This window comes from Notamacropus eugenii, chromosome Y (genome assembly GCF_028372415.1).
Source record: "Notamacropus eugenii isolate mMacEug1 chromosome Y, mMacEug1.pri_v2, whole genome shotgun sequence".
Lineage (NCBI taxonomy): Eukaryota > Metazoa > Chordata > Mammalia > Diprotodontia > Macropodidae > Notamacropus > Notamacropus eugenii.
In genome coordinates this window covers 12,816,779-13,105,136 of record NC_092880.1, presented here as the reverse complement: position 1 = coordinate 13,105,136, position 288,358 = coordinate 12,816,779, and the positions used below count along the sequence as shown (strand labels likewise).

General features: G+C 37.4%; 1 protein-coding gene, 3 long non-coding RNA genes and 1 pseudogene across 12 annotated transcripts; 3 read left to right on the top strand and 2 right to left on the bottom strand.

The window, feature by feature from the left end:
• The first annotated feature begins 48,780 nt into the window (after positions 1 to 48,780).
• On the top strand, positions 48,781 to 51,086 carry LOC140516789 (ADP/ATP translocase 3-like). Its single transcript, XM_072627704.1, has one exon. The coding sequence runs from the start codon at positions 49,706 to 49,708 to the stop codon at positions 50,600 to 50,602; it is 897 nt and encodes a 298-aa protein (XP_072483805.1). The 5' UTR covers positions 48,781 to 49,705; the 3' UTR covers positions 50,603 to 51,086.
• Positions 51,087 to 82,866: 31,780 nt separating this feature from the next.
• On the bottom strand, positions 82,867 to 237,953 carry LOC140516648 (uncharacterized). Of its 9 annotated transcripts, XR_011971406.1 has the most exons (9): positions 237,335 to 237,953; positions 209,687 to 209,733; positions 207,457 to 208,239; positions 177,007 to 177,213; positions 176,515 to 176,603; positions 175,468 to 175,551; positions 98,748 to 98,849; positions 86,145 to 86,299; positions 82,867 to 83,239 (listed from the first exon to the last, which is right to left on the bottom strand). It is a non-coding gene; the product is annotated as an uncharacterized lncRNA (long non-coding RNA). The 9 variants fall into 9 exon arrangements; XR_011971405.1 differs by lacking the exons at positions 82,867 to 83,239; positions 86,145 to 86,299 and adding an exon at positions 91,824 to 97,277; XR_011971404.1 differs by lacking the exons at positions 82,867 to 83,239; positions 86,145 to 86,299; positions 98,748 to 98,849 and adding exons at positions 122,019 to 123,942; positions 130,847 to 130,970.
• Positions 139,616 to 145,865, top strand: LOC140516649 (uncharacterized). The gene is made up of 3 exons (XR_011971411.1): positions 139,616 to 139,688; positions 140,381 to 140,493; positions 145,686 to 145,865. It is a non-coding gene; the product is annotated as an uncharacterized lncRNA (long non-coding RNA).
• A 959-nt stretch (positions 237,954 to 238,912) lies between the features above and the next one.
• Positions 238,913 to 247,370, top strand: LOC140516647 (uncharacterized). The gene is made up of 3 exons (XR_011971401.1): positions 238,913 to 239,321; positions 240,554 to 240,728; positions 247,144 to 247,370. It is a non-coding gene; the product is annotated as an uncharacterized lncRNA (long non-coding RNA).
• Positions 247,371 to 263,885: 16,515 nt separating this feature from the next.
• On the bottom strand, positions 263,886 to 264,824 carry LOC140516869 (olfactory receptor 4P4-like; annotated as a pseudogene).
• Between the last annotated feature and the right edge of the window lie 23,534 nt (positions 264,825 to 288,358).

Below are 288,358 nucleotides of genomic sequence, written 5' to 3'. Positions count from 1 at the left end.
TGAAAATTAGAACTGGGAAAGCTAATGATTCTATGAGACATCAAGAATCAGTCAAATAAAATTTTAAAACGAAAAAATAGAAGAAAACATATAATATCTCACTGAAAAAAACTACTGACCTGGAAAATAGATACAGGAAAGAGAATTTCAAAAGTACATATCTGGCTGAAAGTCATGATGAAAAAAAAAAGAACATGAATAGCATCTTTCAAGAAATTAAGGAAAACTGCCCTGAGGTCATAGAAGCAGAGGGTAAATTAGTCATCTAGAGAATTCACAAATTACCTCTTGAAAGAGATCCCAAATTGAAAATGCCAAGGAATACTGTAGCCAGATCCTCGAATTATCAGGTCAAGAAGAAAATAGCCTAAGCAGCCAAAAAGAAACAATTTAGATGTCATGGAATCACAGTCAAGATTACACAGGATCTTGCAGCTTCTAAATTAAAAGTTGAGAGGGCTTGGAATATGATATTACATAAGGCAAAGAAGTTTGAATTACAACAAAGGATCTACTACCTAGAAAAACTGAGCATAATCTCTCAGGGTAGGAGGTAGACATTCAGCAAAATAGGGGACTTACACACTTTAGAGCTTAATGGAAAACTTGATCTTCAAATACAGGATTCAAGAGAGGCATAAAAAGGTAAACAGGAAAGAAAAAACAACATGTTATTCAACAGGGGCAAACTGTTTACATGCCTACATAAGAAAATGATACTTGTAACTCTTGAAAACTGTATCTTTTTATGATATTTAGAAAGGATATACATAGAGGGCATAGGTATAATTAACTGGAAACTAAATAATCTAATCCTAAAGAATGAGTGGATTAAAAAACAAATCATAGAAAAAAATCAGTAAATTTTTCCAAGAGAATGACAATAATGAGACAACATATAAAAACTTACAGGATGCAACAAAAGGTTGGGTTCTTAGGGGAAAGTTTATATATCTAAATGCTTATGTGAATAAAATAGAGAAAGAGGAGATCAATTAATTTGGCATAAATCTTGAAAAGCTAGAAAAAAGAACAAATTAAAAATCTCCAATTAAGTACTAAATTAGAAATTCTGAAAACAAAAGGATAAATTAAGAAAACTGAAATTAAGAAAACTACCGAATTAATAAATAAAAGTAAGAACTGATTTTATGAAGAAATAATTAAATAGATAAACATCTGGTTAATTTGATTTTAAAAAGAAAGAAGAAAACCAAATTACCAGTACCACAAATGAAAAGGGTGAATTGGTTATCAAAAGGTGGTCAATCAAAAGGAAATTTAAATGAAAAGGAAATTAAAATGATAATTAGGAGTTATTCTCCTCAACAAAATGCCAATAAATTTGACAATCTTAATGAAATGGATGAATATTTACAAAAATATAAATTGCCCAGATTAACAGAAGAGGAAATAAAATACTTAAATAACTCCATTTCAGAAAAAGAACTTAAAGAAGCCATCAATGACCTCCTGAAGGAAAAAATCTTCAGGGCCATATGGATTTACAAGTGAATCTCATCAAACATTTAAAGAACAATTAATTCCAATACTATATAAAATGTTTACAAAAATAGGTGAAGAAGTCCTATCAATTTCTTTTTTATGACATAAATATTGTGCTAATACCTAAATCAGAAATGGCTAAAACAGAGAAAGAAAATGAAAGACCAATTTACCTAATGAGTATAGATGCAAAAAATTTAAATAAAATATTAGCAAAGGGATTACAGCTACTTATCTTGAGGATCATACAGTATGACCAAGTAGGATTTATACCATGAATGCCAGGCAGGTTCAATATTAGGAACACTATCAGCATAATTGACTATATCAACAACAAAACCAATAGAAATCATATGATCATCTCAATAGATACAGAAAAAGCTTTTGACAAAATAAATGCTCCTTCCTATTAAAAACACTAGAAAGCATAGGAATAAATAGAGTCTTCCTTAAAATGATAAGTAGGATCTTCCTAAAACCATCAGGAAGCATTACATGTAATAGCTATGTAAATGCTAGAAACATTTGCAGTAAGAGTGGGGATAAAAAAAGGTTTTCCATTATGACCACTGTTATTCAATATGGTACTAGAAATGTTAGCTTTAGCAATAAGAGAAGAAAAAGAAATTGAAGGAATTAGAACAGGTAAAAAAAAGAGACAAAGCGATCAATCTTTGCAGATGATATGATAATATACTTGGAGAATCCTAGAGAATAAAGCTAAAAAACTGCTTGAAATAATAAATAACTTTAGCAAGTTTGCAGGATATAAAATAAATGCCCACAAATCATTGACATGTCTACATATTACTAACACTCTGACAGCACAAGTTAGAAAGAGAAATTTCTTTTAAAGTTACTGTAGTCACTATGAAATGTTTGGGAATCCACCTGCCAAGACAAGCCCAGGAATTTTATGAACACAATTATAAAACACTTTTCACACAAATAAAGTGAGATAAATAATTGGAAAAATATTGGTTGCTTGTGGGTATACTGAGCTATATAATAAACATGATAATTCTACCTAAATTAACTTAATTATTCAGTGCCATACCAATTAAACTACCAAAAATTATTTTATAGAGCTAGAAGAAAACGATCACAAAATTCATCTGGAAGAGTAAAAGGTCCAGAATATCAAGGGAATTAACAAAAAGAAATGCAAGCGAAGGTGATCTAGTCATACTAGATGTTAAATTGTAAGCAACAATCATCAAAACTACTTGATACTGGCTAAGAAAAACAGTGGTGGATTGGTGGAATAAGTCAAGTATACAAGACACAACAGTCAAAGACTATAATAATCGACTATATGATAAACCCAAAGACTTCAGCTTCTGGGATAACAACTCACTATTTGAGAAAAACTACCAGGCAAACTGGAAAATAGTATGCCAGAAATTATGCATAAACCAACACCTACACCATATACCAAGAGAAAGTCAAAATGGGTTCATGATTTAGATATAAAGGCTGATACTATAAGCAAACTAGGAGAGCAAGATATAGTTTACCTGTCAATTTTGTAGAGAACAGAAGAATTTATGGCCAAACAAAAGATAGAGAATATTATGAAATGCAAAATGGATAATTTTGATCACATTAATTCAAAAGTTTTTGCCAAAGCCAATGCAAGAAGATTAGAAGGGAAAGAGAAACCTGGGAAATAATTTTTACAACTAGTATCTCTGATAAAGACCTTATTTCTAAAATACATAGAGAACTGAGTCAAATTTTTAAGAATACAGTCCCCATTTGAGAAATGGTCAAAGGATATGAACAGGCAGCTTTCAGAGGAAGAAATTAAAGCTATCTATGGTCATGTGAAAAAAAATGCTCTAAATAACTATTGATTGTGTGTGTGTTCATCCTTTGTTGCTGAAGAAGACCATGCCATCAGAGAAATGATGACATGACTTGCACTTGACTTTGTTTTGAGTGAGGGAGGACTCTGCAGGTCACCAGCCTCACTTCTCCTCCAGAACCATCTGAATCCAGTGACCAGATTTTCATCAGGATGACTGGAGATGACCCAGGATGAGGCAATTAGGGTTAAGTGACTTGCCCAAGGTCATACAACTAGTGAGTGTCAAGTGTCTGAGGTGAGATTTGAACTCAAGTCCTCTGACTCATGCACTGGTGCTCTATCCATTGAACCACCTCTATCCATTGCCCATAACTTTTGATTAGAGAAATGCAAATAAAAACAACTCTGAGATACCACATCACATTTATCAGATTGGATAACATGACAAAACAGGAAAATGATATATGTTGGAGAAGATGTGGAAAATTTTGAACACTAATGGATTACTGGTGCAATTGTGAACTGATCTAACCATTCTGGAGATCAGTTTGGAAAATATGCCCACAGGACTATAAAAATGTGCATACCATGACCCAACAATACCACTTCCAGGTCTGTATGCCAAAGAGATCATAAAAATGGGAAAAGGACCCACATGTACAAAAATATATATAGGAGCTCTTTTTGCTGTGGTAAAGAATTGAAAATTGAGGGGAATCTCCATCAGTTGGGGGATGGCTGAACAAGTTGTGTATCTGAATGTAAGAGAATCCTATTATACCATAGCAAATGATGAGCACATGGACTTCAGGAAAACCTGGAAAGACTTATATGAACTGATGGTGAGTGAAGCGAGCAGAATCAGGAAAATATTGTACACAGTAATAGCCACACTGTATGATGACTAACTCTCATAAACTTGGCTCTTCTCAGCAATGAACGCATCTAACACAACTCCAGAAGTCTCATGATGGAAAATGCTGTCCACATCCAAGGAAAGAACTATGGAGTCTGAATGCAGGTCAAAGTATAATATTTTCTCTCTCTTTTTTGTTATTATTGTTTTGTTTTGCTTCTTCTTTCTCATGATAACTCCCATTGGTTCCAATTCCTCTTTACAACATGACTAAGGTAAAAATATGTTTAATATGAATGTATACGCAAAGCCCTCCCAAAAAACAAAGGGTGATGGAAAGTCAGACATGACTGAAAAAGAATTCAATAATAAAAATAACTGGAGAAATATTAATTGCTTACAGGGAGGCTAAGCCAATATAATATAAATGACAATTCTACTCAAGTCAACACACTTATTCTGTGTCATATCAATCAAACTACCATAGAATTTTTTTTTTATAGAGCTAACAAAAACAACTAAATTCATCTGGAGAAAAATGTCATGAATATCAAGGGATTCGGTGGAAAACATGTGAAGGAAGGTCCCCTAGATGTTCCAGTTTTCAAACTGTATTGCAAAGGAGCAATCATTCAAATAATCTAGTAATGGCTAAGAAATAGTGTGGTGGATCAGTGGCATAGATTAGTACACAATATACAGTAGTCAATTACTAAAGTAATCTATTCTTTGATAAATCCAAAGATCTAGGATTTTCGGGTAAAAACTCACTAAATGACAAAAACTGCTGGGAAAACTGAAAAGTAATTTGGCAGAAACTATCCATAGACCAGCATCTCACACCATATGTCAATACAAGGTCAAAATGGAGAAATGATTTAGACATAATGATGCCATAAGTAAATTGGGGAACATGGAAAAATGTACCTGTCAGAGATATAAATAAGGGAAGAATTTATGACCAAACAAAAGATTGAGAGGACTATAGGAAGTAAAATAGATTATTTTTATTACATGAAACTTAATGGGTTTTACACAAGCAAAACTAATGCAGCCAAAATTAGAAGGAAAATGGGAAACTGGAGGGAAAACTTTACTGTAAGTTTCTCTAATCCTTGCCTAATTTCTCAAATATATAGAGAACTGAGCCAAATTTATTTTTTACAGATTAGAGTTCTTCCCCATTTGATAAATGGCAAAAGAATATGAACAGGCAATTTTCATAAGAAGAAAGCATTTTTTATACACATCCCTAATGCATTCTCTTTCCCACTTGTCATAAAGGTAGTTCTATGCCTTCTCTTCTTTCTTCAGACCCTTAAAGGAGGATACTGCCTCATACCTATGGGAGAAGTTCACCCTGAACACCTTTTACTTCCCTTCTCATTTAACATCACTGACATACATCATCCCTCCCCCTCAGACACACACAATCTTGTCCTTCCTGTATATGTTCCATTCTCTCCTATCACTTCTATGAAACTGTCGCAGGTCTTTATCACCTCACACTAGTGCTATTGCAGGGAGACCACTTAGAATTGTTCTCCCTGCTTCAAGTCCCTCCCCATTCAAACTGACTCCTTAAAGATAGATCTGACCATGTTAGTTCTCCTGTTCAATATGCTTCAATGATTTTTTACTACCTCCATAATTAAATTTTTTAATACCTCCATAATCAAATAAAATTTTGTTTTGCTTTGAAAGCCCTTGATAATCTTTTCCCTGCATACCTTTCCAGAGTTCTTACACTTTATTCCCCTCTGCCATATATTCTGTGACCCAATGACACTGGCCTCTTGATGTATCGCACACGTAATACTCATTTCTTCTCTTTGATGCATATGTTTTCACTGACTGATCTCTTGGCCTGGAATTTTCTTTTTTTTTTTTTTAGCTTCTTTAGAAAGAAAGCTTCTTTAGATTTCTTTAATTCATAGGTAAAATTCTACCTTCTTCAAAAAACTTTTGACATACCATTTTAATACTGCTATTTGTTTCATTCTGTGATTGTCTCTAATTACATTTGTGTGTATGTATGTATATATGCACATGTAAAATACACACATGTATTATATGTGTGTATACATCTTGTACACATGTAGATATTTACATTTATCCTCCTCATTACACTGTGAATTTCTCAAGGTCAGGGATGTTGCTTTTGTTTCACCAGCATTTAGCAGAGTGCCTGACACATAACAAGTACCTAATACATGCTTATGGACTGACTGACAAGATAGAGGACAACTGGACTATAGTGAAAGTAGAAAACAAATTTAGAGAGGTATTATCAACAATCTTGGAAACCAAGCAGAGAATTTTAGGTCTGAGTCAAGAGGAAATTAGGATTAATTAAAAGATTCTGAGCAAAAGAATGATGAGAGCTATATGAAGATAGTCTGTATACATAAATAATATATATTATTGTATTATATATGTTATACAAATTGTATTATATATATTATACAGATATATTATAGTATAATATATATAATACATATTATACAAATATACCAGTAACCTGATTCTTTTTTATACTTAAATTTAAATCTTAGAAGTATTTATCACAGAATCTCAGAGAAAGAAGGCTCTTACTATGTCAAGTTGAACTTGTACTTGAACTGAAATACCCTTTACAATACTCTTAATGAATGAGTCATACACTCTCTACGTGAGGGCCTACAGGTAACATGCTACCCTTTATGACATCTCAAGCTACCACTGACAGCTGTAATTTTCTAGAAACTGTTAGGATGCTGAAAACGTTTCCTTGCATTAAGTCCAAATCTGCCTCTCTATAACTTCTACTCATTGATTCTAATTCTAAAAGTTCTATAACATAATACCACTTCAAACAGCTGTAGACAGTTCTGTCCCTCTCTGTGTTCTTGTCTCCTGAGATTCTTGTTGGTGGAAAGACTCAATGCCTAGTCATTTTCATTTCTTCCGCTTAAGGTCCCCTCATAGTAATCCAGAAGAAACCTTTAGCTTAGGCCTTATTTAAGTGAAGTACCTTAAGAAAGATCTAACTGAGGGCTGTTCTGCAGATGTAACAAGATAGCAAGTCCATTTTGCCATGATTAGATTGAAAATAGTTGATTTAGCTGGTGTATCTGGACTTTTTCTGTGTGGTTCATTTGTTCCCACACAATATCTTCTGCCTGGGGGACACTGAAAAGTGAATGAGGGTACCTTGAAAATAGTGTTCTTAAAGTAGATTGCAGTTCCTTGGGCTGGAGTAAATTAATCCAAATGGTCATATTTGGGGGAGAGTGTCATTTCAATGAGATCATAGAACTGACATTGAAGGAATTCATCCAGTTGAAATAAAAAACAGAAGCTACAGAATTAGCACCAATAGAGAGAAATGTAACCAAGCCATGAGCTTTCCTGGCATGAGCAGATGGCTATGGAAAAGTCATCTCCTGCTTGTCTGGTCTGGTAAAACCTGACTGAATTATTAGAGAAAGGTAAAAAAAAAAAAAAAAAGGACATTTGCAGGGCTCTGAGAGGGGGAACTTTTCTTGTTGGCCTGAAGTGCACAGATGTCAAGTACAGCTAGTTCCAAAACAGTAGAAGTGTTATGAAACCACTCTGATGATTATGGCTCGCCACTGCAGTTCCTTCTGGGGAAGAAACCGAAGCTTGCCCCTGCTGAGTGCAGAGAGAGGTTTCTATTTGCCAGAGGAACATTCCACTCGGTTCAATGCCAGGTAGCTTCTCACCGCCCTGCTCAAGGGGCAGCCCAAGCATGGGAAATGAGGGATAGTGAGGAAAAGGGACTCAGGAAGGATGCTCAGAATTGGTTTAACTGGGGTTTTTTTCTTCCTTATTACCTTTTGGAGAAATGAACCTCATTGCACTCAAAGAAAAAAAATCCTGAGATGAGTTATTTATAAAGGACCAGGCTGTCCACATTGGTCAATGCCAACGCCAGATGGTGCTGACCACGTGTAAAATAAATAGATATAAGGGAGAAAGAGCCACAAACCTGGAATAAGGCATTTATTTTAAATAGCCTTTTTTTCCACTTCTCAAAAAACCATATTCCTTAAAGGAGAGAGAAAAAAAGTTGGTTTATGAAGAAAATCAAGAAAATTGTATGAGTTTAAAATACAAAACTCGATAGATCTAAATGAAAGCTAAAAAGCGACTTGAATGATCCATGCAAGAACAAAGCATTCAGATATCTGGTATCAACTGAGTGCTTTTAGAAGAGTAAGAGCACCATGGGGGGGGGGGGGGGCGTTGCTGGGGTGATACATTTCCCCAGCTTCACGACCCCTATGAGAACATTGATCATCCCTTTCTCATAAGACACATGTAACTTTAGTAACTTTGTGTGCAGCACAACTCTACAACCTGCCTTTGTTCCTCAAGATCATGACTATGTATTCATCTTTCTATATCCAGCAGACCAGAATCATAAATAAGGAGGAGCTAGTGAGACTTTGTCTGAGGGCACTGAAATTTGGAGGACGCTAATAACAATCTCAGTCCCTCAGGAGCTAGAAACAATTGAGCTTAGCAAGAATTGGAAATGTGGCAAAAATAATTAATTAAAACAAAGTTTAAAGGTAGTTTTTATCCTCCTTTTTGATTTCTATTACAATCTTCTCTTTTGCAATACAAAAGAATATTGACTCAGTGCTTACTCAATAAATGTATTATTCCCTCTCTGAGCAAAACATCCTATAGAAACTAAATCAAAATATATTGGAAATAATGTAACTCTGAATTCAGCCAAGCTGACCCAATAGTTTTTTCTCCAAACACTGGATACCATCTCCCATCTCTTTGCCTTCTTTTAAGCTGTCTCATCCCAGAAATACACTTCCCCACAGCCCAGTTCTACCCCCTATAAGAAGCCTTTCTGGATTGATTCTTCATTTAATAGTTCTCTCAGCTTCCTCAAATTACCTTGTGTTTACTTGTCTGGGTAAATTATTGAGTTTCAAGTTAGAAAGGACCCTAATGACCACTTAATCCAACCAACTTAATCCAACACAAAAGAAATCCCAATTGTAAGATACCCAAAAAGTGTCTATCCAGCCTCTGCTCTTAAGACCTCAAATGAAGGAAAAAACACTACTACTCAAGGCAGTTTATTCTACTTTTAGTGAACTTTAATTGTTAGTAAGAATTGTCCCCCCTTAACTCAAAACTAAAGTTGCCTCTTTTCAACTTCAATTCATTTAATTCCACCTTTTAAGGAAAAAATAGAAAAGTAAATCCTCTTCCACATGACAGCTCCTCAAATACATGAAAACCACTTTGTTTGCCTCTCTTCATCACTCACCCACATCCTATACAGCTTGTCTTCTCAGAGCTAAACTTTTCAAGTTCTTTAGTTAATCCTCATACAACACGTACTTTTCTTTGATGCCAATCAGTGCATTCAATATTTCTCCTTGTTTAGTGTTATCTGAATATTTGATAAGCATGCCATCTGTGCCTTTGAGTCATTAATAAAATTCTTAACAATTCAGGACCAAGTACTGATCCCTGGGTATACTTCTCTGGAGACCTGAAAAGTTGACATTAATCCATCACTACTCCTTGAGTTCAATTATTCAACCAATTTCATGTTGTCTTCTCTCAGTAGGATACAAGTTCCTCAATGGGGTAGTCTGATTTGTTTTTGTTTCCCCTACCCATAATAGAGATGACTTATGAGATGAAACTTCATTCCTCTTACGCCTCCTGTTTTACTTTAAATCCTTTTGCTTATGCTTCATTTGATTATTGCATAGTCCATGTCTCTCCATATTCACAAAAATAGAACAAGATATTTTATCAAATGACTTGTTAAGTATCTGATTAAACTACATCCATAGAATTGCCCTAATCTGTCAATACAACAAATTCTGGGAGCTTTAATCAGTGACAATTTCATTCAACTCTAAAAAATCGTTTATGACCTTGGCTACGTAACATGTATCATTTTATGCTTGGTAAAATAGAGAGACGTAGACTAAAGAATAATATAATTATATGGATCCAAAACTGGTTGAATGGCCAGTATCAAAGAATAGCATTAGTGGTTCAATGTCAGCTTGAAAAGAGGTCTTCAGTAATGTGCTCTAAAGGCCTTTGCTTTTGTGATATTTAACACTTATATCAATGACTTGGATAGAGATGATATCTTTAAAACCTTTGTAAATGAGAGCAAGATGGAAGTGACAACTAAACCTTTGAACAGCACTCAAGATCTAAAAAGACCTTGCCAGAGCATTGGATTGAAAATAATAACAAAAATCACTAAAATTGATATATATGTATTTATATATATAAAATCATTGATTCAGATATTCCTTTCAAAAGTGCAAATCACGACCCATTCACACTTGACTATTCTTGGTGACTGTTCTTAGTCACCTCCCAAATATTCAGAGATTCCATTAAATGTGCTGGAGGTCTTGTTTTCCCCTAACATTTTCAAGGTATCTATAAAGTATTCTGGTTCTTCATCTGGCAGGCCTTATATTTGTCTCATGACCAGTCCATGTTCTCTTTTTGCCATATGATTTCTTAATACAGTATTTTACTAATGTTTTCAGAGTTCTTTATTGGCTATATTTTAGATCCTGCTCAAATTTACCATGTGTTCTACATAGTCATTTTTGATGCTCATTCTTAATTTGTTGGAGGCATTATAGTCTATGTCACTCTGTCATAAAGAAATTCCAATGGAATGTTAATATGTGAAGCTTGGGATCAGTGAAAGAGCTTTGGAATCTTCTAAAGACAATTCAGCCTACTCTCTTCCTGCTGTTAGAATCTGGTTGCAACTCATGTTCCACCATTATTATCCATGAATATTACAGTCCCAAATGCAAATGAAGAAACCATCTGATGTCCATCCAAAAGCATGGAGAAAACATAAAACAGACGTATTCTTCATCCACTTAGAATTTCCTATATGGATGAATAGGTCCTATTTCAGATTCCATGCTTCTTCCAGGAGATTATGTAATATTATGGCAATCAACAAAGTCTTCCTAAAAGAGGATTATCTGGAGGACCTCAAGGTCATTCTTTGACCTAGATACTGCTCTGCATTTCCTCTATCACAGGGAAAAATGTTTTTGACAAGCCATTGATTTTTCTATTTTGTGCCTCCTCTGATGCTTTTTTTCAAATCAAAGAATTGTCAAACAGGATTATTTCTTTCCTCTTATCTTCCAAGGAATGTTGAATTTGTAGTAAGAATGGGGAAAACCTTTTTGTAAATGAACATGTGAATAATTTGTTATGTAAGTTACATTCTCTTACAAGAGGCTTTGAAAATGTGAAGTCAGAGGTTACCTGGGATAATAATAAATGGTTAAAAATTAACACAAACCACAAACTCTGCTGCATGACTATGAAGATTTCAGGCTTTTATTATTTCTCTTTCTTCACCTCCTTCTTCTCTTTCTCCTGCTGCCTTCTGTCTTTTTTCCCTTCTACCTTTTCAACCATCTCCCTCCTTCTCTTCTTTTGACTTCTCCTTATTTCTTCCTCTTCCTTTTTATTCCTCCTTCCTCTCCTGAATTCTCTTTTTTCTTTTTCTTCGTTTTACTTCTTAACACCACCTCACACTTTCTTCTTCCTTTTCTCGTTCCCTTGTCTGTCTTCTTTTCCTTCCTTCTTCTTGCCATAGGACGCTTAGGTTCCACTCAGGGTTACCATGGCATAGCAGAAGGAACACTGGATTTGGAGTCCTAGAATCACAGAGTCATAATTTTGATATCTAGAGAAACTCAAATGCAACCCTTTTATTTACAGATGAAAAAACTACAATAATTAACTGTAGAAGGAAAGATGGAGCTACCCAGGATTATTCCTAAGGATGTGTCAAATATTGTGACAAAAACAGCTGGAAAACTATTAAAGACCTGAAAAATATGTCTTCAAATAACTGGAAGGTTAGCTCAATATATACCCAATATACACTGCAGAAAAAATAAACATCGTTAAAGGCACTGAAAAAGAAATGTGTGGAATGGAATACAGAAAACAAGAGTAAATCAGAAATTCCTGGTATGCTAACTTAAAATGCAAAGTGAAAACCAAAACATTGAAGTCATAAAAAGGCAAAACAGTATAAAGAAGAAGATAGTTTAACACCCACTTTAAAACACTACACTTTGGGGGTCTGAGAAGCCAAGAAATTAGAAGCCAGAGAGAAACCCAAAGAAAAAAGGAGGTAGAATATTTCTGGTCATCTACACTGTCAAAAGAAGTATAACATAATAAAAGCCCAATTTGAATGAAACATGAAACAGAAAACTATTTCTTGACTGTGGTTAATATGATGAATGGCAGAATAGCTATGACAAAAGAGGTGACAGAAACCAGTTTTTCTTCAAAACTAGAAAGGAGTTGGGCCAGATAAAATCCAGAATTCTGGCTCAAATACCTCAAAATGGCACATAAACTGAGAGCAAACATCACAAGCTCTGATGTAAGTCTAATTTTATCTTTCTTAAGCAGTGACATCATGGATTTACAACTAAAAGTCCTAAATATCACTGACTGACCTCTCTGAATAAGGGAATTTATATGTTTAAGAACTTTATGAACAGTGTCCATAGCCTACATTACTTAAAATATGTAAATGCTTATGTGAAAAAAAAACCATCTTGGCTGAGAAGCAAAAAAGAAAAATCCTCCCAAAGTGCCAGAGGGTATAAAGAGCAAGTATTGTAACATTTATGTTGTCTATTGATTATCATAGTGTTTAACACAGTTCTACACATATGGCTTAGTCATGGACTACAAATATATAAACTAGATCCAAGTATAATGAGTATTTGATGCTCACATGAAAAGATGTTACATATTTAAAGCATGGCTCCAACACAATAATGTCAAAAATAATCGATATAAAATACGGCATCTCCTAGGGAGATAGTTTAAACCCACTATTATTCTGGGTAATTTTAGCTCCATTATCATCATTTCTGAGTAGGAGTGAGTATGGGAGTTGTTTTAAAACAACATATGTACATAGATATCAAGTTATATGGTTCCACTGTAAAGCATACTAAACAACTATTTCATGTCATGGAAACATTCTTCAATGATATTAAAATGAAACTTGTACTTTATAAGTACAAAATTCCTAATGTGTATCATAGATGAATCAAAACTGAAGGCTTTTAGTTTGTAGACAGAAGTCAATGGAATCCATATATGAAAAAAATACTTAAAAATAAATGTCAGAAAAAACACATCAAATATAAAGCAATAAAAGGGAAAGCAGAGAGTATATGTGTGTTAAGAAACTGACTGGAATCCTGAAGTCAAAGCTTAATAGGAAGCACTGATTTGGAGCAATTAACTAAGTTTAGCTTTTAAGAGGAAGTACAGATTTAGAGCAATTAACTAGTCTTAATGTATTCTTTAGTTGAAGTAAAATACACCACAAAATTGATCTAGACAGTGACCAATTATATTAAGTTAAAATGAGATGCCATTTATAAAGCACTTTGCAACCCTTAAAGCACTGCATGAATGCTAGCTATGAGGAGGAGGAAGATGCAATGGAGTAGTGGAAATTTGTGTATCATAGCATTGCAGATGGCACAAAATTTAAATCTACCAAGTCCTTAGAAAAAAAATCAGATGACTAATATTATATACCGGAAGCTTTCTGTCCTTAAACATTAACATAAAAATCCCTAAAATACAAATCCCTAAGTATTCTGGAGAATTCATCCAACAAACTTTACTGGAATATGGGGTGCTTCAGTATCTTTACAGACAAAACTATTTGTTACAACTGCTCAGATATAACATCATTTCAAACAAATTTAAGAATAATGTTTTTAATGGATCCTGCATACAAAATGCTCATAAGTTCCAAACTACGTGGAATGAAATGTTTTTAAATTTCAGAGACTGAAAGGAAGAAATTAAAACAATTTGAAAAGAAATTGAGTTGCATGGGATTCCCTTGGTCCTATCTACTACTAAAATTAAGATCTTGGCAACTAGTCTCACCCCTTCCTGGCAAACAGAGGGAAATGAAATGCAAGCAGTGTCAGATTTTCTATTCTTGTGCTCAAAGACCACTGCATATGGCAAATGCAGCAATGGAATGATAAGATTCTTGATCCTTGGAAGGAAAGCTATGGCAAATCTGGACAGTTTACTAAAAAAGAGATGTTATCTTGCTGACAAAGGTCTGTATAGTCAAAACCATGGTTTTTCCACTAGCAATATGTGGCTGTGAGAGTTGGACTATACAAAAAGCTCAGTGCCACAGAATCTATGCTTTCAAATTGTGGTCCTGGAGAAGACTGTTGAGAATCCTTTGGATAGCAAGGAGATCAAATCAGTTAATACTTAAAGAAATTAATTTAGACTACTTGTTGGAAGGACAAATATTGAAGGTGAAGTTTAAATGCTCTGGCCACTTAATGAAAAGATAAGAATCATTTGAAAAGCCCTTGATGTTGGGAAAGATTGAAAGCAAAAGGAAAAGGGGATGGCAGAAGATGAGATGGACAGGTAATGTCATGGAAGTAAGAAATATGGGTTTGGACAGACTTTAGGAGATAATGGAGAATAGAAGGGCTTAATTTGTTAAGATTCAAAGGTCAAAAAGAGTCAGACATGGCTGAACAACTATTAGTACTAGTAGTGGTGGTAGTAGTAGTAGTAGTAGTAGTAGTAGTAGTAGTAGTAGTAGTAGCAGTAGTAGTAGTAGTAGTAGTAACACCACCACCACCACCACCACCACTACTACTACTACTACTACTATTACTACTACTACTACTACTACTACTACTACTACTACTACTACTACTACTACTACTACTATTATTATTACAAGTGCTCTCCCAAAGATACTTCTAGTAAATTTATAAAAGATGGGTTTGTATTCCAATACTCTTTTTCAATTACGAAAAGCAGCCATTTTATTCACCAACATATTTCAGAGAATATTAAATATAAAAGGATAATATCAGGATACCAACTCATCCTGAGACTATTTCTATCTCAACCTCATTGAAAATGATAAGAATGAGAACATAATGACACCAATGCTAAATAACATTTGGCTGTTTTTTAAGGTTTACATAGGAAATGTCCTTTAACAGATTATAAGCTTTTTGCGGGCAAGCACTATTTTGATTTTGTTTTTTGCATCCCTAGTATTTCGCAGAATGTTTTTCACATGATGATTATTCGGTGTTTATTGAACCAAGATCATTTACACTTACCTAACCTGTTAGCTAATAACAGCCCAATGTAGGATTCTTGATAAATTGTGTCTTTATTTTAATAAACAACACTAGAAGATCAAAATACCTTTGAAAACTGAAGGAAAGAATATTAAGTGGTAGAATGTATGTGGTGCCATGAAAAAGCAGAGATTTATTAAGCTAAGGACCTGGTTTAAATGTCATTATGCCTCATGAGGGGCATCAAGCCCACTCCTAAATCTTTGTAGCCCCCAAAATAGTTTCACACAGCCATCACCAGTGAAATCAACCAGTTAACAAACATTTACTCAGTTTATCAGAGTTGGGGCAAAATATGTATATAACTTAGGAAAAGATTGTTTTCACCACCGTCATCCTTGCATTTAAGATTTGTTGTTGTTCAGTGATTTTTCAGTCATGTAAGACTTTCTGTGAGCCCATCTGAGGTTTTCTTGCTATGTGTACGGGAGTGGTTTGACATTTTCTTCCCTAGCTCATATTACCAGATGAGGAATTGAGACAAATATGACTGTGTCATGCTCAGGATCACACAGTGTCTTAGGTCAAATTTGAACCCAGGTCTTCTTGACTCTGAGCTGGGTACTCTTTCCACTGTCACATAGTTGCCCACATTTAACAATGACAAACCTTTCATGTGAGCATCCACTAAAGCTTCAGACCTTCAATTATCAAATGGGACTTGATTTAATATATACTATATTGACAGGAACATTTTTAAATATTTATAAATATAACATTTATAAACATAAAAATTTAAATTCCTTGTTATACCCACGTGCCCACTCCCATACATTACTCCCAAGCTGGTTACCTACCTTGTATATTTCTAGATCTGTTTCTGGCACCTACTTTCTATTATACTTTTGCATCAGGGAGAGAGGTGGCAACATCTCTTCTACATGATAACACCCTGAATAATGAGGCTTGATGGTCCATAGCTGATCATTTCAATGGAAAAGAATGATCTGAGTAGGCACAGAATGGTTTAATCACTGAGCTTATAGATCCAAACCTACAGCCTGATGTTTTGTGTAACTGTTTAAAGCTCTAGAAATCAGAAAGAAAGGAATATTTATGTTTAAAATGATGGGACTGCCACAGATTTACAGGGCAGAAATCAGAATGAACATTTTGACCCTACTTTATCTACCCCACATCTGACCTAAGAGAAATGAAAGTTCCCTTGGTTGTGTTCAGCCTTCCATAGGCCTGAGGCCCAGCACATGCAGTTCCAGCCTAAAAAAAGGACTTTAGTCATCTGTCTTGTCTGGCTCATTCTAACTCATCTCTGTCTCACAACACCACAAAACCTCACAACCTCAGGAGCCCCTGGGCAGTTGAGCTAAATGAAACTTCTGGGTTTCAGTTTGATGTTGAGCCCTGCCACATGCATTCAGGAGAAAATGAACCTCCACGGCTATAAACTGCAAACAGATCAAAACCACCAAGACTGTTTGATGAGACCCATGTGAAGGAAAACCGCTGAGTTGTGCCTGTCTCTTGTTAAGCACACAGGACTTGTTCTGCTGAATGTTGGTTGTTATATATTCCCACCCCACCTTGCTCATCCCTTTCAGGTATTACTTTTTCAGCAATACTAATTATTCATGGTTGTCAACAGAGATCCAGATTCCTGAAAAATAAGCCTGCAGGTGCTCAGTGATAGCCATGTCCACTATACAATCATAATCAGCAGTTTCTTATAAGCTTATAGACTCAGAAACCCTGAGGTCATGAGAGTAAAGTGAGGACAATAGAATCATGTTCTCATCAGCTGCTGCCCTTTTTGGTGGCAAATGATGCTGGTAAGAATTCATATTCATATGCCCTCAATATTTGCCATCTGACTAGCTATCTTTCTCAATTTGTTGGAAAAGATTGCTGCATATATGATATTCATTCTGAGTTTTGTATTTCAGTGAATCCTGTCCCAATGCATGTTGTTCCTCAACTGGTCCTTTGTGTGACTTAGGGTCTCCTATCATTCCTTGTGGAATTGTTGCAAGGGATACATGGGCACACATTCCTTGTGATCCCAGAAATTCAGTAGCCAATTCAGTGAAATTCAGGAACATATCTGTCCCCTCTCTTCTTTCTCCAGTTGATATCTATTTATAGTGGGCAAGAAGTAAACAGGAAAGGATTCTGAGATAATCAGATTTTTAGGTATAACAGCCACTTTTGAAAATTAGTCCCAAACTAGTCTCAGATTCCTATGTAAGAGTATAGCTCTGAGGTTTGCCTTTGATTTACTATTAACGGAAACTATCCAGGAAGAAAATAAAGCAATCCTTATACAAAACGCCTATAGCACCTAATCATTTATTTTTAGAGCGACAATATTCTTAAACATCAATTTATTAGTATAAATAGCTGGGATATTCCCACTTTCTAAAATAATCTTGTTTGTTATCAGAAAGGTGACAGATTGAATGTGTTCTATATTAAAAGCTTTGCAACAAGAATATCATCCTACCATGATCTTCTTTTTAACATTAAACTTGATTGTTCATTTTTGCTTTTATGTTTTCATGCAATTTTGTGTCAATTAATGGAATAGGTGTTGACATTTTGCAAAAGGAACACCATAATTTTGCCTCTCTGTTCAGATATTCCTCAAGTTTCCTGCTTCTGAGAATTAAAGAAAAAAAAGTCTTGATTCTTGCTTCAGAATATAATTTTCAGAATCAAAATATAAAAGATAAAATGATACTTTAGAGATTGTTGTTTGTGATCAATGCCTGAAGTAGAATCCCTTCTACAATGGTCTTCATAAGAGATCATTCAACCATCTTTAAGGAGATCTAGAGAGATGGATTCTATTACTGCCCCAGTCCACTTCAAGGCATTAAATTCTACTTTGATATTTTTTCTAAAACTTAGTATTTTTTTCTTTTCAGCAAGTCTACATTACTTCTTTGCAACATTCAATCATGACTTTCAGTTCTGAAATCTGAGGCCGAGAAAAATAGGTCAAAGTCTTTCATATACTTGAAGACAACTATCATGTTACCCATAAGTCTTCTCTTCTCCTGGACAAAAATTCCCAGCTTATTCAACAGACCCCTTGCTCAACACGATCTCAAAACACATCAATATCCTAGTTGCCATCCTCTGAACGATCTCTAGATAATATTGCTGTCCATCCCAAAAGATGACGTCTAGGACTGAACAAAACACTCCAGATGTGGTTTGGCTAAAGATTAAAGTGATACTATAATGAAACCAAGATTGTATTAGATTTAATGGGTGTCCTATCATGCTTCTGACTCATTCTGAGACTGGAGATCACTAAGACATTCAGATTTTTTTTCAGATGATCTACTCTGCCATGCAAACTCTCCAACTCAAACCTCTATGCAGGTAGAGATCTACTTTATTTGGAACATAAGGATTTTAATGACTACAAAAAATTTACTACATAATAGAATTTGGTAGGGGAGGACAGATACTCTGATTGCAATAGTGTTTTGAAGTCAAGTATAAACTACTTCTACCAAAGCAAATCAACAATTGAAAAGTTACAATCTTACATGAGAGAATAAATGATTCACTTATGATCACACTATATGTCAGTGACAGGTTCTCAACCTAGACCTTATTGTCTTAAGTCTCCATGGTGCCCAACTGCAGCACTGCTTCTCAATACCAGATAGTAGTTGATAAACTGAGGAAAAAAGTATAGTTCTGAAGAAGCCATTTAATTCTAGTATTACAGATAGATTTTTTTTCTTAAACTATCTGAAACAAAGCAATGGGGATCATAGCATTCTAGAAGGCATTGGGAAAATTAAATCTTAGTTACGTTCCTACACACACACACACACAAATACATACACAAATGTGTTCTATATTAAAAGTTGGCTACAAGAATATCATCCTACTGTGATGGTTTTTTAACACTAAAACTGATTGTTCATTTTTGCTTTTGTATTTTCATGCAGTTTTGTGTCAATTCGTGGAATAGGTGTTGACATTTTGCCGGAGGAACATCATAATTTCTCATCTCTGTTCAGGTATTCCTCAAGTTTCCTGCGCTGACCATAGTACTGAATGCAGGAGGGGCATTACTTAGCCAGGAGGCAGGGAGGCTAACAGTCACTGACAGGTAGAGATTGTTCATCTTGAGAAATGATGGTATATCAGTTTATCAGATTCCTTTTTGTTTGGTGAAAAGTCTTCCATTCAGAATATTTCAAAGGAGATAGAGAGGTCCCAATACAAGAGGGAAAGAACTATCAGAAATTTTGTTTTGATTAGTGAATTTTCTCCATTCTTTAGGGGAGAAAAGATTTATTTATGACACTTTGCTTCATAGAAGAAAAGAAAGGCTATATATACCAACCTATGCCACAGAAGAAAGTTCATGAAGAAAGCTAGAATGACATATTAGAAAAAGCTCTGAGAGTCAAAAGATAGTGATTCAAGTCCCAGGCCTTCTACTTATTAGGTAATGACCTTGGAGAAATCACTTGCTTCTTCACAGGCCTCTGTTTCCTCATCTGCAAAATGATGGAACTCTTCTAAGGTGATATCTAAGATCAGTTCTGGTTCTAATGTAAGCAGCTAGGTTGCTCAATGGATAGAACACTGGACCTTGAGAAAGGGAGATCTGAGTTAAAATTCCAACTCGGCCACTTATTGCCTTTGTGACCTTGGAAAAAATCACTTAACCTATGTTTGTTTCTATCACTGCAAATAGAAAAATTGAGATAAAATAGTTCCAACCTTGCAGAGTTGTTGTGAAGATAACATGACATAATATTTGTAAAGTGTTTAGTACAATGCCTGACATACAAGAGATATTATATAGACGCTAGGTATTATTATTATAACTGCTATTCTATGATTCGAATAAATATGATTCATTCTTACTTGGTTTTTAGCATAAAGGACAATATCTCTTAGCACACAGAACCTGGCACATACTAGGTACTTAATAAATGTTTATCGATTGGCTGATAGATTAAGCATAGAGTACAATGACCAGAGGATTGCATTTTTTAATCTTTCAACACATGTACCAGTAATATACCAAAGTAATTAAGTATGCCAGTAGAGTTTACACTAACATCCTATTCTTACTGCATTTTACAAGGTAATAAAGTGTAGGGCTTGGCTATAAGAGGCCAAAAACTGAATAGCATTTCTCATTCACTGGCATCAATTCACCAACTAAGAGATTTTCTACATAAACTTTCAGTGGCCACTGTTAAAAAAAAAAATCTTAAAGGGACATGTCATAATAAAGTAATGAAAAAGGCATGTTGTTGAACTAAAGATACAATTTCTCTGGATGTGGGGGATCAGATAGCCTTATTTGTGGGCCAGAAAAGGTCTGCAACACCTAGCTCTTGTTAGTATTTTAACTTCCTAAGTACCCTGTGGGATTCCCCTATTAAGAAATCAGGATGATAGGATTTAAAGTTAAAAGAGATCATCTAGTCCAACTCTCTCATTTAATAGATGAGGAATGTGAAATTCAATGATAGGAAGCAACATACTGAAGGTCACATCACTAGGAAATGCCTGAGCCAGGATTTGTATCCAGATCTCCTGACTGCAAGTGTGGAGCTCTTTCAATGACAACATGGTTAAGGAGGTCTTTTTGCTGTCTTTTGCATATACCAAATTTTTTTGGTAATATTACATATTCCTCTATTCCTCCTGTGACTAACTGGGTATTTTCCAGTTCCTTGTAACTATGTTAAAACTGTTTCCCCTTCCCCCACCTATGTATGAAGGTATAAATGCAGCAGATCTTTCAGGACCCTGAAAGGCAGCTTCTATTCAAAGATAGAAGTTCAAATGGGAAAGGGTTGGTCAGAACTTTGTCATTCAAACTTTTCTGAGATATTATCACAATAATACTCCTCAAAATCAGAATTTTATTCAACAAAAAGGATGAAATATATCTGAATTCAACAATATTTTTAAACATAAAATGAACTACCCAAGGAAAAAGTAGAAAAAAATGAGTCAAGTAAGAAGAGCTGCTCTGAGAACTAAAGAGTTATTTCCATTCAAAAGTGATTGTGAAGGAACTATGATATTTCACTTGATACATTTTTAGGAGCTACTATATCTGAGTAACATTATTAAAAGTATAGGTATACACACACACACACACAAACACAAACATTGAAATCACTAACATATGATGAATAAATAATTTACACATAGAGGTCATCCACTTTAATCCTGAATTATATTTACAATCACTCTGGTTCCTCCAAGCTTTGGACCCCAGTCCATACTCTTTGGTGGTAGTTCCTAGACTTCTCTTGTGAGCAGCTTTTCCAATATTCTCTCTTTATTTCAAGAGTTGACCTCCTACGAAAAGATACAACTTTGAATTTTACCTCTTCCCAGCACATGCTTTGCACACTACTCTATCTGCAAGCTTCCAACCTGTCCCTATTAAACATAAACTACTTTCTTCACAAAAATACTAAGAAGAAGGTACTGCAAGTATGATTATCCCAGTTTTCTAGATGAAGAACCTGAAGTTCAGAGAAGTTGCCATTTTCCCATAATCACACAACTAGTAAGTGGTTCCCCAGAATTAAGGGAAAATCTTCTTCATTACAAATGTGTTTTCCACTGAACCATATGGTTCTCTGGTATCTTATTTCCTATATTAGTACATTTTAGAATTTTAGAACACATCAGTCCTACTTTGTTGATTTGTGAAATTTATCTTTAAATTTCTTTCATTGTGATATATTTTGCTCTGGCATTTTCTCAAGTTTAACATGTGTAGTTATCAATATTTTAATAATCTGAGTACTATTCTTTCTTTTTTTTGCTAATGCCATGTAAAGCTTTACATGCTAAAGAATTTTTCCATGAAGTTTAATGAGAAAAAAAATCACTTCCTTAGTGCTTAGATTTCATAGAAGACCTAGCAAACAATATGGATTCAACTCTTGGCAAAGAAATATACTCATATTTCAGTACTCAAGAATCTGTGGTTTCACTGGCATGGTACTCCTTCCATTTATGTAGAATGCAAGCCCATCACAACTTTGTGGTCTCTATAAAGATTATCATGGAACAATTCATTTACCCAGATTCGTGCTTTCCACCAATGAGTTTTTCTGGATTTAGACAATCTGGTCCTTGAATAATAGATATATATAGCCTTTGCAGGGGACCAATTAACGGATATACCAACACGATATTAGTGTAGCTGTGACTTTCATCATTGGAAGTTATAATAAAATGATTTTATGAAATATAAAATGTTAGATTAATATAAGGTGTTTTTCACTATTATGATTTTTATTTATAATGGTGTCATCATCATCACCATTTACCCTTATGGTTTTGTTTTGAAGTACTCCTTTCCCCAGGCAGACCAGCAGTCATGTGATAGTTCCAAGGCAATCCAACAACCTGCCAGAGGAATACATCTACTGAACAAATAGAGCTGGTGTCTGGCTTTGCAATCTTTTTCAATGACACGTTCTTTACTGTAATAATAGAAAATTTTCCATAGTGGTCAATACAGAGAAAGAACCTGATTAAAATGCTGTTTCAAAAGGTGTTGACCATTTGTGTGGACTTTGTGCAAATATTTACCCAACTTTCATTTATAAAAACACACAAATATTTACTATTCCAATTGCAGCAGTACTTAGCAAACATGCTTCCTTTCCAACCAGGAGGTGAAGCTTAAGGAAGCACACACAGCAACACTAATCAGACTCAGGTTCTTACAAGGGAAAACTGTTCTGTCCCTTTTTGAAAAGGCTACTTTCTTTTTTGTTAATTTCCTAAAACCATGTCAGATGAAATGTTAGGAATGGGGGTTCTGATGGTTGTAGGAATAGAGAGCAAACAAGAGCAGATATATAGGTTTGAGTCTCCCAACAAGACAGTTGGTAATAGATCTAGTCCCCTGTCCAAAAGGACATTTAACTTGCTTTTTCTTCACTATAACCATGGCCAAGGGGAAATCCACTGTCAACTACTTGATATTAAATAGTTTAACAAATTATTATTAATTAAATTATTAACTTAGGTTAATTATTGTTAAGTTAATAAAATATTAACTTAATAAATTAACTTAATACATTCATTAAATTAAACTCTTAACTTGATAATTTAATTTAATTTAATAATTTAACTTTGAATAACTTCCCCTGTTAATCCACCATTAGCCTGATGTTACATTTTAGGATTGCTGGAACAAAAGCGACATAAAGAAGCGCAGCCAGAATTGTGAAATGCTTCAAGAAAAGACACTAAGGTTAAGGGGGACTGGGGAAGTCTTCTGCTTACAGAAGAAGAGAATTTAGCTTAGAATTGAAGGAAGACAAGGAAGTTAGCAGAAGGAGATAAGGAAGAAAGTGATTCAGACAGACATAGGGAGGAGCCAATGAAAATGTTCACTTGAGAGACTGATTAAAATATTTCATATACTAGCAGACTTCAGACTCAGCTGATGTGTTGGTTGGTTTTTCTATACTTTTTTCTTGCTTTTGTTATAGTGGATGGCTAGCTGGGTGGGGTGGGATATATTCCGCATATGAAAATGGATATATTTCCATAAACTTTTTAAAATTATGTCTTTTTTCTCTACAGATTCTAAAGTTTTGCTGTTTATCAAATACATATTCTCTGTGATTCTGAATATAAGTATATTACATCAAGTTAAATTAAATCAATAAACATTTATAAGCATTGTCCCAAGTTCTGGAAATATGAATACATGCAGAAAGAAAAGTAACCCTTGCCCTCATGGAGCTTATATCTTAATAGGAGAAGAAAATCTGCAAAAGGAAGCTGAACAGCAGAGGGTAGAGGGAGAAGGTACCTGCCTGGAGCATGGTAGAGAAGGTTTGGAAAGTCAGAAAAGCCTGAAGATGAATAAAGGCATGACTGCCCTGCATGACTTCCTTAAAATGTAAATTGCAGCAGTTATCAGCCAGCCAGAGGAAGGAGCCACAAGGGTAGATTGTACTTCCAATTTGAGAAATTCAAGGAGGAGTGAACTTCCAAAGTGAGGACACTTCTATAGCATGGGAGAAAAAATCTAGAGATTCAGAAGTCTAACTGGAAAAACGGATGAGATACTGAAAATTGACAAACTTTTGTAGGCTAACAGTGTTTGTTTTTGTTGTTAAATTATCAATAAATTTACCAGTGATATAGTACCTTCCCAAATCATAGAATCACATCTTCAAGATTTCTCAGATATCTAATTCAACCCATATTGAAACAGGGATCCCCTCCATGCAACATCTCTAAAAACTAGTCAGTCGCTATTTCCTTGAAGATCAATAAAGAGAAAAAGAAATTGACAAATGAGTTTAAAATATGAAATCCCCAAACTGCAATGCTTTTTATCTATTCAGAGTTCATTTTCTTTGGGCAAGAAGGAGATATTTAGACCAGAGGTGATAGAATCACTGCCTCTGCAGTCATGTAAAATTTAGGTTATACCCCTTTCTCAGACCAGACTCAGAATGCTGGGGCCAAAACATGCCCTATATCTTAGAATTTTCATAATGAAGAGAGTGTTAGTGTCCAAGATCAGGTTCAGTCATGGAAACAGAAGAAAAAGCAAATGGGCAAAGGCAACTAGCAACCAGCTGGCCCAAGGAAAATATATGTATATGTGTGTGTATATATATATATATATATATATACATATATATATATATATCTTCAAATTTAGATTAAGAGGTGTCAGTGAGGAAAGCTTTGGGCTAAGGAACTAGATTCGTTGAGCCCCATGAGGGTAAATTACTCTACATGAACAAAGGAAAGTGTTAGGAGAGTGTTTCAAAAGAAAAACTGAAGCAGCTCAGGAAATTAGCCTCAAAGAGTAAGAACAGAATTCATAGGAGGAGAAGCACAGGCTGAGGAAAGGCAAGAAGAAGGTGGTGGCTAAACAGCTGGGGTGGGATTTAGAAAAAAAATTTTATCGATGTCATTGCATCTGTCTCAACCTCACTTCCTATAAACTGAGATGGAAATTCCCCAAACCAATCTCAGATCCATTCCAGATCAGATTGGCACTGCTACATTGTTGTCCATTTTTAAAGGGAGAGGTTGGTCTTGAAACCAGAAGACCCTGGCCTCTTAACACCAGAAGATAAAAAGAACTTGGAGTTTTCACTTAACACATGGGAATACTGGCAAAGACCAAGAGATAGAAATTGTCAATGATGTACAGGCTGTGAAGACAGGCACACTATTACACTACTGGAACTGTAAATTGGTCCAGCTGTTCTGGCTATCAATCTGGAATTATGAAAGAAAAATGACTAAATTTTCTATACGCTTTAACTCAGATACTCCACTACTGGGCATATATCCCAAATAAGTTTTTTAAAAAAGCAGAAATGAAGTTCTGATATATACCTAAATATTCATAACAGCACTATTGTGGTACCCAAGCACTGGAACAAAGTGGATGCCCATCATTTGTGAATGGCTGAAAAAAATCAAGCCATATTAATGTAATGAAATGTGATCATGAAGTAATAAATTATAAAAATGAGGAATTCAGAAAATTATGGAAAAATTTGTGTTAATATTTAGACAGAGAAATAAGTAAAACCAAAAAGAATAATATGAAAACTATCTAAAGTAATATAAATTAAAAGATCACTGAAAGGAAACCAAGATCTAAGTAACAGTGACCGTCCCAAACAGAGAAGCAGGGATTGCTAGGGCAAAAAGTTGTCTACATTGTCAGACTCAGTTACTGAATCAAGTATTCTTGATTGCTTTCTCTGTCATAAGATTCAGTCAAGAGAAAGGTTTGGCCCCAAAGAGAAATAACAAAAACGTACTGTGCTTACTCCCTTCCCTTTGCCCTCTCCCCATGGCATAAAGATAAAAGGCATCAATAAAAATTTTTTCAACAAAAATGAAGTTAGTACATTATCTCTAAGGTCCCTTTCAGCTTTGCAATTGTATCATAAGTCCTGAGAGCAGCTAGCACCAATAGTAAATGAGATAACGTAGCAAATAGCTTTGCAAACCTAAGTTGCCATACTGTGTTTTGTTTTGTTTTTGTTATTGCTTACAGACAGGGTCAACTCCCCAGATGCAATAGGTCACTTTCAACTAAGGGTTCCATTGCAATGATTCCAGTGATGTCTGCAACTTTTGCCATAATAATCCGAAAGGGTTTTTCTTTGATCTGTTTCTGCCATTTAAATGTCACAATAGTGACCTAATGAAATTCTTTTCTCCCCATCCTGGAAACATCATTATATGTTGGCTCAAGCTCATTGGGACTAATACAAAAAAAAAAAAAAAAAAAGGTAATTGTGAGTAAAGTAACTTTCAGGGTGGACAGCATAAATGAATGGTTACGTGACTTTGAGAAGAAGCAAGAGAAGGCTGCAGTTTGGATCAAATGCTATTATTAATACACTTTGGGATACTAATCTGAAGAATTCTTCCAGTTTGGTTTGGGCAGGTAATCTAACTTATGTGACTATCCCTAAGTCACATCACATTTCATATCACTGGTACAATGCAGTGGACCTTTAGTTGCTTAATGAATAAAATCTTCTTAGGGACTGCTAGTGATAAGGGACTATGTCCTCCACATAGTGCAGATGTTTTGTTTCCCCTTTCAGGGAAAAATGATCTTTTTAGCTATTTGGACGACACCATTTAGTAAACTAATCCTAAGGACCAGGAGAATTTTTTAATGACATTTTTAATTCATTTCATAACAGAGTTAGAAATGATCTTACAAAGAGTCTTCTTTAATTTCCTTATTTTATAGATGAGGAAACTGAGGTTCAAAGAAATTAAGTGATTTCCCTAAGGTCAAATAGCTATTCAATGGCAGAACTGGAATTATATGCCACATTTTCTGACTCTACTATACCAGACTTCTTTCACTTCAATGATTTGTTTTCTTCTTGCCTTCCTTCCTTCATTTCTTCCTTCTGGTCAGAAACTCTTTTGGTTGCTGCTGATATTAATACTGTCTCCCAAATAGAAGTTTTTCAGTGAAGGAACCAAAGCAGGATTATTCAAAGACTTACCTTGCCTGACTAATCCCAAAGAGTGATTCTATCTTTCTGTTTATCTCACACTCATATGCATGTATTCTATGCTCCAATTTTATTCCTTATCCATCCTAGGTTATACCTTCTCCAGGCATTTGCTCAAACTCTTTCCTGTGCTATTTCAGGAAAAGAATGATATTCATCTACCGATTAGAGTGATGCTTGACAAAATGCCTGGGTAAAACCATCCTCTTGTCTTCCTTCCAACTATCCATTTCTCTGGTGGCATTAGAGCAGCACACTGGAAAGGTTGCTAGTCGTTCTTATGCTCTGCTTTTGTGAATGATTCATTACAGCAATGGTTTACCACTCTTGGTATTTAAATTATAAATCCCAGGAAATTTAATAAATTCACTTTGGAAATCTTGTGCATACTGGATCCAGGACCCTATTAGAACTCTAACTTCATTTGACCTTTGCTAGACCAAACATTGTTTCCTCTATTTTGTCAAACAAGTCTGACTGTTCTCATGCAAAGACAAATCTCTGTCCCATACCCCTGCTCCTAATAGAACATGAAGTACACCTGGTCCTGTGTGCCTGGATGTAGCTGTTCAGATCCAAATCTTTAGGCAGATAGACATGATAGAGTCAAAACATAACCAAGTCAATAATTAGGTTAATTCTTTTGGGGCTTCCTCCCTTATGTCAAGTCTTCACAGCTGGCAGTGTTGGGAACATAAATGTATTTAAAATGTATTTTATAGGGCAGTATTTATTTAATTTTTCCCTAGTTTCAGTTTCCATGATTCTATTGGATGTGCTGGCCTTGCAATAGCTTTTACTATATACTGAAATCTAGCAGTAGACCCTGTACTGCAACCTTCAGGACAGTCATGCCTCATGTTTTGTCAGTAAGGAAAAAATAACAGATCTAGTGGCTTGGCCTTAGATAATACTCTTCTGTGGAAGTCTCTTAAATCATGACCAAAGGTAAACTGAGGTTCTGAGTTTTCCACTATTCCCTCCACAAATAGGGAATTCTCATGATGATAATTTTCCTCCTACTTGTAAGGGTCCCTCAAACTAGGCTCTGCAGTCGTCAGGAAGGATGAAAAGATCCCTCAGGTGGAATTCTCTCCTTCAGGGATTTAAGGTCAAATCACAGGGGTTGCCCATCATTGGCAGAATATACAAGGCTCAAGGAATTCCTGGTTCATCTCTATAGTGGATTTTGCATTCGGAGGTTCATTCTTTCAGTATCTCTTTACAAGGATGTAGTTAGGCTCTAATGAGATAATGTGTATAAACTCTTTGCGAATCACAAATTTTCAAGAGATATGTAAATATCAGCCATTATTATTGTAGTCTGCTGTTATTGAGACTTAGCGAGGCATTACTTACACAAAAGGAATAGAAAATGGAGAGAATGTCTCAGAGTCAGGAAAATCTGAACTCCACTTCTGCCTCTGATGCACTCTACCAGTGTGATTCTGGGCAAGTCACTCTACTTTTCAATGTCCCAGACAACTGCTTAAAACTTCAAATTGCTGAAAAACTGCCTTAACTTCAGTAGCAGAGTAAATTTTCTTACCAAGAGTTCTCTACAGCTATGAAATCACAGGTCTAGACAAAATACAAACATGGTATTTTTTGATATGTACTCATCAGTATTTCTCAAATGAAATGCCAGATTCCTTTATGGCTTTGCCAATAAAAAACAGCCCAATCAGGATAGAAAAAACAACCCCCAGTAATCAAACTTTGTGGAATCATAGAAATCTGGAATGGAACAAGATCATCATCTGTTCCAATCTTCTCCCACCCATTTGACAGATGAGGAAACTGAAACCAGAGAGGTTAAACGGCTTGCTTCAAATCACAGAACTAATTAATGGTGAAGCTAGGATCAGAATGGGGCCTTCTATATTGCCAAGGCAATATTCACAGCACTGGTGATGAATATGAATATGCTTGCATGTTTTTAATCACAAAGTATAACAGACTCTCCATAGAGAAGGCAGAAGAAAAACATTTATTCAGACACCAGAAAACCAAATCCCAAAACCAGAAAGACAAATCCATCATAGTAACCAAGAAGTCATTATACATTATTGTGGCAGGGGACAAAGCCATTCCCAAGCCTTTCCCCACTCCCCCTGCCTTGCTGGGGTCTTCCCACAAACAAACAGACACTCAAGAGCCTAGCTCTGCTGGGGAAAGTCTTCACACTCTTGGAGTAGACATCCACCTAACTCATAGATGGGTTTGAGGACAGTCAGTTACCCTCAATCTGGTTTGAATTATCTGTTCAATCCTACATTTCCTTTGTGCTGTCTCAATTCCACTTTGTTCATAGAGCACAGCACCTTTTCTGATGTGGGCATGCCATGCTGAGCAGTCCTGTGCCAGTGTTTCCCATGTCGCACAATCAAATCCAAAGTTCTTTAGAGAGACCTTGAGAGTGTCCTTGTATTGCTTCTTCTGACCACCATGTGATCGCCTCCCCAATGAGAGTTCTCCATAAAATAGTTTTTTGGCAAGTACATATTTTGCATTTGAACCACATGGACAGCCCATCAGAGTTGTGCTCTCTGAAGCATAGTTTGAATGCTTGGCAGTTTAGTTCGAGCAAGGACCTCAGTGTCTGGTATCTTATCCTGCCAGGTGATCTTCAGAATCTTCCTAAAACAGTTCAAATGGAAGTGATTCAGTTTTCTGGCATGGTGCTGGTAGACTGCCCATGTTTCACAGGCATACAATGAGGTCAAAACAACAGCTCTGTAGACCTTTAATTTGGTAGTCAGTCCAATACCTCTTCTCTCCCAAACTTTTCTTCAGAGTCTCCCCAAACACTGAGCTAGCTTTGTCAATGCATGTGTCAACCTCATTGTTAATGTGTACATCCCTGAACAGTACACTACCAAGGTAAGTGAACTTATCCACAGCATTCAAAACTTCTCCATTTTTTGTAATTGATGGTACAACATGTGGATGGTGTAGTGGTGGCTGATAGAGCACCTGTGTTTTCTTGGTGATTATTAGACCAAAATTAGTATAGGCAGCAGAGAATTGATCCATACTTTGTTGCATCTCAGCTTCAGAAACTGCATTGAGTGCACAATCTGCAAACAGAAAATCATGCACCCACACTCCTACTTTGGTCTTGGCTTGTAGTCTTTTCAAATTGAAGAACTTACCATCAGTACGGTACAGACCTTGATGCTGCGTTCATCCTCATTGAAAGCATTTGACCACACAGCTGAAAACATCATGCTAAAAAGCATGGGAGCAAGCACACAGCCCTGTTTCACTTCATTGGTAAATAGAGGTAGTATCAGGATTTAGGATGATAGGATTATAGTTTTAGAGATGGAATGAATCTTAGGGATTATCTAGTCTTGTTCTACTCCTTGCTTTTGTTATTGTTTAATATTTTCATTCTTGTCCAGCTCTTCATAACCCTTTGCTGGGGTTTTTCTTGACAAAGATACTGGAACAGTTTTCCATTTCCTTTTCTAGTTCATTTTACAGATGAGAAAACTGAGACAAAGAGGGTTAAGTGACTTGCCCAGGGTCACAGAGCTAGTATCTGAGGCCAGATTGGAACTCAGGAAGATAAGTCTTCCTCACTTCAGGCCCAGCCATCTACCTAAGGTGCCATTTGCCTCCTGTACCTTTACAGATGAGGAAAACGGCGTCCAAAACAATTATATGATTTGATATGATTTCATACAGCTAAGAAATTGCAGATTATGCATTATAAGGTCAAATTCTTTAACTCTGTCTGTTGCTCTTCTGAATTTAAAGCCAACATGCTTTCTATTATATTCTTATATTAAGTTCTATAGAGATTTCTTAAAGGTCTTTCCATGAGACCTAGGATTATCTTTGAGCACATATGGCCAAGTGTTACAGATGGGACAACTTGGGATAACATGGAGAATCCTCTAAAAGTAGAAAATCAAACCTTGATCTTTGGTTGTTACATTGAGGAAACTTTGCTCCAGCAGAGGTAAGGAACACAAGTAATCCTGCTATGGTGGCCTTGAGTTTGTCATTAAGAAGCTTGATGTAGGACAGTCATATATGTTAAAAGAATTCATGTGGCTTATGATTTATTCTCTTCCTCCCCATTTCCTTTTAGTGATTACTGTACCACAGCTCACTGGAGACATTTCCACCGGAGCATTCATGCAGAATCTGAAATGTATTCATCTGATGTTTGTTTGTCAATATGGAATGAATAAAAAATAACCTTCCCCCCCCCCAATTTAAAAATTAGAGTCAAACACTCCAGTGAGTGTTAATTAGTGATGGTAATAAGTAATCTCCCTACTTTATTTCATTTCATAGTATTGGAATATTGGCTCCTTTCCCTCATTGTTTTTGGAATGTGGAAACTGTTAGAAGTTATTGCTAGTGTAACAAAAACACGCCCTTGTGTCTTAAGGATTTCAGGAAACTATTAATAAGCCAGGTTGAATAGAGGAATCAGTTACTACATGGAGCTTATATCCACCTTGGTAGATCCCACTTCTCACTACAAGTTTCTTTGGAATTCTTTTGCATTTTAAAAGTCTAATGGGCTCTTTGTGATCTCTTGTGTGTCTGTTCAGGAATCAAGGAGCATTATATAAGGGAACACTGCAGAAAACTGCGTATGATACCATTTTAGTGTCGTCTTTCTGAGAGAAACTCAACTTAACCATGACAGAAAAGCCTTAACTTTTCTGTACAACTTATATAGAAAGCAGAGGTAAGCCCAGATTGTTAGGTCAAAACATCTCAGCCTTGGTAGCTTCATCTATAACATAGGTATTCTAGAAGCTGTAGCATACAGAGCAGCCACACCATGATAAAACCAAAAAAAAAAAAAAAAAAAACCAGACAATTCAACAGCACTCCAATTCAACAGAACATCTGGGGTGCTTCCTCCAAATTTGTGAATCTCAAATTGTCTGTTGAATTGTCTGTGCCCAATCTGCGGTAGAGAATTCCAAGCTCATATTGGTCTGATCAGCCTCAGTCATACACACTGAAACTTCACTTTATCATGGTGATGTCATTTTGGTCCTCTTTGAGAATGAAGAACAACAATCGACCAACCTGTGACAGGCAAGCCAATTTAACTCTGAATCTCTATTTTTGTATCTGTTAGAAAGAGAATTGGGAGGAATAGTTTTGGTAGCTTCTATCTCTCAGGGTTGTTATGAGTGTCACATGAGACGATGGATGCAAAACTCCTTGTAACTACAAAATCTTAGCATCAGATTGTAAAATAAGAAGGGACCTTAGAGGCTATCCAATCTAACCCTCTCCCTTTACAGATGAGAAAACAGAATCTCGGTGGGGGGTCATGTGAATATCTTAAAGTCATGACATATTGAGTACCAAAGGCAGAATTTGAACCCAGGCACTCTGATTCCAGAGTTATTCCTCTTTCCACTTTTTCATGATATATGTTTTATCATCTCCAAATGGCTTTGAGTCTCACTCAGTTTCTCCATCTGCAAAATGGGAGGAAATTCTTTTTTTCCTCATCTGTCCCACAGGGTGGTTAAGATAGCAACATGTAAAGCTGCATAGAAATACTGCATACATATCAGTTTTCAATGTTAACATATAATGATATATAATAATAATAATATAATGACCTAAATAGGATGTGGTGGGTTCTTCCTCTTCTACCTCCTCATCCTTCTTCCTTTTCCTATTCTTCCCACAAGATTGGGACTCTTGTTTGGCAGATTCCTAACTTCTTGGCCCGTGATTGTGATTTTTTTTCCTCTTGTAACCAGAAATCATAAAAAGCATTTACGAAAGCTACTAGCAAGAGACGATGTGCTATGGGAGAAAGGAGTGGAGGCCTGAGAGGTAGAAGACTTAGAGTCTAAGTCTGCTTCAGCCATTTAATAGTCATATTATCTTTAGCAAGTCATTTCATTTGTTTAATCCATATTTTTCTCCCCTGTGAAATGGTAATAATAACATCTGCAGTCTAATGGAGATGTTGGGAGCATCAATAAAAAAAAAATACTTGAATCCTGTCCAAGATGGTAGGAATTCAGAGTCGAGAAAACCTTGAGTTCCAGTTTTGCCTCTGATATACACTAGCTGTGTGACCCTGGGAAAAGTACTTTACTTTTCAATACCCCTGGCACTCCTTAAAACCTTAAGTTGCTAAAAAATTGCCTTACCTTCTTTAGGAGAGCAAATTTTCTTACTGAGAGTTCCCTGAGCCTAAGATTTGTGCTTAGTTAGCAAAACTTTTGAAATCCCAGGGTCACCTTTAATAGCTAGCATTAATAACAATAACAGTGATTGCACTTACCTAGTGTTTCAAGGCTTGCAGAGCACCTCATAGATGCTTCAATTTATTCTTATCACAACACTGGAAGGTATTACTATCCATTTTACATAAGAGGAAACTGAAGCTGAGAAAGGTTAAACAACTTGTCCAGGATTATAAAGTTAATAAATGTTTCAGGTTGGATTTCAATGCAGGTCTTCCTGGTTCCAAGGTCACCATTCTATCCGCAGTAATAAATAGCAGCCTCTATAGCAGCATGGGTCCAGTGGTACCTAAAATGAATTTAGCATCTACTCCAAATGGGAAGATTATAAGATATAGATCTTATTCTGGAACATCTTAGGAGTAGAAGTAGACACACAGAGAGTACTTTCTAGGGAAAATAGAAATTATGGCACCAGAGAACCTCTGAATTAGAAAGGATCTCAGCAGTCATTTACTATAGTCCAAGTCTGGGGTGTATGGGGTGTTCAAGGAGGACTAGCTCCTCTGGTATGAGGGATTGCCAAGCCCTTTCCATGGCTGCTCATCCACCTTGGGTGTCCACCTTCACCCAACTCTCACTTGTGGCTCCAACAAGCTGTAGCATGCACAGTGGCCACATCCCAGTAAAACTATCTCAGCAGATGGGCTAAACCAAGTTAAAGGTAAGTGAGTAGCCTCGAACCTATTGGTGAGTTAAGGAGATGTTTCCCCTAAGTATACGAAGACTCTCCTGGTAGAATGGGCAGATGAGAATAATTTGTTCCAAGGCCATGAAGGCAGCTGAAGCAGGTGCTGTACAGTGCTTCAAGCTTGGCATCAAAGATGCCAAGGTCTTTCACTGCATCCTAGGCTACAGTCAGTCATCTTGACTTTTTTCTTGCCACTGAACTTTGATGACTCTGGAAGAGTGAGGCTAATGATTTTGTGTGACTCTGCCTTTTTATGCACAAGTTAACTCTGTGATGTCATTGTTCCTCTTCAAAAAATGGACAAACAATAACATAAAAAATAATTATCTGTACATCATGTCTGACAAATGATCATCTCACCTTTGCTTGAATTCCTGTTGCATGATTAGATAGGTTTGTCGACAGTTTTTCTTGGTATAAAATTTCAATCTCTTGAATTCTACCCAAGGGTATGCAAGTAATTATCAACTTCAGGGAAAAAAAATATGCATTACACAGTTTTTAAATTGAATCTAAATATTAACCTTCACTGACACTGTCCTAAACCTAGACAATCAGCAAAACAATAAATTAAGCCCTGATTTATAGCGTTTGGTGATTTCCAAGGTGTAAATGTTCACACTGAAAATTTAACAATCAGGTTAAATCCAATCAGGTCAGTCCAAGCTGACTTCAGCACTTCCCTCCTTCTACCCCAAGTCATAGTCCTGCTTTTTTCAAGGAAGACAAGTATAATCTCCTTTTCATGAGGCAGCCCTTCAAATGCCTTAAGAAAGACTTCATATCTCCCTAACTGTTCTGTTCTGCCAGCTAAGCATCTCCAGTTCTTTCTACAGTTCTCATAGGGTATGATCTTGGGTCCTTCCAACAGCCTGATCACCCCTCCTATAGCTTACTAATGTCTTTCCTAAAATGCACCCAGTACCAAAAGCAGCATTCCTTGTACATGTGGTCAAACTGAAGTATAGAACGAAGGCACCAGGCCATTATTAATGCAACCCAAGTTTGTTTGTGCTCTGAATCAAAAAGAAAAAAACAGTAAAGTTTTACTGTACTAGTCAGTTTCAGAGAAGAATAGCTAGCTATTCAATAAAAAGACACAACATTCAACATCTTTAAAAGGGAAAGATTGTTTTTTTTAAAGAGACAACAGATCGTTGCCTCCAAAAAGCTACACTAAAAAATCAAACACTGCTAATCAGCAAAATTATATTCATTGAATTGAAATGCAGTCGTTTTGTAAATTTTTTAAAATGCTTCAAAGCAATAAAACTAGAAAAGTAAAATTCAGTGGTCTTAGGTCACTCTCTGATATAAAAACTTATCTCCTTTATTTCAATACTCTCTTAGTGATGTTTTATGGCTACAAATAAGGGAACCCTGTGATCTGCAAAGAATCAGAATTGTAGGTGACCAAAAGTGTGTGGTGAGGTATCAATAGGCTGACATGTTGACAACACTTTGTAATAAATGGCATAAAAGATCAAAGAAAAAAGAGTTGTGCCAGTCATTTAATGAGAGTGCGACAGAGGCACAAGAGAGTCTGTGTGCTATGTGTATACTCGCTGAGTCTTTACTTAAAGGAAGTCCTCCAGAGATTTGGGTTATAGATAGCTGCTGGAAGAGGACGGACAAGAATCATGCAGGATGAGAAGTTATGAATATTATCGATAGCACTGAAGAGAGGACCCACATTGATCAGATTACAGATCCTTTGAAGTTTTAAATACAACTGTTTATATGCATATATTAAGATACTTAACTAGACAACTAGAAAAGAGACTGAAATCTCAATTTGAGCTCAGTGCTCCTCACACAGCAAGCTCTTAAAAATATTTGCTGAATTCAATTGCATGAAATTGACAGTAGGTTGCTCACAACACTATTGGTGAAACATTCCCATATGTGAGATCAAAACATTCTGAGTTTCTGAAATTGAGGGCAACACATAGCCTTCTGTGACTCATAGAGACTAATTAGGGATTACTCTTCTAAGGAAAGTGACCATCACACATACGGACTAGGAAAATTATTTTCACCAACCACAGCTTTCTTTTCATCTTCTACAGCTGAAAAATGAAATGTGTTCATTTGGATTTGACCTAATTCCATTTTCTTAACACTTTTCATGTAAACATTGTTTCATCTTCATCATCATTAATTGCACTAGCTCAAAAGAAATGTGAGATGTAAAAATTTAGACATCTCCAATCCAAATGTTCATACAGACTATTTGTGCCTGACTTGCGATTGAGTCTTCTGAGCTCATATTGCTCTGATCAGTCACAGTCACACACATTGCACGTTGACCCTGACATTGTGATGTCATTTTGGTCTTCTTCAAGTATGAAGGAAAGCAACTACGATTAATGACTAGTGCTACTCATAATGCTTTCATGTTTTAAGAGTCTAGACTTTTATCAATGTGAGTACTCTGATCATTGATGCAGATTGTAGCTTCATTCTATCTTAAAAGATGTGTAATAAAGTTTTTATTTTTTTCTCTGTCCCTCCTCAAAAGTCTTTTCTGTTTTAGATCACCATCTCCCTTAATATGCCTTTTCTTTTATCACACACCCCCATCCCTCCCCTCCTATTTCCCTGTTGCATAAGACGGATTTCTATATCCAACAGTGTGTGTGTGTGTGTGTGTGTGTGTGTGTGTTTAAGAGAGATTCCCATTTTCCCCTTTTCTCCTCCATTATAAAAATACGTCCTTGTGTGCCTCTTTATATGAGATAATTTCCCCCATTCTTTCTCTCCCATTCCCCTTCTCCCAGCACATCTCTCTTTCTTAGTCTTCCATTTTTCTTTTGAGATTATCTTCTGTCTTAGTAGATGCCTTCTAAGTACCCTAAAAATAATATAGTTCTTAGGAGAAGAGGAAAGGGTTACGTGTATCATTTTTCCATTTTCCAAACGTAAATGTAATTTACATTTAATGTAATTTCCAATGTAAACAGCTTCTAAGTTCCTCATGATTTTTCACTCATGTTCATACTTTTATGCCTCCCTGGAGTATTGTAGTTGAATGTCAAATTTTCTATTCAACTTTGGTCTTTTCATCAGGAATGTCTGGAAGTCCTCTATTTCATTAAATATTCATTTTTTTTCCTCTGAAGGATAATCCTCAGTTTTTCTGGGTATGTTATTTTTTCTTCTTGTTATCCTAGTTCCTTTGCCTTTTGGAATGTCACATTCTAAGCTCTCCATTCCTTTATCATAGCAGCTTCTACATCTTGTGTGATCTTGACTGTGGCTTTATAATATTTGAATATTTTCTTAGGGTTACTTTCAGTATTTTCTCCTTGACCAGAGGGCTCTGGAATTTGACAATAATATTCCTGAGAGTTTTAGATTTAACATAATTTTCAGGAGGTTATCAGTAGATTGTTTACATTTCCATTTTGTCCTCTAGGTTCTAAGATATCTGGGCAGTTTTCCTTTATAAATTCTTGAAATATAATATCTATGCTCATTTTATGATTTGGCTTTCTGTATTATTTTGCAATAATTCTTAAATTGTTATTAAATTAAATTATCTCTCTTCAATCTGTTTTCCATATCAATTTTTTTTCTGGTGAGATATTTCACATTTTCTTCTTTTTTTCTGCATGTGTTTATTTCTGTGTTATTGCTTCTTGATGTCCCACGGAGTCATTAGCTTCCACTTGACAAATTCTAACTTCTAAGGATTTTTTTTCTTCAGTGATGTTTTTGTGCCTCTTTCATTCACCATTTGGTCAGGTCTATTTTTAAGGAATTATTTTCTTCACCATTTTTGTGCCTAAGCTATTAATTCTTTTGTAATTTTTTGGCATTTCTCTCATTTCTTTTCCCAAGTTTTCCTAACTCTTTGATTTTGAAAATAATGTTTTGCTCTTTTTAAAAGTCTTTCTTTAGCTTTTCTAGGGATTCTTATTGGGTTTGTGCCCAATCTGTATGTTTTTTTTTCTTTGACCCTTCACTTGTAGATGTTTCCATGTCATTGTCTTCTTCTGAGCTTGTGTCTTGAGTTTCCCTGTCACCAAAATAGCCTTTTATGGTCAAGTTCTATTTTTTTTATTGTTTGCTCATTTTCCCAGTCTATTTCAGGGCAATGCAACTCACTCCTTTACCCTGTGCCCACATTGGGGTGCCCTGTAATCCCTTTCTGACCAAGTGTCCTAAATTCTTATTGTTTCTGGGCAGTGAGACTTCTTGAACAACTATTGCTGCTACCATGGCAGCAGCCACTTCCAAGGCTCATAGCTAGTGTAGCCCATGCTTGTGCTGTAGCCCTGGCCAGCCCTCAATCCAGTGTCAAAGACCTTCCTTCTGATCCCCCAAGTCTTCCTATACTGGAAAAAATGTCTCACTTCAACCTATTTTAGGTTATACCATTCCAGACTTTGATATGACATGTTGTTTATTTGTAGGAGAATATGGGAGAGTTCAGTTTGAATCCTACTTTTATTCCACCATCTTGACTGTACCCTTAGAACATAGCTTCCATAGAAATATAAGACCCAACATTCTTTACTATCTTTAAAATGAAATGATGAGCTCAATGAACCTAGAATAACATGGAAAAATGCACAAAATAGTGAAGCGTGAAATGAGCAGAACTAAGTGAACATTGTATACAATAATAGCAATGATATTTTAAGAGAGATTTTGAACAAATAAGTTATTTTGACTATTATAAAATCTGAAAATAGCTATAAAGGAAATATGAAGATATTGTCTTCATCCAGAGAAAGAACAGATAAATAGACATATTTATAGAACTATTACATGTGTATGTACATAGATGTATATATGTATGCATATCATATATATATTTAGATATAGAGATACCTATACCTATATGTGTGTGTGCTTGAGTGTGTGTTTAATAGTGATCATTACTAGGGCAGAGGAGGGGAAGGGAAGAAAAAAAGAAATTTACATGATAACAGTTGTATAATTAAAAGAAATAGCAAGTTGTACATAATAGATTTTCAGTTTTATGTGCAATCAGCTTTCTTGTTATACTGTGTCATGGAAATTCTTGTTTTATTTCATAAATTAAAAATAAAATTTTAAAAATGCCATTAACTACAAATTAATAAATGTAATAATAAATAACATAAAATGTAAAAATTAAATTAAATTAAAAAATAAATAAAATGTAAGATTCCAAAAAGGACCAATTTCAAGTGCTTCCCTACAATACTCTTCCTGGAAGTTTACTCAGAAGATGCAAGAATGGTCTTGAAAGTTTCTGTGGACAACTTACCAATGAACCTTTCTTTATTGAGTTAAACTGGGATCCTTTTTTTTTTTTTTTTAACATTTTTTTATTAATTTATTTATTTTAGTCTTCAACATTTATTTCCACAGGATTTTGAGCTCCAAATTTTTCCATCTCGTCCTTCACCCCCACCTCAAGATGTCATGCATTCTGATTACCCCTTCCCCAAGTCTGCCTCCCCCTCTGTCACCCCACCCTCCTATGTCCCTTCTCCTCACTTTATTATAGGGCAAGATAGATTTCCATATCCCTTTAGGCTGGAATTCTTTGAAAATAGATATAGTCTAACTCTGGGCATGAACCCTGAAACTTTTTAAACTTAGTAAGATCTTATAAAAATGATCTGTTGTCATAGCCTTTAGGAAACCCAGAGTCATCTTACTGTCACAATCAAACAATAAATTGACAAGTAGTAATTGGGAGCCCACTCCATGCCACAGCGAGACTTACTGGAGGACTGATACTAACAGGTTACAATTACATAGAACTTTACAATTTACAAGTTATTCTCACAATAATGCTTTGGGATAGATAGGAAGTAGAAATGAATGGTTTTCTTTTTATTGATTTGGAACTAAGGTTATTAATGATTAAGTAACTTATCCATGGTAACATTGTGACAAAACTGGTCTTCTGACTCTTGAGGAGATAGTGTGGGACAGTGGAAGAAGGACTGGTTGGTGATCAAAACCCAACTGTGATATCTCTGTGACTTTAGACAAGCCATAACCTCCCTGAGTCTCAATCTGTTCCTAAATAAAATGATGAGTTCAGACTAGCTGGCTTCTGAGTTCCCTTCCAGCTTTAAATATATATATTCCTCTGAGCTTTCAGTCTATGAGTGCCTCTTGCTTCTCAAAACATTAGACTTCAAAAATACTTTGAGATATCAATGATTTCAGACTGAATTAAATTAAAATTTAAACAACTCATCATTATTGCATCTCTACAACAACAGCAAGGTAAGTCCATGCTGTCTTACCTTGAGATCTGAGTAAAGTCTGTGCTGGATGACCAGAATCAAAGAAGACAGGGCCTGTAATCAATAGAGTACAACAGGCCTTGTTATTTCATCAATAACAGGAGAAAAGATTGACAATAACAATAACAACACACTTAAAAGTTACAAAATTACATGCATTATCTCATATAACTAATAGGAATCCTGTAATATCAATGGTATGAATATTATCATCCCCATTTTAAAAGTGGACAAGTTGAGTGTCAGAGATTAAGCAACTTGCCCCAAATCACCCTGGTTAGAAAGTGGTAGGGATAGGTCACAAACCCAGGTCTTCTGCCTCTAATTCCCCCTGCTCTCTTTCTCATACCCTACTTCTATAGTGGAAGAGCCTGAAAGCAGCAAAGGAAAAGACTGTCACAGCATTAATGAGTATTGCTAGGAACAGTGGTGTATGAAGGGGATCCTGGGGAGCCAGGGGACGATGTTTGTCCTAGCTTAATCATAGGAGTGGTGTTCTTTCTATGATAGTGAGATTACATCCCACTGAGGACAACAGGATATAAAAGAGGCCTATCTACCCTGAGGCACTGATCTTGTCAGTACCTAACACAGATCCAAGGAAAACATTCAGCCAGCCCTGTGATCAGTCACCAGAGGTACACACAGGAAGAAACCACTTCAGATATTTTATGTTTTAAAGTGTTCCTCTTGCCTCAAATTCTACCTTCGTGTATCTAAATATCAATAAAACCTAATTCCCATAACAGTTTTATCCAATGAATCTTTAATAATATCCCACAAGTAGATGATGCTGAAGAGAAACCAATCTGGGTGACACCAGGGAGGCCCCACAGCTGGGGATGGCTCCCTGTACTGCAGATGGCAACAACCCCTTAGGGAAGTCAGAGAGGGGGCCCAAGACAAGTTTAGCAACTATTTCCTGCAGTTGTTCCAAATGAATGGGTAACAGGTATTTTTGATAGTTCTTTTGGAGTAGGGCACAGCTGCATTGGAATTAGTTCCAGAAGGCATCCAGTTTGGCCTATGACTAATTCTGCCTGTACCAAATTGTCTTTGAATGTCTTTCCTCATCATCTTTTCTCTGTTTATGTAATGTGATGGTCTGAAACAGTAAGTCATGATAAGTAAGGTCTCTCCTTCTGGTCTAATAATTCCTTTTGTTAATGTAGATCTTTAGCATCTGGAATTCTAACTGTTTCACCACCCTGCAGGAGGAACAGAGAGGCACCTTTTGCATCCCTGCTTCTGTTTAAAGAAACAGTTAAGATGGTAATGTCCGGATAGGAAGCAATCTATCTGCAAACAGGATACAAAGTTCTGATCACACACTGATACTCAGACAATTAGGTAGGCAACACTGGAATTTGGGAAGTATTGCAATAACTTGGGCAGGAAAACAAAATGAGAATTTCATTGAGTCATCTCCACTGATTTAAGGTTTAAATATGAATGGTCTTCCATTGTTGAGAATCAGTATGACAGATGATGCTTCAGATAAGAGTCCCAAATTCCAGAGGTATATATTCATCCACCAAACCTCCCTTCCTGAAAGTCTTTTAACTCTCAAATAATAAAGCCAGGAACTTTGTGGGAGTATTCCTTAGACAATTATTGATAATTCCTGCTGACCCTCATTCAGGCACTCTGGCACTACATTCTTCCCCACTCTACCTCACTCCACCCTGAGATAAATCCATAACCTGAGAACAATAAAGGCAAAAGTTAAATTAAGTTTACAAATCAGCCAGTGGTCGTGTTTTGGTGGAAAACTCCAGGGGCAGAGGCATGTCAGTTTTATTCTTCAACAGAAATAACTTATTCTTCCTGGGCTCTATACTCATTACTAAAATTTTTCCTCACTTCTTTCTTCAAACCTCAAAGATCTATTCAGTTGAGATACTTAAGAACAAGACCACCTTGCATAAAACTTGGGAGCAGGCCAAGGTTGCTTTCAGCACTTGCCCCACTTCTCTTTACTAGAAAAATCAGTGTTCTCATTCTTCCTCCACTTCAAGCTTCCTTTCAGCCAAAACTATTGGGCTGCCAAATATGAGGAAGAACTGAGTGATACTCATCCCCACTAAATTGTAAATGATAAATAATGGAAATTTTACTCCTCCCAAGAAGATTTGTTTTTCAATAGGGCTTCAAGTTTTAATTGAATCTCTAACAGTGCTCCAGCCTTGCCAATCTCTATGCATTTGAAATCCTGCTTATTATTAAGTTAAGCTCATCCTCCTTGAAGGACAACTAGGTGGTACAGTGGATAGAGTTCCAGGAATGGAATCAGGAAGATCCCAGTTCCAATCCAGCCTCAGACATTTACCAGCTTTGTGACCCTGGGCAAGTCACTTTACACTGTTCGCCTCTATTTCCTCATCTATAATATGAGCTGGGGAAGGAAATGGTGAACTACTACAATATCTTTGCCAAGAAAACCTGAAACAGGCTCACAAAGTGTCAGACATGACTGAAATGACTCAACAACAACAAATCATCTTCCTCCATACCCTCTGGAAAATTTTCTGTCCCTCTAAACAAAGCACCTTGTACTTACCTTAATCACTCCCCAAATCTTCTGTCTGTCTTACATCTCCCACCAATTCAAGAAGTACAAGGACTTGGTCTTTTATTTTCTTCCATTTTTGAAGGGCCTAACACAGAACTTCATGCATGGAATCTCCTCAATATTTTTTTTGTTAAATAATTTATGGTAATATTCCATTTATCAGTTTGTTTGCTTTAAGTCAAAGCCTTCAGAGTGCCCCTTAAATTGCCTCAGTTGCTGACTTTTTGTTTTGTCTATTTACAAGGCTAACTCTATGATACATAGGCAAAGGAAAATCTGAGTTTGGTATCAGAAAACTTGGGTGATAGCTTCAGTTTGGTCATTAACTTATTGAATATGGATTGAAGAAAGGAATTCTAGATGACAAGAATGATACAAGCGAAATTTTAGAGTCAAAAAAATCTAAGGCAGATTTAAACAATGATGAGTAATCTAGTTTGGTTAACTCTGGAAAGAGAGAGAAAGATCAGATTCTAAGAGCTTATGTAAGGCTAGGGAATTTGGAACTTTATTCTTGTAATCAATTTACTATCAAATATTTTTAGTAGAAAATAAATAGTATAATCAGAGCTATCCTTTGCCAAGATGTATCTTGTGAGTTCTTTTGAGGAAAATATCAGCTAGAACATCAGGTAAGAGGCAGCTACAACCGTCTAGTTAAGAGCAAAGAAGGCCAAGAGTAGAATGGTGCCAGGGAGAGCAAATGCATACAGGTTCATTATTCTACTTGTTAATCAAACAGTCTTTTAAAATTCTAAAAATGGTCTAATATGATTTTGATAGTCATTGTGATAGGTCATCAGTAAAAGTATCTTCACTGGAATCTTAAAATGTCAGATAAAAATTTTAACTACCATTTTTATAAAAACAATTTAATTTTTCATATTAATACTTTCTTATGAAGTAATCCAGGGGCATCATTCATGCAATGACTAAATACAGCATTAGAAAGTATATAAAGAATTCATGCTCCATTCTATCACTGAATAGTGCAATCATTTTAATACTTTGGTTAACATGAGGAATTACATCCTAACTCTTGGTCGTTCTTATATCAAGAAAACAATAGCTTCAGTTACAGCTTGTTTATCATGTTGGCAACAGTTCCTTCCAAACAAGCTAGTTCCCAAAGGTATGTCTAGATACATTTCACCTTACTCCTAATAGGAAAAAGGGGATACTATCAAGCTGTCATTGTTACGTTCATTTCTTGTACATGTGTCATTGTGATGTTGCAGGTCATGGTAAACTCTTCCCCTCTGTATGAAATGGTTATCTCTCCTCATGCTTTCCCCATGGAGGTGGTCTTTGATGAGCAAACATTTATTGATCTGGTGCAACGTACTGTGTAAGAAATCATGGGTCAAAGACATAAAATGATGATTCATTTAATTTTACATGGTACAGTTTCTGCTCTCTTCAAGCTTACAATTTACTGCATAGAAAAATATATATATGTATATATGCATGTGTATATATATATAATATCCATACATATGTATGAATATATATGTGTGTTTAGGATTAACTCTAAGATGAATCTGTATATAATCAGTGTTATATCAGTGGTATAGCTTATAATCACTATGGAAATTCACAGGAGAGAGATTATGATGGTTGATAAGGAAAACTGGAAAAGGTGACATATGAGTTGGTTCTTGATGATGGATAAGATTATAATGGCTAGATAGTGAAATTCAGAACTTCAGGAATTTAGATATTCCAAGTTGAAGCAATAGCATAAACAAAAGTAAAGAATAACCACAACTGGTGGTGTCTGTCTAGACTTAGTCACTAGAGTGAAATGTGGATTTGATCAACCAACAGGTTGTGTGATTATTGGAAATAAAACCATTCTTTAGGAACTAGAGTCCAGGTGTTGCAGCTGAGTGGCTAATATAGGACTTGGATAGGCAGTTGTTCAGGTGAGTTGGGGGTCAATGAGAAGAGGGCTTTATCATTTTCATGTGTAGCTATATCACATGTGGGAAGTTAGGTGGTCCAGTGGATAGAATGCCAGACCTGGAGTTAGGAAGACTCTTCTTTCTGAATTCAAATCTGGCCTCAGACATTTACTAGCTATGTGATCCTGGGCAAGTCATTTAACCCAATTTACCCCAGTTTCTGCACCCTAAAATGAACTGAAGAAGGAAATGGCAAACTCTGACAGTCACAAAGAGTTGGACAAGACTGAAAAATGACTAAACAACTACATATCACTCGCAGGTATCCAAAGACCTTTGTCAAAGCCAACATGATTGTGAACACTTCGGAATTCCCAGGAACATAACTGTCCGACTCTGAGGGCTTAAGTCACAAGGTCAATTATAAAGTATTAAGTTAGGATCCTAATATGGAGAGGGAAAAATTCAAGGAATTTTCAGGGATTAGAAATAAACTATTTTTCTTCTAGAATAGAGAAATTGTGTACAGAAGCAGGGATAGAAAAAAACCAAATAGATTAATGGGGTACAGATTTTAAAAGTCATTGCATACCAGACTACAGAATTTGGACTTCAGTAAATAGTAAGCCAATGAAGGTCCTTGAGCAGAATCATAATGGTGGTTTATATGATATTATGGGAATATTAATCCTTGATCAATCAGTGAAAGCCCTTTTCCCCACAGCAGTTTGTTGAGTGGCTTTCCTTGTATATTCTCTATTTACTTCTCTGAGAAGTCAGATGAGAACTCTCACAACTTGTTTCCCCCATAAAAGCAGACATAAAACAAGACTCATGGAGGATTCCTTTAACTCACAGCTTTATTTATACCATATGTATGTGGCAAGATTTAAGTTAATTCAGCAGACATTTACAGTCATCTCTTCTGTACAAAGCACTATGCTAGGCACTAGAGATAGAAAGATATCTAAAACAGTCCTTGTCCTAAAGGATCTTCCATTTGATGACAGAAAATGTCAACAATATATGAAATATATTATATATAATATGTAAAAGATGACAGGGATCACTAATATACATTAATGAACTCATCAATTTATTGAACTGAATTACAAACATACTTTAGTGACAGCCTCAGGCATTCTTGGTTCTTAGTTCTGACAAATTCCTACTTAGCATTCAAATGTAAACTGTATAGATCTAAAAATATATCTAACTGATATTCCTCATACACAATATTTCATCTCCTGCTCCTGTGCTTTGGCAAAAGCCATCTGCCTTGCCTAGAATGTTCTCCCTCTTCACCTCCAGTTCTACAAGAATATTTCCATGCCTCTCTAGCTCCTACTCTGCACTCTCCCCAATTCCCCACTGAAAATTTTCTATTAATTTGACATGCACTGAAAATTTTCTATTAATTTGACAAGCACTTTGTATTTTCTTATCTGTGTAGGAATTGTTTCCTCTTTTGGTAAGATGCAAACTTCTTGAAGGCAGAGATTTTGCCTTTCTTCATTTTGCCAGTATTTGGCACGTAGTAGGTAATTGAAAAATGTTTATCGAATTGAATTGTTTTTCTTCCTACACAACATCAAAAATACTTAGTCATCATCTAGAGGATATGCGCATTGAACTGTTTTGCGCTTTTTCCCCCCTAATAGTTGTTGGTAATTCTTCTGCTAGTATAGCCATTAAACAGTTAATACCTTATTTATATCCCGAATGAATAATTAGACTCCCTTGATGGTCTGTACTCTGAACCAACATAGAACAATTTCAGGAAGGGGGTACTTGTGGCCATGTGACTAGATTCAAGAGAAAGTCATGTTGATGGTAGATTAGGCTCCCTCTGGTGCACTAGTCCTATGCCTTAATGAACAATCTACATGCTTTCAAAAGTAAACACCAACATTAAGAACACCAAAAGTTTTAGGAGAAAGAACAAATTCAATTCTAATCTCCAGAAGGAGATAAATAAAAGACATTTTGCCTCACCTTTCCAGTGGTAACATCTTAAGATGGTAAAGGGATGGGAAATTTGTCACAACACAGATATGTGTTTGTGTATTTGTGTGTGTATACGTGTGTGTGGGCATGTTAGAAAGGGAACACGCAATACCAGGTCAGATGCTGTCATGGGGAAACTTGACTCGATGTACAAGGCATGACTGTGAATGCTACTGTGATTCTTTGATCAACACAAAGAAGAAGAGTTCAGGTTTGATGTATTCCTCTCTTTATTCTTCCCTTCTTATTATTTTTTTCCTTTGAATGAAGGGAAATGGAACAACATTTATAGATAGCCTACTATATGCCAACACTATCTTACATGCTCTACAAATATTATTTCACTTGATCCTTACAAGGAAGCAAGCAAGCAAAGTTGAGTTAAATACTCAAGGCTGCATGGCTAGTAAGTATCTGAGACCATATCTGAACACAAGCCTTCCTACCACGAGACTCAGCAATATCCACTGTATCACCTAAATGTCCTTTGGGAGAAATGATTTTGTCAACTTGGGACATGGAGTACCCAGTCCACCTGTCACGGACATGACTTAGAGTCTCAGGAATGTTTGTATTAGAAGACTAGTAGCATTGCAATCCGCCAAGACTATGAAGAATTTCATAATGTGAACGCTTTCTTGGTGCTTGACATGCTCAATAGATTTCGAGTATGTCTGGACTAGAGATAAGACTTTGTGTGTTCAGAGGTTATTTTAGTAAATTTATCTTTTCTTTTTTTGTTGCTCAGCTAAAACATTTCCTTAGTAGGTCAATGTAAATTTTGGTCATCTACTTGTTTGTGATAAGTATTCTTTCTGTTTTCAAGGGGATTTATAAACTCTTCATAAAATCCTGGTTTTACAAGATTAGTGGGAATTTAGGAACCAATTACATTTGCCTGCTGTGGGTGCTCTTGGAAGAACCTCAGTAGTCTTCATAAGAATATTGTTAAAAGTTATATGAAATTACTTCAAGTAATCTGACCAGAACCTCACTCTCCATAGAAGAACGAATGCATTTGGAAGAATTGTCCGAAGTTAGTGCTACAGTTTGTGGGTCTAGAATATTTCTTAATCAAGAGATATACTTCTTTCATTCAGTAAAAGGCCTATTTATTTTGAAAACCCCTCAGAACAATGTTTCATTCTTATGAAAAACATGGAGAATCGAGGGAATGAATAAAGCTTTTGCCCGTCAGTAACTCACTCATCACTCCTGTCCTGGCTCCCTGCTCTGTCAGTCAGCTCCTTCAGAGACTCCCACCGTGACCATTATATTATTTGATAATCCTCAAGTGACCAATACTTGGCATTTTGTGCCCCAGCTATTGAAAACTTACTTCATCCTTTCCCTATGAAGTATTTCCCCCTAATCACTAAAGCTTAAATAGCCAAGTGTAGTTGAGTGGGGGGGGCAGTAGGGACAAAGGAGGCCTTCTTTTGAATGCGGTTTCATTTCTCATTTTCTAAGAGTTACTTTCCCTTTGTGTGACACAATTCCTGTGTCTGATAGAAGGTTGCTATTCCTCTAACCTAAATCCGAACCATCTTGCAGCTGAAGGCACTGATTTTAGTGCTAGTTTTGTCATGTCCTGGGTATGTGAACTTAGGAAATTGCATAACTACTCTGAAACTATCTTCATTTTAAAAACTCGGAATAATAGTATGCATTTTTAGATCGGTATTACTATTAGTGTATTTTGTACAATTATTATATCATTACAAGAATAATTTTGCAAATTGTAAAGTATAATATTAATAATAGGCTATTCTTGAGGATAGTGGCCATTTTGGCTTTGGCTTTGCATTACCAGACCCTAGTAGGTACTTAATGAATATCTGTTGATTATTATAACAATTTTCTTTTCCAGATCAGTTATTTTCCTGGTATAGGGAACTGCCTCAACTAATGCAAATTAACATATACTCTTCAGTTTATAGTCAGAGATTTGCCTGGATCTCTGATAATTTGAGGCAGGAATTGAACCCAGGTCTTCTTGACTCTGAAGTAAGCTCACTGACTATGCCATACTTTTTGTTGCTGTTAAGCATTCAAGAAATTATAAGTGCTTTTGCATTCCCTGGGAAGGGATAATGGAGACAGAGGGGAAGATTGCGTTGTTGTCTTTTATGTTTTAAGAAAAAGTCACTGCTCCACTTTTGTCAATTCTGTAACCTAATTGCTGTCCACAAAAATTGCAGACAGATTTCCAAGACTGGAACCTAGGAACCTTTAGAAGCACAAAACAGAAGTCGTAGGCTCATTTCAGCTTTGTTTCACACTTTAGTCTTGGATTCCATGGTCAAGTTCATTCCCTTAGGAAGGGGGAGAAGAAAAAAGGAACTAAAGTCAAGACTGAGTCTCTCTTGGAACAGATAAATCACAGGATGCCCCTGAATAACTCATAAAAGCTCATTCCCAAATCATTTGCAGGAATTACAAGAGACCACAAACTAAATAATTTATAAATATAATTTTACGCCTTTTCGGTCCGAGCTGTAGCAAGGGGCTGTGTGCAGGCGGCAGCGACTTCCCCAGCCTTCGGCCCTCTCTCACCCGGCTTTCTTTCTCCAACTCCGACACCTTCCCCCTCGGTAACCATGACGGAGCAGGCCATCTCCTTTGCCAAGGACTTCCTGGCCGGTGGCATCGCCGCTGCTATCTCCAAGACGGCGGTGGCCCCCATCGAGAGAGTCAAGCTGCTACTGCAGGTGCAGCATGCAAGTAAACAAATTGCTGCAGATAAGCAGTACAAAGGCATTGTGGATTGTATAGTCCGAATTCCTAAGGAACAAGGGGTGCTTTCCTTCGGGCGGGGTAACTTAGCAAATGTCCTCAGATACTTCCCCACCCAGGCCCTTAACTTTGCCTTTAAGGATAAGTATAAGCAGGTGTTTTTGGGAGGAGTGGACAAGCACACACAGTTTTGGAGGTATTTTGCTGGCAATCTTGCCTCTGGTGGTGCAGCTGGAGCCACTTCTCTCTGCTTTGTCTACCCCTTGGATTTTGCGAGAACCCGCTTGGCAGCTGATGTTGGGAAGTCTGGCACTGAGAGGGAATTCAAAGGCCTGGGAGACTGCCTTGTGAAAATCACCAAGTCTGATGGAATCCGTGGCTTGTATCAAGGTTTCAATGTCTCAGTGCAGGGTATCATTATCTATAGAGCAGCTTACTTTGGCATCTATGATACAGCAAAAGGTATGCTCCCAGATCCCAAGAACACTCATATTGTGATAAGCTGGATGATTGCACAAACAGTGACTGCTGTAGCAGGTGTGGTCTCTTATCCCTTTGATACAGTAAGGCGGCGAATGATGATGCAGTCTGGGCGCAAAGGAGCTGATATCATGTACACTGGGACAATTGACTGCTGGAAGAAGATTGCTAAAGATGAGGGTGGCAAAGCTTTCTTCAAGGGTGCCTGGTCCAATGTTCTTAGAGGCATGGGTGGAGCTTTCGTGCTTGTCCTGTATGATGAATTGAAGAAAGTAATCTAAGTACATCCTAACTAAGGAACCAGTGAATATAGATCATGTAGAATACTTAACCATACTTAGCATTTTGGACCATTGACCTTCAAGAAATTCCTGTTGTCTTTTTATCCAGGCCAGACCATGTTTTGTAGGGGAACCAGAAAAAGCTCTTAGAAAAAGGGACTCATTTATTGTGATCCATTATTCACACAGTGGAACTGATGATGATTCAGTATATTGATTATATGGTTTTTGGGAAAATAACAGTTTCTGTGGGTCCAAGGAGACAGATCAACTTAGACCATCTAGTTTAAATGCTCTTTTGTAGGACCATAAATTTGTGTTTAAGTATTTATTTAAAAAAATCATGTCTCCCATTTGTACTTAAGCACTATATATACTATTTTGCACAGCTGACTATTTGGCAGTTATGATGATCTGTGTTGGGCATTCTGCTGTTAAACAATAAATACACAGAAGACTCTAAAAAAAAAAATAAATAAATAAATATAATTTTACAATCTAAACCAGGCAAAGGGGCCCACCAGGATTTACCCTTCTTTCTTTCCCTCTATTCACCATATGGTTGGGTTCAAAGTCAGAGTCTCTGACCACACTGAGTCTTTGCAAAAAGCTTAGAAACAGCAAGCATACAGTGTTGTTATTATTATCATCATCATATTTTTATTATTGTTTTAGTCAAGTAGGAAAGCCAATGTACCAAAACTCAGGAAGAACTGATTCTAAACCCATGATCACTTAGAAGTTGTATGATCTAGGGCAATTCATAATTTTTCTGGGCTTGCATTTACGTATTTAGAAAATGGAAATGATAGTGGCTGATTGATTTTTAAATAGGTGCTCAGAAGTAGAAGATGTTCAATACATGCTTGGCTTTGGCCCTCAGAACTGTTTTAAGAAATACTGGAAACTACTTACACATAATGTTAGGGTTTCTATCTTTCCTTATTAGGCTAGATGCCTCAACTCCTAATTATCCATAAACTTCCAGAAATCAGCAAGGAAACAATGTGCTTTAGAGATAATCACTGAGTAGGAAAGACAAAAGATCCCCCCCCAAAAAAAAATCTCACAAGAATTGGAAAATTATTAGAAATTCAGCTGTAAAGATGGGTAGAAATTTACAGGAAACAAAATCTAATAAAATAGTCATAAAAAGAAGAACATTTCTTATGCTTCTAAGACAATTGAGGGGAAAGACAAAGACGAACTAGGAAAACCAAAAACCAAATTTGGATGCATAAGAAGAAATTACTGAGATTTGGATGAGTCCTATGAGTGGAATGTGACCCTGGGAGAATTTACTTTATTTGAAAGAAATGAGATACATAAGGTGGGAGGAGGACAGTATTACAGAGTATCCTTGAATATTACCTTTAATATATGAATGGGAGGAAATCCAAAAACCAGAGGAGCTAAGCACAAGAGATAGAATTTAAGTAAGAACCAATGAAGGCAGAAACAGAATCAACATTGTCATCAGATATACTGTAGACCACCTGGAGAGAAAGGGGAAAAAGAAGAGGAGTTTGGAAAACAGATCACAAGCCTGGCACAATGCTTTGGATGTAGTGGGGATAAAGACTTCAATTATCCAGACAGCTGCTGGAGTGCTCTGTCTTCCCAATGCCGAATAGTTCATAATTCCTTGATTTCTCTTAGTGGTAATTTCATCCTTCAAAATGTAGAGAAACTGAAAAGGAAAACTACCATTCTAGATATGATTCTCACCAGAATGGGAAAAAATGTGGAAATGACAGGAAATTTGATTTCCCATTATGTTTTAGAGTTTGTAAAAGAGGAGAGAAAAGACATGAATAGATTTTAAAGGAGCAGATTTCAAGGATGCAGACAGCAGAAATAGGCACACACACTTATAAAAACAAAGAGGCATGTGAGAAGGGAAGCCCACATGTATGGGGTAATCCAAAACTCTGGTGTGCAAGTCTTTTTGTCCTTGGTTTCTTTAGGAAACAACCTGCATTATGAATCACCTATTGATCAAAACGACTTTATTCCTATTCTAGGAATGTTGAAACTCATCAAGGTCTTTTAGCAAATAGTCATCCTTGACAGGGCATTAAGAAATGATTTGGCTCTTCTTGACAAACAATATTAGCATTATACTCTTTCACTAAAACAGTAGCCCTTAGCCTAGAGTTTGCCTTTTTTCTGTCCAGGTTTGGTCCCATAGCCATATGCTAAGGAGCAATAAAGAACACCTCAACTAGATCTTCATATGGTAACATACTGCTTTCTCCAACTACCTCCCAGAAATGATGCCTTTTCTTCATTCACCAAAACTTCAAGCAAAACGTGGGCAAAATCTTGCTTTTCCCATTTCTGTCCCCTTCTCTTAAGCTCTTAAAGGGCAACAGAAAGCACATAGACACCTGTAAGAGGTTTCCCCTCTATCTAGCTATTGATGTGACAAAGGGCAAGGCAGTCTTTCTCCAGCTAATCCGTTCCCAGTAAAGCAATACCATTTTGCATTCAGCAAAGGTCCCAACAAAGGAGTTGAAGAGGATGTCTTTTCCAGTTAACTATCTCCACGTGAAGCGGCTGCTAATCTAACCTTTTGTGTTCTATCTTCTATAAACAGTCTCTCTTCACCTTCTGTCTTCTGTCAGCTTTGGTGTCTTCTATCTCCAGCTTCATCTGTCTTCTGACTAACTTCCCTCTGTCAAAACAGGATCTACTTATGTTTAGTGACTCATCTCTACCTTAGGACTAGAAACTCAAAAACAGCCTATCTAGCATGATCTCCAACAGTCCTCATATACATGCCTCATTGCCCCTAGTTAGTCAATTTAGCATTTCCCAGATATAAGCTACCAAATTTTAAAAACAATAATTTGCGAACTAGCTCCTGAATCACAATGTACTGTGGCCATCTTTGTCTTAAGTAAAGGCTTTTTTTTCTGTTACTATGAACAACTTAAAGTAGCCTATGTTTCTAGCACTTTCATTGTACCAATTTTCCATACACATTATCTTTTTTTCTTTCACCAACCAAAATATCCATATAAGAAAGAAATAACTAAAATAGAGATAAATATGACCACACTGGCTATAATCCAACAGGAAAAGTCAACCTAGGAGTGGTGGGAAGTTCCTCCTACAAATAAATTCTGATGGTATAAGTAAAAGTAGTTCTTAAGAGGAAGAAATAGGAAACATGTTTAGACAAATCATTGTGAATACAGAGAAATCTCACCAAAGAACTGGGTTACAAAAGTATCAAATGTGGAAGCAAGGAAAAGCAATGATCTATTGATAACTAAGCATTTATTAGTATATATTAGATACCATGCCCACAATTAAAAAGAAAGCAAGGAAAGAAAGAAGAAAGACAGTATGGATAGAAGGAAGAGAGTGAGGAAGAGAAAGGAAGGCAGGAAGGAAGGCAGGAAAGCAGGAAAGAAGGAAGGGAAGGAAAGGAAGGAAGGAAGGAAGGAAGGAAGGAAGGAAGGAAGGAAGGAAGGAAGGAAGGAAGGAAGGAAGGAAGGAGGAAGGGAGGGAGGAGGAAGGGAGGGAGGAGAAATATGATAACAATCTTCAAATATTTGAAGACCTATCATCTGTAAAAAAGGATTAGACTTTTTTCTTTTGATCCAAGGAGCAATTTGTGGAAGATACACAGTGGCAAGCTTCTCCTTACAATAAGGAAAAAACACATTCTATAGAGGTTTAAAAAAAGAATGGGCTGTCTTGAGATAGAGCTTGTTCCCCATTAATGGAGATCTTGAAGCTTGGGTTGGATAACTAGTTGTCTGTTTTGTTGTAGATGGTATTTCTTTTCAGGTATGAGTTGAACTAGACAAAGTTATAATCTAAGGTTGCTTCCAGTTCTGAGATTCTAGTATAAGCTTTGTCATTAAGGTTTTAGGGATGAGAAAATTGAAGCTCAGTGTGGCTACAATATGCCCAGTCCTGCACATAAACTTACATAAAGGCAGAGTCAAGACTTGAACCCAAATTTTCTAGCTCCAAATCTGGAATTTTTTTCACAATAAGGATTGTAGGAGTCAAGAAAGACCACTTTCTTGGAAGAAATAAGAGTTAAGTCAGGCCTTGAATGATGAGTAAAATATGGATGGGCACAATAGAGGGGAGAGAATTAAAGATAAAGTAACAATATGAATGGGAGTTTGGAGGCAGAAAGAAGTCTGAATACTTTCCTATTGAGCTAACTAGAGCAAAGGATTTTTGCTAGAGATTAGGAGGAAATAAGGCTAGCTATGCAACATAAGGTTGCATAAATTACAAAGGGATTTGAAAGCAAGTTGATTTGGTAGAAAACAGAATTGCTGAAGGTTGTTGATGAATAAGAGAGGCAGTGTGACAAAGGAGTGGAGAGCCAATCAAAGTCAGGAGAACCTGGGTTCAACTCCTGCTTCCAACACGTGCAACAAATGTGTGTGGCTCTGGGCAAGTGATTTAAGTTCTTGGTTCTCTAGGTAATTCTCTAAGACAAAAATTGCCAAGAAGGTATTGCCTTTCATTGGTAGAGAGAGTTTCCTCAATCATGAGGACAATAAAAGCAAAGGATCAGCCTTTTGAGGAGTGACATAATGAAAATAATAGTCAAAGAAAATATACCTCCTAGAGCTATGTAATCTTTATTGGAAAACTGAAAGACTGAAGTAACTGAGATTAGCTGATCTTTGGAGTAATCCACACACCACAGGAGGTGACAAAAGTCTTAGCAGAGCATTAGGCTATAAATGGAGAGAAAGGATATGAGAGATATTTTAAAAGAAGAATTGATAGAATGTGACAAACTGGATACAAAGGATGAAGGATAAATCAAAGATAATTTTAAGATTAGGGCTAAAAGAACTGTAGTTCAGTTGATGGAATCAGAGAAGTTATCTGAAAGATATCACAAATGGATTAGTAATTTTGAATTCAATAAGATACACTTGAATTCTCTGCACTCAATCCATGGAGAACCAGCTTTTATTTTTCTCTAACAGGTATTGTGCAATTGTGTCAATACATACACCCAAATCTTCATAGTTGGCTATATCTTCCTACTCTTGGATATATTTTTATCTGTATGAGATAAGATCCTTCCTTGGCAGGCAGTGTTATGTATGAGATAGATTCCTGAATTTAGAGTTACTGAACCTCTTGGGGCCTGAGTTTCCATAACTGTAAAATGAAAATAAATCCACCTATAGCAGCTATCAAGACTCAGCAGGACTAATATATGGGACGTGCTTTGCAAATGTTAAAGCAATTTCATGAATACATTTGTCCATATATGTGTATACGTATGTGTGTATGTGTGTGTAGTGAGAGAGAGACAGAGACAGAGACAGAGAGACAGAGAGAGTTTGTTGGTGGCGCTTGTTATGTTTTCTTGGACTTTATGCCTAGAGAGCAATAATGGCGTTATTTTTGTAATGCCCTATATTACTTGACATGTCTTGGGTAATGTATAATTAGAAGGAGTAAGCATTGAGTTTATCTTACTTTTGTAGCTATGCTCACAACTGCTCTCTCTCTCTCTCTCTCTCTCTCTTCTCCATCTGTCTAGCAGCAATGGGATTTTGTGATGGGGATAATTGAATAATTCACCTCCAGCTGGAGACCATCCCAAACACTTAATCTTGCAGGATGAAATGGGAGTGATGGTAAACTTCTCCCACCCACCCCCCTATTCTCCTTTAGGAATGTAAGATATGATTCCTATGACATGGAAGCTGAAGTCACAGTCCCTCAAAATCAGGGAATATATATATGGTTTATTAAGAAAGATCAAGGTAAGTCTAGTTTAGATGCAGGGGTACATTGAAGGTGGTTTATCATCACTACCATTTCATTCTGGAGGACTGAAAATGAATAAGATGGTTTACAGATAGAACCAAATTATCCAATCATTCCTTCTTTAAGAATTTCCTGTTTTCAGTAAGGAAAGAGCATCAAGTTTTTCCAATTAATATTTAATGAAACAAAAAACATTTATTAAGCTTATGTCAGACACTATGCTAAAATATTGAAAAATAACTATAGTCTCTGCCCTCAAAAGCACTACATTTTAATGAGGGAGACAACACGTATATGAATTGGTACACACAAAATCAATACAGAGTAGATGGAAGGCAACCTCAGTGAAAAAGGCAATAGCTGTTGGGAAGACTGGGAAGCGACCACCACTGGGAAGAAGGGGTGGTTGGGTTATTTCAAAGTAAGCCAGAGATTCTGTGAGTATGAAATTAGAATAGAGAGAGCATTACAGGAATCAGGAAAAGCTAATGGGAAAGGCATAGAAATGGGAAATCACTTGTGAGAAACAGCAAGTAAGCCAAGTAACATTTCAAAAGACTAGAAAGATAAGGAGACATCATGTTGAGAAGACGACAAAGAATGGAGTTTTTATTTCATATGAGAGTAATAGGCCATTGGAAGTTTATTAAGTGAGGGAGGACATTACAGATCAAACCTGCATTTTAGGAGATTTTTCATTGTAAATGTTGTGTGGTGATATTTTAGATCTAGGGGCTAGGCTGGAAAAAGATGAACCAATTCCTAACTGGGAAGAGTCCTAGATGTTATAATACATATCCACTGTGCTAGGAACCCTTCTAAGATATACAGATTGGTCATAACTAGATTTTTCTATGAGACAGATTCAATTGTGAAAGTCTGTGGGTCTGAGACTAGCTCTTTATGACCTGATTTACTCAGAGGAATTTGAGTTCTTCAGATAAGAAACAGGAAACTTTTTAGCTTCTTAGCTTCCTTGGTTTTGTTACTTGGAAAACATCCATTGTCTTCACAGTTAGAAATAACTTTTCCTTTTGTGCATGGCTGGTGGATTCAATCACTGCTTTAGTTGTCAGAAAACCCTATCCTGGAGACTATTCTTTTTCCAGTGTGACCAACTTGGTCACACCCACTTGGGAGTGCCCTCTCATTTCCATTTGGGTTTGGCCTTCTTTGAGCTTGTTGCTATACATTTTTTTTTTAATTTGGCAAATGTGGGACAATGGGTGTGTCTTGACTTTCTGTGGTTGATGTGATAGGTGGTCAGGTTGTCCTCTGGTACGGTATAGTTGCAAGGATGCAGCTGCAGGACTAGACCAACTTTCCAATTTGGAAAGGGACACTGTTTGGGTTGTATATCATCTAAGCTGAATTGTTTATTTTAGATGGAAATACAGGCAACAGTTTAGTTCATGAAATACAAGAGGACCTCTGTATAAGTGAATTAATGACTTAATTGAAAAGCATTCATTAAAAACCTCATTGAAATCCTTTCCTTCTTTTCCATCTTCCCACCCTACTTCAGGCCCTCATTACATCTTTCTGGTATTAATGGAAAATATATTTTCCAATTGGTGTCCCTGCCTCTTATTTCTTCCTTCTAGAAACTATATTATAACCAGCATGCTGTTCCTAATACATAGCCCTTTCAAAATGCACAGCCATTATATGGTTATTCCCTTATTTAAAAACATTCTGGGGACTTCTGGGAGCCAAGATGGTAGAGTAAGCAGTAAACTGCCATAACTCTTCCATATTCACCTCCAAATAGCCATAAAACAGAACCTCAAAACAAATCCTGGAATAGCACAACCAGCAAAAAAGGGTGAAACCATATGTTAGGCCAAGAAAGTCGGAAGATCAGTGGGAAAGGTCTCTCTCACTCCAATAAAAGAGGACCATAGTCCAGGACAGGAAGTGTCCTAGTAAGCCAGCAGCAAGCTCCACCTCAGCAAACCAGTGAGGTATCCTGAGTCCCAGTGCAGAAAAGCAGGCAAATACTAACAGCAGGACCCCTCTGTGTTCTTCAGCATAGCCCCAGGCAAACGGTTAGCCTCATATCCTATGGCTGCCATATTCCTGGGCAAACAAGCAGTCTACAGCCGCCAGACCTCCACAAGCTTCAGTGTAGCTCCAGAGAAATGCAGAAACACTCACTGACCTCAGCACACACCAGACACCAGCACTAGGACACCAGTTCATGACCATATAAGTTTCCAGAACCCTAGACCTCCACCTCTCACCCTACCCTCTCAGCAAACCACCAGACACTAGGGTTCTCCATGGACCTCAGGGTAACATCAGTGTAGTGCCAAGTAGACATCTAAGGTCTGCCATCCCTGGCACAAGAAGCATGAGACAGTGCCCCCTCAACCCTTGGAGCAGAGCTTAAATTTAAAAGAAAGGAAAAAGGCAAGAAAAGATGAGCAAAAATCTGCAAAAAAAAGAATCAGAGCATAGAAAGTTATTATGGTGACAAGAAAGACCAAGACACAAACTCAGAAAAGGACCAAAATATCAAAACACCTATGGGCAAAACCCCAAAGGAAAACAGAAAGTGGTCTCAACCCCAGACAGAACTCATAGAAGAGCCCAAAATGGAGCTTGAAAATCATATAAGAAAAGTGAAAGAACACTTGGGGAAATAAAGAACAGATGCAAGGGAATTATTAAAAAAGAGTCAATGACTTAGAAAAAGAAAACAATTTCTTAAAATGTAGAATTGGCCAAAGAGGAAAGAAGATACAATAACTTGCAGAAGAAAACAACTCCTTGAAAAGTACAATTGGCCAAATGCAAAACGAAGCACAAAAGCTAACTGAGGAAAACAGCTCCTTAAAAGTTGCAAATCAGTGGAGTGGAAGCTAATGACTCTAGGAGACATCAAGAATTAATCAAATTCTAAAGAATGAAAGCATAGAAGAAAATGTAAAATACCTCATTGGAAAAACAACTGACCTGTGGTGGAAGCTAGAACAGAGAACAGAGGTGCTATGGGGATGGAAGGAATAGAACTTGTTAACTAATTAGATAAGAGAGCTGAGGGAAAGGGGAGAAGCCAAGAGAACCTTAACAGTCTAAACATGGAAACCTGGGTGAATGATGGTACAATAGGCCTGAATTGAGAAGTCTTAGGAAGGATTAAGTCAGGACAGATAAACTGCTTTAAATATGTTGGTTCATCAATGGAGTTCCTAGAAAAAGTATAAAATAACAGGAGGGTGATCCTCTGCTTGGGAATTTGATTGCATATGCTATGAATGATATGAGAATATGCTTTTTAATAATCTCATTGCTATCATTGATGATGATGGTTTGGTTGGTTTAGAATCAACTACTGTCAATTGAAGACATCCATTTGTGCTGGGCCTATGAAATGACAGTACTGGGCCTTCTCCCCTTTTAGAGAGATGATGAGTAAACCAGAAAGAAGTAGAACTAAGGGTAGAACTGAGTCCTATGGGAAGAATAGGTTATGAATGCATACAGAAACCCTCTATTAGGAGTCAATAATGAAAAGTGTTGGGGTACAGATAAGTTGTAGTTGCGTATGCTCTCACCCAAGTAGCTTAACAGTTGATGGGAATAAGCATTGGCAGGACATTTCAATCATATAGCCTAAGAACTATTCTTGTAACCTGAATTCCTGGCTCTGTCATGGCTTGGCATAGATATAACTTCTCAGCTTGAAAAATGGCAATGATTGGGAAATGAAATATATGGTCAAAGGATAAAAAGTCCTGAAACCCAACTTACTGGGTAAAAGAAAAATTTTCTGACAATGCTAATTTTATTGAGAAATTTTGGGTCTAATATTCTAGAGAGAGAAGAAAGAATTCCTAACTAGATTGAGCTTCTCATGAAGAAGAGGGCCATGTATATGGCCATGAATCTGGTAGCAAAGATGTATGGAAGCAAAATACCTGGAATTTTCCTTCTCCTACTTGAGTTATAAAGATAGTGCATATTCAGTGGGAATATGCTCACTTTCCTAATAACTTTCAGGGAAAAATTATAGAATACTTTCATAAAGCTGCAGATTATAATAATAAAGGTAATAATAATAATAATAGGTAATAAAAATAATAATAGGTAATAAATAATAATAGGTAAATAATAGGTAATAATATAATATATATTATATATATAATATAATAATAATAATAATAATAGGTAAATAATAATGATAGGTAATAAAAATGATTCACTGGAATGTGAGGAAATTATCTCCCTAACTATATGAAGTAAATTTCTCTTTTCAGTGGGTCTAAGCCACAGAGTAAGGAAGACTATAGAGGTCACCTGGATTTGGGGTGGAGGGAATATGGGTCTCAATGAGGGATAACTGTATCAATTATTTATGGCCTAATGTGAGTCCTTTGTGTTTTCTATATTTTCTGTGCGTTGAAATAAAAATTGTCCTATGCCCAAGTTATATTGTTACCTTGAATGTTTGCAAAGAACTGGAGACCCTTTTACCCACATCTTTGGAGACCTAGCCTAATACACACACACACACACACACACACACACACACACACACATATGTATATATACACACACACACACAAATATATATACACATACATACAAATATGTGTATATATACACAGAGACATCCATACATATATATACATATAGACATATACATACATACATGATACATATACATATACATATGTATGTGTGTATATCTCAAACACAACGTAAATAACTAGTTGAAAGAGTCTTTAAGGTGGCATTTGGTTCTACAGAATCAATGGTTTTTTAACCATTAATAAGGCTTGATTGAGTCAACCTACCAGTCAATCTACCTTACCTAAAATAACTAACAAAATACTCTAATTCTTATATATTTATGGGATGAGAATGACTTTATTGAATCAATAAACCATTCAAAGGCATTAAACTGATGTCAAAATATTAAAAGTAGAGTGATGTACTAAATATTATGATGAGCTGCAAATCAGGAGAATGTGGATTAAAATTCTGTCAGACCCTAGTCACTGTATGACCATGGGCAAATCTCTTAACCTCTCTAAGCCTCAGTTTCCTTCTATGTGAAATGAAGGGTTGGACTTGATGAACTCAGAGGTTCCTTCCAACTCTAAATCTATGATCCTAGCATTTCCTGACTGTTGAATAGACCCTTTTTAAAGATTTATGTGAGGATATTGATGAAAGTTAGGGTAGTTAGCTGGCATAGAGCATGTAGTACTAGGTCTGGAGTCAGGAAGACCTGAGTTCTAATCTAGATTCAGACATTTACTAGCAGTGTGAGCCTGGGCAAGTCACTTAATCCTGTGTGCCTCAGTTTTCTCATCTGTAAAATGAGCTGGAGAAGGACATGGCAAACCATTCTAGTATTGTTGCCAACAACCCCCAAATGGGGTCACAAAAAATCAGATACAACTGAACAACAACAACAACATTGACAAAAGTCCCAGAGGATGAAAAGACCTGGATGGATTTTGAACTGAAACATTACATATAATACTCACATTGGTAGATAAATATAAAAATAAAGCTAAACTCTGAAATCAGAATTTATCAATACACTTCACCATTTAACACAAGTTGCATTTCAACCTGAATGTCTGACTTTGTAGAAAGGCTTTTTGTCTTATAAAGTCTGACGTTTCAAATTTCTGTAGAAGAAATTACTTAAAACTAGGAATATACATATACTGGGCACATGGACTCAGTTAAGTTATGGCTTAAAGTATTTCTACTTAATAAGATACTTTCCTTCCTTCTGTTGGTTTTCATTATGGCCATCTCCAGGCAACCAAGGAAAAGTGTTCCTGGAAGAGTAGACAATGGAAAGCCTAATTCCCATTGAACGTTCTCAATGCCAAGACCTCAAACGAAACATGTATCCTGGTTCTAGGTTCTGCTTCTCATTCCAATATGAACATAGCCTATGTGTTTCCTAAAATACTAGCTTCTTTTTTTCATTGTATGAAACAATGGTTAAAAACAAATAAGTAAAAAAAAAAAAATTATAATACGCCCTAATTCCACAACCATTAAGTCACCAATAATATATGGGCTTCATCAGAACTCTTCACACTCCAATCTACCCACTCAGATGTCAAAATGCTTTTCCAGAAGCACAAGTCTGACCACGTTCCTATTAAATAAACTCCAGGGTTTCCCTATTATCTCCAGGATCAGTGATAGTCTTTAAACAACTTGGTCTCTTCTACCATTCCTGTCTTCTTACACTTGACCCCCTTCATCTAGACTACAATCCAGCTATCCTGGTCTATTTGCTGTTTCTGGTATATGACACTCCATCCCCTGACTCCAAGTCAGTACATTGCCTGGGATGTCCTCTCTTTTCACCTCTATTTCTTAGCTTCCCTGACTCCCTACAAGATTCAGCTCAAATCCTATCTTCTTCAGGAGACCTTTTCCTGCCTTGGAATTATGCCTTGCCAGAGGGGTCATCTTCCATATATTTTGTACAAATCTTATACATAGATAGTTATTTGTATATTATCTCCTCCATCAGCAAGTAGATTCTTTGAAGGAAGGACAATATTTTTGCTTTTCTTTCCTCAGTACTTAACACATTTCCCGGCATCTAATAAGTACTTCAAAAAATGATTGTTGATTGACATCCTAGAGGAATCAGGATAAGTAAATTATAATCATATGAGTTACAATAAATGGCCCAGAAAGTCCCGTTCCCATTACCTAAATTACATCTTTCAAGTACTACCTGGTAGCTTAGGTATGGTGGATTATTAAATGTATTTCACCTCACCTCAAGGATCACGTTCTGTCAGAGAAGCATTTGTTCACTCTCTGCTGGGGACTGCGTAAGACCTGTAAATGCTGTTACAATTCTCAGCAAAGTGACTGCTCTCCAAAATGCAGGGAGGAAGTTTGGCCTTTGTTAGGGGTGGGATGGCAATTATGGTTTTGTCATTCTGCCTCTTCCTTTTTATTAAAGATAAATGAAAGGCAATGATGCCAATTCTTTTGAGGAAATTACCATTTATGTACTAAGGAAACTCTTTCAAGTAATGCATCTTCCCTTTTATTTTCATTTCAAAGGAAGTTGCTTGTTTAAAATATGACCATCTCTCTCATTTTGGTCTCTACCACCCTGACATTTCTCTACATATTTGGGGGTAAAAAAAGGAAGACTGACCCTCCTAGCTGTCTTGGTGGAAAGGAAAGCAAAGTAAATATTAAGCTGAGGTCAATTCAATTCTGTTCTAGTAATAGAATTTGGAGATGAAACCAATCCTAATTAATTTGTCTTAGTTAAAATTCTAGTGTTCTCAATATGTGATAACAAAAAAAACAAAGAAAGAAAGAAAGAAACACATTAAGAGTCTCTCCCTCCCCCACCCTTTTTGGGGGAGTAGGGTATATGGTTCTTCTTTTCCCTCCCAAGCCCTAGGGAATGGCATCCTTTATTTCCACCATTCATTTTTGGTAAGCTTTATGTCCCTCCACCCTTAAATTCCATTATATGTTCACTCAGCTAAAGCCTTACATCACAGCCACCTGTGCTTCAGAAATGTCAGTCCTGTCTAATATTGTATTAGCCCAAAGGGTCAGTAGTGAGTAGTGTTTAGGGTAGGATGAAGCTTAAGGCTTTCTTGAGCCCCAGGCAAGATAATATTCCTCAGGCCCCCACCCCACCCCATCTTCAACATCACGGAACACCACTTAAGCTACTAACATCTGGTGTTGACACTTAAAACTCAGGGCTCCACCCATCTTTTGACAATACTTTCAATTAGGGCTCACTGAGATTACTTCACAAGTTCCCACAAGATTTCTCTTGACCTCTAGTAGGAAGATAACCCTCCCTCTTCAGAATGCTGCAAGGAGACAGTTTCCTGCCTCTTGTAGACTTACCTCCTTTGGTTAAGTGCAGCCTGATCTCCAGCTTTCACATATGAAAAGTCAAATTCACTCCCTGGAGCATATTGGATCTAATATCTCAGGGTTAGTAAGGTATGATTTAATGGCACAGAAAACATGTGCCCTCACAAATTATGAGAAGGATTATAGAGCACTGAAAATATTATAGCTCTTTGAAGGAAACTAGATCATTTACAAGTGGTCTTTGTACATAGGTGAATTCATTCCAGCCAAATGCAGAGAAATATTTAGTATTATTCAAAACATTTAGAGTTGTTGGCTCTGGCCTCTGGTAAGGGACATAAACAAAACCCTTCTCAAGGGTTATATTGAGATAACCTTTTATATCTGTTTAACACAAAACTAAAATATTAAAGGTTTAGTGTTTTAAAACATTTTCTAATAGGTTTTATTCATTGGGATTCTCATAGATAATTTCAGATTTAGATTATCAAATCCTTCTTCCAAAAGTAGTAGCATTTAAACTGATTTTAAATTACCATAGCCTTCTCCATGTTTGGGCAGAACTGACTGGCCCATGTTCAAATGAACTTTCTCCCTTCAAACAGACCAGTTTCCACATATTGATAAAATTCACAAAATGAGTATGGTATAAATTAGACTAGATACAAAAGCCTTGAGGACCTAAAGCAACAGTACAGCAGCTTTAGCAAAACTTTGAAGGGGTGAGTTCTTAAAGGAAAATAATGAGCATAGATTAGTGGAGATGAAAGATCATATTTTCTTAAGTGGAAGAAATGAAATGGCATGAGCAAAAGTAGCATCAGCTTTTGTGGGTTGAATGATGACAACGTTGACTTGGATAAAGTCAAGAGACTGAAATGGATTGTAGAAAGAAAACACATTTAAAATTATTAATTGATTCCTGTGTAACCTGAGCTAATCTGGGCATGTCCAGTTTGGTTATCACATGGATATGCAAAGAAGAAAAGGCCTCCTTTGACCGGCTGCCTGAATCTTTCAAACTATTGAGAATGAGCCAATGACATTTTTTTGGCTGCTGTCTCTTTTTCAGCTGAGCTCTCTTTTTTGACTGATCTTTTTGTCTTCTGTACTCTTTTAAGCCACTCTTACCTGCTGCATCCAGAGGGTGAGGATCCCAGCTCACCCAAGGGAAGGGCTTTCTTTCCCTTATTCCTTCCCTTTTATTCAAGTTCCAAGAAATGAATCTGAGGGTGTTTGTCTCTTTTTTCTGTTGTTTATCCTTCTCAGTTTCAAGTGCTTGAGACATTGCCTAGAGGACAGGATGGTGCAGCCATTCATCCACATCATCAGGGAAACCCCAAGAAGTCAGGGTGTCTGGAACTCGAGCCTGAGGGAGGTTTGGGATTGAAACTCGGACTATGCTTTATAGGAACTAAACTAAGCCATGAACCTACTGATCCTTTCCCCGCCCTCCAGAGACTGAGGTGGTAGAAGAGTGGAGGGAGATTGTGCCTTCCATATGTTGGGACAAGTTTGTATATTTGTGATTATTCCTTCTGAAGTAAATATTTCTGTGCCAACTTAATCTCAGTAGTGCTAATAGAACTGGGACAGGGAACAATGTTCTAAAATTGAGGAAACACCATCAATGAGTACTGAATGGTATAACCCAGGTATAATACACAATCAAAACCCTATTTTAGGTGAAATAGTATTATGAAAAGTATAGTACTTAGATCTATAGCAACACCATTAGGAATAGATGATATATTCTTCTGTGTCAAGAAGTCAGGATATAAAAGCTTTATATTGTTTTGATGGAGGTCTGAAGTACTCCATGATGGAGACTAGAATAAGAAAGTGCAGAGATCATATTGGAATAGTTCAAGATAAACAGAGCTACTTAGCTATGTTGATAGGCCCAAGTATGAAGACCTAATGCCCTTAGTCACCAAAAAGATACCTAAGATTTTTCTGGTAATCAAGAGAGGTAATCTGAGGACTTCCTCTAGGGAGTTAAACACTGGAGAATAAGTGAGTGTAATGTAGGGACAGAGATACATAACTAGTTTCAAGATGAGAATCTGACACAAATGGTGACCACCAAAGGCCCGGTCAGGATGTTTGTAAAAACTGAATGAGGACCAAATATGGGAAAAGGCTTTGTTTCTGAGGAATTCCCGAACCTCTGGTCTAAGATCAAGGTAAAAAAGTGCCAATTTGCAATTGAATTTGGACATTGTGTCTGAAAAATAAGAAGAGAGAGATGAAGGGAGGGAGGAATGAAGAAAGGGAAGGAGATATGGAGGGAGAGAAGGAAGGAAGGAAGGAAGGAAGGAAGGAAGGAAGGAAGGAAGGAAGGAAGGAAGGAAGGAAGGAAGGAAGGAAAATAACAATCTATCTAAGTTCTAGAGTAAAATTGTCAGAGGAATCTGGCAGTGCAAGAATAACAAACAAAACAAACAATTTTGAGCCCTAGTGTAATGTATATGGGGGAAAATATTTGATTAGATCTCTAGCCTAGAAGTTTAAGAGATATCTAATTTCCCTATTTCCAGGGATTGGAAAAATATAGCAACCAATAAGACAGTGAAGGAAGGAAGGAAGGAAGGAAGGAAGGAAGGAAGGAAGGAAGGAAGGAAGGAAGGAAGGAAGGAAGGAAGGAAGGAAGGAAGGAAGGAAGGAAGGAAATTGCAAAAAAAAAGAACTAAAAGAATTATATCATTAATTAATTAAATTTTTAAGATTGAGCTAAATCTAGTGGTCCACTTAATTTTTTAAGCAAATCTCTTTATTTTCCTTTTTGTTCCAGAAATAGCTAAGTAAAGCATTCAAATATGATGTTGTTTCATTATGAACAGGACTACTACTTACATAATGCATACTTCATTTTGTTATATATTTGTAATCGTTCCTTCTGAAATAAATATTTCTGTATAAAAATTAATCTCAATAGTGATCTCTTTTAAAATTTCCAGCCATAACCTTTAGTAATCATCACCCTCATCAGGCAGCAGTCATCAACATCGAGCAAGACTCTCCACCAGCAAGAAAGATTATAATTCATTGAAGGTTACATGATGGTTAGCATTTTTTAGCAATAAAATATTTTTTGGTTAAGGTAGTGTATTGGTGGGTTTTTTTAGACATAATGCCACTGCCCACTTAATAGACTGCAGTATAGTATAAACATAACTTTTACGTGCTCTGGGAAACCAAAAAAAAGTCATGTGATTTGCTTTATTGGAATAGTCACTTTATTGTGGTGGTCAGAAACCAAACCGTCAATATCTCCAAGATATGCCTGTACTAAAATTGATGATGTGCTCTTTAGATACATGTTTAGTATCTAAATTTATTTAATTTTATTTATTTATTTAATTATCTTTATTTAGTTAGTTTTTGGGGGGGGGGGTGAGGCAATTGGGGTTAAATGACTTGCCCCAGGTAACAAAGCTAGTAAGTGTCAAGTGTCTGAGACTGGATATGAACTTGGCTCCTCCAGACTCCAGAGTCAATGCTCTATCCACTGTACTACCTAAGTGCCCAGTACCTAGGATCTTTTACAATTCTCCTACTGTAGCTTTCTTAGCTACCTGAGGAGTGAGCATGTGTAAAATGTCTTTCTATAAGCAATGCGTAACACAATACTCTAAAGAAGACAGATCAGATTACATACATTCTAAGGAAGTCTGTGCTAGAGGCACCATGCTTTTGAATCCATTGGAATATCCATTCCCATTCTATCTAAAAGAGAAGATGCCAAATGATTGGTCAAGGATGGAAAGTCACAGACACTATTCCTTCTAAATAGGGGCGATCAAGAAAATACCAGTAATTACTAACTGAAATTCATTGTCTCCCCTCTACAAAATCTTTATGAGAATAATCTGTACCTCTACTGAGAACATCCTCCATGAAAATATGAGGTAAGCTCTCACAAATAATAATCTACTCCAGACCTCTTTAGAGTGACAGGATTGGCCAAAAACACTAATACTACAAGATCTCACAGTGCTTATTATTTGTTGGTTATTTTAAAAAAAGGATTTGACTTGGTAGTGCAAAATGCTGTCTTAGTTTTCCCCTACAAATATTAAAATCTTATGAAATCCCTTCAAAGATATAACTGAGTTAACTTTGTTCAAAGGCTTTATGATTATTAAAATCCAGCAAGACATAAAACAGAGAAATATATTACAGTAGAAAGAGTACTGCTTCTGATGTGAGAGGAACTCAAATTCACCTCTGAAGTTTGCTCCCTCCATGACCTTGGGCCAATCTTTTAACCTCTCTGGAATTGTTTGAAGAGGATTAAACACAGTAGCCTCCAAGATAGCTTTTAGCTCTATATCTATCATCTTGAGACCTGTTAATCATTGTCATACGTGTTTAGGATAGAGCTGAAATAAAGAAGAATTCCTGATAGATGGTGAGAGATCTTCTAGAAATTTCTTATTATAAATGACATTATGCTGATAGCATCAAATGCTGGAATATTGCCTGGACTCTCAAATGCTTGATAGTGTTCAACTTAACTCAATTCAAAGGAATGAGATGCATCTTACCCCCCCCTCCCCTTCCTAATAGTCAATCATAAGGCTTTTCTCCAACACAACTACACAACCCTCTTTACACATTATCTCATTCCTTTGAATTGAATTTACTCATTATCTCATGACCCTTGGAGTCATGCTACAATCCACTAAGAGGATGAAGACTGGCCAATGGTCAAGATTATTTGATACATTTTGATGGACATCTTGTGAATTTGGTCCAGCAGTCTATATATCTTGGACAGACACTACAATGGACAATGAATAAATTCAGCCAAAAACTGACTTGGAGGAAGAAAACAGGCTACATTAATTTGGCAAAGTGTGCAAGAGTTTAAATGATTTCACATTCCTGAAGGCCATCTTTTTAACATCAATATTCTTTCAAAGATGCTACATGGCTGTGGATCACAGGATACCACAATCTCTAAGGAATGAGAATTAAGAGTCACCCAAAGGATGGTGGGCATACATGAGCTGTTATAAATTGTTGACAAAAAACTGGATGCAAAAAGTGATATAAAAGATATGGAAACAAAGCATAACTAGAAAAAGACATGGGCTGATCATGTAGTGAACATAATGGATAACAAAAGGAGAATGTGTGTGCGACACTAGAAACTTAGAAGGTCCCCGTAATGTGAGATGTAGTCTGCCATGGTAAAGGGAGTAGAATATGCGAAATCATAGGAATAATCCACTTTATTGAAATTCCACACCCATAGAAATGTTGGTGTAAATTATGGGGCAGAGTTGGAGACAGGGCTACTTCTGGAGCAAGATGTAGTAAACTGAGGGATACCTGTATAAATAAGAATTTAAGGAGGTATTGGAGTTAGAAGGGACAGCTTCTGTAAAATAGTGTTGATTTCTAATTGATTCATTTCTATTTTCTTTCAACAAACAACTACTCATAAAGGCTTACTATGTACAAAATATTGTGCAAGGTGCTGAGGGGGATATAAAGGTGAATAATACCCAGTCTCTCCCTGCAAGAAACTGACAGTAAAATAGGTGGAAATGAGATGTATAGGCGGAGAAGTAAAATTAAAATATTGTGAAAGTTCTTGTAAAGAATAAATTGAGAGTTTATAAAAGAGGGGATTCTCTTCAAACTGGGAAAATGAGGCATGGTTTCATGAGTGAGTTATCATTTGAGTTAATAAGGATGAGCAGAATTTAAATTGGCAGAGATGTGAGCAATTTCCAGCATAGAAACAGTATGAAAAATCATGAATATACAAAATATATGACAATCAAGGAACAGTGAAAAAGCTAAAAAGCTGACTTTATAGGAGAGTAAGTCATCTAATAGAGGGTGATACAGAATAAAGCCTGAAAAGTCATCTGAAATCTGACTGTAGACGGTCAAGGATATCTGGCTAAAAAATTTCTAGTAAATTCCTTAAATAATGGGAAACCATTGATCATTTTATAATGAAACTTAAATGTTTTCTACAGTTATGGTTTAGGAAAAGACAATGAATGAAAGAATGACTGAAAAAGCATTTGTTACACTCATATTATGGTCTACTGATTATGCTAAACTGTGGTGATCTCCCAAAGATAAGTCCTCAAGGAACTTACTTGATTCTAATACAATCAAGTGAGGGCCAAGGAAAAGAGTTTTGATCTAGGAAGACATGCAAGTATGGCAAATTTTTCCATAAGGCAATCAAGTGGCATTCCTTTTTCAGAACAAATATAGCATTGATTGGAATACTGTGCCTGATTTGAGGGGCAAAAAGGGAGACAGGTTAATGTATAGTACCAGAATAGATGACAAGGTGACCTATGTGGACTGTCAGATGGGATGTGAAGCATGGTGTGTGTTCTACAGTTGCCTAGGTATGGTGAGTTAGATTCTCATTCATTCACTCACGAATCTGGAAGGATTAATCCCAAGGTCAGAGATTCAAGGGAGCAGTGCTAATAATACAAAGGATGGTTTGGAGCAGAGAAAATAATAGAAGTAAGGAAGTTAGGAAGATTTTTCAGAATTGGTATTGAGAAATTATTAGATTGTGTGCTGGTATGGTAGCTGATTTAATGTGATAGGTAGTAGGGAACCTTTAGCTCTTCTTGAAAAGGGAAATAAATAAAATTGATAAAATTGGTATTTGAGTGAAATTGTAGCTGCAGTAGGGGTGGCTTGCTGGCACAGTAGATAGAATGCTAAACCTGGAGTCAAGAAGACTCTTCTTCCTGAGTTCAAATTCAGCCTCAGATCTTACTAGCTAGGTGACCCTAGGTAGGTTACTTAATCCTGGTTGTCTCAGTTTCCTCATCTGTGAAAAATGGGCCAGAGAAGGAAATGGCAAACCACTCCAGTACATTTACCAAGAAAATCCCAAATGGGGTCGCAGAGTCAGACATGAGTAAAATGCCTGAACATCAACATAGAATGGATCAGACCATTTGAGATGCTATTAGGGAGCTGCACTAATAATGCAGGTGATGGAGATGTTCTCTTTCCTAGAACAGATTTGTGGATGTGTGAGAGAAAAATTCCATCAGAGAACTATCACAAAGTCAGGCTCTTATTGTTCTTGGAAACTGATCTAATCATAGTGGGCCATGGACAGCAAGGAGGCATATGTATTTCCAAGCTTAGAATCACAGGAGGATGGATGATCATGTTGTTGACAGTAATGAGGAAGTCAGGAAACTCAGTTTTCAACATGCTTAAATTCCAGGTGTTAACAAGACCACCCAACAAACATGGCCTGTATGCAATTGAAAATACAAGGCTGAAAGAAGATGTACATATTAAGGTTGTAGATAAAGCTTTGGAGGAATTCTGTCCTTTACCTCCTTTCATTTTCCTAAGTGACTTTTCCTTCTCAAAATCATCCTCAGCATCTATTATACATATAGCTGCAGAGGTTCCGATCAAGCCTAATTTCTCGAGAAAATCATGATAACATACTTAAAATACCTTTTCAAATTGCCTATAACCACTGTGGAAAGTTTTTGAATACGAATATTTTTACAACAATTTCATTTTTCTTTTTTTCCCCAATGGAGGGAAGGGAGAGTGAAACAGTAACTGGTTGCTAATTCACTTTTTTTAAGGAAACAAAGATTTTGTTTGTTCAAATTCCTAAGATCAGAGATTTAGAACTAGAAGGAACCTCAGAAGTCATCCAGTCCAGCTCCATCATTTTACAGATAAAGCTAAGCCTCTGAAAACTGAAATGACTTAGCTAAAGGTAAAACAGGACTTGAGCTCTGCTCTGAACACCACTCTTTTACAGAAAATCCAGTGCTTTATCCATTATTACATACTGTTTGCCTTTTGTTCTATTTAATATTTAAATCAATAATGCTACTTGCTATATTTTTTAACACAAATGCAGCTTTGCTTATGATTTTTAAACATTGATCAAGAAAGCAGAACATATATTCTGTGAAGAACATATTGTATTTGGAACCAATATTTCTCCCATGTTATAGCTCTTTAGCAACTCATTTTATTACTTAGGATTTATAGGTCCATTTCTCCTTGTGACTTATGCAACAACATGTACCAATCTGTCTGCCTCATTCTTCAAAGGGCAAAATCTTTAGGTCAGACATCAATCAGTTGCTGAGCACATCTGGACTAATGAAAGTCTATAGATTACATTTAGCATACTTAAAGAGCAATGTAAGGCATTTCTGTAAGTGATGTCAGCTTATTTCTGAACTTGTAATGCCCAGATTTATAATGTCTGCCTTGTTCTTAAATCAAAACATTGCTGACTATTCTGATAGAAAGTTTTTTTCTTCTCTTTGCAGCTGTTTGTTCCAACAATAACCCCATTAGTTTTCACAAAAGGATCTAGTATTGAATCTCATCATAAATCATTCTCTTTCATTTCTTATTATGGTGCGAGGTAGACTTCATTAGGCAATTTGCAACTGAATGAATATGTTAGGTGGAAATTAATTTAACCATCTATGTTAGGAACTTTCTTGGATTTATCACATAGCATAAAAAACGAAAGCATGACTAAACCTATTCAAAAAATGCCCAAATAAAATGTATGACAAGAATGATAATGAGGAGGAGGAGGAGGAGAATGATGAAAATAGTAGATTGTGTAGTGGACAAAAAGTTAGCTTTGGGGTTAGGAAGACAGTTCATGGTCTGCTTCTGACATACCTTAAATGCATGATCCTAGGCAAGTCATTCACTCTCCTGCAACTTGCTTGTTGCAGAAAAAGTGTTGACTAGCTTTGGCAGAAGGTGTTCCCTTGTCCACAAGCTCCCTAGACTAATCAGATCCCATGTCTGTTTCCAATCCTATGCCTCTCTCCCCAACAAAAATAATAACTTGTATTTCCATAGTATTCATGATTCCTATACCATACTCTCAGGCATATTTCCTCTTTTAATCCACAAGAAAATCTTTTTGGAGATAGGCAGGACAAATATTCTTAGCCTTACTTCCTACATGAGGTAACTGAAGTTTGGAGTGGCTAAATAATCAAGTTCATATGCCTTTTAAGAAGCTGGCCTAGGTAATGGGGGTGGAGTCAAGATGGTGGAGTAATAGCATGAGCCTGCTAGAGCTCTCCCCACAAACCCAGCCAAACACCTGTAAAAAAATGACTCTAAACAAATTTTGGAGGTGTAGAACCCACAGAATGATGGAGTCAAGCAAATCTCCAGCCCAAGACAGCTTGGAAGGTCACCAGGAAGTGTCTATCACACCACACTGGGAGCAGACCACAGCCCAGTGTGGGCCACGCTGGCACAGAGGGGACCTGAGCAAGTCTTGGGGGGACTGAATCTCAGGCACCTGTGGTGGTTTCCAGACTTCATGACCCCAAAATGCCCAAGGACAAATTGGAAGATCAGTGGAAAAACCTTTTGGGACCTGTGTGAGAGAGTAGATGGTCAGGCCCCAGCCCCAAGGTGGCAGAGGGGGTGGAGGAGTATGCAGAGGAGTCTGTGGTAGCAGCAGCAGGGGCAGGCACAGCAGTGACTGTAGCTGAAGCTGTAGGCCCCACAGATTGTTGGGAGATCAAGTGGCTGACAGTACATCCCTCACCCCCACTAGAAGCAGAGAACTATCTTAACAAAGCGCTTAAAAAGTCAAGTAAATAGCTGGGAAAATGAGCAAAAACTGGAAAAATATTCAGACTATATGTCACTTCAGTCAGTTATGGTCACTTTGGTGACATATAGGCAGAGGACACAGGGTGAGTTGAATAAGTAGGGATGATATCTCGAAAAAATAAAATTAAGGGGTGAAAGATGGAGAAATGGAATGGGAGAAATTATCTCTCATAAAAGAGGCAAGAAAAAGCTTTTTCAATGGAGGGGAGGAGGGGAGAGGTGAGAGGGAAAGAGTGAACTTTACTTTCATCACATTTAGCTTAAGGAGGGGATAACATGCACACTCAATTTTATATGAAAATCTATCTTACACTACAGGGAAGTAGGGGAGAAAGGGATAAGTGGGGGTTGGGGGGATGATAGAAGGGAGGGCAAATGGGAGAATGGGGTAGATAGAAGTAAACAATTTTGAGGAGGGATAATTTCAAAAGAGAGAATAGAATAAATGAGGGGGAGAAGGATAGGATGGAGGAAAATATAGTTAGTCTTTCACAATATGACTATTATGGAAGTGTTTTGCATAACTACACACGTATAACCTGCATGGAATTGCTTGCCTTCTCAGTGGGGATGTGTGAGGAGGGAGGAAGGAAAAGTAGTTGGAACTCAGAGTTTTAAAAACAAATGTTAAAAATTGTTTTTATATGCAACTGGGAAATAAGATATACAGGCAAAAGGGCACAGAAACCTATCTTGCTGTACAAGAAAATAGAGGGGATAGGAATAAGAGAAGCTTCGCAGAGGTGTGATAGAAGGGAGGGCAGATTAGGGGAAGAAGTAAATCAGAATACATGCTGTCTTGGGGGGTAGCGGGAGGGGAGAGATGGGGAGAAAATTTGTAACTCAAAATCTTGTGGCAGTGTCTGTTGAAAACGAAAAATAAACAAATAAACAAAAAAGAAAAAGGAGAAGCTGGCCTAGTACAAGAACCTGGTGAGCTATTTTTTTTTCATTAAACCATTCTCAAAAACGATTGTAGATCAGAATGACAAAAACAAATTGGCAAACTGTCAGAGGCTTCTAGAAAGGGCTTCTTACCTGTGAGGAATTCCATTTTTCTTCGATGCTATGATGAGTAAATGACTAGAGACAGGAGGATTATAATTAGAAGGGTGACAAGTAGTCACCAAGTATCTGGGCATGGAGAGTGTCCATGGAATGATTGGAACATACAAAAGACAGAGAAAACATGGCCTCTGTTCTTAAGCAAATACATGAAATTTTCTAAATCAAACTTAAAATAGCAATAATATTTTAGAGGCTATCACACTGCAACTTAAAGTTGTAAAGCAAGTCTTCTGGTTAGCTAAAAGGCCAGGAAGTCACATTATAAGATCCTTTAAAAAAATGGATTAGTAAAGTGTTTTTTGTGACAGTTGTGATGTTATCTCTGAACAGCTGAAAAACACTTTCTATTTCTCTTTTCCCCCAAGTATTCTGAAGAAATCATATTTATCTAGTGAACACATTAATAATGGAAAGCTCTCAAAGGTCACCAGGCAGTTTCCACCCAATTAATTGTCAAAGAGTAATCTCTAAGATCAGCAGCATTAAATAAGAAAGGGAAAGCCTTGCACAGGGCTTTCCTTCTGCACAAGCGGAAAACTCGGACCAAAGGTCATACATGAAACCTCCTTTAATTGTGCCGCTGAAACACAAAGCATCTGCCATAACTATTAGTTGTAAATAGCAAGGTCTCTGCCAGGAATGCTTTTTCTAATGTTTACTTCCAGGTTTAAGTTATGAAAACAAAATGCTCCAAGTTGAAAAGGTAAATGATATCCCATGGCCATCATGAAAGCAAAGATTGATCCAGGAAATGAAGAAAAAACAAAGTGAGAAAATTATAGGGTGCAAAGAATTTTGTCCTTGTATTCATCTCCATGTGGTTATCTTCCTCTAACAATGATACAATGAATTCCTGACAAAAGAGAAAGCCCAACAACCCTTCTAAAGTATAGATTAGAATTTTCCTGTACATATAATTGCAGCTTATGTCTATAGGTTTATGGACTAATGGAGATGACAGCACCAGTGTTGACTCAGAGTCAACCAAATTTAATGAAATGGATGTTAAAACATCTGACCAACTGATCTTTTAGAAATATATAACCTCTGAGGTCATCTAATCTGACCACCCTTGAGAAGGAATCACATCTATGGCATCCCTAATAAGTTGTCATCCACACTCTACTTGAAAATTTCCAAGGATAAGGAGCCCACTACCTCATTGGGAAGAATTTTCCCTCCCCCCTTTTTTCAACTCTCTATTTCTCCACCCATTAGGAATAATGAATGAAGACTTTTATTTATATAATGGGTAAACATTCTGGTCAGAAACAAATTTTTTGTCTGGCCACAAATTTTTAAAAATCTAATTTCTCCTACATGTGACTTGCAGATTATTGACGTCACTTGCCACGCTTGCGAATGGTCTTTTATTTTCTAAACTAAATATCTCCACCAATTGTTTTATCTAATTCTCATAGAACACATTTTCCAATATCCTTACCACCCTGGTTACCCTGTTGAGCACATGCTTCGGTTTGTCAGGATTCTTCCAAAAATGTGGTACCCAGATCTGAAGATACTATTTCAGTGGTCATCTAACCACAAGAGAGGGTATTGGAACTATCACTTATATGTAACATTTATATTGACACCTATATTTCTCTTACTGTGGTGGCTCAGTGGATAGAGAACCAGGCCTAGAATCAGGAACACCTGACTAGCTTTATGACCCTGAGCAGGTCGATCAGCCTGTTGTTTCCTCATCTGTACAACGAGGTGGAGAAGCAAATGGCAAATCACTCTAATATCTTTGCCAAGAAAACCCCAAAAAGGGGTTACAAAGACTCAGACATGAATGAAAAAGACTGAAAAACAACAACAAAAGGTCACATTCTGTGTTTTGGTGATGATGTCACAATGCTGATTCATATTAATTTTTTGGTCCTCTAAAAATCTCAGGCTTAACAAAGGAAGGAAAGGAAAAGAAGGAAGGAGTGGGGGGGGGGGGAGAAGAAAGAATGAGAGGAAGGAAAAGAAAAAGGAAGGAGAGAAAGGAAAAGGAAGAAGGAAAAGAAATGAAGCTGCCTGAAACCTCATCTTAAAGAAGTAAAGCAGTTTAATAAACTCTACAATATCTATAACTCTCTCCATACACAAAAAGGGATGACTCAGAGTCCTGTGAACTGGGAGACAAACTCTTCATTTCTGTAGGGACCACTTCACCAGAAATAACCAAAGTATAAGAAGGTGATCTTCCTAGCTGGCACTAAAATACAATACGGCTCCCAACCATTTAATCAGTATATAAGTAATGAAGGAAAAGCTTCTTAGCACCAATGGGCCTTATATAAAAGATAAAACTAGGAGGATCCTTAGATATCACATACTCTGACTTCCTTTTAATTGCTTTACAGATGAGAAAACTAAGACTTCAATGGTTAAGTTACTCAGTCCAGGTCTTTTCAATATTTTAATGGGTTTCTGATCTCCTAAATAAGCTTACTCCCTTATATAGATTACAACCCCTTCACAGCTCCTCATCAGATATATTTTGTTTCATACCTAGCATAAAGGCTAAAGGTAAACCACTCCTCAGGGGTTCAAGGTAGTCACCCCTCCCTATTCAGTCAGTGCCCAGCCATGAAAATATTCTTTCTGGAGAAGCCTGAATTCTCACTTAGGGAAGTAGACTCCCCAGTTCCTAATTCACTGGCTTATCACCTCTACCTGAGGTATTGTAGAGGAATTCTAGTTTGGCTCCAGTCTAGGATAATCCCTGAAAAGATGCCCAATGAACAAATATAAAAGTTATAAAATAGATCTTATATTCTTATAAAGAAAAAGAAATTTAAACATAAAAGAATCATAGCATGTATTAACAGAATGATTAGAACAGAATGCAGAAACATCATATAGAACAATAATTTGGGAAACTAGTATTCAAGATTCAGAATTAATGTTTTTTGCAAAACTAATTTTAAATTTCATCCCCACGAACATAAACCAAATAAATGTTCATTTCAAACTTCTCTTTCTGACTCTTCTTTTGATTCTAGACTCCTTCTGTTCCTGCTCAGGCTTGCTCCTGGTCCTGTCAAACTGCTCCATGTGGGCATTTTCAGTTCCTGCCTCTCCAGTGGACACCATTATCATTTCCTTATCTGTGGAAAATGTTTTCACTGCAACTGTAGGCCTATCAGACTTCTAAATTCTTACAAGAATCTATACTAATGGAAACAAGACACAAAATGGAGGCAGCACCATCTCAGGTAGCAGCTTGCCTACTCAGGACAGATGCTGGGGCATCCACCATTTAATCCTCTGGACAGTTCACAGAGTCATCCTCATATTCTGAGTCAAAAGGAAGTGAGAAAGCTCAGAGGCAGATTGTCTCTTTAGCATATACAGTCTAACCTCCTAGAAGTCAGGGTCACCCTCACACTGTGATGAATCATCAGAACAGGTCATTTATTATGACCCAAGGTCACATAGATAATACACAGAAGATCCTGCTTTCAAACTCATTTCCTCCAGCTCTCTATCCAGACTCTCAAAGACCACAAAATGTAGACAGAAGCACAGCACCAAAAGACAGTCAAATTCTAATTAATTGTAATGATCAAGCCTACTTCCAATGAAACTGACTTCCCTTTTCTCAGTAGATTTGCAAGAGGTTTTGTATATCCCTGATGAGAGTCCCATCCCTCCCCACAACCAGGTGACCAAACATAGCCAGGGAAAATATTCACAGTTAATAAAAAAAAAAATTATGAAATACCTGTTATTTGCCTACTATACTTTCCTGCCTGTTACTACTTACACTGTTCTAGGCACCTGGGTTACAAAGACAGAAGCAAAACTATCTCTGTTCTCAAGGAACTTACATAGGAGACAACATGTACATAATAAGTACATAAACTCTATACAAGGTAAACACAAGGTACTTTTTTTGATGGGGGCAGGACACTAGTAGTTGGAAGATGATACAGGAATTCAGTTAATCAACAATCAACAAGCATTAATTAATCACTTATTGTTTGCCAAACACAGGGTTGAATACTCTGGATACAAAGAAAGGAAAAGCAAAAAAACATACAAACAAAAAAACAGTTTCTACCCAAAGGGGATCAAAATAAAGGAAATAACATGGAAATAACTTCAGGCAGATGGTTTCACTTGAACAAAATTTTGAAGGAAGTAAGAGATTCTATAAGACAGGGATGAAGCGACAAAGTACTACAGGCATGATAAAAATCTAGTGCAAAGGCAAAGTGGCAGGATATGTAATGGTATAAAGAAGAACAAAAAGGCAAGTTTAGCTAGACTGTAGAGTAAAGAAGGGGAGTAATATATGATGAAATTGGAAAAGTAGTTTCCATGTGACATGGCACCTGTGAATATGATAACAATGCAAATCAATGTGTGTGTGTATATATATATATATATATATATATATATATACATATATATATTTACATATACACACATATATTTACATATACACACACATATATTACATACATAAATATATATTAAACCTATATTACTGTATAAGAGAATTTACACAGGGTTCCTCCCACCTACAATGCCTCTCCCCTTCGTTTCTTCAGACAATCCTTGCTCAGGTTCCACCTCTTGCAGAGTGCCTATTGCCCATTGTCCACATCTCCCTCTTCACATTCTGGTAGCTTTCTCTGTCACTCCTGATTGATCTTTATTTTTTCAGGTGTGTTAGTTCCATATCTCTAATTGGACTGTAAATTCCTTTACAGCAGAGACATTTTATCTTCGAAGTATTTAGGACAGGACTCTGCATCTAGTAGATGATACTCAACACTTCAAAAATAGATAAATTAAGGTTTATGCCCTGTACTCTTCTAATCAGCTCTGCGTGCTTCTCTGACAACTGACCTTAGACAATGTAGCTAAAAAAAATGAAATAAAATATGAGATCAAACTATCTGATCATAAAGTTATTTTAAAATAGGAATGGGGGAAGAAGGGAGTGAATGCCAAAAGAGTAAAGAACCTTGTCTTTTAAGCTAACTTTTCCTTCCACAGTGCCAGCTGACTAATTTTTTTTCATCAGCTGTGGGTGATCTCCTGCTGGATGTCAGGAAATATTCCCATGAGCAAATCAGAGATGCCAAGGCTCCTTCAAGTGGAAAGGAGAGAAGTTGAAGCCCTGGGGCAAGGTGGGATAAATTAATTGCCTATGGGAATTTCCCATGAGTAAAGGATTCAAAATCATGCCACATGAGAATCTGCTGGAGGAATTAAGGATGTTTTTAGCCTAGAGAAGAAGACATATGAGGGACATGATAGCAGCCTTTAAAAATCTGAAGAGTTGTCAAATGAGAATAGGATTAAACATTTTTTGTTTCTGCTTAGCACTGAAGGGCTAAACTAGGTCAAATGAGTGGAAGTTGTAAGTTTAAGGCTCAACATAAGGAAAAACTTACTAGCAATTAGAGTTGTCCAATAGTGGAATGAATGAGATGCCTCAGGGGGTTAGTGAGTTCTCTAACTGGAGGTGTTTAAGCAGAGGCTATACAACCACTTGTTTGAAATGCTGTAGACAGTATTCGTGAATCAGTTTTGGATTGTACTAGATGACCTCTGAGGTTCCTTTTTAACTCAGAAAATCTGTGATTTCATGGAAGATTTTGCTTTCACATTTTATTCAGTGGATCAAATTGAAAAGATTAAAAGACATTCCTGGATTATTGGCAAAATCTGTGCCAAATTACAAACATAAAAAATGATTAAAAATCATAAAATTTAGACCTGGAAAGGACCTTAGAAACTCAATTTACTCTTCTCATTTTACATTTAGAGAAACTGAGGCCCATAGAGATTAAACAACATTTTCCAAAAGTCATACAACTAATTTGTGACTGATCAAGACTTGAAGTCGGGTTCCTTAACTCTCAGTTCAGTGACTCATGCACTATGCAACATTTTTCCCCATGCTGTTCCTTTAATACATTTTAAAATATATTTCTCCTGCCATTACCAGGCTCTGACACTTCAGATCATACCTTCCCATTTTCATTATATCAAACTCCATGACTCAAATATCTTCAGTAGTTTTCTATTGCCTATTGGAAAAAACCAGAAACTTTTCAGCCTTTCATTTAAAGCCCTTTGGGGGTGGGAGGTGGAACCAATATGTCGGAGTAAAAGCAAAGACTTCCCTGAGCTCTCCCTCAAAGTCCTCCAAATACCTGTAAAAAATGAATCTAAACAAGTTCTAGAGCTACAGAATCCACAAAATGACAGAGTGAAACAAATCACCAGTCCAAGACAACCTGGAAAGTCAACAGGAAGGGTCTTTCACACATGGCAGAGAACCGAGCACAGTCTGGGCCACACCTGCATGAGCCAGAGCAGGCCTCAGGAGACTGAATCATAGGCAGTTGTGGCAGTTTCCAGACTCCTCAACCCACAAACACCAAAAAGGTCAGTGGGAAAACTCTGTGGGACCTGGGCGAAAAAGGAGCACACTGTCTAGCTGTCCAGCCATACCCCCAGGATGGTACAGGTGGTGGCCGTGGATACAACAGCAGCAGCAGAGGCTGCTTCCAGAGCTCTGGGCAGCCCACAGACAGTGAGGGCTCAAGAAGCTGATAAAAATCCCTGAAGCCTGAGACAATACACTCATACCCATACCCACACCCACTGGAAGCAGAGTTCTATCTTGACAAAGAGTTAGAAAGTCAAGTGTTTGGCTGGGAGCATGAGTAAACATCATAGAAGAATTCAAACTATAGAATTTTACTTTGGTGACAAGGAAGATCAGGACATACAACCATAGGAGGACGGCAGAGTCAAAGCTCCTACATCAAAAGCCTACAAGAGGAATATGAATTGGTCACAGACCATGGAGGACCACAAAAAACATTCTGGAAATCAAGCAAGAAAAGTAGAGGAAAAATTGGGAAGAGAAATGAGAATGATATAAGAAAATCATGAAAATTGAATCACCAGCTTGCTAAAGGAGACCCCCTGAAAACAGCGAAGAAAATAACACCTTAAAAATAGACTAACCCAAATGGCAAAAGAAGTTCAAAAAGTCAATGAGGAGAAGAATGACTTAAAAAGCAGAATTGGTCAAATGGAAAAGGAGGTCCAAAAGCTCACTGAAGAAAATAACTCCTTCAAAATTAGAATTGAGCAAATGGAAGCTAATGACTTTATGAGAAATCAAGAAATTATAAAAAAGAACCAAAAGAATGAAAAAATAACCTGGAAAACTGATCCAGAAGTGACAATTTAAAAATTATTGGACTACTTGAAAGCCAAGATCAAAAAAAAAAAAAAGCCTACATATCATCTTTGAAGAAATTATCAAGGAAAATTTCCTTGATATTCTAGAACCAGAGGATAAAATAGAAATAGAAAGAATCTACCGATCACCAAGAGATACTAAAAGGAAAATTCCTAGGAATATAGCCAAATAGCCAAATTCCAGAGTTCCCAGGTCAAGGAGAAAATACTGCAAGCAGCCAGAAAGAAACAATTTGGGTATTGTAAAAATACAAACAGGACAACACAAGATCTAGCAGCTTTTCTGTAAAGAACTCTTGCCCCTAAAGGTGAATTTATACATCCTCATTTCATTAAGTAGATTTGCCATTAACTTGTTATTTAGGGAGAAAAAAAATCATAGTCTTCTATTCATTGTAACACTTCAGAATGTTAGGGCTTTTGGTGTAACCCCTAGAAGCATATGTGATGATAGCAAATAAGAATCATCTACTAAAGAGGTGACAGTAAACTTGTCATTCTTCCCACAAAGGTTTTCCCTCTTAAATTGGCATAACCTCACTTTGGGGCTTATCTATCTTGACATTGTTTGGAAAACTCCATCTTCCAAGTTAAAGGATAAAAGTACTTTCATATGGTCCCGAATTGAACTGCTTACTTAGCAAGTTTATTCCCACACCTTTTTGCAGTTTTCCTCTTAGCCATTTATTGTGAAATCAAGTTGGAAAATTAAGTGTTTATTGATTTTGGCTTAAGAATACAGTAACCATCAGCCTTTGTTAACCCATTCCTCTAAAAGGGAGTAGTAAATACTGGTATATGCAACTCTTTTTATCTTAAAATTTATCAAGAAACTCTTAAACTTTCAGAATTATTCTCCAGAAGTGAAAGCTCATAAACAGAAGGCCTTCCTTCTAAATGAGATTTCCCTGGAAAACAAAAACATATGCATGCTGCGCCATTGTTGAGATGTTGGGTTTTCTTTTTTCCAATGGTAGGGAGAAGATCCAAAATAAAAGAAACTGAAGCAGTGCATGGTAATCTTCCATCTTTAAGTAACTGAAGCTGCTTTTAAATTGTTCAACTCTCCTGTGTAAAATAAACAATTTGCATTAGATTAGAAAGACCCAATACTGAAGAGCTCACTTCACATACTCTGTATATTATGCTGACTTTCTTTAGTGCAGGAAAGATTGTTTACTTACTGTATGCACATGCAGCACTGTAATCTCTCTACTCTATTGCACAGTTATTATATTTTACAAGGTAACATTGTTAGAATTTCTCATTGTTAAGAATTTCATACCTGAAATCTTGGAAAAGGCAGCTTGCTATTATATCTATGCGTCTTTGGGGGTTTGAAAGAGAGATTTTATTCTTTTGATGGTGTAAAGAGGAACTGTTTTTAAAAACCTAAGTTGGAAACTCTGCAACTATGTATAAAACTTTGGGGGTTTGTTTCTGTTTTTTAGCAATAAAGCAACATGGGCTGAAAATGCATTAAAAAAAAAAGATCTAGAAGCTTCTACATTAAGGAACTAAAGGGCCTGGAATACGAAATACCGAAGGTTAGAGGAGCTAGCATTAAGACCCAGAATCATCTACCCAACTAAACTAAGTATAACCCTTCAGGGGGGAAATGGATATTCAATGAAATAGAGGACTTTCAAGCATTCTTGATGAAAAGACCAGAGCTCAATAGAAAATTGACTTTCAAATACAAGAATCAAGAGAAGCATGAAAGGGTAAACAAGAAAGAGATCATAAACAAGAAATCATAAGAGACTTATTAAAGTTGAACTATTTATATTCCTCCATGGAAAGATGATATTTGTAACTCATGAGACCTTTCTCAGTATTAGGGTCGTTAGAGGAAATAGATAGATGCTAAATGGATAGATGGATGGATGGATAGATAGATAGATAGATAAGATAGATGGCACAGGATAAGTTGAATATGGGGGGCTTATATCTAAAACATAATATTAAGGGGTAAGAGAAGAACATATTGGGAGAAGGAGAAAGGGAGAGATAGAATAGAGTAAATTGTCTCACAGAAAAGAGGCAAGAAAAAGGTTTTACAATGGAGCGGAAGAGTGTGGAGGTAAGAAGGAATGAGTCAACCTTACTCTTATAGGATTTGGCTTAAGGAGGGAATATACACAATAAATAGAGTATTTTACCTTACAGGAAAGTAGGGGGAAAGGGGATAAGGGAAATGGGATGATAGATGGGAAGGTAGATTGTGAGAGGGGATAGTCAGAAAAACATTTTAGCAAAGGGACAGGGTCAAAAGAGAAAATAGAATAATTGGGGGGTGGGACAGGATGGAGGGAAATATAGTTAGTCTTTTACAACATGACTATTATGGAGGTGTTGTGCATAACTACACGATAACTACACGTGTATAACCTAGATTGAATTGCTTGCATTTTCAAGAGGGATGGGTAGGAAGGGAAGAAGGGAGAGAATTTGGAACTCAAAGTTTTAAAAACATGTTAAAAAATTGTTTTTACATGCAACTGGAAAATAAGATATATAGGCAATGGGGTATAGAAATCTATCTTGCTTTTCAGGAAAGTAAAGGGGAAGGGGATGAGAGTGGGGATGATAAAGGAAGGGTAGACTGGAGACAGGGGTAATCAGAATACAAGCCATTTGGGGGTAGGTGAAGGGGAAAGATGGGGAGAACATCTGGAACTGAAAGTCTTGTGGAAACGAATGTTGAAAACTAAAAAATAAATAAATTTAAGTTTAAAAAAAATAAAAATCTGGCTCCTCTCCAACTATCCAATAATTAAATGAAATAATATCTGTAAAAAACAATTAGCACAGTACCTAGTACCTGGGAGGCACTATATAAATGTTTATCCCTTTCCCTTCTCCCCTTCCCCATCCAGATTTATTTTACATATTTCATTCCTTTACACACTCCATGTTTTAGCTAAATTAGCCCACTCACAGTACCCTGAATGAGACCTCTTCTATGACCTTGTCTTTACATAGTCTCTCCCTCATTACTCAAATGCACTCCCTTACCACTCCTGCCACACTTTGAATACCTAGCTTCCTTCAAAGCTTAGTTATGGTGTCACTTCTTATGAAAAAAGTTTGCCTGATCTCCCTAGTTCTTAGTACCTCTCCCTCTGAAAATGACTTTATATACTCCCTTGTGCACCTAGTATATCCCATAGATAGAATGTAAGCTCCTCAGGGCAGAAGCTATTTGGGATTTGCCTTTGTTCATTTCTAAAACAGTGTGGTCCAACAGAATTTATATGAATGAGATTATCAAATGACAGAGAAGTAGCTGAAAGATAAGATCTAGGATCACTTATTAATCATTTCTTTATGGTGCAATATTCTGTTATCAGTAAACCTATCTGCCCCCTGAATTTAGACTTTAGCTGAGCTGCTCTCCTGAGACTTTTACAGGACAAGAGTGATACCTACTTCCACCTAAGGCCACTTAAACCTGCAAACTCCTCTGTATTACCAACTTCAAACCAACACTGATCACCACTAAAAAGAGAAGGTGATGTGTCTGAAACAAATCTAAAGACCGACCCAACTATCAGATTAACCATACTATCTATTTGGCCCTTGGAGTGATTCAGAGCCTTTTGAGTGATAGGAAAGGAAACAAAATCACTTTTATTCTGTTAGTAGAGCTTTTGTATTTGAATTTGGGTTATTCCCCACCCTCTCAGTAGCCTTTCCACTCAAGAAGACACCTAGGATAAAACTGCTGGAGAGTCAAACATACCATAGGAATTAACAAAGGTTGAGGTTAAGAAACACTACATTAAATAAGTAAAAATAATGAGCTACATTGGCTTCCTGTTTAACATGAGTTTGTTTATACTGGCATCAAATCTGCTTGAAGATTGTCTCTACCACTCTTTCAAAAAACATTGTTTCTGCTTTCCCCAAGTCAAAAAACTCTAATCTAACCACCTGTGTATGTGGTTGGGTAAACTTTGGGTAAACTTGCCTGGATGAGTCCTGACACCTGTATTTTAAAACCCAGAGGGCTGAACTGCAGCAAGGTGGACCTCTAACAAGTGTAATCTCCTAGAGTTGTGGTTTGGGGGATGTTGCTGATGGGGGTGTGCATTTCATCTCAGGAGACTCTCAACAACAGGAGAGCTAGACAAAAAAGAAAACACATAAGATTAAGCACTATTTGGATTGTCAATTTTCCAACATTTCAGGACTGAATGGTTCACAGATGTAATACCTTTAAATGGCATTTATGCTTCTATTGTTTTTTTAACCTCTTTGCCCATCTTAATCCAAGTTTCTTCTCCTGAAAACTAACATTAAGTGTCCTGTGCCTCTAGGTGATAAAGAGCATATTTCCACTAAAATGTAAGGGAGGGCATTTGATGAACTATGTGATAGTCTAAGTGTTCTGACCAGCTTCAAAACCCAGCAATACTTTTATGATTACTTAAGCTTTCATGTTTTCATGCCATAAATTCTTCTAGGAGTAAAACAGACCAAAGCTTGTGTACTTAACACACTCTTCTTTGGCCCAGTAAGCTACTAATTTACAGATTATTCTGACACACATAAGAAGAAACAGCCTTTCTATTTAACAACATTTGAGGATTTGGGGGTAGGAAAATTTAAAGGCACACTATTAACCACCAAGAGCAACAACTGTCTCTAAGTTTCTATCTTTAGAAGACTGGCCATCCTTTGGCCATAAACCCCAGGTGAGGCATCTTTGTTGAACATACCTTGGTTTCTCTTATTTCCATTAGGTTACTGGTGTCTGACCATCTGTTAATAATTGACTGAGTTTCTATAGGGCTCATTAGGGAATGTACATGCATTACAGTATATGTTTAGATGGTTATTTCACTGGGCAAAACTCTGTAGATGGACAATAAGTTAAGCTTATAATTGACTAGAAGGAAAAGGACAGAGTGAATTATTGCATTGGGGAAATTTTGCAGTGTATTTAATAATCCCAAGATGCTTCTTAGGGCAAAAATCTGACTTTTCTACAGAAATGTTCTCCTGGAAATGCTGTACGATTACAAGTTTTAGAATATCACAATACTCTAGGAATTAAAGTTTCAGTGGAGAAAGGAATGGTGACAATTAAGATGCATGTTCAAGAAGTAGTATAAGGGAGATCATTAAGGAAATAAATATATGATGTGAAAAGGAAATGGGCCAGTCATGTAGCCTTCATAAATGGATAAACCAAATACTGCACTGGCATCCTTGGAATGAAAAATTATCTAGAAGAAGGAACATTGAAGGGGTTGGGGAGATTCTTAGAGGAACCTCACAAAATGAGAAGGCATGGATGGATTATGATCTGCTTCCGTGAATAGAATGAGCTGTAAAATAGTGCCAGAAGGTATCCTAAATACATAGATTTATTTCTCAAACACTTAAATTGGAAACTAGTCATTTGCAAATCATAGTTTGCATTTATATAAGTCCTTAAGGTTTACAAAATACCTTCCTTACAATGACTTTATTATCATTTTTATTTTGTAGATGAATGAACTTTGTCAAAAAAAAAAAAATTGTGACACACAGCCACACAGCTAGAAGTTAATCAATCAGTCAACATGTATTAAGTGTCTATTCTGTGACAGGGGTGTACCCACATCAGGGAAAACTAGTATTTCTGCTGAGGGCTGCTGAGCCTTTTTTAGGGATGTTTCCTAAATTTGGTGTCCACCTGCCTTTCAGTTCTCACCTGTGGGGCCAAGGAGCAGTAGCATGTTCAGGTACCACACCCCACATCTAGTAATATGAGCTAAACTAGGTTGAGTGTAACTGACAGGCCTCAAATCCACAAGTGAATTAGGGGAGGGTCTACCTCAAACATGTAAAGACTTCCCCCAAGGAATAGACAGATATGAACAGTTTGCTCCAAGAAGCCATGAAGACAACAAAAGCAGGTGGTGTGAAGTGCTGTGGAACTCTTAGAGCTTGGTTAAACACTGAAGATGCCAAGGGCATCCACTAAGTTCTGAGCCATCACCAATTGTCTTTATTTTTATCTCATCACTGGACTTCGATGACTTTGAAAGAATGAGTCCAATGACTTTGCACAACTCTGCTTCACTTAAATCCAATTTATGAACAAGCAAAAGACATCACCCATATCATTTTAACATTTTTAACTTTCTCAGAGTTCTATGGTAACATATAAGTGATGAAACAGCAGGTGCAGATACACTGGGAGCTATAATAACAACCCTGCACATAGGTCACTCAAGCTATAGGGTTATCTTCTCACTGGAATAAAGGAGCAGTGGAATTCAGCAGTCCCCTGGGTGTCTGAGCAGACTTTTATAAGGACTATACTTCTTACCTCCTGGCATGACAAAGGGTATAAAAAGGTGCCCTAAAAACCGTGTGCTTCGCCTAACCCAACGCTGCCATGCTTATGGTGGCAGGCAAGGGCACTACCTTCTGGTCAATACAAACTAAAAATACATATAAAAACTTTTGTGAAGATGCTTTCATTCACATTGGAACATGGAATGTGCTCATGCTTTTGGACCACAAGAAATTCAATAGACCTGAAAGACAACAGCTTTTGTTGTGGGAGTACTCAGTAAATATTTCATGTAAACAGCAGCCTTGAGTAAAACACATGAAGCAGCAAATGAAGGCCAGCTTATCAAAGTTGGAGCTGGATATACATTTTTCTGGAGTGGCAGCAGTGATGGGGAGCACCCTGAAGCTGGTCTAGATTTTGCAATCAAAGCAAGTCTAGTCAACAATTTTGTATGCCTCCCAAAGGAAGAAGTAACAGGCTTATGATAATGTGATTGCAGGAAAGCATCATGCCACCATCATCCTTGTATAAGCTCCCACAAATTTAAACCCTGATGAAGTCAAAGAAAAATTTTATGAAGACCTGATAACTCCTATCATCAGTATGCCAAAAGAGGACAAGCTTATAATTCTGGGTGACTTTAACACCAGAGGAAGCACAGATTTTCAGACATGGCAGGGAGTATTTGGGAAGAATGGAGTTGGAAACAACAATAGCAAAGGTCACTTACTACTGAAGAAGCGTTCTTCTCATGATCTCCTCACCAACACAGCCTTTCATTTTCCAAAATGCAATAAAACTACATGAAGGCACTCTTGAAGCAAACACTTAATAGACTATGTCACTGTAAGGAGAAGAGACAGACCAGATGTTGATGAAGGCAATGTGTGGTACAGATTGCTGGACCAGTCATAGACTTATCCTCTCCAAGCTAAACATTCCTACTCCACAAAAGCTGTAGCCCCAAGGCAAGACAATAACCAGAACACTTAATGTCAACAAATGAGAGTGCTTTTCTGAGGATGTTTATTGCTAACTTGGAGGGGAAAATGAACCAATACAGTTCATTAAAGTGGAGCAGAAAAGGATGGGGTAGCTTTCAGAGCTTTGGTATATAATACTACAGTTACTCTTCCAGGACAAAACACTCTCAAAATCAAGATTGGTTTGATGAGAATAATGGGGAAATTCAGAAGCCACTAAACGAAAAAATGAGAACTCCACAGGTTTTATCAGCAAGGTAGTTTGTCTGTCTCTAAGAAGGCAACATTTAACTCCATCAACAGCAAAGTGCAAGCAAAGATTAGAGAGATGGAAGATGGCAGAGTAACAGCATGGACTTTCTAGAGCGTTGCCCCGAAGTCCAGTCAAATATCTGGAAAAAAAATGGCTCTAAACAAATTCTGGAGCTTCAAAACCCACAGAATGATGGACCAAAGCAAATCTCCAGCCCAAGACAGCCTGGAAGTTCACCAGGAAGTGTCTATCTTGACACACTGGGAGCAAAGCACAATCCAACGTGGGCCCCATGCCAACACAGACAGGACCTGAGCAGGACTTGTGGAGACTATAGTGATTTCCAGACTTCATGACCCCAAAACGTTGAGAACAAATTGAAGGTCAGTGGGAAAAGCCTGTGGGACCAGTGCAGGACAGTGGAGTGGTCTGGCCCCAGCACCAGCTGAGGGAGGGACCTGAGGCAGCCACAGCAGCAGCAAAGGCAACTGCTGCCACTGTTTCTGGAGCTCTAGGCCCACAGATTGTGGGGGGAATTCAGCAGCTGACAGTACACCCCCACACTCACTGGAAGGAGAGAGCTACCCTTGACGAAGAGCTCAGGAGTGAAGTAAATGGCTGGGGAAATGAACAAAAACCTAAAAAAAGAATCAGACTATAAAATCTGACTTTGGTGACAAAGAAGACCAAAACATGCAAACAGAAGAAAACAAAGTCAAAGTTCCTCCATCCAAAGCCTCCAAGAAAAATATGAATTGGTATCAGGTCATGGAGGAACTCAAAAAGAATTTTGAAAATCAAGTAAGAGAAGAAGAGCAAAAATTCGGAAGAGAAATGAGAATGATGCAAGAAAATCATGAAAAATGAGTCAACTACGTGCTAAAGGAGACCCCCAAAAATGCTAAAGAAAATGATACTTTAAAAGATAGACTAACCCAAATGGCAGAAGAGATCCAAAAAGTCAATGAGGAGAAAAATGCCCTACAAAGCAGACTTGGCTAGATGGAAAAAGAGATCCAAAAACTCACTGAAGAAAATAATTCCTTGAAGATTAGAATGGAGTAGATGGAAGTTAATGACTTTATGAAAAATCAAGAAATTATAAAACAAAACCAAAGGAAAGAAAAAATAGCAGACAATGTGAAATATCTCATTGGAAAAACAACTGATCTGGAAAATAGATCCAGGAGAGAAAATTTAAAAATTATGGGAACTGAAATCCATGATCAAAAAAAGAGCCTAGACATCATCTTTCATGAAATTATCAAGGAAAATTGCACAGGGTGTGTTGAATAGGAAGAGATGATATCTAAAAAAATAAAATTAAGGGAAGAGAGAAGAATATATTGGGAGGAGAAAGGGAGATAATGGAGTGGGGAAAATTATCTCATAAAAGAAGCAAGAAAAAGCTTTTTCAGTGGAGGGGGGAAAAGGAGGGGTAAGAGGGAAAAAAGGATGCTTTCTCTCATCACATTTGGCTTGGGGAGGGAATAATATGCACATTCAATTTGGTATGAAAATCTATCTTACACTATAGGATAGTAGGGGAGAAGGGGATAAGTGAGGTATATGGGGATGATAAAAGGGAGGGAAAATGGGAGGAGGGGGTAATTAGAAGTAAACACTTTTGGGGAGAGACAAGGCCAAAAGAGAGAATAGAATAAATGGGGAGCAGTATAGGATGGAGGGAAATATAGTCTTTGACAACATGACTTTTATGGAAGTCTTTTGCATAACTACACATGTATAACTTGTATTGAATTGCTTGTCTTCTCAGTAGGGATGGGTGGGGAGGGAGGAAGGGAGAAAAGTTGGAACTCAAAGTTTTGAAAAGGAATGTTAAAAACTGTTTTTACATGCAACTGGGAAATAAGAAATACAGGTGATGGGGTATAGAAATCTATTTTGCCCTACAAGAAAATAGAGGAGATGGGGATAAGGGAAGGGAGGGGCATGATAGAAGGGAGAGCAGATTAGGGGAAGAGGTAACAAGAATGCACGGGTCTTGGGGTGGGGGGAGGGGAGAGATGGAAAGAAAATTTGGAACTCAAAATATAGTGGAAATGAATATTGAAAACTAAAAATAAATTGATTTTAAAAAAAGATTAGAGAGATGCAAGATACTTGGCTCAGGAAGAAGGCAGATGGAATTCATTTTTATGCTGACAGTAACAATTCAAAGTGCTTTTAAGTTGCCCTGAAGGCTGCTTATAGGCCAAAGACCTATAGAGTGCCGATGGAGTCACATTGATTAGTGATGACATGATCTGAACACTTCCATGGTGTTCTCAGCAGACCAACTCCAAAAGAAATACTAGGATTATAACAGAGGTCTGTATACAATGTTTATTGATCTGATGAAGGCTTAAGATACTGTCAGTTATGAGGACTTGTGGAAGATCCTGGAAAAATTTGGTTTCCTGGAAAAGCTCATCAGTACTGTACATCAAATTCATTATGGCGTGCTCACACAGGTCCTAGATAATGAATAGTCCTCTTGTGCTTTCCCAGTCACCAAATGAGTGAAGTTTCTTCTATGCTTTTTAGCATGATGTTTTCAGCAATGTTGTTAGATGCCTTCAAGGAGGATAAAACGACATCAGGGTTGGCTACTGCATTGACAATAAATTATTTAACTCTAAAAGGATACAAGCTAAGACTAAAGTGGAGGAAGAATTGGCATACGACTTTTTGTTCACAAACAATTGTACACTCAGTGCAGCCTCTAAGGCTGAGATGCAAAGCGTGGATAAATTCTCTGACTCTTGTGCTAATTTTGACCTGACAATTAACACCAAAAGAATGTAAGTTTTCCACCAGTCAGCACCACACCACCAAAACATAGAACCATCAGTTACAGCAAATGAACAAAATATTGAATACTATACATAAGTTCACTTACCTTGGCAGTATACTATTCAGGGATGTACACATAGATGCTGAGGTTGACACACATATTGTCACAGCTAACTCATTGTTAGGGTTGTGTGTTCCTGCTTTGTTACCAAAGAAGAAGACCATGCCATCAGAGAAATAATGACATGACTTGCACTTGACTTTCTTTTGAGTGCACAACTTTGGTTGTGCAGGTCACCACCCTTACTTCCTCCTCCAGAGCCATGTGGGTCCAGTGACTGGATATTCATCAGGATGATTGGAGATGACCCAGGATGAGGCAATTGGGATTAAGTGACTTGCCCAAAGTTACACAGCTAGCGAGTGTCAAGTGTGTAAGGTAAGATTTGAACTCAGGTCCTCCTGACTCCGGCGCTGGTGCTCTATCCACTGTACCACCTAGCTGCTCCTCAATGTTAGGGAGGCTCCAAAGGAAGGTGTAAGGGAGAAGAATTATGAGACTGACTATGAAACTGAAGATCTACAGAGCCATTTTACTAATCTCATTTTTCTATATCTGTGAAACCTGAACAACATGCCAGTACCATGCCAAGAAACTGAATTCCTTCCATTTGAATTGTCTTAGGAAGATTCTGAAGATCACTTGGCAAGATAAAATACCGGATACTAAGGTTCTTTCATGAGCTTTACTGCCAAGTCTTCAAACTCAACTGCAGAGAGCGCAATTCTGATGGACTGATCAGGTTGTTCTAATGCCAAATATATGTTTATCCAAAAGAATATTTTACAGAGAACTCACACTAGGCAAGTGCTGGCATGGAGGTCAGAAGAAGCAACACAAGGACACTGTCAGGGTCTCTTTTTAGAGAACTTTGGAATTGTGAGATACCTGAGACGTTGGCACAGTACCAGCAAGTATGACCTGCCTACATCAAACAAGGTCCTATGCTCTATGAGCAAAGCAGAATTGCAATGATTCAAAAGAAATGTGAGTTGGGAATATTTAGAGCCATCTCCACTCCAAATGTTGCTTTGGACCATTTGTGCCCACCCTTTGTTAGAACCTTCCAAGCTCTTATTGGTCTGATCAGTTACAGTCAGACACACTGTACTTTGACACCAATGTAGTGATGTCATTTTGGTGCTCCTAGAGAACTAAGGACAACAACAAACTAGCCAACCACCTGCCAGGCACTCTTCTAAGTGCTAGAGATGCCAGAAGAGGCAAAAGATAATCATCCCTGCCTCAAGAAACTTTCAGTCTAGTAATGGAGACAAAACACATGATGATGATGGTGATGATGGTGATGATGATGATGATGATGGTGATGATGATAATGACAGCTAAGATTTGGATAGCATTTTCTATATGCCAGGCACTGTGCTAAGCAGTTTACCATTATCTCATGTTGTGATTCTCACAACAGTGGGAGGAGGTAGGTGCGATTATCATCATTTTGTTGATGGAGAAACTGAAGTCGCTAGAGGCTAAGTGACCTGCCTGAGGTCACACAGCTAGTAAACATCTGGGATCAGATTTGAACTCAGGTCTTTTTGAATCCAGGACTAGCACTCTATTCACTGTACCACATACAAAGACATAGAAAAGCAAACTATATACAGGATAAGTATGAAATATTTAATAGAGGGAAGGCACTGGAATTAAGGGGTTTGAGAAGGCTTCCTGTAGAAGATGGGGTTTTAAAGGGGATTTAAAGAAAACTAGGGAGATCTGTAATCACAGCAAAGAAGGAAAAATGTTCTAGGCCTCAAAGAGATACTTATCAGCCAGAGAGAATGCCCAGAACTGAGAGGTTGGCCTGTTTTGCTTGCAGTGTCACTGGATGGAAGAGTACATGACACAGGAGTAATAAGGTGTAAGAAGAATGGAAAAATAGGGGTAGTGGTGAGGTTATGGCAGGCTCATAGAGTAAAAATAGAACTTTGGCTGGTCAAGAGCAAAGGCCCTGAACCTAAAGTCTCTAAATTTTTATTTTTAAGGGAAAATATTTTGATAACTTTTCCAAAATATTTGGTTTCCTTTTTTAGTCCTATTTCTTTTATTTTATGCATTTAAAACCATTATTCTGAGAAGAATTCCATAGGTTTGACTAGACATCCAAAGTGGTGGATACACAGAATGGTTAAGAAACCCCTATTTAACAGCAATTTTATGAATGGATAATATAACATTTGTCCATTCTTCTGATTTCATTGGTGTAGGGAACTCTGGGTGAAGAAACCCCACATATCGATACAGATTAAGAGTTGAAACTTTAATCTTAGAATTTAACTGAAGCACTGAAAGGTTAATTTACTTTCCCAGAGTCCTATAGTCAGTCTTGGTAAGAAGCTGAATTTGAAACCAAATCTTCCTTATTCCAAGGCCAACTCTCTTTTCATTAAACCCTACTACCCCTTACGACTTGGGCAACATGGCCCATAGGATTGTTGTAAAGGGGGCATTAAATTATGAGTATAAAACACTTTTAAACACAAGTGATGGGGGCGGAGCCAAGATGGCAGAGTAGAAAGATGCACATACACTAGCTCTTCCCCGCAGCCCATAAAATACCTGTAAATAAAGATTTTAGAGCAGCAAAAGCCACAGAACAATGGAGTGGAGGAGATTTCCAGCCCAGGGTGACCTGAAAGGCCAACAGGAAAGGTCTGTCACACCGGAGATGCAGCAGAGCCCAGCCCAGCCTTGGCCAAACAGCATGGCGCAGCTGCCAGGAGGAGGACCCGAGCAGGCCTCAGGGGCAGAATCCCCAGTGGCAGTAGCAGTGGTTTGCAGATTCCCCCAACCCACAGACGCCAAAGGTCAGTGAGAGGGTTTTTTCAGCTGGCTGAGAAGGGAACAGAGTCTTCCCATAGCTCCAGCCTCAGGTGGTGGCAGAGGCTGCATTAGGTGGCAGCCCTCCCACAGCAGCCCCCATCCATTGTTGGATCATAAAACCCCTGGGAGAATTGAGCAGCTCATGCTTACCTCAGCCCTGTGTGGTGGCCCTGCAGCCACCTAATGCTCCTGGAGGAATTGAGCAGTTTATCTGAATCTCAGCCCTGAGTGCTGGTTTGGTGGAACTGGAGGCCAGGTGGTTGTGGAGAGGAATCTCTACTACTCACAGATTCTGGGCACAAAAGTTTCTGGTTGCTCCCAGACCAGTGTATGCACTTGATTGTGCCACCTTGGAGGAACTGAGACCTTACAGATCCCCAGAGTATACCCTACTATTGATAAAGGACCCAAAAGTCAAGTAGCTAGTTGGGAAAATGCCCAATAAAAGGAAAAAAAATAAGACTATAGAAGGTTACTTTCCTGGTGAACAGATATCTTCTCCCATCCTTTCAGATGAGGAAGAACAACACTTACCATCAAGGAAAGACATAAAAGTCAAGGCTTCTATATCCCAAACATCCAAAATAAATATTCAATGATCTCAAGCCATGAAAGAGCTCAAAAAGGATTTTGAAAATCAAGTAAGAGAGGTGAGGAAAAATTGGGAAGAGAAATGAGAGAGACACAAGAAAATCATGAAAAGCGAGTCAACAACTTGCTAAAGGAGACCCAAAAAAATGCTGAAGGAAAAAAACATAAGTGACTATGTAAAGGTAAGCTAATATTACTGTTATAATTTTTGTAATAGTTTTTAATAATCTGAAAATAAAATCATTTGAAGAAGCTCTCCTCTCCTATACTGGCTAAATAAGTAAATTCCATTTGTTGTTCAATTGTTTTTCAGTCATATCTGACTCTTCATGATCCCATATGGGATTTTCTTGGCAAAGATACTGGAGTGGTTTGCCATTTCCTTAAGATTCTGGATCTCCTTTTCCAATTGGTTGACTCATAACCTTTTTATTTTTCTTGGATTGTTTTTATTTTTTTTCCTCAATCTCTCTCATTTGATTTTTAAAGTCTTTTTTTAAGTTGTTCTATAAATTATTTTTGGGCAGGTGACCATTTGTTATTCTTTGAGGCAGAAGAGGATTTCTTTGCTTCAATATCCTCCTCTGAAGATGAACCTTGATCTTTATTCCCACAATAACTTTCTATGGTTGGATTCTTTTTCCTTTGCCTGTGCATTTTTTAGTAGTAATAGCTAAAGCTTTTGGAATCACCTCTAGACCTGGGTGTAGGGGGTGGTGCCTCTTGCCCCAGATCTTCAGTTCTCCCCTCTATCCTTGAATCAAAGTCAAGCCTCCAGCCTCCTGTAAATGCCTACAACCAGGGGCATTTTATCCCATTGCTTCTGCACTCACCAGGTATGTTCTGGATCCATCTTACTCCGTCACTCTCCACAGCACAGCTGGGCTTGGCGTTCCTTTTCAGCAGAGGTTCCCTCAATTCGTCTTCCCCTGCTCAGATGCCCAACTCCTGTTCCTCTCCTGGTGGTAAAAGTTCCGTGGCCAGAGCCAAGACAGCCTCGCAAACCAGTTAACCTCAGGGCTTGCCTCTCTTTGTTAAAGTGGACCATAACCTGGATGTGTTTACTCTTCATCAGGCCCAAACCAGGTCCAGGGATTTTTCTTCTGATCTTCTGGGATTGTCCAGGGGGACCCCTGTTGTGCCCCTACTCTTATTTATTTTTGCCCACACTTTGTTTGCCCTGAGGTGCTATTTATCACTTTTGTGGGGGGAAATCTTGAGAGCTTGGAATTTTCTGAACTACTCCACCATCTTCCCAGAATCCTCTGGCTTGCCATTTTCTTCTCCAGCTCATTTTACAGATGAGGAAAATGAGGTAAATAGTGTTAAATGACTTGTCCAGAGTCACACAGCTAGTAAGCATCTGAAGCTGGACCCCAGGCTAGGCACTCTATCCACTGTGTCACCTAGATGCCTTTAAATAATAATCCTACCCACTTGTTAAAGCTCAGCTGAAGCCACTCTTCCACTCTGTTCTTTCCTGATTATTCCACTACACATTCGTTTTTGCTTTTTTTCTTAATTCCTAATGTGCTAAAGTATTTTATATTTCAGGGATACAGTGCCCCATGATCTGGAAAATCCCTGTAAAATTTTTTGGCCTTCCTTTCATACCAGAGAAATTTGAATTATTATGGTAGCAAATATAAACTATGTTGATATTCTACAGTGCTATATATATATATATATATATATATATTATGCATTTCCGAGTTTCTAAACATCTGTTTCCATTTAATTTCTTATGCTAACCAACAATATATTGAAATAACAATGATAACAGTGTGTGTGTATACAGAGATACACATAGGTATGTGTATGTGTATGTGTATATACATTTACATATATGCATATTCACATACAGATATAAACATGCACATACAGATATGCATGTATATTTATATGCACACATTTATATTTATTTATATAACATAGTAATGTTTAATTGTTGTTTTATGTATTTAGGTGGTGTTTTTTCTTCAACTAGATTGTAAGTAATTTGAGGGCATATCCTCAAATGCCTGGTACAGTGCTAAGCCCATAGTAAGTGTTTACCAAATACATCTTGATCAACTGACTGAAAAAAACAAGGCTGTAAAATCTCAAAATATTAATTACTAGTAGATCTCCAAGGTTTGTGGAAATATTGTAGCCCCTGTTCAAAGGGGTCAGATTTGTAGAATCAGTTAATCACGTCACTTTTATAGCATGTGTGAAGGGTTACAAAATTCTTTGTAAAGTTCTTTCCCCTTTATGCATGACAACACAATCCTGTGAGGCAAGTATTATTATTCTCATTTTATAGATAATAAAATTGAGGCTCAGAGAAATGAGCCCATGTTCAAGTAATTGATCAGGCCAGTATTTGAACCTGTCTCTTTATGCTATTCAATGTACATCCCATTTCATTGTTTTCTCCAGATGATTTCTGGAGATATATAAAATATATTAATAATAAGTAATATATATAAAAATATATAAAATCTTGCCTAATAGTTATATTCCATCAACATTCATCAAGCATCTACTATGTGCAAGGCACTGATATAGGTGCTGAGAGTTGAACAAAGAATCATGAGACCATAGGACTGTAGACATTTATAGCTAAAGGGTATCTTAGAAACCATCCAGTTCAATACCCTAATTTTACATATGAGGACAGAAGAGTTTAAATGTCCTTCCTAAGGTCACATATATAGTAGTTGACAGAGCTGGGATTTGGACTAAGGTCTTCTGACCTTAGCTCACCTAGCACTCACCTAGCTCTACACCTCCATCCTTAAGCATCCAAGCATGCCAGCATGCCAGTCGCCTTCTGGTGTCTTTCTCTTCCTCTTCTCCATATGGTGGATTAGGGTCCCCTTAAAGAGAGGTGGGAAAGAGTCAGACTTCTCTGTACACTTCTGTAGGTGTTAAGAGAGGTTACATCTGTGTAACTTTTCTAGGTCTTCCATAGTAACTTAGTCCATAAGCATTCCTCGGAATGGAATGGAAAAGAGAATAAGTCATCCCTTACCTACTAGTCTAGGTACCCACTTGACTAGAGGGAAATGGCAAAAAGGATACTATTCACTCAGTTCCTTCTCTTTCTACCAAAGTCAAATAAAGACAACAAACATATATTAAGTTCCTACTATGTGTCAAGCATTGAGCTAAGCACTGGGTATATAAAAAAAAGCAAAAAAGAGTCTCTGGTTTGAAGGTGCTCATAATATATTGAGGGGAGACAATATGTAAACAACTGCATAAATACAAGAAATAATTTTGGATAAATGCTCCCCCACCCCCTCCCTAGAGGGGAAGCAGCACCATTCAGGTGGATTGGGAACAGTTGCTTATCGAAGGTGAGATTCTCTCTGACTTTAAGGAAGCCAGGGAAGCCAGGACATGCAAGTGAGAAGGTAGAGCATTCTAGTATAAGTTAAAACCAGTGAAAACACATAGACTTGGAAGATGGAGTATCTTGTGCAAGGAAAACATGAATTAAGTACCAGGTTTTGTGTTGTTTGATTTGTGTCTCAGTTTGAGCTATCGCTGACTACCTTACCAGTTAGTGTTCTGCCCTGTTCGAACTCCCTCTGGAGGGCTGTTTTCAGATTGAAGTATATGAATGAATGAATGAATGAACGAATGAAAATATATTAAGTACTTATTCTGTGCCCAATCCTCTTAATTATGGACCCTTCCCTTTGTTGATTATTTCAAATTTATTCTGTCTCCCCTATTAGATGGTGAGTTCTTCAAGGGCAGGGGCTGTCTTTGACTTCTGTTATTGTTCAGTTGTTTTAGTTGTGTCTGACTCTCTGTGACTCCGTTTGGGGGTTTTCTTGGCAAGGATATCCAAGTGCTTTGCCATTTCCTTCCCTGGCTCCTTTTTTCAGATGAAGAAACTGAGGCAAACAGGGTTAAGTGACTTGCCCAGGGTTACACAGTTAGTGAGTGTTAGAGACCAGATTTGAATTTCTGAAGATGAGTCTTCCTGATTCCAAGGTCAGTGCTCAGTGGACACACTGTGTCACCTAGCTATCCATAGGAACATATTAGATACTTAAATGGTTATTGACTGACTGCCCAACACTATGCTAAGTGATGGGAATGATAATGTCGATGCAAAAGCAAAGGCAGTTTCTGCCCTTAAGGATTTTAATGGTGGGGGAGGGGAAGAAACACAAATCCAGGAATAGTGGAAAGGAAGGCATCTTTTGATTTGGAAAGTTGCTGTTTCTCCTAATAAGGAGGAATGAGCATGATGAAGTGTGGCAGCCTCAGTAGGAAATGAGTGATCGCCCTAGGCACCTTCCTTAAAAGAGGATATGGGAGGAGTTCTCTGATGTCCACTCTACACTAGAGGGAGGGAGGGGCCTCAAGGGCAAGTCGTACTGAGGAATTGTATCTTTCAGATGATAAGTTCCTGGGGGTGATAAAGTCCAGGACAGAAAAGACAGGAAATAATGAATTCTCTATACTTGATTATATTTTGATAACTTTTTGCAAAATTTTATCAATCTTAGAGAGTTTAGCAAGTTCACCTAGCCTTTTTTCTTGGTCGCCCAAGACATTTTTGGAAGACAGACAAGGCACATAAGACTTTGAACCCAATCCTTCTTTGGTAGCTGGATTTTAACTGCCCCATTTTTTGAGTGGATGCCAACCACATTGGAAAATCCTTCAATTTTTCACATTTATCTAGGAGAGGGCAATAAAGTCTGATCCCCAGAATCATTTCCATGGTCATAGAATTGTTGATTTAAAGCTCTAAGAGTGATTAGAGAGTGTCCAGTCCAAGCTCCTTATTTAATATTGGAAGACCCTCAGATTGAATTGTGACTTGCCCAAAGTCACATGTATAGCAAATGACAGATGTGAGATTTGAATCCAGACCTTTGGACTGGGAAACCAGGGCTCTTCTCATGCAGCTGCTCACTCTCATCTTCTCTTCCTTTCCCTTTCTCTGCCAATCAAGGAAAGAAGAGGCATGACCAGAATTGCTTGGGAAGGGATAAAGCTGAGCCAGTAGAAAGTGTTGCTGGATGCCCCCACATTTCAGCCTCTGTTTATAGGAATTTAACATGCAGTGTTTATTATTCCTATCTGCTCAAATAATCTGCCACCTAAAAAAAAGTTTAATTGTCCTGATATTTCACATTTAGGACCACAGTTTAAAGAAATTCAGGGGAAAAGTAATGATTATTTTATTTTAACTGCTCTGTTTACCCCTCTCCTAGTCGCATTGTTCCACGCAAAGGCAGTGTCAAGAGTCTCTGTATTATAGAGCCAAATGACTCAAAGCCAAAGTCGAGACGTAATCACTGAGGAAGTTATCATATGGAGAGCTATCATAACAATAATTATTGTGATTTTTCCTTTTTTAAAAAAGTATTTTGTAGCTAAATAGTTTCAAAATAAAGCTAATTTCCAAATGGAAGTTTAAAAAGAAAACTGGGGTTTCACATTTATTTTTCTTTGGCAAACAGTGTATTCACAGATGGTGTGGATATTTTGGCATTCCAAGCTATAGCATCTCTATTTATGATTCTCTGTCTTGGAAATCTCTCTTGTGGTTAGACCACATTTTGTATACTTCCTATGATTGACATATGATCTGAGCTCAGCCAGTGCAAGGGGGCAGCCACATGACATATCATCAAGACTGTAGGCAGCTGCCAAGAAGTTAGAAAAGACAATTTCACTTGGGCCCAGATTTCCAACCAACCAAGAGCTCCATTTGGAGAAAACAAAGATGGGACACTCACAGAGAATCAATAAGGACCTAAAGGAAGATTCTTTAACTGGGGTAGTCAGGTAGGAATGGCATTGTATTGTGGTAGATCCCCAAGGATATATTAACCTGCCTTGGAGGAAACCACAAATTTTCTTCATAGTCAGATTTTTGTTAAGATGGTCCCACATGTACATCACATTGTCAAAAGATTTATTTTCCCCTCTTTAGAGAAGACATGAACTACATCAGTGACTCCGAAAAAAAAATCCAACTACACTCTGTTGAAATGAGGGATTGGTGATGACACATTTCCATTTTTCACCCTGAAAGTATTAGGCAGCAAATTTGTAAATAGGATTTGCTGAATTGCAAAAGTCACTTGGGAGCAGTACTTAAATCCCTCATTACTTGGAGAGGCAGTATGGTCTAATGGAGAGGGTACTGGACTGGAGTCAGAAAAGCCTGCATTTATATTTTGGCTCTGATACCCCCTGTGTGACCGTAAGCAACTCATCTATCCTCTCTAAAGCTCGGCTTCTTCATCTGTAAAAGCGGGTTGATAATGTTAACTTTAGGAAGTTCCTATAAGGTTGTTATGATATTGAAGAGAGATAAGGTTACTAAGTATTTTGTAAACTTTACTGCATAAATACTAGTTGTTATTATTGTTGTTGGAGTGGAAAGCCTTGTAAAACCTTTAGGGTAGTAAATGTAAAGGGAGAGTGAAGCAACTTGTTGAACTTGGTTACGATGGAAAGTGGGCCTGAATAATTCCAATCCTCTGGGGGAAAGCTTTCCATCAGAAAACTCCTGCAGTTAAGTTAATAACACTAACTGAACAAGAGACAGATCAGACAACAGTCTAATCTCTGCTAACTTCATCTAAATGAGAAAACTATAAAAAACCATATATATTAGAATTTCTGCATTCCTTTCAATGCAGTTATCCAAATTATGCTTGGAGGAAAATATTTCTTATACAAATTACTAGATTCATTGAGGGTAAAAATGGGAAGCTGGGGTCTGAATAATCCCAGCTAGCTATTGAAACACTAAACAAAATGTTTTGCTCACTGTCCACTTCTCTGTGATGTATCTTTTTCAACTCCAACAAAGCAAAAGGTAGCTTCAAAATAAAATCCAGACATATTTAACAAGACCCAGAATCACCCAGATAATTCCATTAAATCTCTCCTTCATTTTGATCATCTTATGAATACATAGGCTGTCTATGGAAAACTGGACTCTGGTATGAGAAAAGCTGCCAATTCCCTCAGCCTGCTTACTTTACACAGATGGGACAGAGCTAAACCAATTACACAAGCAATCCAAATAGACTATGAAAAAGGCAGAAAATAACATTAAACATTTAATAAACACCTACTCTATGTAAAACATTTATGAGAGGCAGTTTGGTGGAACTAATAGAGAGGTCACCTGGGAGTCAGGAGACCAGAGTTCAAATGGTGCTGACAGAGAGACAGAGACAGAGAGACAGAGAAAGAGAGAGAAACATCAAGACAGAGAGAAAGAGAGAGAAAGAAAAAGGGGGGATGGAAGGCATGGAGGGAGAGAGGGAGACAAAGAGTAGGATACACACACACACACACACACACACACACACACACACACACACACATACACACTACTCCCTACTGAAAATGATCTTATAATGTACACAAATAAGCAAATAGATACAAGGTGATTGAATACTAATAACTAGGAAAATAGGTGAAGACTTCATTTAGAAGGAGGCATCTGAAATGAGAATTGACAAAATCTAAAAATTCCAAGACAAAAAGAGCAGGAACAGCTACATAACAGGCATAAGGAATGGCTTAGGTGAATACACAAAGGCAGAAGATGAAAACTAAATACAAAGAACAGCCAGTGGCAGTCTAGCTTTGCAGTGATACAGACTGCAAGCAAAGGAATAAAGTGCAATAAGAGTTGAAACATAGATCAGAGTAGGAGTGAAAAGCCACTGGCATCATATTATATTTTTATATATATATATATATATATATATATATATATATATATACACATACACACATATATATGTACATATATGTATATGTATCTATATATATGTGTGTATGTGTATGTATGTATGTGTGTATATATGTATATATACATATATGATACATATATGTAAGTGCATAGTTATTTTCATTGTCTCCTCCATTAGAAGGTAATCTCCTTAAGAACAGAAATCGCGTTTTTGCCTTTCTTCACAACCTAAACACTTAGCATAAGTTCTTGGCACAGAGTAAATGCTAATAAATGCTTGTTGAGCGATTGACTGACAAGCTGAAGAGTTTCTACTTTATCTTACCGGTGATAGAAATCTATAGAAGACTTTTGAACAGAGGAATGAAATAGCAAGATCTCTGTTTAAGGAAACATTTTTGGCAAATGGATTGTAGATGGGGAAACGCTGGAAGGAGGAAGACCATTTTTAAGGCAAATTCAATAGAATAGGTAAAAAGAGATAAGTGCTATCTTGAACAGTGGTCCTGTAAGTGAACACAAAGGTTTGGAAATGAAAGATATGTAGGTATAACATATAGGAATTCCCAAATGTCTAAATCAATCACTAGACCTCTATCAAGCATGTACTGTTTGCCAAGTACAATGCCAAATGTTAGGAATTCAAAGACAAATATAAGACAGTCTCTGTCCCCAAGGAGCTTATGTTCTACTAATATGAAGGATGAGGGAAAAAGAAAAGAAGAAGGGGAAACACAAGGCCACAAACCACAGAAAAATGTAATGTCTTTGACAGTAATAGAAGTTTGGAGGAGGCTTGTGTGTTTGTGCTTCATTCTTGAACAGGACCATGACGTCAGGATGATGACATGACTTGCAGTTGACTTTGATTTGAGTGGGGGAGGGCTGTGCAAGGTCACCAACCTCACCTTCTTCTCCTGAGCCATCTGGGTCCAGTGGCATGATATTCATCAGGAAGACTGGAGATGGCTCAGGTTGCAATGTGACCTGGAGGAGGCACAGTTTTAGGGTAAAAGAAAATTAGTTCTCCCTTGGATGTGTTGAGTTTGAAATGCTGATGGGAGGTCCAAAAGAAACTGTCTTTTTGGGAAGAAAGTTCAAGAAAGAGATGAAGGTTAGATAGAAAAGTAAAAAGTGATGTGACAGTAGATAGGAAGCCAGCCTTAGTGTTAGAGCAAACTGGATTAAAGTCCCACCTCTGACACATGGGCTCTATGACCTTGACTTAAATCACTTAACTGATGGGCAGCTAGGTGGTATCAGGCCTGGGGTCAGGAAGACTCCTCTTTCTGAATTCAAATTCAGCTTTAGAAGCTTATTAGCTGTGTGACACTGGAAAAGTCACTTAACCCTGTTTGCCTTGGTTCTTCATCTATAAAATGAGCTGGAGAAGGAAATGGCAAACAACCCCAGTATCTTTGAAAAAAAAAAACAAAACACCCAAATAGGGTCATGAACAGTCACCAATGAAAAAAAGGAGAATAGAGGGAATGTTCTAGAGTTTTGTAGAGGGAATGTTCTAGAGTGAGCGGGCAGCAGGGTTAGGAGGCTGTTGCAGGACAAGGAGGCCCTAGGCACTTAGGAAAGTTCCAGGATAAGCCAGCAGTAGAGAGGCCCAGAAAGTCCATAATGGGGCTAGAAGGAGAATGAAGACAAGACCAGCCTGTTATCAGAATCAGAAGTAAACCATGGAGTAAGTACTTTTAGTAGATCAATAGACTTATACATGCAAAACAAAAATAATTTTGTTGCTTTTGTTAATGGGGGGGAAGCTAACAACTAGGGGAGTCTGAGATGAACCCTGATTGGAACTCACAATTCCTGGAGGCAGATGTGAGAAGAGAGAGCACTCCAGGCATGGGGAACAGACAAAAGAGGCACCAAGATGGGAAATGAAACATCATCTACAGGGAAGAGAAAATAATTCAGTTTGGTTGAAACCTAGAGTATGTGAGGAGTAGTAATATGTCATCAACCTGGAATGATAGGTTTGAATATGATCGTGAAGCCCTATGAATGCCAAACAGAAAAGTTTATATTTTATCCTAGGCATATTTGGGAGCCAGTGGAACTTCATAAACAGGGGAGTTTCATGATCAGATCTTTGCTTTAGAAATATCAATTAGGAAACTATGTGGATAATGGATTGGAGAAAGGAAAGGAGAGATGTAGTCTATTCTAGTGATTCAGGTGAGTGTCCTCACAAGGCTTAAATTGGGATAGTTGGAGTGTGGGTAGAGAGAAAGGGACACATATGAGAGGTGTCGTGGAGGTACATTGATAAGACTTGGCAGTGAGTTGAGTATAAGGTGTGAGCTAGAGTACACAGTTGAAAATAACCCCTAGGTTCTAAATCTATATAATTAGAAGAATGGTCAGGTGAAAAGATAGAAGGGGTATAAAAGGTGTTGTTTTATCTAAGCTGAGATTGAAATATTTGAGAGACATCCAAGTACAGATGTCTAGCAAGCAGTTATAGATACAGAGCTAGAGTAAAGAGACACATGGGAGTCTGGTTGTATAGATTTTGGGGTTGTCTGCATTGAGATGGTAGTAAAAGCCATAGGAGTTGATATGAGAGAGTTGGAGAGTAGAAAGATGGAGACAGAGAAAGAGGGAGGAGGGAGAGATAAGATGGAAAGAAATAAGCCTGGAGTACACTCACACATAGTGGGTAGGACAATAGCTTGAGATAAAGGCACAATGAAGAAAAAGTATATTCATAAAGCAGGAAACTTGGATATGTTTGTAGGCAGTGAAGAAATCAGAAAATATCAAGAAACTGGAGATAATGATGAAACAGGGGGCAGGAGATAGGAGAAGAAATAAAGAAGGAGAGACAGAAGGTGAACCAGAAGAGGAAAAAAAAGGAAAAACGAGAAAGTGATCACAAAAGCAAGATCCCAGAAATGATGGGAAGGAACAGGATCAAGGACAAATGGAGTGGTAGAATCTGGCAAGAAGGGATGCCATCTTCCTTAAGGATTGGCATAAATAAGGCAAGAGGGGAAAAAAGTATTTCTCTCTGTCTCTCTCCTTCTGTCTCTGTCTCCATATATATATGTGTGTGTGTGTGTGTGTGTGTGTTTATACATGTATATGTATGTGTGAGAGTGTATATATGTATCTATATACATATATGTGTATAATGTATATACAATGCATTGCTTCAGAATGCAGACATTGAAGACTATACTCATAAAATCTGTTATGCTCAATGGTGGTTTAAATGACGTAACAAATTCTACTATCCTATATATGTAAAAAAAATTTTAAGTGTATCAAGAGTCAGGAATGGTACAGTGAAAAAAGCCATGGCTTCTAAAATCAAAAGACCTGAGCTCAAAGTCTTCCTGTCATTTCCTGTATGACCTTGACCAAGTAAGGCCTCTCTGTGCCTCAGTTTCCTCATCTGTAAAATAATAGGATTGAACTTCATAACCCTTGAAGTCCCTTCCAATACAAACCCCTAAATTCAATGGTGCCTTAACTTGATCCAGAATGCAAGAAAGATTCCTCAAGTCCCACGATTCTGAGGCTATGAGGGTGATCCCACAGTCATCTGGTCTTCTAGCAGGATTACAGATAGACTTGCTCAGATAAATTCCTGGATAAGGCAATTTCATTCTTCATTTTACTTAATAACCCCTATTGTCAGTAAATTCTTTTTTCCATTCAAACTCAATTGCAGGGCAGTTTAGGCCATTTCATCTTGTTCCATGTTTGTAGAGACAGGCATAAGAGAAATACCATACTTGTCCCCTAATCTTACATATTGACCTAGTCTTTAATGTAGCATCCAGTGTCTAAGGAAGATTTTGCCATCTTGACAGCTATATTTTCTTGTGATTGTATTAGCTCCCTGCCTCCAGCTTTGTGTCACCTGCAAATGTGATAAACATGTCACATATACCTTTACACAAGTGGTTGCATTTGTTGAGATATAAAATGTTGTTGTTGTTGTTGTTGCTAAGGTGTTAAATAATTCTTGTGTTGTTTTAAAATTGATTCTGAATGACCTCATTTGAGGTTTTCTTGGCAAAAGTACTGGAGTGGCTTGCCATTTCCTACTCCAGCTCTTTTCTCAAATGGGGAAATTAAGGCAAATAGGGTTAAGTAACTTGCCCTGAGTCACGTAGCTAGCTAATAGGTGTCTGAGGCCAGATTTGAAGTCAGGAAGATGAGTCCTCCTGACTTCAGGCCTGGTGCTCTATCCACTGCACCACCTAGCTGGCCTCAAAAATGCTAAATTACTGAGTCAAAAAATTATTCCTGGGACATTCCACAGAATGCTTCCCCCAAGTTAACAGTGGACCATATCTGGCTATTCAGTCAATTCCAAACTCGTTCAGTTGTGATACCATCTAGTAGATATCTATTATCTTTAACACAAGGATAACATGAGAGATTTTGACAAATACTTTCATAAAATCTAGGTAAACTATATCTAAGACAGGTAGGTCCCTGCTCTATCAGTCTTTTCTTCCTTAACCTTCTTCTATATCAGAGAGCCCCTGTCTTCTCTGCCCTCAACCCACTAACTACTCCTCCTTTCCCTCCCATGGAAATTACTTATTTAAAGTAGTAGCTCAGCATGGAGAAAACTATCAATGATTATCAAGCTTTATTCTGACAGGTGGGATGGTGAATTCACTTCTTAATTTTTATATAGAAAAGAAAACATTAGATCTTTTCATCAAAAAAAAAAAAAAAGACCTGAAACTTGAAGGTTTTCTTCACCATCTTGGCCATGAAGACAGCTATTGTAAATTGAACTTAAAGACTTGGTTGTCCTTGGCTCTAATTACATAACTATGGGCTGGTAGCATTTGCTGTAGTGGTTTGCAAACATAAAAGAAAGTCATCATCCTGCCCACACACTCAGAATATCACACTGTTATGTGATATTTTCATGTAAAGATTTTTATCTGTTGGCATACTTTTATGTAAACTATTCACCCTTCTATTGATGAAAGGAGATTTCCAGACAATAGATATTTTTATAACTCTGTTTATGTAATGGTACTGGCAATAGAAAAACACGAAACTAAATGCTCAAGACAAGATGAAGAGAAAATAGAAGGCGGTGAAGGGGGATGGTTGGGTGGAGAAATAAGGATGCCCCCGTGGGCATTACAAGTCATATTAGTTGTTTCAAGATATTTCCATTGGTGGTTCTATCACGAATGGGAGAATATTTTGTGGAGAATATTTCAGCAATATGAAAACTTCGAGAGAGTATTTGGAAAGTGCTTCCTCCTTAGCTTTTCCTGAGGTCATGCCTTTTTGAAGCTGAAATGTTTAGGAAAGCACATACTCTTGAGGTTAGTTACATCAAGTTGTGTCTAACCAGTGGTCTGAAATAAATAAAATGCTTCCATGCGAACGTACTTTACCACAGTCAGTGTTTTTGATTTTCCTCCAGTCAGACATATAACATTTCAGATCTCATCTGAATACTTATTATTTATTGAGCAGCAAAAATGTCCCTAGTATTGGTGGTGCCTATTTTACCCATTCCCATTGGTAGTTGATTACTACTGGGATTAATCATTTTCAAATCTTCCTATTTCGTTATTAAAAAATAAGATATAATGAGACAATACACAGTTTACCTGACATAAAACTAAAATCAAGGTATAATCTGACGAGAGAGGTAAGTATATAAGGACAGTAGAGTTAAAATAGATCTTTTCCTTACTATTTTAAGCAAAGGATCCTATCTAATCTTTTTGATGGAAGAGAGTAAGCCCTTGAATTTGATTTCCATTTGGAAAACATATGATTATTATGTGTTGGGGTATAAATTAGATACTAATATTCCTTTAATTCTTTCAGCTCAGTACATTGAAGCAGAGGTTGACTAGAATGATTATTGAAAAGTCTTCAAGTCAAAAGAATGTCATCCCTCACAAGAAATGTCCAGTGCCCCTTTCTCCTCAAAATAAGAATGAATGCATGCATGTTCAAAGACCTCTGTGTATTCAAAGAAGAGTGGAAAGAGCTGGATCTGGAATCAGAAGCCATGGCTTGACATCCAAACTCTATTTCCTACTGTTTGACCTTGGGCATGTCACTTAACTCCTCAGTTTCATTTTGGTCCACTTCCAGAGCAAAGACAACAACCAGTCAATCCTTATCTACAAAAAAGATGGGATGGATAATATCCAATGTCCTTTCTGACTTAAAATCTCCAATCATATTATCCTTATAGAATGAAAAAAAAATCAAATCATAGATCACAGAGCTAGAAAACCTCAAAAAATTATCCACTCCAGGCCCTTACATTCAGGAAAGTGGGGTATTATTATGCCTGTCCCATGCCTATGGTACGTACCTCTGTTGGGGGTTGATGTAGATTTTAGCAGATATAACTTGTGCTTCCAGGGCAACTAGGTGTCATAGTTGATAAAGGACTAGGTCTAGAATCAGGAAGACTTATCTTCCTGACTTCTAGTCTCAAACACTTACTAGCTGTGTGACCCTGGGCAAGTCACTTAACCCTGTTTGCCTCAGTTTCCTCATCATCTGTAAAATGAGCTGGAGAAGAACATGGCAAATCACTCCAATATCTTTACCAAAAAAACTCCAAATGGGGTCATGAAGAGTTGGACACAACTGAGCAACAATAAAAAAGTTGCATTTCCACGTAATAATAATCTAAATGAGGAAATGCTGAACTTAAAATTGAACCTTCAGCATTCCTATCATCTAAAATCCTAAAGTTATAACTTAACTTCTTGTCTTCAGTTTCTATTCTTGCTCTCTTGATCTGATTTATGAAGAATTAAGACTTACCTTCTCTACCTTAACCAATCTTTTGGAAGACAGGTTTAGAGAGATGATGGGGCCTTCATGAAATAAAAAGGCCCAAACAGAACAAAATAAAAAATATCCCACTTGATGGCTCAGTGGTGTCTGGCCTACCCTATGACATCAGTCAAAAATATGTCCATGCTGATCTGCAACTACTTTTTTTTCTGTTACCTGTGTAATTCTGCTGTCTAAATTTGACTGATTTTTTAATCACATTTTGCTCAAAATAAGGAGTGAATTAGCATTAGTTCCCTTCTGACAAAGAAACAATAAATAGCTTTACTCTTCACTTTCCTAAATCAAGAAAGTGAATAGGAATTTCCAGAGGAAAAGGTGTGAATGTTGTGGAATTCACTTTTCTGGAAACATTTAAGAAAAGATCTAGCAATTATCTTGTCAGCATGGATCACAGGGTTATAGATTTAGATGAGGAAAAGACCTTAGAAGTACATGGCTACTGTACAATCTAGCCTAGTGTGGCAATAGATAGGATAAAATATTCAGGTTCCTCCTAGTCCTGTTTCATGGACAAGTATGGATGGGTGTATTGCAACTAGAAGCCACCTTCTCTAATCCTGACAATGGAAGGTAGTATCTGTTTTTTTTTAAAGGCTCCTTTCTACCATTCAAGAAAGCTTTGATAATCATCATCATTTTCATTACTTAATTCTCCATCATACTCAAGCATCTCTGTCATTTCTTAACCACAAAGAGTTTGGAGAAGCTGCAATAGCCCTTTTGTTTACTATTTCCATGTCAGATTCCAAGTTTTTAATGACATACATATCAGCAATTTTGTTGAAACGCTACTCAAAACATAGATAATGATGCTAAGTAAATAAAATTGCTGCAAACCATCCATTCTATGAAGAGGGACTTAATAAATGATTTTTTTTATTCACAGATGACTATATATGACACTATGAATTAAGGAGGACAGATAGAAAAATAAATTTTGAAGACATGAGCCTACTTTCAAGGAACTTATACTCTTAGTTGTGACAGTGTCAGATTTAATGATGTATCACTAGATCACCATTAATTAATCAGTCTTAATCCTCAGGAAAACCATAGCTCATCAATAACCATTTAAAGGTATCCCTAATACTTCATGACTATGAGCTCTTCCCCAGACTTGATATTTAATTTCCCATATCCATGCATTCATACATGCCCTTCTCATCATCACCTCTCAAAATTTTTAAAATTATTATTTTATTTGTTTTCAGTGTTCTACAATCACTTCCATAATTTAGATTTTTTTCCCCCTCCCTCCTTCCTCCCTCTCCGAGATGGCATACAATTTTATATAGGTTCTACACATTCATTCCTATTAAATACATTTTCACCTTGGTCATGTTGCACAGAAGAATTAAAATGAATGGGAGAAATCATAAAACAAACCAAAAGGTAATACAAAAGAAGATGATGTGCTACATTCTGCTATCCAGTTCCATAGTTCTTTCTCTGGATGTGGAAGGCATTTTGCCTTAAGAAACCACTGGGAATTTTCTAAATCCTTGCATTGCAATGAAGTTCTAAGTCTTCCAGAAAAAAATCTCACACCTTGTGGTTGTTGTTGTATGTAAAGTTCTCCTGGTTCTGCTCCTTTTACTCAGCATCAGTTCATATAAGTCTTTCCAAATTTGCCTGAATTCTTCCTGTTCATTATTTGTTACAGCACAATAGTATTCCATTACATTCATAAACCACAATTTATTCAGCCATCCCCGTGATTTCCAGTTTTTGGCCACCACAAAGAGTGCTGCTATAAATATTTTTGTACATGTAGGATCCTTTCCCATTTTCATGATCTCTTAGGGGTACAGTCCTAGAAGCGGTATTGCTGAGTCAAAGGGTATGCACATTTTTGTAGCCCTTTGGGCATAGTTCCAAATTGCTCTCCAGAATGGCTGGATCAGCTCACAGCTCCACCAACAATGAATTAGTGTTCCAACTCTCCCACATCTTCTCCATCATTTATCATCTTCCTATTTTATCATGTTAGCCAATATGATAGATGTGATGTGGTATCTCAGAGTTGTTTTGATTTGTGTCTCTCTAATCAATAGTGACTTAGAGCATTTTTTCATATGACTATAGATAGCTTTGATTTCTTCCTCTGAAAACTGCCTGTTCATATCTTTTGATTATTTATCAATTGGGGAATGACTTGTATTCTTGTACATTTGACTCAGTTCTGTATGTATTTTAGAAATGAGGCCTTTATCACAGGCACTAGTTGCAAAAATTCTTTCCTAGTTTTCTGCTTCCCTCCTAATCTTCATTGCATTGGATTTGTGTGTGTAAAACTTTTTAATTTAATGTAATCAAAATTATCCATTTTGCATTTCATAATGTTTTCTAACTCTTATTTAGTCAAAAATTCTTCCCTTCTCCATAAATCTGATAAATACACTATTCCTTGCTCCACTAATTTGTTTATAGTATCAGTCTTTATACCTAGATTGTATACCCATTTGGACTTTATTCTTGTGTACAGTGTCAGGCATCGATCTATGCCTAGTTTGCACCATACTGTTATCCAGTTTTCCCAGAAATTTTTGTTGAACAGTGAGTTCTTATCACAGAAGCTGGGGTTCATGGGTTTATCAAACAGTAGACTGCTATATTCACTGACTACTGTGTCTTGGATACCTAAACTATTCCACTGGTTTACCCTTCTGTTTCTTAGCCATTTCCAAGTGGTTTTGATGATTGCTGCTTTATAATACAATTTGAGATCTGGAAGGGCTAGGCCACATTCCCTAGCATTTCTTTTGATTAGTCCCCTTGATATTCTGAACCTTTTGTTCTTCCAGATGAATTTTGATATTATTTTTCTAGCTCTAGAAAATAATTATCTGGTGTTTTGATTGATATGGAATTTAATAAGTAAATTAATTTAGGTAGAATTGTCATTTTTATTGCATCAGCTCTGCCTACACAAGAACAACTGATGTTTTTCCACTTACTTAGATCTGACTTTATTTGTGTGAAAAGTGTTTTGTAATTATGTTCATATAGTTCCTGGGTTTGTTTTGGCAGGTAGACTCAGAAATTTTGACTCCCTATGAAGCTCAGTTCAGATACCATGTCATACATGAAACCTTCCCTGAACTTCCACTCTGCCTCCCCACTTGTTTTGTTGTTCATCTTTCAGTCTTGAAGAGTACTATGATATCAGGAAGTGATAGCATGACTTGCAAGTGAATTAGATTTAAGTGAGGAAGGGCCTCACTTAAAGTCACCAGCCTCACTTTCTCCTCCAGAGCCAAGTGGCAAGATAGAGATTAGGACAACTGGAGATGGCCCCAGAAATTGTTGGAGACCATGGTCTTTTTAAGCTAAGGTCTGTCTGACTGAGGTCTCAGTCTGACTGAGGTAACACCCATTCAGTGATTAAGGCTAGGTAAAAAATAAGGCAAAGAATGGCCTCTTTTACCTAGTCCAAAATATATATGTATGTTTAAGGATCTAGGAGGGAGAGACCCTCAAGGTTTCTGGTTTAACAGAAACAACTACTATTTACATTCACTCTGAGCAATCAAGATCCGAACAATGACCCCATGGGCTTGGACTGGGCTCTATTGTTAGTCAATCAATGAGAAGCAGACTGATTTGGGTTTAAGACATGGTCCTCAGGAAAGAATCTAGCCCATAAACCCCAAGATATCTTGGAAGGCTCCTTCTATCAAAATTTACATTCCTTTGAGCAGAGTAGAGCACAGGAAGGTATGAGTGTGATACCCTATGTGGACAGAGGGAAAGGAAGGAAGAAAGGGAAGAGGAAGGGAAGGGGAAGGGAAAGGATTCTCTTTTTTTCTTCTAATCCCCAGCACTTAGTATGGTGCCTTGTATACAGCTGGCATTCAATAAATGTTTGTTGGATTGAAATGAATTGATACTTTCAAAAAGACATGAAATAATGAGACTGTATTTTGAATGTTGCCCTGTGTTCAAAACAACACAGAAGACAGGCAATTGCTGGAAATATTATGAAAGTTAAATATCTAAAACTTTAGAAAATGTTTTTCCTAGGTTAACATTACAACCTAGTAATGTTACTACTAACATTAGTAGTATTTCTTATTCCAGGAGAAAAAAGCTAAAAAAGGTTAAGAAGATAGCCAAAGATTTTTTTAAAAGTAGAAAATCACAATGTAACAGGATACGATTGTGCTATTAAAAAAATGATGGAAAGGGTGGATTCAGTGACATCTGGGGAGTCTTGAATAAAGTGATGCAGAGTTAAGTGAGCATAATCACCCTCATATACTTAGTAGCTACGTGACAGTTGGTGAGTCTTTAAACATCTGTTTACTTCACTTTCTTTATCTGTAACATGGGAATAATAATAGAACCTACCACAAAGGGTTGTTGTGAGGATAGATATTTGTAAAAGCCTTCGCATAGTGCCTATCCCATAATAGATGCTATATGAATGCTGGCTATTATTATTATTATAAATTAGTCATGAAAAGAAGATAAGGAAGAAGGACATGATAGCAGTTGTTAAGCTTTAGAAGATCTATCATGTGGAAGAGGTAGTAAACTTGATCTTCTTGACCTCAGAAGGTAGGCTTAGAACTTAGGTGTGGAAATTGTTATGAGGCAAACTTGAATTTGATATTAGAAAAAAAAAGTCCTAACAATTAGAGCCTTGAAAAAGTAGAACCAGTTGACTTGGGAGGTGGTACCTTCCCTTTCAATGGAAATCTTTAAGCAAAGGCTGGATGAACACTTTTCTATTATATAACAAAATGCAATCATGCTCAGGTATGGATTCTGAGTTGTAGTATAAAATGTAGGTATGGTGTCCCCATACCCCTCCAGGCTGCCTCTAGTCAATGCATGCATTTAAGGGAAGGAATAGTCTGAAACAGGTCCATTAGAACCTACTTTTGCTGAAAAGACAATTTTATGAACTCACACAGGGCAAGTGTTCACACTGTGGTCAGAAGAAGAGACATAAGGACACTCTAAAGGTCTCTCTTAAGAACTTTGGAATTGATTGTGTGATATGGGAGACACTGTCACAAGACTGCCCAGCACAGCATGCCCACATCAGAGAAGGTGCTTTGCCCTATGAGCAAAGCAGAATTGAAATAGCTCAAAAAAAATACAAGATGCACAGATCTAGAGAATCCACCACAAAAGTTCACATGGACTATTTGTGCCCAACCTGTGGTACAGCATTCCCAGCTTGTATTGGTCTGATCAGCCACACTCAGACACATTGAAACTTGACTATAGCATATTGATATCATTTTGATCCTCTTTCAGAATGAGGGACAACAACCAGAACCCCGTAAAAACAACTACTACTTTAAAAAAAGAAGAAAGAAAAGAACAACAAAGTTTATTTAGAACTTAAAGATTTGCAAAGGACTGTGAATTATCTGATTTGATCCCCAAAATAACCCCGGGAGGTAGGGTAGGGGCTATTATCACTATTTTTATGGATAAGAATCTGAGACAGACAGAGGTGAAGTGACTTACTCAAGGTGATACAGCTACTAAATGTCTGAGGTCAAATTAGAACTCAGGTCTTCCTGACTCTAGCACCAGCACTTTGCTACCTAGCTTCCACTAGGCAACTATTTTGTCAGAAAGGAGGAAGTATGGAAGGAAGGAAGGAAGGAAGGAAGGAAGGAAGGAAGGAAGGAAGGAAGGAAGGAAGGAAGGAAGGAAGGAAGGAAGGGAGGAAGGAAGGGACGGAAGGGAAGGTAGAAAAAAGAAGAAAACAAGAAAGGGAGGGAGGGAGGAAGGAAGGAATATATATTAAATACCTACTATATATACTAGGCACTATGCTAGGTGCTTTATGGATATTATCTCAGTGGATCCTCAAAACAATCCTGGGAAAGAGGTGCTATTTATCCCCATTTTACAGTTGAAAAAAATTAAGGCAGACAGAAGCTAAGTGACTTGCACAGGGTCACATAGCTAAAAATATCTGAGCCTGAATTTGAACTCCTGACTACAGGCAAAGTGCCTCTGCTCACTGTGCTACCTATTTGCCTGCAGACAGAGAATAACAGAAATAAAAGTATTTTGGAGTAAAAATATATAGACCACAAATATACTCAAGACCCTTGATGAGGAGATAACTCCTATAAACTTCCAAGGCAGCACTAGGAAATAAAAGACCCTGAAGATAAGGTGGCCTGGGCTATCCTATTACCTACCTCAAACTACATGTGTGACCTTTGTCAAGTCACTTAATTTCTTGGGACCTCCGTTTACTTATCTATAAAATAAGTGTTTCAGATTATACAATTTCTATGATTCTATCAAGCTATAAAAAGTCTGTAAGTCTTCTAAGTTCTCAGGAAACCTTCTGCAAATTATATTCCCAATATGGAAACTTGGCATAACAAACTCTTTGAAAATTTATAAGCTGAAACACTGATTGCCTGAAAAGCTCCATATTCAGCTGAGACTGCTGCTTTTGTTGATGATATATTTATCACCCAGTGCTTTTCACCAAGGCCTGAAAAATGTCTTTTGAGAAACCCCCTGAAATGGATCTGATGTTCGCCACTCACACCTGAGTAACATTGCAGTATTTATGTATCATCAGAGAAAAATGATTACTTACAACCTACATAAGTAAGATTGGAAATGGATTGTGTTTACGTGTTGAGAGAAAGTGAAGAAAGAAGCTGTATTAGATTTGCAATGACTCACACAGGTTTGCTTTTCTTCCTTTTACATATAACTTCATTACAGAAAGAATCCTAAAAAAAAAGTCAAGGCAGAAAGAAATCCTCGGAAGGCAAAATATTCAAGTATGAAGTAATTTGTAAGTAGACTGGGCAAAGAGACTCTTTATAGAGCAGCTGAACAGTGAATTTCTGCCTTTAACCTCTGTGAGACAGGAATGAAACCTCCTTCAGGTTACTAGTAGGGTGATTTTAGTGATTTCTTTCTGCTGAACATGGTAGCCAAGCAATAATGCCAAATGACTTCATTTGATTTTTCCCCTCTCAATCAGTCATCATACATGCCTTGAACACCTTTTGGACAGTCTCATGTGAAAGCACAAGGGTGGAGAAAATTTGTTCTGGTCTCACTAAAAGCTAGGATTGGTATCCAGCCTATCAGAAATAACATAAAAAGAGGTTTCTGTAAGAAATTCAGGCTTTCAATATCCCAACTTTACTGAACAGAACAAAATGAAAACTAACAGAAAAGAAATGTAGAATGAAGGCAATTATCCTTTTATTTTTTAGGGCAACATAACAAGCCAATTATCTAGTAACTTTCAGTCATTATTACTATTTTTCTATATGCTATCATCATCACTCATGTTGAAGGGTCCTAAAGCTAAGACATATATCCTTTAAGACTTTCCAGACTTTATAAGGTTGCTTTTGGGAGAAAATGGCTTTTCTGGACCCTTTTCTATGAAGCCCAAATCCAAAGCCTAAATTATAACTTAATGCTAATATTTTTGGGTTTTGATATAAAGCTTAACTGTGAACACTTTCAGAATACAGCTGTGGTTAGTCATCTATGGAAATTATTCAGCTTAGGACTGCTATATCCTGAACAATTAAATTTGTGATAGTGAAGGAAGGGAAGAAGGAAAGGAAGACAAACAGGGAAGGGAAGGGAAGGGAAGGGAAGGGAAGGGAAGGGAAGGGAAGGGAAGGGAAGGGAGGAAGGAAGGGAGGGAGGGAGGGAGGGAGGAAGGAAGGAAGGAAGGAAGGAAGGAAGGAAGGAAGGAAGGAAGGAAGGAAGGAAGGAAGGAAGGAAGGAAGGAAGGAAGGAAGGAAGGAAGAGAGGGAAAGAAGGAGGGAAGGAAGGAGGGAAGGAAGGAAGGAAGGAGGAAAAAGGGGGGAAAGAAGGGGGGAAAGGGAAGGGAAGAAAAGGGAAAAGAAGGGGGAAAATAACTCTCTGTTCTTCATTATCTATCTATCAGGTCTTCAGAAAAGCAGAATCAACCATGTATAAGCTGTTTTGTTTTGTCATTTCTATATGATTCTCCAATTTATTTATCCAGCCCTAACCTTTCTGCCAACCTGCAGTCTCAAATCTCAGACCATTTATTAGATATCTTGAATTGGATGCCCTGCAGACTTTTTAAGCTCAATATATCCAGAACCAAATTCATTATCTTCCCCACCCCCAACCCTCCTTCCTTCCAAATTTGCTTATTATTGTTGGGTACAAAACTATATTTCTAGTCACCCAGGCATATTCTAGGAATCATCTTTGATAGCTTGCTTTGCCATACCCTCTAGAACCAATCTGTTGCCAAAGCCTGTCAATTTTACCTTCATAATATCTCTTTTACATACCTCCTTCTCTCCTCTGACATAGTTACAACTTAGCACTCTCAACAGCTCACATCTGGACTATCACAATAGCCTGTCAGTTGGTTGACCTGCCACAAATCTCTCCCCACTCCAATCCATCCTCCTACTCAACATACTTCAGTGACTCCCTGTCACCTCCAGGATCAACCAACCATAAAATGCCGTTTGGCACTCAAAGTCCTTCCCAATATGACCCCAACTCTATCTTTTCAATCTTCTTATCCCTAATGCCCCCACCCCATACTCTGGTCACCTTGATGTTCCTCAAATAAGACACTCCATCTCCCAATCTGAATCATTTTCATTGATTGTCTTCCATGTCTGGATGATTCTCCCTCCTCATCTCTGCCTCCTGGATTCCCTACCTTTTCTCAAATCCCAGACAAAAATTTTACTTTCTAAAGCAAACCTTTCCTGATGCCTCTTAATTCTTGTGTTTCCTTCTGTTGGTTGTTTACTGTTTATCCCACAGTTTGTTTGGACACAGTTGTTTTCAAGTTGTCTCCCCATTAGATCATGAACTCAACAAGGGCTTTCTTTATCTTTCTTACCTTTCTTCATATCCCTAGAACTTAACACAGTGTCTAGAACATAGTAGGCATTTAATCTTTATTGACTTGTTTTGCTGAATTACTTTCTTTTTCTCAATACCTTGAAAGCTGACAGGGTGGGGAAAGGGAAATACAAGTAAGAAAAGTATGTATTGACCTTTCCGAAGTAAGCACTATTCTGGTACCTAGAGTTACAAATAAAAACACAAGACAATCCCTCAAGAAGTTTACATTCTAATAGAAAGGGGACAGGGAAGCACATACAGAGAAAAGGGGCTAAAAAAGGGTATTTGGGGCCAGGAAATCACAAGGATGGTGAGTGGAGTCAACTGGCAAACTATCTTCAAACAGGATTTGATTACAGCTCACAGAACAAGAAGTGGGGATGGAGAGAGAGGCAGGTGCACATGGTCTGTAACAGAGCAAATAGGAAGAAGATGACCAAAGTAGATGATTGTAGGGGATTTGGGGATGATTATCTGGGACCAGCTAACTATGAAGCATGATCTGCAGCCCTGGGAGTTTATGTTCACTTAATAAGCAGGGCAACTCAGTCCCAGAATTCAAGTTCAAAAGTTAAATGGATTAAGTGCCCCAGGATAAGGTCTCAGAAAGGTCAAAGTCCCAGACATTACAGCTGCATGAGAGAGTAGAGGAAGACATAGCCAAAAGTGAATGTGATGTTAAAGCAAAAGTTATCAATTAAAAAAAAAATTAGAGAAAGATTCAATAGCCTTAGAGACCACTTCTCCTAATACCTCATTTTACAAATGGGTAAAGTGAGACTCAGAAGTTCATGTGCCATATTAAAGGTCAGGAAGATTGTTAATGACAAAACCTGCACTAGATCCCAGGTTTCCTGATTTCTAGTTCTATATCTTTTCCACTCCAGCAAGCTGAATACAGAGGAATAGGAAAAGCAACATTTACTTCTTGGTATTTGGAAAAAAAATAAGTCTGATGCAACTCACAGACGGGGCTAACTAGGCTGTCTTCACATATTAGATAATAAGCCCAGGGTTATAGAGAAGCCAGCCCACTGTGTGTGGCATATCTGCCTTAAGTCTCACATGTCTCCTGTGATATATACATATATATTTTTCTTTTTACTAGTTTCTAAGCTTTTTTCCCTTTTACGAGGTGAATAAAACACACAGGAGTGAAGGCTCAAGCAGTTAATGGGCCGTCATGGAGGCCTCGGCTGTGCATTTGCTTCTAATAGAATTCCCATTCACTTGCCTTCAGCAAATCAAAGGCTGGGTTGGAAAAGTCCTTTAGAGACCAATGACCCAAATGATCCTCTCCCAAAGGAAGGAAAGAAGCATTAATGGTTTGGAAGCCTGCCCCTACTATGTACGTGCCCATAATGCACAATTGAGCCAGCTAAGTGCACTGGAGTTCCCAATGAAATCATGGCCAATCACAAGCTCTGGCTAAGAATTCTGAGAAGTTGGGCTTTCAGAAGGACTTCAGAAGGTCAACATTTGCAATATGAAACTCTTTTCCTCTGTTCTGCCTGCCTACGCAGGGCAACACTATAGTTACATGTCAACATCAATGGAACAACTTGGAATTGTTGAGGACCCAGTATGCTCAAAACACTAAGCCAGGTACTATACAGATATGTTGTCCTTACTCTCAAGGAGTTTTCATTCTAGCAGAGAGATAAGTCATGTAAATGGCATCTGAATTAGAGGTCCTAATAAAGTTAGTTCTACCTTTAAAAAGTAATTGTTGCTCTCTCTTTCCATATGTGTGTGTTCATATAGCATGAAGATAGTGTCTTAAGTACTTCACATATGTTATCTTGTTTGAGCCTTACAACAATCCAGTGAGATGGGTGCTATTATCCTCATTTTACAGATTAGGAAACTGAGGCTAAGAGAGGTTAAATGAGGCTGAGAGGATCACACAACTAGTGTGCCTTAGGCATGATATAAATTCAAATATTCCTGACTCCCAGTCCAGCTCTATCCCAGTATCCATTCTGCCTCCCTGCCATGTAGATGCAAATGTGTATTTGTATGGCAATATGTGGTGGATAGAAAACCAGCTTTGAAATCAGAAAGACATGGATTCAAACCTTACAGATGAAATATGCTGGCTTTGTGACCCTGGGTAAGTCACATAATTTCTCAGGGTTCTTGACAACTAAGACCATAAGTTGCTGCAGTACCAAACTGAAGTGGTTGAGGGAGTACCTGAGAATTCCCTACACCAATGAAATCATAAGCCACAACCCTATATGTATATTCTATCTCAGCTGATAATGTAAGCTTCTTGAAGTCTGGGAACGAGCACTGTTTGGTTTTGCCAATATATGCTCAGTGCACGGCACATAGTAAGCATTTAACAAATAACTACTGTATCTGCATAGCTACATGTCATAGCATCGAAATACCCAAGGAGGCAGTAAAAGTGAGTGTTTGAAAACTGGAAATAGATACATGTGGCTAGCGATAAATGTCAGCATTACACTGTGGATAGAGAGTTAGCTATGAAATCAGGAAGTGTTGCATTCAGATCCTGCCTCAGACATGTACTATGTGATCATGGGCAAGGATCTTCATCTCCCATTGGCCCCAAGCAAATCTCTCTAACTGTACATTAAAGGATTTTATTATCTTTATCCATGCTGGGAGAAATATAAGGAAAAATTAAATTGTAGTCTATATTCATATCAGTATGCTACCGTGTTTAAATTTGCATGTTCAAAAATATTAAAGATGATGGAAGAATTTGGAATGAACCTGGGATTTCATTAGTAAAGAGAATCTGAGTGGAAAAAAAAAACCTCTACCAATTCAGACTGGCATTTGCTCTGAAACTTTCAGTTTTATAGAGTTGTCTGGGGACAATAAAAGGTTTACTGACTTGCCATGGTGTATACAACCAAAAATGTCAGGCATAGGGTTTGAATCTAAATTTTCCTTACTCCAAGGCCAGCTCACTATCTAATATTCCATGCACTGCCATCTCTATTACAAGGCGAGAAGTTATAATGTGATATGTAATCAATGATCCTAAAATGATAAAGACACTAATTGCTCCAGGAGTATAGAGTAGGAGGGATTCCCCCAAGGAGAGGGCCATATGGCATTGAACAAAGTCTCCTGATGCCAAGGTACCGGGTGGATTTTCTAGGCCACACGGGCTCCTTCTGTTCTCCTCTAAAAGTTCAAGTTGGCCACAAGTTACCTGGCACATGACCAGTTGTATTTCAACCCTTCAGAAGGAGTTGTTTATTTATTCTCATCAAGGACAGTGCCATACGTTACCAGATCATCTTCCCTCCATTTATATTTAGTGATTTGGTGTCTAGCCAGACCTTTGGGTAGAATGTCCTCCATTATTCAAACCTAGTGGGCTCTAGCTTCCTCCTGATTTTTCTTTGCTCTCTCCCAAATCTCTTTATTCTTCAATCAAATTGCACACTACCATCCCAAGCTGGCCTTATTTTCCTCCCTTGCTTATTTTTTGTTCTTCCCCTCAAATTCCAATGGAACCTCTTAGCTTAAAGCAGCTATTACATTTTTTGAAGGATGTGGTAAGTTCAGCAGGCTTCAGTTACTGCTTGTAGACCTCCAAACCTATCGGTGGTGAGGGGAGGATACTGGCCTTCCAGTGTGTGGGACAGATGACTAAACCAAAGCACATGACCAAAATGAGCAAAGGAGGAAGCTGGAACACATGGAAAGAATTTCGTTCAAACAAATAAAAGTTTCTGGACTATTCTTTTATGATTCAACTCTTCTGTTGTTTGGCTAGAAGTTGGAGTCATGGAAAAGGAAGAAATGTCTGGTGCATGAAGGACCAAAGTGACCTGAAACTAAATAAGCATGCCACCTTTCTGTGCAGAAGAGAAAAAAAAATAATAGCAATAATAATAATGTAGGTTTAGGAAGCATTAAAATACTCCTACCATGTGGAGGAATACAATTTGAAAAAAAAAACCTTCTGTTCTCTGTTAACACTGCTGTTCCGTTTTGGTTCCAGTGTGGATGAGGGCATCAATTACCTCCAGCTCTTTACAGACAAACAGAAGGTTTGCTGAAAAGCCTGGTGTATGTGTGTGTGTCCATTTGTCTTCTGATGAGCCGTCCCACAGAACCAGAGAAGTTGTCTCAGCAAGGAAATGACTTCACTAATTTTTGCACTGAGAAGTAGTTGAAAACTTGAAATGCTGCTACAGATCATCACCAGGGAACATGGGAGAAGAGGGAGAGAGGAGCAGTAATGATTCATCGCTGAACTAGAATAATAAAATCTCAGCATCTAAGAATTAAATATAAATTAAAATCTCAGCATCTACCCCAATTCAACTGCCTCATGAGCTCCCTCTACAACATAATTTACAGGTAGTTATCCAAGTTTTACTTTGAGCCTCTTGAATGAAGGGTAACTCATTACCTTTCAAGGCACCCTATTTCACTTTCAGGTAGCTTAAATTATTAGGATGTTTTCTCCTGACCTCAAACTTAAGGATGTCTCTTCACAACTTTCACCCATCACTCCTGGTTCTGCCCTGTGGGACCAAACAAATGTAGAAGTATTAAAGATGAGAAGTGAATGTAACAGAGCACCTCCTCCCTTTCACCTCCAGGACGAAATACTATTTGACATTCAAATTACTGTATAAATTGTCTTCCCATGCTTCTCTGTATTCATTGTGTTCATCATATTTTATAGCACAGTAGTATTTCATGACATTCATGTACCTCCTTTCTATGAACAGTTCCCAAACAATGGACAGCTACTCTAATTCCAGTTCTTTAAAACCACAAAACCTGTGCTATAAAAATTTTGGTGCACATGGACCTTTACATTTCGTCATTGACAAACTTGGAATATATGCTTAGCAGTGGAATCTCCAGCTAAAACAATATGGACATTTTAGTAATCTTATTTGCATGTTTCCAAATTGCTTTACCAAATAATCTCAATTTACAGAGATACTAACACTATGTTATTCTGCCTGTCTTTTCACAATCCCTTCAACATTGACTATTGTCATATTGTACTCATTTTATCAACAATGCATGTGGGAAAAAATCTTAGGGTTTTGATTTATCATCATCATCATCACTACTGATAATAACTAGCAATTATACAGCACTTTACAAGGATCATTTGATCCTTACAATAGCCCCAGGAGGTTATCAATCATTTAATCAATTAATTGGATATTCAGTTAAACTCAACATGTTTAAAACAGAACTCATACTCATTATTTTTCCCTCGAAATCCTCTCTCTACCACCGTTCCTATTACTCTAAAAGGCAATGCCATCCTCCTCTTGTGAGGATCACAAATTAGATATCATTCTTGACCCCTCATTATCTCTCACTTCACCTCCCCTCCTCGCTATATTCATTCTGTTGCCAAGACCTGTTGATTCTGTCTCTGCAACACCTCTCATATACAACTCTTTCTATCCTTTCAGAGAAGGGTAGATAGAATGGAGTGAAAGTGAGAAACAACCACTCTTATGCAGGACCTTGTCACCTCATGCCTTGATTACTGTAAAAGCCTGATGTCGAGTCTGCCTGCTTCAGGTCTCCCCTCATTCCAATTAATCCTCTATTCAGCTAAAATCACTGAAGTGATTTTCCTAAAGTGCAGGTCTGACTTTCAGCCTCCTCAATAAACTCCAGTGACTCCCTATCACCTCCAGGACCAAATGAAAAATCCTGGTTGGTGTTCACAGCCCTTCATAATTTGGCCTCCTCCTGTCTTTCCAGTATTCTTACACCTTACTCTCCAGTATATACTCTTTGATCCAGTGACACTGGCCTCCTTGCTCTTATATCTCTCAGCTCCAGGCATTTCCTCTGGAAGTCTCCCATACCTGGAATGCTCTCCCTCCTCATTTCCATTTAGTGGCTTCCCTGGCTTCAAGTCGCAACTAAAATTGCAAATACTACAATAACCTTTTCCAACCTCTTTAATTCTAGTGCATTCTTTGTATTAATTATTTCCTATGGCTTATTTATGTATGATTGTTTATGTGTGGTCTCCCCCATTAGATTGTGAGCTTCTGAAGGGCAGGGAATGTCTTTTGCCTCTTTTTATGCCTGGTGCTTAGCATAGTGCCTGACACATCGTAGGTGCTTAATAAATGTTTGATTGACTTCATTTGAGCCTCACAACCATGAAAGTGTACGTGCAATTCTAATACCTATTTTATGGATGAGGAAAGTGAAACCAACAGAGGTCTGAAGTGGCTTCCCCAGGGTCACACATCTGAGAGTGTCTAAGGTTGATTTGAATTTAGATCTTCCTCACTCCAATCCCAATGGTCAATCCACTGTGCCATTTAGCTACCTTTATCATCTCAGTGACTTAGTATATTTTATTCTATGTTGTTTAATTGTCAAAATGCTTTTGAGAGTTGCTTGTTCATATCTTTAATCGTTTATCTATTGGGAAATGTCTTTTGGTCTTCTATATTTCTATTAACCATTTATATGTCTTGGATATCAGAACATGCTCAGAGATATTTAAAACAAAACTTTTCCCCAGTCATCTACTTTGTTTATCATCCAAAATGCATTAATTTTGTTCATCCAATACCTATTGGAAGCAATCTATATTACATGCTGCAATTGCTTCTATGCCTTGCAGGGTTAAAGTTTCATCTCCTACTCATAATTGTGAAAGGTATATGATCTACATCTCTTCCAATTTTTTATGGTATGATTTTTTGATATTCAAGTCACATATGCATTTTTATTATGGAATATGGTGTAAGATGTTGGTCTAGACCTAATTCCTCCCAGACTGCTTTCCAGTTTCCCAGAAATTCTTTTCAAATAAGGAGCTCTTTCTTTAGTAATTTGTGTTTTAGGGTTTATGAAACACTGAAATATTGAGCTCATATTTCTGACTCTTCCTTGTCTTGTTTCTTTCATTGGTCTACTTTTCCATTGTTCAAGCCATTATCAAATCACTTCCATGATTGCTACTTTATAATATGATTTTAAGGCAGGAAGTTCTTTTCCTTCATACTTACTTTTCAAATTACTATTTTTTTAATATGACATTTTTTTAGTTCTGTAAAATATACCTTTTACCTAGTATTATAAAACATGTTTTTGTTAGTTGAATTGATCGAGCAACAAATCTGTAAATTAACTTGGTAGCATTACCATAATTATATTTCCATGACACATTCATGATCCCTGATAACATCCCTTCAGCTATTTAATTTTTTATTATTTCTTTAAGGAGCGTTATAAAAGTCATATCTATTCACATACTGATATGACTGAATCTCAAATATTATACGCATTTCCATATTATGTCAGTGATATAACAAAGTCTCTGCAGCACAAAAGGAAGTTCTGTGTAGATCTCAAGCACAAACTTCTGGGATAGTTTGTATATATTCACTGGAGATCATGAAAAGTGGTGTTGAATGAGAGTGCTAAGGATTTATGTTCCCCACTGCTAATTTCTAAGGTGTTTACCTTGTCAGTATTCTTGTTTTCTCATCCTGTGAATTCCATTTTAATTGCTCTACATATGGTAGATAATTCCTCTTTGGGTAGGTAGAGTTGAGAATTCATAGGGATGAAGGACAATGTGTAGTCTGCCATCATGTTGGTCACATGAACTAGAATTATCTTTAGGTCTTTTTGACAACTCTGTGTTAGCCTTCATTTATGAATTAGTCTTATACATGTATAAGGTTCTAAAAGCAAGAAAGGTTTTCTTCATGAATATTTGCTTCCAATACTTTAAAACTTCATGATCCCAGAGTCTGCCTTCTACCCTACCTGCTGATTCAGGAGTAAGTGTTGTCACCTGTTAAGAAGCAAACCACTAACCCTAACAGACATGTAGCATACATGAATGTACTCAGTTAACAGTCACTTCGGAAATTCCCAAACTGTGAGGCTGAATTACATGTAGAAACTGTGGTTACCAGGCAAACTAAAGTCTCAAACCACCTCCGAAAAATTCCAGAAGCCTTCTCTGTGTCACCATTTCAAAGCAAAGCTTGTAATATTTTAATTCCTTCACCACAAGGGAATGTCCATTATAGCTTATAATGAAGCCAATAACTTAGAAAAGAATTTGGGTCTTTCCTCTCTTCCATCAATTCATTGATTAAAAAAAAACAGAGGGAGAGAGAGAAGGTCTGTTTTGAAAATGGTAGCAAATGAGGCCACTATAAGCAAATTGTGGGCTTTCTTCCAGCACTAATAACAATTTAAGATAATTATATGGATACTTAGTGTTTAGGCCTTCCAGATTCTTCAATTAATGATATCATCACATATTTTGGAAAACCTTTTGAAAATAAAAATGACTGAATGTTCAGGAAACAGTCCAGAGTTTCATTCCTGGAAATTGCTTCTTTCTATGTCTATTTAATAGGGATAGCAGTAGAACCACTGTACCCCTACTTTTTCAGCGTCACCAAATATTATTGCTTACTTGCTTAGTCTGATGAGAAATATGAAAAGTCCACTGCATTAGCTTTATACCTCTTATGAAATCTAATTAGTTCATTTATTGATGATGGGGAAAATGCTGGCAAGATCTAATGAAAGGATGGCATCCAAGGAAGCCAAGAAGCTAATCTGACTGAGATCAGACTTCCAAATTTGGTGGGTTCCTAAACTCAGAATGAAAAATCTTAGAGGGTCTGGGGTCTCTACTTTGACACAGTCTTCACCCTGGTACAGGTCCTAATTACCACATGCTTGGACTATTGCAAGAGTTTTCTGGTTGGTCTCCCAGACTCAAGTCTCTCTCTCGACTTCTTTCCATCCTCCACTCATCTACCAAAGAGATCTTTTTAAAGGACAAGTCCATGCCAACCGCTATAAAATAAATTCCAGTGTCTCCCTATTCCTCCATAAAATCTGTTTGGCTTTTAAAGTCCTTCATAACCCGATCTTCTTACACCTGTCTCTCTGCCCTGTACTATATAATCCAGTGACTTTGGTCAATTTGTTGTTCTTTGAACAAGATACTCCAGCTCTTGCTTTTATTTTTACAGTCTGTCCTCTTGTGCCTGGAATTCCCTTCCACCTCACCTTTACCTCTTGGCTTCCTCCCACCTTCTGCAAGAAGTCTTTTCTGATGGTCCTAAATGTTACTGACTTCCCTCTGAGATTATCTCCAGTTCATCCTTTCTGTATCTTATTTGTCCATAGTTGTTTGCATAATGGCTTCCCCATTAGTTTGTGAGGTCCCTGAGGGAAGAGATTGATTTGTCTTTCTTTGTATTCTCAGCACTTACTACAGTGCCTGATATATAGTAGGTACTCAATAAATGCTTGTTGACCGTTGACTAGAAACAAGAATGTCATTTACAACATATATGAAAACATGTCATCTAGTCTTGGATTGAAAATCATAAGGGGAACTCCACTGCCTTCTGAGGTAACTCATTCTATTTTCAGTTGGCTCTATTTCTGCTTGGTTGAAATTTGCCTCTTTGAAATTTCCACCCATTATGCCCATTGCTTCTTCCCTCTGGGACAAAGCAGCATAAGTCTAATCTTTCACATGACAGCCCTTTAAATCCTGCAAGATAATTATCATGCTTAGAATTATCTTCCCCAAGGTCTGATTCTCACATGACATGATCTTAAAGTCCTTTATCATTTCAGCCACCCTGCTTTGGATAATATCCATCTTATAAATATTCCTCCTAAAATATTATACCTAGAAATGAAAATAATATTCCAAATGAGATCTACCCAACACAGAGCAGAAAGGGATCTCCCTGGACATTGCTTTTCTTAAATGCAGCCCAAGATTTCGTGTGTTTTGGATGGCTGTATCACACTATTAACTCCTGTTGCCCTGGCAAATCCACAAAAATTCCATGATTTTTTTCAGATGACCTCCTGTCTAGCTTTGCTTGTTTTATACTTATGAAGTCGATTCTTAAAAACCAAGTTTTAAGAACACGTTTATCCCTATTAATTTCACCATCTTAGAGTTGGTCCAGTACATTAGCCCATCAGGACCAGCCTGTCATCCAATGTGTGGTTATCCTTCCCTGTGTCATGTCATTGGTAAATTTCATTAACAGATCATCTCTACTTTAATCGAACTCATTAATAAAATTGGTAAATAGCACTAGGTCATGCACAAAGTTGCTTGAACTTTATTCTGTAATCAATGGCGAGCCACTAAATGCTTTCTAATAGGGAAGTGACATGACAAAAGGATTTTCTTAGATAGTCTTTGACCCCTTAGCTCCTGAAGATTTTCTGCCTCTCTCCAATTCAGCAAACAGGAAGGGAGAAGATAGAAATAGTTTTCTTTTTTCTCTACCAGATTCTCAGGGGGTGGGGTGGGAGGAAAACTGTAAAGGTTTATCTAGGCTAGCCAGGAATGTAATAATCTCTCCTTCCTAACATATCCCCATTAGTCTGACAGAAAAACCAACCAGGGGCTTTGGAGGCTTTTGAAAAATGCAGAACCATATTGTATTAATCATACTACAAGAATTAGAAACTCATTATAATGTAAAACCTAATTTGAACTAGTTGGGGCCAGCCTCAATTCATGAAAAGACTGAATTACAGAATAACATCGTATTCCTATGAAAGTACTTTCAAGTATGAATTGAAATGGAGGCAAGATTCACCAAATATTTCTCAGTGGAATTTCTCAGGGGATTTGCTTTCAATGACATTTGTAATGATTTATAATAATCATATTAATCAAAAGTATTTATCAAGCATTTTTTTTTGGCCAGGCACTGCCTAAGAAAATGTGTATGTGTGTATTTGTGTCTTGTATATGTGTGTGTATTGTGTATGTGTGTGTGTATTATGTATGTGCGTTTACTGTATATGTGTATGTGTGTTGTATGTGTGTACTGTATATGTGTATGTGTGTGTGTGTTTTGAGGCCATGAAATGATGTTAAAAAAAAAATCATACCACTTCTACAATAAAATTGATACTCCTGTCTTTGGTATTTAAAGACCACCACAATCTGACTCCAGCCTACCTTTCCAGAATTATTTAACATTATCCTTCCTCACACACTTTATGCTCCAACCAAACTTCTCTACTTGCTTTTGCCCAGATTATCACCATTACCTGAGACCACGCTCCTCATTTTGTTGGCCTTTTGGAATCCTTAGCTCTATTCAGGGTTCAGTTTAATAACCACCTCCTTGGTGAGGTTTTTCCTGATTGGCCCAGCTGTCAGGACTCCTCCCATCCCAAAGTGATTTTATATTTCTCTAGATAAACCTCCTGTTTATTTGCCAGCATATGTACTATCCTCCTTTAGGCCTACCCCCAAGATAAAGTGGTCTCCTTAGGGATAATGAATTGTTTTGCCCTTGTATTTTGGTCCCCAGAATTTTGTGTAGTAGCATATCATAGCCACATTTTTTAAAAAATGTATTTCATGATCCCAAAGGAGTTTTAATGAAATGTCTTACCCACCTCCAGAGTGAGAAGTGATGAACTCAGAGATAAACTGAGGCTTTTTTGGTGGTGGTGGGTAATTCAGGAATATGTCTTGCTTGACCATATATGTTTGTGATGGATTTCATTTTTCTTTGTTTTCCTAGGTGGGGTGGGAGGTTAAAATGCAAAAAAACTGAATTAAAAAAATTAAACTAAGAAAATGAATAGTAATATTAAGCAAATGAAAATGAATATTAAACAAAGAAAATGAATATTGACTTGAACTGACATGAAATTAATTGATAATCCCTACCATTAAAGACAGGGTAAAGATTCTTATAAACCTTAAATAATTCTATAAATGTGAGTTGAGGTAACATTCTACTTGAAGAGTAAGAGATACACAGATGAAAACACCAGAGAACAGGAGAGCAAATAGTGAGAAACTAAATATGTTGCTTAGACAAGGTTCATGGGTATCAGAAGTCATTATAGTCTTGAGCCTTTCAAAATGCATGAGGGACTGACAGCTTGACTTATAGATTAGATCTCAGAGGACCACAGATGGCCAACATAGATGTCAGGAACTTGGCAGGACAAGCAAGTGGTCTAGTTGTTTTGGCTTGGATGGAAACAGTAAGGAAGGAATTATTGGTGCTGAGAGTATACCTTGAAAGCAGAAATATGAGAAGATACCCTCATTCTACCCCCTTGCAAAAGTAGGATGTCCCCAAGTATGATTGCTGTTAGTCAGTCATTTTTTCAGTTGTCTAATTCTTTATGATCCCAGTTGGGCTTTTCTTGGCAAAGATCCTGGAGTGTTTTGCCATTTCCTTCTCCTGCTCATTTAACAGAAGAGGGAACTGAGGCAAACGGGGTTAAGTGACTTACCCAGGATCACACAGCTAGCTAGTGAGTGTCTGAAGTCAGATTTGAACTCAGGAAGACAAATCTTCCTGTGGTCAGGACAGGCACTCTATCTCTATGCCATCTAGCAGCCCATCCGTGAGTGTGGTATATATCACATATTTTAGACTTTTTCAATATATTTACCAGTTATGCTGATCCTTTTCTTCTTTTTGTATTTAAAATATTGTCTATTAAATTGGATGGTTTTCTGGGAAGTATGCTAGAGGAAATTATATTTAAGTAAAAAAAGGAATCAGTAAAAACTTATTTAAAAAAAGAATCGTTGGGTCTGTTGTTCAGTGGTTCTTCAGTTCAGTACATCAAGCAACACTAGATTCCAGATTTATTTCTTTTTGAGGATCCTCACACCAGTGATACCTAATGCAATGTATAGATAACTACTTTTCATTCTCTGATACACTTATCCTCATGCTCCCATGAATCTTCCATAGATCTATCCAAAACACAAGGGGGTTTCTTCTAGATCTTCAACATGGATCTAATCAGCATCTATGTAAAGCATTGTGCAAGGTACTTGGCACACAAAAGCAAAAATGAAGTGACCCCTGCCTTCAAGAAACTTATAGTCTACTGTTTTTCCAGCATTTAACAGGGCCCATAAAAATACAAAATTTCTGGATCCAAATGAATAATGTTCCTATAGGCAGTTATGGTGGTCCTATTCTAAATTATCCACCTGTTATCTCTTTTGTTTGTTCCACCATTTCTGAAGAATAAGCTTGGTAAACATCCCAGGGCTGTCTTTATCAGAATTATCTCAAATTGGCTGAGTACATGAAAGCGGATTGCACTACAGAGACAATGATGATTTTAATAACAAATAAAATATTACAGTCCTTGGCTTAGAAATGGAAGGAACCTTAAAAGTCATTTGGTCCAATCTAATCTTTTACAGTTGAGGAAGACCAAACCCCAAAAAGTATGTGGCTATCTCAACATTACATTACAAGAAAGTGTAAAGTAGATCACTTGTTCAAATTCAGATCCTCTGAATTCAAATCTGGGGTGTTTTCCATATACCATGCTACCTAAACCCATTTCCTCACATGATTAAAATACGTCTACAAAAGATAGTCCACAAATACGTTTGCTGCATACGTTAAGATAGTAAGAATCATAATCTATTAAGTATACAGGAAATTTATGAATAATTGGACTTTTAAGTGGTGACCAGAAACATTAAAAGTCTCTAAATTTTATTATTTTCATCCCAAAATTATTGAAGATAAATGTCAAACAACCATTATGCCCCCCCAAATATTCTTTTATTACATAATTTGTTTTACTTTCTAATTCTATTAATTATTTTTCTTTTCTTAAAGGCTTAATGCATTCCAGGATCACAGATTTAGAGTTTGAAGGAACATTAAAGGCCATCCAGTCCAACTCCCTCATTTATACAAATAAAGAGACTGAACCATAGAGAGAAGTTAAGTGACCTACCCAGGGTCAAAAACTAGTAACTGTCAGAGCAGGATTTGAACTTAGATCTTCCTGACTCAGCATCCAGTGTCCTTTTCAGTATGACCATAAGTGACAGCACCACATCTCACTACCAACAAAATCAAAATTGATTATTTCAAGCTTTCTGGTTTGTTTCATTTTTCCTGAATGAAGATTCTTTGGGTCATTGCAAGGCAGAACCATATCATCACAGCTAAGAGAAAGATTAGTGTCTCTAAGCTGAATTTCACCTGCCTCTGCCAGAGTATACCCCATCAAATCTCCAAACCACAAGCCTCTCCTACTAAAAGGGATTCCCTAGTCATATCATCTACCAGAAAGACAGAAAGAAAAGTCAAGAAAATGATTCCTTGAAAGTAGTGATTAGAGTCCTTAAACTTATATTAATTACACACAGTAATGAACTCAAAGTTAGAAATGAGAGTATTCTGTTATTTAAAATATCAGTCTAATTCAATCCTTTCTGAAGGGCTGCTTTCTCTGCCTTTCTGCTCCAGGCTAAATATTGCTCAGATTCAAACAAGGCCAGGCATTTTCTCACCAATTATCCCAAAGCCCCAAAGAAGGGTACTTACATCAAAGCCATGCCTAATGACAAAGGACACCTGATCACTAAATGTACAGGCATCTCTCAGTTCTCTTCTTCTTCCCCTTTTTGAAAAAAAAAAACAACACTATTTTCATCTCAGTCTCAACATAACAAAGGACTAATTGATGGGGGCTTTTTTTTTTCCATCCTTCAAAAATAAATTGAGTCAGCCACACATGCTCATCTAGAGGAATTAATTAGTGAACAGGAAATCTCTGGAGCCATCCTTAAATTGAGATTGAACAAAGCCCATGGTCCAGATGGCTTTTCATTTGAATTCTTTAAAAAACCTTTAGCACTCTGCTAATTCCCCTACAGTACTGAAAACTTAGCTAAATTAATATGAACAAGCTAATTCTCCAGGTGTTCAGTTCCCCCAAAGCTTGCAGTGCTCCATCAGAAAAGCCCATCAGCTATCTTCTAGACAGATATTGTTATAAATTCAATTGTTAATGTGAAACTCCTCTCCCCACCCCTCACCAGCCCCAAATGCTCATTCTAAACCTCTCCAACATTTCTGGCAACCAGGCTTGAGAGTTATTCCCTTAATTGGTTCAACTGATCATGTAGGATTTTTCAGAGTACAATGGCTATGTCAACACACACAAAATGAAGTTCAGAACTGAGGCCATTATCCAGGTTATTCAAGCAAAAAAGGAAAGAAAACATTGTTGCCTCAGTTAATATGGATAGTCCAGGGGAACACAGTTGGGAGGTAGAGGGAGTGGAAGGGGAGAGGAAGGGAAAATACAATATTGATGTATCCAGAGAATGGCCTCCGTTCTCCAATTCCCATTACATGTGTAGACAACAAAAGTTTGGTCTCAGCTTAAACAACCTAAAGGGGCTGAAGTTGTCACCAGATAAGGTGCCATTAATAGCTCTGGTTAGGTGGAGAATAGAGGTTTTTACTTTTTCATTATATCCTAGCACTTAGCATAGTTCCTCTCACATAGTAAACATCTAATTAGTGAATTTCTACAAAGGATAGAAGTGATGTCATAAGACGAACTAGATAATTTTGATTACCTAAAGTTGAAAAACTTTTTTATGGGGGGATAATGCAATTAGGATAAAAAGAGTAATTATAAATTGGAGAATATTTTTATAAATGCCCCTGATAAGGGTCTAATAATGCAGATATATGTGATGGGGACTGGATTTGTAATTTTATTGGTCCAAGAGACAGTTGAGTGAGGAATCTCTATCAGTGCAAATCAGCAGTCCCTCCACCAAGATGTAGTCTTAAAGAGCTACCCAGGTCATTGAGAAGTAAAGTGTCCAGTGTCATGTCAGAGATGATAGTATAAATCAAATCTTCCTAGTTTTCCCAGGTTGCTATCTACTATACTGCCTTGCCTATCTAAGATACGGAAGGAATCAAGACAAATATATAAGATTAAATCTTATTCCCTAATGGATAAATGGCCAAAAGATATGAACAAACAATTCTCTAAAAAAAGAACTGCAAGCAATTACAACCATATGGAATATTGTCCAACAAGAGAAATGCAAATCCAAATAACTCTGAGGTTTCATCTCACAATCAGCAAATTGGCAAATATGACAAAATATGGGAATGATCAATGTTGGAGGGCTTTTGGACAGAGAAATAAGGAGGGAAGGGAGCAAACATTTATTAAGCACTATTTGCCAGGCATTGTAACCCATCACTTAGCATAGCTTCTGGCATATAGTAAACCTTTAATAAGTGGATTTCAAGCAAGGGATAGAATTGATCCCATAAGACAACCTAAATAATTTTGACTACCTGAAGTTGAAAAAGCTTTTGTATGAAAAAAATGCACTTAGAATAGAAAGGGAAGCAGTAAACTGGGAAAATATTTGTATAAAATACCTCTGATAAGGGACAATATTGCACACATACTGGGATGAGGACGAGAACTATAACCCTAAATTTGTGTCAAGTGTTAGATGTATGAATAAAAGCTAAAAATAAAAAAGACAATCCCTGACCTTGGGCTTACATTCTAATGAGAAAAGACTACACATAAAATGAACCTGAAAATCTGGGGTGGGGAAAAGGAATGTACTCAACATAGGGGAATGGAAGGCAGGAACAAGACTAGAAAGGGGAAGTAGGTCCCAGAGCTCCCAGGAGCGGGAAAAGGGGGAGGATCTTACAAACAGCCATTCAAGTTGAAGAGATCAACAGGTTGGTTGAATGTTCCAGAACAAGAAGGCCTCAGACACTAAAGAAAATGCCAAAGCAAACAGTGGCAGAGGCATGGTTTTGGAATCCAGAAACTAGGAATGGAGCAGGGAGGAAAAGGAAAAGAATCACACTAAGATACTCTGCATGAAACTGAATTTGGTCTCAGTGATTCTGGAAAAGTAATTTGGATTTATACTGAGGAAAAAACTAAATATCCATACCCACTGATTCAGATAGTCCTTTGGTAGGTATGTACTCCAAAGAGGGTTATATTGAGAAGTGTAGATGATATAGAGACAAAAGATATTAGTAAAAAAAAGAGGTTATCCTACTCAGAAAACATAGAGAAGGGGAGGGAATTGAGGACGGAGAAGGGAAATTTTTTTAAATAAAATTAACTCCTAGTTTTCTTTATTAATTCAATGTTTTTTAAATTTGTTACGTGAAAGATAGATTAGACTTGCTGTGTGTGGACCAAGGGCTGAAATCAGAGCAATGGTCCAAAGTTTCAGAAGGTCTTATTGTAGTCTTGATGTCAGAAAAAACTTCCCAAATTTGAATGGGCTGGCTCAATACAGAGAAAATTACCCCTACTTGGAGGTCTTCGAGAAGAAATTGGACAACCACTTGTTGCGTATGTTATATTATAGTGGGGATTCCTTTTGTTGGTGAATTGGAAAAGATGACCTCAAGTCCCCTTCAAGCTTTTCAATCCTTTATTGTGTGATACCTCTGATGACATCATTTATAACACTTTGTAATAGGTTGTGGCCTATATTCACAGACCATACACCTCTCCATTTTCCTCTGGATAGGATTCATTTTCAATTCTTTGGAGACTTGGGTGTTTTCAACATTTAAAAAAAAAAAAAAACACTTCGATTTTAATCTGGATAAAATCACATATCTGCAAAGGATCTTCAATGATCAAATTATAGCTAAACTTTCTAAAATTGTTAAAAATCCATCCGACTTTTAAAGATCTTGACACTGGCAGCCTAAAATGGAAAAATATAATTATTAAATATTTTTATGTTGATTGAAAAAGATGACAAACAAAAGCTGGGAAGATAAGCTCAAGAAATGGCATGACCTGTTTGGATAACAAATTTGACCCCAAAAAAAACCCAACAACAAAAAACAACTCTTTGCAACTGAGGAACTCCTAGCCCTTCAATAGAATTCTAACTTTAAAAAATATATATCACTAGAGGTACAATCTAATTAAAAATACTTAATGCAAAACCCTGGGTGCTGGTGATACATAGACGAAAACAAGACAATCACTGCCTTCTGGGAGCTTATATACTGATGAGGAATCTGGGTAAGAATGGAGGAATAAAATATATGTACATATAGTCACATACATAACCATATATACATATACACACATACACATATATGCATATGTAGCATGTAAGCAAATAAAGAAATAAAAGGTACTTTTTGATTTTCAGTCTGAGAGTGTTAACTAGGAGAAACCAGGAAAATCTTTGTATAGGGTATCACACTTTCACTGAGGTCTTAAGGGAGATAGGAGTTGCAAAAAGTAGAGATAACAAGGGAGAGCATTCCCAGAACAGAGATGGGAGATGTAATGTTAATATGGAGAACAACAAGGAAGTCAATTTGGCTGAAACAGAGTTTTATGATGAAGAGTTATATGATAGGTCTAGAAAGTTTGGCAAGAGCCAACTTGTAAAAGGATTTAAATACCAAGTAGAGAAACTAGGGATCCACTCTAGTTTCTTGGGCAAAAGAGAAACATGGCCATCCCTTAGCTTAAGGAAGATTCCTTTTGGCAAGATGGATTGAAGTTTGGAGAGACTAGAAGCAGAGAGGCCAGTTATTCAACTAGTCCAGGTAAGAAATGATAAAGGATTGAAATAAGGTGGTGGCAATGAAAGAATACAGAATGCAGAAGCGTGTGAGATATGCAGATAGAGCCAATGGAAGTTGGTAGCACGTTGGAAAGTGGAAGTAATAAGAGAGAATAAAGAGTCAAGAACAAAAACAACTCTAAGTATATGAACTTAGGTTGTGGAAAGAATAGTGTGGTCGTCTCAATAGATACTGGGAAGTTTAGAGGAAAAGTTAAATCTCCATGCTATGCACAAAAAAATAAATAAATAACATTATCCCTATTTCTTGAAAAGTTTTTAGTCCATGATAAGCTTGAATTTGTAAATGGAAGATCTGAAAAGGAAGACAATCTTGTAATAACAGCAACGGTAAGCTCAAGTTTCAGTTAACAGAAAGAAACGAAGCTTCAGGGAAATTAGGAAGCAGTTCAGGGAAAAAAAGCTGAAAAAATATCTACTAGGAGGATGACTCCTCTTTACAAGTAGAGTGGAAAATTACTTTCATTTGTTTGGGGAAAAATGAATCACAAAATTCTGTGTACTTTTGGAATAGACACAAGCTGTAGAGTTTTGTCTACTCCTTCCTGCCTTGAGGAAGAGAAGAATGGGGTCTATGATAATGGGAGGTGAGGATCTCACTGTAGTCTGACCTAGTCAGACCGCTTTTGGAATGTTGCAGTGAATTGTAGATATCCCTATTAAGACGTATTGTTAATCTACCCCTTCTCCCAGATAACTATGAAAAGCCAGTCAGTCAGTAAACATTTATTCAGTGCCTACTATGTGCCAGTCATTGTGCTAACTACTGGGGATATAAACAAAGGCAAAAGACAGTCTCTGCCTGAGACAGTCTATTAAGAGAGATAACATGCAAACAATTATGAATAAACAAGCTATATGCAGGATAAACTGGAAATAAATCGATTGGAAAGGCACTGGATTAAGAATTAAGGGGGATAGGGAAAAATGTACTATAAAAAATGGAATTTTAGCTGGATCTTGAAAAAAAGTCAGGCAAGCCTGAAGGCAATGATAAGGAGAGGGAATATTGCAGGCATGGGTGATAGCCAGTGAAAATACCAGGAATCAGCAGATGGAGGGTCTTGTTTAAGGGACAGTAGAGTGACATTGGATCACAGTACCAGGGCAGGGAAGGAGGCTTTTGAATGCCAAAGGAAGGATTTTATATTTGATCTTAGAAATAAGAGGTAGCCATGAGATTTTGAGTTACAGGAGGGGAATCAGGGGATGGCTTAAGTAATCAGATCTGTGCTTTAGGAATATTACTTTGACAGCTGATTATAGGATGGATTGGAGTGAGGAGAGGCTTGTGGCAGGGAGACCAACCAGTAGGCTATTGCAATAGTCCAGGCATGAGGTGATGAGGGACTCATCTCCAAGGCAGTGACAGTGTCAGAGAAGAGAAGAGGACATATATTAGAGAGATGTTGGAAGGAAAAATCGATAGACCCTGAAGAAGTTAAGAAATGATTTGTTCTCACTTTCATCGTAAGAGTGAAGACTAGGGCTCAGATTAGTGTCCAGCCTCATTTAAAGTATTTCTCTGACAGCATGTACACTCACTAAAATCACCCTTGCTATATATTCTTCCACTTCCCAAACTTTCTGAAGCATAAAATCAAGATACTTAACACAAACATTTGTTCTGTGTCTATGTGGTCCCTCAGTCTCTACTTGAGTTTTCATCCTCCACTGACCAGCTTTGAGGAAATTTCCTGGCACTGAGACATCACTGGTCCTTGAAATTTCTTTAATGACACTGAGGAAAAGTCTATTCCTTTTTTCTTCTAGCAACATATCTCAAGTTGCTGATAAGCTTTTTGAAGAGGGATGTTGGTAAGTTGGGAGTCTATCATTTTGTCAGTATAACCAGTACAGTGAGGAATCTGGAAGATACGTTATATGAGTGTAGTGAGCAGCTGTCTCCCACATGTAGCATAGCGGGAAGGGTCAAAGAGGGGCTCAAAGGGAGGGAGAATAGATATCTCCATCCTCTTCCCCCCCGCCATCCTTCATTTTCATGTTCATTCCTTCCAGGAGGGGAATTAGGAGGTTAGAACCAGAAGCCTGGTCACTCTGATCTCCTCAGAGAGAGGGGACACCAGGCTAGAATTTTATCTATCTGCTCCTATAATATTAGTCTAAGGGATATGATTTTGGGATTCAAGCGAAACTTCTGATTTCAGCTTATTAATTGGAAAAGGATGGCATAAGCTTTATATCAAAAACTTGACTTCCTTTCCACCAAATACCAATTCCACAATGAACATGCATATAGCCAATAGTGAAGAAACCCATTTATCTAAGTCAACAGCAAAACTGAATCAGAGAAAATATATATGCAACTATATACCCGACAATATAAAGTGAAGAAGGTTGCCCAGTGGGAGTGAGATAACTCAGTTCAACCAATAGAGAAAATCCCAGATCACACCTGAGGGGAAGATTTCCCAAAGTTTCTAATGTAGAAAGCTGGGGATAAGAACATGATAGAAAAGGCTATCTTTGCTAATATTTGCTTCTTCTAGAGTCTTATTCTTCCTTTGGCAATGAAATGAAGTTCATATTGTTATATCACATTCTTTCTTGAAACTGGAAACCAGAAGTGCCCAAAGGAACTGCAGAGGGCAAAAGACCAAAGGTACTGAAACTCTTCTCTTTCCCTATCTCACCAACTTCAATCCACCCCTTATATGTTGATCTCTATCAATATGGAGAGAGTCCCATACCAATGTACTTTGGGATGACATAAGGAATTGTTGAAGGAACTGAAGATGTTGAGCCTAGCCAACACAAAACTAAAGGGAAACCAGATAACCATCTTCAAAAATTTTAAGGTCTGGTATGTTTAGTGTTGCTTCAGAGATCAGAACTGACACCAGTGGTTAGACTATATAGGGAAGAAGCTCTGAGTTTACCATACAGATGAATCTTCTCATAATGAAAGCTGTACAGTTATGGAATGAGTGACTTGACACAGTAGTAGATTTCCTAACATTACAAAAATATTCAAGTGGAGTCTGACTCTGACAGAAAGGATTTGAGGAACCTGTGGCCTTGAGGCCATATGTGGCCCTTTAGGTCTGCAAACAGTGAAGTTTGGGTTCAGTCAAAGGGCCACACTTCAGGACCTAGAGAGACACTTGTGGTCTTGAGGCTGCCAGTTCCCCATCCCTGGACTAGATGAATGTTTGAATTAGAGAGCTTCAAAAGCATCTTCAGCTCTAAGATTTTATGAAGCCCTTAAACCAATGAGAAAATAGTAGCAGGTTGGGAAAGAAGGCTGTAACCAAAATGGGTATCATACATGAAGCTCCCTTAGCCCTGAAATCCTATTAACCTTGGATCCTCCAAAACTTAATGACGTATTCCATTCCTATAAAAATCAAAATGTATTATTAAAAGGATGATTACTGAATACATGAAAAGGAACCCAATCATTACAAAGGACCAGCAATAATTTTATCAAGAACAGACCAAGGCGCAACTAATATCACTTCTTTTTTCAATCAATTCATTAGAATGGTAGATCAAGGGATTGCTGTAGATAGAAAGAACATATGTATTATTATATACATATAATGAAAGTATAAAGGGTATGTTTCTACTTCTCTGCTCTATTAGAAGGTAATAAAAAAGGTCCTCAAACAGTAAGACACCTAGCTATTGGCTGGTTGAAAAGGTCAGAAATCCCTAGTACCCTTTATACAAGCTTAGTTTTGTAGTCAGTCAAGATAGATTTATCCCTGGCAGTTGAGATGAAAAGTAGTTATAGGTCCTCAGAGGGATTTATTCCTTTTCTTTTTTCTTTTCTAATATAAAACTAGAGAGAGAGAGAGAGAGAGAGAGAGGAGATTTCTCTCCCCTTCCTTACCACTCCCATTGACACCAGATTTATGAGGATAATATTGTTACTTCTATTATTATTAATGAAATTTTAGCAAGAACCTTAATTTTGAGCTAATTATGTCAACTGGCTGACCATTGAAAATAAGTTCTTCAGTAGAGGACTCCTGAGCTATAGTTCTGCGAGTGCAGACCTACAGATCATTTTCATTCTGAGGCAGCCATCCCCCAGGGAATCCAATCTATGAGTAAGCTGGTAAAGTAGCCCCAAAGGGGACATTACATAGATATAGATGATCTAGATTTCAGCAAAACATTTGACCAACTGTCTCATGTTAACTTTGTAGATGATGTGGGAAGACATGAGCTTGATAATTATATGCTCAGGTGGATTTAGAATTCATTAAATGACAGGAAACAAAGAGTAATCACTAATGCTTTGATAGGTCTCTGGAGGAGTGTCCCAATCTATGTGTGACCCTGTGCTATTTGCATTTTTATCAGTAACTTAGATAAAAGTATAAATGGCATGCTTAAAATTTTTTGAAATTTGTCTGTAGCTTGAAGGTGTAGCTAACATATTACTTAAAACAAAAATCTTACACCTGACTTTGAAAAAATCAATTTCAGATGCCCAAGATGCAGATGGTGTGGCTAAAATGACTAGCAGTTTATATGGGGGAAAAAAACTATCTGGGTTTTTGAGTGAATTGTAAACTCAATAAGATTTTCCAATATGATATGGCAAACAAAAAATGAATTGAGATTAGGGATGAATTAAAAGGAAAATAGTGTTAAGAATAAGTGGAATAATGTCTTGGTCAGATCTTTTCTAAGGAATATTGCATTCAATTCAGCATGTCATATTTTAGAAAAGATATTGATTGTCATATGAAGAGCAACTGAACTGTTAAGAGACCTTGAAATCATGCCAGATAGGACCAATAAAAAAAATCTCAAGGGCACAGATTTATAGCCAGAAGGAACCGTAGTGGTTATCTGATCTAACTGGGGATGCTTAGTGGGCAGACAAGAAGACAGTGAGAGAGGGGTGAAATGAACGATTTCCTCAAGTATTGTAAGGGCTGTCATGCAAAAAAAAAAAAAAAAAAAAGGATTAGATTTTTTTTTTCTCCTTAGTCCAAGAAGTAAAACTAGATACAACCGAGAATGGGGGCTGGGGGAAAGGAGAGAAGGGACTGCAAAGCAAACAAGCATTTATTAAGCACCTATCATATGCCAGGCACTGTGCTGCACATTTAAAAAATATTATCTCATTTTGTCTTCATGACAATCCCAGGAGGTAGGCGCTTTTATTATCTCCATTTGACAAATGAGGGAACTACAGCACACAAAAATGAAGTGAAATAGCCAGGGCTACACAGCTAATAAGTCTCTAAGGCTGGATTTGAACTCCTGACTTTGGGCCCAGCACTCTATCCATTCTATTACTTAGCTGCAATGGATGGATAGAGCACTGGGCCTGGATTCAGGAAGACCCAAGTTCAAATCCAGCCTCAGACATTTACTAGTTATATGACCCTGATCAAGTCAATTAGCCTCTCTATTGGCCTCAGTTTCCTCATTTGTCTAATGGGAATAATAAAAGTACCTAACTCAGGGTCACTGTGAGGACAAAATGAGACAATAATTGTAAAGCATTTTGCATGGTGCTATATTAATGGAGCTATTATTATTATTTGCAGAAGCAGATATAACCTTAAGGAAAGGAAAAATTTCACAACAATTAGTTCACCCAAAGTTAAATGGACTGCTTTAAAGGTTCCCTATCACTTAAGGGCTATAAGTAAAGGTTAGATGACCAATTTACAGCACAAAGTATAGTGACGATTCTTGGCCAAGTATGGGCAGGTCTAGGTTTTGGTAACAATGCGATTCTTTGACTTTTAGACATGTGTCAACCAAAAGGTTGAAGACAAGCTGCTGGAATTACTTTTTAAGTAAAGCTATACTATATCCCAAACCTGTGTATAGTATACATACTATGTATACTATGTATACCATGTATACTACATCCTAAACCTAAACTTGTCATGATATAGCATCCAACAGGAATCAGAAATGAATATTCTGATCATGTCTAGGGATAAAATTATTATGAGCTATGACTTACGGAATAGGGATAAAAGTATCCCATTGTACCTAGGTTTTCTATCTTTCAAAACTTTGCCTTCTAATATTATCTACTTTATATTTAGCTTGAGGTTTTCAAACTTTTCTCTTGCTCACTGCAATGTATTCTTTTCCATGAGGAAATGTGGTACTCTGAATGTTTAAGCTGGCAACAAGGACGTGTTCCCAGGTGGCTGGGCCTCCAGAGCCATCACCCAGGCCTTGGGATCACTCTACCTCTCCTTCTGTTCGCCCACACTGTCACCCTCTTCTTTCTTTACTTCCCCTTACAGTGTAGGAGGTAGCCTTACACGTCTGTGGTGAGAAACTACTCTTGTGGCCTTCCCAGAAGGGAAGACAGAAAGAACAGGCCAGTAAAAACAATCTGCTGGTTAGGGTCAGGGCTGAGGAAGATGGACGCTTCAGGGTATGAAAACGGGTACCTTAACAGGAGACTGAGGCATGAGATGGCACTTCAAAACAGATAAAGTTTTGCAACCACTTGCTGGTCAGGAGGGTGTTTTGTTTGGGTTCTGATGGTTCATAATATTAACTGGGAGTTCAAGGTGGATTTGTGGTAGAAGTCATAAGAGGTAGTTTGTAGTTTATGTTTTAAATGGATATGAGAAGAGTAAAATTTTCCCATATACCCAATAAAACTCATGCAACAGCACATTGAGAACTCCACATCTCTACCTCCTGGCTTCCCAAGTCCCAACTAAAATACCACCTTTTTTAAAAAATTAAATTTATTTTTAATTTATGGAATAAAACAAGCATTTCCATAACATAGTACAAAAAAAAAGACAAATGCTCATGAAATTGTGAATCTATTATGTACAACTTGCTATACCTTTTAAATTTATAATAGTTATAAAGTTATAATAAAGTAATAAAAAAGTTATAATAAAGTTATAAAAAGTTATTTATAATAACTTATTTATAATAAAGTTATGAAAAGTTTTATAGGAAGTCGTCCCCACCCCCTCTTAATTCTAGAGCCTTCTTTCTTTTAATTATTTCCTACTTATCTTGTATATATCTTACTTTGTATATATTTTTTTGCATTTTGTCTCTTCCGTTATTGAGAGTAGGGCTATAAGCAAAGGTTAGATGACCAATTTAAAGGCTATAAGTAAAGGTTAGATGACCAATTTACAGCACAAAGTATAGTGACGATTCTTGGCCAGGTTGCCTCTTCTTGTATCCTTAGACCTTAGCACAGTCCTATCGCATAGCAGATGCTTAATACATGTTTATTGATTGATCAGCTTTCAGGACTTTCTTCGAGTCCCAATTAAAATCCTGCCTTCTAAAAGAAGGTTTCCTTATTCAGCTTAATGCGAATGCATTCCCTCCTTTGATTATCTTCTCTGTTAGGCTCTGAGTTTCTTGAGAACAAGGTTTGTCTTTAGTCTTTCTTTGTATTTCCATTGCTTAGCACAGGACCTGGCTCTTCATAGGCTCTTAACAAATGTGTGTCGACTGCCTAAACACCGGCTTAACTGTTTTTGTTTCATTTGTTAAAGGAGAAGAAAATTCAGAACTGTGATTTTGATCTCAGATAAAACATGTGACTTATAACTTGGACCATCTGAATCCAGGTCCCAGCATTCTCTGATTCTTACTGGGCAGAATAGCAAGAGATCTCAAGTGGGATGAAAGTCAATGTAAAATCAAAGTTAGGTCTGGACTACATAGGACCAAGTATAGAAATATACTGATGCCCATGGTGCTCAGCCCCTTGCTACTTACCTTCATGTTAAATTCAGTCCCCAACATTCATTCTAACCCTACCCCTAACCCTTCTCACTAACACTTTGGACGTGACTCTGAATCTTGTTTTTATTTCAGACACAGCTTAACCGCATCTAGTATTTTCTATAACCTGGGTTTCTTGAAGCGATCTTGACTTTTTCTGCAATTCTGCAAAGGGTTGGAGCAAAATCTATTATATCTGAGCTGAAATAAAGGAGGGGAAGCAATTATGATTTCAGACAAGGAAACAGCACAAATAAACTTGATTAAAAGAGATGAAGTAGGAAACTGCTTTTTACTGAAAGGTAGCAGAGACAACATGATTTCAATATTTAACATATATACATCAAATTGAAGAGACTTTCTAGAGCCAGCTCCAACCAGCTTGAGAAGATTGCTGAAGTTTCAGTGTGAGCTTTTACACTTTGAAATCATCCAACACTACAAATCAGAGCTTGATTTATGGTTTTCTTTATTGTCTGGACTTAAGAAAGGGTTGGAGAAAACATTAATGACACTGCTTGAACTTAAGTGTATTGTGCATACATTTTTTATCAGAGAATTTGTTTTACCAACACACTTCTGACTGAATGGCTTAGCTTCCAAACACTTAAAGGAAAAACTAAATGAATTATAAAGAGAAATAGATAATAAAATTATAGCGGTGGGAGACTTCAAGTTATCCCTGTAGGCCCTATATAAATCTAAACAAAGAAATAAAAAAAGATGATGAATGAGGAGGAGGAGCAGCAGCAGTAGTAGTCTACGACCTGACTAGAATTTTAGAAAATTAAAAAAAACAAAAACAAAAAAACAGACCTCTGTTGATTACTAAATGGAAATAAAAGAGATTGTTTACTTTTCAGTTGTTCAGGTATCTTTGCAAAAATTCACCATATTTTAGGACACAAAAATGTAACAAAGAAATACCAAAAAAGCAGAAATATTATACATATCCTTTATGGACCACAATGTTATAAAAATTATAGTAAATATAGGGCCACTGGAAATAAGCATTAACAATTCACTGGAAGTTAAATAATCCTAAAGAAGTGGTGGATTAAAAAACAACTCACAGAAATTATGGAAAATATAATGAAAGTTAATGTCAGCAATGAGACAGTATACCAAAATTTGAGAAATGCAGCCTTAGGGCAAAGTCTGCATCACTAACACTTTTATTAACAAGAAAGAGAGAGAAAAAATGAAAGAACAGATCAATGAATTGACAATGCAAGTAAAATACAAGAAAACCAGCAAATTAAAACACAATTCAGTATCAAAATACAAATGTGGAATATCAAAGACTAAAATAAATGAAAACCAAAACGAACAAAACTAGAAGATTTTACAAAAACAAAGAAGACAGACAACTAGATAACTTAATTAAAAAGAAAAAAAGTAAACCAAATTACCAGATCAAAAAATGAAAAAGAATTTACAACAAATGGAGCACAGAGGGTATTATTGGAGATTAATTTTTACCCAAAAATGAGTCAACCAAACTCATATTCAAATGAAATAAATGAATATGTACTGAAAAAAATAGAAAATGAAATAAAGAATTTAAACAATCCAATTTCAGAGAAATTTTTTAAAAATGAGCTTCTAAAAGAAAGAACTCAAGTCTATATGGATTCACAACTGGATTCCATTATTCAAAGAATAATTAATTACAGTATTACATAAATTGTTTGCATAAGCACCAAAAGTAGAAAACCTACCTACTCTCTTCTGTGATACAGATATGATCTTGACAAATAAACTGGGGAAAGCTCAAACAGAAACAAAGGAAATTACAAGACAATATTTTAAATTAATATGGATGAAAACATTTAAATAAAATATTGGTAAAGAGGATAAAGCAATATATCTCAAAGATCTATATTATGACCAGGTTGGATTTATACCAGGAATGCAGGGTGGGATTGACATTAGGAAAAATATAAACCTAATTAGCTATCTTAATAACAAAACCAATAAAATATTTATATAATCATTTCAATGAATGTAGAAAATCTTTTGACAAAATATAATACGCATTTCAGTTAAAAGAAAAAACCTGCATGGACATAGCCAAGATGGTGGAATAGAAGGACAGACCTGCTCTAGTTCTCCCCCATATCCCATAAAATACCTGTAAAAAATGACTCTAAACACATTCTAGAGCAGCATAAGCTACAAAATGACAGAGTGAAAGAGATTTCCAGCCCAAGACAGCCTGGAAGGCTGACAGGAAAGGTCTATCGTACTGGGCTCAGAGCTCAGCGCAGCATGGAGAGGACTGGAGCAGACTTCAGAGCATAGAATGACAGGTAGTAGCTGTGGTTCCCAGATTTCTCAACCCACAAACACCAACAACAGCTTCAAAGGTCAGTAAGAAAACTCTGTCACCTGGGTGAGAGGGGAGCCTGGGTCCAGCCCCATCTCCGGCTCCAGGGCAGCAATAGTCACTGTGGCAGCATCCACTTTTGGAGCCCTAGGCCTAAAGACCCTGGGGGAATCAAGAAGCTGATCTGGATCTCAGCCCTGAGTGGCAGCCATGGGGTGAGGAGGAGCACTGGTGCTGGCATGGTGGAGTTGGTGGTGACTATGGAGAGGAAACGCTACTTGCAGATCCTGGGCAGAAAAGAGTGCTTGTGGTTGCTCACAGACAAGAGTACAGACAAAGAGAGAAGTAAACTCCTCTTCCTTGATAGTGCCACCGTAGAGGAACTGAGAATTTACAGGTCGATGGAGTATATCCTACATTTGACAAGGGACTCAGAACTCAAGTAACTAACTGGGGAAATGCCCCCAAAAAAAGGGGAAAAAATAAGACTATGGAAGGTTACTTTCTTGGTGAAAAGGTATTTTCTTCCATCCTTTCAGATGAGGAAGAACAAAGTATACCATCAGAGGAAGACATCAAAGTCAAGCCTTCTACATCCAAAATCTCCAAAAATAATATTCAATGGGCTCAGGCCATGGAAGAGCTCAAAAAGGATTTGGAAAATGAAATAAGAGAGATGGAGGAAAAATTGAGAAAAGAAATGAGAGTGATGTAAGAAAATCATGAAAAGGGAGTCAACCGTTTGCTAAAGGAGATCCAAAAAAAAAATGCTGAAGAAAATAACATCTTTAAAAATAGACAAACTCAAATGGTAAAAGAGATCCAAAAAGTCAATGAGGAGAAGAATGCTTTAAAAAGCAGAGCTGGCCAAATGGAAAAGGACTTTCCAAAGCTCACTGAAGAAAATATTTCTTTAAAAATTAGAATGGAGCAGATAGAAGCTAATGTCTTTATGAGAAATCAAGAAATTATAAGACAGATCAATAAGAATTAAAAAGTAGAAAATGTGAAATTTACCATTGGAAAAAACAACTGACCTGGAAAATAGATCCAGGAAAGATAATTGTAAAATTATTGGTCTAACTGAAAACCATGATCAAAAAAAGAGCCTAGATATCATCTTCCAAGAAATTATCAAGGAAAATTACCCTGATATTGTAGAACCAGAGGGCAAAATAGAAATGGAAAGAATTCACCAATCACCTCCTGAAATAGATCCCAAAAGGAAAACTCCTAGGAATATTGTAGCAAAATCCCAGAGTTACCAGGTCAAGGAGAAAATATTACAAGCAGCCAGAAAGAAACAGTTCAAGTATGGTGGAAATACAATCAGGATAACACAGGATTTAACAGCTTCTACACTAAGGGATCAAAGGACTTAGAATATGATATTCCAGAGGTCAAAGGAGATAGGATTAAAACCTAGAATCACCTACCCAGCAAAACTGTGTATAGTACTTCAGGAGAAAAAAATGGAATTTCAATGAAATGGAGGACTTCCAAGCATTCTTGTTGAAAAGACCAGAGCTGAATAGAAAATTTGACTTTCAAATATAAGAATCAAGAGAAACATGAAAAGATAAACAGGAAAGAGAAGCCTTAAGGAACTCATTAAAGTTGAACTGTTTACATTCCTAGATGGAAAGAAGTTATTTGAAACTCATGAGAACTTTTTTAGCATTAGGATAGTTAAAGGAAATATATATAGATATAGATATATACATATATACATATATAGATGTAGATGTGTATGGGTATGTATATATTTGTATATTACACATGTGTAGGTATATAAATGGACATGGGTGTATGTGTCTATGTGTGTACATATATGTGTATATGTATACATAGACAGAGGGCACAGGTTGAGTTGAATATGAAGGGAGAATACCTAAAAAAATTAAAATTTACTGTTGAATGGTATATAGTAGGAGTAAGAGAAAGGGAGAGACAGAATGTAGCAAATCATCTAACATATAAGAGGGAAGAAAGAACTTTTACAATGCAGCGGTAGAAGGGGGAGATGAAAGGAAGTAACTGTGCCTTACTCTCATGAGATTTGGCTTAAGGAGGGAGTAATACACACTCAATTGGATATGAAAATCTATTTTACCCTGCAGGAAGGCAAGGGGGAAGGGGATAGGAAAGGGAAGAAAACAGAAGGGACAGAAAATTGAGGAAAGGGATAATCAGAAGCAAACACTATTGTGGGAGGACAGGTCAAGGGAGAGAATGGAATAAATGGAGGGCAGGATAGGACAGAGGGAAATGTGGTTAGTCTTTTACAATACAGCTATTATGGAAGTGCTTTGCATTGTTACACATGAATGACTTATATTGAATTGCTCGTTTTCTCAATGAGGATGGATGGGGAGGGAGGGAGACTATGGAACTCAAAGCTTTAATAATGAATGTTAAAACTTGTTTTAGCATGCAACTGGAAATTAAGATATATAAGCAATGGAGTATAGTATTTCGCCCTATAGGAAAATAGAGGGGAAGAGGGATGGAAGAAGGGTGGATAATAGAAGGGAGGACAGACTGAAGAAAGGGGTGAATGGGGTGCACGCTGTCCTGGGGTGGGGGATGGGGAGAGATGGTGAGAAAATTTTGAATTCAAATTTTTGTGGAAGTAAATGGTAAGAACTGAAAAATAAATGAATTATATATTGAAAAAAAAACTGTGAATAAATAGATCTTTCCTTCAACTGACAAATAGCATAAATCCAAGAGTTTTTATTCTATACGAGGAAATAAATTTTCAATAAGACTAGGGGTGAATATGGATGTCCATTTTCACCACAATCCTAAAAGTTCAAATAAAAATTAAATTAAATGATATCTTCAGCAATCTTTCAGAACACAAAATAAATCCACACAAATCATTCCAATTTCTAGGTAACAATAAAACCTAATAGAAGAGATAAAAAAGAACTTTTATTTCGAATAATTACAGAATATATAGAATATTTGACACTCTTATCTACCAAGATATATAAAAACAGAATATTTGTAATTAGTTAGGTTTTTTAGTTCTGTTAACAGTGGTTTGAAGTTAATAATTTGTAGTAGTTTATAGTTAATAATTGCAAAAAATATTTGTTGCTCATGAATAGGAGGAATCATTATAATAAAATTATTATACTACCTAAATCATTCTACTTGTGAAATACATTACAATCATATTACCGAAGGATTATTTAACAGAATTAGAAAAGTAATAATGAAATAATGAAAAATAAAAAAATAATGAAATTCATATGGAAGTAAGCAAGTTCTAGAATCTCAAGGGAGAAACTTAAAAGAAATAGGAATGTATAAGACTTAGTGGAGCCATATCTCAAACTAAACTACAAAGCAGTAATTCTCAATTAATACAATTCTTAATAATATGTTATTGGCTAAAAATAGATAACTTAATCAATGGAAGAGATAAGGTAAACAATGTACAGAAGCAAATGTATCTGGTAGATTTGTATTGAATAAACACAAAGATCTGAGTTACTGAACTAAGGACTTATCATTTGACAAAACTGTTAGGAAAATTAAATAACGGTATGGAAGAAATTAGATTTATATCAAAACTTCACACTTATACCAAGATCCAAATGAATCTATGATCTTGGTAAAGATTTGTAATGGCAAGCAAAGTAAGATATTTTGCTATTTCTGTTTCAGACAATCTAACTGAATCTTGCCTTTGACTAATCGAGAATCTTTAACTAGAAATGGTGTGTGTGTGTGTGTGTGTGTGTGTATACATATATATATATGTATATGTATATGTATATATTAGAGAGAGTTTTAACCAATCAACCATGTGCAAGTGGCCTCTAATCAATCATGGGCTCTAGCCAATCAGATGCTGACTGAGTACAATTGTATGTAAAGAGAGCCAGAGTTAAGAGAAGCAGACCTGAAGAGAGCCAGCATTGAGGAGAAGAGGGCTGAGAGGAGACCTCTGATAGAGAAGACCAAATCTGAGAGCTGAAAGGAAGCCCTGTCTATTCATCGGTGCTGATTTTTCAGACAGAAGCCCTGACTGTTGGTCTTTATGAGTGAACAGAGATAATGGGGCTGGTGGTGTGTATTAGTATCACTGTTGCCCTGTTGAGCTTTGTTTTCCCAGAAAATGAAGTTGCTTAGTGGAACAGTCCCCATGACCTGAGACATGGAACAGGAGCAGAGAGCCACCTAAGTGTGAGAGTTGGGAGTGGCTAGTCCATAGAGGAAGAGCCATGGGACATGGAAGTCAACCTCAAGTCAAGAAGAAAGAGGACTTTACTTAGACACATGATACTGATTAAGAAGATTGTACAGTGACTGAGGGGTGGGTGGTGTGGTACTTTGAAAAAGGATACTTGATATTGATTGATGTTTTACTTAAAACATTGCTATTGTTAGGAGATATATACTGATTGAATGATGCATTTTACTTAAGGATGTTGCTATGAATGCCATGCTTGACTTTACTGAACAATGCTTAGTTTGTTACTGAATAGAGAATTCATTATACTATGCAATTAGGCCCTTAAAATCATTCACAGCAGCAGTCCTGAAGTGTGTTGTCATGATTGGCTTTACAAGATTATATCATAAGTAAATTTGAAAAATGAAGGAAAAATTACCTATCAAATCTATAAGTAGGAGAAAACTTCCTGACCAGAAAAGAAAAGAGATGACCACAGAAGATAAGATGAAAAATTTTGATTACACACAATTAAAAAGCTTTTGCAAAACTATAATACATCTAAGATTAAAAGAAACTGTTACATGAGAAATAATTTTTGCAGTAAGCTTCTCCAATACAGGTTTCATTTTCAAGATACTTAAGGAATTGATTCAAATTTATAAGAAAAATATATTTCCCACTAATAAATTGATAAATAGTCCTAAGTATGTGAACAGGCAGTTCTCAGGTGAAGAAATAAAAATGACCCACAGCCATATGAAAAAATGTTTCAACTCCCCACTAATTAGAGAAATAAACACGAACACAATTCTGAGATTCTACTTCATTCAGATTGGCACAAAAAAAAGAAAATGGCAAATTTTAGAAGTTCTGTGGGAAAAGTGGCATGTTGATATACTTGGTGCATCTATGAATGGGTTCCATGAGCCATTCTAGAAAACACTGAGCATTATATACAAAATGTTACTAAATAGTGCATGTCCACTACTAGGCCTTATCCTTAAAAAAGAGAGGAAGCAATTCTGTACATACAAAAATATATATTTGTAGCAGCTCTTTTAGTTTATTCTAGAACCTAAGGGGATGACTGTCAATTTGGGAATAGCTGACCAAATTGTGGTATGTAAACATAAATAGGATTCTACCGTTCTATAAGAAATGAGGAAACATCATCTCAAAGAGACATAGAAAGACATATAAACTGATGCAGAGGGAAATAAACAGAACCAAAATAATTTATACTGTGACATCTACATTATGAAAATGAATCATTTTGAAGACTTTCTTAAACTAATAGAATGAAATGAGCAGAACCAGGAGAACAATTTATACAATAACAAAAACTCGGTAAAGACAAGGAACTTTGAAAGCTGGAAGAACTGTGACCAACACAATGACCATCTAAGATTCTGTAATGCATAAAAAGTCTGAGATAAATAATTTCTGGGTAATTAATATCAATTTATTAATTTTAGCTAGCTAAAAATTAATCAATGAGGTCAGTGGCACTGAAGAACCAAAGACAAACTTTGGGACCCACTGAGAATTTAGATACTCTTGGAAGAGTGGGTGTCCCCCAACAGGCAGAAATCAACTCTGACTGGCTAACTATTAATGAGAGAATAAATATTATAATGAAAGGTAGGCTTATTCTAATGAGAAGCTGGGGGACATGACTCTGATTATATCATTCTGACTCATCTCTACCCAGACCACCTGTACCTTGGGCGATCTAAACAAAAAGATTTACCTCTATCCAAGCTACTTATGTCCCTGTTAGGTGGAGTCTCACCCAAGATTGAAGGAAATGTTAACCCAATCTCATCTACCAGCAATGTCTTTCCCAGGGACTAGGTTTGGAAGGAGGAACTAGAGAGGGAAAAATAATATAAAGAAAAATTAATCATTTCTCTCCATTCCAAAGAACTGATACTGAAATATATTATCCAGTTTCTGACTGAGATATAATAGATTGAGATGTGTACACAAAAATAAATAGACAAATATTTAAATAAATAAATATTCTCATCTATAGATGAGAAGCAGCTAGGTGGCACAGTGGATAGAAGTACAGAGCCTGCAGTTAGAAAGACTCATCTTTGTGAGTTCAAATCTGAACTAGCTACATGATCCTGAGCAATTCATTGAGCCTGATTGTCTCAGTTTCCTCATCTGTAAAAGGAGCTAGAAAAGGAAATCGTTGCCAAGAAAACCCCACATAAGGTCACAGAGGGTCAGACATGACTGAAATAACTAACAGCAAACAACATAAATTTCAATGACATAGATATACACGCGTATATCTGTATATGTTGATAGATAAATAAACGGATGGATGGATTTAGGTGCATCCATAAACATAGATACAGCTAACAGAGATGCAGATATATATGCACAGACACATGTACACATGTATATATGCAGAGTTATACATATATATGCATATATGTGTGTGTATATATATATATACAGATATTTGCTTTCTTTGACTTTGCATATTTGTTAAAAAGAATGTTTTTAGTTTTTCTTTTTACAATGGCAACAGGGAAAAACAGATTTTTGCTCATTTTTTTAAAATAATTGAAACAGAAAGGTTGGGGAGGGGGTGCTACAGATGTGGAATGTTGCGTGCACTTTCAGATGAGGTCACTGAGTTGGTACTTTTACTTGTCTGAGTTACGTTGTTAACAAGAGTTCTCTCACAAAGTGGGAGTAGTCTGTAAATATTTGTAATGTCAAAACAAAACATATCAATAAAACTTTTTTTTAAAGCAAAAGAGTTCTCCCTTCCCCTCCTTATTCAGTGATGATGCCTCCTCCCTTCTCCAAAAAAAAAAAAAATGGCTTCAGTCAGCACCATGGAACCTGCTCAGCCCCAGTCCATACCAGGTCATGACAGCAGGGAATAGCCCACCTACCCCCATATCATGGCAGTTTGCCTAAATACCCAAGAGGAAAAAGCCTACCTCATGTGCTGAAACTGCAAACCCAAAGTTATATGGTAACAACACAAGTCACAAGGGAATCATGGCGAACCCACTAGACAAGAAGAATAAACCAGAATAACTATATAACTATTTAAAGGGGTTGGGGGTGGAGAAGAATTAACAGGATTTTAGAGAATCACAGGAAAACGCCTCAAGATTAAGAAATGGTAATTTTTACAAATAATATAATATGGATAAGCTTAATAAAATCTTGGTGTTGTCTCTTCCTGAATACCTATAAATATAGGTATCACTAAACCAATAAAGAAATGGGATTACCACTCTATATACTCAGATAAAATTAGGTTAGAATAACACCATGTAAATCCCACAGTTCTGTGAATTCAAGCACATGTGAAAAGAAAAGCCACAGTTTGAGATCCATTAAAGCAGTCGGGCTAAATTTCAGCATTTTAAATCATCTGGGCTCCAGGTTTTCAGTGTGTTATGGATATATTATTACCTGTGGTAGTTTAATTACATTAAAAGATACTATGGTCTAAGCAACCTACTTCTGTTGTGAAAAAAAATCATGAAGCCCCCCCAACATTGAACAATCCCCTTCATTCAGGATCGGTGTTTATAGGGATTTAGATTAAATTAACATTAGTGGAATGGAATGGAATGAATACTGGATAGAAGAACAGGAGCCCAGGTTCCAGTCTTATGCTTGCTGTGAGACTGTGTGAGTCAGACTCTTAACTTCTCCACACCTCAATTTTCTTAGATTTAGAATGAGGTTAGAATATATCATTCTCTAAGATCTGTTTTAGGCCTAAAATTATCTAATTCTTTAATTTTCACCTTCAAATTATCTAAAGTTATATGTTACCATGATATTCTTGAATGAACATGTTATGACAACAAGAAAAGGCTCTCACTCAGTCTTAGTTTTTTTGTTTTTGTGTTATCCTAGGAAAAATATCATCCATACAGTGATCTACTCCTTACAAATAATACTCCATCTCCATCTCTATGCCTTTGCACTGGCCATCCATCATGCCTCTAATAGCATCTCTCCCCCTCTCTTCTTTTGTGACACTTGAGTTTTCTCTGATCCTTCCCCATCATCGGCTTCTAGTGTCCTCCCCTCCCATAGTGTCTTGTATTTATTTGTATGTTTGTATGTGTGACTATATATATAAATATACACATACACGTGACATCACACACACATATATACATATATATACAAACACTTACTGTTTTCCCCCTTCAGAATACAAATTTCTTTGTGAAGAGACTGTTTTACTCTTTACATTTATGTCTCCAATGACTAGCATAGAGTAAGCACTTAATAAATGCTACCTGAGTGAATTCATGATGGATAATTCTAGTTAACTACATGGAAAACGTTGGGAAAAATATCTTTTGAAAATCATGTAGCAGTGGTGTCTGCTTCCTAACTTTTTTGTTTCACCTACCCTACCAGTTCTGCTTTCCCCTTCTTTTGCAGGGTGATACTTTCCCCCACCCTCTCACTCCAAAAGAAAATACTTCTACATAGACCAATGCCTGACACCACACACAAGAATAAAGTCCAAATCGATGCATGATCTGAGTATAAAGACTAATACTATAAACAAATTAGGGGAGCGAGGAAGAATGTATTTACCAGGTTTCTGGAGAATGGAGAAATTTATGACCAAACAAGAGATAGAAAACATTATAAAGTGCAAAATGGATAATTTTGATTACATAAATTGAAAAGTTTTTGCACAAAGAAATCCAGTGCAACCAAGCTTAGGAAGGAAGCAGAAAACTGGGAAAGAATTTTTGCAACTAGTATCTGTGATAAAGGCCTCATTTCTAAAATATAGAGAGACCTTAGTCAAATGTACAAGAACAAAAGTCATTCCCCAATTGATAAATGATCAAAGGATATGAAGAGAGAGCTTTCAGAGGAAGAAATTAAAGCTATCTATAGTCATATGAAAAAAATGCTCTACATCACTATTGATTAGAGAGATGCAAATAAAACAACTCTGAGGTACCATATCACACCTATCAGATTGGCTAACAAGATAAAACAGAAAGATGATAAATGCTGGAGAAAATGTGGGAGAGTTGGAACACTAATTTATTGTTGGTGGAGCTGTGAACTAACCCAACCATTCTGGAGAGCAATTTGGAACTATGCTCAAAGGGCTACAAAAATGTGCATACCCTTTGACCCAGCAACATCACTTCTAGAACTGTATATCCCAAAGAGATTATAAAAATAGGAATGGGTCCCATGTGTACAAAAATATTTATAGCAGCTCTTTTTGTGGTGGCCAAGAACTGGAAATTAAGGGGATGCCCATCAATTGGGGAATGGCTGAATAAATTATGGTATATGAATATAATAGAATACCATTGTGCTATAAGAAATGATGAACAGGAAGACTTCAGAGAGGACTGGAAGGACATATATGAACTTATACTGAGTGAAAGGAGCAGGACCAGGAGACAATTGTACACAGCAACAACTGCAATGTGTGAGGAATTTTTCTGGTAGATTTAGTACTTCATAGCAATGCAAGGACTTAAAACATTCCCAAAGGACTCCAAAGGCAAAATGCCTTCCACATCCAGAGAAAGAAATATGGAATTGCAATGCAGAATGAAGCAGAATATTTTCTCTTGTGTTATGCCCTGTTCTGTTTGGATTTTTCTCATGGTATCTCACATTCATTTTAATTCTCCTATGCAACATGACTAATATGAAAATGTATATAATAAGAACGTATGTGTAGAACCAACTCCCCCCCAAAAAAGAGAAAACTTCTATCAACATTGTGAAATCTGCTCAGCTGCAACCCATGCAGGATCATGACAACAGGGAACAGACCAGTTACTACTACATAATACAGCTCGCCAATATTGGAAGGAGCGTACCATGTATATGACACCCAAGCCATAGGCTTCTTGACTTAATTTTAGGAAATTCTAAGGCAAAATCATAGCTAGCAATTTTTGCATCCAAGATAAGCTGCACAAAACATGCTGTTTGTGTAGTTGAGGTAAAGATGAGGGTAGAGAAGAGAGAGCTATTCTTGAGGGAGTGAGCAAAAAGTGGCCAGGCTAGAGAGGGGCTTCACCTGTCAGATGAACACCACCAGTCATTAGTTTCCTTTGTTTAATGAATTATCTTTGCTAGCTAAGCACTAAGCTAAGTTGGACAGTTAGTACTTTGTTGTTGAAGACCTAAAGGTACTGTCTGTGGTCCTCTCAATTTCACTACTGAGGAACAGAGCTCCTCTTACTCTGCTTATTTACATATATTGCTCTACTTTCAGGTTCCTTAGATCAGTTTTATGAGTAACCTGGGGGAAAGTCCCCAGTCCCCATTGCCTTTATGCAGGTTCTTAACCCAAGGTTCACGATTTTTTTAAAAATTATTTTGATGATTGTACTCCACAGAATTAGTTTCCTTTCTAATTCTCTGCATTTTATTATTTCTGTGTTTAACAATATTATTCAAAGAATGGTCCATAGGTTTCACCAGACAGGCTGAGGGGTCCATAACACACGAAAAGATAAGAACCTTTGGCATAGGTTCCCAAGTGGGCAATACCACCTGAGGGGGACCGTAGCAATCCATGGGGGTGACAGTAGCCTCCCGTGCAATAAGGTGGGGGGGCACAATGAATAAAAATAAGAGGGAGGTGGAAACATAAGGAAAGAACAGAAGACAAAATTTTGAACAACAATTCATATACATTTTATCTGTTGTGTAACAGAGTTAAAGTCAGAGTGACTACATTATTTTCCAAATAAACACACATAATGAAAGCTATAAGCCATCAATGGTCAAGTGCACTGACAGGTCTTAAGAAGCAAGTGCTGGCAGGCAAGCATATTAAACACTGTCAGGAAGGGCAGCATGCATAAGCAGGAATATGTGCATGTAATGATTAGTTAACAATGTGATACCACACAGTTACACGATGCAATATTACATCATCAAAGTTTCAAAACAGAAAAAAGCCAAATTTACAATTCATTATTAAATTTAAGATGTCATTTTAAATATATATATAGAATATTTTTTGAAATCACCCAAATGTAAAAAAAATGACTTAAGGATTAAACAAAATAGATTTCCAGGGGTATGCTGAGTATTTTTTTAAAGGAAGTGGGAGGCCAAATAAGTTTGGGAACCTCTGGCCTAGAGGATTACCATGTGTTCCTTTAAAGCTGAGCAGTTTAACTGCTGAACATCATTGGATCAGATTACAAGTGGTGGCACAATTATTAGTGACAATTAAAGCTTGAGGGTCCAAATCAGGAGGAAAATAATGAGGAATGTACCACTCACTAATCCTCTTTACCTGTTCTCTTCCAAAGGAGTAAATTCATTGGCACCTAACTTCAGCTGTCTCTCCAGTGACAGGTGTGCTCACATCATCCTAGGCCTTACGACTTGACCTCTAGCTGTTTCTTCTGCAACAGAGCCTGCAGTCTGACACCTGCTGCAGCGCTGGATTCAGTGGGAACCATGACTGCTGGAGGAAGCAGGAGGCTATAGGAATGTAGCCCCTCTCTCTTATGAAACTCAGTGACTCCAGCACATACAGCTGCATGCACTGTACTTCCAAAGTGCAAACCAACTCCAAGTGTGGGTGACGTATCATGTGTCCATGGACAGAACATGTGGTATATCACTAAGGCTGCTTCAGTCGCTGCAGGTACCAAATGTTTGGTTAGCCAAAAACAGAGGTCTCCCTGGACCCAAAGTCAATAACAGCCATAAAACAGGGAGCCACCGTCTCAAGTCAAGACTTGTCTTCCAAAGTTACAGGTTACCCAGCCTATTTCCTGTTGCTCAATGCTGCTGTAAGTAGCAACTAGCTCTTTGGAAGGAAAAGGAGCACCGTGACCCTGCCAGCTCTCAGACAATAGCTGGCTACAGGTCTCTAAGTCTAAAGAAAGACTCAGACTCTAACCTGAACTTTGAGGGTGTGCTAACACTTTTGCCCCAAGATCATACGATGATAATGGTAATAATAAAAACAATATTGATATAGTATGTTAAACTTTGCCAAAAAATTTACTCATAGTGTCTCATTAGAGCCTCACAATAACCCTGTAGGGTAGATGTTATTTTTGCTGCTATTAACTCAATTTTAAAGAAGAGGAAAATGAAGTTGAGAGAGATTAAAACAAGGATAGGGAAACTGCACTTTCGATGTGACCTTGAGCAACGGGTTCCCCCTCCCCGGAAAAGATTTATCTAGGGTCACAGAGTTTTTAAAGTGTTGGAGGCAGAAATTGAACTCGGATCTTAATCCCAAGTCCAGAATTCTCCCCACTATCCTACCTAGCAATGTTAGAGAATCATCAGGGCCAGAGGTATCCAACACTCCAGCCAGCAATTCCCCTAAGTACTGCCTGGACAAGAAAAGATGTAATTGGGAAATAGTTAATAAAATAAAGAAAAATACAATAGAACATAGGTAAAATTAACATGTGATTTTTACAATCCTCATGCCCCAGAAAGTGTCAATCCTTATGTAAGGTTTAAGAGCCCCTGTTACTATTTGAGTTTGATAATGGTCAAAATTGTCTTCCTTTAAATAGAAGCAAACTAAAAAATTACAAAATAGAGCAGGGCAGAGACTTGGCACCCCAGAAGATATGTTCAACCCTGATCTCGTCGAAATGTGACTATTTAGATGATCAGTCAAACTGGAGCACTCTTACAGAGACAGCTAGGTGGTGCAGTAGATAGAGTACTGAATCAGGGAGAACCGCATTTCAATCCTGCCTCAGATACTTACTAGCTGTGTAACCCTGGGTTAGTCACTTAACCACTATATACTTCAATTTTCTCACCTGTAAAATGGGGATAATAATAGCACCTACCTCCCAGGGTTGTTATGAGAAGCAAATGAGTGAACATTCAGTCAGTCAGGTCTGCTGTTCACCAGGCACCATGCTAAGTGCTAAAATAAAGACAAGAGACAGCCGCTACCCTCAAAAAGCCGACAATCTAATGAAGGGAGGACGACACAGAAAAAAAGAAGCTGAAAGGGGGCATGAGGGATGAAAGGAGGGAAGGCAGACAGATAGGAAATCATGAGGTGCCTGCCCTGGGCCACTGCCTTAAATAGAGCATCTGGGAGGCACTCTCTGATAACCACCCTGCACCCTCTACAATCAAACAGAGGTTGGGACCCTGGGGCAGCCACCTCACATATCTAAATCATTTTGCAAATCTCGCAGCACTATGTGGTTGGTGCTGTTGTTGTCAGACAATATCTTTCACTTCCTAGGATGGCAATTATGGTCAAATTTTATTGCAATTATTTGTTTTAAAAAAACAACAACCCTCTCCCTGCCTCTGCTGTCACTTGTGTTGCCATCATTTGAAGATTTGGCAGCTTCTTCTAGAAGATCTAGGACACACTTTCCCCAGCAGTTTCCTTACACACACACCCCATGTAGTATTAAGGTATTACCAGGAATACACTCTCAAATCAGTTGTCTAGAGTTCGCAAAAGTTACTTGACATGTGTAAAGATTAATCAGGGTTGCTTTTGGGTAATTATTGTTATAGGGGATTGTGTTTAAGGGATTCAATTTGTGAAGAGCTCCTACAAGGTCCTCAGTAACCAGCCCTTCCTTCCTTACTGCCATTAAGCCTTTGGAAACCAGAAGGTCCGATCTTCCATATTCCATTTAGAACCTCGAGACTGGTCTCTTCTGCAAGAGTGTGCTTGCTTGGTCCTCCCCATACCTTCGAAAAGAAAATCCCAACCTCTTGTTCTCTTAGTCCCTATCATTCAGAATCGATTCCTTTCTAAGTAAAAAATCACTTTCAACAGCCTGTTCTGCCATGCCATTCTGTTCAGCCTCATCCTTCCCCAATCTTTATCTTTCTCTATTCTATCCATCGTATTTTCAGAGACCTCTACTCTATTATTAACAAACTTCATTTGCTCTTGAACTCATCCTCTTATACTCTCCTTCCACTTCCTAACAATAATTGAATTCTGACTTTCCCCTGAAGACACTTCTACTTCAGCGCTAATTGTTTTTTCTTACCTTCCCTAGCGCACCATCACATGCATTGACAGAGTAAGAAAGAAGAGTCAAATTACTCATTATTCTGTTATCATTCCAAATGACCATCATTCCATAAAATCTGCCTCTATAAAATGAACAACACCCAATTGTATCATCCTATTCAGATGATGTTGCAATTCAGAATATTTTTAAGAATTAAGATGTTTAAGATTTAAAATATTTTGTCACCTCCTTTACATATTATCATTAAGCAATCATTTTAGCATTAATAATAACTTACTCACATTTATAAATCAATCAGTCAACAAGCATTTTTTAAAGTGCCTACCATGTGCCATTGACCACACAAATGCAGTTGATGAAACAATCCCAGCTGGCAAGAAGCTCATATTCTAATGGGGCAGAGACAATGAGGTGTTTATATACAGAATAAGTATAATGAAGTTAAAAACAAGGGAGATTAAGAGGGAGGACATTCTCAACTGAAGAAATTGGTAGAGGCATTACACAGAAGGTGATGGATTTTGCAGGAAAAGTTATTCTTTATGATGGAAATGAGAAAGGTGTGCTTTCCAGGTATCTGATATAGGTAGTACAAATTCGAGGAGAGAGGAGATTGATTGTAGGGTGTGAAGAAACAAAGAGAAGACCAGTTTAACTGGATCATACAGGTCTAGAAAGCGAATGTCGCCTGATGAGAGCGCTCTAAAGGTGGTACAATAAATAAAGCACTTGGTCAGTTTTCAGGAAGATCTGAGTTCAAATCTGAATTTAGGTTCTTACTAGCTGTATGGTGACCCTGGGCAAATCAGTTAACCTCTATCTGCCACAATTTCCTCAACTGTCAAATGGGGATAATAGTATTGAAAATAATAAGACTTGCCTTCCAGAATTACTATAAGGATCAAATACCATAATATTTGTAAAGCATTTTTCAGCCCTTAAAGCACTGCATAAATGCTAGATATTATCTCCCCACTGCCTCAGATACCCACAGGGGCAGTTGCACCTAGACACCTTCTCCCCTCAAAAAAAAAAAAAGAAAGAATGACATCTATGGATTAGTAAATTTGACTTTGATTCCTAGCAAAAGTTCAGAATTATTAACATGATGAAATGTAAACATCTCCAAAAGAAGTAAACCATGAAGAGACAGGATAGCATTATTTAAAAAAAATAGGTCATATGAGACTAACTTCATTTCCTAATCTAGAGTTACTAGACATATACTGAAGAAATATAACATATTTGGGGGCAGCTAGGTGGTACCATGGAAAAGAGTGCCAAGCCTGGAGTCAGGAAGACCTGAGCTCAACTCTGGTCTCAGACACTTACTAGCTGTGTGACACTGGGCAAGTCATTTAACCCTGTTTGCCTCCGTTTCCTCATCTGTAAAATGGGCTACAGAAGGAAATGGCAAAACTTCTCTAGTATCTTTGCCAAGAAAACCCCAAATGGGATCATGATGAGTCAGAAGTGACTGAAATGACTGAACAACAAATTATACATTTAGTTTATTTAGATTTTAGCAAAGCATTGTACAAAGTTTCATACCATCCTTGTGGATAGTAGAAAGATGTGGCCCATTGATTCTATCTCTACAATATCTTTTTTTTATCATTTTCGTTCTCTCCTATCATACAGCAACCACTCTATTTAGGCCTGCATTACCTCTCACCCGAGCTATTCTAACAACTTCCTAACTAATCTCTGTGCCTACAATCTCTCTTCCTTACAATCAGAGAGTCACCAAAATTATCTTTCATAAGCAGATCTTTTGATCTGTCAATCAGATCAATTTTCTGTCAGTTTGATCCATTGATTCCCTGCTCAAAACTATTCCATGGCTCTAGAAGACAAATTCCTTAGCTTCACAGTTAAAGTACTCCATAATCTCTATCTATTCTACTTTATTTCACTCTAGTTAACATCTAATTCATTCTTGTTCTTTTTCTTCTCCCCTTCCACACTGTCCATCAGGAGATCTAGATGCCATTTACCTTCTATCTTCATTAATTTTGACTTCTACACTCATAATTATAGATCTCAGAGCTAAAAAGAGCATCAGAGGTCAACTAATCCAAACTACTCATAGAATACCCTCCACAATACTACGCCCCTCTTCATTAAGTGGGAACCCAGTGTTTACTTTAAGATATCCCGTAATTAATAATAATAATCAATATTGACAGCAGCTAGCATTTATATAATACCCACTATGCACCAGGTAATGTTCTATGTGCTTGACAAACACTATCTCAAGCAGTAATTCCACTTTAGAGCATACCTAGTTGTTAGGTATTTCGGAGATAAACACCTGACTTCCTGTAGCTTCTCCCTATTAGTCCTAGTTATACGTTACAGAGCCAAGAAAAACAAGGTCTGATTTGATTTCTGTTTCAAAGAGTGTGATGTTCACTGTGATTCACAGAATCACAGGTGGGAGAGGACTATGGTAATACGCTACTAGCTAAATCTGTACCTAATCTGGAACACCCCCTACAATATCTCTCACAAAGTCATCTAGCCTTCGATGAAAGACCTAATTAAGGAGAAGTCAGCAAATTTCAAGGTAGCTCCTTTATTTTGAAACACCTCCAATTATTGGGAACTTCTTTATCTGGGGTTAAAATTTACCTTCTTCTTATTCTGTCCTCTCTTTTCTGTCCTTTGGGCCAAGAAAAATCAAATCAAATCCTCTTTCACAGACATTCCTGGATGTGAAAAAAAAATATTCTAAGGAATCTTTATCATTTTCCACCACAAATTAGCATATACATCCACCTGAGACCAGCAGGAACCTTACCTTTCTATAAATCTCTGGCAACATGAAGAACTTCTGCCTAAACATATAGCAGCAAAATGGGCTTGATATACGTAGAATTTTGCTGAAATTTTTCAAAGGTGTCTCCTTTTCCACACTTATCTTACATGATACCCGGTTACATATTCCGTTTTTCAGCTAACTGGCCCCAAACTGCTTGTTTCATCACCTGTCTCTGAGTTTTCACACTTGGGACCTACTCCCTTCTCACTTCATGTCTTAGAATCTATCGTTTTCAACACTAACACCATTCATCCCTTCCTTGTTGGTGTTCTCTTCCTCCTCAAATTGTCTTGAAGCAAATTATTTAATCTATTCCACTAGTCACTGTAATTCCCTTGAGGGTAAAGACTCATTTGCCTTGATTTGCTTTCCTTTGTAGATACATCTCCTAGTACTGTGCCTGGCACAACACTTGGCACTTAATTAAATTCCTTAATTGTGCCTCTATTAAATAGTGGCTTGAAAGCAATCCTATTATCTTGTCTGTCAGTTTATACACCCTAACAGCTTTTTTTTCTAAGTCATTCACACCAGCCCATATTGGAAAATGATTCTAGCTGTTTTAAATGGGATGCTCACCCTCAAATGACAATTGCCAAGCACAGAGTTCCTCGACTGGATGTGGGAACAAAGAGCAGAGTGTGTTAGACTTAGTAAAATAAGCACTCTTGAAAAATACTAATGTCCTACAATTATTTTTCCATCAGAATAAAATAGTGCCAAGTGAATAGTCCTTTCCAAGTAACGAATCTTCAAAACCAAATGAAATTCTAAAAAACCACTCTTGCAAATAATACTCATCCAGACTACGCAGATGGTATTTTCTAGTTCCTTTCCTATTTCAGTTTGGCGGGGTGACTGACGATATTTTGGGAGGCAATGGGTAATTAGGAATTGGGTGCCAGGTCAGGTATTTGATTTGGAAATTGGACTTCTGGAAATTCTCAGTTCTAAATACAGGTTGAGCCTGCCTTCTAATGTTATCCCTAGGACTCAGAATAAGAAAATGCTGAAAACATTTATAAATGGGACATCACAAGCCTGATTCTTTGTGTCCAGGTTGGAGGGAATACTGTTGCCAGGATACATAAGGCCATTTACTATGTCCTTGAATGTCCTCTGGGTGAGAAAGAGGGGACACAGCGTTATTCATGATTATGCAATTACAAGCTAGTGTGATTTGAGAGACTTCCCCCAAAATAGAGTGCAAGAAGGAGAAGAGTCCATGGTATAGGAAACTGCCCAGGACACTTCTACAGCCAAGACTCTGTGGCAGCCAACAGGCAGTGCAACATGAAGATACTCAAGAGAGTATGATCTACTACCCTTAACCAGCCCTGTGGCATTTTACCATTCATTTAACTTCTCTGTGCCTCAGTTTCCTCCCTGTAAAACAAGGGGTTTGGCTAGGTGATCTTGAGAATCCTCCAGTACTAGCCATCTATGAACTTAGGGGTGGCCTCAAAGTCACCTGTGGCCCTCTAGTACACAAGTTTGGTCCTTTGACTGAATTCAAACTTGGATTCACTTGAGGAGCTAGAGAGCCACAGGTGACCTTGAGGCCACAGGTTCCCCATCCCTACATCTGAACCATAGGAGGCAGGATACAAGACCTTCTCTTCAGCATATAACAGAGAAAGGCTTTTGTTTTTTTTCAAAAATAGCTACCAAGTAGACCATAACACTATGCAAATCAACACCAGAAGTTGTTTCACTCTAAATTACTTTTGTCAATATTTAGAGTTCTATTATTTTATCAAACAAAAGTAATGATAAAATAACAGGTTGGGTTAGGGAACAGAGAATCAGCCTAAGAGATAAGTAGGTTTGAAGTAACCTCCTGCCTCTGATGTATACTGATTCTGAGACCCTAGGCAAGTCACTTAAACTCTCAGCGCTACAGGCAACTCTCTGAATCTGGGTTGAGGAGACCTAGATGGAGTTTCTCCATTAGGGGGCTCCCCAAAGCAAAGAAGTCAGCATTTCAGGGGAAAAAAATTAATGAATAAATAAATGATCCAATGAGATAATGGGTGAAAGCACTTGGTGAACCTTCAAGTGCTACATGAAAGCTAAATAGTTAGTTCATAGACAGGAGGTCCCCAAGCCAGTTCAGATTGCAACCTATGTGTAACAACAGAAAAATCTTAGAGATTTACTTGAGGCATGGAATTTAAATTACTTGCCCATAGTTAAACAGCTAGTAAGAGCTGGATGTTAAATTTGGACCTATCTTTCTGATCTGAATGTCAAGTTCAGCCCTTGGTCTATCATAACAACAGCTAACATTTCTATAGCTTTTATGATGAGTCATTTGATCCCCACAACAACCCCTGTGTTCAGTTGTTTTGTTGTTTTCATTAGTGTCTGACTCTTTGTGACCCCATTTGGGGTTTTCTTGGCAAAGATACTGGAACGGTTTGCCATTTTCTTCTCCAACTCATTTGACAGATAAGGAAACTGACACAAACTGGGTTAAGTGACTTGCCCAGGGTCACACTGCTAGTGAGTATCTGAGGCCAGATTTGAACCCAAGACTTCCTGATTCCAGGCCCAGTACTTTATCCACTACTCCATCTAGCTGCCCTTATCTATCATCAGCTATTTTCTATTTGATTAGATATCATTACATAATATCTTCTTATCATTATAATCAATGTGTTTATATGTATAGATGAAACATACATGTGTATATGTATGTATATTTGTATATATCTGTTTCCAGTATGAAAATTCTTTCCTCTGTTGCAGACCAACAACATATCTACTACTTGTACCCCAGTACAAGTCTTGGGTCTTTGTACCCAAGGACGCTAAGAGGTTAAATGATTTGCCCAGGGTCCACAGAACCAGCATAGGACAGGGAAAAGACTTGGAGCCCGGCCTTCCTAATTCAAAGGCTGGTCTTCTAACATTATAACACATTTCCTCTCCAATGTATTATTTTAAACTACTAATGATAATGTTTTATGTTTACATAGTCTTCTCCAAAGGTCATCCAAAGCTTTCACACACATCATATGTTTAGCTCTACAACATTATTTTTTGGATGTAGGGAGCAGTCAACAATCCTATTTTAGTGATATGAAGACTAAAAAGGGACTTGCTGATGGTCACACAATTGGAGAGCAGGAAATTAGCCTCCAGGGCTCCTGACTATCACACTTGGACTTGGGTATGAGTGAGCAGAAGACAATATAGCACTGTTCCAATATGTATCAGTGGTATCACCCTCCCTCCACCTCTTCTACCCAAAAGGACAAGCGCATAAAAATTCTACCCCTAAAGGGCAATACTTTATACCCAAATAAGCTAATATGTAAAGAAATCATCTTAGGAATGCTGATTAATCAACTGGAAGAGCTGCTGTTTTTTCTTTATTAAAAATGAAGTCAAATGGGGTTCTATAAAATGAAGAAATAAATCTTTTTTTTCCCATGTCCACTATATAGCAACTTCAACTACCTGATGTCTATGGCTGCCAACAAGTGTTTATTCTTTACCCAATCGCCTTCAATAATGTTTGACAAATGTTCTTGAAGAGGACCACCCAGCTGCTGGTAAGAATAAAGGGAACAACCATTCCCAGCCCTAATGTTTTTCTACACTGACAATACCCTGAAAGAATGAGAACTGTATGTTAAAATATCAGAATTTTCCTCATTTAAAATAAATTGCATCCAGAGTTTTCTAGCATTCCTGTTAGCAGGTCCATTGGAGTTGGACAGACAAATCGCTGTGTTTCTTTACTTGGGTCCTTTGATCTCTTCTTACTATGTAAACTGCTGAGCCAAAAGCAGTAGTGGGGGATTGGGTCGAATGCCTGCTTACTGGAGCCTGAGTGGGAAACCCAGGTTTCTTTGTTCAGTTTAGCACTGACTTCATCACAGAAGCACTGGGATGCAAGCAGTCCTGTGTGTTTCCCATCTGCTGATGGAATACCCTTCCCTCCTTTGTTCATTTCCGGGTCCCCCTTAGAACATTAGTAGGCTGAGTTCATTTTGGATTACCATTTTCAGATGTTGGCTTGAAGCACGTCTGTCCACGCTGAACTGAACCACAGACAATTTCCCAACTTGACCATGATATTTCTCCCAAGGAGAATGCTACAAGTCCCACAGTCTAACATCATAGGAAGCCTTAAGTAGCGAGCTGGACCAGAGACCATCTGCTTGTAGCAGTGTTTCCTTCCTTTTCGATCTTATCTCCTATTTCTTCCCTTTTCTCCTTCTGTTATTCTATATTTTAGCCAAACTGGACAAAACACCATTACCCATTTTTGTCCTCCCCTTTTCTCTATCTCTTCCTTTACTCATGCTATATCCTCCTTCCTCATATTCCTTCCAAATCCAATTTCCCCTATTATAGAATAACTGGAATATAGAATTTGTATTTTAAGGGAATTATAATTCTATTGAGTTCAACCCACTCATTTTTGCAGCTGAGAAAACTGAGGCTTGGAGACCCTCAATAATTTTCCTGGGGCCATACATCTAGCGATTATCAAAGGTCAGAGCTGAATCTGCGTGTTCCTGACTCCAGCATTGTATTCACTATGTCATATTGACTATTAAAAGCTCTTCCCTTCTGCATCCTCTCTTCTGTGAAGGCTTCCTTCATCCTCCCCACAACCAAGATTTCTTCTCCTTCAAACTTCTCATATAACTTTGTCTGAATACTTCTTTGTCTTGCATTATGCTTGCATGTATAAACAATATTAACTCATTGGATTGTTATCTCTTTTAAGAATGAACTTTAAAAAATAAAAATGAATTTTTAAAAGTATGAACTCACCCTTTATTCCACCTCTAAATCCCCAGGACTCAGCACAATGCCTTACATATAGGGGGCGCTCAATAAATGAGTATTAAATTGAGTTGAATTGAATTCTACCTGAACCCACTTGGTGTGGGGAGAAACTGGTGTGGTCCTTGACTTTTCCCAGGGTAGACACTCTTGGTGACAGTCATCCCAGGGACTCAGTCTGACCCTTAGTCACATTTCATCTGGAAAGTGTTGTGTGTAATTCTCTATTCCATAATCACACTCAAGTAACTGTTAAATGATCTCAGAGAAGCCTTAGGTGTCCCAAAATGGAACAGCCCACAGACTTGCTAGTGATCAGAGCTCCCAGCAGGGAGAATTCACTAGAACCTATCTTGACCTAACTAGGGCTACTACCAAGAAAAGCATCCATCCCAAGGAAACATCATTTTGAGTGTCCCTAAGAAAACCTCATCAGATTTACCTAATCAGCTCAATTCATTATGCTTCAATCTGTTATAGGCAAACAGTCCTACTCCTTCCTAAAGTGGGAAATACATGGCTTAATATCCATCTAGATAGCCTGCATCAGACAAAGTCTAGCATGACAACATACTCAAAAAATCAATAATGAAAAAAGAACTGACAATGATTATTACAGAGGAGAGGTGTGGACTTCCAGATATTTCTGTTTACTCCACAAAATTTACTTCTACAAAAGCCACAGTTGGAAGAATGAAATCAATCAATTGGTATAAATGCATGAGACCAAGAGTCACTAGGAATAAGTTTCCAAATCATGGATAGCAAGAGAAAGTCAAATTAAAGTAACTCTGATGTTTTGTCTCATTCCCATAAACTCAGCAAAGAGATAACAGTCTATATGTTGGGGGGGGTGGAAGGGGAAATGGGGTATGCTGGTAAATATTTAACAATTGGCTCTCCCCCCAAAAAAATTATATGCAGGTCACACTTTCAAGTTTAATTTGCATTATTAACATTTTTTTCAATCACTTTCTTAAGTCTAGACAATCAACAAAATAATAAATCAAGCCCAAATTTGTAGTATTTGCTGATCTCTGAGTGTAAAGGCTCATTCTGAAAATTTAACAGTCAGCTATGCTAAGTGCTTCCTAAATATTATTCATTTGATGTTCACAACAACCTTTTCAGGTAGGAGCTGTTATTACACAGCATAATAAAATCTTTACTTTTCTTGAGAAAGGGAAATACTGAAGACAACGGTACGTAAGCGGATCATTCCCTTCCTTTCTAACATTGAAGGATTTGTTTATCATATTCAAGGGTAAATATCTAATTCATAACTGAGACATTTGAAAGAAATAAAGGGATGATTCCAAGCTTCTAACTTCTCTGAGTCCTAACATAGTAAGGTAGATATGAGAATTGAATGTATAAGGGAAAGAAATGGCCTGGAACCGAGAAGACATAGTTACTAACCATGTCTGTGATTCTAACTAGTTGCGTAACCTTGAACAAATCATTCCCCTTTAGCAGGCCTCAATTCCTTTATCTACAAAAAAAGAGAGTTAGCCATTCTAGTCAATTCAAAACACTTATTAAACAACCATTTGTAAGGCACAGTCTTATGTGGAATGCTGGAAAAACAAAAACAAAAATATACCAGTCTTTATCCTCAAAGAGCTTGCCTTCCCTTGGGGGGTATAGAATTCAATAGGTGCCCAGAGCAGTAAATACGAACTGTCATCAGAGGTACACAGCAAAAAGCCGAGATCACCTCAAAAGTCCATGTGAAATATATATCTTTGTTTTCTTGACATCTGACACAGTGGATAGAGTGCTGAGATTAGAATCAGGAAGACACGAGTTCAAATGTGGCCTCAAATACTTCCTAGCTGTGTGATCCTGGGCAAGTAACTTACTTAACCCAACTTGCCTCAGTTTCCTCATCTGTAAAATGAGCTAGAGAAGGAAATGACAAACCACTCCAGTATCTTTGCCAAGGAAATCCCAAATGGGGTCATGAACAGTCAGACATGCCTGAAATAACTGAACAACAATGAGATTATAATTCCCAGAATACAGTTAAAGAGATTTTTAGGGGAAGTAGTCTATCTCAAAAACAAACGCTTGCTTCTGGTTTTATTCTACAAGGTGGCCAACAGTGAGAAAACCCTGGACCCATTTGGCTGATAATCCCCTAAATGAACGTGTTGATCTGACAGCTTTAGGCAGAGGAGATAGAGCCCATTTGTTTACATTTTAGAGAGCTTGGTTTAATAAGACCAGCTGTTCTTAATAGCATAATATAATCTTTAATTTGCCTAAGTAATGGAAAGATGGAAGACAATGCCAAAAAGCAAGTCTTAATGGCTTCATTTTTTCCCTTAAGCATACAAGAAATCTACCTTATAAAATATAACTGAGATGTTTAAACAAGCCACTTAGGTAGTACTTAGGTGAAATTGTAATCCTTATAAAATGCCATAAATTAGGATCGATTTCATGATGTATCTAGTTTGTTTCTGCCAGCTCAGTTTCAGGAAAGCAGGGGCTATTTGGCCTAAGAATTAGCCAAGGAGTCGGAATTTTGCAGTGACACCCACATCAGCCATAAGACTGTGCTCCAAAATGTTTATATCCTCCAAAGTGCATTTTTCATTCTTTAGGATATTTCAAAACTTTGGACATCCCAAGTCACTCTCAGCCTCCTTTTACAGCTGGGGAACATCAGACTAAATTCCTTTACCCTATGGTCTGTTGAATTCTGTTTTCTCACACTGCTAGGTTTTAACTTTTGTTATCATTCTGTTGTTTCAGTCACGTCCAACTTTTCGTGATCCCATTCAGGGTTTTTATGGCAAAGACACTGAAGTGGTTTGCCATTTTCTTCTCTAACTCATTCTACAGATAAGGAAACTGAGGCAAATAGGGTTGAATGACTTGCCCAGGATCACACAGCTAGTAAGTGTCTGAGGTCTAATTTGAACTCAGGCGTTCCTGATTCCAGGCCTGCCAATTTTCTCCAATTTTCATTTATAGGTACATGTACACATTTCACTTTTGTATATATATATGCAAGTAAAGTCACATTAAGGTGTAACCAAGGGCCAGGACCCCCTCTAGGCTCACAAAGAAAGACCTAGTCCATCCTCTGGAGACTGACCCAAAGGGATCAGTTTCTCGCTTTGGTTCATTACCCACGCATGGAGTTACCTGCTGCTCCAGGGAATCTCCAAACATAGGGTGGGTATATTTCTTGTCTAAATTTCCCCAAAGGTAATTAATAAGGATTCTCTACTTCCAAAGAGGCCCACAAGTTAGGAATGCCCATGGGTTGGACAGCTTTTATTTCACCGCACAGAAAATGCATAAGATGTAAAGAAATCACCCAAATCTATAAACAGAGAAACACATAAAACACGCTAATAAGTTATCCTTGGAAGGGACCTGAACTTGGAGTTTCCAAATGGGCAACCTCTTGACATTCTGGTAAGTTCCTCTTTGCCACAGAACCCTACATAATTCCTCAAAACTTGACTTTCCCCCTGTGTGGATTTAGGGCTGCTAAATAAGCATTCCCCTTCCCATCAGATATGCACCATCTAAATAATTAACTGCAACAGCAAGAGTTGGTGAATCTAGATCTCATCCGCTATCATCACCCTAGATACATACTTAGTACAAATAGCAGGTGCTTAATAAATGCCTGTTGATTATTTTGATCCAGCTCACCTAGAAGGACACCACCCAAGTAGCATGTGCAAAACTTCTTTTTTCAAGGAATATGCTACGTTAGGCAGTACCTTTTTCTCTCTGGATAGCTTGATCCTTGATCTACCAAACTTGGAAATTCTTGAATCTTTATTTATGGAGTGTGCTGGTAGATATTTAACAACAGTTCTCTGGGGGGTGAGTGGGAGGGAGAGGGAATGTAATAAATAGAAGTATGTATAGAATGATTTTACATATATTTGTGTCTACTGATAGCAATCTCTAGGGTGGGGGAAGGGGAATAAAAAAGAAGAAAAAGTAAATTAAATGATAACTTTACTATATATTTTAAAATAGATTTGCAGTTTCATGTGCAAGCATTTTTAATTAAGATTTTATTACTTATTATTACGGAAATGCTTATTTTATTTCAAATGTTAAAAATAAAAGAAATAAATTTTACACATCTACACAATATACTTTAAAATTTAATCTATGTTTTTAATATTTCTCCCTCATTTTGAGTTGAGACAATCAACAAAACTATAAATCAAGTCATGATTTGTAACATTTGCTGATTTTTTTAGGTGTAAATGATCCCACTGAAAATTTAACAGTAAGTTTTTGAGAGTAATGAGGAGCTGACTGCAATGTTTCCCATCACTACCCAGGGAATCTCCCTTTTTCTAGTTAGAAGACTGTATTCAGGATCACACTGCCTACTGATTTAAATCCCCCCTTCTCCACCAATTTACTCAACATCAAATACAAACAAAAAATAAATAAAATGATAAATCATTTAAAATTAATTAGTTAATTGAATCATGGTACCTCCTGAATTCCTGGGTTACAATGCAAATTTCCCTGGGTGAAAAACATCTTCATTTATTGGTTAGGGATAGAAACTGGACTTAAAATTTGATTGCAATAGGAGATTCTGTCAACTGCACAACAGATACAGCACTGACCCTGGAGTAATGAAGACTTAAATTCAAATGGAGCCTCAGACAGTAGATGTGTGATCCTAGGCAAGTCACTGAACTTCTTTTTTGCCTCAGTTTCCTAAACTTTAAAATGAGGAAAATAATAGCACCTCTCTCCCAGGGTTATTGCAGGGATCAAATGAGACCACAATTGTAAGGCATCTTGCATAACGCCTGACAGTGACTAGGCACTACATAACTCAGCTTCCCAGGTGGAGAAACTCTATCAAAGCAGGTCAGCAGCTTCCCTGAAATTTGTGATCCTAGAGAATTCATCAGAGCACTGAGAAGTTGAATGATTTGCCTAGGATCACACAATTGGTATGAGTTAGAGGCAGGATTTAAATCTAGTTCTTCCTAGTTCTAAGACCAACTGTCTGTTTACTGCTGATCCTTCACCTGGAAGACAGTCATCTTCCTCAGAGTCAGCATGGCTTCAGAAGGTCTAAGGAATGGCCAACATGATGTTCACTGCCTAATAACTCTAGGAAAAATTCCATGAGCAGAATAGAACTCTGCATGCAATGTCCTTCAATCTGACCAAGGCCTTTGACACTGTCAGTCATAAGGGCTTGTGGAACATCATGGTGAAATTTGGTTGCCTGGAGAAGTTCATCACTATATGCCATTTTCATAAAAGCTGCTTGCACAGGTTCTAGATATAAGACAACGCTTTCACACTTTCCCAGTTACCAATGGAGTGAAGCAGGGCTCTGTGCTTCATCCCACGCTTTTTAGCATTATCTTTTCTTCAATGTTGTCAAATGCTTTCAACAAGGATGAAAATGGAATCAAAGTCAGCTTGCACTGATGGTGAACTATTTAACTTGAAAAAGTTATAAGCCAAGATTAAAGTAGAAGGAGAGTTGGTGAATGACTTCTTGTTCACAGATGGTAGTGTATTCAATGCAGTCTCTGAGGATGAGATGCAACAGAACATGGATTGATTCTCTGCTGCTTGTGCTAATTTTGGCCTGATAATCAACAAACACCAGGAAAACAAAGATTCTCCACCAGCCATACACAGAACCACTGGTAACAGCAATTAGAGAAAATGTGAAGGATGTAGATAAATTCACTTACCCTGGCAGGAATGTCTACATAGATGATGAAGTTGATGCATGCATTGCCAGAACTAGCTCAGCATTTGGGAGACTCTGAAAGAAACTGTGGGAGAGAAGTGGTATTAGGCTACATACCAAACTGAAAGTCCACATAGTCACTGATTTCATTGTTATATGCCTGTGAAACCTGGACGGTCTACCAGCACCATCCCAGAAAATTGAACTACTTCCATTTTAACTAACCTGGGAAGATTCCGAAGATCACCTGGCAAGATAAGGTACCAGACACTGAGGTACCTTCTTGAGCTGAACTGCCAAGCATTCAGACTCTAGGGGCTGACCACATTGTTTGAATGCCAAACATGTTTGCCTAAAAGACCATTTTACAGAGAACTCAAACATGACAAGTACTCACATTGAGATCAGAAAAAACAATGCAAGGATACTCTCAAGATCTCTCTGAAAAATTTTGGTTATCCACTGTGAGACCTGAGAGATGCTGGTACAAGGCAGCTCAGTATGGCATGCCTGCATCAAAGAGGGGTGCTGGGCTCCATGGGCAAAGCAGAATCCCAGTAGCACAAAGGAAATGTAACATACATGAATCTCGAGACATCTCCAACCAATATGTTGAAAAGGACTATTTGTGCCTGATCGGTGGTAGAGTTTTCCAAGCTCACACTGGACTGATCAGGCATAATTGAACACACTGGACCTTAATCCCAACATGGTGATGTCATGGTTCCCCTTCAAGTACAAAGGACAACAACAATTTACTATATCATACTGTCTCCTTTGTTATTAGCCATTAATATATCACAGAGCCTAGTTTTCCAATCTAATAGCTAACTGATAGTCTTGAAAAGATTCTTTATCAAGAGATTGATAGCCAAGAGTCAGAATGAGAGAAGTAGGGGGAAAAATGATAGATGTATAGGAGGGAGTGTTAAAAAGAAAGAGAACTCCAAAGATAAATATCACCCATCTCACAATTTTGTTTCAAGTTGAACCTACTAATAATCATGAAAAAATAAATAGAAGAGTCTCTTTAGCAATTTTACCTTACCTCTTCTTTGACCTTCAAAATGGTGCCTCTTCATTGTTCTTTTAGCAGCTTTCACCCCAGAGCTTTGTGTCAAAATACAGTTAGGGATACTGTGAACAAGCAAGACCGAGAAGGTACATCTGAGTTCTTGGTTTCTAAGTCACAGTTCAGGCTCAATACAAATTTCCTCAACTTCCCTTCCTTTGGTGATATGGATAAGTCCAAGTGAGAAGTTCAGGGTACAGTATACAAAAGTGTTTCAGTCATAATGAATTATGGATTGACCATAATTAGATAGATAGATAAACAGACAGATAGATAGATAGATAGATAGATAGATAGATAGATAGATAGATAGATAAAGGTAAGTGGGTTAGTAGATGGATAGATGATAGATAATCAAGAAAGTATTTATTAAGTGCTTACTAGGAGTCAGGCACTGTGTTAAGTAGCAGGGATACAATATTTTAAAGAAACAATCCCTACTTTCAAGGGCTGACGGAGAGACATTACCCATATTGGTAAGGCAGATTGGCTGAACAGCATGGAGAGTAAGTTTAGCTGGAGAAAAGTGAGCAGCGTGGCTGAAAACCCCTCAAGAAAGTGCACTCTGGGCCGGGCCCTCTATATCCCCAAGAGTAGGTCTCAGAGTGGCATCATCCTGAGGCAGCTGAGGCAGCTGATGGGAAGGCAGAAGAAAGGTCATCTCCAAGTTCTCACCTAAGTGACAGGGGGAAGTAAGCAAAATAAAATTAAAGTGTTGTCAGTGTTATAGAGGCAGTAGTTGCTGTAGGATTAGAATAGTGACATTATGAGATAAGGTCAAATAAAATTCCCCTTCCTTACGGCTCTTTCTTTTGACCCTGGCTCAAATATACAGTTCTCTCCTTCAAGAGACTCCCCCCACCCCAACCCCAAGAAAGGACTAAAAAAGTTAAAAGTCTGACACTCATGAACTATATTGTACAGTTCAAACTTAATTTAAACCAGTATATAATTGAATTTGTGTTTATACTGTAAATTACAGTTACATTCTTGGCAAGCAATAGACCTAAGATTTGGCTGGTGGAAAGAAAAAAAATATCATTGCTTTGTTTGGTCTCCCTACTGTTCTCCTGAAGCCAAAAATCACAATCCCTTCTACAAAGGGAACACTCAGCAAGTCAGAGGGGGGGCTGCCTACTCCATTTATTTGCATTATATAAGTGACAGTAAATTGATCTCTGCAGTTCATCAGCCCTCCTAATCTCAACTGAATGCTTAAAATCTCTCTAATAAATATACCGTTCACCTCACACATCTCCACTGTGTGACATTCTAGGGCCTACTTAATGCAGCAAAGAAACAAACCAAAACCCACAAATACAACCAACATTTGTGTCATCACCATTCAAAAAAAGCATGAGAATTAAAACTTGCTGTGCCTACAATGAAATCTCCAAGAGAAATAAATTAATTCTTCTGGGGCTCATCTTCTTATATTAATTTTATCAGAGAATTTTCTTATTTCTTAAGCACCTGTTTTGTGCAAAATACTATCTTAGGTACTGGAAATGTAAATGCAAAAAAAAAATAAACAGTTCCTAACCTCAAACACACTTTCAATGAGATACAGCTTTGTCTGTCTGTCTGTCTGTCTGTCTGTCTGTCTCTCTCTCTCTCTCTCTGTCTCTCTCTCTCTCCCTGTCTCTCTCTCTCTCTCTCATAGCAGATATGTAAGTTTTTTGGTAAAGGGTGCTCCTAATGAGGCACAAACTCTCTTCTGCTACCAATTCATAAAGGCACATTCTCTGCAATTCATGATCTTAGAGAGTTGCCTGGGGGCAATGAGAGTTTAAATAAATTGACCCAGACTCACATAACCAGTACGTGTTACAGACAATACTTTATCCCAAGTCTTTCTAACTCTGAGGCACACTCTCTTTCCATTATACATTAGTACCTCATTGGATATATAATTGCAAAAAATGCAAAACATTTTTTGCTGAAGCTTCATTACTAATTGATAATACCTATGCAAGTAAAAATAAGGAAGGAAGGAAGGAAGGAAGGAAGGAAGGAAGGAAGGAAGGAAGGAAGGAAGGAAGGAAGGAAGGAAGGAAGGAAAGAAGGCTACTAATCATTGATGATACAAATACAAAAACTTCACCTGCCCTTCCATTCTAATGGGAAAAACAGCATATATAACAGAAGGGTGGCCAGAGAAGAGAGCTAGAGTTGTGGTCTGGAAACACGAAGATGTTGAATAGTCACCAACAGGACAATCAGTTGATAGGTCCTTCCCAGAAGCCTTTCAGGACTGCTTTGATTAAAATTCTCAGAACATAAGGCGGGATACACATACTGCAGCATGAAGTGGACATAAGGCTGCATGGTCCCCTTCCAGACATGGCCCTTTGTGGTCTCTTTTGGAGGGCAGAGCAACAGCAGCAACGTTCACTAAATAAATTTACTTTAACACCATTATAACCTGTCATTCTCAAGTCATCATCAAATAAGAGTGATTTAGCACCACAGAATTCACGGCACTGAGCTCAGCACTACATGAAGAGGAACAGATGGATGACCTACCCATGGCAAACGTCAACAGGATGGTTCTATTTAAAAGCAGTGCCAATTACAACTTGAATGCCAAAAGAGTGGGTCACTGACTATATCAAGTGCTGCTCTAGTGTCCAAAGTCAAGAGAAAGAGCAAGAGGATATAAATTCCATACTCAAAAATATAATATTAGTTTTTTGGGGGCAGGGATTTTCTATCATTTTGCTTTTTATACCAAATCCTAGCACTGTGCATTGTGCAAAGTAGGTGCATAATAAACGTTTCTTGGACTGGAATGGAAAATGCACCAGTGTTGTCTATACTAGTCCACATTGGGTTAGGTCATTATATATGATTATACTGAACATTCAATAAATAAAAAGTGGCAAGTTTGAGTGGATTTAATTTTCTAAATAAGAACTGAGCAGTTTATATATGCCATGCATCTGGAAGAATTTTCAGCAGTAACCACCGATTGGCCCTTCCCTATGGGAGGTAAGGGAAACCAGGCAGAAGAACTGACCCCATACCCCCTTGTGCTCTGTGTGAAATAGGAGATTTGCAAGTTGCAGAAGAAAATCTACAGTGGGGTAGGAAGTATCTTCGCTTCACAGAGTTTATTTGAAATAGCTAATAAATAATTCACATTCATATAGTTTATGGCAATTGTTTTCCTTCCACTTTGAGGCTGGTAGTCTGAGAACTATGATTCCCATGTTACAGATGAGTATGGTAAGGATCAGAGAATTTTAGAGGCAGTTAGGTGACACAGTGGATAGGTCACTGGACTTGGAGTCAGGAAGACCTGAGTCTTTTTTAGTTTATTTTTAGTTTTCAACATTCACTTCCATAAGCCTAAGATTACTAATTAGAGAGAAATCTCTAGGCAAGTTATTTAGCCTGTCAGCCTTAATTTCCTCTTCTGTAGATAAAAATAGCACCTCCCTCCTTGGGTCTCTGTAAGGATCAAATGAGATAATTTTGTAACCCTTAAAGAGTTTAATTTTATATATATATATATATATATGCATGCATGCATTTTTGATAGCTATTATTATTAATAGTTATAATGGCTATTAAGGGTAGGCAGAAAGACAAACTCATGTTCCAACTCAGAGTCCACTGCTCTAGAGTTACTGTATATGCACCCAATTTGTGAGCAGAAGGAAAAGATGTTGGTCATGTGCCTGTCTTTCTAGTTACAGAGGAAACAACCTTGATATGACATATAACATATCTAACATTTATTAAGAATGTTCTAGTGCATTCTAAGCTCTTCTCTGAGTCACTTTTCTCTTACTCAAAGATGTTTCATTTTTTAAAAATCAACCAAGAGATTCTATTCATCTTTCCCATAATAACACTATCACTTAACACTACCATAGATTAGAAATAGAGAGACCATCCAGGCTTCATTGCAGATAGAGGAAAATGTGTGACCTCACCATTCCTATCCCATAGACTGTTCCATGGAACTCTCTCTCAACTCCTTTACAATCAAGAGTTTACACTAGGTTTGAGTAATACATCCAAACCGGATCCATGATTTTTACTGTGATCTCACATTGTAATCCTTTTAATACTTCAACATTATGCTCAATTCCCAACATAGGACATGATATTTCTTAGAAATCCGGCATTGCCCAAAGCTTTGCTGTGTTTAGAGGGTTAGGCTTCAGACAAATAAGAGACATCACTCTGATTTTGTCAGAAATGCTGTCTGAAGGCACTACAGCTCTAAAGGAAGCCAATGACAATTTAGGAGCTGTTTTCAGAAACATATGTCTTTTCTTTCCCCAATCATGGACCTTTTAAAAACATGGCTCTAATAAAAAACAAATTCTGTTTTTTAAAGTGTCTGTTTGTTCTTTTTTTTCCTCAAAAGATGGTTTGGGGTTTTGTTTTGTTTTGTTTTGTTTTGTTTTGTTTCTTTTTCCTGGATTAGGTCATCTTTGAAATTCTGCATAGAGAATCAACACAGAGAAAGGCTTGTTAGCAGGCTCTTGTACTGCTCAACATATAGATCTTCAGGAAGGAATAGGTTCCAGCATTTTTTCTCCTCTAATTAATGTTATATGTCCATAAGCATTATATTATGTAATTGTGCCTCATTTACCTCAATGAACTAATCAGAGAATTTCCACTGCAATGTTTATTTATAGCCTACCTGTCTGGAAGTTCATCACTACTACTCAGTGGTAGCAACCTGCAGAAATTCACTAAGCTCTTTATTTTTGATTGAGTGAATGATGAATATGGAAAAATCAAGTCAGAGGCCAAAATAAAGCCCTCTTCTTAGAGGTAAAAGAAAAACGAAGTGCTTGAAACTTAAGTCTAAGTTTACAGTCAGCTGGGAGGAAACTGGTAACTTTACACTATAACAGAGCACCATTCTCACGTTAAGAATATCAAAAGAGTTATGAAGAACCAATCTACCTGTCCCAGGGTAGGCAATCCCCTTGTGAAATTATATGAGAAGGTAAAATGATAATAATGATAATACGTTTATATCATGCTTCAGAGCTTTAAGGCTTGCAAGGTACTTGAGAGGCACTATCTCATTTTGTTCCTCAAACCAACCTTGTTGGGTATGTGCTATTATAATCGACCTTTTCTATACGAGAGAAGTTAACTGACTTGCCTAGGGTCACGCAGGTAGTCTGAGAAAGGATTTGAAACCACAAATGTGTTTAGTCATAGTGCCAAATTACATATTTTCTAACTATCAGAGGCATAGCCATGTTTCAGTGGAATAATTCTTGAAATTTTTCTCTGAAATACTTTACAATCTTTTTTAAAGTTAAAAATGAATAAAGAGAATGCTTATATTAATAAGTATCATGTTCAGATACAATGGGCTTGAGTACATTAAAGTTAGAAATGATGATTTAAAAAAAATTTTTTAGTTTATTTTTAGTTTTCAACATTCACTTCCATAAGTTTCTAATTTGTTTCCCCCTTCCTCCCTCCCCAAGATAGCATGAAATCTGATATAGGCTCTACATATACATTTCTATTAAACATATTTTCACATTAGTCATGTTGTATAGAAGAATTAGAGCAAATGGCGGGGAGGAGGAACCATGAGAAAGAAAAAAAACAGAACAAAAAAAATAGTCTGCTTCGCTCTGCATTCAGACTTCATAGTTCTTTCTCTGGATGTGAAGGGCATTTTCCATCATGATTCCTTTGGGATTGTTTTAGAACCTTGCATTGATGAGAAAATCTGAGTCTATCAAAGAAAACCCTCACACACTGTGGCTGTAACTGTGTATCATGTTCTCCTGGTTCTGCTCACTTCACTCAGCGTCAGTTCATATTAGTCTTTCCAGGTTTTTCTGACATCTACCTGTTCATCTTAGAAATGATGATTTTTAAAAGTAAACAAGAATGAATGAATAAAAATCAATGTGATAAACTGGGAAGGAGTGAGTGAAATTTAGTTACGATATTTGATAAGTAAAAACTCATCTATTTAAAGGTAAATAATTGGAAAGGAGGCCTATATATAACACTGGTATAGTGTTAGTCAAAATAAATCTTTTTTAAAAAAGAAGACAAGTCTAGGACTGCCTTTTTTGGAACTCAGAACAACACGGTAATTCACCTTGAAAAGAGAGGACGTGAAAAGAAGTTGCTACCATTGAGGTTCAGTGAAAAGAAGGCTGCTTTTGTAGTTGGAATACCTGGGTTGGACTCCCTACTCTGGCAATTACTACCTTTGTCCTTGGGCAAATCACTTAACTTTTCCAAATTTTAATATCCTCATCTCTAAAATGAGAGAGATGAACTTGGTGACCTCTGAGATCTCTTCCAGTTCTATGATCCTTTGAGTTCACTAAACGACTTCCTATAAATACATGTACACATCATATAGACCAAGCACTGGTCTTTTTGTCCCCAAAAAAGCAGGATCTAGTCATCTAATCAGAATCTCATGATTCTGAAAGATCATAATGTTTCCTGGGAACGCCAACTTTTCTTCTCTTTAAAGACCATAGTGCAGAAATCCTAGAGACCACACCTTCTCATGTCTATGTGGACCATATTTTTGAGTCAAAAGTGGCAGAATTTTAGAACAGATGAAAACCATAAAATAATCCAATCAGAACACTACTAAAATTTTCTCATCACTTTCTTAAGTCTAGATGGTCAACCACAAAAAAAACAAAAATAAATAAGCAAAGCCCTGACTTCTAACATTTGCTGATATCTGATGTAAATATTCCCATTGAAAATTTAACAATGGACTATCACAAATCAATATGAGCTGGGGATCTATGCTAGAAGTGACAATCTTATCATTGCTATTATAATTATCCTGGGAACTTAATTTACTATATGGAGGATGAAAAGTCAAAGGTGTGGGGGGAAGAAACAACTCAGTACTTTTCAATATCAAAAAAGTGTTCTCCAAAATATCAATGACCAACCTAAATACCTCTATCTTTCTATCTCTATGAAAACCTTTAGGAAAATCATATACACACACGTATACATATATACACACAGATGACATCCTCGGAAAAGATAAAGAATTGTGTTTGTTGAAATTATTGCCATTGGGACAACTAGGTGGCTCACTGGATAGAGTACCAACCCTGGAATCAGAAGGACCTGAGTTCAAATCCAGCCTCAAACACTTGATACCTATTGTGTGAAGTCACTTAACTTCTGATTGCCTCACTTAAAAAAAAAAAAAGGAAAGAAATTATCATAATCAACAAATACTTGTGGGAAACAAAGCAAAAAGAATTAAATTATTAATTTACAGCTTACTACTCAATAGTCCCTGTTTAATGCATTTTTTACACTACAGAGCTACCAAACTGATATTCCTAAAACACAGTCATCAAACACCTCTCCTTCTATCCTACCCCAGCCATGCACACACCTCTTCCCTATCTCACATTGGGTCCCCACTCAAGGCAAGGGGAGCAGAGGGCACAGACATTCCAAAATCTTCAATGGTACCTTCTCTCTTCTGACATGAAATTTAAAAAAATCCTCACTGTGATATATCCAAAGTCTCTTGTGATCTACATCTCAATTACCCTTTCTGGTATTATCTCCTATTACTCTCTTTTACACCCTTCACATTCTAGTCCAGTTGACCATCCATCTGTTGCCCAGAGACAACCTTCTGTCTTATATCTCCTTTCATATGCACCAGTTGTTCCCCAATATCTGGAAGGTACATTTTCCTCACCTCCCCAACATCCAATCTCCAGTTTCCTTCAAAACAAAAACACAAATTCCTTCTCTCCTCTCCCTCTTGGTAATTACCACTTTCTCCTTGAAATCACTTTGTGTTGGTCTATACTTTGTATTTACTTATTTGTACACATGTTGCATCATACCCTGTAAAACATGTATAAGATTCTTGACAGTAGGTCTGTTTCAATTTTGAATCCCTAGACCCTAGCACAGTGCCTTGACCATAAGAGGCAGTTTATAAGTATTTGCTAAATTGGTATGATATATACTTGGATCAAGGAGGAGATATGCAGAACATATATATCATTTTTTAAAAATCCAAGCACACATACGCAGATCATCTTCATTTATACAATCCCATTAAATAAAATGAAGCCATATTTTACAGATTTTTTACCCTTAGTAGCAAACGTGTGCTATATGAACAAATTGCAAAAACAGATCTTGTGCCTGTCAATAAAAAAAATCAAGGGACAATATGTTAGTATTTCCTATGGATCAGCAAACAAAAGCAGCCCCTATTAGACCCCAAACCTCTAACATATAACAAGAATTTACAGGATTTCACATCATGACAGATATTTTGAAGCAGTGATAGATGGGTGGTTTTTCTTATAGGATTTATTTTGGGTATTTGGTGAACAGTTATACTCACATAGAGAAACTAACTTTGATTATAATTTGATGAACATTTCTCCTTTTAGCACAGTGTATGCTGTGTATCTTTTTATATGCCTCTATTTCCATTTGAAGTCAATGGAAATTCTGAGCTCCCCTCACAGAAGACTTTTTTGGCAGAAATTGTGAATGGACCCAGTTATTCTGACAGACCACAGTGTTCAATGGATCCACCACTTCTTTACTTTAAACTCCCTTGCACAGAAATACTGGAACCCTCATTTCCTTCTCTTTGGCTCTCTTTCTTTGGTGACCATATTTCTGAACCAAAAATCAGGCCATATGATCTGGCAAAGTATATTCCTTTTGCAGAGACTTATTTAAAAGCATATTTTCATTTCTTGACATTGGGACAGCCCCAGAAACATGTAGCTATATGGTCACTCTATCCACCAGGTCTCAGATGAAACAATTAACTATAAGGAATAGCTAAGATCACCAAGCATCCTCCATTGCTTCAGATTATGTTACTAATCCTAATAACATAGGAAGGCAGTGTGCCTCTCTTCATAAGTATCCGATTATGTTAGTAAATTCCTATAGCGTATCACTGATGAATGTTAAAGGCACAATTTTCCATTTTGGCTGTATTCTAACTACAAGGATTTTTACCTGGCAAAACCATTAGGGTAAAGATGACGAGAATACAGAAGATAATTCTACTGTATGTACAGTCATAGTCAGTCTAAAATAAAGTGGTTAGATCCTTAACCCCAAAGCGTTTCATTGTATCTAAAAATTAGAGGTCACAGGGGAAAATGGATCTTTTTAAACACTGCATTACGACTTATTTTTAACAATAAGAGTTTGAGTTGAAAATGACAAATGACTTTTACCATTTTTAGAAAAGAAGACTTGAGGTCACAACACTAGTTTGAAATCTAACAGTGCAGACTTGAGATTAGGGAGTATTGTATCTGGGTCAGGGTAAAGAGTAGTACCGACATTTGGGGCCCTGAATACTTAGCACCAGCCCTTTCCTTACCATCCTGCATTACTCTGGGCAAAATTTCATAGCTAACAATAGAAGATATTATACCAGTCTTATGTTCTAAGAGAGAGTTAGTAGAGGATTTAGTAAATTGGTTTGCAAATGCAGTGCTAAATGAGTACTCACAGACTTTTAAAGCTGAAAGAGACCCTGGAGACAACCTCATCTATCCCCTTCATTATACAAATAAGAAAATTGAGACCTCTGGTTAGCGGCAGAACTCAGAAGAGAAGCAAAATCTCCTCACTGTCTACTGGGTTCTACTTTCTCTATAGCACACATTGCTTCACACATATTTCCTTATAAGATAAGACCTCTGGTTAATTTAATTCTCGTCTAAAACAAGAATTCTCTCAAGACCATCCACACTAGCTTCTTGTCCTTCCAATATTTGTTATGGTCAAATTGAGTAAGTATTTCTTTGCTCCTCCCATGAGTTGGACCAAGGCTTAACTTATTACAAAACATAAATCAACTCCTTGGTCCTTTACTACATTTTTCCAGCTTTGTCGTTTTGTCTAGGAGTATTCTGCTCAGTGAGTCCAGACATGGCCGTGCATGTTAATGGACCAATTCAAAACTCTCTTCACAGATTTCTAAGCAATCTTTCCTGAGGAGCACCTGGTAAAAGATACTGACGTTCAAGGGAGGGTGTTTCCAAAATCGCTGACAGAGCCAGTTAAGTCTGAGTCCTTCCATGATGCTGCTTTTCCAATCAAAAAGAAGGTCCACTCTCCACAGGATGTGGCATATCGCCAGGCATTTCATGCTTTGGGGCAAAGTCCGCCAGCTTCGGCTTCTCCTGCGTAATTGGCAAACCAAAACCCTGATGGAGCCGGGTTAACAATTCAGCTTTCTTCCACATGGAGCTGGTATTGAGACATCCCCCTTCTCATAAATATTCACTTTGATAGAGGTATGGTGGGGGTGCTGTCAGCCTTCACAAGGAGAGCAGATGGCTAAGAAGGTGCCTGAGAAAGATCAGAACAAGGTACATGGCAAGGGTTCATCCATTTCTGAGCTGTGATCATTTTTCATAACTCTCACTCTTAGGTCTGCCAAAGTAGTTTGGCAAAACTATTGCCCGTTGGAATTCTGGGCAGGCCTCCTCACTGCCGAGGCTTCTCCAAAACACATTTGATGGACTGGATTAGGACATCAAACATTCACACATCACCAGATATCAGGGGAGACCCTGAAGCTCATTTGGAGATTTCAGGTTTGCAGACCATCATATATGGAGTACAGATATCAAGAGTTATGGTAAAAGAAAGGTTAATAAGAGTTCCACAGCAGTGATTCTGTTGCACATTTGTAAAGAGAAAATTAAATCCTCCTTAGAAGGTCGATTTCTTTCCTCTATAGAAAGAAGACAGATGTGCTCCAATAGGCTAAACAGCCCGACACAGTTTTCTAAATTCTAAGTGGACTCAGATTTCATCCTTATTCTCCTGAATTTTCTTTTTCCTTTCTTTTTATTTTCATCCAGAAAAAGTGAAAACTGTGCCTTGCACTACTGACTTCCACTTTAGTTAAGGAGAAAACAACAACAACACTCATTTACTACACTAAGTGACATGACAGAAAAAACTTCCCAGCATTCATGCTATCCAGGCTGCATTCGTGTGGAGGACATTCTTGAGAGGAATTGAACAGGACCAGGATATATGTTCTGGGCAGATATAGAGCTCTAATTGTACGTGTGTGTGTGTGTGTGTGTGTGTGTGTGCGTGTGTGAGACAGAGAGAGAGAAAGAGAGAGAGAGCGCCCAAAGAGCAATGTGATTCAGAGAATTTTTTTTATAGTGTTCAGGTTTTGCTCTGGTTCTACAATTTCATAAACCACTAAAATTTACCTTATTATTTTGACCTGGTTCACGGCAGTAACTTTAATCCTATTACTGTCCAGTAAATATCTATCTATATCATATATTATATGATATATATAACATGTTACTTTGTGTATATGTGTGTATACACTCTGTCTTTGAGATTTAATAAAATAATCCATTCATCCTAGCTCTAAATTGTGATTTAGCTGAATTTCTTAGCATTTAATACATATTTAGCCTAGTCTTAACAATAGCTTTTATGTCCCTTAACATTCAAATCAAGACTTGACCTACAAAATCTGCACTGGGTCCCATCACACTGAGTAATGCATCCTCCATCCATATCTGTCCCTGGGTGGGCTTACAGGGCACTCAATTATGAGAACACCTATATTCTACCTGTTCCTAATACATTCAGACACAGAGCAACACAGGTATAGTTCCTTCTCTTTAGTGTATCAAAAGCAAGACTGTTCCACATGTATTCAGGAAAGAAAAATTCAGGACAGGCATATACTTCTTTGCTTCATGCATGATGGTGTGATGTTGTTGTATAAATGTGCTTAAAGGGCAAAAATTCCTAAGCACCAATTCATTCAATGAATTTGAAAAGAAATAGAATTACCAACTATTTTTTATTCTCAGCAGAGCATTTTGACATAGAAATGCCATTAAATAGAAATTTGTGGTTTGGGAAACTCTAAGGGTTCTTCTTTTAGCCATATTTGCACATTGTCTAATGACTCCCATGCTAGGGAAATGAGGTGGCCTTAGGATGACATTCTCTTATAAATTTCCCTCTCTTCTTTGCAGAGAGTGTGGGGGGGGTGGGGATGGGAGAGGATTATGGGTATGGAATTCTACATATAATATCAGAGTTGTCTGATTTGCTAGTTAGTCTCACTGAATTGTTTTTCTCCCTCTTCTCTAATCTTTGCAAGTCAAGAGATGGTTCTCTGAGGGAGAACAAGGAAAGGTAAATATTCAGATCACAGAATTAGAGTTGGAAAGCCTCCTACAGGTCATTTATTCCAAATCCTCATTTTGCACATGAGGAAAGTGAGGCTTAAAGAAATTTGTTTAAGTGACTTGCCTATCTTTACATATAATAAATGTCATTGATATTTTTAAAAAAATAATAATTTTAAAAGAATGATATTCTCCTACATTCACTTTCCTTCCTTCTACACACATGTACCAAAAAATTGACAAGCGATCTGGGCATGATTCACATTTAAAAACAGATTAGGGATCATTAGGGTGCCCTTGGTCCATCCTATCCTACATGGCACATCTTGAAGACACAAAGATGTTTGAAAAGAATCTTTCATGTTTCTCTCCTTCCACACCTGCAGAATTTTAAAAAAACAACTCTATTACAAACTGGGTAACCAGCTGGACCTGGAAAGGCCATACCATTTTATTCTTCACAAGGTTTCAAACAATAAAATGTTTTTTTTTTTTTTACTTGTAAGCTTCGAATCCCCACCCTGCCCCCACTGACTATCTGCAGCTGCCCGTCTTCCTATTTCCAAACCCAGTGCTGGTTCAAATGAACCTTTTGCAGATGTTGATGCTTTTTTATCACTGCCGAGCAAGCGTGGCTTCCATCTGGGAGAGTTACTCAATGTCTTTTAAGTTTCCACATATTCTAAAGAAACAGAAAATGATCTGTTTCTCAAATCTACCTCTTTGGTGGGTTTGTTCCTCCTGGAAATTCCAAAAAGATCACCTGGGCCTGTAAATTCCTCCTCTGGGAAAGCTGTCTTCTGAGATCATCCTCCCCCTCCCAAAAAAGATTTGGGAACACTTTAGCTGCTTTAAAATATATTTCTGGACTCATTCCTAATTGAAATTCCCATATAATTTAGTTATTAAGAATTATCCAACTAGTCCTCAGAAGAATGAAATATATATATGTGTTTCAGATGTGGCTACATATATATATATGTGTGTGTGTGTGTGTGTGTGTGTGTGAAAATGTCTATGTGTATATACATACATACATACATATATACATATACATACATATACATATATATACATATATATGTATATGCTTCTGTATTTTTGGTCTTGGTTTTGGTACAGATATATGATTTCATTTGGTGTAGATAATCCCTCCACCAATGCACAATAGCAGCTCTTCTATAACTTAGAGTCTTTGAGAGTTACCTAGAGTAATGATGCCAAATTCAAATGGAAATGGAACCAATAAACTGTACATAAGGATCCCTGTAGGCTGAAATATTGACTTAGAAAAGCACATACCAACATTATCTATGTCCTATTGTTTATTTATTTTGTTAAATATTTCCCAATTATATTTCATCTAGCTCAATCTATACTCAAAGTGTTTAATGTGACCAGAGTGATTTGATATCTCTAGTCTGGAGCATATTTGAGAGGTTAAAAAAATTGCCCATGGTCACACAACTGCTAGGTTTCAGAGGCAGGACTCACATGCCTTCTTGGTTCCAAAGACTCCCCCTTCATCTATTTGGACATAAATACACAAACAACACATGAACATTTAAATATATTTAAATATTCAGAAGGAGAATAAAGTGAGTGTTCCATTTTATCAGTGAGCAGAAATGATAAGACTGAGAGATTAGTCCCAGTTCAATTGCCAATAATATGACCTCAAAAGAGTTCCTTGTCTTCTTTAATCTCCAGTTACTTTATCTCTAAAATAAAGGAATCTTAGTATGAGTTTTTCCATTCTACAACTCAAACTCTGGAGCTGGAGCTTAGTGAGATACGACAGCAGGTATGAGATATGCCATAGCCAGCTGACAGCTGTAGCATTAACCAAGCTTTCAAAGAATAAATGTTATTGTCTTTTGTGAACGACCCAAATGGTACACAAGACCATGTACAGTGATTGGGCGTTGGGGATTCTGAGACATCTGTAATGAAGTTTAGTGTGGTGGATATGGGTTAACCTAAGAACTATGAGACTTAAGTCCTCACCCTGTCCCACTTCCATGAAATGGAAGCATCTTGTAGTCAGAGAGGGCCACTTTTACCCCTGAATCCTTTAGACTTTTGCCCCAACCCATAGTATAGTCCAAGTATATAGTTGGCATTTAATAAATGTGTTAGTTAATTCACTGATTGAGCCCACCTATTATGAACCTAACTGGTGATCTTGGACACTTAGCTTCTTCCTCTCCTAGCTTTCAGAACCTTAAAATCAATTTAATTGTACTGTGTGAAGTAGGAAAGAATAAGGAGATAATATCTGTTAAAAGAAAAATAAAGGTGATCCTGATTAGTTGTTTTTTTCCTTTGTTTTGTGGCTTGAAAGGATGTCATCAAAAAGTGTTTGACTAAAAAGATGGAAGGGCACACAGTGAGAGTGAATTCTATCTTTTAGAAAGCCCAAGTGTTCCACCAAAATACTGTTGAGAGATCAAGAAAGGTCTCCAGCATGTTGTCTGACCTCCCATGGCAAACCTATAGGAGAACATGGAAAAGAGTACAGGCAGTTGGATGGATGGATTTTATTCTGTATTGTTGGAAAAAACTTCCATGTTGTTGGTATCAACAGATCTATTTGAGTATTCAGTATTAGAGGGTACATATTATAATGTATTATTATTTTAGCACACAAAATGCACAATATTTATAGAATTCAAAAAACTGTCTTGTTTCAGTCTTATTTTACTATTGCTAACTGGTAGGAGGAAATGCTATATTCAGGGTCTTGAGTCACAGATTTTGCCAAGGAATCAGTCTTCAATGACAGAAGAGTGAAACCCAGGTAAGGTACTAAAGAAATAGAAATGTTGGATCACTTAATGATCCTAAGCCACAGTCCTTCCACAGAATATTCATCTGTAATCATTCAGAGAGAGTACCATGGTATGAGTGCCAAGAAAGGAGTAAGACAGTGACTTAAACTGATCGCTTAGGCCAGGGACCAAGAAACACAGGATTTGGTAGAACCACAATGGTCTCTGTGATTCAGGAAGCATTGTAGTAGCGATCTGACAATGCACAAATATTATAAGCAGATAGCTTTTCAAATCAGGTCTTTCTAACACAAAACTAAACTGATATTGAATATCAGCAGGTAATGACAGCAAAGATCCAGAATACCTTCATTTTCTTAGAGGCATGCTAGAATTATTTTCCTCACTTCATGGGATATTGGGCGTTATTAATTCTAGTCTCCTCAATGATCAGTAATTTTAAGCTGCATGTTACATCTATCATTGTGAGAAAATTCTGCTAGGCTGTTCAGTTTATAGCAGTGAACGGGGATACCTTTACTTTGCTCCTAAAAAGAAAGCAACTGAGAAATATGAAGTAAAGTTGCATTTGGAACCTGAAATCCAAGAACAGGATGCCCTTTTTCTATGTCTGTTTCCTGGATTAAGTATGTCATGGAGGCTAGAGATAGAGTACCTTCTTAAAAGTGCTAAGTGTAGTTACTTCATGGCCACCAGCATCCCACTGGACATCTGTCAGTCCTAAATTCACCCATCACCCTAGCTTCTATTTCGAATAGACAGATGCTGGGAATCACAGGGAAAATAATGGAATCTGTAAAATATGGGTTTTGACTTTAGTTTTATGACTAAATTTAAGAGCATGATGTTAAAAGGATGGTCAATAAATACTTAGGAAATGAAGTGATGATCACAGAAAACCATCTAGGCTTCATCAAGAACATGTCATAGTAGACCATCATTATTTTCTTTCTTCCACAGGTTAATAGAGTGGTAGATCATGGGAATGAATGACAGATATAGTTTATCTAGATTTTAAACAAGCTTATTAGTTTTTCATACTGTTCTTTTGGAAAAGACAAAGAGATGGAGACTATGAAATAGGTGGTTTTGGAAATGGTGGAATATTCAGACCCAGAGAATAATTACTAATAGTTTGATGTCAGTTTGGAAGGTGGTATCTAGCAGAGTGCCCCAGGTATTTCTTAGTGGCCCTGTTCTGTTAAATTTTTTCATCAGTGATTTAGATAAAGGTTTCGATGACACCCTTACCAAATTTTCGGATGGTACAAAGTTTGAAGGGTACATAATATATTAAAGGACAAAGAATCAAAAAGATTTTAAGAGACTGTAACATTATGCTAACCTTAATAAAAAAACTAAAGATGAATAAATATAAAACATCATAACTGGGCTCAAAATATCAATAAAAAACAAAGTGGGGGAGATGTTACCAGACAATAGATCACCTGGAAAAAAAAGTATAAGGGCTTGAATGGACTAAAACTTCAATAGGATAGAATAATAATGATAAAGTTGCCTCCAAAAGCTAATTCAAGTTTAGACTTCATTAAAGGAAGTAAAGTTTCCATGACTTGGGAGATGATAGCCCTAGTTCCCACTCTGTCTAGAGTACTGTATTCAGCTCTGGACACCATATCAAGTCTCTCTTTTTCCTGTAAGATCTACCTCAAGGACTTCCTAAAACCTGTCTCGGACCCCTGGTCCTCCCAACATGGAGCTTCTTCCCTTCCTAACGACTTTGTATTTATTTGTCATTTATTCACTATTTGATGCTATATATGGTTATGGTGGTGGTTTTCCTTGGCCCCAATTAGAATGCAAACTCTTTCAAGTAGGTGTTGTTTCTTTCTTTATAGAGATCGATATTCATTAATGCAAATAATGAATTACATGGTGTTTGCAATGTTTTTGAATTCACCCTATTCTAAGTTATAATTATGTTAAATATGGTGATGGGCTTAAGTCCAATGGAAATATGCAGTGTGAATCCAAATAATGCAGCCCTTTTAGGGGGAATTAATTCTTTCCACTAATTGGGACCTAGCTGTACTTGTATGCCTCCTAAAACAGAGCCTGCCACACAGTAGAAGCTTAAAATATGCTTGCTGATTTACTGATTAGCAAGAGACTGTCCAAAAGGCAAACCAGACAATGAAGAGTCTTAAGACTATGCCATGTAAGATTCTATTAAAGGAAATAAGTATGGTCAGCCAGTAGAGGAAAAGCTATGACATTTTCAAATTTTGAACTGGATAGTCTAAGACCTATTTATTCAATCTTGAATTGTATGAGTTTGTATGTGAAGATATTCCAATTGCAATGCAATTTGGATTAAAATACCGAATTTTAGTCTATGTTTAAAGAACTTTTTGAGATTTATAATTACTCAGAATAATGAGTTTCATTGATTTATAATTTCTAATGAGTCATAAAGCATCTGTGACCTTGGATAGATCATATTACCATTCAGGGACTCAGTTTCTTTGCCTATAAAATGAACAGTTTCAACTAGATGTTCTCCCTTGGATTAAGTCAGGCTCTAACATTCTAAATTTACATGAATCTACTAAGTCATTTTCCTAGACAAATTCTAGCAATTTTCCAGTCCTATAACCTACTCCACTCTTCCCTTCAACACTCTTATAATTAATTTATATATGTAAACATGTACTTACAATGATAATAACACACTTTGTCTTCTGTGATTCAGTGACACTGGCCCATTTGTTGTTCATTTGCTTAGTCATATGTAACTCTTCATGACCACAGGGACCATACTATCCATGGGGTTTCTTGGCAAAGATACTAGAGTGGTTTGTCGTTTTCTTCTCCAGTAGATTAAGGCAAACAGAGATTAAGTAACCTGTACAGGGTTACACAGCTAGTAAGCATATGAGACCTGATTGGAATTCAGGTCTTCATGACTCCAGACCCAGCACTCTATCCACTGAGCCACTTCCGCTGCCTCCAGGGCAAACAGAGGTTAAGTGACTTGCCCAAGGTCATCCAGGTAGTGTCTGAGGTCACATTTGAATTCAGGTTTTTCTGAAAAACCTAGGCTCAGCACTCTCCTCCACTGAGCCATCTAGCTGTCTCCAAATTGCCAGCCCACTTGCTGTTTCTCAAAGAAGATATTCCATCTCTTGACTCCAGTTTACTGGTCATTCATCATGCATGGAATGGTCTCCCTCCTCATCCCTCTATTCTGGGTTGCTTCAAGCCCCAGTTAAACTCCCATCATCTACAGGAAGCCTTTCTTGATTTCCCCTTAAAATTCAAGTGCCTTCTCTCTGTTGATCATCATTTCTTCCTTCATAGATCTTGTTTGTGCATAGCTGTTTGCACATTGCCTCCCCCATTAGACTAAGAGCTCCTTCAAAGCAAACTCTCTTTTATATTTCTTTGAATCTCTAGCACTTAGTATAGTATACAACTTTTACTGACTGACTACTATCCTATTCGAATGCAAGCAACTTAAGGGTATTAAAGTCATTTGAAGTAGCTTGATACAGGTGACCAAACTACTAAATAGCCCTTTGTACCCTGTGAGCTGCTGTTGGCATAGTTAGCCAGAAATCTGTAAACTTTGGGGAATGAGCTGAATGCTTATTTTAGTTTGTTGATGGTCTTTTTAAAGATCAGTTCAGTACAACTGCTGGTAATCAATGACAATAATTGCTGGATAGAGAATAGCTATGCAGCCAAAATTGTCACATTAGTTGAGTGCATGGATGCCTTTCTACACCACTGCTACATTTATTTTTCATGGGATAGTGTGGCCAGAGTTGTATAAAATTGCACTGTTTCAATGCTGACACTAACATTGTACCTAAATCTACATATTCCCTGCCCTCCAAAGACTGGCAAAATGGTGTTAGGACATGGGATTTAAAAGTCAGAAGAGTGAGGTTCACATTTCAATTTTACATTTATTCAATGCATGGCTTTAACTAAGTCATTTCACCATTCACCCTCAATTTCCCTTTCTCAAAGTTCTGTTATAAGAATTAGATAATGTATTCATTTATTCATTCAACAACAATTTATTATTCGAAGTGGTGTTCTAAGGAAGATGTAAGCACCATTAATTTGTGCTCCCTACCCTCATCGAACTACAGAAAGCACTTAAAAAAACATAAAGTTTTTGCCAGGCAATCGGAATTTACTTTCAGGTTATTTAGTTGTTTTCAGATGTGTCCATTCAGTTATCTCTGGGCAAAGATACTGGAGTAGTTTGCCATTTCTTTCTCCAGTTCATTTAACAGATAAGGAAACTCAAGTAAACAGGGTTAAGTGACTTGCCCAGAGTCACACTGACAGTACTTGTCTGTGGTTGGATTTGAACTCAGGTTTTCTTTACCCTGGACCCAGCACTCTATCCACTGCACCATCGAGCTACTCCTTCTTTCAAAAGCATAACTGATATCTCAAAGCCTACAGGATACAACCCACACGTATTGGAGTAGATTTCTTCTCCAGATAGAACCAGGTGATCTTGTTACATTAAGAACAGACATGAGGTGTGATGTTGGCATGCATGAAGAAAGAATTTCCACTGATTACATGTCTGCACCAAACAAGCTATGATTATTTTCAGCCCTCTGAAATCATTCTTGGGTAAGTGATGCTCGGGACAGTGCATTTCCCCAAATGACATCATAGACTGAGCTTAATTAGGGCGGTAACACCATTCTCAAAAACTCTCTCTCTCCCCAACATTCAGCTCCAGAGCTGTCCAGTGACTTGGAGCTCACATGCCACCTCTCTGTTTTTCTTCTTGTCTTCTCAAAGAAAACTGTGTCATTGCAAAGTGTCTTGCTTCTTGGATTGATGGCTTTAATTCTGGATGCGAGGGCCGCCTCCAGTTCAGCTGATGCTTTGCCACAATGGTAGCGTTAACATCCTTGCAGAGTTCCCCTGAAAAAGTCATGTGGGCTGTCACTGAGCATGAGAGATTTACAAGCAGCTAACAGACAAATCTCCTTTGGATCAGATATTCAGGAATACTTTAAGAGACACGATCTATTTTGATTTTCTTTGGGTTTTTGATTTTTCTTTCCTCCTACCAATAAGCCTGACGAAATATAGAACAAATCTATTTTATATATTTCTACAGCTTTCTCAAACCACAAGCATCAAGTAAATCCTTGTAGATACGTCATGATTTAATCAGTCATCTGTGGTCTGCACCCTCTCTGACTATGGCTGTCCTATTTGCAGAGTATCCCCATTAAGGAACGCCTCTCGCATGGTTGCTTCTTCTACCTTCACGTAAGTAATATTTGCTATCACCTGGTCTTTCAGATTAGGAGTGTTATGTGAATATAGTGATGCTGGCAAGGAGGTTTGGAAGCAACTGTGTAGATCCTGTTAGTCATGTGTTTCTATGGTTATTTATAAATATTATGGCCAACCTTAGTCAATATATGATGCTTACAAATTATTATTTTTCTTAATTGCCAAAAGTGTTTTCTTTTAAAGGTTATTTAGAAATACTCTCAAATTCCAATGAGTCCCAATGAATATGATTTGACAGACTTAGTACATAAATCCAGTGGACTTTTTTTTTTATTAGTACACAGGCTCAAGCCATTATTTCCCTTTGCTGTTCAGAAAGAGTAAAGAGCTATCCCAAGAAAAGCAAAGGGGAGCCCTTGTAGAACACTTATCTCTCTAGGCTCAGGACATGCTTGCAGATATATAAACAATTCTAGTTTCTGGTGAAGAAATGCATTATTAGGATATGCCATGGGAAAATAATCATTTTTGTGATTTGGACCCAGGGGAAATTTTGGTAACCCAATTCTTCTCTGGGTCCTCAGTCACACAATATGCCAGGAATTAGAAAATTCATGAGCCTGCCCCCCAGAGATTACTAATTAAATGTTTGCCCAAAGCACTTTGGAGATGGAAATGTTGTTTGTTGCCATTACACCCTATTATCATCAATGAATAAATGTATGGAGCATAAGATTACAGTGCCTGGAATGGATCCAGATTAAACATGCTTATTAAAAAGGGAAGGGGAAGTCAGCCGAGTGTGAAATGGATTGCTCACACTGTTCTCTTTAAACACTGTCCCTAACCCTGAAGGAACAGTTCAAAACTCCAGGTACTATGCCGGTGAGCAACGTGGTGCTTTATTTTTTTGTACTCATATAGGTCAGAGGCTAGCTTGGGGATTTCCAGGCATGTTCAACCCTTATGGAAGCAGCCTGAATACTGAAGGTCAAGGCTGGTTTGATAACATGTACACAGTACACAACAAAATGACTGACCCAAACATAAAAAGACACTTTCAAAAAAAGTTCAAATGGGAAGATTTTGTAAGTCCTTGAGAGAGCATAAGCACTGACCACTTTGGCTAGATGAGGAGGAGCAGTACGTTGAAATGGATAGAGTACTGGACTTGGGCTCAAGAAGATCCAAGTTCAAATTCCTACCTCTGATGCTTAGTGGCTGTGTAACTGAGTAAATCACACAACTACTCTGGTCAACTAACTCTCTCTCTCTCTCTCTCTCTGTCTCTGTCTCTGTCTCTCTCTGTCTCTGTCTATCTGTCTCTCTCTCTCTCTCTCTCTCTCTCTCTCTCTCTCTCTTGCTCTCTCCCTCTCTCTAAATTACAGACAGGTTGCCATGTGCATGGCCTGAGGGAGTTCCCACACTGATGAAATCACAGGTTTTTGATGTATGGCCAGTGAAGAATTTAATAAATTGTCCCCAGAGGAAAAACACTTAGGAGTTGCATTATAGTTTCTACAATCATGACTTTGGCCTGTACTGCATTTAGAAAAGTGGTAAATTGACTTGAAATCTATTTGCATGATAAGATGCTCTTTCAAAGTACTTCTCCCCTTCAGTGGGAGGAAATGAGTATAACCCACCACAAAGAAAAGACAAGCACACTTTGCAGTCTCCCTTTTTCTCAATTTGCGTCTGGCAGACAGGGAGGACCGAACTACTCATCTCAAAGTATCATGGAATCATAACCTCTTAAAGCTGAAAAGAACTTTAGAAATCATCTCATCCATGCCCATTATTTTAGAGATGAGGGAATACAGTGAAATGGGAGCAGAGTACCGGACATGAATTCAGAGGACCTGAGTTCAAATTGATGTTCTCATACTTTCCAATTATATGACTTTGGACAGGTTATGAAATCTCTCTAGGTCTCAGTTTCCTTTTTCAGTAAAATAAGGTGTCAGGCAATTTGATCTTTCAATCCCTTTGCAACTCTAAAATTCTGTAATACTGGGAAACTGAGGTCCAGAGGAAACAAACAACTTGCTTAAGGTCAGATAGCTTATTTGTTGCTAACCTAAGCTTTATTTTTCCCAATATTGTCTTTTAGAAGCAGTATTACAGATGTTGTGATTCAGTAAAAATTAAAAAGATATTCATTTATTAATTACTTACAATGTGCCAGGCACTATGCTAAAAATTGAGAACACAAATACAACCAAGTAAGATAAGCTCTGCTCTCAATGAACTTATATTATTTTTAATTTATTATTTATTCTTAACATCTTTTTCTTTTAAAATTTTGAGTTCCAAGTTTTATTCCTACATCTCACCCTTCCCCCACCCACTGAAAAAGCAATCAATATTAGAATATCATTATACATGTAAAATCATGCAAAACATTTCCATATTAGCATAATACAAAAAAGGCAAAAATAATAAAGCAAGCAAGAATTATACTTCAGTTTACTATCAGAATTCATTACCTCTCCTCTTTCTCTTTATCTCTCTCAATATAAATAGCATCTTCTCCCATGAGTCCTTTGGAATTGACTTGAATAACTGTGTTGATCAGAGTAGCCAAGTCTTTCACATTTGATCATCGTTACAACATTGCTGCTACTATGCACTGTGATATTCCAGTTCTTCTCACTTCACTTTGCAACAATTCATATAGGTCTTGCATTTTTTTTCTAAAACCACCCCTCTTGTCATTTCTCATAACCCAACAGTACTTCACCACAGTTCATTCAGTCATTCCCCAACTGATAAGCATTCTCTTAATTTCCAATTCCTTGACCCACAAAAATGTAATAAATACTTCTTTGCATATAGGTCCTTTTCCTTTTCTCTTTGATCCCTTTGGGGTATAGGTTTAGTAGTTGTATTGTTGGGTATTGTTGTTTTATAATACTTTGGGCACAGTTCTGAATAGTTCTCTAGAATAGTTGGACCAGTTCACCACTTCACTAACAGTTTATTCATGTACCTCCTTTCCCTGGTCTCCTCTAACATTTGTCATTCCTTTTTGAAAAAATATTTTATTTTCCCCAATTACAGGTAAAAAAAACAATTTTTACCATTCATTTTTAAAAACTTTGAGTTCCAAATTCTCTCCCTCTTTCCCTTTACTCCCCACTCCCTAATATGGTAAGCAATTTTATATAGGCTATATATGTGCAATCATATAAAACATATACTAGTCATGCTGTGAAAGAAAACACAGACAAAAAAATGAAAAAAAATAAAGTGAAAAATAGTATGCTTAGATATTTATTCAGACTCCAGCATTTCTTTCATCATGAGTCCTTTGGAATTGTCTTGCATCATTGTGTTGCTGAGAATAGCTAAGTGATTCACAGTTGATCACCATACAATAGTGATGTTTTTGTGTACAATGTTCTGGTTCTATTCACTGCACTTTGCATCAGTTCATGTAAATCTTTCCAGGTTTTTCTGAAATCCACCTACTCATCATTTCTTATGCTTCAATCGTATTCCATTATATCCATATACTACAGCTTGTTCAACCAGTCCCCAACTGATGGGCATGCCCTCAATTCTCAATTTTTTGCTACCACAAAAAAGCTAGCATCTGTCATTTCTGATAAGTGTGAGGTGGAGTCTTGGAGTTGTTTTTGTTTGAATTACTCTAAATAATAGTAATTTAAAGCATTTTTTCATATGACTTATAGCTATCATTGATTTCTTCCTCTGAAAGCTGCCTGTTCATACCTTTTGACAATTTATCAGCTAGAGAATGATTCTTAGTTTTATGACTTTGATTCATTCCCTTATTTTTTTGAGAATTGAGGCCTTTATCAGAGAAACTTGCTGTAAAGTTTTTTTGATATTACTTCATTGTCTACAGTACCTTTTAGCAAAATGATGTTTCCCTGATTATCTCTTTTAAGTAGGTCTATTTTTGCTTTGCTTTGTCTGAGATCAAAATTGCTACCCCTGCCTTTATTACTTCAGCTGATGCATTCTGATACAGATTCTGCTCTAGCCCTTTATTTTAACTCTCTATGTACCTTTCCTTTTCAAATGTGTCTCTTGTAAGCAGCATATTGGCGGGTTCTGGTTTCTAATACATTCTACTTTCTGCTTTCATTTTATAGGTAAACTCATCCCATTCACATTTACACTTATGATGACTACATATATCCCTCCATCATTTCTTCTTCTATTTTTCCTTCTTTCTCTCTCTTTTTATCCTGTCCCCCCTCAAAAGTCTGTTTTGTACCTCAACCTGCCTTCCCTTTTATCATGATCTCCCCCCAGCCCCATCTCTCTTATCTCCTTCCTCTCCTATTTCCCGATGGTGAAATTAGATTTCTTTACCCAGCTGAGGATGTAGATATATTCTTCCCTCTTTGAACTAATGCCAGGTAGAATGAGGTTCATGCATTGTCTACTATCTCCCCTCTACTATATATATATATATATAGTTATAGTTATATCTAATATACATATGTATATCATTTTCCCCTCTACTATAAAATTTTTACTTGTGTACCTCCTTTATGTGAGAAAAATTTGCCACATTCTACCTGTCCCTTTCCCCATCTCCCAATGCATCCCTCTTTTTCTCCCCTACATTCTTTTCCAGAGGTCATGCCAACATAACTGACTCACACCAATGCCCTCTGTCTGTACAGACTCCTCCTAGCTGCCCTAATAATGATAAAGTTCTTAGTTGCATATATCACTGTCCCATGTAGGAATGTAAACAGTTTAAATCCATTAATTCCCTTATGATTACTCTTTCATGTTTACCTTTTATGCATCTCTTGAGTCTTATGTTTGAACATCAAATTTTCTATTCAGCTCTAATCTTTTCATCAGTAATCTTTGAAAGTTCTCTATTTCATTAAATATCCAGTTTTCTTTGATGAATTATGCTTAGTTTTGCTGGAGAGATTATACTTGACTGTAATCTTACCTCCTTTGCCTTCAAGAATATCATATTTCAAGTCTTTTACTCCTTTAACATGGAAGGATCTTGAATAATCCTGACTATGACTCCATGGTACTTGAATTCTTTCTGGCTACTTGCAATATTTTTCCTTGACATGGGAATTCTGGAACTCAGCTATAATACTCCTATGTCTTTTCATATAGGATCGCTTTCAGGAGGGGATCAGTGATTCTATTTCCAATAATCCTTAAATTATCTCTCCTCAATCTATTTTCCAGGTCAATTGTTTTTCTGAAGAGATGTTTCAAATTTCTTCTAGCTTTTCATTCTTTTGACTTTGTCTTATTGTTTCTTGTTGTCTTGTGGAGTCATTAGCTTTCATTTGTCCAATTCTAATTGTAAAGGATTATTTTCTTCAGTGAGTTCTTTTACCTGTTTTTCCATCTGGGGATTCTGCTTTATAAGGAGTTCTTTTCTTCTGTGAATTTTTGTGCCTCTTATACCATTAAATCAATTCTGTTTTTAAGGTATTGTTTTCTTTGGTATTTTTTGTCCATCTTTTATCAAACTGTTGATTGTCTTTTTATAATTATCTTGTATCATTCTTATTTCTTTTCCCAATTTTTCCTCTGTCATTCTTATCTCTTTCTTTTACTTTTCCAGGAATTCTTGTTGGGCTTCAGTCCAATTAGGATTTTTCTTTGAGACTTTGCATCTAGCTGTTTTCACACTGTTGTCTTAGTCTGAGATTATGTCTTTTTCTCCTTCTCTTCCCTACCACCACAGGTTTTTGTGTCATTTTTTGTTGTTGCTTTTGATGGCTATTTTTTCAATCTATGTCTTGACTTTGAACTTAATGTTAAAGTTGGTCTCTGCTGACCTGGGAGTGGTGAGGCACTGTGCCAAGCTTCAGGCTTCTTTGTGCTGCTGAATGGAGAGTGTTCTTTCTGACCAGTTGTCTGAGCCCCTTACCATCTCTGGGCTAAGAGTTCCAAAAGCTACTGCAGCTGCTGCTGTCTCAGCTTCCTCTAAGGCCCAGCACTGATGCTTCAACAGTGACAAAACCTTTCCTTCTGACCTCCTAAATTGTCTTAGGCTGGAAAAATGCCTACTTGAACTTTTTGTTGGCTCTGCTATTCCAAAATTCGATTTGAGGTATTATTTTAAAATTTCTTAAAGGGGAACATTGAGAGAGTTCAGCTGAGTGACTGCCTCTAATCCACCATCTTTGCTCTGCCTCCCTGAGTTTACATTCTAATGGTAGAAAACAGCACATAAAGGAGAACTGGAAATGTTTGGGTTAGGGGAGGTGTGGAGTAATCTGTGGCATGTCTGGAGATGTCAGTAAAATGTTATGGAGTCCTAGAATTAAGTAAGATAAGTCCAAAACATATTATAAAATCCCACATTGATTCTAGATCAATGTCTAGTTTTTAAGTGGCAAGAGAGCAGAGGTGATAGCGTGAAGACAGCAAGGGTAGAGATGTTTATGCACACCATAATAGCCACATGCACATGCAGAAAGAGCATATCCAAAAAACAAAAAGAGAAATCAAAACAAAATGTTTAACTTTCTCTTCTCAACATGGCCCTTTCAAAGCATTCAGGAAATCTAGGGGAGAGCTATGTGTATGGAAACCCAGGCTTTTAGAGATTGCTCCATCACACCAATCTTCTAAATGGAAACTTGACCTTCTTAATGAAATATTTGTCTCTGCTTATTCAATATTTCCCTTTCTTCTATGACCATACAGGATCATAAATCTAGAATTGGAAGGGAACTTAGAGTCTAACCTCTTTATCTTACAGTTGAAGAAACTGAGGTCTAGATTGGTTAACTGGTTGGCCAAAAGTCATTTAGTCAGTAAATGACACACAAAATTTGAACCCAAGGTTTTCTGACTACAAGTTTTATCCATTATTTCTCAGCAATCTATACCATAATTTCAAATTATACCTATCCATGTTGTTATCATACACTAACCTTATGACCATTCCCCTGTGTTTATCCATGACTTTGGCTACAGACTTTCTATCTCTTTTCTCTCTTGCTTCCTCTAGTCTCCTCCTCTGACATTTTGACAACTTACTTTAATGGGCCTCTATTTTTCTTCCCCTTTAACTAATCAGTAGAATAGCCATAGTTTAGACCTCACTGTAATTTAAAAGAGATCCATCTTTTAAATTCTGAACTCTGGCATTCCTCTCTTGAACCAAAATCCCCTAAGCTTCCATCTGCCCCACTCCCTTATACCTCCTATTTCTCTTTTCACTATCCTTAGCACTCAGGTCACTAAGTTTTACAATACAGTAGCAGTCTTCTGTCACACATTCTTCCCTACCCAGCCAGATCTTATTGTCAATAACTTTATTATTACCCTCTTGCCCTTGAATTCCTTTGACCTTCCAGAATTCTTACTCTATTAAAGATTAATATGATAGAATGGAAAATCACTAGATAGATTTAGAGGATGTCTTGATTGCGGCACTTATGTGATCTTGGGTATGTCACTTCTCATAGTCTGGCCTTAATTTGCTCTTCTGTAATACGAGAAAGCTAGATTACATGATTTCTAAGGTCCCTTTCAACTCTAACGTCTTGTGAATCAACTCTGAGTAACAATGGGTAAATATCTCGTCCACTCCTGCAACCAAGTTACAAAGATTGATGAAGAAAAAAATACAATTGCACCAACTGGGTCTACTAAAAATTTATGTGATCTCACATCATTTGAGCTCTTGCTTTCCAATACCAATTCATTATTTTGATCATCACATTTTTACAATAAGTATTCTAAACATTTGCAATTCCACCAGCAATGAATGAGTGGACTTATTTCTTCACAATCCCTTCAATTTTAGTCTCATTGCCATTAGATAATTTCATCAATTTGATAGGGAGTTGTACCTCAAAAATATTTTGATTTAGTTCCCTTATTATTAGTGAGGTTGGGAATTTTTTCAAGTGATTATTAACAATATCTATATGCTCTTTTGAAATATTCTGTTCATATATCTGACCATTTATACATTATAGTCTAAGAGTTAGTATTACAATTGTTTAACCATTACTTATACGTATTATATGTCAAGTTTTGTGATATTTATCATACATGTTTTGTCATTATTTTCTCATTTTTTAACATTATTTTATTTTAATGTAGTCTAGCACTTCTATCTTAGCCCAAAAAATTCCTTCCACTTGCTGAATTGAAAAAAAAATCATCTCACCCACAAATGAGATAAAAAATTCATTTCATTTACTTTCATCTTTTCTAGAGGTCTTTTTTATGTTTGTTTGTTTGTTTAGATCTTTCAGTTACATTTTACTAGAGTGCATGGTGCAAACTACAGGTCCGACACCTCTTCTTGTCAAATAATCAACTTATTTCTCTAAGTCTATTTATGCAAAGAATGACTCATATCCCCATATTTTAATTAACGTCTAAAAGGTTTATTAGACACTAATATTTTGCATAAATTCAGTTGGCCATCTAGTATCTCATTGGTCTCCTCTGTTTTTTTCCTCAGCACAAGATCATTTTGACAATTGCTTTGTAATACTATTTTTGAAAGTATAAAATACAAGATCCCCTTAATTAGCTTTCCATGTTACCTACTTATTTTCCATATATTTAATTATAATTTCATCCAGAAAACCCTTTGTTATTCTGATTACCATTGCACTAAATAAATTAGTTAATTAGACGAATATGATCATTTTCACTATGGTAATCCAATCTGCCTATGAATGACCTGCAGTTGTTTAGATTTTCCTTTATTTTAATCATTATAGTTTTATCATGTTCCTTATATAGATCTTAGATATTCTTATGTAAGTTAATTCCCAAATATTTGACGGTTTTTCATATAAATAGGTTTCCTTTCTTATACCATTAAGCTTCATTCCTATTATTATTATTATATTACCCTTCCCTCTTCATATTCTCTTCTCCCTTAATTTCCATGATACTGTACTCTCCCCTCTTCCTACCTCTGAGACTTCTCCACTTTCCCTCATGCTGACTGTTTACTCTTCTACCATCATTTAAAAATGGTTGTACCTCAAGATACTGTCCATGGCCTCTTCTCTTTTCTTTCTACTTTTTCCTCTGGTGATCTAATTCATTACTATTGTTTAAATGATCATCTCCATACAGTGACTCCTAACTCCAAATCTTTATCTCTCCCTAGAATGCTAATTTGTTTCCAACCACCTACTGGGCATCTCTTTTTGGTCATCCAGCTTGCCAAATTTAATAGATCCTAAATCAAAGTCATCATACTGTTAAACATGACCTTCCCATTGACTTCTCTATTTCTAGACACCAATGTATTCCAAGATCCCTAGGCTCATAATCTTGGAACAACCTTTGACTCTTCCCTACCCTCATCCCTGACATACAATTAGTTGCCAAGTCCTTCCAATTCTATCTCTATAATATCTTTTGCTTCCATTATTTCTTCTCAAATCCTATAGCACAATAAAACATCTCATTACATTACAGTCACTTCTTCTCAGAAGTATATGCTGTTTTATAATGGGATTCCAAAAAAATTCCAAAATAACAATAAAATTATCATTTGGCAAGCATTCACATAACCATCACCATCTTTTGCTGTTATCCTCACCCCATAACCTACCCTACCTTGTATCCTAATTTTTTAAACAGCAGGGAATTAAGACTCAAGAGAGCTGAGTTCTACCCATAACTGTTTCTAATTAACTCAGTAGGTCACCATAAAAAGATCACTTTCCGTCTTTGAGACTCAGTTTCCTCATTTTAAAAATTAGAAAGTTGGGCCAAATGATCCCTAAGATTTTTTGCAGCTCTAACACTTTATGTGTCTGTGGAAAAAGAAGGTACAAGGTCAGTGCTCCAGGAAAAAGGCAAAATAGATATTGTCCAACAAAACCCATGAAGTAAATGCTAAAGGAATTAGGATTATTTGGCCCAGCTGGAAAAGAGAAAGTTAAGGGGTGACTTAATGGTTATTACTGTAGGGAGATGATCGGAACCAAATGTTTTCCATCTCCACTGGGGACAGAACAAGAGTAATTGGGTTTAATCTTCAGCATGAGGGGGTTAGGTTAGACATAAGGAAGAATTTCCTGACAACAAGTGTTGTCAGACATTGAAATGGGCTGCTGAAAGAGCGAAACATCTCCAGAGAGCTTTAAAAACAGGAGAAGTTCTCACACTTTTGGATGTGGCCCTGCCTGTAGACAGAAGGTATAGATTAGTTGACCTCTCAAAAATCCCTTTTATGTCCCTGATTCTACATCATGAATGTGAAGGCACAGTCAGTACATATACACTTAGTTGTGTCCTGTGAATATGTTTTGGGGAATTAGCCCATGTGCCAAAATTGTGACAAATGACTTGGCATGGATCAGGTTCTAAATGAACTTCTACTGTGGATGTGGTGGAGACCATTCATTTGTCGTACATCTATCCGAGATGTGGTGAAGAGTCATCTGGTGGGAATGTTCAGAGTAATGAGGTGTGGTTCATCTAGATTCTCCCTCCCTGGAAGTAGTTTCATCATCTAATTGGTATATTTTTTCTATTCTTTTCTTTTGTAATTATTTGAAGAAAAAATAAACAATATTTTATGTGGACTCCTTTTGGCCTCAAGATGGCTATGACGCATTCTCCAAGCTGGCGACTCCACAATGCCCTTAACAGCCTGTCATTGTTACAATAAAATAAGTTTTTTTCATCATCATCTCATGTTTGCCACAATTTCATTTCATTGTTCTATTTTCTTTACTTACTTATTTCATTATCTCAATGAGCTGTGATTTGTGGACTTCATCCATGGAGACAGTTTGCAGACCCTCTGTAGCTTTAGGGGATCATTGAGACTTGCTGTGGCTGAAGAATTCATCACCCTGTGGCCACCTTGGCCATGAGGGTCTCCAAACATAAATCTCCTTGGTCTTGGACAAAAGATGAGAGATTTAAAGCTAGAAGTGAGCCCAGAGGTCATTTTACAGGTGAAGATATTCAGACCCAGAGAGATTAAGAGTCTTGTCCACCCAATGTCATAGGCATGACAGAGGTGACATTCAAACACAGGGTCTCTAATGCCAAGCCTAGAGTTCTTTCAACTGTTCCACGGGGACACACAGTCTATCAATGGACCTGTCACCTACCCTGGCAGGAACTGTGGAAGATTTTTCTCTACTGACCAAATCTCTGGGAACCCAAAATCATCTACACAACAAGATGAAATAGTTGTGTAAGATTTTATTAAAGGATCTTAAATAAATAAATAATTATTAGCTTTTCCTTTTATGCCACTAATTTCTTCCCATTAAAAATTTGTACTTTTTATCAAATGGGATGTCCTGTCTACTATTGTTTGCTGTGGTCTTTTCTCCACAATCTGTCTCTAGTATGCTTTTCTTACCTTAGTTCAAATTACTCCCTTTCACACGCTTGATGTTTCAGCCAAAGTAAATTACTAATTCCAGTCTCATTCAGGTTTCTCTATCTCCATGTATTCATATGCTTAGAAGGACCATCTTTTACACTATCAGCCTGTTGAAAATCTTCTGTAATAACACAGCAAAAAAATCATCTTTCTAACCTTAGATTTTCTTAAGACACTTGGTTTGGTGCCCATTTGTATCTCGCGATACTTTATGCAAATGGTGATCCCTCCCCTTCCTACCTACCCTCCCACAGGAAGAAAAGGAAACATATGTACAGAAACAACTAAAATTACTGATGAATTCCTAAGTGTAATCCTTGAACACTAAAAGAATGTAGCTGTTAGTCAGCTGGGAATAATTAATAAAAATACTAATATCTGTATAATCCTTCAAGGTTTATAAAGTGATTTACAAATGTTATCTCACTTGATCTCCCCTATTAGACTGTAAGCTCCTTGAGGACAAAAACTGTTGTTTGCCCCTTTTTGTACAACCACTGTTTAGCACAATATCGGGCAGAGAGGTGCTTAATATTTATTGTTTGACTGATTGAACATTGAGCCTCATGACTACACTGAGAAGTAAGTGCTGTTATTAACCCCATTTTACAGAGAGGAAGAGAGTTAAGCGACTAACTCCGGATCACATTTCTAGTAAGTGTCTGAGCACAAAATTGGACTTAGGTCTTTTTGACTTCAAGTACAGCACTCTATCCACTATGTTGACCTGAAAACTTGGTTAGAGAAAAGGCAACATGGCTAAATGCATACATTTTATGATTTAATTAATTAATCAATTCCCTATAAAGAAAACAGTTACATAGTGCTATGGAGTCAGAGGTGACTCTGACTATCTAGTACAGAAATCATCTGTCTTAAGTACATTTTGCCATGAGAAAGAAACTCTCCTAATTAAGCAAATCATAAATTCAGTAAGACAGGACAATTAACAAAGCAATGTTAGTCAGGCCTTGAGATTCCAAGCTGGGTAAGCATATGTCTCGGTGATAAGGAAAGAAACCCCACCACTAGTAAGTGGCAGGCTTCCTCCCTTAAACAGATAATTGACATAGGAAAGGGTAAACAATGTTCAATAGAAATTATGATCTAAGATGTCTATAATTTCTTTATCATTAATACACCATAACATAGTATATGTCTATAGATCAAAGGAAAGTCCCATTATTCATAACATAGTATGTGTCTATAGATAATAAGATTCATCAAAGGAAAGTCTCATTATTCATCAAAGGAAAGTCTTATTATTCAAGATATAGTGTCTTAGGTTAAAGGTCTCCTTAAGGAGTGTAGAGTCGGCCTTGGCTGGCTTTTGCTGACATAGAAAGAGGCACTCTCTGAGTTTACTTCAGAGAGAACAAAGAGATTATTCCAAAATTTTATATTAAACATTATCATTTACAATACCCAGCTGCATTGTATAATGCATAGAGCACTGATTTTAAGTTCAAGAAGATCTGGGTTCAAAGTCTATCTCTGGGGAAAAAAAGTTTAAAAATTTAAATTTAAAAAACAGGAAAGAGGTAACAAATTTTACCTCCAACACTTACTAGCTGTGTGGGCAAGTAACTTCTCCTCTCAGCTTCAGCTTTCTCATCTGTAAAATGAAGATGATAATACATATCTCACATAGTTGTTATGAAGATCAAATATGATAATACTGTGCAAATTAAAGCATTATTTTGGAAGAGAGGTGATGCAGTGCTCTGGTTTGAATGTGAGTCTCACCTTAGATAATGAGTTAACCATGTGACCCTGAACAAGTCATTTATCTTTCCTCAACATGTTTTTTCACATATAAAATAGGGATAATAATCCCATTACTTTCACAGATTATGAGACTCAAATGAGTTAACATGCAAAGCCTTCTGAGCCACGTGAGCAACAAGATGACAGACTAAACATTTTCTCCAATACCCACAACTCTAAACCACTCCAAAAGAGAAATTATGCATCAAAGATAAATCAACTTCAGCTGTTTCCATGGTCCAGGATATGCAGAATCCAAAGGAAGGTTAAAAACAAAAACAAACAAAAACAAAAAGCTCAAATCCCAGGAACTGACATCAGCTCACTGAATCTGAGTGCACTCAGCACCCCTCTGTCCCCTCCTACACTAGTGGCAGTGAGACTGTACCAGCAGATCCAAGGACACAGCATAGGTTTCCATTAAAACTAGTTTCTGCACCCAGTTCCCCCCTCCTTCGTTCAAGTGCCATAGAGACCCTGGTTATAGACTTTATAAGTTTCTGAGGTCTCAACAGCTAGGTTGGACATAGACCATCAGGAACAAAAGCCTGCTGGGAGCTGTCACCCAGAAGCACCAGCACTGCAAACTTATAAGCTGCCAGTGCCAGGGTGAGCAGGCTCTGAACTGCTAGAGCCAGGCCAGAGAACTCAGGAACAGAGGGAGTGGGACAGGTACTCTGAGCGTAAGGTCTTGTGCAGCACTCCACCAAGCCTCAGAGATAGAGCACAACCATCTAAGGCCATTTCTAACTACCCAATAATCATTTTAGTCAGTCCTGAATTGCCCAGTGTGGGAAGAGTCTGAGAAATTTTGAGATTCAGCCCCCAAGGAAACCAAAATCAGAGGAGAAGGAGTCAAGAAGCGAGTGATAAAGAAAATGGGGGCAGGGGGTGCAGAGACTGAAAGTATCAATGATTTCAGGAAGAAGAAATTTCAAAAAAATGATACATCAGCAGGAAAAACAGTAACAGATGGAAACATGACCTCCAGACTAATAAATGAGTTCAGGCATGTATGAATAAATATTGCAAAATGAAAGAAAATGATCCAATGCTTGATGAAATAGAGGACCCTGTAAAATTAGAAGAGAACGTCGAACAGCAACATAATGTTCTTGAGTGGTTTAAAAGAGAAATGAGAATTATGAAAGCAGAATCTAAGTCCTGCACAGCAAAATAATGAGTACAATAGAAAAACCTGAATCTTTAATGGAAAATTGTCACCAAAGAAACAAAAGAGAATAGACTGGGAATGCATATACACAGAAATGAAGGATAACCTAGAAGAGAGGCAAAAAAAAAATTAATAGTAAATATGTTTACTATGCAAGCAAACAATAAGGATGTATAGACAGCCTAAGGATTAGGACAAGAAGAAAAATCTTAATACCATAATGAAGGAAATTACAAAAGAGAAATGTTCAAAACTTTTAAATATATAAAATTAAATCCCAATGGAAAGAATTCACAGATGGCCTCCAGAAAAAAACCCAAGGCTGCAAACTCCAAGACACATAGTGATTAAATTTAACAATTCAATTCAGAAACAAGTTCCGCAAACCATCAGGAGAAAGACCATCAAATACAAAGGAAAGGGCATTCAATTAACATAAGAATATTTCATACCCACTAGGAGAAGGAGGGAATAAGAATAGCATATTCCAAAGAGCATTTGGAGCTCAGAATATAGCTCAGGATGCCCTATCCTACAAATTTGAGCTTAATCATATAGGACAAAAGATGGATGTTCAATAATGAGGAAGAGTTGGAAGCAGTTTTAGAAAAATAGAGCATGTAAATATAACATTAAAGCTCTCTGTAAATACTAGACATCATTGTTATTAAGCCTTGTGATCATCCTTACCTAATCTACTCATGACTTTTTGTATTTAAAGGTATAAACATTTGGGCTGTTCATAATCAGCCAGTACCTCTTGGCTGGTTTCTTTGGATATTCCTATGTGCTTTTTCATTTCTCTGGATTTCCTAATAAAAACTTACAGAAGTGAATCTTTGTACATATACGTGGGGGGGGGGGGGGGGGCACTCAGGGAAGGTCATGGTATGGGTATTTGTGTGTGTGTGTGTGTGTGTGTGTGTGTGTGTGTCCATTACCAATGACTTGTAAAGTATTATTGCAATTAACCTCCCTATAGCTAGATCAAACTCAGTATGAAACTGATAATATTTAATATAAATTTTAGACTTTAATAAGGTTCAAAGTTTGAATTAAGAAGAGCCTGAACCTAATAGTCCCCTATGTTTAACTTAGAGGATGCCTTTTGATGTCAAGCAAATGGGACTTCCTTACCAGACCCTTCTTCTAGTATCCTAGTGATAAGAGAAAAACACAGATACCTTGGGTTGTAACTTCAGCTTTGTCAACTCTGTTAAGATAAACAACTTCAAAGGCATGCTAGGGAAAGAAGATGCCCAGAGCTTGGGATCATAAAACCCAACTGATGCTACTTTGTTTTCAGTGTGTTTATCTAAGAGAACTCCTTTCTCACGGCAAAATGTATATAAGCCAGAAGATTTCTGTACTGGGTAGCCAGAACATTTCTGGCTCCATAATGCATTATGTTACCGTTGTCTTTAATAGGGAATTGATTAATTAATTAAATAAATCATAAAATGTATGCATTTAGCTTGTTGCCTTTTCTTAACAAGTTTTCAGGTCAACAAAACTATACCTCTGATCCTTAAAATCCCAGACTAGCGTGTTAGACCCTATTATGCTCTATCTTGTATAATACTTATCTGCACACATGTATAACTCCTTCTAAATCCATATTTATTCCCAGTGTGACCTCTGTCGTCCTAAATCTCCCTGTTTTCTGAGTCAATCATCATCTTTTTTTATAGCATTCTCCCAAGTTTTTGAGTTGGTTTTGAATTTATTTTTTATTACTTACTTCCCCCTGTCTCAACAAATAATCTTTTCTGCTACCTGACTGAAAAATCCTGAGCTCCTTCATCTATCCATGACCCATATTTCATACCTCATTATCCCTCTATACCTTCACCTATCCTCTTTATCCTTTGACAGTCTGCAAAGAAAAGGTAGCAAACCATTCAATTTGTACCACTGACTCCATTTCAATTACTCTCTCCCTAAAGTTTATTCTAGCAATCATTCCCTTTCTCTCTCAACTTAATTCTCGCTCAGTCTATAGTCTTTCCCCAATGCCTATAAGCAGGTTCAAAATTACCATGTCTTTAGAAAATCGGCACTTTACCTTGCCAACTCCTTGAGCTATTATGATTTTCATTGCCAAATTCCTAAAAAGAATTATTTAAATTTGCTGCCTCTATTTTCTTACAACTCTCTTCCTCTCAAGTTCTTGAAATCTAATTTCCAACTATACCACTTTATAAGGAAATGGCTCTATCAAACATTAACAATTGAGTCTTAACTACTAAATTCAATGATGATTTTAGCAAACAATTACTGAATATCTTCTATGTGCCATGAATCCTCTGGGATTTTGGAGTACTAGTGTCTCATGCTTTTCCTTCTACTTATCCAGTGACTCTTTCTCAATGTTCTTTGCTGCCTTCTAACTAGAAGGGTAGCTTGGGCCCTGTTTTATATTCCTTCTCTCAGTGATTTCATCAATTAACATGGTTTCAAAAAACAGCTCTAAGTAAATGATCCTCATAATTTTATATCTAACCTTATTTTCCCTTCTCTTCTCTAGTCCCCCTTTACCAACTGCCTATTGGATATTTCCAATTCAATGTCCAATCAACATCTCAAATTCAATTTGTCAAAAAAAAATTCCCCCAAAAGCCCTTCCACTTCCTAATTTCCCTATTTTTATCCTTCAAAGAGTCTTTCAAAGGTTTTTCCAAGGGTCCAAGTTCACAACATCAGAATCGGATCTCAGTGATTCCCTCTTCCTCATCTCCCATATCTCATCAAGTGCCAAGTTTTGTTGATTCTGTGGTTCCATTTCTGATATCCTTCCCCTTCTTCCTACTCTCAGAGTCACAAGTCTGTATGTTCAAGGTTTCATCGCCTCTTCTTGAATGTTTCAATAACCTCCTATTTGATCTCCCTCCCTCAGTTCTCTTCCATTTCCAGTATCTCCTTTACTCAACAGTTGTAGTGATATTCTTGAAGCCCAGATATGACGACTTCACGTTCCTTCTCATGGAGCTCCAATGGTTCTTTTGCCTCTAATATTAAATATACTCTTCTTTGGCATTTAAAGTATTTCACTATTGGCTCCAAATGACCTCTCCAATTCTCTTGCACATTCCTCTCTTTCCTGTCCTCTGTGAGTTAACAAAATTGGCTTACTTATTGTCCCTCATATATAGCATTTGTATCCAACTTTGCACAGACTGTCACCCATGACTGTAATGCACGCATCCTTACCTTTGTCTCTTAAAATCTTTAATTTCCTTCAAAACCTAAATGTCACTTCATACCTGAAGCTTTTCCTGATCCATCAGTCTTCAAGATTAGAATCTCTCCTACTCAATTTCCAAATATATACAGAAGCATGTATATATTTGTTAATTACATTATTATAATTATAATATGATGTTACTGCATTATATCTACATATCTATGTATATGTATGGTATATAGTTGCATGTATATATAGTATCACCTTAATAGAATGTAAGAATGATGTTAGACACATTTCACTTTTGCCTCTGTATCTTTAGCACCTATCAGAGTTTATGAAACACAGTAGACATTTAAGAAATACTTGCTAATTGATTCATGATGTAGATGGAGGAAGAACCAAGGAACGAACACTTATTAAGTGACTACTGTGTGTCAGGTACTGTGCTAAGTACTTCATAAACGTCATTTCATTTCATCCTAACAACAACTCTAGGAGATAGGTATCCCCATCTTACAGTTGAGGAAACTGAAGCAGACAGAAGTAGGGGCACACATCTAGTGTCTAAATGTCAATTCGAATTCAGGTCTTCCTGATTCCAGGCCCAATAGTCTATCTGCTGTGCCACCTAGCTGCCTCCATAGGTACTAAGTGGGACTCATATGGGATCCTCATTCCACTATGAGTGAGAGTAGATGGCCTCTAAAGTCTCTTTCCACTCTAAGATCTTGTGATTCTCTCATTTTCTGAAAGGACCATATTCATTTTGGAAATCTCACTATAAATTAAACTAGAAGACATAAGGGGCAGCTAGCTGGTACAGTGGATAGAGTGTTGGGCCTAAAGTCAGGAAAGACTCTTCTTTCTGAGTTCAAATCTGGCCTTAGATACTTCCTAGATGTGTGATCCTGGGAAAGTCATTGTAACACTTTTTGCCTCAGTTTGCTCATCTGTAAAATAAGCTGAAGAAGGAAGTGATAAACTACTCTAGTATCTTTGTCAAGAAAACCTCAAATTGGGACACAAAGAGTTGAACATCATAAAACAACTGAACCAAGACAGTAACAGTAGAAATAAAGTAGTTTTTGTTTAAAAAGAGGCCTAGCTCAATGCTTTTCTTTGAATATTTGAGTTTGGTTTCATCATGTTCCCAAAGATTTATAGGATCAAAAATCTGAAACTAGAAGGGATCTCAAAAGTCATGAATCCTTCTTCCATTCTGGGAGAAGAAGACCTGCACCTCATCTAGGTCTCATCACTTTCACTTAGGTCTCTCTGCCATCTTTCCTTTTTCACATGTGAAGCTAGAGACTTTCATAGCCATCACTTGTCACAAGAGCTAGCTCACTTTTAGCCTTGGGGTTCTCAGACTAGGTCTTGTGGCCCCTTCCTCTACTATTTTATGGAGTTTATGTCAGACAAAAAGTTGATAGCTTCATTACAATAGCTCAGAGTCCCAAATTAGAAAAAAAAACCCTAACACTCAGATAGAATTTTGTCTCTCCATCCCCATTTAAAACTGTGTCTGTCTTTTGCTAACTCCAGGCCTCTTTCTGCTTAAAACAAAATTCAGAATATAAGCATTTAGGTAAAAGAAACTGGCAGAGTTTATCTCAATATTACTGCATAGTCACTGGGAGGAGAAGTTGGGGAAAGAGCAAGATACAGATAGAAAAAATGGGGGATAATTTATGGGGGTAGTTATGACAGGCTTCTTGAAAAAGGTAGGTTTTAGCTAGTTTGAAAAGAAAGTCAGGGAAGGCAAGAGATAGGGATGAGAAGGAAGAGCATTCCAGGCTAGAAGAGAAACCAGTGAAAATGTACAGAAGTAGAAGACTGAGTTTTATGTACATAGAAAAATAAGGAGACCAGTGTCACTGGGTCACAGAGTATATGTTCTGTGCTGCTCCAAAGAGCAGAACCCTGACCAATCAGCAAAAATTATAGGGAAACAGGTTTCCATTTAACATAAGAAATGCTTTTCTAATAGCCTTATGAAGTACTGACCTCAACATCCCCAGAAGCATTCTAGTATAAATTTAAATATGTACTGTCAAGAATTTTATACTAGGTATTGCTAGTGCAATCCCAGAGATCTTAGACAAATCAGTGTATAAAAGCTTAGGACTTGATAATTATTTTACTTCACATTATTTCACTACATCTCTGTCTGATTCACCTGTTAACCTCAATACAAAGGCAAATTGTACCTAATTCCTCTTGTTTCTCCAGAGGAATAATTTAATTACCAAGTCATATTAACTAATTCAATTTATCTACTACCTTAACTAATCTTTGAGTCTTACTGAAATGTTGTATAGTAATTTTCCTAGTAAGATCAACCCCAATCCAGTTTAACTTTTGAATCCTGGACTCCTCAAACTAGCAGTTCTCTTTCAGAGTCACCCTAGCATTGGAGAGTGAAAAGTAGCTATACTTAGCAACTTTATATGCTCCTTGGTGGATGAGATATTCATAGCCTCTAAAGTCCTCCAAACAATCATAGTGGTCCCTTTAAGAGTTGTATGAATTCTCTCAGACTTCCCCAAGGTATTATAGAAAACCTGCAAAAACAATTTCCCAAGCATTTACTCCTAATTCTGTGTATACATTACAGGCACAGTGTAAGAACATTCTGACTCATTTTATTTACTATATTTCCTTTAACACACTCCTCGCTTTATGCATAGGCCCAGTTTTTTATTAATCACCTAGCATCATAGATCTTAAAACTCAAAGGAACTCCCAGACCATCTGGCCTAACCCCCTGCTTTCAAGTAGGTAAGTAATTGCAATTAACATTTTTAGTGAATTACACAGCTGAGACCCCTTATGATAAACTGACTTGTCTAAGGTCTCATGTAGCTTCAATGAGGAGTTGGCATGGAGCAAGAAGGGAGGAGTAGAACCCCCATCTTTTGCAGTATTTCTCCTACCATACAACACCATCTCCATATAAAAGAATAATTTTTTCTATTAAATTTGTTATTAAAAGTAATGAAAGGAATCAGATTGTCCTTTATAACAAAAAAAAAAATACTATAAATCAATTGTTTACTTTTTAAGCAAGTTATAGGTAATAGATTCCATATTTCATATGCAGTGTAATCCTCTTTTTCTGATATTTATATATGGAAGTGTTCAGGTTTCTTGGCATTTGTCAAGTTTTAAATAACAAAAAAATAAATAAAAAAGCAGTAGGACAAAAATAAATTCAATTGTGGGCAGAAAGACCAACTTCAATCAGAGTATATAAATAGCTTATGCTTGCTCAATTGAGGTTTACAGAAATAAGTTCATGACCAATGTGTCCAAAAATTCGTTTCCCCAAGTTCAACAATACAGTAGAAATGGTCTGTTATAAATGAAATTTTAATGTTTCTAGAATCATTGGTCTAGACTCTAGACTTCCTTCTAGGGTCTAAAACCTCTAGAATCATGGAGAATTTTTCCTCCAAAAATTTAGACCTGAGGGTCATGTTGATGAACCACGTAAATTTACAGATGAGGAAATTGAGACCCAGAGAATTTAAGTTCCTTGCCCCAGATCAAATTAAATCTGCTTACTTTCTTTCCTTTCAGGCCACTGTCAACTCTTCCTATTGTGGTCCAAGTAGTTCTTTAATTTCTTAATTATTTATTTATTGTAAGTCACGCTGTCATTCCAAATATTTGAATTATATCAGATTTGAATCAATGCAAACCTATAAGATTTGGACTTATGTACTGTGCTACAGAAAGTAGTCAAGATGGTTCTAAAGTCAAAGCAGTATCACACTGGTTCCCTGCAATTTAAGCTGAGTGGTAGCACCACTACTATCTGTGTCCAAAGTAATCCATGGCACTCTGATCCTATAGACCTTATTATATACCACATGTTACCCATTGAGGTCCTTACTTTTTCATACAAATTCTTGAATTTGGAAACAACTTCTCTTAAATAAAATACTGTATAATCTAGATTAGTGTTTTACGTAATCATTGGCCATTGTGTATTTTGACAACTTATCCTGAGAAATGAACAAATGGGTGGTTAAGCATTTACTGTGGGCCAAGCACTGTGCAGAGTGCTAGGAGGATTATAGTAAAAGGGACTGAACCTAAGATTTCACTGATGCAGGGAACTCCTACTAATGCAGGTCTAAACCTTTTCTGTAACTTAGAGTCCAAGAGAGTTGCCTATTGCACCGAGAAGTAAAGAAATTTGCCCAAGATCAACAAAAGAATACTTATTTGAGGTGTGTCTTATCTTCAGGTCTTTCTGGCTCTAAGGCTAGCACTCTATCTATGCAACACTGTCTCTCAATTTCTGCGGAGATATAAGCCCCAAAAGGGAAATGGTTCCCATTCTCATACTATCATTGAGGGAGTCAACAAGTACATGAAAGCTTATTGTCAAGAAAGGTGGACATTAGGACAGAATAGCAGGATGGATCGTTAGAACGGGTCTTCTTAACAAAATAATTACAAATAATGACCCCTAACTAATCCAAACAGTATGAGATACTATGCCTCGTCTACAAAAAGGGGGTGGGGAACAAAGTTTGGAGGGAGGCTAGTGAGGCCAACCCAGCAATATGGGAAAGAGAGGAAGGAGCCTGAGTGAAGCAGAGATTCTGGCTTCGTTCCCACATGGGAAGCAATGGGTGAAGGGGAGGGGGGGACAAGAGACTTTGACAGGAAGTTTGGAGTAAATGGAGTTGTTTCTGCCTAGCATCCTGTTGGAGGGGAAAATGGCAGGACCTAAGTAGCCTGAATTGGGGGAGGGAAGAGGAGAAAAGAAATGTGGAAAAGTACCTCCATCTGGCCATGGTAACATGAAAGAGTTCCTGGAAGTGTCAGCCACTCCTGGAACATAGAATTATTCACGTAACACATGGAGCTAGAGGTACAATCAAGGACTAAAGTTCCAACATGAGGAAATAACAATAACCAAACCCTGAATTTTGTCTGACAATTCCAAGTGTGTTTCCCTTAAGGAAATCCAAGATGTCAGAGTGGTACCATGAGGCTGGGTGTTTGTGTAGGTCTCTGGGGTGAAAGTGAGACTCATGGTAATGTTGGGAGATTGCTTGTCTAGAAATACCAAATTAATTTCAATTCTAATGGATGTCCAAACAAGGGTTTTCCTAAGTCCAGAGATCTCTAAATGGTCCTGGGGGAAAGTGGAACACACTAGAAACAAATGTATCGATTGTTTATGGACCACTCTAAGTCCTTTATGTCATTTATGCATTTTCTGTGAGGTAAAAATAAAAACTGTACCAAGTAGAAATTGTTACCTTGAGTGCTATACAGGGCTGAGAACCCTGTACTTGCATCTCTGGAGGCTTAGATATGATTCAGGTAGCTAGATGACACAGTGGATTCAGTGCTGGGGCTGAAGTCACAAAGACTCATCTTCCTGAGTTCAAATCTGGCCTCAGACACTTAACTAGCTGTGTGATCCTTAGAAATCACTTAACTCTGCTTGCCTCAGTTCACTCATCTGTAAAATGAGTGAGAAAAGGAAGTGACAGAGTACTGAGAATCCTTGACAAGAAAACCCTAAGTGGGGTCACAAAGCAATGGACAAGACTGAAATGGCTAAACAAGACATAAGTTATAATCAAGTCAGAGATATCCAAGAAATACCTCTAGGGAGGAGGGGTGGGGAAAATGAGCCAAAGAAGGACACTTTTGGAACCACAATGGTTCCAGGACCAGGACCACAGAAGTGCCAGGCTTTGGGATGATGAGTAACAGGTTACAAATGATGTCTTTAGGCATTGATGCAGACATTGTTTTGACATGTGCTACTTAGACAAACAATTCTTCTTTCCATGCCTTTCATTGTATCATTATAAAAGCCTGAGATGGAAGAAACTTTAGCTGAATTTTGTAACTTACTTGGTAACTACATTTATTATTGTAAGAGAGCGCAGCTCTGATGGACTGGCCATGTTGTTTGAATACAAATGTATACTTGCCAAAAAAGACTATTTTATGGAGAACTCACATGGGGCAGGCGATCACATGGAGGTCAGAAGAAGCGATGCAAGGACACTGTCCAGGTCTCTCTCAAGAACTCTAGATTTAACTGTGCGACATGGGAGACACTGGCACAGGACCGCTCAGCACGGCGTGCCCACATCAGAAAGAGTGCTGTGCTCTATGAGCAAAGCAGAATTGAGACAGCACAAAGTAAACACAGGATGCACAAATTTGGAGTATCCATTCCAAATATTCACTTGGACTATCTGTGCCCAACCGGTGGTAGAGCATTCTGAGCTCGTATGGGTCTGATCAGCCACAGTCGGACCAAAGAAGCTTCACTTTATCATGGTGATGTCATTTTGATCCTCTTCCAGAACAAAGGACAACAACCAACCAACCAAGCGTTAATTATAATTAATTACTCCATTAAGTACAATTAGATTATTAACAATAAGAATGATAATAACAGCTGGTACTTAAACATCACCTTACTCTATACCAGGCACTGAGCTTTAAAAAATATTATTTCATTTAATCTTCACAACAACTCTGGGAAGTAAACGCAACATGAGAAAACTGAGGCAAATAGAGTTTAAGTGATTTGCCCAGAATCATACGGCTGGGAAGGATCTGAGGTCGGATTTGAACTCAGATCCTCCTGCCTCCAGCCCAGTACTCATTCGCTACGCCACCTGGCTACCTCTCATTATAATGTTAGATGTTAGAATAAACATGGCTCATACTGGCATTATAGATGTAGAGCTAAAAGGGACCTTATAGGTCACGTAATCTAATGCTCTCATTTTATAAATAAGGAAATTAAAGCTTGGAAGATCTGAATGACTTATCCAAGGTCAAAAAACTGGTAAGTGACAGAGTCAAGATGGAAACCTAAGTCCTCTAGCTACTGATCCAGTGTATACTGATTATTTTTGCTACTAATTCTTTTTCTTATTAGTAAATGTTTACTAATTACCCACAACTGCATTGTACCATCTAACCCAGCATGGAGGCCCAAGTCCTTCCCTTAAGGAGCTTCCAATAGAAAAGATAAAATAGACTGAACACATTCTAAAGGCATTAAAATCAGTTCTTCTTTTCTCCCTACCCTACTGCTGCATTAGTTTTGCGCACAAGTTAAACAATAACTCTTTCTCATACACTCATTCCTCACCTTCCCAGAATGGTATTTATGTAGACAAATGCATAGGATATCGTGCATTTATTTCTCTCCTGTTTCCTTCTACAGGTGAAGGAATGAAGAAGAAATGTAAATATATTGGACAAACAATGCAAACCATCAATGAACTGATACCAGGACTGAATAGAGGAGTTGGCTGAAGTAACTTTGGGAATTCAAAAAGTTCTTTTTAATAATCCCCTTAAAACAAAGGCAACTCCTTTTTGTCTTCTTGGTTTGATAACTACAATAACATTTGTACAGTGCCTGTCACCTAGTAGCTGCTTACTAAAAACATTTTGATCTATGTCAGGGACAGAGAAGCTGTGTCCTCAAGGCCACATGTGGCCCTCTGGCTCCTCAAGTGTGGCCTTTTGACTGAATTCAAACTTCACAGAACAAATCCTTTTATTAAGGGGATTTATTTATTAAGGGAATTTGCTCTGTGAAGTTTCGATTCAGTCAAAGGATTGTATTTGAGGAGCCAGAGGGCCGCATGTGACCTCGAGGCCTCAGGTTTCCCACTCCTGATCTATATTTAGGTGAGTTAGTTTGGTCAAGTATATGTCAATCTGCTACTTATCGGACAAAGAGATATTCAGAGATTCAAAATCTGTGTGATTCTTTGACCCCTATCCCTCCATCCCACCCTGGTAATTACAGAAGAAGAGGTGGCTTGTTAGGGTCAAGAAATTCATCCTAGTAACTAACCCATTGGTGATGAGTCTCTTCATACTGCTGCTTTGCTGGTTCTCAGGCAGCAGATTCATCATATCCCTAGAATCATACACAAAACTCTCTCAACATAGAGCAACTTGCTATTCAGTGGCATGTCTTTCCAGAAACTAGGATCCCTATCATGACATAAGGAGGAAACAGAGAAGAACTTGGGGGAAGGTCTTATATTTTAGGAGGTGCTTAAAACCAGAATGTCAGAAGCTATCAAATCCAAAGCACAAAGTGAATTATATTATTTTCACAACATACCCAACAAGTACAGATTCAAACAGTTTTAACTGTAAATCTCCAATTAACAGGAAAGGATTATCTCATGAGGTGGCCCATTCACTTAGAGTTAGCTCTGATTCATGAGAAATAGATTTGCCCTTTCTTAAACCTAGAGAAAAGAAAACCTAGGAGAGATATGATTGCAATTATCTAAAGGCCATCATCTGGAAGAATGAACAAAACTAGAAGCAACGAATAACAAAGTGGCAGTATGCAAAATAAATCGATAAAATGATCCTTTCCATATAGCAGCCATACTTCCAGAAGGAAGTACTGCAAAGAGAAATCCTACTCAACATTAAGTATAAAATGCTGGTAATAAATCTAAAATCTACTAAAACTCGTACACAATTATAAGCTGTGAATTTTCCTGATAATTCTGGCAAAAAAATTGGAATTGTATGAAGAAAGTAATTCAAATTCACACCTTTTGCCCAAGGCAATCCACCACTAAGTATATAACCCAAGAAGGGCAAAGATAGAAAGTTCCCATGTATAGCAAAAATAATTGCAGTAATACTTTTTGTATTACTACTAGAAATAATATGTCTCTCTACTAGAGAATGGTGAAATTTCATTGCATGAATATAATGGAATATTTCTTATTTATAAGAAATTGTTTAGATGAAGCATATAGAGAAACATGGAAAACTACAGGAACTGATGCAAAATTAATAAGTGGAACCAGGAAATTGATGTACAAAATCATTATATCAACATAAAAAGAAGAGTGACAGAGAGAAGTGAGGGAGTGAGGGAGAGAAGAAAAGAAAAGGAAATTGTACCTTGTATTTGTAATTACCAAACTTAATCGTGAAGAAGAGAAAATGTATCTGAAGTACAAATAAGAATGTGGAATGTTGCATAAGCCATAACATTTTGTTATGTGTTGGTTAATTTTGCTGAGCTGCTTTTTTCTGCTTCTCTTTCCTTCTTTGTAACAAAAGATGTCTCTCTGGAGGAGCGGTTGCCAGAGGCATGTATTTGGAGATTAATATGATGGAAAAACAAAATATATCAATAAAAATAAATACCATTTTAAAACTCTTTAAAATAACAAAGAATAATATAACTGGAGGAATACTCATTGTTCATGGTTGGGCTGTGCCAGTAAAATACTGACAGTGATACTGCCTAAATTAACTTACAGATTTAGCATTATGCCAATTAAACTACCAATGGGGTACTTTACGGACCCAGACAAAACAATAACAAAATTCATTTGAAGGAACAAAGGGTGTAGAATCTCAAGAAAAATAATGGGAAAAAGTAGGAATGAAGTGAAAATAATGCTTCCAGACCCCAAATTATATCATAAAGAGGTAATTGTTAAAAAAACTATAACAAATATGCATAATCAAGCAAGACAAACTCCCTCAGTGCATATATGCATATGTGTATATGTGCATATATGTACCTAAACAAATACACATACATATACACATGTGTATTAGTATATATGGTGTGTGTCTGTATATTCATGTACATTCAATATATCTGTTGTGTATATGTGTATATATGTACACATACATGTGTGTACATGCACACATATATATTCTCATTCTGTACCCTAAATTTGTCACATCCTTGTAATGGATAGCGTGTTTTATTATAATTTCCTCTGGAATCATGAAAAGTCATTGTATTAACCATGAATTATTTTTAATAATATTCATTACAATTCATTATTATAGTTTCCATTACTATTCATTGTTTTTATAATATGGATCTTGTAGTACAAAATGTTTCTCAAGTTCTGTTCATTTCACTCTGCATCAATTCATAGAAATCTTTCCTTGTCTTTTTTGAAATCATCAGTTTCCTCCTTTCTTACAGTACAATAGTATTCCATCATATTCATATGTCACAACTTATTCATTCTTCAACAGTTGAACATACTCTTTGTTTCCAATTTATATGCCACCACAAAAAGAGATCCTATGGTTTTGTACATAAATAACTATTTCCTCTCTTTTTTATCTCTTTTGAGTATAGGCCAAGCTGTGGTATTGCTGAGAAAAATGGATGTCAAGATCTTTCACAACTGTGGATGGTGGAGAATTCATAACCAAATGAGGCATAGAGGGTGTCACAACATATAAAATCGATTATTTTTATTAGATGGAAATTCAAAGCTTTTATACAAGAACAATTAATTCAGCAAGAATTATAAAAGTAACTGATGATTGAGAAAAAAAAGCCTTTGAATCAAATATCTCTGAAAAGGGTATAATATTCAGTATGTAGAATGAATTGATACAAATGTATGGCAGTCATTGTCCAATGTATATTACTATGAATAAATATGTGGATAAATAGTTCTAAAATATTAACTATTAACCACAATAAACAATGAAGAGTATTTTAAATCACTGAGAGAAAAACAGATCAAAACAACTCTGAGGCATTACCTCATACCCCAAACATGGGCAAACATTACAAAAAGATGGAAATAGTCAATGTTGTAGGTGTCATTAAAAAATAGGTACCCTAATAAACTGCTAGTGAATTTGTTCCAACCATTCTAGAAAGCAATTTAGAGTTCTAGACTTGGAGTTGGGAAGACTCAACTTTTAAATCTTGCCTTAGAAACCTACTTGCTAGCTGATGCGGGGCAAGTCACTTAACCTTGCCTTCCTTAGTTTCTTCATCTGTAAAATGGGGATAAAACAAGCATCATACTCCTGGAGTTACCATGAGGATCCAATCAGATAATACTGCTATCATCGTTCATTTTTGTTGCTGCGCCAAGAAAGTGATTGAACTACTAGACTTACACTCCAAGAATATCAAAGACAAAAAGAAAAGTCTCATATATGATTAGTTACCCACAGCATAACTTTTTGTGTTAATATGGAACTGAAAATAGGGAAGATGCCCACAAAATTGGTAATTACTAAACAAAGCTATGACATGACAAAATAATTTGCCATAACAACAAATATGAAGAATTCAGAGAAACATGGGAAATTATATGAACTGATGCTGATTAAAGTAAGCAAAAACAGGAAAAATTCTGCATAAAATATAAATTGAAAGTACAAAAACAATTAAAATTGTACGTGTTTGTAATAACCACATTTAGCCTTGGAGAAAAGTTAAGAAAATGTAGCAGAAGAAAGAAAAGAGTAGCAATGAAACATTTTAAAACAAGAAGGAGTTTTTAAAGGGACACAGAAAAGAAAGGACGAGCTTGTAATATCATGTAAAATTTCATATATATACTGTATATATTTACATGACATAAACACACATAAAAACTGTATTCAGTAAGGATTCAGTTTCATATGGAATCATTCTTTTAAAAATCTCTTGTTGTAACCATCCTTCCAGCAAAGGTGGTATTGACTGCTTTTCAAGGGAGCCTGAATTGTTAGACTATATGAGGTGTATTTCTTCTCAATTTCAAAACTATAATATCTAAATCCCTCCAACTGCAATTTAAGTTGGGTTTCTCAGGACCTGTCTTCATAAGCCACAAATACAGTTAATCTTGGCATATCTGGACTCTGGGGCTCATTAAAGCAATCTTTTAAGAGTATGGAACTGTCAAAAAGACATGATCTTGGCTCAGACCTCAATGGATCAATGAACTTTAGTTTGCCACAGTATTTACCTTTAATCCTTAATGCATAAAAATATATCATTGTTAATGAGGGAGATGAGAAGAGACAGTAAATGCACTAACATAAATCCATTCCTACTATTTAAAAATTCACTCAGAGCATAAATTCTACTAGCATACACTCAGCATTGTTATAACCTTAATTTCAAGAAGACATTTGACAGGCTGATGATTGTTAATAAGTATTTGTTCAATTGAATTGAATTGATATTCACAAAGCCAAGACGGGAGATAAGTGGGCTGAATGATAACATGAGCCTTAGCTCATCCCTCCTCCTACTTTTCTTGAGAACATCACCATCCTACCAGTGAGCTTTGACTCTTTATTTTCTTTATCCAAGTATAAAGTCTTGCCAATTGCACCTCTCCACTTTTCATATCATTTCCCTTCTCTACACTCTCATGGCCACCACACAAGTTCACTTTCTCATCATGTCTCTCCTGGACTACAACCACCTCCTAATTTGTGTTTATAGCTAGCCTCTCATCATCAATCCATCCTCCACACAGACACCAAATAAACATCCCTGAAGTAAAGAACTCATGATTTCATTCCTCCATGCCTCCCACCTGCTTTTAAGATAAAGTACAAACTCTTCCACTTGAAACTTAAAGTCACTCACAAACAAAATCACAAGAAAGAGTCAGCACCCTGAACACTTCAGAGATAATACACAGGAATAAACCCAACAAAGAAGGCTTCCAACTATCTGACCAGAAGTAAAACAAACATAGTTACCACAGACAAATGGGTTTTCAAAGGGAAGGGGTTCCTTAGCAGCTGCCCGGAGTCTCCTCTGGACAAACATTTCCAATAGCTAATTCCCAAAGTAAAGCCTTACCTCAGAGCTGGAGGGCAGGACTCCTTAACAAAAGATACTGAGGTCTACTAATGGGAGGGGAAGATCTTTAACTCTTCCCCCCACCCACTGTTAATCTTAAATTACCATTGCACTAAGGAAATTGAGGCACAGAGATAAACAGACTTGGCCAAGGTCATAGATCTTACACAGACACATACACAAAACCAACAGAGAAACTAGCCTACAAAGAAGTATCTTCACAGAAAAGGCAGTGTTACTACAGAGAGTTAAAGAGCAAAAAGCACTTCTCAAAAGAACACTGGAATGTATGCTACCTAATCAAAAGAGTCCCCTTGGTTGAGCTTTTCTGGGCCTTGCCCAATGACCAGATAACTTGAGATTCCTTATACCCCTCCTCAAAAATTTGGAAAATACACTCAGTGGTGAGAATGGATTTAGACAGTTTGGATTGGGGTGGAGGAGGAAGGCAGAAAGGATCCGGGGCGGGGGCAGGGGGGGGGGATGAAAAGAGAAGGCAGTGAAGACTATTATCTCCTTATTGTGGATAAGAACACTGACTACCAGCTTTACCCATAAGATACCTAGAGGCAAATGGCAACTACAAAACTGTGATGGGACCTGGGTTCCAGGATCCATGACAAATACTAATATTATTAATAATAATACCTACATTTATATACCACTTTAAGGTTTAAGAAGCCTTCTCAACATGTCTCATGTATCTTAAAAACAGCACAGATATGTGCTATTATCTTCATTTTACAGATGAAGAAACTAAGGCTGACAAAGGTTAAGTGTCTTGTCCAAGGTCACATTGTGTCTGAAGCAAGATTCAAAATCAAGTCTTCCTGACTCCAAGTCCAAAACCATCCACTGTACCATCAAGCTGCTACAGAAAGAAATGAGTATGACACTCAAAAGGTCAAAGGTAGGGAGAAAATGGTATCTAATGTAAGGAAATAACGGAATATAACATCTGAGTAACAACGTTATTTATTGATATCTTCCAGTCATGGAGTTGAGCATATAAGTGGTCACTGATATTTAGGACAGAACTCTGAAGGGAATTTTCATTCAGGTTGACAAAGCAGAAGCTAAAAGCCTGAGTACAAAGGCATCAAGTAGTCCTTTGTGATAAGGAGAACTGTGAGATTCACATCTCCTCCATGGAAAACACTGCCCCACCCACCTACAGGCAAAAATTGAGGACTTTAGACTCAAGGCGTAAAATCAAGTAAAAAAAGAAAACAAAAAGTGGTGGATTTGAAATTTGAAAAGCTGAGTGAAGATCATTTCATTTCTATATAGTACGTGTAGTTTCCTGACTTCTTAAATAACTGACTATACACACACAGATAAGTATATTTGTATATACACACACACAACATGTCTGTATTATCAAGAGACAATCACAACTTGGTGAAACTTATGTGAAAACTATGTTTATTATATGAGAAATTAACATGCATGTGGAACCCAAACAGTTCATAATCCATACACAAGTTTGCATATTTATAGCAGTACAAAAAAGGAAGGATAAGGAAACACAAATCTCACCCTAAAGGGGCATGGCACAGGAGGGGAAAACATGCAGTAAAGGCAAGTAAAAAAAAAACACCTCTGGAAGTGGAGGGGCAAGGCTATGGCAAAAACACATTCTTTTCCCTTGGGAACTGCTAGACCATGAAAACAGGATGATCTACAAGGATCCCAGCTGCACAAGCAGTTTCTCAATCTAATACAGACTGACTGGTGCCTGTCATAACACCCAAGACCTTCCACACAGGAGGAGCTGGTGAGGGAGGCTTCATTCTCCACACATTCAGGGCCTCCTGCATACTCTGGGTCCAGTGTTTCGGGATAATATGGCAACTCAAAAAAATAAGTTCAGGCGACTTCTTAACATTCCTTAACAGTATATATGTGTGTGTGTGTGTATATATATATACACACACACACATATGTATAAAACCTTAAACTGTATACATCATGCTAAAAGCCTTAGAATGGATGATGATATATATAGGATCCCTTGTAGTTCTAAATCTATGACAAATTTTATAATAAAAATATCATTCCCCCTTCTTGAAGGGCTTTAAGTAGAGACCACATAATCATATATGAGATGTGTTATAGTAGAGATGTCTTTTACATACGTGTTGAACCAAATTGCAAGTAGAGTATCTTTCTATTCTCAAATTCTATGACTACAATTGAAACAGAAATTGAACATTCAACAGAAATTGAAATAGAAATCACCTAATCTAAGTCCTCCATTTTTCAGAGGAGGGTAGCAAAGGAGAAATAAGGAATAAGCAGCACTGAGATCAGCCTCTTTAGCCTTGCGCTGCCCAGGATTTAAACTGAGCCAAAACCAAAACAAACACAAAACTGGCTGTCACACTAGAGGCAACAAGTAAAAAGAGAAACCACACAGAAGACTCAGCTTCAGCACAGAAGAATAATGACTTAAGAGGAAAGTCATCTCCTTCTGCAGGCTCAGAGAAAAAAATTAGGGCTCAAGTCATTGCTTACACCATCTCTAAGGAAAAGGGGTTGTCTTTCCCCTACTTCTGCTCATCCATTAACAGACACTGTAACATGCTTTATTTATCTTTTTAGGCCAACATTTTTGCTCACCTGAAGTTTTACATTATACTGTCCTTATGAAGAAAAGGAGGAAAAAGACAACCTCATTGTTTTAATAGTGTGGTTGCTTAAATATCCAGAGACAAAAAGGGTAGAGTGGAAGCCACATTTATAGTATGCTGTAAGTCAACTGCATTCTACAGTCTCCCTCTCTAGTGACAACCGTGAGCATTACATGTTAGGGCTCTTGCATTCAGAATGATGACAATAGGAACATAGAGGAAGGGATAAATTTGATAAAGATTTCATGAGGATAGAAAAGAAGCTGCCTCAAATTAGCCTGTATTTACTTATCTGTGTAAGTTCCTCAAAGTCAGTGATTATTTTTCATTTTTGTCTTTAGCAGCATGGTACCTTGCATATAGGAGGCATTTTCAAATGTTTGATGAGTGGAACTTAGCTGATATTGTAGAGAGAAATCACACTAATGTAACATCAGTGTTACAATAGCTGAGGTCCAAACATGTTAGACCTGTGGCCAAGGCAAAGAGTTGACGCTGGGCAGTAATAATAGTCTAAGGAGGACAAGTGGTAAAGAATTTTGTGAAGAGTGGCGGAGGAGTTAATAAAGCACATATTAAGAATTCTGAATTCCGTAGGCCTCATTGAGAAATGCAATGACAAGAGCAGAAGATTATTATTATTCTATTATCAATGTACAGGACAAAAAGAGATAGAAGCAATTCATAAGACTACGCACTAACTAGATGGAATTGACTATACAGCCTTTTAACTTAGTGAAAATAGACAGTGAAGTACTAACAGTATGATTTCAATAGAGCAAAAGATGATAATGCTGAAAATAAATTACTCCAAAAATTATATTACATATTATTAACCTAGATTATATATATGGCTAAAAATCATAATATAGAGTATATTGTACATACTAAGATTGCGTTTGAACTTCATTGCCAAAGAAGACCATGCCATCAGAAAAATAATGACATGACTTGCACTTGACTTTGTTCTGAGTGAGGGAGGGCTGTGCAGGTCACCAGCCTCACTTCTCCTCCACAGCCATCTGGGTCCAGTGGTCAGACATCCAACAGGGAGACTGGAGATGACCCAGGAAGCACTGGGAGACCTTGGGCCCTTCAGGCCATGGTCTTTTCAGGTACTCACTTAGGGTGAGGCAATGCCCACTCATTGAATAGGTCTGTTTAAGAAGTAGACAGGGCGTGGCCCCTTTAATGAGGCAAAGAAAAGAAAGACATCAGGCTGGGAGGGAAACAGCAACAGTTACTATTGATAATCACTCAAAAGCAAGGAGGGTCAAGAGGAGCCCTTAGGCAGGGCCCTGTGGTGTCCCAGTTTCAGGGTGCAATAGGTTTAAGGTTTGGGGAGAGGACAGGACAGCACAGAACAGGAGAAAGGGACCAGGAAAATCCAAGTCAGCTGGGCACCTTTATATACATTTTACAAGGTATACTTTATACAGATGTATGTATATGTGCATATATATGTATTTGTTATAAAATATTACATATTATATATAAAATGTATATTCATTGCAAATTATAACTCTGTATTTGGCAAAGTGACCTTTTATGAGATTCTAATGATGGCACTACTATTAAAATTTCCAAGTTTTTTCCTTACTGTAAAACTACAGAACCCATGACTAAGTTCAGCATAGAGTAAATACCCTAATATAGGGTTAACCAGTATATCATTTCACACACTTCTATTTCCCATGTTCTATTCCATTCATACATGCAGAAAGTGAAAGAATGAAAGAAAAAGGATGCATATTAAGAGTATGCTACCCCATAATACAATGAGAAATAATGACAAGGAGCAAGGCTCCTAACAAGAAAGCCCTGGATTCAAATTTCACTTCTGACTCATTGGCAAAGCCCTTAATTTCACTAGTGCTCCAAGTAACTCTTAAAGACTTCAGATTACAAAATAGTTGGTAATTGGAACTGACGGAGAAAGAGAGAGACAAACAGGCAGACAGACACACGGAGAAATCTCACCTGCATCCTATTAGTGACAGCAATTTTAACACAAAGTACCTAAGTCAGTGAGACCTGAAAATATGAGTATATTTTATTTAACCCACTTTATTGAGTTAGATGATAAATATTTACTAAGTATGCACTATGTACTGGGCCTTGTGCTAAATACAGGTGATACAAAAAAGTCAAAAGAGCCCTTGCTTTCAAGGAGCTTAGTCTAATGGGAGAGACAACATAAAAGCAACTATGTGTAAACAATCTGTACGCAGGATAAATAATCAAGAAACAGAAAGCACCAAGATTAATGAAGATTGGGAGAAACTGGTAGAAAGTGGCATTTAAGATAAGACTTGAAGGAAGTCAAGGAAGCAGAAATGAAGATTTTTCAGGCATGGGGGAAAACCTATAAAAAAGCCCAGAGTCAGTTTTCATCAAGTGTCCTCTCTGCTCTACTTTGGCTTCCCACACGCACATACAAACTGCACCATCGTCTGGTAATTGCACAGAACTCAAACATTTTAGAAAACAGTAGACATGTAAAACAATTACCAAGCTCTCCACCATGTCCCTGGGTGCCACTGGATACGAAATGCCATTGATCTTAACCAATTCTAAGCTATTATTTCCTTGTTTTGAAACATATAGGTAAAAATCATTAAGTATATCTTACTTGCTGTATCACCCATTAACAGTTTGTTCTCTAGAGATAATAACGAGTTCACATTTTCTTTTCAACTTTATCTAATTTGTGCTCACTGGAGTTTTTGCACATCACAGTAAGAGCCCAGTATTTAGAATTCAGCCCTTTCTCTAGACTGTGCTAAATGATTTCTGACAAAGATGACTGTAACTCTGCCTGCCTTTAAGCTGAACCATAAAAATTGATTATAAAGGCAGTTAGCAAAAAAACCTGAAATTCTATACAAAGGTAAAAATCATAAAAGTAATAGCGTTCATGCTATCACACAGAAGCGTGCTGAAGTACAGGCATATGCCCTAACCATATGACCTAGGGAACACTGGTTTTTGTTGTTGTTTTTTTTTTTAAATGAAAAAAGGGTGGAGGAAGGTTGCAAATAGCTTCTTCTGGCTGCTACCAAAAATCCCTAACGAGAAGTAACAGTACTAGAACTGACTGCAGTTTGTCCTAGAAATGCCAAGAGGCTTAGCCAAAAGGGACTGGGTTGGTCAGTGATTCACCACTGCCACAATCCTGTCCTTCTCTAATGGAAATCAATGTACCACGAAAAAAATTACATAGCCACTTAGTTCATATTCATTCTCCATAATGCAAGAATAACTAGCTACAGGAAAAAACCTTCTGAAGCAGTGGCCTCTAAATTTTTCTCTGTAACGCCTTTCCACAAAAAAAAAAATTAAAAGGTTGAAAATATTCCCACCTTTTTAGGGAGAACTATTGCAATCTGGCATCATCATTATTACCATTATTATTCATGAGATAAGAAAGGTCAAACTAGAATGAGAAGATAAGGGGCAAGGATAGCAAAGCTATAACGGAGTTGATGGCTAGAAATAAACATCTAGCACAAAGTTTCCACTGTCACTTAAGAGGACACACAGTCTAGAGGTGTTCTTTTAAGTTTCTTTGTCATGAGTAGAGGTAACCAGGTACTCCCAAACTCTTTGTCAGAACATCCGACCATGCTGCAAAGGGGTGAGGAAAGAACATAGAATATGGAATTAGGCAGACTAAAGATCAAATCCCCAGACATTCTGGGTGCTCTCAGTGACCTTGGGAAAGTCACTTAACCTCCATAGGCCTCAGTTTATTCATAAATAGATTAAATAATCTGAGGTAATTCCTACCTATACCACGGTCCCATGCAATACAACACAAAGACTGTCAAAGGATAAACCTGAGTTAAGCTCAGAAAGGTTTATCACCAAAAGTTGGCTATCTAGTAATAAGCTTCTATGAAAAACAAAAAGCAACAAAAAGTCATTAAACTTTCCATTTAGGGATGTGGGGTTGCTAATTTGCATTGGGGTCAGACTAAGGAAGTCAGGAATTATATTGGAGGGGGGAAAATATGATGAATTAGGTGAAGAACTTGCAGTTAGAGAATATTCAGAAGTGGCCAAAATGTACCCCTAAACATCCCATCAAACATGCCTGTATAAATCATTTTCTATGGCCTCATAGCTTTCTGTGAAGCTGTTCAATTAATTCCAAAAGAATGGTACGCCCTAATAACTGATTTGTGTATGCATGTATGTTTTTTACAATGTTTGGAAAGAACATGAATCTCACTTAAGCCTTACTGTGAACCTCTACAATTATTATGCTCTCCATTTTCACAGGTAAGGAAACTGAGGCCAAAACAGATTAAGTGACTTAGTCAACAAGGTTACACATTGAGTTAAGTGGCAAACCCAAGATTCAAAACAAGATGCTCCAAGTCCAAATCTATTTCTCTTTTTTTTGCCCATTTTCTCAAAATGTGTTTATCACTCTCTAAAGTAGAGAATCTGACATTTACAGTTGTTCTTACAACTTCTGCCACTCATCTGCACTTACTCATCAATGTCTTCACAGAGCAGTTTTTAATCCAGTATATTATGCAAATTGTTACTTTTATATAGGTATGCACATTTATATTATACATGTCCACATACTACGCTAAGTTCTACCTCTAAAAAATTTCTACTCTCAATCTCCCTTGTGATCTCACCTCATGAGACCGTTCTTGATGCCCTAACATCTCTATAGAGAAAATGCTAATTCTTTAGAAAAGTAGTGTATTACAAATAGAAGAGTCATATTTCTAAAATTTATGGTTTTCTTGACCTGATGGGAAATGATCACATTAATGCATCGTTCATGGAGCTACAGAATTGGTCTGGCCATTCTGGAGAGTAATTTGGAACTATACCCCAAAGTCAGTTATTCACTAGTGATAAACTTCTATGCAAAGCAAAAAGCAAAAAAAAAGAAAAAAATCACTAAACTTTCCATTTAGGGATGTGGGGTTGCTAATTTGCATTGGGATAAGTGAGACTAATGAAGTCAGGAATTTGGAGAAAGTGTTTAATTATATTATATATACCCTTTGACCAAGCAATAGTACTACTAGAGTTATTTTCAAAGAAATTTTAAAAAATGAGGAGCAAGTGTTCATGTAAACAAAAGTATTTAATTCAGTTCTTTTTAAAGTTACAGCGTACTAGAGAGTAAGGTTGGACCAAACTATGGTACATGAATATATTGGTTCTGTAAGAAAGAACAAAAAAAAAAAATACGGATTCAGAGAAAACTGGGAAAGGAATGAAATAATGTAGAAGGAAGTAGAAACAGGAAAAACAGTTTTACAAAAAGAGAGTTGTTTAAAAAAAATTAAAAACAAGAATGCAACAAATAGCCATAACCCGAAAGTACTTAATACAAAACATAGTGCCGAATACCTAATTAACTGAAAATACTTAATAAGAAATACATTTTTGGACATGGTGGCTGTGATAGTTATGTATTTGAAGTTTTTGTTTAAAAACCAGCAAGTTCTACATGAGAAATTTACAGTTTCATATACAATCTTTTCCTCTTACTTTTAGAAATATTTGCCTTATGTGGTGTTTTTATAAGAAAGAGAACTTAACCCCCCCAATGGAAGTCTTCCTCCATTTGCACCAGGTACATAAAAGAAAGTGCACTCCTCTAATCCACTCTATCCTCCTCAACCACTTTCCTCCAAGCTTTTTTCCATTTTTCGTCCTTTTTGTTTCATCACCATGCTTCAGATTCCTTATGTTCTTCTAATTTTGTGCATCTAGAACAGTCTTCCACTTCATATTAGCGGAGTCCTCCCACTGCACTCCCAGAGACATGTCAGCACTGGATGGAACTACAGAGATTATCTATACAAAGGTCTTTATGTCCTTGATAAAGAAACTGAAATCTAAAAATCAGAAGTGACTTTCAGGGGGTTTATGAGGTTGGATGGGAAAAAGATCAGGTCTTTATTTTCATGAAGCAACCCATAGGTGAAATTTATCATTTCTTTCAGTTATGAATTTTTTTTAATCCCCCCAAAAGGTCTACAGGTTTCAGACTGCCAAAGGGGTGTATGAGACAAAAAGGTTAAACATTCCTGTTTTGGACTGTTACGCAGGGTATTAGCTAGCATGTGTCCCTATGTCAGGCTCAGCGGGGGGTGGGAGGGCGGACCCTGGTCCAAGGGCTTTGGTCCCTGGATGGCCCTGCCAGCTCCCTCAAGGTCTACGCGTTGGACAGCTCCCTCAAGGTCTACGCGTTGGACAGCTCCCTCAAGGTCTACGCGTTGGACAGCTCCCTCAAGGTCTGGGATACTCTCTATCGTTTCCCACTAATCACTTTCGAAAATACGTGGACCGTTAGATTCTTCACATGCCCCTGTTTTGTACATAAACCCAGCATCATCCTCCGTCTGTTGTTCGTTCTCCTAAGGACCTCTGCCCATTTTTGCCAAAGCATTGCAATAAATCCTTTGCCACTTGATTAAGAGGAGCTTGAGGGTATACATTCATTCCAGGCCACTCTGCTTTGGCATTGTTGGGGTCCCAGCACGCCAAGCCTCATCATATACAAAATGTGCGTGTGTATGTGTGTGTAAATATATATTGTTTAATACTAATGTGACGTCATATCCAATATCCCAATCACCTTAATACAGTTTTAATCTATATATGATATTTAACTATTATACATCATATAGCGCTGTAAAGATCTCAGTGAGGTTTTAAGGTTTATAGCCTAACCATGCATTAAGACACATGTAAACACATAATGCAGTAGGTGCAGATGCACCTCCACATGTATGACACACACGTGCATATACAGCACATCTAGTGTACGTGCGCACGCGCACACACGCCCTTGAGTCAGGTAGTTAAGGGTCCCAAACACCTTCCAGACTCCCCCACAAATCGGAGGCCCCTCTAATCGTTACGACCCCGTTGGTTTTGACAGCTGCGAACCTGACGTCCCGAGAAGGAAAAGGGTCTGCCCAGGGTGACACGGAGGTTCTGAACCCGCACACTCCTTCCGGTTCTGTGAAACCTGGACCTCGGTGCTGGAAGGAAGGAACCAACCGTGTGACCGCACCCCCGAACCCCGAAAGCCTTTTTGCATCCCAACCGCTTCAACAAATGAATACTTAAGGTCCTCACAGTTAACAATTAATAAACTGATGTTGCTATTGATAACGTTTAATATAAAATTTTGGAATAATCTCTTTGTTCTCTCTGAAGCAGACTCAGAGAATGCCTCTTCCTATGTCAGCAACAGCCAGCCAAGGCCGACTCTGCACTCCTTGGGAGACCTTTAACCTGTGACATATCTTGAATAATGGGACTCTCCTTTGTATCTTATTATCTATAGACACATACTATGTTATGACATATCTTGAATAATGGACACATACTATGTTATGGGATATTAATGGTAAAGAAAAAATAGGCATCCTGGGTTTCTATTGAACATGGTTTGCCGTTTCCTGCGTCAGTTACCTGTTTGGGGCAGGAAGCCTGCCACTTACTAGTGGTGGGATTTCCTTACCACCTGGGACGTATGTTTACCCAGCTTGGAATCTCAAGATTTGACTGACATTGCTTTGTTAATTGTCTTGTCTTACTAAATTTATGATTTGTTCAACTAGGAGAGTTCCTGTCTCACGGCAAAATGTATATAAGCCAGAAGATTTCTGCACTGGGTAGCCAGAACATTTCTGGCTCCATAATGCATTATGTAACTGTTTTCTTTAGTAGGGAATTGATGAATTAATTAATTAAATCATAAAATGTATGCATTTAGCCTGCTGCCTTTCTTTAACCAGGTTTTCAGGTCAACAGTATTTATTCCTCATTTACCTCGTCTTAAGGAAGAGAAGCAAGCGCTGGGTCAGCAGTCCGGAGAGATCACAGAGGCAGAGGAACAAGAGCCTGGGTGCCAAGGTCCCTCTTCACCTGGGCAAGGGGAGAAACAGGCGAACTGCAACTCCCAGGAGTCCCGGGAGGCTTCCCTTTTCTGATTGGCTGGCAAGTCTGAAAAACGGCCGTGTCTCCCAATCGGCGGGGGTTTCCAGGCAGAGTACCTACAACGACCAATGGTAGGAGAGAAGTACCCACGTGTTCTAACTGCGCGCCCACCCTCGGGCGCCTGAGCTGCGTTGCTCCGCTGGTCTAGTTCTAACGAACTTTGAAGCACGTGAAGCTGTTTGGTTTTGTTTTTTAGCCCGTGTTCCCGAAGTGACTCCCGCAGATCCCGTGCTTCCTCTGGGGAGTGAAGCCGTCCCGCAGGCACGTCAGCTGCAGATTGTAACCAATGGGGAGAATGCGCTCATTAATGCCGTTCCCCGGCAACCACAAGCCCATGAGCCAATGAAAAGGCGTCCCGTGCCCGGGAGACACATTCACGCGACCACGGCTGTACCGCTGTGTGTAATAGGAGGGCCCTGGGCCCAATCGCGTCCAGTCCCAAATGGTATAAATTACCTTTCTCCCCGCCCCCTGACCCTTACCCCCCTCTCCGGCCTCTGACCCTACCCCCCTCCCCGGCCTCTGACCCTACCCCCCTCTCCGGCCTCTGACCCTACCCCCCCTCTCCGCCCTCTGACCCTACCCCCCCCTTTCCGCCCTCTGACCCTTACCCCCCTCTCCGCCCTCTGACCCTACCCCTCTCTCCGCCCCCTGACCCTACCCCTCTCTCCGCCCCCTGACCCTACCCCCCTCTCCGGCCTTTGACCCTACCCCCCCTTTCCGCCCTCTGACCCTTACCCCCCTTTCCGCCCTCTGACCCTTACCCCCCTCTCCGCCCCCTGACCCTACCCCTCTCTCCGCCCCCTGACCCTACCCCTCTCTCCGCCCCCTGACCCTACCCCTCTCTCCGCCCCCTGACCCTACCCCCCCTTTCCGCCCCCTGACCCTACCCCCCTCTCCGGCCTCTGACCCTACCCCCCTCTCCGCCCTCTGACCCTACCCCCCCCTTTCCGCCCCCTGACCCTACCCCTCTCTCCGCCCCCTGACCCTACCCCTCTCTCCGCCCCCTGACCCTACCCCTCTCTCCGCCCCCTGACCCTACCCCTCTCTCCGCCCCCTGACCCTACCCCCCTCTCCGGCCTCTGACCCTACCCCCCTCTCCGCCCTCTGACCCTACCCCCCCTTTCCGCCCTCTGACCCTTACCCCCCTCTCCGCCCTCTGACCCTACCCCTCTCTCCGCCCCCTGACCCTACCCCTCTCTCCGCCCCCTGACCCTACCCCTCTCTCCGCCCCCTGACCCTACCCCTCTCTCCGCCCCCTGACCCTACCCCTCTCTCCGGCCTCTGACCCTACCCCCCCTTTCCGCCCTCTGACCCTTACCCCCCTCTCCGCCCTCTGACCCTACCCCCTCTCCGGCCCTTTCTCTCCCACTGTCTGCCCCGATCTATAGAAAAGCCCAGCTGGGTCACGGACTCAGACCCAGCTGAAATCACTGAACAACAAAACTGAAGCCAAGGAAAAGTTTCTCTCCCACTAGTTAAACTATCCCACCTTTCAACCTCAATTTTTTTTTATCCGAAAAATAAAGGAATTCAGAATACATAAACGCGAAGGATTCTTCCAACTTCCAATGTCCAGGATCCCAGCACAAGCTTCATTTCTGTGGTAACAATTCCAGATGGTGTTACAAGACTTTAAAAATACGAGACACTCCGTAAGTTCCCCAGACCAACCCCTCACTTTAAAAGTAAAGGCTTGGAAAACAGACACAGCCTAAGTGAATTTCTCCAGAAGGAAACGGCAGGCCAACATTCAAACTCCAGTTCTTTTTAAATTCGGCGCTCCTTCCCCGAGGCTACGATGCCTTTCTATGTGCAGGTATGGAAATAAGTTGTGGCTTAATCTTACGGTGTGTGCCCAGAGGTGAGGATGGTAACTGATCTGGTGCTGTTAATATTTAATATAAATTTTAGACTTTAATAAGGGCCAAAGTTTGAATTAAGAAGAGCCTGGACCTATTAGTCTCCTTTGTTTAGAGGATGCCTTTTGATGGGCAAATGGGACGTCCTTATCAGACTCTTCTTCTAGCATCCTAGTGTTAAGCGAAAAACACAAATACCTTGGGGTGTGACTTCAGCTTTTGTCAAACTCTGTTAAGATAACAACTTCAAAGGCCTGTGTAGGACAGGATGTCTGTTATCTGGGTGGTGGGACCTTTTACTTATCTGAAATCACAGAGATATGCTACAGAAAGAAGATGCCCATAGCTTGGAATCATAAAACCCAAATGACGCCACTTTGTTTACAATGTGTTTAAGAGAACTCCTTCCTCATGGCAAAATGTACTTAAGACAGTCAATTTCTGTACTAAGGGAGCCAATTCTGATCCTGGCTCCATAGCGCTATGTAACTGTTATCTTTATGGGGAACTGATTAATTAATTAAATCATAAAATGTATGCATTTAGCCTGTTGCCTTTTCTCTAACCAAGTTTTCAGGTCAACAGTGTATATTGGATAAACAGCAGCTTTTATTTTAACATTTTCTGCAGAAAACACATAACAAGGATTCACAATAGCTGCTAAACAAGTGCAATTCCCTTTCCTCTCTAAGGAATCTCAAGTTCCCATTGGAGCCTTCTACAATCCTCTAGACTCATAGTACAACCCTGTGATTTGGTATCCCCACAGAAGGGGAACAAATGACATTGCTAGACAGACAATCTGCTTCTCATCAGTTCCAATATGTTCAAAAGGTTCCAATATATTCCAATATTTGCTACCAAAAGGAAAAGTCCTTGTCCAGTTCCAATATATTCAAATATTTGCTACCAAAAGGAAAAGTCCTTGTCTCCTACTCGCTCATGCCTTGGCGTCTTCCTTTGTTACTCTAATAACTCTAGAAAACACATGCATAGTCTTATTCTTATCAAGAAGCTGCTATTGCCTGCTGCTTACGAACTCCTTCTTCTCCCTGTACAAGTCTGGGTTCTGGGATTCTCTTCTATTCAAGAGAATGGCAGTGTCCCAAAACTTACTCTGCTCGATGTTACTAAAAAGGTACAACTGAAACTGATTCTTGCCCTGGTCTTCCTTCTTTCTCTTTGGAAGGCTAGACTTCAGAATCCTTTTCTTTACAAGTGGCCTATGAAGACTTGAGAATATCCTTCACCTCTCCAAACACCCCTACTAAGGAAGTTCAAGAGCCTAGGATTCAGGCGTTCTCTAAGAAGTTGTCTCTCCTCTATCCAGGAGGCCGAGTTCCCCTTAGACCTAATTTGAGACAGTGAGTATAACTATTCTGTGCCTCTGTCCTAAGAAAGCCATTCAAGATTCTAGGTGACCACAGGGGAGGAGAATGTGACATGCATACACTTCTTCAAAGACTCCCAGGCCCAGAACAACCCAGGTTTCCTTGTAGCTCTGTTGCCAGAAAGTCTTTCCTCCAGAAAGGAAAAAAATAACAAAAAGGGTCTACCTCCATAGCTGACTCCCTCTTAAAAGCACAGAAGAAATAGGTGATTTCAACCTACAATAGTGTAAGTCAGCCATTAAAAAAATCAATGAGAGATGATCAAAGTCCTAAACAATGTTATCATCCATCAGGGAACTTCTCTCACTAATCACTTTCAGATAAGATATATATTTTATTTTTCTTTAATTTTAAGTGTTTATTAATTAATTTTTAGTTTTCAACATTCATTTCCACAAAATTTTGAGTTCCATATTTTCTCCCCATCACTCCCCTCCGCCATCCCGTAACGTCTTGCATTCTGATTACCCTTTCCCTCAGTATGCCTTCCCTTCTATCTCACCCCTCCCTTCCCTTATCCCCATCTTCTGTCTTTTCTTGTACGGCAAGATATATTTCTGTACCCCATTACCTGTATTTCTTATTTCCCAGTTGTACGCAAAAACGTTTCGCAACATTCGTTCCTAATACTTTGAATTCCAACTTCTTTCCCTTCCCCCCTCCCCACCCATTCCCCACTGAGAAGGCAAACAATTCAATACAGGCTATATATGTGTCGTTTTGCAAAAGACTTCCGTAACAGTCATGTTGTGTAAGACAAACTATATTTCCCTCCATCCTACCCTGTCCCTCCCCTTATTCTCTCTTTTGACCTTGTCCCTCCCCATAAGTGTTTACTTCTAATTACTCTCTTCTCCCATTTGCCCTCCCTTCTATCATCCCCCTCACCCCACTTGTCCCCTTCTCCCCTACTTTGCTATAGTATAATATAGATTTTCATACCAAATTGAGTGAGCATGTTATTCCCTCCTTAAGCCACATGTGAAGAGAATAAGCTTCACTTTTCCCCTCTCACCTCCTCCCTTTGCTCCTCCATTGAATAAGCTTATTCTTGCCTCTTTTATGAGAGATCATTTGCCCCATTCCATGTCTCCCTTTCTCCTCCCAATATACTCCTCTCTCACCCCTTAATTTTATCTTTTTTAGATATCTCTTCTTAATCAACTTCTTACAAACTTCTATATTTCTACTATGTCATTATTCTTTCAGGTTCCCAGGTTCTACCTAAGGAGTTATCCCTGTCTCTCTCACCCCACACATTCAATCAGTTAACTAATCTCCTTTTGGATGCTCTCCCTGGATTCTTTAGCTTTTCAAGATAAATAGATAGATAGATAGATAGACAGACAGACAGACAGACAGATAGACGATATATAGATAAGTATTTATTAAGTGCATACTACATTGAAGGTACTGTACTATGCAATGGAAATACAAATACAAGGAAAAATATAATACCTGTCCTGAATGGTACGTTGTAATGGAAAAAAGTCAACACACAAAAAAGGAGCTAAAAAGCTGGTGGAGGGGTGTGTGGAAACAGTATACATTGTTCTTTTCTGATTTGCCCTCTCCTTCAATCTTCTTTTGTTTCCTCTTTCCCTCTAAGAAGTGTCTCTCCACTTTTTTCATTATATTCTCCCACTCTACTCTAAAAGTTCATGGATTTATGAATAATAGAAAGTTACTCTCTCTGTTGTCAAATGAGTATTAACAAATACTCTACGCAGCCAAATGATCTATTCCTTTTATCCTTGATAATGAGATTTCACAGGCTGATTTAGATCTCTCACAGGAATATAACCTTGGGGATTATGCTATTTTTCATCCTTGTATCTAAAACACCTAACTCTATGCCTTCCACATAGTAGGGGCTTAATAAATGTTTATTGAATGGAATGGAATTGAACGTTTCTCGATAACCTCAAACCCCACATGCACATGCTGAGAACAATTGACTTTGGATATGCACATCCTTTCTGGGATATGACTAATAGGCACTATGTACAATGAAGAAATGTTAGAAGTTTCCTTATAACCACAATTTAAAAATCAGAGGCAAAAGTTGGGCAGCTGACAGTATGAGTTCTTTATGAAACACGTTGCCAGAAGGAAGAGGAAGAAAAAAAGAATACTCAGATGTTTTATATGTTAAAGAATAGTGTCATACTTTCACTCCTTCATCTCGTGCTTGCTTGGTATTTGTCTAGATATAAAAGATCTAATTTGTTTATTTTTCACCTAAGTGGACCATTCGATATTTTCCCAAAGAAAATTTAGCTATGAAAACAAAATATTTTCACTAGAGGGATGCATTCACTTAGGACAGGATTGATGTGGCAAAATCAGAAATAAATCTTGGAATAAGCCTTATGCTTTTGGCATTCTGATAATCCTGGTATTAAAGATATAATATTTCACATGCTTTCATGCAATCTGCAGAGATGGAAAGATTAAAAGCTTGGGATAAAATAAATAGTGCATAGGGAGCAAAAATAAAAAGGGGGACCCAGAATTGAGTTATATGTTATATGAATTGTTGGTACATTTTCAGAGTAAACAGCTTAGATCACCATTGAATCACGCTTTTGTCTAGGGTACATTAAAGAAGTTATAGTTATGCATCAAACTATAGGTGACGATATATATACGTAGTCTTTACAAAGATCTGTTAACAAATTACCTCCTTTGATGTTAATAATAAACTCATGAAAAATACGGTCTAGGTATTACCACCTCTATTTTACAGATAAGGAAACTGAGGAACAGGTATGTTAAGGGACATACCCAAGGCCATATAGTTAGAAAATGGCAAAGCCAGAAGTTAAAACTAGTTATTTTTATTAAATGTTCATTTTTGCCTTTTGTTTTATATTATAACCATATTCAATTGTACTCTGCCCATTAGAAACTCCTCTTATAAAATAAAAACGTTAAGAAAAACTGTCACATCAATTGCATCCAAAAATACATACAGTGTGCTATCGCCACAGTCTCCTACCTCTCCAATGAAAGATGAGTGTATTAATATTTTCTCGTGAGTCAAATACATATGTACATACATACACATATACATACATAGGTGTGTATATCTTAGTTCCTTATTCTGCATCAGTTAATACAATTTTCTTTATATTTCTGTGAATTCCTATTAACATTTCTTCTCACACAACAATATTCTATCACATTCATGTGAACAATTTATTTAGCTATTTTCCAATTGATACATACTGCTTCTGGGCTAGATGAACAGGAAAAACCACAAGATGGGGTATCCTTCCCCTTGCTTTCTCTTTGCCCCTTACCTGTCCCCTTCTGACCAGATCCCATGAGGAACACTGAGAGGAAAAGCAGCAGGGATGGCCATTCCATATGGATGAGCTGGGCATCAACATTTACAAGCCTGAACCATCGAATCTTATCATCTACCCTCCTACTAAATCCTAGTCCTAGCTGCCCTGCTACCGTAGTCTGCAGATAACCTCAGGCCTTGTCATTTGATGTATCCTAAAGACTTCTGGATCTTACCATTCGTTTCTTTAATGTACCCTTAGGATGTTTAGACCTTTCTTTTGTCCATACAAACATCTGAATTCTTTTATTTTGTGTTGTCTACCCCAATTAGAGTATGAGGTCCATGAGAGCAAGGATTGGCTGAATTTTTCTATTTGCTTTCCCAGCACTTGTCACAGAGCTTTGCTTCTAAGTAAATATAAGCAATACTTTTTCATTCAATAATTCATCCATTCATTCAATTTGTCATTTGCTACAAAAAATCAGCACTGCTACAAATAGTTGGACTATTCTTTCTGTCCTTTACTTCTTTGAAATATATTTAAAAGGGTATAAAGATTTTAGGCTTTTTTTTTTTTTGTGCATAGTTCCAAATTGGTTTCCGGAATGGTTTGATTGCTTAATATGCCTCTTGCCCTTAGGTCATTGATTATTTCTGTCTTTTGTCATTTTTGCCAATTGCCTGATTGTGAGCTTTTAATTTGTATTTTTTGTTCTTAGTAATTTAAAGTAATATTTCATATAGTTGTCACTTATGAAAAAACACATATACGTTTTAGTAAGCATATTGCCTTACTGTTATAAATTCAGTGAAAAGCAAATAGGAAGGTGATGAAACCCCAAACCAAAGATGAAAGGAAGTAGAATTGTTTCACCTGGAGAAAATATGATGGCAGGGACATGATAGTTATCTTCAAGTACAGTCATGTGAAAAACTTCTCACACAAGTTTTACATGGCTCCAGAAATCTGAACTAACTCCCAATTTAGACGCAGAAAGGCAAATTTAATCTTGATATAAAGGGGAAATTAACTAATCTTAGGAACTTTCTAAATGTGAATTAGGCTGCTTCAGGAGGCAGTACATTCTTCTTGAAATTTATCAAGTAGAGATTAGAGACTTTGTTGTCCTTGCAAGGAATATCATCAGGAAGATTTCTGCTTTAGACAAGAGTAGATTTATATGACCTCAGAGGTCCCTCCTGGTTCTCAGATTCTGTGACTTATTGCAATAATAAAATTTTGTAGATTTTAAATTATATCAATAGATATACCACTAAAATGAGTACATCTTAGATTAGTCTTCACTAGACCCCAAGAAACCACCTTGGAGTTGCAAAACTCAAGTCATATTAAGCCAGTGATCTAGCTATTTGAACACAGATGAAAATTTTGATTAGCAGCAATAGAACTGAAGGAGAGCACAAATTGCTTACATGGAACTTCACATTATTAATTATTATTATATTGGTTGAATAAAAGGCTACATGTTGTTCATTTTATGGCATACTGCTGTATTCTTCACTAGAAATGAAACTCATTTCTAGTATTTTATTCTGAAAGTTACTTTTAGCCACTGTACACTTGTTATGAATTTCAATATTGATTCTAATTCTTCCCCTCACTATCCATTCTTTCCCTGTGCTCATATGATGCTACTCCACTTTAGCAGAAAATCAGTTGCTTTTGTTGGAGAATACTAATTCATTAAGGGGAAAAATGAATGATTAACATTGTCTCTCGGGATTATTGTAGCTCATTGCCCCAAATGATTTTGTTTCAGCTTGCTGTCTTCAACTGACTTTCACCATTTCCCTCTCTTTTATAATACCTCCTTCTGATGAGTTGTATTGCACTTAACATTGCATCACTCACCCGTGGTAAGATTTTTTTTATGAACGTCGGGGAAGGTTAATAAGCCTTTGCCACTAATTATCAGTAGCTTATTGTCATCTTTATGACAATATCATTTTCTTCCTTTTGTTCCCATTTTTAGCTGAACCCAATCCTCGTTGTTTGTTTCTTGGTTACGTAGGCTAAAATTAATGTAGAAACCCAAAGAGCGCTGGGAGGATTTGCTTGAACCAACTAAAAATCCATTAAAATTCCCCCTGCTCTATTTTTTTTTTAAAGTGACTATGCTTATGTGAATTATAAAAAAGATGAGTTGACATTCATAATAATTGTTATGTGGTTATTAGTAATATAATACATTAGCCTGACCTGTGATCATTAACTATTTTATAGCTTCAGGGGAATATCTTCACAGAGAAATAGTTAAAAATGAGGGAGGGAAGGAATTACTTGAAATGTCTCAAGATTTATGTTTTGACAGTAAAAAAGAGAATAACACTGAAAAGCTTATTTGAGTCAATATGGAAGAATTGATTTTCAGCCCTTAATATGTTCCTTCAACGCATTTTCTTCATGTGTCTTATACTTATCTAATAGACATTTAGTTTTAATTGTCAAACATCTGTTTTATTACTTGAGCTCTGAAAATATATCTAATTGGTATGAAAGAGGAATGGAAGGAACAGACATTTTTGGAGGAAGATGGCATCATCAAATTTAGAGCTGAGAGGGATTCGAGATAAAAACTAACTCAATCTCTCATTTGATTGATAAAGAAACTGAGGTCCAAAGGTGGCATGGGATTTACCCAAAATCATACAGGTAGTAAATAACAGCCAGATTCAAATCCAGGTCCTTAATTTCAGAAACAGCACATTATTCACTGCATTCCACCTCATACTTATTCTCACCCAAATGTCCAGAACATTCAGGATAGAAGATAAAAGTATTAAAGGATGCAGACAAGGAAAAGAGTAGAATCCTTTCTGTGACCTCCTTCCAATTATGTATAAAGTTGATCTAATATTTGTTCCCATCCTTTCATCATGCACAGTATTATCTATTCCTGAAAAAAGCCATTCAGGTAGTATGCACACCAAGTTTTAGAGAAAAGCACAGTCTTATTAGAACTTCTAGTTCCCATTTGGCAGTTTATTTCCATGTCAGTTTTTGTTTGGAATTATCTCAAAAGCTCCTTAAGGGTAAAAAACATATTTCATATATATTTCTATCCCCTACAGAACTTGAAATGTAGCATGCCAAGGATTTCAAATAAATGCGTTTCTAGATGGTTTGAAGGGAACAAGAAAAGCCATGCTAAAAACTTGAGAGACTCATCAATCGAAGAACATTTATTAAGTGCCAACTATGTGTCAGGCACTATGGTATATCCTGGAGAAAAGAGTGGAAAAGAAGTGACCCTACCCCTTTTGCTTCTTAATAAAACAGATTTTAGCCTAACCCTAAACTTATTCATTTCTGTCTTCCATTTCTTAAGAACCTATTATGTGCCAAGGACCACTATAAGTGCTTTACAGATATCTCACTTGATTCTCAAAACAGCCTTGGAGACTAAGTACTATTATTATTCACATTTTACAATTGAGGTAACTTTGGCAGAAAGGGCTGCATAGCTAATGAGCAAAATCTAAGGCTGGATTTGAACTCAGGTCTTCCTGACTCCAGACCCAGTGTTCTGTCAATAATATTGCTAAACAGACAAAGGTGAGGGCTCAGACTCCTTAAGAGTCTAACCAATGCTGAGATTTCTTAAGAGTCTGACCAATGTGGCAGATTTTTAATAAATTTTGTATTTTTTCTTTGGCTAAAAGAAGTCTTGGGTCAAATTCATTTGGGCAGGATCCAGGTGTCGCTATTTTAGGGTCCCAACATCCCTAAACCTCAACAATATGAGCTGTTTCAATATATTGACCACAGTGTTCCTCCACCTAAAACAAGAGAACAAAAGCCAAGGAAGGCTTAATGGAATTCTTTTAAATATCTTTGCACATAAATAGAGAACAGTGGTTGTCATGATGCTGGTTCCAGAAGAACTATGCAGCATCCATTAATTCAAATAAAGACTTTGGCCCCCTGACTACACAGATGATCCTTTTTGAATAAGAGAATGTTTAGAGCCTAAATGTATGGAAGAAATATTAATGTAGTGGAAGACTGTTGGGGTCCCCTAGACCACTTACGGGAAACCCTAACCCCGACCCAAGGCTCTTGTCCAGCAAGAGGCCTTGATCTCGTGAGTAATGAATGGGGCGGGAGACAAAGATGGTGAAGACTCCGTTTTATTCATCTAAATCACATGCATTTATAGTTTTACCTACGTACATTCCTAAGTACATTCCTAAGCCCTACGTTGAACCTATCACCTATCACCTTTTACATTGAACCTATCACCTATCACCTTTCCTTATATGGGTGTCTTCTCCACTGGACATCCGGAGCCAGGACAAAGAGCTGCCACGTTGCAAACAAGGACGAGACCCTTCCTCCTGAATCCATCTAGTTCCACCCCTACTGACAAGCCCCTAGGTTATCTAGGCAGGCTCTCAGTGTGGCGTCCTGAAAATGGATAGGGGTCGGCTCTAACTCGTCCCGTTACAACTCCCCCTTTTTGTTTTGGTACAGTTGTTCTTTCATAGCCAACACGGTATGTTTAGTGGAGAAGAGGGAATTACGGATTGTTAACAATATCCATTTTAATAATATTGGTATAATAGCAACTAATATAAGCAATGTTAGTACTCCTGATCCTAATGAAATTAGCCAAGTTTTTAGTGAGTGCCAGGGATCAGCATGTTGGAAAAAATCTAAGATATTTTGAGCAGTTTTATGTGGAAGTAGGTCTTCATGGGAAGCCTGATTGATATTTTCTGCCAATTGAATCAATTGTTGGAGCTCTAAGGTCATATTATCACTGATTACACCTTGTAATTGAGCCCGAATCTTTTCCCATGCCATTTCAGTTGCATCATATTGTTTTGGAGTAAGACAAAAAGTATTGTACCTATAATCACATTGCAACTTTGATTGTAATTCTAGATATGCAACTTCATGTCCCAAGAACAGTACTGCTTTCTGTAAAGCACGAATAGCATTGTAAAATTCCTTATCCATTTGAGCCTGACGTTGAAATCCTTCTGAGACATTGCGCATGAGATCATGAAGAGCATTTGCTTCCTGGACACTATTCTGTGTGTTAGAAACAGACATTGCGAGAGCAGTAGAACTAACAATTAGTTCAACTAATAAGGTTATACCTAACACTACACATGAGATACATCTTTTGAATCGCATCATACTTGTTATCTTTTGATCTAATACTGACATAATATTGTCAGCCGGAGTGCGATACCATCCTTGCGTTTTCACTACTGTGAGTGCATACTTTGGCCTAGCAATGATGTAAAGCCTTCCTTTATCAAATTGTGGCCCCATGCATTCATGTACCGAACAATTCGGACAAGTTAAATTGAATATCCCTGTCATATTCATATGTGGCACGAGTGTAGACTGACTTGCACGATCCCACATAAAGGCATGAGATGATCCTAAACACACTCGCGCCGTAAGACTAATATGGTTTGTAATTATTTTACCGTTTGGTCTTACAATAATAAATGGTCCTACAAAACTTTGTACTGTCTGCCCCCCAATAGCGGCAATCACCCGTTCAATCCCTGCTGTATCAGAACCCTTGTTAGTAACATATCTAGGACTAGGATATCCTGAGACATAGCGATCTGGCCTAAAATGCGATAGGTTGTGACAAGAGGTAAGACTCTCATTATAATGCTCTAAGAATAACACAGTCTGTTGACATTGATGTGACTGACAATCTTCAAATGATACAAAACCTGAATAATTACGATAAATGGAGACATAAGGATCATTTCTCTTGCTACGTTGTGGTCCAGATCTAGAAATCACTTCTCGTTTTTGTCCCATGTCTTGTGCCCCATTCATTTTTGTACAATATGGTCTATGTCTCAAACCTATTTCTCGTTTTTTATCTATATCTTGTCCCTCAATGACCCAAGTCCATAGGCGAAAAAGTCTAGAGTCCCCTGGATATGCTAAAGTCTCATGTCCCAGAGTTATATTTGCACACCATGTCGCATCAGCCGCTACATTATTAAAAACCCATGTACCAGTCCATCGTCCAACAACCTTCTTTTGAAGACAGAGCGGTAATCCAGCGATCAATCCAGTAAAGTTCATCCTTGGCTGTGAACTATTTGATTTACCTATAGATTCAAAACCCGTACCCCCAAACATGCGTGATAAACTGCCATGTAATACTAGTGTTGGTATCTTCTCACCCCATCTCATGGCCCTCACCCACGGAGGATTCGGGATGAACGCCCAGTGATGTGCATCCCCACTTGTCTCCTGGGTCGGAGTTGGACTTTCTCCGACCCCAAGAGTCACTAATAGAAACAGAATCAACTTCCTCATTTTGAAGACAAAGACTTCTTATTTGTTCTTCCAGCTTCTTTCTCCGCTTTGCTGCTCTCAGTCTCTTGCCCTGTGATTTTCTTCCCGTTGTCTCTCTCTTCTATCAGCCGAAGCCTGCGTACTGGTACCCACTGTTCTTTCTCTTTTCCTGTGGAAACACAAGCATAACCCTTTCCCCATATGATTATTTTTCCTGGACCATGCCATATTCCTTCTGCATCACGCCACATGGCCTGTTTTCCTTCATTCTCTATTTGTGTTTTTTCTAGAAGTGAAGTTCCTTTTGATGTTTTTATAGCAATAGCATATTTCATGGCTGCTGAAAGATTCTTATCATCGAATTTTAAATAATTTAATGTATATAAGGCTAAATTGAGAGATGCCTGAGGGCCTTGTATAATTCCCCCTTTTTGTTTTTGCAAGTAAACCTTGAGGGAACGATTTGCCCTTTCAACAATGGCTTGACCTGTAGGGTTATAAGGAATGCCAGTAACATGATAGATGGAAAATTCATAGCAGAATTTTTTAAATGCAGCTGACATATAGGCTGGGCCATTATCTGTTTTTAAACATTTTGGCACTCCATGATTAGCAAAACATGCTAGCAAGTGAGTTGTCACATCTTTGACTGCTTCACCGCAGCGAGCAGTTGCCATAAGAAAGCCTGAAAAAGTATCTACACATACATGTATATATTGAGAACGTCCAAATGACGAATAGTGAGTGACATCCATCTGCCAAATATCATTTGGGCAGTCACCTATAGGATTTTTTGGGTGTATAGGTGGTGGTGGGAGAAACGGAGCACATTGGGTGCACGCCTTTACAATTTGCCTTGCTTCCCTTTTTGTTATGCCAAATAAATGTCTAAGAGATCGTGCAGACAAATGAAATTTAGAATGAGCTAATATTGGAGATGACTCCGCATGAAAAACTTGCAAGGCTTCATCAGCAATCGCATTGCCTTCAGTCAAGGGTCCTGGTAAATTAGAATGTGATCGAATATGTAAAACATGGAATTTATTAAATCTACCTCTAATAGCCTTTTGTGTTTCTAAGGTAAGATGTGTGATAGAATCCTGACGTGTAGGAATATAGGCAGTCTCTAAATTGGGTATTAACCCTGATACATACTTACTATATGTGATAATATTAATAGGGACATCAATTAAAAGAGCTTGAAGCACAGCAAACAGTTCATTTTGTTGAGTAGAGGTAAATGATGTCTCAAACACTTGTAACCTCTTTTCAGATGGTATGTATAAAGATGCTCGTTGATGTTTTGTGGCATCTGTAAAAACATTGATCCCTACTACAGGCGACTCAGAATGCTTGTCTGACCAAGACCATGGCCATGCAGTGAGTTGATCAGCGAATGGCACAGGATTGCCATACTGATAATCCTGTCCAATTATAATTTGCCAATCTGCATCTTCCATAAAACATTTTTCTAATTGTTGAGAGGTATAGGAAGTAAAAATTCTTACAGGATCCATACCACTAAGAGCTCGTGCTCTCTGTATGCCTTTCCAAATAACCTTAGCCACTAGGTTTGTATAAGGAGAACATGTTCTGTTCTTTACCTGTGGTAAATGAATCCACTCAAGGATTCCTAATTGCTGATGTAAAACCCCAGTTGGTAAGTTTGGAGTGAAAAGTATAGTTAAATTTATTTTCTCTCCCTTGTCATATCTTTGAGTGGTTTGTTGTATGAGAGTATTTTGAATATTCTTAATACATTTAAGAGCTTCAGGGGTCCAATCCCTACTTGAATTAAGGTCAGAAGAGCCTTTCAATAATTCATATAGTGGTGCTAATGCAGAGGTAGAGATACCAAGCCTTGGCCTGCACCACTGAATCTCTCCTATCAGTTTTTGGAAATCATTCAGAGTTTTGACCTTTTGTATATCAAAATTTGGAAACTTAATTTGAATCTCTCTGTCTGATAACTTATACCCTAAGTAATCAATTGGTAGTGCCTTCTGTATTTTTTCTGGTGCTACCTGTAGCCCATGCTTGCTAAGAGTTTGTATCCCTTCCTGTAACATTTTTTCTAGCAGTTCACCATCTCTATGTGCTGCCAAAATATCATCCATGTAATGTATTATTATGGCCTCCTTATATTTCTCTCTCATGGGTTGAAGTACTTTATGCACATACCATTGGCACAATGTAGGACTATTCTTCATACCTTGTGGCAGTACTTTCCATTGATACCTCATATAGGGTTCCTGCAAATTAATGGAAGGTATGGAGAAAGCAAATCTCTGCCGATCCAGAGGATGAATGGGAATGCTGTAAAAACAATCTTTAATGTCAATAACCCATATTTTATAATCTTTTGGTATCATATTTGGTGAAGGAAGTCCTGGTTGTAACGAACCCATAGTAAGCATGGATGCATTAACTTTTCTTAGGTCTGTCAACATTCTCCATTTGTCTGATCTCTTTTTAATAGCAAACACAGGTGAATTCCACGCACTGAAAGATTCCTCTATATGTCCTAAACTAAGTTGTTCTTTGACAATCTCCTTTAAGGCTGCTATTTTATCATTAGTCAAGGCCCACTGGTCAACCCAAATTGGTTCATCATTGATCCATTGTAATTGTGGAACAGGTATGGGTTGTGCAGCCATTCCAGGGGGCCCCACTAAAAATTTTCTATTGTAGATATGGTAAGGCCTATTTGTGACAACAGATCTCGACCCCATAAAATGATTGGGAGTCCTGGTAATACATGTGGCCAGACCTTTCCTGTTTTTCCTTCAAATTCCCATCTCAATGGCCGTTTTGCTTCGACCGCTGCCTGAACACCCCCTATGCCATATAAATTTTGTGCTTGCCCTAAAGGCCACGCGGAATTCCACTGCTCTAAGGGAAAGACTGTACGATCAGCCCCAGTGTCCATGAGGCCTGTACATCTCCTCCCTTCTATAATGACTGTAAGTTGTGGCCTCTCCAGAGTAATTTGCTGTGTCAAGAATACTTGAGAATCTGCTATTTTTGGAAATAGTAATAACACTGCTATTTTTTGTTCTGCATCTAATAAACTCTCCATATTAGTAGTATTCATCATTGGAATATATTGAAATTCCATATCAGGTGGAAACATATGTGTTATGGGTATCATGCCTGTATATTCATGAGCTGCGGGTGCTAACAGTATTCCTATGCTATCTGGTTTGAGCTTGATTTTTTCCTGTATGGGAACCATGACTGTAGTCATTGGATTAATAGAAAAATATCCAGCGCTATGTAGGTCCTCTATTTGAAAGGACGCATTCCTGCTAATTCCTGATATCTCTGGCGTAATGCCATTGTGCTGGCATTGGGATTGTCCTGCCATTGGTCGGCAGAGGGCGGTAGAAAACCCATTCCTCCCCTTTGTTCCTGGGCTGGGGAGGGGCCCGTTAGGGTGTTTAAATATTGCTGAGGCAGGCCACTACGACATTCTGATCCCCAGTGCCCCGGTTTTCTACATTTTGGGCAGGGTATCTTGGGTCTGGCTCCACCACTTTGTGTCGGCCTTACTTTGCAATCCTTTTTGAAATGCCCAAACTTGCCACATTGAAAGCATTTTTTGTCTGGTTTTTTAGTCGGCCTATTTTCATGATATGCCTGGGCTCGAACTTGTGCAGCATAGACCTCACTACCCACTATCTCACATCTTTGTAACATTTCTTCCACCCCAGCATCCCTTTTCAATCCTATCATGGCCCTTTTGCAGTCTGTATTACAACTGTTTCTCAAGATATCCTTGATTACAACTACAGTCCCTTCTACTTCCCCCATGATCTTTGTCACAGCATCTTGAACTCTTGCACAAAAGTCAGAAAAAGGCTCATCGGGTTTTTGCTTTAAAGCACTTAATGAAGTTTTACTTTCTCCTTTAACTGGCAACTTGTCATAAGCCCTCTCTACACATTGTGCTAGCCGCTCATATAATTCCACAGGGTGCTGAATTTGTGCCCTATCTGTGCTATACTGTCCACCACCGAATAACATCTCATAATATCTTTGAACATTTTGAGGGTTATCAGGATTATGGCGTACTGCCATTAATCTACATTCTTCAGAAAACATCCCTAACCATACTACCATCTCTCCTGGCGTGAGGATGGCCCTCATAACAAGCTTCCAATCATTGGGAGTAAGTATATGTGAGGCCAATTCTTTAATCCTGACTTTCACATATGGTGATTTAAGTCCATAGTCTGTTATGGCTCTTTTGAGCTCTTTTAACAGATATGGAGATACCATACAGTGTGTCCTTTGTGCTGGATTATTATCATCTCTAGGTGTTTCTAATACAGGGAAAACATTTTGAAGGCCAAGATACTCTAGAACCTCGTCTTTACCTTCCTTTTGTAATTTCCTTATCGCTTGTTGTAATGGAGAAAAATATTCACTAGAAGTTTCCTCATATTCCTTCAAAAAATTCTTTTTCTGTAATACCTCTCTTTGTTCATCAGATATCTCTATTCCTTTAACCAGAATTTTTTCCTTTTGCAATGTCTCTACCTGTCCACTAGGTGTCTCCCTTGCGCTCTCTCTCCCTGGAGACCATGCCAATTCCCTTTGTTTCCCACTCACTTTTACCCTTTTCTTTGTTTCAGGGTCCTCCCGTTTGGCGGGAACTTTGACTTCCTCTTTGAATTTAACTGATTTTTTCTTTTCAATTTCTAAGTCCCGTATTCTACTCTTTAGCTCATCTATCTCCTGCTGCATTCTTTCTCTCTCCTCCTCCCTCTGACTCTGCTCCTGCAGCTGTCCTAAATTAGGATAAATTGAAGGTGGACTGGGAGAACTCGGACGGGATGGTTCAGGGGAGGAATCTGGTGAAACGGAAGGCGTTGTTTGTGTGGAGGCTGGGAATTGCCTGGGTTGCCGATCACAACAGCCATCCGCAGCCTGAAGGGCCGCTTTTACTATATTATACATAAAGAAACTTGTTAGCTCCAGATCCCCAGGATTTTCGGAGTCATAGCTAGTTAACTGTTCCCCTACTACTTTCCACGAGCTTATAGAGACCGGAGGTCTCTGCTTTGTCCAGGGACAAATTCTTTCTACTTCGTTTAAGAACTCCCTGATCACTTTACTTTGAATGACGACCCCCTGTGTCTTAGCTGATCTGTAAATTATCTTAACAAAAGTTTCTCTATCGGCCGTCTCTACTGATTCAACTAGCCCCATAGTAAGATTAGTCTTACTTCACTGCTCCCGAAGCAGGTTACTCACGAGACTGGTGTCGTCTTTTTCCTTTTTCTTCCTGAGGCTGAGTGCACCAAATTCTTCTCAGATTGGTCAGTCTGAGGCACCCCAGGGCACACAGGTACGTCTTTTCCCCGCTAAAGGACTACGCTTTTGGCCCTGTGCTGTGTTCCGTGGATTTTTTCTTTTCTTCTTCTTTTTCCGCCCCGCGAAATGGGCGCCAGAATGTTGGGGTCCCCTAGACCACTTACGGGAAACCCTAACCCCGACCCAAGGCTCTTGTCCAGCAAGAGGCCTTGATCTCGTGAGTAATGAATGGGGCGGGAGACAAAGATGGTGAAGACTCCGTTTTATTCATCTAAATCACATGCATTTATAGTTTTACCTACGTACATTCCTAAGTACATTCCTAAGCCCTACGTTGAACCTATCACCTATCACCTTTTACATTGAACCTATCACCTATCACCTTTCCTTATATGGGTGTCTTCTCCACTGGACATCCGGAGCCAGGACAAAGAGCTGCCACGTTGCAAACAAGGACGAGACCCTTCCTCCTGAATCCATCTAGTTCCACCCCTACTGACAAGCCCCTAGGTTATCTAGGCAGGCTCTCAGTGTGGCGTCCTGAAATGGATAGGGGTCGGCTCTAACTCGTCCCGTTACAGAAGACCACTGAACTTTTAGTTGACAAACTATATTCTAAATGTGGGCTTTAACATTTTCAAGTTGTGTGACCATGGGCATATCACTCTGTCCCCTAGCTCCTTCATATGCGAAAACAGTATGATGGTTCTTGTATTAACAACCCACGAGGTTGTTGGTGAAAAGTGCTTTGAAAGTCTTTAATAGTGGAGGGTTGGAGCCAAGATGGTGGAGCAAAATAGGGACTTGCTTGAGCTCCCCCCCAAGCCCTCCAAATACTTGTAAAAAATGACTCTAAATAAATTCTAGAACAACAGCACCTACAAAATGACAGAGTGAAACAAATTTCCAGCCCAAGAAAACCTGGAAGGTTGACAAGAAAGATCTGTTGCACCAGTCTGACAGAAGAGCACAGTTCAACAAGAGGATTGGCCCAAGGAGACCTCAGGGGACTGAATCACTGGCAGCTGTGGTAGTTTGCAGACTTCTCAACCCGCAAATGCCAAAGACACCATAAAATATCAGTAGGGAACGTCTGTCTGACCTGTGTGAGAAAGGACTAGGTCTGGCCCCAATCCCAGGCAGCAGCAGCAGCAGCAGCAGCAGTGGCTGCTTCCAGAGCTCTCAGCCCACAAACAGTTGTGGGGGGATCAAGTGACCGGTCAGAGGGGGATTGAAGGGTTCTCTTTGATGGCACTGAGGCACTATTCTCTTGCTGTGCCCTGCTTGGATCTGGGGCACAATCATGGGTGATGATCTTGGAGCAAGGAAGAGTGCTGGCATGAGTTTTTATGTGGGCCTGTAAGACTTGTGGTTTATGAATATAGCTTAGATAGCTATTTGAAAAATAGTCTCATAGAGGTCGAACAAATTGTGAAGAGTTTTCAATTCATGAGGAGCTTTAAATATTTCACAAATGTTCATATGTATTATTTGATAGTTAGTAGGGAGTTATTGTAGGTAAAAGTTCTCAACAGTTTGAGGAAAAAGGACACAGGATACATATGACATGCAAAGTGAATGAGTGGAAATAAATTATACAACAAAACATTTAAATATCAGCAATTGACTGAGAAGTAGGGTTGAGGGAAAATATATTCATTTCCTTTGTGACTTATCTGATTTCTACCCTAATTGCTCTTCCCTCATCTAACAAAACAAAATAATTCACTCATATCCTTTATCAGTCATTCATGATCTGCAATTAAATTCCCCGAGCAAATTCAAATCAAGGTACACAGAGTATAATGGATAGAAAGATTCCATCTGCAAAGCTTGAAGACTTCACAGAATTTCAGTACTTCTTTTACCACTTCAACCTGAAACTCACGAATATTTACATTCTATTTATTCTGGATACTGTTATCCATCTAGACTTTCGGATCCTGTGTAGTTGTTGCAAATGTCCACTAAATAATAGAAATAAAAAGAACTCCCAATTATGACAACTGATGACATACATTTGTCATTTGTCGACTGGTATCAAATTTCAATTGAACATAGTACTAACAAGAATTTCTAAAGAAAACATCTAAAGATAGGAAAGGAGAAATAATAAAAATCAAATAACATCAGTAGACAGAATTTGGGGAAAATAACTGAAAGTGATACAAGAAAACTATTTTAAAAAGAGAATCAAAAGTTTGGTAAAAGACGCATATAAAATGTTGAAGAAAATAATTCCTTGAAAATAAGAATCAGCCAAATAGTAAAAGAGATACAAATGTTAATTGAAGAAAATAACTCCTTAAATATTAATACTGATCAAATGTAAACTAATGACTCCAATAGACATCAAGAAACAATAAAGTAAAATCGAAATAATGATAAAAATTGGAGAAAATGTAAAATACCTCAAAGAAAATAAATTTACTTTAAATTACCACATTAACAATAGCCAAGGAGGCAGAGCCAAGATATTGGAGTAATGGCATGGACTTGTTAATGGTCTCCCCTGAACCTAACCAAATACGTCTAAAAATGACTCTAAACAAATTGTGGAGCTGCAGAACAAACAGAATGATGGAGGGAAGCAAATCTCCAGTTCAAGACAGCCTGGAATATCTCAGGGAAGTGTTTATCGCACCGTGCAGAGAGCAGAGCACAGAACAATATGGGCCATGCCAAGAAAGATGAGGCCTGATCAGGTCTTGGGGGAAATGTAATTTGAAGTTTTTGTGGCAGTTTCCAGACTTTATGACCCCAAAACGATGAGGACAAGTTGAAAGGTCATTGGAAATATCAGGTGGGACGTCTGTGAAAGAGCAGAGTTGCTGGGCCTCAGGTTTGTGGAGGCAGTGGAGGAATCCACAGAAGAAGAACCTGTGGCAGCAACTCTTTATGGAATTCCCAGCTCACACATTGTGGGGGGAACAATCGATTGACAGTGCACCCCCACCCCCACTGGAAGCTGAGAACTACCTAGAGAAAGTGCTCAAAAGTCAAGTAAATACCTTGAAAAAAGAGCAAGAACTGGAAAAAGAATCAGACTGTAGGGGGTGGAGCTAAGATGGCAAAGTAGAAAGACATACAAAGACAGGCTCTCCCCACACAGCCCATAAAATAACTGTAGAGAGGGACTCTCAACAAATTTTGGAGAAGCAGAGGTGGAGAACAACAGAGTGGAGGAGATTTCCAGCCCAGAGTGACCTGAAAGGCCCATGGGAAACATTTGTTGCACAGACATGGAGCAGAGCGGGGAGCCCAGCCCAGCCCAGCCTTGGCCATGTGGCTTAGCTTGAGAACAGTCCTCGGGGGTGGAATCTCCAGTCCCAGTAGCAGGAGATTCGCAGATCCCTCAACCCACAGGTTCCAAAGGTCAGTGACTGGGTTTTTTTCAGCTGGCCAAGGAAGGGAGAAGGGCCTTCCCATAGCTCCAGCATCAGGCAGCAGCTGCAGAGGTCACTTCTGGCGCGCAGCAGCAGCTCCCATCTCAGCCCCTACAGCAGCCTGAATCCATTGTTGGATCGTTAAACGCGTGGGGGCACTGAGGAGCTAATTATTATCTTGGCCCTGTATAGAGGCCCTGAGAGAGCCGGTCTTTGTCTCACACTGAATGGTGGCCCTGCCTCCACAGTTTGACTGAATCCCAGCCTCCCAGTGCTGACTTGGCAGAACAGGAGACCAGGGGGCTGTGGAGAGGTAACTGCTAAGATTCTTGGCACAAAATTCTCTCTCTGCTCCCAGACCAGTATACATACTTGATTGTGCCACCTTGGAGGAACTGAGATTTTACAGATTCCCAGATTATACCCTACTCTTGACAAAGGATCCAAAAGTCAAGTAATTTGTTGGGAAAATGCCCAAAAAAGGGGAAAATAGGGGGAAAGGAGATGGAGGGAAAGACATAGATAGTAATCATAACTGTGAATGTGAATGGGATGAACTCTCCCATTAAAATGGAGACAGATAGCAGAATAGATGAAAAACAATAATCCAACAATTTGTTATTTACAAGAAACACATTTGAAATGGGAGGATACACTCAGGGTAAAGGTGAAAAGTTGGAGCAGAATATATTGTGCTTCATCTGATGTAAAAAAAAAAATTGGGGGTACCAATCTTATTCTCAGATAAAGCCAAAACAGAAATAGATCTAATCAAAAGAGATAAAGAAGGAAACTATATCCTGCTGAAAGGTACTATAGGCAATGAAGCAATTTCATTGCTAACCTTATACACTCCAAGTGATATAGCATCCAAATTCTTATAGGATAAGTTAAGGGAGTTACAGGAAGAAATAGCAAAACTACACTAGTGGGGGACCTCAAACTGCTGAAGAAGAAGTCCTCGCAAATTATTTTTATGATACAAATATGCTTCTGATATCTAAATCAGGAAGAGTCAAAACAGAGAAAGACAATTATAGACCAGTTTCTCTAATGAATATTGATGCAAAAATTTTAAATGTTTTTAGCAAAAAGAATATAGCAACTTAGCATGAGAATAATACATTATGATCAGGTAGGAATTATACTGGGAATTCAAGACTGGTTCAATATTAGAAAAACTATTAGCATTATTGATCATATCAACAGGAAAACAAACAGAAAACACATAATTGTCTCAATAGATACAGAAAAAGATTTTGACAAAATACAACACCCATTCCTATTGAAAACACTGGTAAGCATAAATGAAACTATCCAAAAAATAATAAGCAATATCTACCTAAAACCATCAGCAAGCATTATATGCAACGTGGACAAGCTAGATGCATTTCCAATAAGATCAGGGGCAAAACAAGAATGTCCATGATCACTACTGTTACTCAGTATGGTAGTAGAAATGCCAACTGTAGCAATAAGAGAAGAAAAAGAAATTGAATGAATTAGAATAGGCAAAGATGAAATTCAATTATCACTCCTTGCAGATGATATAATGATAGAGTATCCCAGATATTCGAGTAAAGAAATTACTTGAAATAATAAACCAGTTTGGAAAATTTGCATGTTGCAAAATAAACCCACATAAATCATTTGCAATTCTATATATTACTAACAAAGCTCAACAGCAAGAGATAGAGAAATTTCATTTAAAGCTACAGTAGACACTGTAAAATATTTGGAAGTCTACCTGCAAAAACAAACTCAGGGACTGCATGAACATAATTACAAAAATTTTTTCCCACAAATAAAGTGAGATCTAAGTAAGTGGAAAAATATCAGTTGTTCGTGGGTAGGCTGAGCTAATATAATAAAAATGACAATTCTACCTAAACTAATTTGCTTATTCAGTACCATATCAGTTAAACTACCAGATAATTATTTTCTAGAGCTAGAAAATATAATATCAAAATTCATCTAGAAGAACAAAAAGTCCAGAATATGAAGGGAACTAATGAAAAAAACATGCTAGAGGATGTTGCCTCACCCACCAGATCTCAAATTGTATTATAAAATCAGCAATCATCAAAACAACTTGGTACTGACTAAGAAACAGAGGGGTAGGCCAGTGGGTCTAAGCAGGTTAGATACTGAAGACATAGTAGTCAATGATTATAGCAATCTACTGTTTGATATATCCAAGGAACCCATCTTCTGGTATAAGAACTCACTACTTGACAAAAATTGCTGAGAAAATTGGATAACAGTGTGGCAGAAACTGGACATAAACCAATACCTGACACCATACACAAGAATGAAGTCCAAATGAATGCATGATGTAGATATAAAAATTCATACTAAAAACCAATTAGTGGAGCAAGTAATAGTGTATCAGATTTATAGAGAAGGGAAAAAATTTGACTGAACAAGAGATAGAAAACATTATGAAGTAGAAAATGGATAATTTTGGTTATATTAAATTGGAAAGTTTTTGCACAAACAAATTTAATGCAACAATGATTAGGAGGGAAGCAGAAAACTGGGAAAGAATTTTTACATCTAGTGTCTGTGACAAAGACTTCCTTTCTAAAATATATAGAGAACTGAGTCAAATGTTCAAGAATACAAGTCATTCCCCAATTGATATATGGTCAAAGGATATGAACAGGGAATTTTCAGAGGAAGAAATCAAAGCAACCTATAATGATATGAAACAATGTTCTAAATCAACACTGATTAGACAGATGCAAATCAAACAACTCTGAGGTACCACATCACACCCATCAGATTGGCTAACATGACAAAACAGAAAGATATAAATGTTGGAGAAGATGCGGGAGAGTTTCAACACTAATTCATTGTTGGTTGAACTGTGAGCTGATCCAACCATAGTAGAGAGCAATTTGGAACTATGCCCAAAGTGCTGCAATAATGTGCACACACCTTGACCCAGAAATATCGCTTCTAGGACTGTACCCCAAGAGATCATAAAAATGGCAAAGTGTCCTACAGGTACAAAAATATTTATAGCAGTACTATTTTTGGTGGCAAAAAACTGGAAATCAAGGGGATGCCTACCAATTGGGGAATGGCTGAACAAGCTCTGGTATATGAATGTAATGGCATATTATTGTGCTGTGAGAAACGATGAAGAGACAGACTTCAGAAAAGCCTGGAAAGACATATATGAACTGATGTTGAGTGAAAGGAGCAGAACCAGGAGAACATGGTACATAGCAACCACCACATTGTACAAGGAACTTTTCTGGTAGACTTAGTATTTTATTGAAGTGGATGGACTGAAAAAATTTCCAGTGGACTCCTGAGGCAAAATTCCTTCCATATGCAGAGAATGATCTATGGAATTGGATCGCAGATAGAAACAGACTGTTTCCTTTTGTATTATGATTTGTTTTGTTTTATGGTTTCTCCCATTCATTTTAATTCTTCTATACAACATTCATGTAATAGGAATGTACGCGTGGCCCCTATGTAAGATTGTATGCTGTCTCAGGCAGGGAGGGGGAAGGAGCGGGAAATGAGGGGAAGGGAGTGGAAAAAAAACTACATATATCTAAGTGATTGTTGATCACTGAAAACAAATAAAAAAATAATTCAATAAAAAAAGAAAGTTCATCTGTTCTTTGTCATTTAATTATTTTTCAGTAATGTCTGATTTTTGTGTATGACCCCACTTGGGGATTTCTTGACAAGGATAGTGGAGCGTTTTCCATTTCCTGTTCCAGTTCATTTTATACATGAGGAAACTGAGACAAACAGGGTGAAATCACTAAGGCTCACACCGCTAATAAATGGAAGAGTCAGTTCTTCTTGTCTTCAGGCTCATCACTCTACTTTTCCGCCTGCCTGACCTCATCTTCCCTAATGATGTGCAGAGATCATTTTAGAAAGTCAGCTTTCAGATAACTCTCTCCTCCAATGACAATTTCCCGTTAGTCTCCTGAGAACATCAAGAAATTCCTGAATGGCCAGGAATGAAAATTGTTTGAAAATCAAGTGCCAGGTTCAGACTAGAATATTCAGAATCCACAGGAAATTTTACGAAAAGCACAAAGGAAGATGTTATTGTATCATTAGACCAATGATTTTTAGAGCTATCTATCTATCTGTCTGTCTGTCTGTCTATCTATCTGTCTGTCTGTCTGTCTGTCTGTCTGTCTGTCTGTCTATCTATCTATCTATCTATCTGAGGCTGGGAGTAAAGAGTAGATGGTAAATTTTGAAACCTATTAAATCAAAAAGGAATTGAGAAAAATTAACTTTTACTTGCGTTTAGTCTCTGGGTATGTGAATCATGTTTATTCAGGAGGTCAATTGGAAGAAGCAAGAATCATTTCAGGAGATAACACCTAAATACATATGTATAAATATAATGTATGTTTATATAGAGAGATTATATGCAAATATACTACATATATATTTGTTCCTAATTCTGTTTACTTTTAAAGGAATATATATAAATATATTATATATATATATATATGTACACACACACACACAAACACACATATATGTCCTATTGAAAGTATTATTCAAAACCTCATACTATGAACCAAAATATTGGGATGTAATAAATACTTCAAAAACGTGTGAATTGGGAGATTACAAAAATATGGACAGAAAATAATTGACATTCATATTTAACTTCCCTTATTAGCTAATATATTTGTCTTTTCATTACTGCAGTCATGCTTATCACCCTGCCTGCTATCGAGTATATAAGGCCTTTCCTTGAAGTATTTAATCCTAAAATTTTATTTGAAATTTAAATCTCTTGTTTCCTTCCATGAAATATCACAATAGATAAATTAACGAAATTCATTTAGATTTCCTTTCCAAAATACCTTTTGACACCACACCTTTCTCATGGAATTTTTCATCTCAGTGTTTCTCAGAGTATAAATTATGGGGTTAAACATTGGAGCAATGATGGTATAAAATAGAGCAAGCACTTTATCCTCTGGATAGGTGGTGGGAGGTCGAAGATAGGAAAAAATTGCAGGTACAAAAAACAAGACAGCCACTGTGAAATGAGACCCACAGGTGGACAGAGCTTTCCGGCGCCCTTCTGCTGAAAGGGCGTAGGGTCCATAATATAATGGCATAAGAAACGAATAAGATCACAAAAATTCCCAAAGCAATTATCCCTGAATTAATGACAACAAGAAGACCAGTGGTGTAAGTATCCGTGCAGGCAATTTTCAGCAATGGGAAGATGTCACAGTAATAGTGATCAATTACATTGGGGCCATAGAAGGCCAATTTGAGAGTCATGGACAACTGAGGGAAGGAGTGAGCAGCCCCACCAGCCCAAGACACTAAAACAAGAAAGTTACATTTCTTTCTGCTCATGATGACCATGTAGTGGAGAGGTTTACAGATGGCAACATAGCGGTCAAAGGCCATTGCAGTCAGGAGGAAGACCTCTATACTGCCAAAGAAGTGGACACTGAAGATTTGGAACATACAAAAATCATAGGAGATGATTTTTCTCTCAGATAAGAGATCCCCAATTAGTTTTGGTGTAACACTGGAAGTATAGCAGATGTGCATAGAAGACAAGTGACTGAGGAAATAGTATATTGGTGGAAAAGATGACTGCAACAGATAGAGATGAAGATTAAGAGGTTTCCTATGAGGAGACTGATGTAACAGAATAAGAAGAAGACAAAACAAAATATTTTTATGTTCTGGTCATAGGAAAGTCCATAGAAAATGAATTCTGTGATGTTGCCCTCAGTCCTCATTTTTGTTTTGATAATTAATATTCAAGATTAAGTTCTGTATCTGAAATTAGAAAAAATATATTTTAGTGAATGTATATTCATATAAAATGTCTTTAATTTATTAATTGTAATGCAGAGTGTGTACACTCTGAGATCATAGTAGTAGGATGAATAGAATTAGTAGTTGGTACTTACCCTGGAGAGGAGAACTTTGGCATGCTATGATAACTGTCTTCAAATATGTGACAGTCTATCAAAAGGAACAGGATCCACACACATACATAATATATACACAGTAGCACATACATGTTGTATTTCATGCACACATACACGTATCCACATGTTCATTCTAATATGTGTGCTTATTTGCGTATTTACAGACATCATGCATATATGTATATTGAAAGAAAGAGTTTGACCTCAATGAAATGAATTATTTTTTTCTAAAATTACATCTGTTTCAAAATAAATCTTTGTACCTATTAACATAAATTATTCTCCCTCATAATAAGCTTTCAGATCAATGATAGATATCCATGGATAATACACCTTTTTGAAGAGACTCTTCTTGAGGAGTAGCTTGAATAAATTTAGAATAAATGTCAGATTTAATTTAGTTTTGGGGAACTGAGTCTTAAAAAAACAAAGTTATGAAATATTTAAACATGATTTAAAATAATTTGTCGGTGATATTAATTCGTTGCTTGTTGGTATTAATTGAAATTATCAATCCCTTCAATGAAGTGATATTTGTTACCTCACAAATATTTGCATTCCCCGTTCTTCTATATCCCAGGAAGAAAAATCTGAGCTAATCATTTCATGCCATAATTTTATAATAAAGTCATTGTCTACTGAAATAAAAAACACATTTTTACTGTAGCTGGTATATCACAAAAATTATTTATCCATTCATAGGCTGTTGTACTTTACTGTGAAAACTCTCTCCAAGTCTGAAGTGTAAAAAATAAACTATAAAGGAAGAAATAAAATGCTCAGAAAATATTACACTCACTCTAGGCATATTTGAAAACTGGATCCAGCTTCTTTAATTGACCCTGACAATGCAATAGGTTTGTATGACATAAAAACAAGGTGTAAGAATCTACTGTACTGCCAGAAATGACCCTCAGATCGCCTTCTAGTTGTTTGTGGTATTCATAGCTGAGCCACCTTAGTTGAGAGGAGAAAAAATAGAATGTCAGTTTTGGAAAGGACCTCAGAGGATATATTTTTGTTGTTTCAGCGAAGTCTGAGTTTTCATGACCACTTCTCGAATTTTCTTGGCAAACATATTGGAGTGCTTTACTGTTTCCTTCTTGAACTCATTTTGCAGATGAGGAAAATGAGGCAAATAAGGTTAAGTTACTTGCCCCAAATCACCACTTTATAAGTGTATGAAGCTGTGTTTGAACTCAGTTCTTCCTGATTCCAGGTTCCATACTTTATCCACTCTACCACCTACCTAGGTAAACCCATATGCAAAGTAGAATTTACACTACAACAGTGGTGTTAAAATCAAATTGAAATGAGGGCTACTCATGCCAATTAGAATCCATATGAGCTTCTTACTGACTTAGTTTATAATGTATTATTAGTCAGGTTTTATTTTATTATATTTTTGCAAAAATATTTCCCTATTACCTTTTAGTCTGACTTGGGCCACCGTTAGGTATATTGTTGTATATATGGCATGCATGCCACATGTGTCTGATACTTTTGTCCTACAACAACACTAATAATTAATCCTCCTGCTATGTACTGAAGACCATTAATGAATAAAAAGCTACTTCTTCCAAAAATTGTCCCTTCTACCTTTAGATCTTTCACCTTTTAAGGGTGCTTAACTTCTGCAGGATTCTTGCCATTAGACAGATTTCCCATAATATCAATTCGTCACATTTATTAGGCAAATGAAAATGAATTCAAATAAAAATTAGCTGTCATTATTATGTGAATTTGGGTTCATTATTTAACTTCTCTGACCTCAGTTTCCACATACTACAAATAAGAAATTTATACTGGATGATCTCTGTAGTCTCCTCCAAGTGCTAGCTTCATTTCATATTGTTCTTGTGTTGTACCACTTCATTTATGTGTTGTTCTGTTATTTCATCTTCAAAGGGAGAATATGAAAACACTTCATATAGTTTGAGGATCAAAGGAGATAACCTGTAAAGTAATTTGTAAGCCTGTCAATGACAAAGAACACAATCCTTGTGATTATAAAAATGTCCTTATAAGTGATGATGATGATAATGACCATGATGACTACATTGCATTGATTATAGGTTGTGCCTACAAATTTTCCTATGGCTTTAAGAACTTTTATACCACACAAAGTATGATTGAGAACTAAGTGAGAATTTATACTTAAATGTTTTATAAACTATGAAATGGCCAATATCTATGAAATCATTATTGTTATTAAAAGAATCATGCCAGTTCTTCCCACTTTAAGAGGGAGAGGAACAATTCTGAAGGAGTCATTACACATGGCTACAAAACCAAAAATTCCAACCTTACAACTGGCAGAGTCTTTTGCCAAGAATTTTAACAAAAGACAAACAATCCCATTGCATTTTTTCTATTTCTCTCTCCTTTCCATGGAGGCATTAGACACAGTTCTTCGAAATGATTAAGGAGTATAAAACAGTCATTGCACAGACAGTGTAGGAAAATCTCACCTAACCCCCACCACATGTATGCAGTGAACAAACACACACAAACACACACATTCACACACACACACACAAAGTCACAAACCGATACAAAATTGTGGGTTTCAAAGAGGTGGAGGAGGATTGATAAATATCAAAGTAAATAAGTAGTTTGGGAAAAAATAAAAAAGAAAGTAAAAAATAAAGTAATACGTGTTTTGGAGATTTCCTATAATAACTTTCAGATACTAGGTAAGTGGACAAGACAGGTACTAGACAAAAGAGCAAAACTATTAGACTTTAAGTTGGAAATAGGCTTGAATCCAAATTCTATTTTTGAAAATTTATAGTTATGGGGACTCTGGGCAATAAATTATGATTTTCTCAGTCAGCAGAGGATAATGGAAACAAGCCTAAGTTTGAGTTAAAAAATTATCTCGGGTCAAAGGCATACTCTGCTTACTAGTTTTGGGACTATTGGCAGGTAACATTTGCCTCTGTGTCTCTGATTTTCTCACCTATCAATTTAGAATGACTTAATTAAAAAATTTCAAAGATTCCTTTTTGCATTAACTTCTATGTTTTCATAAAATGGAAAAGGAAAACCAACAAATACATGAGATAAATAAAAAGATTCCTATCAGTAGAAATAATTGTCAGTGGGAAGGAATGTTGTGGTTGGAAATAACTAGCTGTGTTACTGTGCACAAATGACAAATTTTTCTCAGCCTCTATATGCTCATCTGTAAAATGGAGATGATGATGATGAGGATAATGTTGATGATGTGAATAATAATAACAATTACCATGTTGATCATCATCATCATAAATCTTTTGCTTCTGTCCACCATTTCATTTCACTTTTTTTTTGTTGTGGTGGCATAAATAATAAGACTAGAAACTGATTTATTTAAGAATAGAGTTTCCATTGTTCAAAAGTAGGGTTGCTGCTCAGTGAACAACTGCAGGATTATGACCAGTCTGGAAAAATGAGCTATCATGAACTACAAAATATCACCTTTTAAAAAAGCATCTCCCTTAGAGATGAGAGAAATGAGATGACTAAAAGTGTTTGCGACACTTTCAAGTAGCAAATTAAAAAGTTATAAGTGAAAACAAAAGAAAATTAGAATGAACATAGCAAGCAATAAAGGATGAAGTATCCAAAAAAGGTGTTTTCTGACTGCCTCAATTCTTGAACTATACTATGACGTTAAATATAATCCTTAAAACATCAATGAGACCCAGTAGAAGTGTCAATTTAGTTATTTACATTCATGCAGTTCACCAGATTAACAACAGTATTTACAAACACACACACATGCATTTTATCTCTTCTAGAAAATGAAGTAATGTAACGTGTTAGAAAACTTACTGCTGTTGAATGATGAATCCAAGGAATTGCAGGGTGGTGTTTAAATGAGCTCCTTATGCCCTTGATTCATCAGGCTGAGTTACAGCCATCATTATAAGTTTCCTTACCCCAGAGATTATAGGTGACCATTTATCAAATCACTTTTTCTGATCATTAGCTATGAAATACAATAAATTTGGTAATATCCAGTTAGCCTGGAATCTAGTTGTTATATATGTACAATAACATCAGTAGCTTAATATTTCACTACCCTACATACTGACTAGTAATTAATCTTACAAGTAGCCATGTCTGATTTCACCCACTGGTCAAACACACCTATCAGAAGATTACTTTATTAAGAAGTCTGATTAAATGCAGGGGTTTATAAACTAGAAATGGACAGATCAAGTCTTTTGCAAATCATGAAGAAAAACCTTTGCTTTCCACAAGAACTGGAGAATTCAAGTCCTTGCACATACAGCTTCTGAGAAACTGAGAAGAGATAATTGCTTCCCAGAAATGAAAACGTGGCTGAAGACTGACACACATATTTTCATCATAAAGTTTTAACTCAGAAATAAAGGAAGAACATTTCTGCATTACAAAGTAAAATAAATATAACATTCAACTCTCTTAATGATCAGTTTAAAAAGAAAGAATATCCAAGCAGATTCTAACATGTGAGCAGAAGTATTTAAAAGGCTTTGAGAATCTGAAGAAATGATGCTCCCAGAGGGAGTTTAGGAGACTTTTTTTTTCAATTAAACAGAACTAGTCCTACATTATGCCCTCCAGGGCAAATGGACAGTTACCTACTAATGCCATGTAGTGGAGGGAAAAGAGCACTGTATTCAGAAATACAGGCAATAAATGGACAATTATTAGGTCCTGTCTGCCTACTGTAGTTTTCTGCAGTTGTCCCTCGTTTGGCACCAGAAGAGAAATAGCAGCAAGTGTATTTACAAGTGTATAAAACTTCCTTTGGCTACAATTTGTAAGAGTGAGGGGAAAGAGGCAGAGACATAGAGGAAGGCAGAGAGAAAGAGAGAGAGAGAGAGAGAGAGAGAGAGAGAGAGAGAGAGAGAGAGAGAGAGAGAGACAAGGACAAATGAGATATAGAGACAGACACACAGAGACAGATACAGAAAGAGATAGGTAAACAAAGAGACAGGCAAAGACAGAAACACAAGACAGAGACAGAGACAGAGAGAAGAGGATGAGAGTCTGAAAGAAAGACAGAAAGAAAAGCAAAAGTTTGGAGGTCCAATTGTCTGGGAATGTTTCTTTTTTTTCTAACTTAAATATTCTATGTTTCACAACTACTAATGGAAAAGATTGCGTGACTGAGTGTAATGGAGAATCATACCATCCTAGATATGATACAGAGTCATTAAAGCTTACTGAGTTGGACAATACCTTACAAGAACTCATCAAGGTAAACTGCTCAGAGGTCGAAGATCCAGAGGGCCAAATAAGCATCAAAAGAATCCATTGATTATCTCCTGAAAGGGATCCCAAACTGAAATCACCTAGGAATATCACTACAAAATTCCAGAACTACCAAGTGAAGGAGAAAATAGTGCAGGCAGTCAGAAAGAAACAATTCAAATATGAAGCAAATACAGTCAGCATCACACAGGAGACTTTTTTCAGTATTAGAATAGTTGTAAGTATTATATACGCATAGACAGAGAGCACAGGGTGAGGTGAATAGGTAAGAATGTTATCTTAAAAAATAAAACTAAGGGGTCACAGAGGAATTTATTGAGAGTAGAAAAGGAGAAATAGAATGGGGCAAATTTTCCCATGCAAAAGAGACAAGAAAAAGCATTTTAAATTGAGGGGAAGAGGAGGGAGGTCAGACGGACAGAGTGAACCTTACTCTCATCCCAATTACCTTAAGGAGGGAATAACATGTACACTCAATTTGGTATGAAAATTTGTGTTATACTACAAGAAAATACTGGGGTAGGGGATAAATGAGAGTTAGGGGGATGGTAGAAGTTAGAGCAAATTGGAGGACCGGGTAATTAGAAGTAAACGCTTTTGAGGAGGGATAGGTCAAAAGAGAGAAAAGAATTAATGGTGGGGACAGGGCAGGATAGGATGGAGGGAAATAGTCTTTCACAAAATGACTATCATGGAAGCATTTTGCCTAATTACACATGTATAACTTATAATAAATTGCTTGCCTTCTCAGTGGAGTTGTGTGGGGAGGGAGGAAGGGAGAGTAGATGAAAATAAAGGTTTAAAAGTGAATGTTATAAATTGTTTTTACGTGTAACTGGGAAATAAGATATACAGGCAATAGGGTATAGAAATTTATCTTGCCGTGCCAGAAAATAGAGGGGATGGGATAATAGAAGGGAGGGCTGTGAGAGAAGGGAGTATAGATTGAAGAAAGGGATGATCAGAATGCATGCTGTCTTGGGGTGCGTGGACGGGAGAGATAGGGAGAAAATTTGTAACTCAAAATCTTGTGGAAGTGTCTCTTGAAGACCAAAAATAAATAAACAAAATTTACAAAACAATAGACAAAATCCTGAAGAGTGCTTAGATATCTTATTCAAAGAAATCGTCAAGAAACATTATACAGATACTTTTAAATCAAAAGGCAAAGTAGAAATTAAAATATTCCACTAATCACTTTCTGAAATTGCTAGAGAATTGACTTTGGTCAATTATTCTTGAGAAAAATTTAAAACTATGGCCAAAGGACTGCAAGATTTTGCATATCCTTTGACTTAGAAATGCCACTGGATAGATTTGTATTAGAAAGAGAGCAAAGTAAAAAGAAATGGACCTATGAGTATATTTTAAAAAAGTATTTATGGTAGCTCTTTTTAATAGTGGAAAACGAAATACAGGGGATGACAATAAATTGCGGGATGGATGCACAGATTATATTATATGATTGTGAGGAAATATTGTTATATTTTAAGAAATAAATGGGATGATTTCAGAAAAACCTAGGAAGACATATCAATGCATGCAAAGTATATGACTAGAAGCAGGAAAACATTGTACACTGTAATAGCAATATTTTAAGGATGTTCAAAGGTGAAAGTAATACCCACTATCTCCTCCCCGTATTTTTGTGCCCTTTTATGTTAAATAATTTACCACATTTTACCTCTCCCTTCCCTTTCACTTTTTACAATGTGATCTTATTTTTTCAACACTTATTTTTTTAAAATTTCATTCCATCTAAGTAAAGTTATATTTGCACCCTATATCTGTCCGTCTGTCTGCCTCTCTCTCTCTCTCTCTCTCTGTATATGTGTATGTGTGTGTATTATATATGTATATGTACATACACACACACACACATATATATATGCGCCTTCTAACTGTTGTGATATTGATAAAGTTCTTAAATGTTAGAAAATATGGTTTTCTTCAGGAGGAATGTAAACAGTTTAATCTTCTCGAATCTCTTATGCTTACTCTTTCCTGTTAGTCTTTTTATTCATCTCTCGGGTCTAATATTTGGAAATCAAATTTTCAGTTCAGCTCTGATGTTTTCATCAGAAATGCTTGAAACTTCTTATGTCATTTCATACTCAATTTTCCCCTGAAGGATTTTGTATTCACTTTTACTGGGTAGGTTATGCTTGGTTGCAATTGTATCTCCTTTACTCTCTGGAATATATTTTAAGACCCTTATCCTTTAATGTAGAAGCTGCTAAATTTTGTGTAATCCTGACTGACTTCATGATATTTGAATTGTTTCTTTCTCACTGCTTGCAGTATTTTCTCATTGACCTGAAAGTTCTGGAATTTGTCCATAATATTCCAGGTAACTTTTGTTGAAGAATCTCTACCAGGAAGTGATCATTAGATTCTTTCAATTTGTATTTTCTCATTGATTATATGATGTCAGGGATCTAGTACTTAACAAATTTTTGATACATGTTGTCTAGGATTTTGGTTTCATCATGGATTTCAAGTACTAAAATAAATCTTAAACTATCTTTACTATAATTATTTTCCAGGATAGATATTTTTCCCATCTCTCTCTATACCCACCCCAGGGCAGGATGGACCCCATCCATCCCTTCCTCTATTCAATCCTCCCTTCTATTAATAGCCTTCTTTCACCCCCTCATCCCCTATTTTCCTGTGGAGCAAAAGAGATTTCTACACTCCATTATCTGTGCAACTTATTTCCCCATTGCATGCAAAAACAATTTTTTTTTTTACAGTTATTATTAAAGGTTTGAGTTCCATATACTCTCCTTTTCCCTCTTTCCCCACCCCCATTGAGATTGGAAGCAAATAATATGGGTCATATATGTGTAGTTATGCCAAACACTTCCATTTCATATATGTGTGTGTGTGTGTGTGTGTGTGTCTGTAGGTATGTATGTATATATGTTTCCTCTTACTACCCTAATACTGAAAAAGGTCTCATGAGTTAAAAAAACATCTTTCCATGTCAAAATGTAAACAGTTCAAATTTGATGACTTTCTTAAGGATTCTCTTTCCTATTTACCTTTTTATGATTCTCTTGATTCTTGCATTTGAAAGTTAAATTTTCTGTTCAGTCATGGTTTTTTCAGCAAGCATGCTTGGAAGTCCTTTATTTAATTGAAATTCCATTTTTTTCCCCTGAAAATGCTTAGTTTTGCTGGGGGAGTGATTCTTGGTTTTAGTCCTATCTCTTTTGACTTCTGGCATATAGTATTATAAGCCCTTCAATCCCGTAGTGTAGAAGCTGCAAAATCCTGTGTTATCCTGATTGTATTTCCACAGTATTCAAATTGTTACTTTCTGGCTGCTTGTAATATTTTCTCTTTGACTTGGGACATCTGGAATGTGCCTACAATATCCTTAAGAACTTTCATTTTGGGATCTCTTTCAGGAGGTGATCAGTGAATTCACTCAATTTCTATTTTACCTTCAGTTTGTAGAATATCAGGAGAGTTTCCTGGAAAATTTCTTGGAAGATGATATCAAGACTCTTTTTTTGATAACAGTTTTCAGGTAGACCAATAGTGCTTCAATTATCTCTACTGGATCTTTTTTCCAGGTCAATTCTTTTTCCAGTGAGATATTTCACAATGTCTTCCATTTTGTTTCATTCTTTTGGTTTTATTTTATAATAACTTAATTTCTTATAAAGTTGTTAGCTTCCGTTTGCTCTGTTGTTACTTTGTTATTCATTTTTAAATATACATTTATATTTTCTGTTCTCAACATTCACTTCTGCAACAATTTGAATGCAAAGTTTTCTCCCCATCTCTCTCCACCCCCACCCCAGGACAGCATGCACCCCATCCACCCCATTCTCTAGACTGTCTTCCTTTCATTACACCACTTTATGTATCCCCTTTTCCTCTATTTTCCTGTAAGGCAAAATATATTTCTATACCCCATTTTCTGTATAACTTATTTTGAAGTCGTAGGCTAAAACAATTTTCAGCATTCATTATTAAAGCTTTGAGTTCCATATTCTCTCCTTTCCTCCATTCCCACCCACCCTGATTAAGAAAACAAACAAAGAAATATAGGTCATACATGTGTAGCCATGCAAAACACTTTCATAATAGTTATGTTGTGAAAGACTAACCACATTTCCCTCTGTCCTATCCATTCCTCCTTTTATTCCATTCTCTCCCTTGACCTGTCCTCCCACAATTGGGTTTGTTTCTGATTATCCCTTTTATGAAATTGCTGTCCCTTCTATCATCTTCCCTCTGTTATACCCTTCCACGTTGTCTTACTGCAGAGTAAAATAGATTTCTGTATCCTATTGAGTGTGTTATTCCCTCCTTAAGCCAAATCCCATGAGAGTAAGGTTTACATATTTTCTTTCATCTTCCACCTCTTCCCCTCAATTATGAAAGTTCTTTCTTGCATCTTTTACATGACATGATTTTCTACATTCCACCTCTTCCTTTCACTTAATCCTAGTACATTCCACTCAATAGTAAATTTTATTTTTTTAGGTATTCTCTCTTCATATTCAGCTCACCCTGTGGCCTCTGTCTATGTATATTTATATACTTACACATGTATACCCATGAAAACAAACAATCCTACATATATATATATATATATATATATATATCACACATACAAACCCATACATACCTATACATACATACATACATATTCCTTCTCACTCCCCTAATAATGAAAAAAGGTCTCATGAGTTAGAAGTAACATCTTTCCATGTAATGGAAATGTAAACATTTCAGTTTCAATGAGTTCCTTAAGGCTTCTCTTTCCTGTTTACTTTCTCATGTTTCTCTTGATTCTTGTACTTGAAAGTCAAATTTTATATTCAGTTATGGCTTTTTCAGCAGGAATGCTTGGAAATACTCTATTTCATTGAAATTCCTTTTTTTCCCTGAAGTACCAAACTCAGTTTTGCAGGCTAGGTGATTCTTGGTTTTCATCCTATTTCCTTTGACCTGTGGAATATCCTATTCCAAGCCCTTAGTGTAGCAGCTGCTAAATCTTGTGTTGTCCTGATTATATTTCCACAATACTTGAATTGTTCCTTTCTGGGTGCTTGTAATATTTTCTCCTTGACTTAAGAACTCTGGAATTTGGCTACAATATTCCTAAGAGTTTTCCTTTTGGGATCTCTTTCAGGAGGTGATCGGTGAATTCTTTCCATTTCTATTTTACCCTCTGGTTCTAGAATATCAGAGCAGTTTTCCATAATTTCTTGGAAGATGATGTCTAGGATCTTTTCTTGATCATAGTTTTCAGGTAGACCAATAATTTTTAAATAACTTCTCCTGGATCTATTTTCCAGGTCAGTTTTTTTTTTTCCCAATGAGATATATCACATTGTCTTCTATTTTTTTCATTCTTTTGATTTCTCCTGCTTTAGAACTTGTTTAGAATCATTTTTACAAGTATTTTATGGGCGTTTAGGGAGTGCTAGATCACATCAGTGGGTCTCCTCTGCCATCTTTGCTTTGCCTAAAACATTATTTTCTAGAGTTAACTTGCATACTTTCTTTTCCATTTGGCCAATTCTACTTTTTAAGGTGGTTTCCTTTCTTCCCCCATGTGCTACAAATATCTGTGCTTCCCTTACCAAAGCTCTTTGCTCTTTTCATTATTCTCCTTTATCACTCTCATTTCTTCCCCCTAAAAAGCATTATTAATTTATTGGTTTTCAGTTTTGAACAGGCATTTCCATAAGTTTTAAATTTCTCCCCTCCTTCCCCAAGACAGCATATAATCATATATGGGCTTTCCACAAGCATTTCCATTAAATACATTTTGACATTATTCATATTGCATAGAAGATTTAAAATGAATGGGAGAAACCATGAGTAAAACACAACAAAACATAACAAAAGAGAAAATAGTTTGATTCATTCTGATGTATCCATAAATTTTCCTCTGGACGTGAATGGCATTTTGCATCACGAGTAATTTGGAAATGTTTAACATCCTTTCATCATGTCATGGGCTAAGTCTTTGAAAACAAACCTCACACACTGTAGCTGTTACTGTAAATAATGTTCTCCTGGTTCAACTCACTTTACTCAGCACCATTTGATGTACATTTTTCCAGGTTTTTCTCAAGTCCAGCTGTTCATCATTTCTTATAGGACAATAGTATTCAATTGCACTCATATGCCACAGTTTATTCAGCCATTCCCTAGTTGATGGACATCCCACTGAATTTCAGTTCTTGGCCACCACAAAAAGAGCTGCTATCCTTGTGTACATATGGGTCCTTTATCAATTTTTGTTATCTTTTTAGGATACGCCCTAAATGGGTTATTGCTGCAACTCATTTCCTTTTCCCAATTTTTATTCTACCTCTCTTATTTGATTTTCAAAATTCTTTTTCAGCATTTTCAGGAGTTCTTTTTGGGTCTAAAGTCAATTTACTTTTTTTGAGATTTCCTTTGAGCAATTTTGACATTGTTATCTTCTTCTGAGATTGTGTTTTAATCTTCCCTGTCACATAATAACTTTCTATGGGTGTGGTTGTTATTGTTGTACTTCTCCCCCCACTCCTCCCACTCCTCCACCTTCTTCATCATTACTGTTGCTATAATTATTCTTCCAAGTTATTCCTTTACTTTAGAGATTGTGTTCTGCTCTGGGATGGAGGGATACTGTCTCAAGCTTCTTCTATTGAAGCCCAATGCCTGCTTGCTGGCCTCCTACAACTCTGTCATAGGGTCTTGTGGCTGACCTGCTGCTCCAAGGTCTCTCAACTGGCCTCTATGCAAGGTTCAGAAGACCTAGCCTATGGGAATGAAACAGGTCAAGGAGTCAAGGGTGATACCTAGTTTGCAAACCTGAATGCCTAAGAGTATGGTGGTACTCTCAAAGTAATTAAAAAAGATTAGGAATAGGGAAGGAATTGAGTGTCAGGTAATAAGATTAATTTCGGATATGCTGAATTTCAAGTGTCTAGGTGACATCAAGTTTGAAATATGTAATAGGCAGAGAAAGACATGATACTGGATGTCAAGGAAAAAAGTTAGGTCTAGGTAGAGAAATCTGAGAATCATTTGTAGAAACATGATAACTGAATACATGAGAGCATATAAGATCATCAAAACACACAGGATAGGACACTGGGCTGATATTCATGGTTACTGGGCATGACCTGAATGAATATCCAGCAAAGAAGACTGAGAAGCTTCAGTCAGGCAGGAGAAGAATGAAGAGAAAGAAGTATCACAAAAACATAAAAGAAGAGAGTATCAGAAAAGGGCAATTAACAAATTCAAAGGCTCCAGAGATGTGAATATGATGATTTAGAAAAAGCCAGTCTATTTGATGGTTAAGGGAATAGCTTTGGAGAGCATAATTTCAGCTAAATGATAAAGTCAAAAGCCAAACTGCAGAGAATTAAGAAGAAACTGAGCAGAAATGAAGTGAAGGTAGAACGTGTAAATGAGCCTCATTTTTGTCAGTGAAAAATAGAACAACATTTTTGATGAGAAGATAGAGGAAGCAACTGTAATGAGAGGTTTGAGGAGGAAGGAAAAAAGTTTGGAAAAGCCACAGTGATGAGAAGGAAACTCAATCAATTAGGTTGTCAAAAAAGGACTTCTGTGTTGTAGTGAGAGTCCATTTGAGATTATTACATATTTGTGATTTTTATCCAGCTTTGCTCAGGAGAACACGAATAGGAGTGAAAGATGCACATAAGAGTAGTAATCCAAGGCTAAGACTGGATGAGGCAAGAGCAGTAATAGAAAAATAAACCAAGAGACTTGAGAGAACAGACTAGTGAAGAATCAAACTGGTTCACAAAGTGTAATCACCAAAAGGGATATTAGCTAATGCTGGAATTATCTCGTGAGGGGAAAAAAGAAAGGGGCATATGGACTGAATATCAAAGTGTAGACTAAAAATAAACTTGGATTGAAAACTAGAGGGAAAATGGGATGTCATGAGATCTTAATAAGACAAGGGAATTTCAGAGTTCATGAAAATTTAAACATTAAATATGTTGGTGATGGAAAGATCAAGGATATGATCATTTCTTTGTGTATCCGAGGTAGAGTGAAGAAGTAATTCATGTGAAATTAAGAATTGAGCTTTCGGGTGTTGACCTGAAAACTTGTTGAAGAAAAGGCAACATGGCTAAATGCCTACATTTTATGATTTAATTAATTAATTAATCAATTCCCTATTAAAGAAAACAGTTACATAATGCATTATGGAGCCAGAAATGTTCTGGCTACCCAGTGCAGAAATCCTCTGGCTTATATACATTTTGCCATGAGGAGGAAACTCTCTTAACTAAGCAAATCATAAATTCAGTAAGACAAGACAATTAACAAAGCAATGTCAATCAAATGTTGGGATTCCAAGCTGGGTAAACATGTCTCGGTGACAAGGAAGGAAGGAAATCCCACCACTAGCAAGTGGCAGGCTTCCTGCCCCAAACAGATAACTGATGCAGGAAAGGGCAAACAATGTTCAATAGAAACCCAGGATGCCTATTTTTCTTTACCATTAATATCCCATAACATAGTATGTGTCCATTATTCATGATAATGTTTAATATAAAATTTTGGAATAATCTCTTTGTTCTCTCTGAAGCAAACTCAGAGAATACCTCTTCCTATGTCAGCAAAAGCCAGCCAAAGCTGACTCTGCATTCCTTGGAGACCTTTAACCTATGACATATCTTGAATAATGGGTCTTTCTTTTGTATCTTATTATCTATAGACACATACTATGTTATGGGATATTAATGGTAAAGAAAAAATAGGCATCCTGGGTTTCTATTGAACATTGTTTGCCCCTTCCTGTGTCAGTTATCTGTTTAGGGCAGGAAGCCTGCCACTCACTAGTGGTGGGATTTCCTTCCTTGTCACCTAGACATATGTTTACCCAGCTTGGAATCTCAAGACTTGACTGACATTGCTTTGTTAATTGTCCTGTCTTGCTGAATTTATGATTTGTTCAACTAGGAGAGTTCCTTTCTCACGGCAAAATGTATATAAGCCAGAAGATTTCTGCACTGGGTAGCCAGAACATTTCTGGCTCCATAATGCATTATGTAACTGTTTTCTTAATAGGGAATTGATCAATTAATTAATTAAATCATAAAATGTATGCATTTAGCCTATGCCTTTTCTTGTCAAAGTTTTCAGGTCAACAGTTATGGCGCCCAAACGTGGACTGGAACTGTGGAACCGAATGGACATTTCCTCATCTCGCCAACGCCAGGACTCCGGTGCCAATAGGAACTATTTTTCCTAGAGTCCTGGACCTTGACGGGGTCGGGGTAAGTCCTTCCATTCCCAGCTTCCAAAGAACTCTCACTTTAAATTCCCTTTAAAGAAAACTCTGGGGATGTTACCGTTTTCTTTAGTGGGGAATTGATTAAATTCCCTATTGAAGGAAACTCTGGGGACCGGAGACCAAGTCGCGTTAAATCGCTCTGTATTACTTAGGTCTCCTCTGGCGATCGATCTCAGGAAACTTAGTACAGGTATTGCTAGCACTAGTGTCAATCAACTAAAGATAGCCCTAAATTATGTTGGCCACCACAGGGCTCTTTTGGACCGGTCAAAGTTACTTTATCTTACAACCAAATTAAGAAAGGCCAACAAAACAACTAGCCAGCAGCGAGAATGTTTCATCTTGGGCTTTCTGACTTGCCTGAGCGAGAACAAAAGACACGTAGCCTCTTCCCTGTAGGGCTGGGAGCTGCTTCAGCACCTAGCCGTATCCTGGCAAAAAAAAAAAAATCTTTTCTTCTTCAGGGGCTCCAGTCTGTCCTTCCCTTCACTCCCTCCGTCCTATTCCTTGCCCCCTTCCTCCCCTTCCCCTTGAAGGCCTCTGATCTGGGGAAACTGACGGCACCTAGATGCAATCTTTCCCCATCGCCTTCCCCTACCTTAGACCTGAGGAAGGCAGCCTCTGTTCAAGCCTCTGTTGCCTCCCTCCTCCCCATCCCCCTTCCCGGCTTTCCCATAAGGGCTCTAGTCCTGAAGAGGACAGTTACAATCCACCTAAGAACTAAGGCTTGCACCTATTCCCATGGGGCCTGTTCCTTTAAGACAGTCAGAAACTTTGGGGCACCAAGACTCCCCACCCCTCCAACAACTGCAGGTGTGCTCTGAGCAAAGGCTGCAGGATTCCCCTTTATTATCAGACCTTGGATTCTTGCAACATCCTTTCCTCAGAATGATAATAGCCAATTCATGATGGGGATTTTTAGCAAGCTTCTAATTGCCTTCTCTCTCTGGGTTGTTTTTTGTGAGCTACGTTTGTATTTGTCCCGTTGTCAGTTTGTCTGTTGGTGTATGTCCCTGTCTGTATCATGTGTGCTGTGAATGAGTGTGTTATCTTGTAAGATTTAAGTGCAAGCAGCCAGACTTCAAGGGCTGCAGCTAGGGAAATAAACAAACAAAACTTTGAGACTTTTCCTTGTCATTCTGGTCTGGCCAACCTGGAATTACAATGGAAAGGTAGATAATCTTAGGTAAAATCATTTTAGCAGATTTGTATGTTGTGAAATTAATCAGAACTATTTCGGGAACTGATCATTTGAAATAATTCCTAAGATTGTGAGTAGCCCACCTCTCTAGGTAAAGCATTCCGCCCACCCTGTCCCAGCACCTGCATATCGCCTTAGGGGCTCAGTAAATTCTGCTGCTTTGGGGGGGATTGGTAAACGTGGACGAATCAGGCCTGTAGTGAGCATTCTCTAAACTCTGCCTGCGAAAACGACCACTGGGACATCGGTTTCTCTGCTCTTGGTAAGCTTCACTTCTCTGTTCAGTTGCAAAAAGTATTTTATCTCTGTTTGACCCATTTTCTGATTTGTAAAAATAATTATGCTTGTTGTTATGGGATCAAAATGATAAAATGATTGTAAAATGCTTAACATAATGACTGGTATATGTTACATACAACATTATTATCTCTCAAATGTAATTGTTACCTTTGAAGTGGCTTTAATTGCTAAAAGTAATAAGATCAATAATTTCTGGAAATGCAGATTATACCATCTGCAGTTATTGTTGTGTTAAAACTGTATTTCTAGAATTGTATTTCTGAATTTCTCTTAGATTGTGAAAATTGAGTGACCACTGTAATCTAGAAATGGTGTTAGACAAAGCAATTTTTAATATGAATTTTGTTGAAACTAAAAGATGTTGGGAAAATTGTGTAACACCAGTTATGTTACTTTATCAGTCCTGCTAACTTTGTCTTATAATGTTTTGTAATTGTCATTTAGAAAATCAGGTATTGTCACCTTTATCTGTCAAAAAAAAAAAAGTTAAAGCTTAACAATTTGGCTATCTTCTATGAAGTTGTAGGATTGTTAACTAAGTTATTTGGGATTACTGTTTTAATGCTGAAACCTAAAATTGTTAAGCGATTCCTATGTATGGAAAGGAGGGAATGGAGTGAAAACTTTATTTCAATTCCTTCTGTTCATTCAGAACAGTCCTCCCATTCCTGTGGGTAATATCATCAGTCTTAGTAAAGGAATTTGGTTGGTTAATGCAAATTCTAAACAATGAATATTACTTGCGCAGAAGTTGTAATAGAGAAAATTTTTAATAATTGGCTTTTACATCAGTAAAGTTTTAAATTTGAGAAGGAAAGATGTTAAATGGAATCCCTTATGTGTGTGTGTCCTGGTGAATCTTTATTGTTTATTGTAACTCCAAGAGAGTGGAAATAACTGTTATCTGACTCTAAGTTGTGATTAGTGAAACTTGCTGTTTAAGGTAAAAGGCATTTGAGACCATTACTATTTTTTGTTTTGACTTTGAATTTGGGTATAGTTGTCTGCATTAAATCAGTATCTGAGACACATGCCACAAAGGAATATTTCTCATCTGACTAAACACTGAGGGGACAATTCTAAATTCAATCTAGGATGGGTTCCCCCTGGCTCAGTTTCCCTATTGTGTTCCTTTAAAAAGGAATGTTTCTCACCTGTCTATTCCTGAGCCTGGCTATGAAACAGATACTGCATGATTGGAGAATTTCACTCTTATCTGAATTCAAACAGAGTAAAGGATGTTTTAACCTGTCATATTTGGTATGTCACATGTCCCTGCTTTTTCCTTCTATAGCAAATTTCTGTGGTCAATAACAAGTGACCAGCAAAACATGTGAGCCTTTTGTGTAATCTTACTGGGAAATCTAATATTATTTTTATCTGAAATTAGAACATATGCAGAAATTTATGTAAACTACTTAAGACTCACCTTAAGATGTTCCCATTGTTTAAAAAAAAAAAAGGATTTAAAAAGCAACAGCGTTTTTCTGTGAGTCAGTCTCGTATCTAAGAATACTGCAATAATTAAGAATTCAGTTTGTTATAATACTTTGGAAATTCATATTACTTAAGAACATTTTTGTAACAACTCAGCTTTAATGAATTCCAGTTTTAAAGGTTTATTTTTGCTTAAAAAAAAAAAAAAGAAAGAGATATCAAGCATTTTAAAAGTTTCCAACTAGTTTTCTTCATAAAAGTTTAGTGAATATAGTGAATAGAGTAAATTTTAAACTGTTTTTAAAGAAGGGAAATACTTTTAGAAGAAATGTTTTGAAAAATCATGTGTGATTCTTAGAAGGCCTACTAAAACTTCAAAATGATATACTGTTAAATTAAGCTGTTTTGATCTGAATATGTAGTCATTCTATGGCCTAAGTTAGAGTTAAAGTTTGCGTTTGAATTTATGAAAGGGAGATAAGATTTGGGAATAAATATGGGTTATCCAAACCCCTCTTGCTCCTAGATAGTTGCTCTGGATACTTTTGTGTCAGTTTCAGATGGTTTAAAGAGTGAGGAAGTATTTTATCTGAAGGATACCAGCCAATATTGATTTGCTATATAAGACTGGGACTGCAATTTACTATTGTTTGAAGCTCTGATTACAGGAATACTTGTCGAAGTTATCATCAAGCCAATTGACATGTGCTGCAGGCTAATGGTAGATGCTTGGAAAGGTTTTGAAGACGACCTTGGACATGGGCTAGGTAGGATCTTCCTAACTTTATTTTCCAAATGTGCTATTTCCTTTCTGAAAAAGGAAATTTCCCACCTGATTAACTCTGAAGCCCTGCTTTCAACACCTGGTGACCTCACATGTCAAATAATGGCTTATTCCTGGAATCAACCAGAACTAAGGAGATCCTTTCCTTCTGTTAACATTGTCCCTCTTTTTCTTTTATAGCAAATCTTTATAATCAAGAAGTTCTGAAAGTACAATACTAAGTCTATCAAATAATAAATGGAATTTGGAGCATCTCTGAGTTATTATAATGGGGTGCAGGAATGAATAGCTTACAACTTTAACCTATATTCCTGGCCAAATAAATAAATATAATATAGAGATAATATCGAGGAATTGATTAGGCAAAGTAATAAGAGCAAATTTTGAGGAAAAGTAACAGGATCAGACTGATTCCTCTAAGAATTATATACAGGAGTATATGATTGGCTTCTAAAATTTATCATGCTTTTGATAATAAGATCTCAAATCTGGATTTTTGCACAAGATTGTATAAGATAGTGGTAAATTATTTCTTGTCTGTTAAAGTACCTGTCCAATAATTTAAAGGGCAGGTGAGTTCATTTTATGGTTGAACTCTCACATTTTGAAAGATTCTTATTCCAGGTACAAGATTTAGTTAAAGATAGAAACAGTAAATAATGTGAACCAAAATTTTCTGAAATTTCAAAAGTGGAGAACAAATTGTAATTGTAATTGTAATTGTACTAATTTATATTGTCCGAAGTATCTGGGAACTTCTAGATCTGAACCAGAAAAGCAGAATTCTCTTTTTGAACTATCCCAAGAATGAAACCTATTGTCAAGGAAAAGATATCTAGGTATCAGATAACTACATGAGAAATCTGGGATTCAAAAAGTTTTGTTTAAATGAAAATTAAGAATGGATTACTTGGATACAAGGAACTTAATGTTAATTAACTTTGAAATAATTGTATTGATTTGTGTGGTTCATGTTTAATTTTCTTGTTTATATTGGTGACATGTAAATCTCCCTTTCAAAACTAGTCTATTGTGAGCCATCTAAGTTTTAATTTGTACCTGACCTAATGTAAAAATTCAGTTTGTGAACTGTAAAAAACTTCACTGTGTTGTTTGAACCTAGCCCTGCATGGCTGGGAAACTGAACTATTGCTAAGTGTCTTTAGCCATGTTAACTATGTTGTATTGTTTCATTTCAATTATCAAACCATGTTTTCTGGGAGACCCTGTCAAGTTTTCTGTATAGACTCTTGGATCCATCTGTCACCTCCATTGCTCCTGCTCCTGAGTGGATCATGCCCTCCAATTTTGAAGAGTCCTGAAGAAGATGCCATCAGACATAGACAACTTTCCCAAGAGTCTGGACCAGACTTGAATGAAGAGTAAACTCTCACACTACTGGTTATTTAGAGGTTTTTATCATATCTTTGTTGGTCTACAGGCGAAGCCTTCAGCTTGCCTTTGACCAAAAGGAGGGAATGATAATGTTTAATATAAAATTTTGGAATAATCTCTTTGTTCTCTCTGAAGCAAACTCAGAGAATACCTCTTCCTATGTCAGCAAAAGCCAGCCAAAGCTGACTCTGCATTACTTGGAGACCTTTAACCTATGACATATCTTGAATAATGGGTCTTTCCTTTGTATCTTATTATCTATAGACACATACTATGTTATGGGATATTAATGGTAAAGAAAAAATAGGCATCCTGGGTTTCTATTGAACATTGTTTGCCCCTTCCTGTGTCAGTTATCTGTTTAGGGCAGGAAGCCTGCCACTCACTAGTGGTGGGATTTCCTTCCTTGTCACCTAGACATATGTTTACCCAGCTTGGAATCTCAAGACTTGACTGACATTGCTTTGTTAATTGTCCTGTCTTGCTGAATTTATGATTTGTTCAACTAGGAGAGTTCCTTTCTCACGGCAAAATGTATATAAGCCAGAAGATTTCTGCACTGGGTAGCCAGAACATTTCTGGCTCCATAATGCATTATGTAACTGTTTTCTTAATAGGGAATTGATCAATTAATTAATTAAATCATAAAATGTATGCATTTAGCCTATGCCTTTTCTTGTCAAAGTTTTCAGGTCAACATTCAAGATATGTCATAACATAGTATGTGTCTATAGATAATAAGATACAAAGGAGAGTCCCATTATTCAAGATATGTCATAGGTTAAAGGTCTCCCAAGGAGTGCAGAGTCAGCCCTGGCTGGCTTTTGCTGACACAGGAAGAGGCATTCTCTGAGTTTGCTTCAGAGAGAACAAAGAGATTATTCCAAAAATTTATAGTAAACATTATCACGGGGTGATTGAAGAAAAAATCAACATGCACTTTAAAAATCCCCTAGTAGGAGCCTAGGAATTGGGTAATAGATGAAAATAGTTGTTACCTGAACACTGATGTCATTGAGGAGACAAAGGGAGGATTTTGGAAGATTTTAGAGAATAACTAGAATAATTTTGATTTAACGGCAGAAAAGCATTGACTGAACTTTATAGTAGGAGAGATTACTGAGTGATAGTGGTAGATGTGCCTATAAGTGGAAATGAACATTCCAAATCCCCCATCTCAGCAAGTGATTTGGAAAGGAAAGGATTTAAAATCAAAGAGTTTTTGTTACTGATGGAACAAGCCTTTCCCAGAGGGCAAGTTAAGACGTTGGTCAACTAAAGTGGGACATTGAGCAAGGAGTACTGAGTTGAAAGGAAGGCAAATAAAGGAGCAGCCAGTGGGAGATGGAGACAATGGATTTTGAATAATGATACTAAGGTGATTTTTAGATAGCTTAGGCAAACGGTTTAGTTGGGGGAGTCAACGGAATGGTTTGCTCCCCTTTCCTTGCAGGCAAGTCAAATCAGTGCAGCACATAGCTGGATGGAATATCTTTTTCCAACTCCTGAATCCAGAAAGTGGCACGCAATGTAATGGTGACTTTCTGTCCGTGAGAGGTAAGAAGAGTCCCTTGCAAACAGAAAATGACAAGCCTAGGACAGTGGCCCTAAATGTATAAAGTGGTTCTGTAAGTGTGTATGTGTGTGTTTCTCTGTCTCCTGAAGACAAGAATACTCTTTTGTAAGCAGCAGGAGGCCAAGCTAAGGGACTGCCTTGTGATGGAATGGTATCTCTACCCTTGTCTACTTGTATGAATTTTTAATGTGTTTCAATGTATGTGTACATCTATTGAGGTTAATGGTGAAGGGGACCCCAAAATACCGACGGTCCGGGTCGTGCTCGAATGAATTCAACTCAAGCCTTCTTAAATGCCAAAGAAAACAAAGTTTATTAAGGATTCACGTAATTGGGTTGCCTCTTAAGGGGCCTAAGCATTTTTGATGCTAGTAATCACAAACGGGCCAGATAGAATCTCAGCTAGACAGAGTCTGAGCTGGATTCAATCTGAGCCCCTTCATGGAGGCAAGATGGAACTTAAATACAGAAAAGAGTATAGAAAGGATCTGTGTGTGTGTGTGTATGGGGGGGTGGTCTGGTAGTCCAGGGTGATGGGAGGAGGGGTTTAGGAAGGGTCTTGAGGAGAATCAACAAATATCAGACTTGGGGGCACCTAGGTGGGAAGCAGGTAGAGCAATCAAGGGATAACAAACAATGATCACAGATTTGTTTATAAAAGGCCAGATTCTGTGAGGAGATACAGGAGGAGATCAATTTGAGTATCAAAAGCCAGGTTAAGTGAGGAAATTCCAGGGGAGCTCAAGGAAGTTCCCAGAGTCTGAACCTCATCATTCCCCCCTCAAACAGATTGAACCCAAATTCTTTTGGGGTAAGGGACAAAGGTCTCAGTTTCTGAAACTTCTTCCTGCTGGCAAGGGGCATAGAGCTGTCCCTGCCTCGATGGGTCCTGTTCAAGGGGTCAGACTTCAGAATCTGGGTGGTGCCGGGTCCAGTGGGCTGGAGACCTTAGATTCAGTCAGAGGTTTGTATATAGTCTGGGCTGTCATCTGGAAGTTAATGGCTTGGGCCCTGGAGGAGACAAATCTGGCCAAACGGTTAAGCAGGCAAGGACCAAATAGGCATAAAAGGATTATAACTAACAGAGGAATAAGAATAGGAGGGAGTAAGGATAGGAGCCAGGATTCCCATGAAGAGGATGATTTGGGGCCAACAAGGTTATTATGGATTTCTCTCATCCATTGTGCCTTTTCCAAGATACGTTCAGTACGGACCTCTACTTGTCCCGAGTTATTGATGTACATACAGCAGGATGTGTTTTCTACGACGCACACACCTCCACTGAAGGCAAGCAGGTAATCTAAAGCTATTCTGTTATCCAGAACTACTTTTGCTAGGGAGCCCAAAGATTGCTGGATTTCCAGGAGATCATAAGCTGTCTCGTTTGCCAACTGGTGAATGGTCTCTGTAAGATTAGAGAGAATGAGTTCATGCTGCAGGTGACCATACCAGGGCATGAGATATTCTGTCCCCTTTTTTAGGAACCAGGCAACGTTTCCCCAGAATCCACGTTTTGTCCTTTTTAATTTAGAGACCTTGGGTTGCGTGGCATTAAAAATGGAGAAGGGGGGTGCTAAAAATCCAAGGGTACACATCCCAAAATCCTTGTAAGGAGTTAAGCATTGGGTGGTCAGGATGGTGGTTCTGGGGTCTTGCCATGTGGTGGCGCTCTGTTTCACCTCTTCCCCAGAACTTTTGTTACTTGGTTCCCAGACCCCACAAAGGAAGGTATAACCCTTGGGGGCACAGATGAGGTGAGTCTTTAAAAGGTTCTGAGTTTGGATACCCCAGGGATCAGAATGGTTGCACATTAAACCTCCAGTTGACAAGGGTGTCTTTAAGAGATCCATAAGGGTTTTGTAGCTAGGAGCTGTGGCACTATGGCTCGACTTAGGGGTGAATTTTTGAAAAGGGTGACCTACTAGAAGAGTAGAGGGGGGGATACGGTCATAGGTGCAAGTAGGAAATGCTCCCTCAGAGCAATTGGTACAACTAGCAGATGTAAAGTTCCGGAGACATTTATCACTCCTTGTATCTATGCAGGTAGTGCAGATTAAATGACCAGCTGAGACTTCTACAAGTCCTCCCTCAA

Excerpts from the sequence above, each read along its gene's own strand:
- LOC140516789 (XM_072627704.1), top strand. The coding sequence starts at position 49,706 with ATGACGGAGCAGGCCATCTCCTTTGCCAAGGACTTCCTGGCCGGTGGC.